Genomic DNA, 245,847 nt, shown 5'->3' on the forward strand with positions numbered 1-245,847 from the left:
TTTTACATGTCTCATCTTTATAAGTTTACATTGTTTTAAAATGCCTTCTGAAATCAAGTGTAGGCCTTAATTTTCACAATACTGGGATTTTCTGAACCTTATTCTCTGCAGTAAATTGCATTAAATTACCTTTGCAAAGCAAAACTGATAGACATTGTAGCATCGGCTATAATAACTGGTTGAGCATGTTGGCCAAAAGCAGAATTTGACTGTTCAGTCTTCCAGCTACCCTACCCTTTATAGAATTTGCTTACAAGCAGTAATGAAGTAAAATATTGAGATGGTTCATTTAGGCCTTACAGCGCAACCAATTTTACAAACGTGTGTACTCGGATTTTATGAAGAAAGTTGGAAACCATGCTTCTTTTTAAAGTCTCAATCTTGAATATATGCAAGTTTTCTGCAAGGAATGAAAATCATATCTCCCTGCTTTCTGCAAATGTAAATAATCAGAAAGAATAGTAGAATTTGGCTGGTCAAAACTGACAATGGCACTCTTTACATGAATAAAGAAAACATTATTTGCTGATTACATGAACATTCACATAACTAAAAACAAAATTAAAGATTTGCACAAAGCATGATTAATACTAGATGTAATCGTATTGCAATATTTCTTTAGCATGGCATAAGCAACAGAAATACCGGTACGGGAAACAGCACCTAAAATCTTACATCATCACTGACATTTCTCTTGATATTTACTGAATGCTGAAAAATTGTGGTACATACAATGTTGGCAAATTATTAAAATTCAAGAGCTATTTCCTGAATAAGTTTCCATATTTTATTCTATTCAGCAATTACACACTCACACACACATTCATTAAAAGTAATGTACAAGGTGATTATACATTAAATGAGATGGATAGGATTCAACTTCCATTCAGCTGAATCATAAAAATATCTTGCTCAATGCATATTTCCATTTCTCTTTCACTGACGGGAACATTCCATCATGAGTCCATCTGCACAGTATTTTGTAAAGTAACTTTTAGTAAGAATATCTTAATCACGCAGCATACGAATGACAATGCTAAACTTGGAAGATGAAAACATGTTAAAGTTAACAAAACCTTACATATACATGAACATCAATCTCATTTCAGCCAACTTTATCCTACATACCGTCGCTGTTTTCACGAAGTGACGGTAGTGAAAAAAAATTGCATTCACTTTGCGTTACGATTTTCCTCACTACCGTCACTTCGTAAAAACAAGGACGATACTTCTTAATTTTCATCTTATTTCTCAATTCATTTTTTTCACTGCAACCATTATTATCCATTTGGTCTCATTTCAAACAAACTATGCAACTCTATGTATATATCCTTTCTGCAAACAGTCATTAAAGTTCTAAAGTCTTGCCTCATAAAAACTGTCAGGGAAAATGACATTTTTCAGGCAACCTGTCTCATGGTAGATATAATTCATGTTTGATGGCTTCTGTGCGATCAGGCCATTACAATATTTCAGGATGCTTACTTTGTTCTACTGGGATTCCTGTTTGACACAATGACAGGAAACATATAGTTCTGGCAAGAAAAGCACATGATATATTCATGTTATTGTGCTTTTATCTCCCCTTCCATTTTGAAGTCTCCTGCATAGAATTTGCACAAAAAGGAATCACTAAAAAATGGGATAAGTATGACCTGACTCAAAACATTAAAAAAAAATCAGCATGTTGCCCTAAACATGAGCCTTAAAGAATGCTCACTTTATTCAAATAAATAATTATAACATTTTTTAATTAGCTGTTAAATGCCAATCTAGCCATTTTAAGAAGAAAACAAATCTTCACCAAAAGATCTGCTCTTACACATTTTATGTCAGAGCAGTTTCTTACAGGTTGTACATTAATGTAGACTAACACGTCTTTTACTTTTGAGCTGTTTCTCTTTATTGGTTTGTAAATCATAAATAGCATTTACCTTTTTCTGAATGTTCATCACCATAAAGATATTAAAAGAGTTTTATTGCTGTCAAAGCAAGGAAATAAATATGCATGAAGCAGACTTTAAATTATATAAATTTTGTGACTTTGATCTCTCTGTGGCATTAAAAATAAAAATCATGTTTTTTTTATCACTCTACTAATTTAATATGCCATAAATGTGCACATGCAAGCTATGATTTCTTCACATACTACAGAAAGAAAAGTTATGAATAAAACTGAAATCCAATTATCTCTGGTGTTACAAATCTACATCAAAACTTGGCAGAAAAATGTTAGGTCTTTTACATTTAAGAAAACACACAGAGACTGGCACTTCATTTTAGCAACAGGTGACACAAATGAAGTTTGTAACTTCGTTTTTCCTATCCCTCAATTTGGCAATCCTAGCATATCTTTCACATACATGTACATGTATGTGATCTCTAGAATTATGTCTCCTTATCTGGAGAACTTCTCTTCCACATCGTCACTCCTGCCCCAACGGCCATGGCTCCCACCACACAAGTCTGGGCCACAACTCGAAGCCTCATCAGGAAGATGGATGTGGATGTGTTCCCACGGCTCTTGTACGAGTAGGCACCCCATGCTAAGGCACCAACGAATCCCAAGATACCTGTGGAAGTGGAAACAAATACAAAAGATACATCGATAAAGATCTGCACTGAAATATGACGTTTAAGTTGAAATTGATAATGTATAAATGATGGTACATAATAAAGGTAAAAATCAAAAGTACCCCTGGAAGCATTTTATTTTTTTTTTAAATTCTGTTTTTTCTTCCTATATATATATATCTCAATGTGATTTTATGTGAAATTTGTTAAAATAACTAAATTAGTTTTCAATCTTTATCAAGAACCACTTTATTCAAGGCATATGATATACATGTATGTATATACACTATGATTTATAAATTGTCCTTATTATGCTAAAAGTGCAACATGCATCGAGGCAACGTGGTATGCTAATAACGTTAACGATTGAGTGTGTTTTTTAAGAATTATAATTCATAGTTATTCTACTGGCACTTACACATTTATTTCCCGCCATCTATCTACCAAATCATATTGAAGCTGTCTCAGCCAAGAGACAAACCCTTGTAGGGTTTTTTAACAGGTACATACCACATTTTTGTTATATATCATCATTCATAATCATGTAAAATTTATGTTTATGCTGTTTCATATGTATTTATTTGTAATATAATACAGAATTTGAATGTTTTATATTGTACACCTTTTTTTCTTAAGAAGGAATTAAATTGAAGAAAAATATTGAACTGAACTAAGACCAAGCAGGTTGTGAGCTCTGTGTCAAAGTTAACATCTGTCTCTCAACAAAATTAAGATATAAGTAATAAGATCAAGTGCATCTCTCCTTTATTTACTGTATACATTTGTTTTTAAAATTATTAAAAAAGATTAACTTGAACCAAAATTTGAACCTCACCAACTGGTACATATGGATCGGCAAGGGCTTTCCTTTTCAGCTTGTCAGTCGCCGACTCGGTATCATATTCTATTACAGGCCTGGACATTTTGAAACGATGATCGATGGAAAGACAAAGTCCTTAAATTGGTTCAATATATTTCCAAACTTGTCGGATTCTTGCAAGATGTTGAGGACAGGATATTCCTGAAAAATTTGGAAAGGAGGAAAAATATATGCATAAAATAAAGTAATAATTTTTTAACATTTTTATAAAAGTTGATGTTGATGTCAGTAATTTCAATACAATTTATAATCAAGGGTCTAGATGAACCAAAATAAAATTTGATTATGAAATTACATTTTACCTAAAAATGAAACTGAAAGTCATAAAGTAAAAAAAAAATTATTCATGAAAAGATATAGATCTAGACCCTAGATTTATATTTATATTTATCACTTTTCATTAGAAACTCATCACTTACATTAGATCAACTTCATGGTGACTGATTAGCATGCCAAATTGTCATCCAGGACTTAAGGGGTTACTGACAGAAAAGCCTTTAAAAGTTATATCTCACAAATTATATTACTTCACTCAAACTTGCATCACCAACTCGACCTTGGTAACACACATTATAGGTACACGAGATTGCACGTACGCACAATGACGCAACAAAAGCCTCATTCATGATCATGCATGACTCTGCACCGGGAGCGAGAGCTACGTCTCGAATGCATTTTTGTGTTCTACAAAGTTAATTTACAACAGGGGTTTATACTTTTAACATTTCGAATCATAATCGAGTAAGACAATGGTGTTTTAAATAAAGGTAATACTCACGAGCAAGACCGGCACGGCTAAAGAAACAAGATAAATTCAGCTTCGGCGAGATTGATGTAGGCTGCTAGCTACTGATACTTGCTGCTGCTGCTGCTGCTGCTTCTGCACTGCTGCTAAATGTTAACTGATTTAAGACGCAGATGGCGCAGTACCTTTTTCTTTTCTGAGTATAAAACAGATATCGACCCCTAAAAACTCAGTCAAAGTTTTGATGACGACTCGTTCCACTTAAAAGCATGCATAACACTTATTAATCAACCCACTCATTATATCGATCATAGGTCCAAAGATATATGGGACCATTGGCGTATCAAGAAGGGGGAGGAGGGGGGGGGGGGGAAGGGTATTTTAGGTGTTTGGTAAACAGGGGGTGTTTTAGGTGTTCTTAGCATTTTAAAGACTCCCTTTATCTGAGTTTAATCTATGCCCCCCCGGCCCCCCGGCCCCCCGGCCCCCCACCCCATTGAGCAAACAAAATTAGTTGTCCCCATGCAGAACCCCCGCTTATTCACCGGCTGGCTAATTCGCCGCTTCATATTTTCGCAGGAATTGGGGAGAGAAAAACAAATCAGTGCTCGTGACCCCTCCCCCCCCCCTCCCATTTTATTTGCTGCTCTAAATGTTTTCTCACAAATTGAGGAAAAAACACCTCGGATACTCCCTTATATGGGACTATGTGGATCATTCACTGCTGCACTAATAAAACATACTTGGTGATTAAATTGAGAAATTACCGGGAGAAATCAATTATGTCACTAATTTATGTTTAACTCAGTAATTCCCTTTTTTATTTTAATGACATAATTTGAATGGGCGGCACCTGATCAAATCCGAAGATCCATTAGGATATAGGCCTTCAAAAATAATCTACCGGTACCTTATAATAAAGTTTGATATAGAAATAAATAGGCAAATAGGTAAATAAGACAAATGATAAGTGGGTAACTTTAGGACATGAATGCGATGATCAGCTTAAAAAATAATTTGGATAAGTTAGGGAGGGGGGTGCAGGACTAAAGAAAAACAGATTTACAAAAGAAATTAAGAAAGAATGAAACATTTGAAAAAATAAAATAAAACACTCTGAAAAAAAAACTTTAAAAAATTGAACTTCACAATGTAGTTTTTATAAGAGCTTCAAGGGCATGGGAGGGCTCCACGGGAATTTGCACTGACCAAAATATGCTTGTTGTTGTGCAACAACATTGATGATAAATCATAAAGAAAGGCCTATAGCCAAAGCCTTGTGATAATCATTAATATAAACGGTCTGCACATTCAAGCAGTATCATCAACTTACACCAACAAAACAAAAGGGGTGGGGGAAACCCACCTAGTCATGTTAAACCAATGCTCTTACTGCTTAATTGCATGGGATATCATAATCTTGACGCCCATTTATGGCTTTGAAACTTCTGATGCACATGTAGATCAGCCTGAGCAGTTGTGACGGCTACATCGACCTGTGGTACATAACAATTATGATAGCATTCAAAGAGAAATTCAGTCTTCGATCAATGTAGCTCATGTCCAATAAACCTATTTTAATGATACATTTTAACATAATTACCATTTATTATATAGGGCTATTTTTTATATGCGAAATGTTATATGTATATAGGGCTAGCTAGGCTATATCATTTCTTTCACGGTTAGTTCTTAAATACTAGTAGTCGTCTCTCACTCCTTTTGAAGTGGTATTTGAGATCGAGAGAGGGAAAAGGAGGAAAGGGAATTTAAAGGAAATTGAGAGTGTGAGGTAGGGATATATAAAAAAAGACTGGAGAGAAATAGAGAGAAAAACAGAGAAAAAGAGAGAAAGAGAGAGAGAGAGAGAGAGACAGAGAGAGAGAGGGAGAGAGAGACAGAGAGACAGAGAGAGAGAGAGAGAGAGAGAGAGAGAGAGAGAGAGACAGAGAGAGAGGGGGGTTGAGGGGGCGGGGCGGGACGAGACGCAGCTACACGACATTTGCTCCTGCGACAATTGCTCCGGGCTTTATTTCGTCTAAGATGTAGGGTTAGGGTTAGGGTTTCAATAGGGTTTTATGTTAGGTTTAGGGTTAGGTTTAGGGTAGGGTATAGTGTTGAATCCAGGGTTGAAGTTAGCCATTCGATTAGTGTATGAAATTTACAGCGGAGCAATTGTCGCCGGAGCAAATGTCATGGAATCAAATAGTCTTCGTGCATGCCGAGTTTATATTGGCCGAGTCAAATATATAGTGAATTTCCTGTGGGCAAAAATTTGTACCGGATCCCGTGATCTATTTTTGCAGAGCCTGAGAATTGAAGTCTGCACATTTAGCTTAAAATGACGGGAGAATCTATATCTGGTTGGGAGTTCGATAAATTTGACGACGGTTCTTTGAGTGAGTATTTCATTCCTTTTATATTTGTGGCATACAGGCAAAAATATCGTCTCTGTGCTCAGTGTGCTATGTTGAAAACGAGCCGATTTCACGGGCCGTAGACGCCCGTGCTGTAAGTGTAAGCATAGCGCATAGGCATAGAGAGATCTAAAATGTTATTGTGTATGGATGCGGAGGCTCGGATGTTGAGGCTGAATTAAAGGGGGTGGTTCCCCGGGGGCCCGTTTCTCGAAACCAGCGACAAGATAGTCAAACCTTATCCGCCAACTACAGTACAGAGATGTCTTACTAGCTAGACATCTTGTGAAATTGATTCCATTGCCTATTGTCGAGTAACTCCCAGCCCCAGGAAGCTCCGGAGCTTTAGATGGTGCATCAGCCCAGGTGCATCAGGTGCATAGGAAAGCAATTTAAACAGCGGATTGGGCGACATTATCTCAAAATATGCAAAGGGAGTTTTCCAATTTTGACTTACTAGGTTGCTCCGACTCCTCTGGGCATCTCGCAGACCACTTGAAATTATAATTTGAAGAAGTCTTTGATGGGAAAAAGGGGGTGATTCTTCGTCCTACCCTGACGATTCATTTATGCATTGTTGATTCATTATGGTGAAGACTTATTCAAATTATAATTTCAAGTGGCCTGCGAGATGCCCAGAGGAGTCAAGCAACCTAGTATTAATAAGTCAAAATTTGAATTACTCCCTTTGCATATTTTGACATAATGTCGCCCAATCCGCTGTTTAAATCGCTTTCCTGTGCACTCACTGAAAGGCGTCGGCGTCGGAGCTTCCTGGAGTTAATTGTCGAGGATGGACTTCCCCCTTAATCCTAATGCTAACCTTAGGCTTGACCCGAAGTCAAGACTAAACTCCATAATGTAATCCAAACCCTAACCCAAATCACGTTTGTATGATGGGGAGCCTAGCTATGCCTGCGCACCTAACATTTCACTTAAAATGGACAAGACACTCTATTGTATTACATTTACGCTTGATCTGATTTAATTCCTTATATTCTATTCTGTTGCTGAATTTAGCAAATTTTCAGGGTACGTCTGATCATACTCAACTAATGATGCTATATTGAAGATAAACTTCAACCATCATTGTTGATGAATCCATTTGATATAGTCCAGTCCAGTCCAGAGTCAGAGACTTGCAATCCTCCCTCCGTTACTATTATTTCCCAAATAATTTGTTAATGTTGAGTCCTCAATGCTTTTCACGCGAGGTTTATCCTTAGTGGGGGGGGGGGGGGGGGGGGGGTTCAGCCACCAATGTGAAATATATGTGTCCATCCTTTGTAATGAGTTCATTTGTTTGACTGCAGAAAAAATAGGAGAAACAGAATGGTGAAAGTTTGAAATAAATAGGACCAGGCAGTAAGACAAAAATTAAGAGTGTTTGAAATGTGAGATAACCAATAATCTATGCAAATCTCAAATTGGTAATTTGGTCAGTGAATGGTGATTCATATGTATGCATGGACAACTCTCTCATTGTTGTGTATAAAAACATCATTTAATACTAGTTTTTCTCCTTCAGGTACGTGTAAGCATTTTCTCCCTTGGGGCACTACTCAAAATATATTATGGACAACATATTATTACAAGTCGACTGAAAAGAATTTTTTTGTGTGTTTGAACAAATGGTAAAGTTGTCCTGCAGTATGTCACAGTGATATTACCAGTTAAAAATTTGAAATTTGAAATTAAAAACAATGTCAACTACATTTGTACATGCACAATGAAAAAATTACTTTAACTAACAGTGTCTTAGATCAACTGTGTATGAGATTATGAGTGAAGAAAAATTTGTACTACATGATGGAATAAAGAAAGATTGAGTAAAAGACTCTTGCATCAGAATGAGACAAATTAAAAAAAGGAATAATTTCATACTACTTTGTCACAAGCAAAATATATCAACATACATGTATATGCATCAGCAGTACTGTAAAATTTACACTGAAATGTTGATTTTTTTTGTTTATAGGAAAGAATATAAAAACCTCCATTATCTTATATTGTGCAATCACTCGCTCATGTGGTTTTTTCTCTGTAGATCTGTAGTAAAAAGAAGAACAATTTCAAAAAAGTTTAAAGTTGAGTTTCTGGATTTACACTGGTCAAACTGGTTTACAGTAAAACTCAAATTAGACAGACTTTTACAAATTTAAGATTGGATGGAATTTGTCTGGTAGAATACAGGCTTATGAGATCAACAAGATGCTGGAAGTATTACTAATCTTTTTGTGTAATGTCAGGGTTTAAAAATTTTGAACATACTTCAAGATCAGTTCTTGTTTAAAGGAAGGAATGTAAATTATATGTATATTTGTGAATGATAGATATATTTTATGTACATGTGTGATCAAGAATTGAATATTTGAAATTATGTTTAAAAAAATAAAGTTTAACAATTCAAATGTCTAAAAAAGGGAATGCTTGCAATTTTTTTCAAATATGGCAGGAGACGGAGTAATTTAGTTAAAAAGTTAGGATAAAAAATGACCTTTAATTTAGGGCAGTATATTTCAATCAAAATCAATTTTTTGAGTGACGCTAATAAAACAATGACAAAAAGGTATTATCAAGGCTGTTTGATTTCAAAGGAGATGACTTACTATATTATACATTAGTTCTTATTCTAATACCATAGCTTCATCAAGAGAAATTGATACCAGCATGCATTGTATTATTGGGTCTGAATAGTGTAGGGCTTCCTGTACATTTTCATCAGTTGTGGATTTTTTTGTTCTGTTTTTTACATTTCTCAATGGAAGTAGTATTGTATGAACATTTGCCATTTCCAAACATGGATGATCTTGGTACATTTACCTAATTATGTAAAATGAATTATCTAGCAAATATTACAAGTTCAATCAAGGATTTTATTTTAGTATAAATGTAGTTTTTGTCATGGATGATTTGTGCTTGTTCTTTTGAAGATTCATTTTGTTAATGCAATATGATGTGGTGGTAATCTGCACCTACTTTTAAAACTGGATGTGGTGATTTGAGTCAAGCCTCATGTAAAAGAAAATGCCGTAAATATGTTTGTTGGTGACTCAGTGCAACTTCACTTTGACCACTAGGCTATACATAGTGATTAGTCTTATTGAGATATTGAGTTCGTCATCCAAGGATGTGAGCACACATGTATCATTCAAACTACGGTACATTGATATTAAACGAAGCAGGGAGCATACATGTACAAGACACCATAAGGTTGTTCCCTGTGCACGTCCCTACGCCCTAATTGTAGCTTCCTGTGACAAAACGCTCTGCTCCGGTTGATGTTAACACAGAAACTATCAGACAAGACAGGTCTGTCAGAGTGCAGAGATATGTGGGACCTTTGTGTTGAACTGCAGTGTACTTGTATTCTAACTAATCCAAGGGTGAAAGAGTTAAAGGGAAAGTCAACCCTGATATTAAGTTAAGTTGGCTGTAATAGGAGCAGAAAAATTAGAGAAATAGATCAGTGAAATTTTGAGCAAAAATAATTGAAATTAAGAAATTTATGAATTTTTAAAAGTGCAATCAATCAATCACGAATTGGCAACTCTTCAACTTATCTTTCTCTGTACTAAAAAGCTTTAATTCTTCTTTTTTTTTTGCTTTTGTCAATTATACATTCACCCTAAATATAATTTGCAAGTTTTTCTACACCACCTGTATGAAACTAATGCCATACAGTGTATATGACTAAGGAAATGTACAGAGCAAATTTGGGGAGGAGCTCGCAAGATACATGTACATGTATGTCACAACTTTAAAAATTCATAACTTTAATTGGATATTACGGTAGTTAAACTTTCTCTTATTTGTTTCTCATATTTTTCTGCTTTTATTAAAACCAACTTGATATTAGGGTGAACTTCCCATATATTGATTGTCTGAATGACAGTAAATATAAAGTAACACAAGTGATCTCTTATTTTCAAGTCTGCGATTACAAAAAATGTACATGTAATTGTTAGATGTTAGGTGTAAGATTTTAAAAAAAGGTATAATAATGATATATCTGTAAAGTGCTTAGAGACATCGGTGATGTATTAAACGCTATGTAAAAGCGGAATATTATTATTTTAAATTAAACAAATTAGAATTGATTCATATTCTGAAATTGAAGTAGTTATGGACCAATCCTGAAGAAACAAACAGAATACTTTTTGTCCATTATATACAAGTACCTACTTGTGTATGTTTTTATGTCTTTCGTATGCATTAGTAGTGTTCTATGCCACTGAATTACCATTGGGTAAAACTCTTTGTACAGACATCATTGTTCACTTTAGCAGTGATATGAATGACGATACTACAAAGAAATCACACCTCTTTGAGGGTGAATGAAGTCAGGATAGAATATATTTTCAAGTTCAATTGAAAATTTGACAGTATTTACCTGTGTAGATATTTCCTTTTGGGCATTGTGGCGTGCACATGTATGTAATCCAGCTAACAATATAAGATACAAAATTGATTCAGCCGAGGACGCAGGTTCGAAACTGACTCACGTCTTTCGGATGGTGACGTTTAAAGGTCAGTCCCCAGACGTAAATAGTCATATCTGATTGATACACATCTGTAAAGACTCAATACACACTTTGAGTGACAACATCATGATAAAGAAATTTTTGAAATTTATATTTTGAACAGAAATTGTTGGTGAGGTGCAGCTCAGGAAGTATGGCAAGTTTCTTGAAGAGTATGCCACCCAGTTGAAAGGAATTGAAGATGCCTTAGACGAATCCGTAGGGGATGTGTGGGACTTTACACTAGATCCTATCTCACTACAAGTAAGTACATGCAATACACTGTATTTCTTGGTAAAACTGCAGTTTGTTTAGTTTCATTATGTTTTAATAAGTTTCAATTACTTTTCAAAGAGCATTGTGACCTTAAACTGGTCTTAAACTGTATCATATTCCCTACTAATATCAGTTAAAATTATATTTGTTGTGTTAAAATGGTCAAGAATTTAACGCTATTGACAATTATTGTGATTCTTTAAATCTTAGAGATATATTGCAGGTGACTCAAGGCATGTTCGCTGATTAACAAACAGTCTTGGCTCAAGACACTTCATTTTTATGGTTTTTAGAAAAATGAATTTAGGTCAGATATTTTGAATAGACTAGAAGGGTTTTAACTGTTTAACTTGATCTAGTGCTGAGCCTTTTAATTGTAAGAGGATATGATCAATGAGAGTGCTGACAAGGACAAAATTCTATCATGCAATATCCAAACAGTCCTATAACTTGTGTGTATATGTTTGATCTTTAATACAGTACTTGCCGTGTGAACAGACTTCATTGCTGGACCTCATCAAGACTGACAACAAGGTATATGTAAGAAACACATTTCCATTCTATTCCTTGCATGTCCAGTAGACGACAAGTGCATGGAATGGAATGGAGGACCGCGCCCTAAGGACTGCGCCCTGGCATTTTTGGGGTAAAAGCATGAACAAATCAACATTTTCCTGGACAATGATTAAAAAATAATAAGAAACACATTCTCTTTCTATTCCTTGCATGTCAAATAGACAAATAATGCATGGAATGGAATGGAGGACTGCCCCTCGACTGCGCCTTAATGCCAAGCAATCAAACAAGTTGCGTTAGCACTGTTTAGGTATTGAAATAGCATGAACAAACCAACACTTCCTGGACAATGATTATAAAAACGATGATCATGAGATAGTTTATGTGGAGCTGATAAATGTTGCGTTGGCGCCGTTTGGTTAACAGTGCATGAATGAACCAACAATTTCATGGATAATGATTAAAAAAACGATAACAAAAACGATGAGATAGTTTATGTAAGAAACACATTTCCATTCTATTCCTTGCATGTCCAGTAGACAACAAGTGCAAGGAATGGATTGGAGGACTGTGCCTCAATGCCGACTAATTGACACGTTACGTTGGCACTGTTTGGGTATTAAAAGAGCATGAATGAAGCAACGATTTCCTGGACATTCATTAAAAAAACGATAAGATAGTTTATGCAAGAAACACAAGTTCTTTCTATTCCTTGCATGTCAAGTATACAACAAGTGCATGGAATGGAATGGAGGACTGTGCCTCGATGCGGACTAAACGATACGTTGCGTTATTAAAAGAGCATGAATGAAGCAACGATTTCCTGGACAATGATGAAAAAAGATTAGATAGTTGATGAAGGAGTACTATACTTAAGTTGCTCATTATTGAACAGCGTGTATCTGGTATGGCAACCAGGTTGATGGTTTGATACAATAGTCAATGGAAAATACATATACCAACTTTCACCAAATATAAATTGAGTCAACACACATGTCTATGTTAAAGAAAAAGAATGTATGACCATTTGAATAAATGGCCAGTATTGTTTCACCAAAAAAAAAAAAAAAAAAAAGTGGAAGATGAGATTGGACATTTGATGCTGCAATCATTTTGTTTTTTATTGTTTGAACTGCTAGATTTATGTGCTTCTTGAAAATAAGTGAACTTGATATTTAACTGCTTGACTCAACCCATGAATCATGAATCCCCTAGTTCCATTGCCCTCCAAAATCAGACAATATTTGAAGCATGCATCTAATCTATGGAGATTGGACGTTTGATCCTGCAATCTTTTTTGTTGTTATTTTTTGAATTTCTAAAATGTTATCAGATTTGCTGCTTGAAAATAAGTGAACTTGTTATTCAACTGTTTGACTCAACCCATTGCCATCCAGAATCAGACAATATTTGAAGCATACATCCAATCTATTGACCCTCCAGTGGCATGCATACACGTAGATAAAAATGAAGTACACATCGCTGGTCATATAAAAGAGGGTTTCATGCTTCTTTTTGTAATGATGTAGAATATTTACATGCATCTATTTTTCCATGTGATTTTTTTTGTTAAGTTTGCTATATTCTTGGTGAACTTTGTTTCTTGAATCCTTGTGTCTATGTACAGATCTTCAACAAAGTCATCACTGTATTTGCATCTCTTTGTTGTGAGGTTGAGCAGCTGAAATATGAGGTAGGTTTACAGGAGAGATGTCTGTCTCATCATGCAAATAGACTTCTGTTCATTTTGATAGGGGTTATCAAGGTTCAGGGGCCCTCAACAACTTCAGTTGGTTTCAGGACCCTGTTTCATAAAACTTGTTATCAATAACCAATTTTAAATTTCTATGACAAATTTGCTCTCAGCCGGCAATCAAATGCCACGCTTTCAGTAGATTACAGCAGTTATTGTTACTGTTATTGATAACAAGTTTTTGTGAATTATAGTGAAATGCGATGAAGTTGAACCTAAATAATCCCCATACAGTGCAACACTTTGTTTCGTTGGTTAGAATGAAAGATTTTCTCTAAATCATTGACAAATTTTATAAGCAAAATCTACTTTTGGTAAGCCTTTTAGTATTGTGTTCATAATGATTATTAGATATTTTGTTATTAGTATATAAAATGACAAAAAAAAAAAAAAAAACATTTTGACAATATTTGTTTAAATTTAAATTTTTGTTTGTATTATCAGTATTTTTTTCATTAGCATACACTAAAAAAATAGAAAGAGCTAGTTATCTTAAAGTCCTTAAATATCATGTCTAAGTTCAATTCCATATATGTAAGGATGGTTTGCATTACCAATGGAACAAAGCAACTTCATTGAAGGAGAATAATACATGTATTCTGTAGTACCTAGCTCGATCATCTTGTCTTTATTGTAAGGGCATTTTAAGCATAATTTACAAATACTTTTTTACCCATTTTTTCAAGGCTCAACATAAATTCTACCCTGCACTTATCTTCTATGGAGAAGGAGGTGAGTGTCAATCAATTTGTTTTAGTTTGTTCAAAAATAATAGTTTATGACTGATGATCTTTGTACAGTATGAGATATATATGTGAATCTTTACCCAAATCATTTACAGTGCACCTGTTAACTTTTTTCAAATAAATGTTATGGTAGTGTAAAACCATCAATAAAAATATTTTAGTACATAAAAACAGAAAAGATTGATTTATGAATCAGTGTCCTTGAACACTTGCATTTATATTCTGCATATTCAGACACATTGGAGTGTCATAGTTACAGCCCTTTGCATGGAAATTGTCTGTATTATTATTATTAAAAAACACCAGAGATACTTCATAATGTGTGTTTTTAAATACCTTTAACTCAACATTTTCATTAAAAAAAAAAAAAAAAGAAGAATTTTCTGTCACAGAAGTGAAGTTACAAATGTATGTAAGAAAAGGGAATCTTTGAAAACTGTTCATGCTACTTTTCATTGGTGGAGTGTTTAAGGTTGTTTCATGGAAATAGCTGGAAATGTCGCTGAATTAAGTAACTGGTCAATTGAACATGTCCTAAAACTTTATGTCAGTGAGGTGCTAATTAGCAAGGAGATGAAAGACAATTGCCAATCATGAGAGGGCTTGGAAAAGGTACTGAAATCTCGAGATAACCCCAGTTGATATATGACACATGTTAGTCGTGGTCATAGGGGATTGCAAATCTTGACTCATGTATGTACCCCGTTTGGCACCATGTCAGGTGTGGGGAAGGGGGGGGGGGTCATGAGGTCATACTGAGATATATACATGTATAAGGGGTCAATTTGTGTAGATTTTAGAATGTTGATTGAGACACTATGAGATTTAATCCCTAATGGCTCTATATTTTTACCATATATGTTTGGAATGGATTGTAAAATGAATAGTGTGTCATCTGCCCTGCAAATTTACCCACTGTAAAATCAACCTGCCTTGTTGTATACCGATTTCAAACTGCTAAACTACCGGAGTACCGGTAAACTTTGCTACATGAGTGAAAATAATTGTCCTCATTTATATTCAAATGAGAAACATGTGTAAGTATTAAAACAATGTCGCAGAAAAAGGCTGTTATCAAATTCAGGTGATCAAATTAAACTTGTCTCACTCTCATACTCATTCGAACTATTTCAAAATATCAATGCATCTTTTATATATATTGCTAGTAAGTTCCTACATTTTCAAGTATTATTCAGATGGTATGAATGTTGTAGGTCCAGATGAGTCTATACATTTTTTTTTAAAATTGCTGAGCTGTTTTTTAATTTGTAAATGCAATCCTACATTACCTGTGAAAAAATGGAATAAGATATATATAAGAGAGATTTCCTTATATGCACACTCTATTCATTTGGATTGTTTATGAACAGAACCCGAGACAGGTTTGGAAGAAGGAGAGGCACAGGTTCAGATGGGACGTCTCATGCCCTTCTTGCAGGTGAGATTACTGCTACTTCCACCCTCGCTCCTAATTACCCTTTCCTTATGGCAGGGAGGGGGAGGGAGGGGGAGGGAGGGGTGGGGGGGGGGGGGCTAGTCACATTAATGATGTTACCTCTGACATGGTCATTATGAAAGGATGTGTAAGGATTAAGATTGCTCATGTTTACCAATTGTTATGTAAATAAAAAGGTGTACCCTTGTAGATAACTTTTATGGACGTTTTTCTAAGTGCACATGTATGTAATATGTATACATTGTAGATAATGGTGGTAGAATTATCTTTCCCTATATGTTCTTTGATGGATTACTTAGAAGAAAAAAAATGAAAAAAAATCCATGATTTGCAGGCAATGCATAAGAGTTATCTAGTTATCAAATCATTCATTGCAACTGTGGTTTGGCATTTCATACAAATGAAAAATAAAATCACTATTCTAAACTTACATGTCAGAAGAGTGAAATGTACATTTTAGACAGATGGTCATGATTTCATGCATGTGAAACTCATGTGCCGTCATACATTCATGTGTATAGATATGTTTACTGTCGACCTTCATCGTTAGGCTTATCCAGGCCCAGAATACCAGTAATACATGCCTTGTACATTGAAGTTCATGTATACAGATAAACAATCAGGGTTACATACGTGTCGGCGTTGAGTGACAGCATGTATATCATAAAGGAAGCTGTGTGTCACTGCGTTGACATTTGAAAACGTGGCCTCATGGCTGCAAGACAAAATTAAGTCTACTCCCAAGGACATGGAGGTGTATGGAGTAAGCGATATAACCCACCCACGCATATAACATATAACGAAGAGCTCATGTGTTTATAACCATGTAGGTCATGTCTTCATGTGGAAATGCTTTAATCCCAGTGTGCCACTAAGTTTTTTTAGCAGCTGTCATAAAATGAACTTTAAAATGTTAAATTTTGATTTATAGTGCTTCTTGCATTGTTAAAGTGGTCATGGAATATGTTCCATGGGAACGATTTCACAGTGTGGGTATTGCTTTTGCTTCATGAAGTAAGACCTGGCTGTGCTTAGTCCAAACAAATTATTGAACACTCAAAATTCTCAGTCAGGATTTCCTATGGCATGGAAGTGATTTTCAAAGGTTATTAAACATCATGCTTTCCAGATGCTGCAGATCTTAAAGTAGTCATAAAGGGGCATAATTCATCCTTCCCCCTTGACGTGCTCAGCAGTATGATATAAGCTAATCTTTTTCGTTTTAATATTTTGCTACTTGTATTAATTTTTAGTAAGTTAATTAGTTTTCATTTGAAACTACTTATAAAAAAGCTTATAAGGGAAATAGCTTAGGAAAATGTTGAATGAGAGTTACCAAAAAAAAAAATCATTTTGTTTAAAATATCAAGCTGGTGTTGTTATCATTGCTGCTAGCATTAGTAAATTGCAAAACGATTTCTTAATTTGCATAATGAAGTTTACTTATGTATACGTTGATGTCCAATATTAGATGGCTTCCTCAAGAGAAATGACTGCAGGTGTTGCCCCTATCACTCATGAAAGTTCTTTCTTTTATCATTTAATAATGTAGGAGTTGTCATGCTATGTGAACCGTTGCTATGAAGTTGTCAAGAACATGGTGGACCAACTTGCTGCCTTGTACAATAATGCAAAGTAAGTTAATAAATGAGATGTCATCGTATGAACTATACTCTGCTATTTTGTGATAAGGGTGGCAGGAAATGTCCATGTAAATTTATGTTATATATTTTTAATTAAAAAAAATAAAATTGCTGACTGAAATCATGATATACAACCAAAAAAAGAATCAATAATCAAAATCAGTTTTGACAATTTCTTAGCTAAAAGCTTCTTTGTTCAGCATTGTCATATGCATGCCATGAATAATTCATTGTTCTATGATCCCTTTGTCATGCATGAAACACTGTCTGTGTAATGAATAATTTACACTTTGTATGATCAGTAGTATAAATTTGTCATTAAAAGACAAGTGAGACGAATATATAATATTGTAACTGAATGTAGTATCATTTGATTTCTCTTTTATTGAATTTTTATTATTAATTTGCAGGACTGCACCAAAGATCATTGATGTTACTCATGTTCATTTTCTTGTGAGTATAAGACCATTGATTTTAATAAACTTCTTTAAATGTAATATGTTGTTTCTTGAAAATTTTGTGAGTTAAAAACATCTGAATTTGCTCAACTTCTCGAGAAGCTAGAAAAGTAATTTTACAGCTTCCACAAAGGTGCCATATCATTACAACTTAAGTCTCTCTTAAATCCCTGTAAAGACTGGACCCAAGATTATTATGGGTTTAACTTGTGTAAAATTGTGAATAAAATGATATTAAGTTGATAGCTTTCAATTACTTGTAATGAATGAGTTTGAAAGAAAGAATGACAGAAAATAGGTCGCAAATATGTAGAACAAAAAATCGTTCAATGAACTGTCGCACTCAACGTTTTCTAAATTCCTTTGTTTCTTTCTCGATCCGCAAATACAATAAAAATGCTACCTGAATTTTACGTTCTTCTTTATTTCTGTAATGTTATTTCTGTAACTTCCAGCCCATCCCGCTCACTCGAACCTTTAAAATAATTCACTTATTTTGTTTTATAATAACATTAGAAAACTTTCTGTAAAGCAATATTCTGAAAAATTTCTATGTCAAAGTATATGATGTATTATGTATGTAGACTTATTTTGATTATTTGTATGTTTGTAAAATGTGAGCAATTTTTTTTCTCCAATATTGGACAAATGAATTGAAATTGAAATTGAATTGAATTATCTCACTGGTTGTGCCATGCTCTTACTTGATCTTTCTTCTAGACAACCTATGAGTACCTGGGTGAGCTCCTGCGTATCTTGATCACACTCGATGAGATCGTTGCCAATCAAGCAACACTCAGGGATCACTGGACACTCTACAAGAGGTGAGATAGAAATGAATTATGTTTTCATATAGTGTTTCATTTGATCAAGGTAATGTTGAGTAAAATATTAAAAGAAATGTGAGGAGAGAGAGACAGACAGACAGAGAGAGAAGAGAAGGAGAGAGAGAGAGAGGGAGAGAGAGAGGGAGAGAGAGAGATAGACAGAGAGATAGAGAGAGAGAGAGAAACGAAGGAAGAAGAAAAGAAACTGGAATATAATACAGGTACACATTCATAAAACTAATCAAATACTTTTTGAATACAATTTGATTCACATATATTTTTCCTTTTTTTTTTTACCGGTACAGATTTTTGTTTCTCTTTATTTACAAAGTTGTATTGAAACAAAAAGTTACATTCACAAAGTTAAAATGATGTTTAGATGAATCAATAACAAATGTTATTGCAAGACTAAGTCATCATTCATAGATCTCACTTGTGCGTTTTAATACTATGTGTTATGCGCTATACAAGAACGGTTAATTATTATTATTATTATTATTATTCTAATTTATACTATCCTCCGAATCGCATAACAGGATGTTGAAGTCAGTGCATCACAACCCTCAGAGGTTTGGGATGGAGGAATCCAAGCTGAGACCGTTTGAGAAGCTTCTCATGGGACTCCAGGGTCAACTCTTAGATGGCATGATCTTCCAGGTCAGTATCGTAGCGGCAAACCTCTTAGCCCCATCACAGCCCTGTTACATCCATTCCTATTACTTCATATCAAATTTAACCTGTTCACTACTGAATTATCACTTTCCAATATGTTTAGTACAGGAAATCTACCCAGCTTAGCCAGTGGGTTAAGAAAGTGAATCAAAATATGAGATGAGACAGCTCAGTAGTAGAGACAAAGCCAGTGGTAGAGCAGTGGTCTTGCACTGATGCTTGTTGGTCAGGCATTGACCCTCAATTTCCAAGTCCTGATAGGAATCTAAGCCTAAAGTCACCTCAGAGCCAAGTTCTAAAACATGCTATTTTGACAAAGCCTTTCCATCTGTAAAATGTGTCACAGATGGGAAAGCATGCAAATTTATATTTTACTTAGAGATATGAGTTAGTATTGATCTATAAAATATCAAATATGTATTGTGCTATACAGAAACATTTTATTTTGCTCAATGTAGATACAATTAAGGCTAAAGAGGAGATAAATTGATTTCATACAGTGGGGCAGCTTTTAAGTGAATCATGAAAATATGTCTTTAGATAGAAACACGCTGCAAATGCATTCAGGAGTGGAATGGGGAATAAAGGTTAATTTTTTATTTATTTTGTATTACATGAACAGAACTGTGTTGAGCAGAACTTTGATGACTGTGGAGTGACCGTGTCAAAAAATACCTACTTTGCTGAGGAGTTTGCTTACAATATCAGAACCATGTTTGCCAACACTGATCCAAGGATTGGTAAGTCTCAACTATTTAACTCATTTATGATGCTACTTAAAAACAAGCTAGGCAATTACCTGGATTGAATCCCAAAAGGTTTTTATAGAACAATGTTTTATTGGGGTTACTGAAGGTTTTGTGTATTCTGTCATAAACAAATGCTAATATTGAGGATGTGTTCTTTTAAAGTTATGAAATTAAAAAAAATTGATATATAGATAAAGATGTCAAAAATAGTTTCCGCTACATCATGTAAAATATTTATTTATTCATTTGGCCTTGGGAAAAGGTCTAGAAAGCTAATATAAAACATCTACTGGTGTTTGCAATGTCATTACTGACGTAATATATTTAAAATTACTATATGATCTTTTGAAAAAATAGAATCAACAAAAATGTAATAAATAAATAAAAATAAATTTTTTTATCACTATGTTATTTGAATTATTCAATGATGCGGCTATAGAAAGACAATCACTTGCTCCATCAAATTCATCTTTTACATGTACATAAACTGAATTAGATTAAAAAAACATTACAGCGACTAAGATCAAACATTTGCCAATATTTTATGTACATGTTCATATATTGAGCTAATATAAAATTTCATGTTCTCCGTCATAACTGAAGCAAACATTAGTATCGAATCTAGGGCATCTGCCAAAGTACAGGACAAAGGTCATGAACGACATTTTTGTCAGTGAAGAAATGAATCAATTCTAGCTAGTGGATACCTTTTCATAATTCCTGCAGTAGCCTGATAAAAGTGACTCCCTAAACTTCTAAATGATCCCCAAACTGTCCCAATGTTTAATTATTCCAGGAGATGACAATGTGTTTGAAATTACATTACCCTTACAAGAAGTTGGTATTCTTACATTTGTACTCTTCCCTGTATAAATCTTGTTCCCAACGTGGTGCATGCAAGCTGATGTGAAAATTTGGAAACCGTAGACAATGTTGAAAGAGGAAGAGTATTATTGTCCTCTTATAAATAACCCATGTTAAAAATATGTCATGCATGATTAAGGTATGACAAATTTGAGCACAAGGTAAATTGCTTTTATCCACTTTCATTGAACAGGTGAGGTGAATGAGACAGACCAAAGACTGAAGTATGTTGGTATATGTGGTCTCTATGTACTCCACTATCAGATCTTCAGAGTCATCGACAAAAAGGTCTTCAAATCTCTCTGGGATGTCTACAAAAAGGTTAGCTTTCATACTGCAGAGTATTCAATTTATGTATAACTGAGAGATGTGGATATTTGTTGTTGCTTCAGATGGTGTTCAAGCATTTATAATAATGTCTCTTGAGAGCTAAAAGGACAGTAACATATATACTTCACATCCTTCTGGCTATCAACATACAGAAGGTTCATTTGAATAAATGGGTTCCACTTTATCTTTTCCCTCTATCTCATGCATTCTGTATGCTAGCTTTGAGTTCATTCTGCAATGGAGCAGTGCTAATATCTATATTACCCTCCTGATAGGGCTTTATGATTTGTTGATTTTAGTCTGGTAATGTTACTTTCATGATGTGGACTTGTTTTGTACAGGATGGTTACTGCATTTACCCTACAAATGTCCTTTATATGTGGGTTTGACGATAATGTAACCATGTGATGATTCTCTTTCAGATTCCAGCCATCACATTGACAGCCAACATTGTGTGGTCAGCCAACCAGTTCTTACTCAAGAGTCTCTCACCTCACGTAGCTAGACTGATTGATAGGAAGGCACAGCATCATGTCCTACAGCAGACCAGTCTGTTCTTACAACAGAAGAGCCAGAACCTTCTCAAGTAAGTTCCAAAATCCTGAATGTTCCTATTTTGTGGAAGCATTGTTAATAATCCAGTGCAGATAAAACTCGCAATTATGGATGAGTCCATCCATATAACACTAATAAGATTGAAATATAATATATTTTGACAGATGAGCGTGGTCAAATTCCAATTAGAACCTGATCACCCTGCTCAATCAATGGTTTCATCAATTCCTTTCTGCAACACTAAATTATTGATGATGATTTAGAAAAAAAATAGTAAAAAATCATGAAGACTTACTCTTTGAAATATCAATTGTTACATTACATTTCCAAATATGTTTTCATGTAGAAAGAGGCATGAAGTAAACTGATTCCTGTCTTATCAGGGCAGCAGGGCTGTAGCTGGTTAATAATTCCTGAAGTTTTTAGAGGCACATAGAGACGAAGAGATATGAGATACAGTCAAACCTGCTTAAGTGACCACCTGTCTACAAAGACCACTTTTTGTGTTTCCCTCGGGCAGTCGCTATAGACAGGTTTGACTGTATAACAACTGATAAAACACAGGAGGACTCCCATGAAGTGAAGGATCCACCATTCAAAATCCACATCCATGAACTGTCTCTAAAATAATTATAATAATTAGCTTTAAAACTGATATCCTCTCTGTCAATACATGACATATATATTAAACCTTCCAAACATTCCCCCAAATACTTGTCCACCAGGGAGGTACAGGTATACTACATGCAGGTGTGTTCCTGGATGGTTCGTATGGAATCGAGTCTGACTCAGGCCAACACTGTCATAGAGGACCTCACGCACAAGTGCACTCTCTTCATACATGTGAGTTAGTTATCTATTATAGATATGTTACTTTCTTTGTGTGTAGTGGCTTTTACATCTTAAGAAAAAATTGTTATTATGTTACCCATTTTATAGCAAGAAGGGCTTCAACTCCCATTGTTTTTACCCAGGATAACACCCTTCTGACTCCAAAAATGCGTTTTTTATATGTGACTGATATATAGATTTTAGCAAATTGTTATAGGAGCGTAGTATGGTATTTAAAGTCATGTTTAATTTGTCAACTCTTTTGGATGATAGTTCATATTGCTATATGCAACCTCTCTCTAAAAAAAATGTTGTGGATATATTGACAATTACAAAGCAAGCAACAGTTGGCAACTAATGTCTTAGAAGAGTGATAACACCATACTGTTGTGAAAGTATAAATCCATGAACTTTTATGTAGTGTAGACACAACCTTTATCATGACATTGTATGTTTCTGTCTTGCAGGGGTTGCTGTTTGCCTACAACATCAGTAACCTTGTTCACACTGTGATGAACCTTCATGCTCACATGAACAAACCCATGACCAAAACAGCCGTCCTTGCTCTGTGCAGACTCATCGAGATGCTCAAGGTGTGTAGAGTAAATTGAAATAGAACATACCGTTAACAACTAAGTTATTCATACCCTCACCAAGTTTTGTAATTTTGTAAGTATGTGATATATTAACCCGTTCCTTCCGAAATTATTTAGCCTGATAGCCACCCCACAAACGAGATTAAAAATCGAAAACTCGACTCCTTCGCTGCCGTACAATACCGTGCGACTGTTCAGCGCGCGGAACAATGCGTGTGCGTTGAAGCGACCTAAAGCCTGGCCAGTCGCTTCGACGAGCAGGAACTTAGCGCATGCGCAGATCATTTGGCAATCTGCCGTGCTCTAAGTTCTTTCAGCTCTTCCGTACTGTAGGTTTTTTTTCTTCGTTATCTTTTTTTCCTCTTCTACCTACTTATTTTGTTCTTCTTTTTTCTCCTCCGTATCTATTTTTTTCCTTGTCACTCTTATCCCTCCTCCTTCTTCTTCTTCTTTTCCTTCTTCCTATACTCTTTTTTTATTTTGATACTCGATTTTATGAGAAAATACACAGTATATAAAAAGTAAACTATTTCAATGTAAGTTTCTGTTGCATCAAATTTAATTGAAATAGTTTATCAGCCAAAATTGACTGTTATAATTTACGTCTGACAATATAATGTAGCGAAAATATGTAAACATGATCAAATGAAACTCAAGAAGAATCCAGAACGGGGGGGGGGGGGGGGGGGGGGGGGGGGGAGAGGGGAGGTGAAAGGAGAGCCAAAATAGCATACTAATAAATACAGTACAGACTATATAACGATGCGCCCAACTTTCTCTCTCTCTCTCTCTCTCTCTCTCACTCTATAAAAACCGTTCATTATACTTTATCTCTCTCATACTGTTTTCTGTTCCACGATTTCCGAAAGCACGTTTCGACATAATAAATAAGAATTGTTAAAAGTAAGAGTTTGGATATAAAAACATCTCTTATGCAAAAAATAATATGACACAATCTTTTTTGACAGAACTAATATACGTCGGACGAAGGAAATAACTCCTTGGTCGGACATTATACTTTAGCGAATTTTGTTTAATTTTTTTAATTTGTTTTAAAGAACTAAAGAAACATTCTGAATGGGGGGGGGGGGGGGTTGATCAGATAGACAACTAGTATAATAATAAATACAGTACAGACTACGTCCAACGTTCTATCTCTCTCTCTCTCTATCTGTCAATGTTGTTCCGCCATTTGCTTGTATGCCGGCATCATTCCTTCTTTGAGATAAATTATGATAACATATCCATGATGATGAAAACATACATCTTAAATACTAGGGAAAAAAAATAGAGAACGAGCGGCTGATAATGTCAAAATGAATATCACTGTACACAAATTATAGAAAGTAAAAGTTTTGATTTTGAATGTAAGTCTCTGTTGCATCAAAATAAAATGAAACGTTCATTATATCGACGGAAATAATATACATCAGACATTATACTTTACCACAAAAGGGTCATCTAGAAGTAGGTGGATAACATTATAAGAGAAAGAAGAGAAAGAATGAAACTTTTTCTTTCAAAAACAGAAGAATAATGGAGAGGGAGACAAGGACACATACACAATAAATAAATATAAACAACATAGGATTCTAGAGCGGAAGATGATATAGGGGAAACGAAATAGTTCGGAAGTATTGCCTAGAGAGCAAAATAATTATTCTGTTTTATTTACTAATGTAAAGCGCTTTGATCATGTTTTATGTAAAGGCGCTATATAATATCAATATGTATGATTATATTGGCAAATTTTGACAATTATAGTTTGTAAGTATGAATTGACAAAGTACGTACAAATACAAATGACACAGAAATGTCTGCAAGTATTTGGGACCTATATAGAATATGTGAAAAGAGCTTTATCTTTGTCTTTGGCCCATGATCCCACAACTTAGTTACGTAAGAGGAACAAAGAACGTTGACGGATGTAAAGGTTGTTGTCATGGTTATAAACCCCAACAATAGAAGAGCGGAAGTAAGGTAAGGGTATAATTGAATGACAATGACCTGGCTTACAGCATTGATGATCCTACATGTATAACCCTGGTTTTTTTGTGTGTGTTTTGGGGGGAGTGGGGTCTTGTTGTTTTTGCAATCATTCAAAGATAATATCAATCATACAAGATAAAGGAATGAACAAGAATATATGATATGCTAAAATGTAAGAGACAAAAAGATGATGATGAGAAATGATTGTTTCTATCTCTTTTTTTCTCTCTTTTTCACACTCTTTATGTGTGTGTCTCTCTCTCTCTCTCTTTCCTCTCTCTATCTCTCTCTCTCTCTCTCAAACTCTCCACTTTCTCCCTCTCTCTCCGTCTGTCTCTCTGTCTATCTGCCAATGTTGTTCCGCCATTTGCTTGTATGCCGGCACCATTCCTTCTTTGAGATTAATTATTATAACATAAAATTATCCCTGATGATGTACATTATTATACCTTATATTTATTATAGGGAGCGAAAAAGAAAACGAGCGGCTGATAATGTCAAAATGAGAAGAATATTACTGTACAATATTTATACAAAATAAAAACTTTGAATGTAAATCTCTGTTGCATCAAACTGATATAAACAAATTGTTATTATGCTATATTGACGGTACTATTATCCGTCGGACATTGTGCTCTAGCCAAAAGATATAAACAAACAAAAAAAGAGAAAAACTAAAGAAAACATCTGAGGTTTGTGGGGGGGGGGGGGGTAGTCGGTGAGAAAAATATCATAATAATAAATACAGAACAGACTACGTCAAACTTTCTATCTATTCTGCCCCCGCCCACCCTCCTCTCTCTCTCTCTCTCTCTCCCTCTCGCTGTCTCTCTCTCTCTCTCTATCTCTCTTTCTACGTTGTTTTCCATCTTCATCTTTCATGATGTTGTCTACTATTCCGCCATTTACTTGCATGCCGGCATCATCCTTTCCTTGAGATTAATTATTATAACATATCCCTGATGTTATACGTCAGACATTATACTTTAGCGAAAAGAAATAATCAAACAAACAAAAAAGCGTACACAAAAGAAAAACAATCAGAGCTGGGGGGGGGGGGGGGGGGATCGGAGATAACTTTCTATCTCCCCCTCTTTCTCAAATAATTTATATCTCCTCTCACATATACCTTAGTATAGGGAACGCTATAGAGAGTGAGCGGCTGATAAAGTCGAAATGAGAAGAATATTACTGTCCAATACTTATAAAAGTAAAACTTTTGAATGTAAATCTATGTTACATCAAACTGCTATACAAAAATGTTTATTATGCTATATTGACGTTACTATACGTCAGACATCATACTTTAGCCAGGAAATATAAACAAACAAAAAGAGAGACAAACTAAATAATAAATCTGAGCTTTGAGGGGGGGGGGGGGGGTCGGTGATACAAAATGTCATAATGATAAATCCAGCATACACCTGATCAAAACTCGTTTTCGGAGACTAAATCGAGTACAACCTCGCGATCTTGCTTTAGACTTATAATACTGCTTGTTAAGCTGACCTTGTTGAGCTGACCTTTGGATTTTCCTTTCATGTGCAGTGAAGTGCATTGTTCCGCGCGTGCCGCGTGCCGTTATAGGCTTTGGCTTTGCGCTGCTCCCAATTGAAATACCAGCAGTATTGGTATTCTGTGCATGGAAGGTCTCAGCGAAAGTCAATATCTGTGGGACAGACATCGCGGAGCTCCAATACGCTGCTGTACGAATTTCATGTGAGAGAAAACTTGACATGCTTATGAAAAAGTACAAATATAATGAGTAATATTAAAGTAAACAAAACAGGAGTAATGGATAATGATAGCATATACTTTGGATAAACCCTCACATCCACTAGTTTAGTGAATTAATGGCAGGGAAAGGCAATTTTAGGCTTGTAAAGACGTCGTCTACCTGCCTATTATGGGAACCTGGTATACCAGGTTCCCGTCTGTGAGTAGGCTCCACGGGAGCCTGGTATACCAGGTTCCCGGAAGGAACGGGTTAAAAATTACATCTTAAAGTATTCAGCAAAGGCCCTAATTCGCCAGTCCACCTTTCATTCTTCTATTACGAAAAACACAGAAAACATCAAATTTACGAGGGGTATAAATAATTAAGTTGCGTTAACTGTACATCAGAGTGTGTTTACATAAAACTTTGTTAAAGATGCTGTGGTGAGAAAATTTGTTACAAATAAATGTCCCTTGTGTTGAATAAGTTTGATGATGTATCAAACTCTCAGAGGCATTGTGATATTAATATGAACAGGCAGAAGGAATAATATTTCAAGGAAACTAACTGATTAAATTTGTATGTGGGATTGTACACACCAGTATTTACATCTGTGTTTAGTGATTTCTTCACCTCTATTCAGCTTAAAAACGTAATGAAGGTACAACTTTAATAAAGTGGTACCATGAGTAAGAAGGAAAATGTTTAAAAGGCCAGCTGTCCAAACATTGAAGCTACAAAATCTCTCTCATTGTACAGTTTTAAATTGATGTAGCTAAATAATGTTATTGTTTCTTATTTGCTAGTGTTTTGTCCACACTATGATATATATGTTTTCTTTGGCAGAGCATTGAGCACACCTTCCATCGTCGTACCATGCTTGTAGCTGAGTCTGTCACACACATCATACAGCATCTTCAGTTCATGGCCTTGGCCTCGGTCAACACAGCAAAGGTATTTATCATTTTAAACAGATCTCAGTATTTAATTTTTCACACCAGATTGCCGTAAAAATATATTTTCAGAATTAATTGCTGTTTTTTAACTACATTGCTTTCCTCAAAACACCTGTTTTGATACTGGTTACTGGATATACGTTAAATAGCCTATAAATAGAAAAGGTATTGGTTATGTTTCGTCATCTCAATCATCTCAAAACTGTCTTGTAGTTTTGTTACTATCTGGATATTAGTATGGTCTCTATATCTATTGGATTTCTTTATTGTATCAATTATAGTTTGAGTGAGTGACTTCTAACTTTAGAAACATCCTGTACAAATTTATATTTTCTTTTTAATGATCAAGAACTGAGCTTACTGAAGGACTGTGTATAAATTAGAGGTGATAAGGAAGCAATATGAATATTTTTGTAAGTGCATACAAGTGCATATTTAATGGCTATAATACATTCTTATGTTCCCAGAAACGTATCATCTCAGACAAGAAGTACAGTGAGAAGAGGTTGGATGCTCTCTCTGCCTTGGTGCTGGTGGAGAACGCCCTCAACGGACCATGTATGTAAAAAAAAAAAACTGGGGAGTGTTTCACAAAGCTTTTTCCAATGACAAATGACAAAAAGCAAGGATTTCAGTAGGTTATGACAAAAACTGTCATTTGTGACTGATGACAAGTTTTGTGAAACGGGGCCCTGCTTTGTCAATAAAGGGGGAGGGGGGGGGGGGGGGCGTTGGGTTGGGTTTGACTTCTACCAATTTGTTTTCATGCTGCAGAATGAATCATAACACCGATTTTGTGCACTTTCAAAAAAATGCTTGCCCAGAAAACTGCCATATTATACAATTTTTGAAAGTTTCTGGTTTTGCTGTTTGTGTAGCAAAGTGCGTATTGTTACCTACATAACTAAACCAGTGTAACTTATTTGCACTGCAGATTGAGAAACTTCATTAATCAGGAAATATCTTCAATGAAAATTATGATTTCTTCCAAAGATGCTTTATTACTGTTTAAACCTAATGAGCGTTTACTTGTAAGAACTTGATACTGATGTTTGTCATTTTGATACTGTCTGCATTATGCATAAGCTGTGTTTATTTCACATCAAAGCAACTTCATTGATCAGGAAACATCTTCAATGAAAATTATGATTTCTTCCAAAGATGCTTTATTACTGTTTAAATCCAGTAAGTGTTTAATTGTAAGAACTAAACACTTATGTTTGTCATATTGATACTGTCTGCATTGTGCATATAAAAGATGTGTTTATTTCACATTGATTGTTCTTGTTTTGTTTTCTACAGCCACCAAAGAAAGGAGGTTGATTGCCAATCTTTCCTTGCTGTAGGAACTCAAATGGTGAGTCTATAACAATACTGCAGAGACACTTCACACGTTTTATGCAATTATAAGACTTTTAATGGGATTAACCTAACATGATGCCAACTTTATTAAAAACATGCTATTCATATCACTATGTTCAATTTGGCTGTATAGTAATGTACAACATTGATTCAAAACCAAGACATTGATCTACATTTGCCACACTCAACCCAGGTGATGTAAATGGGTACCTGGCAGGAATTAATTCCTTGAAATGCTAGAGCGCAGTAATGGCAGACATGCCAACCATTCCGATTTTAACGGAACTGTTCCGTTTTTGGGGAATTTGGCTTTCCATACATAGTATTGATCCGATCGAGTGCTGAACGGATTGCATTGCGCAAGGTGCGTGCAGCGTGCACTGATATGTACGTACAGTGGCAGCGTGTTGCTGCGCGCCACGTGCACTCTGATATGTGTTTCCGTACGTAACATTTCCTTACGTAAATACTTGCGCTGGCAAATCTCGTAAGTATAATTTCTATACGTTTGCACGCATATCAGCGCAGCAGCATGCATTGGCTATCGCGGCTAGCGCACCGTATATGCATAGGGTCCCCATGCAAAGTACGTGTTTCGAGGTACCGTATACTTTGTGATTTGAGATTTGTCTCGGAAGAAAATCTGTCAAAATGAGCGGAACAGCAGCAAGACGAATTCAGAAGTACAAACAGGAATACAAGGAACGATGGCAAAAAGCTAGCCCGCCACCTTCCCACCTCGAACCTTTCGAGTTCCGCTAAAATTGTGCGCTGCGGAGCTCCGAGGGTGCGTTGGTATCGCTGGCAAACTCTCGGGCGGCTAGCTCCCCACGACGGACCATTCGCGGTATGGCGAGAGTGTGTGTGTGAGATACGATTTTGGATTCGAGAACGCACGTACCACAACCGTGCGCGTCATTTTCAGCTGTCGAATGTACGATTTTAGTACAGATACTTGGTCAGTTTTCTTCTTATATCTTTGGTTTTACAACATTTAAAAATATAATTTCTTCAAATTTGCTCCTGACTCGGTTCAGACTAATTGTCTGATGTGTTTTCAAGTCAATTTCTTGAATATATTTTTTTGCATGAATTTGCCTAGATCTAGACCTAGTATGACACAAAAATTACCCATAAACTTGGGTTGAATTTTAGGGGAAATGGTCCCTAAAATAGGCTCAGATTGCACCAGAGAGCATCTGGAAACCCAGAGCTTCCAGGGCCCTAAAGCGGGCCCTGGACCCCGGCTAAAAAGACTTCGCGCTTCGCGCTCGTGATGTGCGCTTCGCGTACATAGTGTACTGATTTCTGATTTTCAAATGTTGGCATGTATGTAATGGCAACACAGCTAAAGCCGGGGTAATATTTTCCAAATTGTTAAGACACCTTGAGCATCCCTTGGGGTGGATATGTGCGAATTATAAATGTTGTTATTATTTATTATGATTTATTGCTTTGATTTGTTGATTTTCAGAAATGTTTCAAGGATGATGAGCTGGTGTCCTTCAAGAGTTTGATGAACAAGCTTGCTGCCATCAGTGACCTCAGAACAAGGTAGGGCCTCAAGCAGAGCTGCCATTTCATACGATTTTTAGAAGTAAATATGACAGATCGATTTTCCTCAATAAAATACGATATGTATTTTGTGTGTGGCATTTTCAATGGCAAAATGCCCATTCTGTCCTGTAAGTATCCTACAAGCATCTCACATCTGCAATTTGGGGATGTTCATTGGTTCATCAAACACACCAGTCATGATGAAATCATGCATATTTAACCAATGATCCATAGCAAGGTTTCTTCCCGTATGTAGGAACTGTAAGAGGCATCGATCCGCGTAACAGTTCGTTTTTTTCTAAAATACAACTTTTGCAAGTAAATTACAACTTTGGGGATTAAAGAATACAGGTTTTGAACTCCAGAGGTTGGCAGGTCTGCCCAAGGCACTTGTATCTTTGTTACTTGTCAAAAGGGAGAAATACAGTGTAGAGATACCCGTGAAGGGATCTTCATCATGAGCAGTTCTTCGCAGAGCATTTGACTGTGAATGGCAGATGTCTTAAATCATGAAAGTTTTAAAAAACACTCATCTCTCGGACCATCAGAAATGTTGCTTTCAATATTTGGCAACGTCACTGTTCCTTACCTTTGACTAGTTATTGGGCGATGGACCAATGCTCTTCACATTCATGGTTGGTTAAACCTTTTCAGGATTATTTTTTACTGCCTTTTCACCTCTAATTACTATGAAGCAATATTTGTATAATTTGTTATGTATATGTCTTTGTAAATGACAGATTGCGGGAAGCATGTAACTGCAGTTTCCTGTACTGGCATCGTGTAGTCTTCCCTCTCTACCTGGCAGATAGGTTTGAGAATGCAGTGGATGCTCATAGGTTACATGTAAGTATTATTATGAAACAACCACCCCCCCCCCCCTCCCTATCTTTGCCTCTCTCTCTCCCTGTCCATCCCTCTCTGCCGTACAACACTATTCGACCTCTGCACTGTTTCTGTCTCTTTCGCAAGAGAAGTAGATGATACAAGTCTTTCATGTGCATTTTGTGGAAGTGGCTTCTACATTATGGAATATATCAGTGACTTAGGTTGGACCCAATAATAATTATCTGGATTTATATAACGCTTAATACGGAAAACCGTCTCTAAGCGCTTTACAGATATTATTACCCCGGTCATCGGATTCATTCACGTACAATGTGCACCATCTCTACTCACGAGGAAAGTATTGGTCACCATGAGAACATAGGCAATCACTAACACAAATGCTTTCATCATCCTACCGGATCCCCATTTCTCTCTCGGGTGTTGAGTGGCAAATGTGGAGTAATGCCTAGTCTGGAATCAAACCCCGACCTTTGACATTCACCCCAAGCACAAAATATTTGCACATATTACATAATTCTTTTAATTTTCTTTGTTAAAAAATATATTTAAAAAAAAACATTCATCATGACAAGTACACAAATTATATTTCCCCATGATGGTGTTCATCTGGAGGTGTTTTTTCTTGCCAACACTGTCACACTTTGAGCCTGACATGAATGTATTCCAACCCTTTTATCCCTAGTACATGATGGGTGCCTTAGCAGACTGTGTAGCACCTATGAAGCAGACAAGGCATCTAGACTCTAATGGAGTGCTATTGAACTGCTTTGATAGGGAAATCAATGGACAACTCAAAGAGGTAAGTGTGCTTATCTGATAAAAATTGAATTTTCATCATGTAGCTGTTATAAAACAATCCTACAGTGTAGCTTCAGATAGATTCTGTTTGTCAGTTCTTCAGCTATTTCAGATGTTAATCAAACTGTTCCATACTGCACAGAAAGTATTTTGTAGTAGTCAAATTTGGGGATTTCATTAGGGAATTTGAGCACTTTACATCATCCTATTTGTCTAGCATAGTCATCCTTTTAATATAAAGAGCACTTAAATTTATATAGGCAGATGATCATTCCATGGTTCCCTTTGATACCGGGCATGGTGGCTCAGTGGTTAGAGCGCCCGCCTCATGAACGGGAGGTCGTGGGTTCGAACCCCAGCCGAGTCATACCAAAGACTTATAACAATGGGACCTTCTGCCTTCTAGCTAGGCGCTCAGCATATTAGATTGGAGAAGGGTAGTAATAACATTATGTTATGCAGGGCCCGCTGGAAGAACAGTTTCATAACTGAAGTGGCTACCCTGGGTAAATAAACGTTATTATTATTATTATACATTCTTAGTGGGAAATTCCTTTTGAGGGAAACAGAAAAAGGCTAGTGAAAGTGGTTTTTATGCCCAGGTGGCTGCTAAAGCAGGTTCAATTGTGTTTCCTTCAGATCAATTATTAGCACAATAAATGTGTTCATATGACTTGATAGGAAGATCTCGCTGGAGGTCATGAAGCAGAAGCCATCACACATCTCCCAGATGGTGCGGAAGGTTTAGGTCAAGGAAGGTCAAATGTTTTCATATTATTTGCTTTTATTCCTGAATCCAGCATCTACTGGAGCCACTGTGTCGTGCCGTTGAGACTGATCTGCGTCTCTCAATACACAACCACCTCCAGCTTGACGATAGGAACCCGTTCAAGGTCACCCTGAAGGACATCTCACACTTCCTCAAGATGAAACCTATCAGGTTCTTCAGCTACTTCATCGACATCAAAGGTAAGGTGTCCAAGGAGTCAGTAAAACAGTCAGAAAAGTGGGAAGGTAACCACAGTTAAAGCTGATTTAGTGACCACCTGTCTACATAGACCGCATTTTTTGTTTCCCTTGCAAATGGTTTCTCATTGAAACATGTACCGTAAATCTCTGTGTATAAGAGGTATTTTGAAGGCAAAAAAAAAAAAAAAAAAATTCTGGAAAAATAAAATTCTGTCATCTTTAGTTTTAAAAACAATATCATTACTAGGTCTAACTTAGTTCACAAGCTAGGGCTTTGGAGATGGAACAGACACAGAATGGGAAAAAAAGTACAATCCAAGCCATGTGTATACAAATATACCTTCTCTCTTCGTGAATAATCTTATGTGGCAAGTTCTTTTGATGGCCAATGTAAAGGCTGTTCACTGTGGATGAGACTGTCTAAATACTTGTAAATAATATCTAAGTACTTGGATGATGGAAGCAAAGGAGAAGACCTTGTCCTACAATCTGAGACTGGATGGATAAGTGAATAAACAACAATCAGATAGTCAAAGAATGTAAAGAAATAGATACAAGGATGCAATGGGCGAATACTATGTGTGTATTCTGGAGCATGGAAATAGAGTTATGATGAATGATCTGGGCCCCGTCTTATAAAGAGTTACGATTGATCCAAATTAATCTCAAGTCCTCCAATCAATCACAAGTCTGCTGTCTCCTATCTCTTATGTACATAGTTAAGATTGATATCATCGCACAAAACTTGCGATTGATATCAACTCTTTATGAGACGGGGCCCCGTTTTGTATGTTTTCTCAAGGTTTTCAACTTTTTTCTTTGTTGACAACCATTTTTGTCATGAATAATTTTCTCTTTCTGTTCTCTCTGTAGCCCATGTAACGCACTACCTGGACAAGACCTTCTACAACCTGACCACGGTGGCATTGCATGACTGGAAGACGTATGCCGAGATGCGTAACCTGGCAGCACAGAAGTACGGTCTGGCGATGACAGAGGCTCATCTACCTACACAGACTCTGGAACAAGTAAGTATAGATGTTTGTTATTACATTAAGTATTAAAGTTGCATAATCAACAAAAATACTTGAGTGTAGAGAGACATATATGGAAGGAGATGATTAGAGATGAAAGTGAATTGAGATGAGTGTTAAAAGAGGGAAAAGGAAATGGGGAAAATAATGATACTGCGATACAACGGAAGTTGTATTTGATTGTAAAGGAAAGTAATGTTGTGGAATGAAAAGGTAAATACCACAGATTATTGCTAGGAAGAGAGATTGTATTTCACTGTGACAGTGATGTTTGACAATGTGTGGTACCTTGGTTAGTGATGTATTTCAAACGCTTTTTCATTTGTAGGGTTTGGATGTGTTGGAGATCATGAGGAACATTCACATCTTTGTGTCCAAGTATCTCTACAATGTCAACAATCAGGTAAACTATTTTCTATGCATATTCTCTACTCATTTATGAGAAGCAAAGTAGGGAGAGTGACTAATGACACCACATAGCAAATAGTCAGAACTGTTCAGATTTTCTTTGTACTGTAGAGGTATATACATTGTAGTTGGTGGCAATTATGGAATCCATAATTTCCTTGTCTTCTTGTTTGGCTGTATGCACTGATAATTAATACAATTTTGTGGTATAAGGAAATAATGTGAGAAAGTAAAAAAGTAAGACAACCCCCCCCCCCCCCTCTCAAATGACAGTTTAATAAGAGTGACAGTATTTTTGCCAAAATTGGATCATTGTATCTGCAAATGCTATTCTAGTAAAGCCAAGTACAAGTCTGCCTAGTACCATAATAACCCAGTTTTGCTTTCATCCCTTTCTCAATAAGCCAGAGAGAAGATGTGACCCATTATTTAGAAAGTGCTTATAATTGTCTGTATTTCATCCTCTTCTCTCATACAATTAGATCTTTGTGGAACGTTCCAGCAACAACAAGCATCTTAACACCATCAACATCCGCCACATTGCCAACTCCATCCGTACCCACGGTACAGGGATCATGAACACCACCGTCAACTTCACCTATCAGTTCCTTCGGAAGAAGTTCTTCATCTTCTCTCAGTTCATGTACGATGAACACATCAAGTCTAAACTCATCAAGGTTGGTATATAGTCATGGACAATATCTAACATTCTTTAATACTTAAATGTAGGTGTGTGGTGAAGTGAATGGGAAAACCTTTTTTCTTCTTCACATCTATTAAACTCTTATGAAGTGAATCAACACTGTTGAAAGAAGAATTATCTTAACAGTTTGAAGTTCAGTTGAAAGACATAAAGGCATTTGAAGGAAGTATTGTTAGACATTTTTCATTTTCCATATTGCCACTTTATAAAAAAAAACTCAAAGTGATATTGACCTTGTTGTAATAAAAATAAATAGCTGACATGATGGTCCAAGAATTTCCTTTGCGGATATGTCCAAGAACCTATATTCAAGCTTTTTTTTTTTTTTATTGCTAATGCAGTTTGTTATTGTTCATGTTTATACAATTATGTATTTAATATTACTGCCTTTGTTATTAGCATATAAACATCTATGCAAAATGACCATATGTGGCATTTTAAAGTACTAAAATTCCCTCTTAAACTCACACTGGAGGCAGATGAGGTATATTGGAATGGTATGATCCAAACATTGTTCAGCTCACACAATTGTAATGACAATGATTTTATTGATAGGACTTAAGGTACTTCAGAGAGAACAAACAGGAGATGAACCAGATGTACCCCTTTGACCGAGCAGACAAGTTCAACAAGGGCATCAGGAAGCTAGGTCTGACACCAGAGGGCGACAGTTATCTTGATCAGTTCAGGAACCTACTCAGTCAGATTGGTAAGTCTCTTCTCTGATATTACCTTGAGGTCATGGGGTGGGGGAGGGGTGGGGGTATCTGGTCCCTGCCTCCCCTACCCCCCCCCCCCCCCCCTCAACCACAAACAAATATTGCTTTATACAATAAATCCATGCTGGTATACATACTGATGGTTTGCAGTTACAGTAATGATGTAGTGAGGTATGAAAGGCCAATAGGTAAAATCATTGAAGGTGGCATGCTAATGTTATGAATGGGTAGTTTAACATGTTCTAAGATTTCTTCCTTAAATCATTTTCTTTCTCTGCATAGGTACATGAATGGGTAGTTTGATATGTTTTATATCAGGTCTTCTAAGATTTCTTCCTTTAATCACCTTCTTTCTCTGCATAGGTAATGCGATGGGGTACATCAGGATGATCCGATCAGGTGGTCTAAGATGCTGCAGTAATGCCATCAGGTATGTACTAGAGCCTTGTTTCTGTCTATAGGACTTATATCATGTAGAATGCAAGAACTAGACTTGGAATAATTATCAGGGATTGGTTATCGCCCAGATAGATGAGTCTATTGTGTTTGTACCTAATAGGGAAAGTGTATCTTTGTGGTTAAGGCTCATTGACTGTTATGTCTAATAGATTTATACCTTAAATAGAATGATATACTATTTGTAAATGTTCACTTGTATTGCCAAATGTATTTCATTTGATTAATTTTTCATTAGGGTTACCATTATAAAGAAACTGTACTTGTAAAGGATATATTTCAACGAACAAAGAGAAATTATTCATATTTTTTGTCAGTGAGTCTTGACGCATTAATGTCATACCAATAAACTCATTTGATTAATGTCGTAGGTTTGTACCAGACCTGGAGGACATTGTAAGCTTTGAAGAACTGGTTGGAGAAGAGAAGCTATCACCTGAAGTCACACAAGCTGCAAGGTAACGCTATCCATGCTGATGTCTGCATTACTGTTGTCCTAATTATAAGTTTTTATTTCACTTCAGAAAAGGGCTTTGATGTAGATTCATGAAAGTAAACACTGATTTATATCAAGTTTTGGTTCTAGGCTTTCATATCAAAAGTCCAGGTTCTACCTTAAAATGTGTTATGCCAGTCTGTTATGGAAGTTAGTGAGATGGTCATATTTATCTCTATGCTTTCTGTTTTTAAGATATTATGTGATATACTATTCAAATTTTTTACTGTTTAATGAAATATTAAAATATGTTACTACTTCAGACACATCATTACCATGAAACAGTAAAATAATAATTTTTCTTTTCTTGTTTGAGAAAGAAGATACAAGAAATGAACACCTGTTTTTTCAGAGGCAGTAGTTAACATCGCTTTTTTCATTTGTCTGTCTTTCTTTCTTGCTCAGGAATCTTGACAATGTAATCGGAAACCTGACAAAGAACTTTGCAGAAGGAACTGAGTACTTCAAGGTGAGATTTTTATCGAACTTATATTCCAGTGAATATATCAACCTGTTCAATATTTGTTCCATTAGTTGACCAAAGAAGGTAAATATTTAACGTTCATGTATTTCATAGAAATAGAGAAGTAATTTTGAATATGTAGTTTCATATGCAGTACATGATAATGAAAGTGTTGGAGCAAGATGAAACAGTTATCATCAGTTAGTTAAAGATAAAGACCAGTTATGGTCATGCGATTGCATTGTGAAAGAAACGTTGTGAAATCGATCAGAAAAGGTTGATCATCTAGCATAGATGTACTGCAAGGTTCTGGAATCGTCAAAATGATAAGAAATTTGGCCCAGTCTTCACAAAGTTAAAAGCACTGTACACAGAAAGATGTATATGGGACTAGGCACACATGCGCGACACATGCGTTTTTATCTCTCACATACCAATAGATGAACTAATATACCAAATATATCAATTAGTAGGCGGTTTCCCGGCAAAATTTTTACCTTTGTGTGTTATTCAAAACATATTCTTTCACATGATTGGTAATAAGAGCTTCCATTTCATTCTTTGAAATTGGGGCGTTTCCAATACTGGTCTTTACCTTTAATGAAATAAAAAGTGTAGCTTGGCTAGTAAAGTTCATATGAAAGAACCATAAAGGTCAGTTTCAAGCAAGATTGTGACCATGTTGTCTATATCCAATTGATTTAGATACTACTGTTTTCATATATTTTTTCTTAATTGATTTCAGATGTTGGTGGATGTGTTCTCACCAGAGTTCAGGAATCCTAAGAACATGCATCTCAGGAACTTCTACACCATCCTTCCTGCCTTGGTAAGTATTCGGATAATCATAGATTCCTCCAAAACGATTGTAACATTTAGGGGTAAAACTCTGGTTAAAGTTTCCTGTACTCCAGAACCCTGTTTCACCAAATTTGTTAAATAACTTGTCAATAACAAATGCTAAGATACTGTGACAAGTTTGCTCGCAGCCAATCAAACGCAAGGATTGCAGTAGCTTATAACAGTTATTGTAACTTGTTATTGATCAAAAGTTTTATGAAACAGGGCCCAGACCCTCTGTCATATTACAGACTTTCATGAATCAAAACATAATGAAGGGAAGCTTTTTATGTAAAAACAGAGGTTCAGTGAAGAAAATTCGAAGTACAGGATGTACATTCACGATGCCTTATAATATCAGAATGATCTCCTGCAATAACAAATCTGAATTCAGAATTTAAAAGTCTTTGAATAGTAAAACACACTTTTTCACCTGAAATTGTGTAGGTGATAAAGTAGCACATATTTTCCAAGAAGTACATATTAAAGGGAATGTAGCATGACGAGACTACGTGTTTTACTGCAGACACTCAACTTTGTGGAGTACTCTGTGAGCTCCAAGGAAAAGTTGAACAAGAAGAACAAGATGGGAGCAGCTTTCACGGATGATGGATTTGCCATGGGTAAGCAAAGCATGAAATAAGGAGCGATGATGAATTGGGGGTAACAGTGATCAACTTCTATATTACAATTCAACCAGTCAAATAAAGGACTTGGTGATATTCTTGTGGCATGACTGATTACAGAGTTTGTGCCAAGCAATGATCAAGAAAATAATCATTTATCGTGGTATTCTATCTTACACGGTAACAAGAAGCAAGCAAGAGCATAATCTCACCAAATGCATGCACATCCAGTCTGTTTATGATTATGAATAGTTTGTTTGATAATGAATATTGTTTGTGTTTTAAAGCTTCCATATTGACATGGTTTAGGGACTATCTTTTAAGCAGAGTTCAACATACTCTTGGCCACAGTGTTTTATCTTCTTTGTGTAAACATCTCTATTGGGGTACCTCAAGAATCAATATTGGGACCCTTGCTATTTCTTTTACACATAACTGTTTTATTTGTAGGCGTGGCATACATCCTGAAGCTGTTAGACCAGTACCAAGAGTTTGACTCCCTTCACTGGTTCCACTCGGTCAAGTTCAAGTACAACAAGGACAAGGTAAGAGGTCACAGAACACAACCTCACTTGATCGAACAAAGTCCTAGATTTATAGACATTGAAAATATGATGATGTTTTAAAGTGTAGAGTGCTGTATTGCCTCTTTTCTTTTAAACTCACATTGCCTCAGATGAAAGAAGAGGGAGAGAGAGTTCGGAAACAGAGTGATTTATGATTTGGATTGAATCATAGAGGTGTGATCAGGTACAGCATGGTGGAGGAGGAGATAAGTCTTCAAGATTTATGCAAATGGTACGAGAGTGTTAAATAGAATTTTGATCAAAGCATGGTATCCATTTTCGATTTTCTTTGAACAGGAGACAGTTAGGAAGCAGATGGGAGGAGATGAGAAGCTACATAACACAGCACAACTCACAATCAAGAGACTGGACACGTACCAAAGGGTAAGAATGATATTAAAGCCTATCTGCACTAGTTTGGCCAGGAGAGATTAGACCTCCCTGCATGGTCACTGACAGGTGGTTATCTTATCAAATCAGCTCTCAATTAACATAAGAAAAAAGAGACTTGCTTTGAGCTAAACTGCCTGGCCATGGTAGCATTGAAAAAATCATTTCCTGCAAGATATTCATTGGATTCATTCTGAAATGTCTTTTATTGTTCTGTATTATGATAAATTTTTGTAGATTGCAATCAAACCTATTCTCTGCAATTAGAGTTTTTAGCAGTACTATGTATCCAAAGGAGTTATTACTCATTGTCTTCTGATATTCTTTATTCCCTCCGTTTTGAAGATTGGGAATAGGATATTGCAGACTGTTACAACATGTTTTACATTACAGAATGCATCAATATTGATTAAGTAGAAGCATTTGTTAGCTCAATATCCAAAGCTTCTGATTGCAACATTTAGTATGATCATTTCACACCCTTTCTTTATGATTTTCGCTTACATGAGTTGATTTGATTTTGTTTGTTTGTGGTCTAGGAGTTTGATCTGCTGTACTACAGCTGGAGCAGTGCTAGGATCTTCTTCAGAGCTGACAAGACAGCCGCTGAAGAGCAGGAGGAAAAGATTGAGAAGGAAGAGAGAGAAAACAGTGAGTCAAATCTCCTCAGATCTGTTATATTATCGTTTTAAAATAAACATTGTCCTTCATTAAAAGATCACAATTTAGTTGAAACTAGAGAACTCAGTTAAACAAGTTTACAATCATGTAAGTCTTACCAAACACTCATTGAAAGTCAAGATCACCAATTAAAGCGGGACTGCACTACTTGTAGCTTCTTGCACCCTCTATATAACAAACAATGCCTAAGTGGTACCATTTGGTCCCCCTTTTCTTATGTTAATTGAGAGCTGATTTGCTGAGATAACCACCTGTCAGTGACCACGCAGGGAGGTCTAATCTCTCCTGGCCATACTAGTGCACATAGACTTTAAAAAAAGATGTCATCTAAAGAATACTCTCGTAGTGAATAGTTAAGTGTCTTGAATAGTTGAATAAAAACATCTAGAATCTATCAGTGCTATCACTTTGCATCATTGTTCCATCATCATTCATGTTTGTTTGTCTCTTATTCATCAGAAGCCATAGAGGGCGCACCACAAGAGAGACTAGCCCTGACTGCACCAGCAACCAACAATACGCCAGGTAAGGATGCATCACTTGCTATCCCTTGTGTAATGTAGAAGAGAATACTATGAAGAGACATGTTCTTGATGTATCCAATGTCGTGCCTGCTTCCTGGCATTCATGTAACTGCTATAGAGTACCAAAGCTGTGACGTCATCAGAAATCTATTTTTAGAATTTCTCCATTTTTTTCCCTCAATTTTCCGAAAGAGCATCAGATGGTCATATCTCAGCCATATTCAATTGGTTTCAAAATGTTGACATTATTTTTGATGCTCTTTCCGAAAATTGAGAAATTCTAAAAATAGATTTTTGATGACGTCACACTTCACCACTCTATTAGCCATGTTGGATTAGACCATATTAAATTTGTCTATGCTTGATTTATTTTTCATACTCCATATTCACGATGACAAATACTCTTTTGTGGTTTTCTGTGTTGTGTTCTCTCCTTTTGTGAGCCATGCTGGTAGATGAGGAAAGAATAGATATGACCTACAGGCTAATTGCTATTACATAATATGCTTTGTTATCAGAAAGAGAAATACAAATACTAATTCTCACCAGAAGTACATTTGTAATGGATATTTGAATGAATAGTTCAACCTCCAAAATCACAATATTTTTACCATCCAATGCATACCCTCTTCCCAGCAATGCTGCAAACTGAATTCACTCGCTCAGTATTCAACAGGCACAATAAAGGTTGTTGGACAGAGGAGAGATTGCATATTATGATAAATGCTGGACATAACCATATTTTACACCATCTCTGTTCTTTTTTTCCTTAGCTATCGCAGCACCGCCAACTTCCAACTTACCTGCCATTATGGCCAGCTAGGTTCGTCATACTAACAGGAGAAATGGCACACAACCTGCTTAGATCTGGTACATGCACCAAATCTACCTACTCAAGGATGATACAATATACATCGCCCGTCGTGATATATAGCCTTCACAGGGCATGACTACCCTCTAAAATAATAATGAGTTTTACAAATTAGAGTTCATCACGTTAGAAACTGCACATGTAGAATAGGGTGAGGGTAAGGCAACCTCCTTCTATACAGTAAAATTCAGTGGAAGGGGTCAATTGATTTATTTTAAGTTGTGCCATTATCTATCTTGTATTGCACAATGCACATGGTCCATTACCAAAACTGTATTACTTTGTGGTGGATAAGACTGCTGCATTTATATCAATTACAGATTATAGCAGTGCTTTAACCAACAAATTTTATTCTGGCAGTTATTATTTTACCTTTTGAATTTAAAATTTTGAAAATTTGCTGTATTGAAAGTGCTTTACTTCACCTTGCTTTAAGGATGTTTATGATTCATACTGACAAAATATGTTATATGCTTTTACAATTGATGAGAGGAAATAAATTATTCAATCATATATGCCTGTAGAAAATAAGTGCAACTAAACTGTACCTCAGATGATCTTAGTGACGATCAACAGGGTTGAATTTAGATCGAGTACATGGTAGTTTTATGATCAAGAAGTCTGGCATGTGAACTGTTCTTCTTTACATTTTTTTTACATGAATAGTTTTTGAAAGGTCATATGGTCACAAATATAGCATTCCTTTCTTACTGTTTGATATAATTTGTCTGTCATTGTGGAATAAGTATCACAACGAATATTTGTCGATTTGAAAACTGAAGAGAAGTTTTTTTAGTATGAATGATATCATGTATTTAAATTGTGTTGTACAATGTTGTAAATATCAAATTTCAAATGTAACAGAGATATATAAACATTGTTTTATACCATAGACTAAATTGCATGAAATATAATCTAAAGAATGCATGAAGAAAGAAGCATTATTTAATTCTAAACTGAAGCCTGAAGCCAAATATATACTTATTGCAAGAAACCATTTATTCTTAAATATAACACTGTATTACTACATGTACTTGTGTGAAGCCCAGAAAGATTTTTTAAATCACTGGTATGCGAAATAAGAGAAAGCTCAGTATCATCCCAACATTGTTTTATCTGGTCATCTGAATTTGTAGTCAAATCAAACAATCGATTAAGTTCTGAAATATTAGACAAACTCTTTAACTTCCAAAACTTGAAGAAGAAAAAAAAATTGCCCTAAAATATAAAAATATAGTAGATGCAGAAGATTTTATCAATTTTGAGTAAGCTTTACAAGAGTACATTGTGCAATCCACTGTTTTAATGGGGAAAATTGGTGAAAGAAAAGAAAAAACAGTGCTTTTGTAATAGAAAGTGTGACCAAAATGAAGACATTATTTGTTGGCCATTGTATTGTTTATCACAGTAAGTTTGTTTAAGTCCATTGAAAAGGAGAGACTTTATTTGAGAAGTTTTATCGCTTTCACCCTAATGAATTTTCTTCAGAAATATGTGTGATAATTGAGTATTTCATTGTACTCAACCACTACCACCATCCCTCCCCCCTCTACGAAAAATTCTTAATATACACAATGTATAACATGCTTACCATGTGCAACATACAGTGTATATTGTAAAGAACCACTTTGCCAATTTCTGTACAATATTTTTGTACTGGTTTCTACTCCCATTGTATTAGGTCAAGATTATGGACACTTTGATGGAAAATATGTTACTTTAGAAAGATATAGAATCTGTATTTTCAAGGAAGATGCAGTCTTTATTAAATGCTTGAAATAAAGAGACAAATGAATGCAATCGGATATGTTTTTGTTAGCATTTCTTTTATTACATATACTGTACAAGGTGTGCTGGAAATGTATGAAGCTCTAAAAATGGTGGGTCAAAGTTAGCACTGTGTGTAGCATCATCAAGGTGACATGCAATCATACAACAACAAAAAAGATTTATCTAAACGATGGAAGAATATACTGATAGGCGATTCAGTGCATCTATTAAATGACGGGCTATGATGCTGAACATCCTCATTTTAAATAGATTCGTTCAGGACATAACACATGTCAAAGTTGAAGAGGATGCTCTATGTTCACAAAAGGTTTCACTTTCCGGAATAGACTTACTTCGACAAAAAGTATTGCACCAACATTTTAAAGTTATATAAGGAAGAATCCAAGTGCATATGAAATATATTAAGTAAATAGTTATCTTTTAATTTCAAGCTAATATATGACATTTTTAAACGAGATATGAATGGAAGCAATACATTCTATGTGTGTTCAGGCAATTAAACAATTTCAACAGCTGTGCATAAATAAACAATGGACGGAAATTGAAAAATACATATGTTGCAGGATCAAAAGGTTTCATGGAAGTGAAAAGTTCAAGAAAATATTCCACTCTTATAGAGTATCTCATTCATTATATAATATGTACATTATACAGAAATATATATTCAAATCTACATATTTAATATAACAATATACATAATTTTTACAAATATATACAAATCTACATTTCTCATGATATCAATACTTCAGTTACTTCAGAGTAACTTCAGTTATTTCCCCCAAAAGTATTCAAGATTTTTTATGCCATTTTTATGTAATGTGCAAAGCTACAAGACGCAATTCAGAACGTTTTTACGTTGAATTTGATGATGATATATTAAGCTGCGTTTCTAAAAGGATAGTATGAAGACTGTAATGGAAGAAACATGATGATGGCATAAACCAATCAAAAGATGGAAAGGCAAAATTTCAAAGTGATTGCTGCATTAAACTTTACACTGCTTATCATCTTTTTAATCCACTGCTTGAGACTCTTCAAGCTGATATTGAAGAGATGATGAAACATCAATATCTTTCTTTCCAACCTTCTTAATCAAATTGAGTATGTGTGAAGGCACAAAGCTTGAAGTAGAACAACTTTTATCAAATATTAGAGTTCACTTGAAGCAATAGCATACAGTGGAATACAAATAATTGTCAGAAAAAAAGATCTTCTTGAAGATCCATTGAATATTGTACTTGTATGGCTGCTACCATGATATATAAACAATACAGTAGAGCTCTTTGAAATAATTTATTATTCCTGACAATTCTTTCCACAATACTATCACTTGCACCTTAGTAATCTGAAACATTTGAACTAAGTTTGGTACGACTGAAAATCAGGCACATTGAAAATATAAACAGTGAGTTCAAGTTCTCTACATCTCAAGACTATTCTAATTGTATTCTTTGGAAACTCTTCTCCTTCAAATTGAATTCCATGACCTCCATGATCTATAACTTGCACCATAAAAACTTGAAGCATTCATGTCACTTTAATAGTAAAGGCACATTTATATCTAACATTAGTTGCTGGCATGATATGACTGTTGCAATAGCATTTTTTAAACGATATCTTCCTAAAATTCCTTCCCCTTGCACCTTCAATGGATGAAGTATTCTTTTAAAAGGCCAAGAAAACAGACAAATTGATATTATCAACTTTTAAGATAACAGTCTACATGGCCGACTCAAGTACTTTCTTCTTCTGCGTCACATTCTTCTGTGTTTCGCCCATGGCTAGGAACTTCTCCCTGTCGGGGTAGTAGAACTCGGTATGAACGTGGGCAGGGTAGATGCCTGGTGGGGGGTTCCGGAAGCATTCGTTGCCCGGTCTTGGCTTGCTGGTCTCGGCTTTGTAAGGCTTAGAAGGCAGGTTCCTGAACAGGTGATTGTCCCTCTCTGAATTGATGAGTGGTCGGATGAGACGCTTGTGAACAGGTCCTCGATCCTTGTGGTAAAGTCTGTCCAGTGAGTGAGACGAAAACAAGGGCAAAGATGCAATCAACATTTCAAGTGGAAGAACCGAGGAGGATGGGGTGGTGTGAATATCTACAGGTTGACTTTGGGTGACTCTTTAATTATTTAACATAAAAACAGTACAGATGTATTTTTATTTTTATCTTTGCATTCATTCATTGTTCATTTAGCAATTCACATCGCCGTAGAGGCTTGAACAATACTGTATTCAACTTTAAAAGATAAACAGCATGTTTACATCTTGTTGTAATTTCAAACAAAATACTACGATCCTTAATATTTTGATACACTGTTTTGATACATTTCCTGGGAAATTTCTCTTGGTACTCTAAACTAGTTTAAAAATTCTCAATGGATATACTTTTGTACATTTTCTAAATTTGTAAGCCCAATATTTACCTGAAATCATATCCTTTGAGTTCTTCAAACTTGGCATGCTCCATATCTTTGATTGGTATCCTATTACTGGACAAGGCTAGGCTGGCATGAGGGAAGGCACCAGGCATGAAGATAGGTCTCTGTCCAAGCATAGATGCTCTATCATCATTCATCTCAGGGATGGGTAGTCCCGCCTCCCTGGCTGCCGTATCAACCGATGGGTTCATGACCACCGACAGAGCCGGCATGTCCTGGAAGTTCGCCTGCCGCAGGGCCAGCTTCTCAGCCTCGTCCTTGAGCAGGCCACGAAGACGATCGATCTGGTTGCTGGACTTGAATCCTTCGGCCATCAGCTCCGTCTCGGTGGCCACCCTGTGGAAGTGCATCTGGGTATCGTAGACCTTGACCTTTGACCTCCAGACGTCTTGCTCGGTGTCCTTGACAGCCTGTTTCTCGGCTTTGAGGGTGTCACCGGCAAGATGGATGGTGATGGGCGGGACAGGTTGGAAGCCGCTCGGGAGAGGTTTCCGCCAAAGGTTCATATCCTGTTCCCGCTGCTCCCATTCATATCGGCTGCGATACTCTAGGGTTGGCTTCAGGACATTGTCGTGCAGGATGTTCTCAATCCAGGACTGTCAATAGAAAATGGGTTTCACATTATTTAGATAAGACAAAAAGCAAAACACACTACAAGTCCTGTTCTAAAATCTCTATTAATAGCTCTTTGATATTTCACATATATAGGTATGAATGACCATATAATTTTTTTTTTTTTTTTAATTTTTTTGTACAGAGAATTGAGATTTTGAGCCAAATACAGGGTTGTCGATATTATCATTCTGTTAAGATCTACCATCCATCAATGGAATACAGAGGATTTCATTTCTGTGCCAAATGCAATCTGACTGGGTTTATATGGAACCTAATATCCCAGAGTTATATTTTACAAGTTAACATTAGAAAAAGCTACAAGAATTAACCTGCAACAAGTATCGATCTTCTCTAAAAGCATATCAAAATCGTATCGATTCCAAAAGCTGCATTCAAATATTCAGACAACACGTAACTACAGTCAAATCTGTCTATAGTGACCGCCAAAGGGAAACAAAAAATGTGGTCTTTGTAGACAGGTTCCTTCAGTGTAAGTTTCAATGAGAAACCATTTTCAAGGGAAACAAAAAAATGTGGTCTTTGTAGACAGGTGGTCACTAAAGCAGGTTTGACTGTATCAAGTAGGATCAAGCTGACCAATCCCATCTTAGTTGTATTCCACTCACCTCCTTCAGTTCATCCCTCCTTGCAGGGTCAGGTTTCTTGGGATGCACGTTGCTCTCCATCGATGCTGGTATCCCTGGATAGACGAAACCATCGTCAGTCTGATACGCGCCCTTTGACCTCTGCTCCTCTGCCTTCTTGACGGCTTCCACGTTGACGGGGACGACGGAGGCGGAGTTGAAATCCTTGCAGTAGGTGAACCGTCTGTCTGGTTCCTGCAGAATCAAAATTTGAAACATAATAATAACAATACTCTGCTTTTATATAGCGCTTTATACATCTATGATGTTTCTAAGCATTTTACAGATATACTATTACCCTCACTATGAACATGACAGACAAAAAAAGCGGACAAAATATACAGTTCAGAATTTCAGAATTTTTATCTTGAACAATAACTATCCTAGATGCGACCCCTAAGGAGATCACTTGGACTTTGGTTTGGGTATCGATTCAGTTTTGGGGCTGGTTTAGTTATTCTAAGGGGAGGGGGTGAAATAAAACAAATGGGTCAAATACATAGAATACATATAAAACAAATCCAACTGAATCTTAAAAAAAAAAAATTGCATTTCAGGGGGAACTGACCAATAATATCATTTCAATTATGGCAATGACAAAGACTTCCAGATGAATTCACAGGGCTAAAATAAGAAGAGCCACTGACCAATCCAAACTTGTTGACATTATTTATCTACGAAAAACATATACATGAAAAAAATATCAATACTTACTTGTGCAAGCTCTTGTCTTAGTAGCTCCTTGGCTTGTTCTGTAGCATTGAGTGTCTGTGAGCTGTAATTATGAGCCACACCATTGACAGGTTCGATGCGAATGGTACGTGGTTTCACCTTCTTAGCTGTGTTCTCTTCGCTTATTTGGTTCACATGGTTCTGATTTTTTTTAAAAGAAATATAAAAAAAAATTAAATTACATTTTCATATCAGCTAATACAATTTAACTCAAACCTTGGGAGGAAAAGTTAAGATTTATTATGCTTAAAAAAGAGTAAAACATCTTTAATGTTCTCTTAAAGTCTAGAAGTTCTCAAAACCGTAAACATTTCCTCACATCCCTGAAAAAGGAGCAATTTTCAAAGATAAAAGAAAGATGGCATCATTTGATTTAACTGATTGAAAAAAATATTTTTCTTGATATATAAGAACAGTAGGTGTTAATTAGTCTTTAATGGTACAGAGCTAAAATAATATTCAATTTGAAGAAGAAAAACCAAGTGATTCAATGGTGAAATTCTTATCAAAACTATTTGCCATAAGCCTTTTATATGATCCATGCAATGCACTTGCAAGAAAAGAGGACAACAAAAAGTTTGTTTGTTTTAATTAAAAAAGAAGGAGGAGGTATGTTGACTTACAATGTTCTCTTTGATGAAGTCATGCATTGGACCCATGAGATCCATCTGCTCCTTGTACATGATGTAGTCTGGATTGTAGATCTCTAGCGGGGTCCAGATCCTACGATGTCTAAGACTGGGCAGGACCTGGGAGGCAGAGTGGGATCGGATGGCATCCTCACTCAGGTATACCGGCTCATCACGCTCCTTCAAATCTGAATACAAGAAATATGTGTGATTAAAGGCATCGTTTAACAATGTTTAATCTGAGATGCATGGCCCTACATGTTATGTCTGTGATATGGTGTAATATTCAAGCCCTAACAAAATTGCACTTCAAAATGATCATAAAGTGCCTCAAGAAAGTAAAAATATTTTAGTGACCGTTTTTACCATAATCATTTTTCCCAATAGACTGTAGCTATGTTATCAAAACCGTTTGACGAAAATCCTTTGTGTTAGTAATTGCCATATACCCTCACGGTGACTATATGGTAGGAATACTCCCCAGGGGGTGGAGATGGTGCACATTGGGCGTTATAATGAATCCGATAACCGGGGAAGTAATATCTGTAAAGTGCTTAGAGACGGTATTTTGTATTCAGCACTATGATAAATCCAGATTATTATTGTTATTAGTAGAATTGTGAAGTAACTCACCTTCAAAGTCAGCTGTAGTTAGAGGAACACCAAACTCTCTACTCAATGAGATAATAGAATCGGCCGAGGGGTACAGGTCATTCTTATTCACATTCCTCAGTTTATCTTGACCTACCAACTGTTAAATGAAAAGAAATGGAATAATTAGCTATCCTCGGTTTTATTCTTACTGTATGAAGAACTGAGCAGTAAGAGTTTTGGAATTATGCATGAGTGCTTCTGTTGAAAAAAAAATATATATCTCTCACTGTTTAATAAATCTTAAAAACATTGGAAATTAATTAAAATTCCTAGTAGACACTGTTCACTAGTCTATTCTGCACAATTAAAGAGGCACAAAACTGCCCCAAAATATGCAAGATAATGAAGGACCAGAACATGCATGTTTCCCTGTATCAGTATGTTTAATCATTACAGGATTTGTGATGCAGTGGCAATCAAAATGGAAATCAAAGAATTCCCACTTTATGCCACTCAGAAATCAAATATGCATGCTCATTAAAATTTAACACTTCCTTTTCAGGCACTGTTTTCAATCATTTCTAGTGTTCAGATATTTCAGAGACAATTTTGTTCAGTCTTGAACCATACCTTAGATTTGTTAATAATAATGGGCATCTCTCTTTTGATCACTACTTAAAGATTGAAAATCTTTGACATCCTTACCTGATCAAGTTTGATGAGTGCCTCAAAGCAAGGCCTTGGCACCATGTCTCTGACGTACAGCAACGGCTGCTTGACGATTACAGACATAGGCTCATGCAGCTTGATGCGACACAGGTCAACATCGAGGGCAGCATACTTCCTCTCACTGAACATCATATCGGAATTGTACAGGGCCTCAAAGATTACTCCATCTGTGAAAAGAAAGAAATATGAGGAGTAGGGCAAGGACATGGATTCATGATAACATTCATTGCTCGATCTGTACATTTAAGCAAAGCTAGGGTGAAGCCGCACAACATCTGTCAATATTGAAATATGAATTGTTATTTAGAAGTTTTCAATGGCTAAAACTATTACAGGAAATGAAAATATATCTTAAATCAGTCATAGCTATATTCTAAGTTTTTTTCTTTCTTTAAAAAAAATATCATCAAAATATAGTACTGTACTACCAAAATATTCTCTAATCTGTCTTTTCAACTATGTTTGCTCAATGCACTATAAAATACTTCATTCAATATTTCAAAATCATATATAAGTGGAATCACTTACATATATACTATGTAAAATGGATAAAAAAAATTGGCAAAATATATACTACAGCAAAAAGATAATTACCTTGTTTTTGTGGTCTTGGTAGACTGGACCACAGCTTGTTGATAGAATAGTCTCTTAGTCCCTCTAAAACAAATATATGTTTCTCTCCATCCAGAATCTGGAAACCAGTCACGATGTCCAGGTCTGAACTCTTCTGCTGAGCCCTGAAAATGAAGAATGGATTACAAAACATTGACGATGAAAATTGTTTGTCAACGTGTCTCTATAGACACATGCTAACTTTTGCAAATCTTTACCTTTGGCAAATACAAAGACTACTATACTATTCTGATTAAATTGAATAGATATACCTTAGGCCTCTGCAAATACTAACGAACCTGTACAAAAGTGTACAACCTCCTACAATGCCATGGTACGCAATATTCAGGTGATATTCAAAAGTATACATTTTGATTAAAAGTTTACTTCAAATTCATATTCTATCACAAATGACAGATGAAATCAATATATTTCAAGACAAATTCAAAATTATTCTTTATGGTACTAGGCTTTCTAATCAGTATGACTTGGAGTCTTGTTCAGGCCCCATCAGAGTGTCACGTGAAAGGATGCTTAATGGAAAGAGCTTCTTCTTCAAAGCAGTATAGGGTAATTTGTTCACAACATTTTCCCCTTCCCTGTAATACCAGGTACGGTTTGAAAAAGCCCCCACATATTAAAGGGTTATTTATAATTACAGTCAAACCTGTCTATCATAAAGCCACCCAAGGGAAACACAAAAAGTGGCTACTGTAGACAGGTTCGTCAACACACGTTTCTTCCAAGAGGGAGGCAATACAACTGACTACTATAGAGAGGTGGTCTTCATATAGAGGTGGCCGCTATAAGACGGGTTCGACTGTATGCCACATATGCATATTCAGTATTGACTCTGATTAGATAGCCCTTAAAGTGAATTGGTACATTGCCTCAGGTTCTGAAACAATATCCTAGATTTAGCTTATGTTGCAATCATAATTATAAACCTGTAGGTCAGTCCGGAATCCTATGAATTATACAAGCCGATCGATCGCCTGTCTGATTATCAAGATATTTATGATTGAAAATCGAAATTTTTCATTTACTTAATTGTTTTTATAACACTACAGTCTATTCGGGAAAATGAGTATGGTAAAACCGCAGTCACTCAAAGATTTTCACTTTGAAGCACAATTTTTTTTAGGGCTTCAATGTTACACCATATCACAGACACTGATAACACGTTGGGCCGCGTTCATCTCAGATTTAACATTGTTAAACGATGCCTTTAAAGAAAGCCTCATGAAGCACAATTAAGAAATGGGTTTCAGAATGGGAGAACTTACGTGGAGAGTTTGTAGGTTGATAAAGCTGCTTCTACGATATGATCTGGTAGATGTCCCAGGTCCAAGGCCTCGGCATTGATTGATATTACTAGTCTGAGAAGCTGGTGAAGGAACTTGGTGTTCTTGTAGCCAAAGACATAGACGAGACAAGAGAATGGGCACTGCATGGGAAGGCAATTAAGGAATAACAATGCAATTAAGTTATAACCAGAGACATTTGGATACGGTACATCAGACCATTACATGATTTCATGATTTGACTTGCATCACAACAGCAATCTTTTCCAATTTTCTTTAAAAGTACAGTCCTCAACATACATGACCAGGGTAATAGTATATATGTAAAGTGCTTAGAGACATTTGTATGAAGCGCTATATAAAAGCAGAATATTTTATTATTATTATTGATTTTAGATTTGAATGAATCACATTGGCTGTCATGGATAAGAATGGCCATGGAGATTCAATATTTCCCTTTCCCCCAACTCCTGGCAGGTTAATCTAGAACAACTAGGCTTGCCATTAAATAGTTGCCATGTCTTAAGCCAACATGTACATCACATCATCTATAAAATACCAAATAAAGCAATAATAACAATAACAAAGAAAATGAAAAATGTATGACATCTGCATTTTTTGCAGAGATCTAACAGCATACACTAAGGTCTTTCATAAAGAACTGGAACAATTTCTTACCTCTGAGTGAGTTTCCACCTCTGGTTTGGATTGCACTTCCTGTGGGGTCGTGATGGCATGTGCGACCTCCAGCCTGACCTTTAACCTCGCCCCTGAATCGATATAGTGACCAACAGGCAATGGCTCATCCTCTGTTGAAGCATAATGGATGGTGAGATGATTACAATGTGAATGCGCTGACCATTTGTATAACAGCAAAGCTAGTTTTTGATCTGTAATAATCTGAACTTATCTTAAAGGTAAAGACCAGTTTTGGAAACGCCCCCCTCTCAAAAAATGAAATGGAAGCTCTTATTACCAATCATGTGAAAGAATATGTTTTGACTAATACGTGATCATACAAATTTTGCAGAGAAACCACCTACTAATTGATATATTTGGTACATTATTATATCTATTTGTACCTGATAGATATAACGCACATGTCGCGTAGTCCCATATACATCTTTCTGTGTACAGTGCTTGTAACTTTACCAAGACTGAGCCAAATTTCTTATCATTTTGAAGATTCCAGAACCTTGCAGTACACACCAATATTTACATGCTAGATGATCAACCTTTTCTGATTGATTCCACAACGTTTCTTTCACAATGCAATCGCATGACCATAACTGGTCTTTATCTTTAAGTTTAAATTAAGTGCCTCAAATTTCTTAATTTTAAAATCCTTAGAAGGTACAATTACTCAATATAAATATGAAAAGTCATTGAGTACTCACTTGGCCCATCAGCTGCGTTGGACACACCCATCAGCCTATTGTTCTTCACACCCCTCCCTAATAGATCAGGGAGGGGGCAGTTATGGATGGGTGATGTCTGGTAGATGATCTTTTCACCAAGGAGCAAGCCAGACAGGTCGATCTTAGCGATGCCGTAAGGATCCCATGGTTTGATTCTTCCCTTGAAAGGATTGTGTGTTGTTCTCTTACCTGAGAGCAAGTATAAAAGACAAGAGTGATTTAGATTTCTTGGGCGTGAACTCAGAGACACAAAAAGACATGCCTTTTAAAAAACTATACAAGGATTTTGAAGCATCTTGTGAAAGGCATTATATGCTATTGATAAGATTTTTTAAAGACAGGGAATGTGTGTAGTTTTTAAACTTTAAAGCAAGAAAATAAAAGACAAGTGTTTTTAATATTTTTAGTACTGACCAAAAGAGTAGCAACACACACACAATTCTTGGGCATAAACTCACAGACTCATACAGACATGCCTTTTACAACTATACGTGTATTTTAAAGCATCTTGTGAAAAGCATTATGCCATTTATAAGATGTCCATCAAGACATGTCTTTTACTTTTTATAACAATACTCTCAAATGTCAGTCAACAAGGAATCGCTAAAAACTATATGAAATGCAAGCACAGCTTTCAATACAAATCCTTTCTGTTAAACATTATTCAACAAAACATCATTAGCACTTAAGCTATAGTCAGGGCCCCATTTTACAAAACTTGTCATCAGTGACAAATGACAGTTTTTGTTATAAGATAGTGAAATCCTTGCTTCTGATTGGTTATCAGTAAATTTGTCACTGATTTTTGTCATTTGTCATTGAAAAAAGGCTTTGTGAAACGGATCCTAGGTCTCACTACACCACCCTTGACAATGTACATCGATCTTAGACATACTTCTTGTAACCACGTACTACTTTGTTGTTGGTGAATTTTGATTCAAATTCAGTTCATACTGGAATCAAAACTCAAAACACTAGGACAAAAAAACATGGATTAAAGCCCCACTGCTACTTGCGCCCTCTATATAGCAAACAATGCCTAATCGATGCCTGCTGGTCCCCCATGATCCTCTTTTTCTTATGTTAAAGATAAACTTTAGTACTGGTAATGCGATTGCATTGTGAAAGAAAAGGTGTGAAAGGATCAGAAACAGTTGATCATGGAGCATGTAAGTATTGGTGTGCACTGCAAGGTTCTGGAATCATCAAAATCATAATAAATTTGACCGAGTCTTGGTAAAGTAACAAACACTCACATAGAAAGCTACATATGGGACAACACACATGCTGTCGGGGATGGTACTACCTTGGTTTCCTTGTCTTTCTATGCTCATTACTCAGCCAGTATACATTTTCTTCCAAAATTGTTTGGCACATGTCATTTATTTGTAATCTTGAACATTCAGTGTAAGTTTCGTTTGATTCTGTGAGAATTATTATTATTTTTTTTTACCAGTACTGGAGTTTATCTTTAATTGAGAGCTGATTTGATGAGATAACCACCTGTCAGTGACCTTACAGGGAGGTCTAATCCCCCCTGGCCAAACTAGTGCAGACAGGCTTTAAAATGTTTTAAAAGCTGTACTTACTTGCTACCATGCCTACATTGCTGATTTTGTCATCCTCTGTATCTTCACCAAACAGAGTTGGTTTCTGTTTGATGTCTTCGGGCCTCCTGTCTCGGTCATGAACCTGGATCTCAAGAGGAGCTCCACGTAGGTACTCCAGCAGCTCGCCCTTAGGAATGATACCTGAAGAGAACACAAAGATGCAGAACACTGAGTTTATTTGGCATATTCAAAGCAAGCATTAAATGGAGAAAGTATGGTTCTTATGCTGTCAAATTTATATTGAATGGCCTTGAGTGGGGTACAAGTGTTTGTAGCATGAGCTGATTTCACAAGTCGGAATGATGAACAAAATGTTTTCAAAGTGACTGCGATATACAGTGTCCTACAAAAGGAATCCATTTCATATCAATCCACATACATTTCATTTAAAGACAACATTCTCTGTTGCATGCGCGTTCCTAAATATAAAACCAAGTCAAAGAGCTTGGATGCCATTGGGTATTAGAGGCATTCAATAACCTATTTCTTTAAACAATATGATCCTATCAATGAGTACCCTCAAACTATTCATGTTTGTTTAGCAACCTTATAACAGACATCACTAAAGCAAGTGATCAATGGAGCATTCTACAGCTGCCTTCATTCAACTCACCCAGTAATTCTACATTGATGTCATCCCAGTAGATGTTCTTACTGTGCTCCCTCCTCCTGCTCTTGTACTCGGATTGCTTGCAGAACTTGTACGACGTATGTACAGGCATACATCTCCTCCCCAGCTCGGCATGGCTCAGCGGCGTTTCAGGCATACCTAAGGCAGAGACTACCTTGAGGACCAAGGGGTTAAGTTCTAATCGTTGGTCTGGGGACATGAGAGGGCCGTCCAGAGATACAGTGATGAAGACGTCCTTGATTCCTACCACAGGTGACTCGAGGCGATTGGTGACGGTCTTCAAATCTACAAAATATTCAAAATTATTATAGCTGACGTATGTAATGAATAACAAAATTAGAATTAAAAATAACAAGAATATATATCTAAATCCAATTAAAGAACAAAATCTTTTGCTGGTAGCCTCTAAAATCAATTACATTAGTAATCAGAAAGATAACACAAATTCTGAACTAAGGAATACATATTTCAAATTTGATTTAATAGATGTATCTGCACACAACAGATTGTTTAAAGCAACAATATTTACCAGAATCTATTATTTCTTTTATCCCATTTATTGTTTTTTTGTTTTTTTAATATCTTCTTTCAATGCCAAGCTAAACAATAGAACCACACTTTTAGCAACTTGTCATGAGATAATAATTCAGGTGCCCCTGTTATTGATACTAGGAAGGTACATGGGGTATTGGGGTTTCACCAGAGGTCAAAGATTTCTTTTCAAAAGTGCATTGAGAATTAATGTACAATGGCAGATCTACAGAGGAATTTTGATCAATATCATTTTGTATTTCTACGTGTTTTCTTTGGATGGTCATATATCTGAAAGTTTCTGCGAACTAGGACATCATCTTTCAACCATTTACAAATTTTGCAAAATTAAAGTTCTCTGCCCTTCAAAAGTGGAAGGTGAGATCATTTGTACAATCAAATTTAAAAACAATTTGGGGCTTTTCAATGCTGCATGTTTAATATAGCATCTATTGTTGCGATAGACATTTCTAAGTGTCTTTGAAATATTGCCAGGAGACTACTTCCTGATCAAACTTCCCATGAGCTATAAACCAATATCCTCTTTCGGGCTTGAAATAAAATGATGGTATTTCCCCGGGATATGGCTCCCATTGTGCCAAATATCACTTACAGTTGCTGTCATAAATGTGACATTTGGGACAAAAAAAGCTAACTTGTCCATTTCTATTACATATGGAAAAGCTAAGACAGATGTTTAGCAGCACCACCGGTGAGCTGAAGCTAAATAAGGGTAAGAGGTTTTTTTTTTCTTTATTTCTATTTTTTTCTTTCCTGTTCCTGATTTTTGCAGAACCAATGACAATTCTTTTAGATTTAAACCGACAATTATGGCTTGGATGATGATCTTTAATCAATGGTGCATGTGTACATTATGTATATTTCAAGATTTCAAGATTTTTTAAGATTTCAAGATAATTTATTGTCATGTAAAAAATATGTAAAATTTGTTTTTAGACATTTGAAGGTGCATACATGTAAATAAATATATAAATACATACAGAATATTTACGTTTTAACATAACATTTAACAATCATCTCAATTTTAAGTATTTTGCATTAAAAGAACAAGATAATACTGAGGGAGGCAGTGCAATTAAAAAGCTTGTTTTGAGCTTGTCCATCCAGACACTTCAACGCCAGAACACCTCTCCAGCTAAGACTCTCCAGCTAAGACATATTATGCATCACTAACAAAAAGTGTGATGATATACACAAATTATTGCCCTGTGGGTAACATGAGGATGCCTCCATGAATTCAAAATGCAACTTCTTGTGCTACTAAACAAGGAACCTTTTCTTTTTAAAGCTGAGAATGAATATAGACGTGGAATGAAGATGAACTACAAATTTGTTTTACCTGCAAAGAGTAGCTTCATTCTGATAGGGATGCAGGCATTGCCATACTTCTTGATGTGTGCAGCATTAGCTGCTGCTGCTTGCTCGGCTTTATAGGATTTCCTCTTGGCTTCTCTCTGCATAGGAGAGTCCTTGAACACCCTCCGCGTACCTGGCAGATTAAAAGTATTAAAATAAGGATAAATATGTAAATAAATAAATCAAAGCCCCGCTGTACTACTTGTAGCTACTTGCTCCATCTATATAGAAAACTTCCCCAATCGGTGCCTGTTGGTCCCCTACGATCCTCTTTTTCTTATGTTAATTGAGAGCTGAGTTAATGAGATAGCCACCTGTCAGTGACCTCACTGGGTGGTCTAATCCCTTTTGGCTGAACTAGTACAGCCGGCCTTTAAGATATCTTCTCTCTTGTATGTATTTGTAATGAGATTAGTCACTATGTCCCAAAATTAATAGTGAAATGGCGCCACCTTGTGACAGACTTGTAACAGTAAAATACATGCAGTAAATGAAGAACCGTGATAACGCTCTCGTGAAGCACATAACCTTGGTGTAACATGTTGTTATTTTATAAGCCTCCTATAAAGTATAATAATATTGTACCTCCTGTATTAAGGATAGGATACTAATAGTATTCATCTTACAATGTTTTTGAAAGGCTACTGACAAATTTTTTTAACGGTTATTCCTCGTCTCTCTCTACTTGACTCTGCAAGTTTCCTGTCTTAGTCTTTGGCTATCTGGATGTTCATTGACCATGCTCCTTGTTTATCCATTCTTATGGCTTAGTTCTCTTTGCATTGTCCTACTTGTAAAAGCTCTGAGTATAATACATGTATATGTTTCATTCTCCCTTAATCTACTGGGAAACTCTCATCATAATGACTGGTCTAATAATGCCTTCAGAATACTCAAGCAGAAGATGTTTTCAATAGACGTGCAGGATGCAAAAAAAGATGCACAATTGAAAACTTGTTACTTGAAAATGTTATCTATACACTTCTAAAATCAGCCAATCATATAAAGCCTTTAATTTATCTAGCCTGCTGGATATAGAACATAATTTTTTTGTTTTTAATTATTATTATTTATTCAGTAAAAACAAAGAAAATCATTGAATACAAAACAAGAGTACATTTGGAAAAGAGTCACATGTTTGTTCATGTTGGCATCGAAAAAGGCAAAAGACAAGACATGAAATGTGGAAATTCATAGTCTATGTAACATGAACATAATCAGACTAAACTTATCAATCATTTGTTTCTACGGGGATTATCAAAATAATAATAATATTTTTGCTTATATATAGTGCTTAATACATCAGGAATGTCCCGAGTTTCTAAGCGCTTTACATTATTACCCCAGTCATCGGATTCTGGCTTGCCCGCACACAATGTATGCACTTTCTCCACTCCCTGGGGAGCATTACAATTCAAGCTACTCGGCTCAAAAGTGTCAGTGATCACATACCTGACCGAGGAGTTCCTCCATCGACTCCATTGACTCCATCTTTTCCCTGCATGGCTGACAAGCTCTCTTTCTTAGCCTGCGTGCTATCCTTGCTGTGTGGAGGTGAGCTGGCTGCTCTCTGGGTGAGTTTGGATGTAGCGGTGCTATCTGCTTTGCTCGTTTTCCTTGCAGATTGGGATTCGTGGTGTGAAGCATGGAGCTTGACTGTGTGTTCAGAAGCAAAAGGGGGCTTTGGCAGCAGTGCCTTGGAACCTTCGTTTGAGTGTGAACGACTGGGCTTTGCATCAGGAAGTAACCTCCCCTTTTCATCTGCAAAACGTGAACGATTTAAGATTAAGATATTAAACATGAACTGATTGGTTATATGGTTCGTAATACATTGAAAAAGGCTGATGAAACAAAATTACATTATTTATTGGATCTATTCTATTCATCATCATCACCACCACCACCACCACCACCACCACCACCACCACCACCACCATCTTCTTCATCATCATCATCATCATCATCATCATCATCATCATCATCATCATCATCATCATCATCATCATCATCACCACCACCACCACCACCACCACCACCACCACCACCACCACCACCACCATCATCATCATCATCATCATCATCATCATCATCATCATCATCATCATCATCATCATCATCACCACCACCACCACCACCACCACCACCACCACCACCACCACCACCACCACCACCACCACCACCACCACCACCACCACCACCACCACCACCACCACCACCACCACCACCACCATCATCATCATCACCACCACCACCACCACCACCACCACCACCACCACCACCACCACCACCACCATCATCATCATCATCACCACCACCACCACCATCATCATACACCACATCATACCTCTTTTCTGGTACTGCTTCATATCTCCCATTTCAGGTGGTCCCTTTGTTGGTACAGGTCTGTCAAGGCACGATTTCCTAGGTTGCAAGGCCTCATAACTCATGGACTGCTTGAGGACCAGAGACCTCACTCCACCTATGTCTTGTGCATCCTCTCCTGGCTTACCGTGGGGCAAGCGGAATGCCTTGGGGCGGTCGAACCGGGCTTTCGGAGCGACCTTCTCTCTAGATTCCCACACCCGTAGCTCTAGGTTATGGTTGAAGAGCTTCAGGAGCACATCCTTGGTGACATGAAGTTTGTGGCTGGGTATGAGAGAGGAAAAATGATACTAGCATCAGTACAGTGATCAAATGTGTTTTTATACTCTAATAAGACCCCCAGAAATGTTGTGATGCATGGACAATGTGACACAGGTCATGGTAACTTTTTTAATTCAAATCTTGTGCATCTTTTGACACCAAGTTTTATGAAAATGGGGCAAAAAAAAATACCCTTACAAAGTCATGTGACATATTATTTATCAACCCAGGAATGGAACATGGATGGGTTCTGTGATTTTTTTTGTCTGTGTAAATTACTTCTGATTTCAATCTGTTTCATCTAAAACATACACCTGGGCCCTATTGCACACAACTTACCATTGATGGTAACTTTGCCATCAATGGCAACTACAATGGAAACCTTGATTTTGATTGGCTCTTGAGCCCTGTTACCATGGTAGTTGCCACTGATGGCAAAGTTACAATCGATGGTAATTTTTATGCAACAGGGCCCTGATGAAGCCTCAAATTAAAAAACTCAACAACACAACGAATCCAACATCTTACCTATGTGACCAAGCAACCCATGTCAGATCTCCCTCCTGCCACGTCTTTAGCACCTTCGAATCATGCTCTGTGTAGATCTTAGCTGCCATACCAAACGTCACCACATCCGTTCTGATGGGCTCGGCATCATCGGGAAGCAGGTAATACTGGCAGTGGTAGTAGCCCTGTGCCTTGGGCGCCTCCACTATCCTCTGCTTCTTCTTCTTCATCACATCCTCCAACTTTGGCATGTCTGGGTCATCCACTGTTGAGGTAGATGAAAATGACATGATATTGAAATGATTACTTTTTCTTACTTACAATGAACAAAATCCAATAAAAGTTGAAAAAGTATTTGGGAAAAAAATTATATAAAAATTAATGCAGCAAATCAGGACGATGAAAAGTTGAACATGGTCAAAATGTAAATATTTGATTTGACAGTACTGGTATATGTATTAGAAAAATGCAATAGGCTAAAATCAACATTGACCTTGGTCTGTTCCAATAACAGATCACTTAATACAAAAATAAAAATAAACATATAAAAAATGGAATTTTAATAGCTTTCAGGCTCATTGACCCTTATCTCAACCTTCTGTAGATGTATAATAAAGGTCACCTCTTCGGCTGAAAGGAAACTTATGGTTCAAACCCCTCTACTAACATGTATTATGAGGGGGTTGAAGATAATTCTGCATTAAATGACAGTCTTGATTGAGTCCTAAATTTGTACTGATCGATATACCTGTTGGTATGGCCTTAGCAATCACAACCGAGAGTGTAACGGTATGTTCTCCTTCCGGTATAACAGGTTCATCTTTCTTCTTCCTGGACCGTCCTCTTCTTGAAGTATGAATGTCAGCCGAACTGAAAGAGTCGGCTGTTTCTGTTTCTTCTGATGTTTCTGTACTTATCTGAAGGAGGGGAGGAGATATGCAAATAATTGAACTGTAACACTTCATGTAAATTTGTACATATAGCTACACATCTGGAGATCTGATAAAGTCAAACTAATATGGAGCATTTCACTAGCCTTGATTTCAATCAACATACTTTGATTGCTATATAAATTTCGTTTGATTTGTGACAACTTGCAAATGGTGGACACATCTACTTCATGTGAAATAAACAAACTTATAAATGGCAATTTTATACAATTATCTTTTACATTTCAAACAGTAATTCACATTTTGCATGCTATATAACAGCTCTCATTAGTAGAAAACAACAAGACGGTTTCAAACCTGAGATCCAGCCTGCTCATCTGATCCTTCCTTCCCTCCATCAGCACCATCTTCCTTTACGCTCTCCACTTCTTGACGGTCTTGGCCACTAGTTTCTGACTTTCCAGCGGTGGAACCACTCCTTTCTTGAGAGTCTGACTTCAAACTTTCTTCCTCTGCTTGAAGGCTTTCTCTCTCTCCTTCTAGGGATGGAATCGAGCCATCTGGTTGTTTCTCACTCTCCCCTTCTGTTGTTTCACTGCCGTTGGACGATTTCCCTTCTTGCTCTGTGGCTGACATCTTGATGTGTTTTTTCTTTTTTCATTGAAGTTTCATGCTTTTATTCCTGATGAGCAGAAAAATGATTTGTTATGGTTCTAATCTTATATACAAAAGGCAAATCTGTTTGCATGTTTTCTCAATTACATATACATTGTTTATTTATCTGATTTACCTGGACGGTTGATTTCAAACAGTACACCTCTAGATCTTGATCAAAATTAAAAGTTAGTCTAGATCTACTCTAGACTGTAATTCCTTTTGCCAGGAAGTCGCAACCAACAACTTTGCCCCCCACTGTTGAACCTATAGTATCAAAACCTTCCTGGAATGAACTCCCCCAGGACATCATCAAGGCCAATACTATTGGCAACTTTGTGTCAAGGGCCTCAAGACAGGATTAATAGCTCAACCAGCAACATCTTTGACTTTATTTAATTAATTTATTAACTTTTTTCAATATCACATCATTTGTTTTATTTAATCACCCTCCACACAAGATAAGTCACATAATTCAAAAAGAAAATAAATTACTGCAATGTGACAGACCTTCTTTAAAAGCGACATAATAATCAGTTGTTTGCAGTCGCTCATCACTCAGGAAGAAGATAAAGTTAAGACTACATTTAAATGCATCCTGCATTGCATGATCATCATGCATGATCAGGATGATGCAATTTGAATTTGATTATCTTCCTGTAGTCTACACTTCAAATCTATAATTTTCCTCATATTTGGTATATAAATTACAAATATTCATGTTGTTTAGTGCTACTTGATGCATGTTTTCTTTAAATCCACAGGGGAAATGGACAGCTTTATTTTGGATCGTCGCCCGGGCCCGCGCCAGACACCCCTACCCCCCTTCATCATTACCAGTCATACATCCCAGTCACTGCCCGAAGTTCGTCGGTCGCATGTCTCACATGTGGTGGTGACAGCGGTCTTTTCGTTGTTCAGCGACATCAAATAACATTAACGGACACAACGATAGACTTAGTACAATATCTAACTTTTTAACATTCCATATCACATGCAATGCATATTAGTAGAAACGGTACAATATTTATAATTCTATCAGAATTGACATAGATTTCTTTATTCTTCAACAATCAATTAGTTTACTTACAGATTTATTGATCAAAATCGTGTCTGCTCAGGCACAAGTTGATATGACAACGCACAAGCTTCTCTAATATTGAACACGAGATGGCGCTATAAAAGTAAACAAGTTGTCACATGCATGAAAGAAGTAATCTTTTGCTCTGAGCTGTTTTGGGGCAGTGTGTTTTAATTTACTCGCGACTACCCTAGTTCTACCGTCAACTTCTACATGTGAAGGACGTACGAAGGAAATGGGAAACAGGTAAATAAGAACAATATCTGGTAACTTCATTTTTCTTTTGTTGACCTTTTCCCCTAATTCAGTGGCAGGTTTTCTCTCTTTAGTTTTGGAGCTGGAGTTGGAGTCGTCTGCTTCCGAGTTCCGACCACTGCAATGGCAATAGGCCTCTAACAGTTAGATGTCAGACTAGGCCAAGGTGGAATCAATACGCATTTAAAATAGCATTGACTCTCTATGCTTTGCTGGAGTGGGTGGAATTGGTGGGAATTGGTGATAACATATTGTAGGGATTTATTTTGAACTTCTGAAACTCCCCCTCATATCCATGATTCATCCCTTTCATATTAATAGGTCATCCCTCATTCACATTCACCCTTTTCATCCACCATCCTTTCATCTGTCTATCTCTCTCTCTCTCATTGGTTTCAATGTTCACCTGATGCAGTCAAGCTTATAGTATAATTTACATATACTATGAATATTCAATATATACCCTTTGTTTATGTTTGAATATTCAAGAATACTTTGTGATGCTGATTTATACTTGTATGGGACTATATGAATATTTATTGGTTTCTTCTACTTTGCATGGAATGTATGTGGATAGACCGAAAGCTTCAGTCTCTATAATCGTCGGTTGTTCCACTGAGTCTACGTCTGGCTCCACTAGACCTCCGGTTATAGAGACTGAACGACTGCCTATGCCAGCCTGTGTTGAACTTATTCCGCTAGATTTTAGCCGCTAGGCCCCTCCCACAAACTTGCCACGGCCGTATTGTTATGCCCCCAAAATCCCCCAAAATGTCATTTTACCTCGTTCATTTCCAATTTTAAATTAGGCCTAGGCTATAATACATCGGTTCCACTTACTAACTTTATTGATATAATCCGTTTAATGGTCCCTTTTAAGGAAATTATGGGTCAAAATCGACATCCATGTTGAAAATCTTGCAAGCCGTGTTAAACTCTCGCTGCCGTCAATCTCATCCCTTCTAGTCTACGCCGAAGGCAAAATGATTATGAAGGAAAAACTGCGCCATCTACACGTTCGTAATGGCGTTATCACAGTTTTTCCTTCATAATCATTTTGCCTTCGGCGTAGACTAGAAGGGATGAGATTGACGGCAGCGAGAGTTTAACACGGCTTGCAAGATTTTCAACATGGTTGTCGATTTTGACCCATAATTTCCTTAAAAGGGACCATTAAACGGATTATATCAATAAAGTTAGTAAGTGGAACCGATGCATTATAGCCTAGGCCTAATTTAAAATTGGAAATGAACGAGGTAAAATGACATTTTGGGGGATTTTGGGGGCATAACAATACGGCCGTGGCAAGTTTGTGGGAGGGGCCTAGCGGCTAAAATCTAGCGGAATAAGTTCAACACAGGCTGGCATAGGCGATCGTTCTGTCTCTATAACCGGAGGTCTAGTGGAGCCAGACGTAGTCTCAGTGGAACAACCGACGATTATAGAGACTGAAGCTTTCGGTCTAGTATGTGGAATGCTACATAGAATGCTGTAATGCTTTTATACATTAAAACCTGGTCAGTTAGCCAGTAGTTATCAATCCTACAACATGTCTGCTGGGCTGCCTCTGTGTTAAGAGTGCTAGGAATTAGTGTTAGAACCGCAACCCTACATTGGTGGCAACCCTACAATATGAACAAATTTGACCCACATTCGGCCAAAAGATCAATGAGGCATTTTGTGTACCTCCCACACAGACAGAAAATAAGGTTATTTAATAAAAGCACCATGTGACAAATAATCATTGTGATTCAAATTGATGCAAGGATTTTTTTGAATTGCAATGCTTTTCACCAGAATCTTCTTGGTAAAAACGACTTTTACAAATCTCAGCCATGCAATTCTGCCACTGTAAATTGAATGGAATGTCTCAACTCAGTAAGCATGGCTGAGATTTGTAAAAGTTGTTTTTACAAAGAAGATTCGGGTGAATAGCAGTGCTTATTCAAACAAATATTCGCATCAATTTGAATCACAATCATTATTTGTCGCTTAATCCCTGTTAATGACCATGTTTTCTTTTTCGTTTGCAAGGGGAGAAGAAGATATGTCACGTTAAAGACATCATAAAGATCAGTGTTGTATGCGTATATATTATATACACAGGCCAGTAACAGCTATGTTGCTTGTAAATTTGTAAGAGGGAAAATGCTGATTGAAATGATAATGATGAAATAGCAAATAATTGAGGAGTATCATAGGTACCAATTAAATGGATATTTGTATAAAAAAGAGCCCCCGTCAGTAATAAAAGAGCCCCCGTGAGAAGGCTCACGGGGGCTCTTTTTTCGGGGGAAGAGCCCCCGTGGACAAAAAATTAATTTGAGCCCTGCTAGTAATACTACATTGTATACAGGAGTTTGAAAGTCTGTTTACCGTAGTTTACCATAATACTGGAGGAAGTGTTCATTTTTTTATGTCTATAGATTAGGGTTGACAGTCTGACACATATTGAGTAGCTAGACGCTTGTCGTCTGGATCGAGGCTTTATGACATGACATTGTTGTACTGTTGCATAAAGGAGCGGTTCTCTAAGTCCAACTTGTCTAAGAATAATTTTTGGTGGGGGATTTTTCATGGATTCATATACTTCAATACTTGTTCACCTTGCAAAAATATTTGTTGGCTTGTGCATGGTTTTGGTTTTGCGTAAAAAATGTAAGAAAGGAATAGTTCAAAGAATAATGAAATTGTGAAATACCTGTACATGTAGCCATTGTGATCCAGGGAAAAAAAATGAAATTTTTGCTGCAGCCTGAAAAGAATTTTGAAAGAAATTGTATATAATAATATGGTTCATTAAACACTGTAAATTATAAAATTTGGTTCTTGATTTATCCTATAACATTTATCATGTATCTACTCTTCTAGACTCTAGATGGTTCTTGACTTCATGTATAAATGTAATATATGAAGCAGTGTCAAATTTGTACCCTGTTCAAAAGTTATGAGAGTAAGTTGAGTTCAACTTGATTGTCATGATGAGGCCCTCTTTTGGCGGGCTTGCCATCAGAGCTCATGGAAATGCTCTATGCAAAGAACTTGACGGGAAACAGGTTTTGAGCCAGCAGAAGCGCGTAGCAGGCTAAGCAGGGGTGAATCGTATGACTCATTCAGGTGTACAGGTGGTGGGGGAATATTCAGCCAAGGCTCGATCAAACTTAGCAGCAGTATCAGCACACTTTCTGCACCATCAGTGCTTACGCAGTGTCTGGCTGTGTAGCGGTGCATTCACGTTTGCCCCTATGCATGCTGAGTTAGACTACAGAGCTGGAGCAAGGCAAGGAGAGTGGTGGGCGAGACGAAGTAAGAGGGCCCCCCTTGACGTCGGTAGCGCTGACTTTTACAACCCGTTTCTTGAGCCATCTGGTTCTGTGGATTCTTAATGTGGAGTTCCTCCCTGCTCTTTACAAGGTGGTGATAAACTCATTTCAGTCTTCGTAATTCATTTGTGCCTTATCTTGTCTCTTGGTCTCCTGAGGATATATCTGTCAACATTTTTTTTTCTTTTCTGCCCTGTCTTCTGGTTTGAAAGTGGAATACATCCTTGGCTTAATGACATGATCCAGGGTGAACATTCATTTGGCAATTTGTGAAATGAAGTAATATCTGATTTCATTTGGACACCTTAAAATCGTTTGTGATTGATTTTATTTTTACTCTTCAGCTGACCATCTTTTGATCTGTAGCAGGATTATATTGCTTTTCCTAAGCTGGCTTTTAATGTTGTCTCTTGAATAAATGAAAGACATTGTTTTCCACTTTGTGATATCTACTTGTTCAAAAGAAATTGTTAGACTTGCAACCAAGACGACTTTACTTCGCTTTTATCTTTAATCTGTCTCTTGAATAAATGAAAGACATGTCCACTTTGTTGATATCTACTTGTTCAAAAGAAATTGTTAGACTTGCAACGAAGGTGACTTTACTTCGCTTTTATCTTTGATAGTTTGATCTGTTTTTTTTCTCATTGGGGTTGCAGATTATTTTTCTATTAGGAATGTACAAATGTTAATGGTTACTTTAATATGTAGAGGGTTTCAATTAGTCTCTTTCATAATGGTCATAGTGACCAAAGTAGTCATAAGTCTATTGAATAATTGTTCTCTCTCTCTCTTCCTGTAGACGTCATCGCCCTGTCTAAATGTTAGGAACTATACCAGCCATGGACGAGGAGCTAGCTGGTGCAGTAGTGCGGTGTGATGCGGGATCAGAGGGGTGCACCATAGAGGATGCTGCCCCAGAGAGAGATAAGATACCATCCCTGGAGGAACATTCTAAGGAGGAAGGGGATGAGAGACAGAAGGAAGGGGACAATGTGATGAACGATGATGATGATGATGATGAGGATGATGCTTCCTCTGGCCCAAGTAGGGGTAGGATTGATACAGCAACAAGCGGTGGATCGCTGGATGAGTGGTGTGTTATGTCAGAGGCATCGGTGAATCGAGAGATTTTTCAGGATCTTCAGTCTCATGATGAGGTGAGAAAGCTTGTTTTTTAATCATTTATGAGTCATTTGCATTAGTGGAGTAAGAACCAACCTAAGACATAGCCTTGGATTTGGGTAGAACGGATATATCCCTTAAAACATTCTTCATTTTTACACTAAATATATGTCTTGAGCTAGTATTTTATGTGTAGCTTGATAAAAGTAGATATCTTTGAAATGTGTTTTACCTATTTAAAGAGAAGGTTGAGTTCTGGGAAGAGTTGAAAAATAATTTGTGAGCATCATCATTCTTATTATGCAAGTGTGGAAGAACATCAGATAAGACATGTTCCCTGAAAAGCATGGCTCTTCAAATGCCTTTATATTCTAAATATGTCATGTAACATTGTAAAACTCGGGGGGGGGGGGGGGTAGGATTTTTATGCCACGTGTTCGTGTAGTCCCATATACATCTTTCTGTGTACAGTGTTTGTAACTTTACCAAGACTTGGCCAAATTTCTTATCATTTTGATGATTCCAGAACCTTGCAATACACACTAAGTCTTATATGCTAGATGATCAACCTTTTCTGGTCGATTCCACACCGTTTCTTTCACAATGCAATCGCAGGACCATAACTCAACTTCATCTTTAAGATCTAGGGTAAATTATAGAATTCAAAATTTTGTAACGGGTATATCGGATGTATACCTTGCTTCATTTTTAATTGTGAGTGTAGTCAACGTCAAGAAGGATTTTCTTTCATTAGGAGGTATCTCCATCATCATATGGAATACAAAGCTGGAGGATGCTATTCATATTTGCAAAGACAATACAAAACAAAACAAAACAAAACACAGAGAAACAGAAACAAAATCAGATTTATACTCAACTTGATGATGTGGATCAAGCTTTTTGAATTTAGAAATCAAATTATGAATAAGAAATTTAAATATATCCTGCAGTATTTTAGAAAATCCTAAATGTGTGTACGTTACCTGCTCTATTTCATTGTTTTTCTTCAAGATCAAATTTCATTCAATGGGATTTTTTTTCAGAAGATGTTATTATACTATCTAAAGCATGTTCAAGAGTTACAAGCTTAGTTTTTGTTGAAAAGTTGGATCAAATTATCTGACGCTGCTGGGTCCCATTATGATCGAGACAGGTGCTTGATCTTCACACATCGGACAGCAGGTCTAATTAGCGTACAACGTTTGAACAGGAGATGCTCTGTAGAAAGCTCCCAGGAGGGGTGTGATCATCAACATGAGGCTTGAAGGGGGGCTAACAAGAACAGGGTGGGAGATAAAATATGATTAATCAGACATTATTAACATCATGGGTGTTGGCAATGTGAGTCATTGAATTTGACACTGGTTCATGTTGTAATGAGAGCTTCAGAAGGTCTTAGGAATGTTCCTCCTTATCGCGTGTCTAGATTGACTTCGTATGGAGGATCGATTTCATTTAATTGTACAGACACCATAGAGATGAAACCCAAATAAAATTAATTTTAGGAGATTGTTGCTAGTTTGGTTATGTACATTGTTTAGTATATTTTGGGAGATGGACACTTATCAAAGAAGCAACATATTTTTTCTTTTCTAGACTTTCATGTAATATATTTTATAATGTTTTTTTCCCCCTCAGGTGTAGCATTCTAGTATACGTTAGGATATGATTGATAAGGAGATCAAAAGAGAATTCAAATCAATTGATTATAACTAATTTAATTTTTAGCATCCATTCACTGTAAAAATTTTGATGACAAAAATGTAGGAAGTTTATATAGTGACACAAAAATGATGCCCTGTCGCTCACCTATTTTGCAGTAGCGGTGATTAACTCACCTTCATTTAATGTGAAATCCTGTTCTGTAAATAATCCCATTTGGGCATTATTCTACCCTGTTGCTGCTACTGCAACAGCAGCAACAGCAGCAGGATAGCATGGGCAGGGTTAGCACAGCTAGGGCAGCATTGCCGAAGTGAACGGCGGGGGATTAAAAGCTGTAATGGGATATTTCCTTTTGGTGTGATTACAGGGACTTACGCTGCAAAAATAGCCGCTGTCAAGGCGCATCTGACTAAAACAGAGCCACATGAGCAAAACATGGCTTCTTGTGTTCCAATCTGTTGCTCAGAGATTGTCAGAATATATCAGTAAAACATTTTATATAGCGTGTTGCATTATAAATGCTCGGATACTTTCATTGCAATTTCAGGAGAATCGCTTTGGAAAGTCTTAATTTCCTTAATTCTAGGGTATTTGTACTCATCCCACTTTTAATCATGGCAAGGTTTGAATAGTGAATGCGTAGGCACTAAATACCTCTCATGACCCAGCCTTGAATGCACAGTTTATGAATTTATAAATGATATTACTGGTTATTTTATTGACAGGTTTGACAGGTTTTGTGTAGGGCACACATAAGGAACAACTTTTTGTGTAGATTCTTGTTATTTTTGTCATTTAGATTAAAGTGAAATATTAATTTGTACTGTCATCTCATGTACAGGTAGCTCAGCAAAACAATTTCACAAATTAATAACATTTTGTAATTTTGTCTACATCTGTCAAACAAATAATAAAGAAAAAACAAAACTTAATGCTGAAGTAACTTATTCTGTTTAATACTTGACAGTAATGCTTTATAACCGGAAATGAGTATATCATTTACACTCATTTTGGTGGCTTCCTGACTAGTTATAACAATGCCCAGATATTCCTTGATTTATAGCTGGGTTTCACTTTTTGTTTTGACATTATTCTGTTGTCATTCAAACTGTCAATACTTGAAGTCATAATGCTTAAACTACATACCTATTTGAAAGATGGAAGGGGGGGGCGTATTTTTGTCTGTTTGTAATGTTTTCAATGCCACATTCTTGTACAACTGTTGATATGTTTGCTGCAAATCATTTTCATTGAGGGCATTATTTTACATATTGTAATGGGAGAAAAATAAACTATCCTGATATGCAGTAGTTATGTATAGTTAAGTAAATTGTTGATGCCTCCTTTTGACACAGAAAATGAAGTATTGTTGTGTTAAACAATATAAAAAAAAGGGGTCAAGGCATTAATATTGATCTCAATTTGATGTCATTGTGTCATATATGAAGGTTGGCCAATTAAGAATGGGGAATTCTTTATCATTTGAGCTGATATTATGATTTATGAATTCAAGGAAATGATAAACTGTGAAACAGGAAGTCCATCCTGATATTAAATTGGTGTTAAAACAGGTCGAAGCAGAAAAATGAGAAAAACAGATCCATGCGAGTTTGAGCAAAATGCTATGAAAAAAAGAAAATTATGAATTTTTAAAGTTGCTTTGCTTGCTATGTACAGAATACTTCATAAACTTTTATTTCCTTAGTTCATTATTGATGACGGAATATACCTGTTTCATACAGGGGTTGTATAAAGACATATTGGCAATAATTATATCTAGGTTGAATGTACATGTATGATTAAAAGGGAAAATATAAAGTTTTGAAGTCTTTTAGTACAGGGCAAATTGGAAGCGAGCTCTCAAGATATGTCACAGAGTTGCCAATTTGTGTTTGATTGATCACACCTTCAAATATTCATAATTTTCTTATTTCTCATTGTTTTTTGTTTAAAATTTCACTGACCCATTTCTCTCATTGTTGTGCTTCTATTAAATCCAACTTAATACCAGGGTGGACTACCCCTTTAAGAGTACTAAAGCTGAAAATCACTGTGTATTGTGATGGTTTTATAGGAATGAAAACTGTTTATGAATAAAAGCTGTGAATATCTTCAAAGAACTTCTGTATAGATCTTCAAAGAACTTCTGTATAAAGTGGGTGGGGCAAGATTTAGCGATGTTTATGGGGAGGGGTAAACTGAAAGGATAGAGGGCAGGATGTCAAAGAAAGTAGGGTAACAGGGATCAGGTGTTCCTTTCAAGGTTTCCATAGGGTGTAGGTCGGTCAAGTACACATCTGGTGAATGCATACAAGAGAAGTGGTAAGGTATCCACTTCCAAGGGGAAAAAATATTGAATTTTTACTTGGTAACTCCTGTACAGGTGGGTAGAACCAGGGATCAAAACTAACAGGCACCCAGGACACACTGGTGCTCAAAATATAGGCCCGGACCGCCAAATTTCATTTTTTAATTAAAAAAAGCAAAAACAACATATCACTCGATGCATACAGATTCTAAAAATTTAAATCCAGATCCCCTTCCCCCCAAATAGTGTAAAGCTCTGGTAAAAGGGAAAGGGCTACACCATTTTTTCTTTCATTTGGGGGTGTGACTGTATGGAGAAAAAAATTTGGTCTGTATGCATGATCGAGCCCAATATTAAAATTTTGAAATTATGTGATCCAGAGTTAGAATTGGGGGCCATACATCCTTGGCACATGTCAGTATCAAGCCTTGCATATTATAGTCATATACATAAACATGTAGTAGAGTGATGGTTAATTCACATAATATGCAATTAGATAAACAAAGTCAACTATGTATATATTCATTCAGTGTACAGTTTGATTGCAACTCCAGTCTGTAAAGCAAGGTGGTAACACTTTGAAGAATTGATAGCAGATAATAAATAATAATAATAATAATAATAGCCTAATAGTCCACTCCAAATTTTATTAAACCGAAACGGAAATTCTTTTTGCCCAATTGATCAAGAAGGGTACATGACCTGGCTCTCAGGGGGTAATAGGATGGGATGAGAGGAGTGGTGAAAAACAGTGCTCCAGCAGGGAGATGAGGAAACAGGATGTTTAGTAAGGGAGGTTAGAGGATCATCAAACGGCCTTGGGAGAGGACCCAGCACAGGTGTTTTGATTTCAAGAGATAAATATATAATATCTCCCCTTAAATATGAAATATCCAATATGTGTCATTTTGAATTGGGTACAAAGTTTAAGTTACTGGTAATATGTATATTAATTGTCACTAGTGGATTTTCACATTCTCAAAATATTGAATTAAGGAAATGGTGAACAGAAATTAGTTGAAAATAATTGCAGATTTAGTCTTCATAAATTACCGTAAGACGTCTTATTCAATTATTATTAATTAATATGACAGATGATTAAAAACATGCCTTCTTGGGAGTTGCACATAAGTTTAAACGTGTATACATGTACATGTACATGTTATATGATAGCCTTGAGATGGTACATTTACATATATATATATATATATATACAACTTTTACTGTGCCATTTCAAAAAGCAAACATATTGCATGGATACAAGGTCCAAAAAATTGTATTTGTATATCATAAAGGATTGTTTGGTCCTTTAAATATTGTCTCAGGTATTTTCCATAGCCACATCCTCTTTGTGTATTTAATCATGTGCTTCATGACGCAAATGCCATGATCACGATGATTACGATGAAAACAGGGGGGATTTACCATATTGTTTTGATGGCAAGACAAAAGACATCCTTTGGCTTATTATTTTAAATTGTGAAATTTTGTACAGTAGAATGTTTCCTATTTAACCTCAGAGAGTTGCTTCATGACGCAAATGCCATGATTACTATGATTACAATGAAAACAAGGGGATTTACCAAATTGTTTTGAAAACAAGACAATAGACATCCTAAATGGTTTATTATTTTAAATTGTGGAATTTTGTACAGTAGAATGTTTCCTATTTAACCTCAGAGAGTTTCCTTATTGCTTTGTATGATTTCCTGCTTTGAGAAAGAGAAAGTAAAAAGCTGAAGAACAGATGCGGTTGTTTTGGTCAAATACAGCTCCAAAGTGGCTCCACACACAATATACATTTTCAAAGGTATTTTACCAGTAAACTGGGGACATCTTTTGAAATACTGTCACGCTCAGTTTGAAATTCTTGGAATTATGAGTACATAATAGTTCTTGCTGGAAAGAGATTTTACCCGTCATTTTATTTATTGTCTGCTTGTATGGCCATGCAAGGGTGCATTTGATGAGTCGTTCACACATCTGTTTTACCTCTACTTAGCAGTTATTAAACATGCAGAAGTAGTATTGGAAGCCAATATTTTGAATATTGTATAATTATAGTAATGATCGAACCCCAAACATATAGAGCAAAAAAGCTTTGGATGATCAATCCTTTTTTAAAACAGACTTGTAAGAAATTGAACTAAAAAATGGAATACCCCATTGCCTCCTAGAACCAGAAGATTTATAAATGTTTTAAGCCTGTGTCAATCAGCAAAATTCAATAGTGAATGGGTTAAAATTACTGAAAAAGAATCTGGACTCAAGTAGTTGTTTAGGTGTAACATCTGAGAAATCATGAGGAATCAACTGAATTAATTCACAATAAAAATAATTAAGTGACACGTTAGTTTTGATTAGTACTTCTTTTTATTATAGAAACTGAAAGGTTGGGAAGACACAGTCTTTAATTTAAGTGCTGTAAAACTAGTGAAAAACAACCTCTTGGGTATAATAGAAATAGCAAGCCAGGTTTTGACTCAAACAATAGCCACTTGTAATCATGAGAAAGGGAGGGAAACTGTCACACTTTCTAATATCAGCTTGAAGTATGCAGTCGTAGCATTAGATTCTCAGGATAGATCAATGTTTCTGTACAGACTGTACAGTTGTTCATCAGTCTTACTGTTTAACTAGTGAAAAATGAGCACTGTTAGGAATTGAAATTATTGAAGTCAAGATAAGCAGGATGTTGAGGTAAGCTTTCCAATGTTTACATTGTTTTTAAGTGGCTTTTAGATTCTCTGTTTAAAATGTGAAGATGAGTTCTTTAGGGAATGTTGCATACAAACTTGTAGGTAATAGAGTTCTGCTTGGCATATAAAACCTACTTGTACAATGGTTCAATGGGAATAGTTTTTTTTTAAATCCATTTTCAAATGATTATTCATCATGGTAATTTCAAAATACATAATGGTCCGATTTGACATGTACAAGTATTAGTGGAAGAATAAAATTGTCTTTCATTTTTCATAGAAATCCTGTCAAGCTTTTGTATGGGAAACAAATCCCAGACATTATACAAATAATACATTTTTACGAGTGCATTGGTTAAGTCACAGTAGGATAATGAACAAGACCTGTCAAGTTTATAGTCTGTCTCTTTGTGACTCAACCAAATGCAGTGCATATCACTAATGGAGGTGCTAAAAACATGTATTATTTGTTTTATAAGATGGGTCTACAATATGAGTATAAAGTTGAGAAATAAACGGTTGTTATCACCAAAATGCACTCCCCATGCATTAAAAACTAATGCACGGACACGCAATCAATTTCGACGCTTCTCATTGGCTACATTCTGCAACCCATTTTATAAGAGCTTTAAGAAATTATATTGGCAATAAGTAGACTCTAGTCAGTTATGAGAGAATTTATATTATAAACCTGCTTTACTCGTACATTACGTGTAGTTTATGAGTGCAAGGGTCATGTTGCATGTAAGCACAATAAATATTTGCATTTACATGACAAAGTGTGACATATGGTGCCCAAGTCCAAACCAATCCCAATATTAGTACAGAGAAGGAAATATGTTTTTTTTTAAACAAAAGCACATCTTCACTGCTATAATACCTACATGTCCATGTAGTTTAAAGAAATTGTTCATGGTTAAAGTTGAACTTCTTTGCGGTTTTCTTGCATTTGTATGATTCAAATTCCACCTAAGCAATTAGATTTAAAGGTAAAGACCAGTTATGGTCATGTGATTGCATTGTAAAAGAAACGTTGTGAAATCGATCAGAAAAGGTTGATCATCTAGCATCTAGCATCTGCAAGGTTCTGGAATCATCTAAATGATAAAAAAATTGGCCCATTCTTTGTAAAGTTACAAGCACTATACACAGAAAGATGTATATGGGACTACCCTATATCTCTCACAGACCATGAGAGAAACAAATTTACCAAATATATGAATTAGTAGGCGGTTTCCTGGCAAATTAATTTTTTTTAAGTGCTTATAATACATCCATAGGGGCATCCAAATATATCAAATTTGTAAAGATTCACTATCTACCCAATTTTCAAAATTTACCAAAACTTTGTATTACCTTTAAGCTTCTAACAACCACGCCTGTGGACCTTTTATTATTTACACAAAGGTAAAAGTGTATAGCAAGAATCCCTATTCAGTGAAGGATTCATCCTTTTTATGCAGATGCTTCTTCTACCATTCTTGACCAGAAGTGCGTTTCAAACTCAATGATATGGGCATCATCCCATTGAATGTTGTGTCCAGTGTTACAGGTTTGTTTTGCTACTTGCTGCCTAATCTGAGGGCTCTGTTGTGCTCTTTAAAAAGAGGACACAATAGGGGCAGCGCAATTTAAATATCAAGGAATGTATTACAGTTTATTTCTAAAATGAAATGAAAGGGATATTTGACTTTCAGTACAATAAAAACTCTAATCCATCCCTTGAAATTTAAATTGCACTGCCCCCATTCAGTGTGCTATTTTCAAAGAGCACAAAAAGGCTTCAGATTGAAGAATCCATCTCATAAAATTGTCTATAAGAGAGAAATAGAGCCTTATTTCTGAAATGAAAGGGCTATTTGACTTTCAAGAGCGATAAAAACTCTAATCCATCCCTTGGAATTTAAATTGCACTGCCCCCATTCAGTGTGCCATTTTCAAAGAGCACAAAAAGGCTTCAGATTGAAGATTTTTTCTCCTAAAGACAATTTCTCTCTTGAAAAGGCTCTGCCAGGCCCCTCAAGCTCTGCCATGTTGTATGGATCCATTAGAAAGCAAAATAAGCCCACTCAATAATTAATATATATTAAAACGTCATAGCGATTCATCCAAATAAGAAATCCACGTAAGAGGCATTTTGAAAGTTTTAAGAAAATTCCTTCAAATTCCAGGATATTGGATGTTATTTTTCAGGAAACTCTATTTAAACGAGTGGAAGCACTGGCGGTTCTGTTTTTTTAAAACTGTAACAATTCTCCTTGGATCAGATATAGACCAAAAACAAGCCTCATTATCTTCAGTATACAAGTGTCATTTCGGACCTTACAGCTTTCATAGAAATCGCTTCTGGACCGTCAAAGAAAAAGTTTGAGAACCCCTGGTCTACGCATTATACACATCAGGACCAACTTGACAACTTGACAAAAATTTGAGGGGGGTTCGACCCCCCCCCCCCCCCCCCCCCCTGCGTACGCGCCTGCATGTGCATCCCTTCCTCCTTATTCCCTTATCCATTGTTACCGTCACTACCATTTGAGTAGGGCCGGCCCCCTCCTTTTAACGACTCCCAAGCCATCAAGAATGACCAAATAATTTATAGATTACCATTCTGCAGTTCTTTGGAGGGGCCGGGTGCGGCCTTTTCAGAAGTGTTTCTACACTAACCTTTTCATGCACTCCGGCTTAACATAAACAAGCATGCTAAGATTTTTTTGAAAAGAAGCATAATTTCGACTCAGTTTCGCGTAACCTAAAAATAAGAATACGGCCAGTCACCCCTCCCCCCCTCCCCCCCTCCCCTCAATGCATCCGCCTTTACGCACCCCCCCCCTTCCCCTTGTCTTTCCCTTATTCGTCGTTACTGTCACTAATTTTTAGTGCCATTTCGTTGTCTTTCTTTCCCCCCGGCTCCTCTCTTCTTTTTCTTTCCTCTTTTTTGAACTCTCTCTCTCTCTTTTCTTTACTTTTTTGTTCTCTTTTTCTTTTATCTTCTCCTTTTTCCCCCCTTTTTTTTCTTCCTCTTTTTTTCCTTCTCAATTTTTTTGCGCCGCCAATAGTGGGGGCCGCGGCCGTTTCGGCCCACCCCTGGATCCGCCACTGTCATTAAGATTGTTTCCTGGTCAGGAAGAACAGGGATTTCACACCCGTCAATCACTCACATCTACTGACCAGAGTACAAACCTTTAACTGCTAGATCGAACCAATGGACAACAAAAAAATGAGTGGTGAGCAACTTAGCTCATGCAGGATCGGAAAGCCCCCAAATGATAGTCCCATATTTGGGGGCAAACATACCCTACTTACATCATGCTGTAAACTTGAAAGTCATTGTTTTGTACAAATTACTCATTCTCATCCTTCAGATTTATCTTACCCTCTACAGTTGCTTAGAAACTCTGTTTGGTGTGTCATCTAACTGTTCATATTTTTCTCACATTAAATGTCTTGCCCTTTTTCCTAAGTCCCAAAAGACTCCTGTTTTATAATTCAACGATGAGTACCTATTTCTTTCTCCCTGCTACCAAACATTAAACGATAATCACAAGCTTGAATTTGTGTTGACAAGAACTATCAGTTCCCCCTCTCTTTGCCTAATTGGCCAGCCATTGTATTGAGCTTATTACTTTGATTCTGGAGCCATTCCCAGCAGTGAGTAAGTCTTGACAACAGAGGCATATGGCCTTCGGGGAACCACAAATTTGCTCAGTCATTACAGAAAATGTTGGAAATGATGGTTCATATCCCACGTTGAAATGTCAGAGATCAAACTTGGGATTTTGTGATTACGAATATTTGCTGAATGAAATTGTGATTTTGTTAACAAATGCTTTCAAATAAAAAATGGAGATGTCAATGTTGGCCTTTTACATTTTAGTGTAAAATAATCTGTTTGAAGCTAGAAGACTCATATAAACTTTAACACAGAGATAACATCCTTCTGAATACAGAAGAAGAAGAAGAAGAAGAAGAAGAAGAAGAAGAAGAAGAAGAAGAAGAAGAAGAAGAAGAAGAAGAAGAAGAAGAAGAAGAAGAAGAAGAAGAAGAAGAAGAAGAAGAAGAAGAAGAAGAAGAAGAAGAAGAAGAAGAAGAAGAAGAAGAAGAAGAAGAAGAAGAAGAAGAAGAAGAAGAAGAAGAAGAAGAAGAAGAAGAAGAAGAAGAAGAAGAAGAAGAAGAAGAAGAAGAAGAAGAAGAAGAAGAAGAAGAAGAAGAAGAAGAAGAAGAAGAAGAAGAAGAAGGAGGAGGAGGAGGAGGAGGAGGAGGAGGAGGAGGAGGAGGAGGAGGAGAAGGAATAGGAGAAGAAGAAGGAGAAGGAGAAGGAATAGGAGAAGAAGAGGAAGATTTTGTATTGATATAGCACCTTTTTCAGAGGATATAAGGTGTTGATGATATGATAAAAACTTATCCTATAGCTATAAGCACAGCATGAAACTGGCAAGAAAACATCTGTTTATAATACACACATGGGGTCATTATTGAGCGGATATGTTTGATAATAGACATGCAATGAAGCTTAAAAGAAACCTCACTCCACATAATAAGTGGAAGTATGCTGAAAAATGAGATGTATTTTTTGGTGAGGAATCTTGTAGATTAATGGGCAAGAATACTATATACTGTACATGTATCTCTTAAAATAACTAAAGCTATTTCTTGGGGCGAGGTCTCCTTTTATACTCTCCCATATTCCATTAATCTATTCAAATAGACTAAAATTAGGTGTGTAGGTGTGCATAATCCTTTTAAAAACATTAATGTTGTTATTTTCTCTTTTTGGATGGGATAATCCGAATTAATAATTGCGGTTTTGCAGTTCAAATAACATGGAATTAATTATGAAAAGATTTGCAGCTACGGAATTACGAAATGGCTATATTCCTATTTCCTGTGATCTTTGATCAAGTGATTTGCATTAAGGGATCAACATGAATAGCATAAAAACAACTCACGTACAAATAACATCTGTTACTTATGAATGTAGAGGTTTCACTTTCTGATAAAATGTTGGGCACAGTGAAGTAGTACAAGTTTCTTGTGGAGATGATAGCATCTTTATGTAGAGTGCTCTTCTGTTTCGCCACTGGAAACTTACAATATGGAACGGCTACATTGTAATTGTATTTGTAATTGTACGGTAAGATATCCTGCAAAATCTTTGTGGTGAGATCCAAAATAGTATTGATGATATGGAGCAAATACATGAGTTTTCTAGTGTCAAGGAATTACTGTATGTATGTCCACGCTCATATTGATAGGACTTCAATCTAATTTGAAATACCAAGATATACTGCATTCATTCATTTTATGTTTCTTCATGGCTTTATATTTTCTGCTGAAAGCCAGAAAGGTGACTTTTTTTTTTCTTCTCCATATATATGTATTGTTCTTAGCTTCAAGATCTGTACAAAAAAGTTTAGTAACTGGGTTTTCTGAGTGTATTTTCTAAAAAGCTTGATATATTCCATATATTATTTGTTTTTGTATTCATGAATCTGTTATCTTTGTCATATCATCTGAGGGGACCTTAACTTAACAAGCTGTGCTTCTACCAAGATCTCTTCGTCTTTCTTTATTCTACATTGTACTGTTACATGCATGATTATACTCTATTATATTTTGTTACATGTGATTTCTGGAAGACAAATAAACTTGATACTTGATGTATGTATACATTGTAATATTTGATGTGCACAACATACGCTGGCAGCTTTTAGTTGTCAAGGATGTTAGTCAAAGGATTTCTCTTTCCTGGAGGTGTCTTTGTCATGATTCTTTATTTATTTTCCTTCCCCTTGGCTTTCTATTTTCAGATATCCCAGCTTGCCTCATCCCTTGTCACGAGAGATTTACTGAAGCAAGCAGAGGATCAGGTCTCCACCAAACTAGTCGATCAAATCTTCAGAAGTATACAGGTAAGGACGATTAACACAAGATTATCTCTTTGAGTTTGTCATGTTAAAAGAAGAGAGAACTTAGAGAAAAGATTCAAGTCTTTTCAAGAACAGAACAGACTAACAGAGGTACATTTATGTGAAGAGTGGAATTAATTATCTATTAACTTAAGAAGGTGGGCCATGAGAAGTGGACTTAGCAAAGGATTGCATATTTTTGGAAGAGATGGGGGGGGGGGGGGCAGGGAAAACTCTTTTTATTTATCTATACTGGCCTCAAGTTAAGATCAAGGGAATCAATCAAAAGTAATGGAGGGAATAAGGTAACCATGTAGTATAGTATATTCCATTTTAGTTTCAATCTCTTTTCCATAAAATATGAATTAGCCCTCCCCCTTTCAATTAGTGTCGGGATTTGTTACAATAGCAAAAAGAGTGACAGTAGCATGTTTGTACATGTAAACATATTAAAGGCAATTTCACTCTCGAATTATACAATCTTCTTTGAAATATATTAGTAGCAAAATATGATCAATAACTTATAGACAATAGATTCTTGATCTTTGTCCACTGTTTAGGTTAAAGCATATGACCCAGATGTGATGGCTCTGAATTAATTAACTTTGTGATGCGGAAGTTAGATTATAATTTAATCCCAATCGGTCATGTCATAGAAGCTTGACAGATGGTCATTAGCAAGTCACTGAAGGAAGAAATCCACCACTGAAAACTCACTAAAGACGTAAACAGTTTCCTGTCCCCCATCATTTACTGACAAAAAAAAATGGGAAGGGGGGGGGGGTCAATAAATCAAAGAGATTCTTTTCAGCAGCAATGATGAGCTTAATTACTTCCCAAGGTGGCCTTTGTCTTTGTCCAGAATATGAAACAGACAAAGAAGAAGCAAAATTCAAAGAAAAGAAAACTCACTAAAGACGTACCGTAAACAATTTCCTGTCCCCCATCATTTACTGACAAAAGATAATGGGGGGGGGGGGGGGGTCAATAAATCAAAGAGATTATTTTCAGCAGCAATGATGAGCTTAATTACTTCCCAAGGTGGCCTTTGTCTTTGTCCAGAATATGAAACGGACAAAGAAGTAGCAAAATCAAAGAAATGAAAAATAGCAGAATTTAAGTAGAAGTGCCCTGTGACCCATGATAGCCCATGATAGTTTCTTCTGAGAACATGAACTAGATCTACAGTATTCATGTACTTTTTTTTTTTTTTTTTCTCTGGAGTTGGATGTCATAAGTTTAACTATATACTGTAATCCAACAATGTAGTCATTAAATGGTAGATTCAGCAATGTATACAAATTCTGTTTGATTGTGTTTTTGTCATATCTTTTGGTTTGTGAAACTCAGTAGTGTACATGTACTTTGATCTTCAGCTGACCTCTTCGATTGAGAAACATAATAGATTTATGTTTACTTACTACTATTTACGACTTTGCAGGTACATGTAATATATCAAAATATGCGGCCATTGAAATATTACTTGCTTCCAAAGATAGACTTTTTTAATACTGGAAGAAGCAGTGTGCAACCAGGCATTCAGGTGCACTTCATCAGGGTTTACTGATGCTTGACGTCACTGCCTTGCTAGGCTAGATGCTATTCAAGACCTTATTAGTTTGTCCTCGAGCTTGCTGTAAATTGTTCCTATTGTGCTCAGTGTATCCATTCCAACCATTCATTGTTTAGGTTAGCAATACATCAGATTGTGTTATCACAGCAACTTTGTTTTTTACATTAATGTTTTATCAGAAGTAGATATTAAAACATTGATTTGGGATGATATAAGGGACTAATAAATGCTTGAACAAAAAAGGGATGTCAGGCCTCCTTTAAACAAAAATAGTATTCTGGTACATGAATGAAAGTGTAATCACTTCATGTAACAATAATAATAACTCCCCTTTTATATAGCGCTTAATACATCTATGATGTCTCTAAGCGCTTTACAGATATACGGTCAGTCTCCTTAAAAAGTATCATAAGGTGTGAAGATCTAAATCAGCATGGCTAAACTCCGGTTGCTACGATAAGATGACCGTGATTGAATATCAGCGGGAGATCGTTTCAGAGACTATTCACGCTAAGCCCCCAAACGCTCACACGCGTAATAAATCACGTGCGTGACGTCAGGACTCTTGGTCCACGACAATCTGTCTCGCTTTAAAAGCCTTGAACGAGATTTTCAAGAATATTGGTAGCAACAACAGTGGTTTCCGGAGATTGTATGCTAAGTTGTTTGACAGCCAATCAACTTAGGACACCTTCAGTAGTCACAATTTAGACCGGAAGTGTAATCACATCACGTTGTCTATTTTTGTATCTTTTGCTCAAAAAGGAACCTCTGTAAAACTCTATTTCATTTGTCCTTCTTTAAGGAATTTAGGCAAGCTAATATTTTAACCCATTTATGACAATGATTGATGTATCTCTGGCTTTGGCCTATTGAAAATGAGTGTATACTCAAATGGAAACATATGAATTATGAAACCGGTTGAAACGCTTGTATTTAGTTGTAAAAGATCATAGATAAAGAGAAATCTGATTCATGCTGGCAATTGCTGTGATGAAAAGCATCCATCAGAATTAAAGGCATCGTTTAACAATGACCAGACAGGCGATCGGCTTGTAGAAGTCATGGGATTCCTGACTTACCTAAAGGTTTATAATTATGATCGCAGCATGAGCTAAACCGAGGATTTTGTTTCTGAGGCAATGTTTCCAAGTCACTATAAAGAGCATCCACTGCTATCGTTCATATGAAAAAAAAGGTAGGTTTATGAAAGACATGCCATAGTTTGACAGGAGGAAAAGGAAATTGAATTAGGTAGAACAACAAAGATCTGGTAATAGAGTAGCCCACTTCGTAGGGTATCTATTAGAAGAAAGATAATGATGGGTGCTCCAATGTGTCATTTTCCTGTAACAGATCAGATTTGGTTTGTGACTTTCTGAAGCCTTTCCAGAAGTGAAGGTACTCGGAGGGAGAGCAAGAGAGAGGGAGGGAGAGCGAGAGAGAGAGAGAGAGAGAGGGAGAGAGAAAGTGATTGAGAGAGAGAGAGAGAGAGAGAGAAAGAAAGAGCAAGAGCGTGTCATCAGCGAACATACTGAGTATGTTCCCTGACTTCTTAGTAGGTCTATGCTTTAAGCATGTGTCATCTTTGATTTCCGATTGTTCTATATGCCCCAATACCTTCACTTACATTATCTGCTGGTGGCATGTTTAAATCTGATTACTTGAATAATAGGACTTTCAAAGGTAATGTTGCTTAATCTGAACAACTGTATGTCTGTATGGCTACAAGCCAAGCAAGGTTCTGTGGGATACCTGTACTGATAAGTCCTTACCTTGTCTTTCATAAGCAGATTAGGACGGATTCAATCATCCTAAATGACACATACTCAAAAGTTAGATGTATACAGATGTTTAAAGGGAAGTAGGAATACTACAAAGTGCAATGTAATTATTCTTTAGGAATTACAGTAAGTCTATCCGATTGCAATTCGAGTAATGATCTCTTTCAAGCAATGAATTCTGCATTTATAGATCAAATACATATAGTGAGCCATCGGGTAGTTTAAAACTTCTAGTGATACTGGGATGATTTATTATTTGATGATGATAACTTTTTAGTAGCTGAGTTCCATCGACTACAGTTTGTTATCAATGTTAGATGTGGAAACAGTACCACTCCAAAAAAAGATTAATTATGTTTCATGTACTTGGTCACTGTAAATATTATATTAATTCTGTGACCTAGTATCTAACCATGAACGGCAGCAGTATTTTGAAACATTCGACCTTAGTCTGGAAGTCAATCATAGTGCTTCACACAACCTATGGTCTTCACATGCAATCCCATGTATGCCTATCCACGTTTCCCTTCTTCCCGACATCCACCATCCCTACATCCACCTTCCATCCCCTTCCACCCAATCCAAAACTTCCTCAGTGGGTGCCACCAAGTCTAGCCCTGCACCCCTCTCCACCCTATTCTACCCCTCTCAGTGATGTCAGGGTATTCTCCCACTTCCTATTCTAATTAACACACCACCCGGGGCAACAAACTCTCTTTTCGTCGCATCGCAGGTGATAATTCGTAAGATATCGGCTTGCTTGGTTACTGAACATCGCAAGCTATTTTTGACAGTTGCTCACATAATGCTGCACTTGAAATTCCTTGGCAATGTGAGCCCTTTTAATGATTGAATGTGCTCATGATCAGATACCATTTTTACGATACTTCCTGTAATTAGAGTTGACGCCTCATTACGAGAACGTCTGCAGGCTCAGCTGTTGCTGTTGAAAAGATATCTATTCTTTTGATAATTTGTGCTTAATTAGTAATAAGCTTGGTAGTGAAAGAGTGTGATATTCAGGCTGCAATCAATTTAGTTTGCTACAAAAAAAAGTAGTATTAACCAGCTTTTAAAGGGATAGGTCTAATTTGAACTTGATAATCATGCTTTTTTTAATATCTATCAGTGTTCATAATTAATGCCCCTTCAAATGAAAATTGAAGATATTCTGTCTTGGACAATTAGTCCTAATACAATATGATTTGATGATTGGATCTATATTCAAACTTATCAAAATACTCATTTGTTCCTTTTCAAGTACTTTTAAATCAGCTTACTCTTCTGTTTCATCACTTTGATTAATTTGATCTTAAGGGTCTTGCTTTTCCCCAACTCTAACTAATATCAACTGTTGATATCTGTTTGATGCTAACCAAATTAATTCAATCTTAAATCATACATTGTTCACAAACAAGAACGTGCTCCTTGCTAATTAATGACTCAGGGAAGCCACTGCACACCAGTGACGCTTCACTTTGAGTCCTCAAGGGTAAATTGATGTAATTTGGTGCAATTAATTGCCAGACAGTTAGAATGGGGCTCCCTGATCTTACATTTCCTCCCCCTCTTCCTTCCAAACAGTCAGTAATTTCAAACCGAGAGGCTTTCATCGGCTTGAATAACGATAGGGGGAGAAGAAGTATGTCAAGTTAGAGTAGAGGCTAGGTGTCATTACTCAATCAAATTATTAATTTTCTGTTGGCACCAGCACTTCGCACTCTGGATGAGTAAGGAAGATTTGATTACTGTTAGTGTTAGGAGCAACCTCTTAATCCTACCCTTACTGACAAATCAATGCTTTCAAGACTCAGCTATCACCTATAGCAACATATTTGAGTAGTCAGTGATTCATTTATATCAATAATTAATCTGTTATTGAGAGGATAGTTAAGGAAGATGACTTGGGAAATGATTCTATGATTTAAGGACGATTTGATTACTGTTAGTGTTAGGAGTAACCTCTTAATCTTGCCCTTACTGAGAAATCAATGCTTTCAAGGCTCAGCTATCACCTATAGAAACACGTTTGAGTAGTTTGTGATTCATTTATATCAATCATTAATCTGTTATTGAGAGGATAGTTCAGGAAGATGACTTGGGAAATGATTCTATGATTTAAGGACGATTTTATTACCGTTAGTGTTAGGAGCAACCTCTTAATCTTACCCTTACTGAGAAATCAATGGTTTCAAGGCTCAGCTATCACCTATAGAAACATTATTTTAATAGTTTGTGATTCATTTATATCAATCATTAATCTCTTATTCAGAGGATAGTTCAGGAAGATGACTTGGGAAATAATTGTATGATTTATTGAGACTTCTGTTCTTGGTCCATGATGTTGTTTCCTGCAAATTAACTTTTCAGGAAATACACTAAAACTGACATGTATTGATCTGCCTGTTTGATTGAGTGAGATGAATCCTATTTCCTGCGATACCAAAAAGATCTTAGAATATAGTCATTTAGATTGATATGAATGACAAATTAGTTATCCATATTTCAAAGATTATAAGCTTCATTGATCTAAAAGAAAAACAACAAAAGAAATTGAGAAAATAGCATCATTATTATTTACTGAAGATTTTAGCATATGATTTGGAGACGGATTCTTTTTGATAACCTGAGCTTGTAACAAAACAAAAACTTAGGTGTTTTTGATAAACTAACTTTGATGTTATCAAATCCTAATTTCACAAAATCAACATAATTTGCTAAAAACATGGTGATTTTTGTGTATATTTGCAAAGATTGCTGAAATGTGATCATCATGTTTTTGTGTACAAGAACAGGGTATTCATCCATATTCTGGGCTCATTTATATTGTTATCTATATTTTTTTTTCTAACAGATTATCCTAATGGTTAATTTATACAGCAATTCATGTTGTATTTAGCTCATTAATATGATAAGAATAAGAGGGGACAAAAATAGTGGATGAGAGCATCAGCACGACTTTCCATAGACCTTGAATGCATTAATACAAGCCAAAATAATTCATCAGATATGACAAGCCCTGTGCCAACATCACATGGGTGTTTTGGAAACATTCAACCACATTGCTCAGCAGGTTTTATTGGAACACTCTCCAAAACATTATCACCATCTAATGAACATTGCCAGTGACATTTCTGAGCCAAAAATATGGGATTCAGGAAACTCATGGTGTAAGAAATGTCCAACTATCTGTAGGAAGAGTTAATAAGTAATTTAGGGAGAACAAATTGTGTGATGGAGCTTAACAGCCGTTGGTGATGTATGGCATTTGTATTGACATCCTAGGTGGAAAGATTCGTTAAAGAATCAGAAACATTAGTTTCTTTTACTTGTACATTACTTTCGTGTTTGATGTGTCAAGAATGGAAATAGTCAGTCAGTCTGTATATGTGTATGGTGGAAAGACGATTACTCCCCTGTTTGTTTGAGTTAATGTTTAAGCAGCACTTTAGAGTTAAGGAACACAATTTGTATTGTCACATGCATGTTTATTTCATGCACATAATAAAAGCATAAGTTTGCAAAGGGATAATATCAGAGTATTCCCTGCAAGCTTAGCAAGGATACTAGGGTATTTCTTGCATTCAGCCAAGGAATTAGCAGCCACTTATCACATGTCATAAAGAAACATCTGCATTGTTAAGATTTGTCATCATGTGTCGCATAGTCCCATATACATCTTTCTGTGTACAGTGCTTGTAACTTTACCAAGACTGGGCCAGATTTCTTATCATTTGGATGATTCCAGAACCTTACAGTACACACCAATACTTATATGCTAGATGATCAACCTTTTCTGATCAGTTCCACAACGTTTCTTTCACAATGCATTCGCATGACCATAACTGGTCTTTATCTTTAAGATTTGTCAACACATACTAAAGAAGCCATGATATGTTTGTGGGCTTGTAATGCACACGGAACATCATGTTTTACCTTCATCTTCTATCTATTTAGTTATTTCATCATGATATCATGTCACACGGAGAGAGGGATCCCTTAGGTCTATGACTGACGATTACGAGGCATCAGTTTTGAAGAGTGAAATTGAGCAAGGTCGATGGTTGGAAATTAATGGTAATGGGCCATAAATGAGGCGACTTGGCACAGGGGGAAAGATCACTAAAGAGACTGAGAGAAATGAACCTCAGTATGTCATTACTTGATCAAGAATATTTTGACTGATGGATCATTGACCATGGATGAACTTAGCAGGCTTGATATAGATCGTGTTCATATATATTTAGGCACCCATAGAAATGTGTGTTTTGGCTGAGGGGGGGGGGGGTTCATCTGGACACTTCTAGCATCCTGTCTTTGTTTTAGACTTTCTGCTGAATCACCTTAGATTAAGAATTGATCAATCATACCTCCTGATCCCATTTTGATTTTAGCAAGACTTGACTATGTATGGACCCCAATTTTTTGTTTATTAACACAGACCCCAAACATTTGAAGTTAAAATAGGGGCCATGCATACCAACCCTAAAAGGGTTTTTAAAAAATCAAGACCCCCTGTGAGCAAAAGCTAGTTTGAAGCCCAGTTGGAAAGATTATATGTAATGACACATTAAGGTAGGGATAAATTCAATTAATGGCAATGGGATACCCAAACAATGTTCATTTTTAATCAAGTTACATGTATTGCCCGTAATATCCCACAGATTTGGCATCGATTGCATTATGTTGATGCTGCATAAATGACATATTTTGTACTTACCGCTGATGGTGTTTGCCATTAAACTAAAATGGATAGCCCAAATTTATGTTATAATATTAAATAAACCAAATATTTAGGCTATGTAGATAACTAATACACTGGTACAGATTTGGGAATGTTTTCAAAATCATCTCTCAAGGGTCTTATTGTTTTTTTGTTTTTTTTTGTCAATTCATTTCAAAGCACACTTAGCTGAAAATGAAATCAGCCAGTAAAATATTTACACAATCCTTGAGTGATTTATGGCTGGTCATCACTTTATGAACATGCATAGTTTTTACTTCTGAGAGCAATCAACGTCAGCAGGTATTACCACATCTCTGGTTTCGATGAATCGTTCAGACTTTTTAATGGGGCTTGCACCTTTTGTGGTTTTTCCTGCCATGTTAGTTTGCGTTTCTCTTGGTTGGGATTCCCACCTCCCCGGGTAAAGGGAAAGTTGGAGAGCATCCAGACAAACATGTACACAGGAGCTCCTTCCTTTGGAGTCACCACAGATGCTGAATCACTGACCATAGACGGCCATTTTTAGATGTCCACTGAGGAATATAACTGTTCTCTTCTGAGGATTCAATTACATATGTGATTAGTGAATAACTTTTGTTCACATGATCGTATTCGTCGACACCTTTAATCACCTCCGACAGTTATCATTGAATTTCCATGAGTGTGAAGCTATATTTTGATATGAGCCTCAAGGGATTTGGCCATTGGCTCTTATACATATTGTATATCATGGCCTGTAAAGGTCGGTTTATTGGTTTCTCAATCTTATGGAGATTTGTGCAAATCATCTAATCAATCTATTTGCTTGTTGAATAAAATAGGCAGTAACCAGCATAATACATTGCTACCCATGTGAATGTTGAATAGCTGGTGATTCTGATAAGATTTCAGGCAGCCCTATCACTTTTATTAAAATCATAAATTGGAAGGGATTACACTGATATCTTACATACTATGTCCTTCGTTACTAGGTTCCCCCCTAATCTTTTCCATTGAAATGCTAAAAACAAGAAATGTTGTGAAAATGTAACATCATCCTGCCCCATCTACAAGTTTAAGGGTGCATCTTCAGGACAAGATGCAAAAACATTAATTCTGTGTGGTTCATCTCCATATCTACCTGGATGCTTTTAGCATTCTTTGTCTTTGAAAACAAATACTCTTCAAAGAGAGCTGAATACTTCTTTCAACTTTGCCCCCTTTTCTTGTAATGATTCTTGTCAGCAGAAAGTGACAGGGCCTGTGTATTGACTTCACAGGACCACTCTGTACTTCTGCTTGCGGTACACATCAAGAGGGGTTAAACACACGTGAAAGAGAATCAGGAAACAGCTACCCTTGCAATGTGACAAGGGAGCTGTTCCTTCTGATTCATGCATAGCGAAGAGATTCTGATCAACTGTAAGATATAGAGTGAGTGGGTGGGTTCGTGACATTGAAATGCTTAATATGTGTACATACTTTGAAGATTGCTGGCACATACATGTACAAATTGTGCTGTCAAGTTTGTTTCATTAAGGGCAACTTATGCAGCAAAGGTGTTTGTCTTTAAGTCATGTCAAGAAATGATAGTACTATTCGCCTAAGATTGCCATTTTCTTTCACAGTTTCAAGACAAAAATCACAAGGCAAAGTCATTTTTAGAAGAAAGTGATGAAGAAGGAGGGATTAGTTTAGCCTCCAAAGGCTCGAAAGTGACTTAATACTCTAAAAAGAGAGATGAGTTAAACCTTTAAAGCAACTTAATACTGATGTGGTTTCACAGGTAGCAATGACTCACCTCCTGGTCACCTTCTCACCTTAGACTATCAGCCATCATTGGACCCTCCCAACCAGGGACCAAGATGGCAGACGACAATTGCTCACGTCAGGTCGTAAAACAAAGGGAAATACAGAACAGCCTTCAAACGAGGTTGAAAAAATCACCTATTCTTAACTGTAAGCAAGATAATTGATTATGAGGGCTTTTCCTTTGTTGTGCCTGCTAGAGTAAACTGTTTTTGCTAGGTGCATCCCGTGAGTGTTCCTGTACGTGGTGTGTTCTGGAGGTTCCTAGAGGCGTGTCCTCATCAGCTCGAGATTGCCAAATAGCCCGCTATTTCTGATTTGGGAAATAATCCTGAAGTTACAAATCGCATATTCATCAGCTTCAGATTCGACCTCGAAACTTGAAACTCAACCTTGAGAAATTAGCTCGAGATATTTTGCCCAGCGTTCGCGCATAGTGCGAGTCTTCAGGCTGGTGAGGACGCACCAGACAAATAGCAGGATATTTTGCAAACTATCCCAAGATATCTTGGGATGATTATCCTGACCAAATATCCCGCTAATTGCAACTTTGGGCTGATGAAGACGCAAACTAGCTGGATAATTTCTGATCGGTATAGTTGAAATAGCGGGATATTTGGCATTCTCGAGCTGATGAGGACAGGCCTCTAATAGGAGAGTCAGGGGGATGTGATGTTGACTCTTACCAAATGTTTGATAGGCATGCCACCGGAGAGAAAGAGAATCTTGATACTTCTTTTCATTTTGTTTATATGACATTTGCTCAAAGGAAACTTAGTCAATAATACAAGCTTTATACAAATCAAAACACTAACAAGCATGTCCTGAGCGTCACAGAGTGATTCACAGCTATCAAGCACATGCAGCATAAAGAAGAACAAAAGAAGCTTAAAAGAAATAAAAGGAGACAACTTTAAAGTAACTTGGGAGAGACATTGATTCAACAGCGGTTATTAAAGACACAAAGGGAAATTAAACTTAAAATACTTTTACATCTTGATTCTTTGACAACCAGAATTAATCAGACAGTGTTATCAAAGTTGGTATACTGGTTATGAGAATGATTCGTTACTTGATTTAAATTTATGGGAATGAGAGAATTTGTTAATCAACAAGTTGATGCAGACATTTTCAGAATTTGTCAGAGATGTAGTGAGGAGATAGTCGGACAACGTGCAAATAGTGAATTGCCCAAAGTCAGTGCAAACCACAAATTTTATTGCTGTTGATAAAATCAAGCTATAATCATTACCAATTAGCCCAGGATTGCTGAACTGACAGCAATAACCGTCATGGCTTTAATTAGAAGTTAATGTCTTCAAAGCATTTCATCTGGTTCTATTACAATTGCATCTATTTTTAACCCAATTTGTTGCCCTGGTAACCACACCTGCACCGTAGGTTAGATATACTTCCCTTTGGATTATATCTCCATTTAGCCCTAGAATGTGATAGTTTCTATAATTGAAGGAAAGAAGCAATTTTCCAGTTATGTTTGTGATGATGAGTAAGCACAATTTTAAGATGTGCTCCCTCCTTCCATTTAAAACATTGCTCTTTTAGTTATCACCGTACTGGTCTTTGGGCAATTTTACATCAAATTTAAGAGTTTGGAGGTTATATTGTTCGTAACAGAATGAGTAGGAGGAGGGCCAAGTTTTATGTGCCGTTTAAAAGCTTTCTGAACATGAATGGGATGCTGTGCTCAGCTTGAGATTCCTGGAGAACGATGTGATGAACTACAAGGTCAAAGATGAACTTTAAATTCAATAGGCCTGTCGTCATCAGCTTGAGTTTGCCAAATAAACCGCTATTTTCAGACTCAGGATATTATCCCAAAGCTCGAAATTGTGTCTTCACCAGATTGATACCCTCATCCGCTAGCCCGCTATTTCCCAAATAGCGGGATATTTTGAAAACAAGACCAAGATATCTTGAGATATTTCCTTGACCAAATATCACGCTAATTGCAACTGCAGGTTGATGCAGATGCAAATTAGCTGGATAATTTGTGATCAAGATAGTTAACATAGCGGGTTATTTGGCAAACTCGAGCTGATGGAGATAGACCTCCTTTGTATTCTGAGAATACTGATCTGGGCCCCAGTCAATGAACTTGTTATCGATAGAAACTTATACTAATTGTCATAAGCAACTATAATTGTTGCAATTAAGTGGATGCATGTGAGCAAATTAGTCAAAGAAATGTGACACTGGTTTTTTATTAAAGACTTTAATGAAACAGGACCCTGGTGTAATACATACATGAACAGGATTAGAAACAAAGATGAATCAATCTTATCTTACACTGTTTTAGAGTTTGAACAGAAACGGAATCGTTTTTCTATGGTTTTTCTATCAGGGTTGATTGTAGATAGAAATAGGCATTTACATGCAGCTTGAGATTTCAAAGTAGCACACAACACTTTGATGAGTAGATCTCCAGCTTGAAATTTCAAGTCGATCTGTAGATTTCCTTTCTACTAGTTTACCCTCTCACTGACTCCTCTATGATCAAGACAAGGTCAGACAACATTTGCTCCTCAGGTTTCATGAAGAAGTATTCATGATATTGTAAATTTTCTACTTTGCCAAGGTAAAATAAGAATTTAAGGAACATAGGAGAGGGGTAAAGGGTTCATTTTGATCAGCTGACTTATGAATCATCAGCAGTGACCACTTTGATTTACGAAGTAATTGAAGACTCCTAAAATATAATTGCAGTAACTTAAATTGAACGGGAGGGGCAGCTCAATTACTTTGTACACTCAATCTAGATGTATGCACTCCTTGAAATTGTTCTGCAATACAGAAAAATAGATTGACTCACATATTTTGAGCATGAATTAAAAATGTTTAATTAGTTTAACATTATTGGATAATGAAAACAAGCATACATAAAAGCTCAATATAAAAGAAATGGAGACTGAAAATGAGGGGAGAGTCGTATGTAAGAATGAAGGATTGAGAGGGAAACGAGTAACAGTGAACAGAAAAGCGTGGTAGCTTAATCAGAGATGAAGAAACAGGCTGATCATGAAGAAAATAGACACTTCTCTTAATTCTATCTAATCGGCACTCCTGATTTGGCCCTGCCCTCTCTTGAGAATAATTCCTTGTGTTTCCTGAGAGAAAGACAGTAATCAAAATGTCTGAGTCCGAATTAACTTATCAAAACTCTCCACTGAACTGATTTCACTTAGATTAACTTAATGAGATTACGAAGGCTTTGATGTAAGATATCTTCATACTGTACAGGATTCCCCCCAGACGGGTAGCTGGGATTCAGAAATGCCTGACAAGGTCTCTGGAAATCACTCAAAGGTCCAGCTTTTTTAAGGGTTCATGAATGGAACAGTGAGCCCTAAATCTCTATGAAGCCTTCTGTGCTTGGCTTGGTTTTTGTAGATTTGATATGTTTAATCTTCAGTTAAGGACTAGGACAAGTGGATGAGCAAGATTATTTATTGCATATTTTGATCAGTTTTGTTCTTTAGAGCTAGCTGTAGAGCACCCCCCCCCCTCTTTCTGTCTCCATCTCTCTTTCTCTTTTGCTCTCCTCTCCTCCTCTCTCTCATTCTCTCTCTCTCTCTCTCTGGTTTATTCTTTTGTGTTGAGATATACAGTAGTTTAATTTCAGTATTTGGCGATTTGCATGGAAACTTCATTGCAGGAGTGACATTTTAAACATGGATCATGAATCTGAAAATGAATATCTGGAGCTGTTTGGGCCAGTTTAATTAACATAAACATTTTATTTCAGTCGCTGAAGGTCATTCATTGTTCATAATTGTTTTAAATCTTATTTTATGCGACAACATGGAATGTGTTTATTGTTCCTCATTGTGAGAACTTTCAACTGACGTCAAGATCAATTTTGCTAAGAACTAATTTGAAGACCCTGCAGAATTATGGTATTGAAAATATGTATCAATACATGGAGAGAGAGAATTGGAGTGAGATCATGAGATAAGATGGATCTGTCACGGATAGTATGGTTCAGTGAAGGAGATTAGTAACTGTTTTTTCACAAATCAAATCCGATTACAGCAGATGACAAAGATTGTAAAAAGAGGAGTTATGGATTGCACCAGGGTGGGTTAATTGGGAGCGTGATGAAAGCCTGGTAAAGGAAGGAGTGCTTTGACTTGTAACTCACCCTGCAAGTCATAACACCCGACCCTAGATGTGCTTTAACCTCTGCTTACTCACAAGGACATGAGGTCATACTTACTTGAAGCTAGCTATGTGAAGTGGGTAATATAAGAAGAAAAAGGAATATTCATAAGTTTCAGAAGCACTTTCATGATGCGATGAGCTTAGAATGATGAAACAGCCATTTCTACACCTGTTAGTCGAGCGTTGACGAACAGGATACTTTAAGAGGCAATTTTATTGCTGGAGTACTCCTAACATAGGGTAGAAAGCAAGCTGTATTTATTTTAAATTCATCATTGAAAGATTTATCTTTTAAAGATATGCATGTTCAAGGACATACAACTTAAAGGAGCAAATTTTCATTCAATTCAAGAGACATGCCAGTATTCCTGATCTTACATAATCCTTGATCATTACAAATGAAATAATTTGGATGAATGGCAGTCTTTTGGAAAGATTAGAAGTAATCCTGAACCAGAAAATTCATGAGTTTCATCCCAATATCGTAGGGGTAAGAGAGACAGACCCTCAAAGTAAACAAAAAATGTGACCTCTTGGTCATTTTCAAAATTGAGTGTCCCAATTAGCAAATTATGATGACCGGGTTCTCATTTAAGAGACTTCCAGAAGATTAAAGTTTTTATTGGTGAGATTAACCATCCATCTTGGCTTATTTCCACCCCCTGGTTTCATGCTTGTTTCTAAATGCTACTAAACTATCAAGTTGGAATAGTATTTGTTTTTCAGCTAAAGATTATATGTGTATCCTGACGGGGGCCAACATGAAATTATCCGTAGAAGATGTAGAACAATTATTTCACTCACATGACCCGTTACGTATGTTACTTCTGTGAATTACCCTTAAGTGATCGTTTATAGCTCCTGAATAAATTTACTGTTCAGTGGAGCCAGTGAAACCATGCACAAAAAGATAACACATTTTACAAGAACATGTCAAGACATGCGTACCCTGTAAAGTAAACATTTCATGACAGTCACTGAATGAATTATATATTGTAGTGCAGGAAATGAGAGCTATGGTGAAATTCAATTAGCAAATTCAAAATGATAATCTTTAATTTTGCAGTAATGCATTGGGTAAGAAGCATATGTACATCCACGTCCATAAAGCTTGGAGAGTTTTCCTCTTTCTTAGCACTGAGTTCCCTCCCTCATTCATTTCACCTCAAGGTCCAAGTCTGTATGAGGAAGGCATGAGAATTTGAGATAGTGGACAGTTTCCTGACCCAAAGGGGATGTCCAGCAAGGCACTCCTGACCATTTAAAGATTCTCTTGGGGCAGTGGCCATGTGATTGAAGAGAAATTGGATACCTTTCATGAAAATAAGGTTTTTTGTAAAAAGAGAATTACGAGAAAAAAAATGTAGCCCCTCCCAGTTCCAATTAAACAATTAGTAGATCAAAAGATAAACCACTTTTCATTATTGCGTTAATATTTCACAAAACGACTGTCACCTTGTGCACAATATAATCATGCTTCCTTCAAATGTTTATAATGAGAGAAGCTGCATGGCCAGCAATGCAGATTAATTAATATTTATGTTTCAATTTATTAATACAATGTCTACATTGTCATGAATATCTTGATTAATGAAAACTTAATAAAAGAAGAGTACAAAGACATGTAGGTTAGAATTAAGAACTTGATATGGCTCAGTAGAAGTTCAATGTAGACTGTTGATTAATCAACACATTGAGCCACCTTTGGTCAGTTGTTATCATGCGGCAAGTTATGTCTAATTAATGAGCTGGCAGTACTCTCTTAGGAGGAAATTCATGATAATTAAATCAATCAAACTAAGACAACAGTTCATGTACATGTATGTCCCTTTGGGGGGTATTTCTTATCAGAGTAATGACCTAACATCTGAACGATGTTGACATGTCTATGCCTTCTGTTCTGTTATTCGAGAATTTAAGTAGAATCTATATTTTTAATTATAATATATTATTTTTATGATATGTTTTAAAGATATTTGACACAATTCCCAAAAGTGTGAGCTACTTTTTCTTCTTCTATGGGCAAGAAGTGGAATGTGTAGTTTCATTTTACTTTTAAGATCAAGTATTTGCATAAAAGCTAATTTCGGGCTCTGTAGAAAGTTACCCTGACAGCTGCCCTTAATGTAGAGGTTCATGTTTAATAGTTATGTGACCCTATTTTATAAGGGGACAACTTTATTGACCTGTCTAGTGCCTAGGCAGGGGAATGTTTTGTAATGTCAGCCTCCATAAGAATAGATTTCATTTTACAGTACTACTCTTTAGAAACAGTGTTGTTGCCACGTTATGTGCTTGGCAGACCTACTTATCTCAATCTCTCTCATTGTTTTTATCTTCTGTACTAACAGGAGGTCACAGAGCTGGATCCACAGATTGTGAAGAGCTTTCTGTTGTCACACAGCCATCCACAGGGTGGGGGAGAGAAACCCGATGACATCACTTTATTGGTCGATCTGTTTATGGAACTTCTTCAGTGTTCTCCTGTAAGTATACCCTTCCAGATTTATTGAAGTGTACCAGTATGCACCATTTCCAAAACAGCCAAAGTGATGTAGTGGCCACCTGCCCACAGAGTCCACCTTCATTATTTGATTGTTACTCTTTAGTCTTCATGTCCATGTTTCTTTGTACTCTTACTTCATGAGGTATAATTTGTCTCTAAAAGGAAATCATATTAATTAGTAATTGTCTGAAATCTCAGACTATTTTTATCAAAGGTGTAGTTTTATCTTAACCTTTGATATTCCACTATTAGACAAAATGCCTAATGACAAATTTGTTGGTAACACTGTTGTCCTTTTATTCCCTAAAATTTCTTTCATAACATACCTCTTATGATAATAAAAACAATTATAGGTACAGTTTCCTTGAAGCCTTTGCTGCGCTATTCCATGGATTTTCTTAAATTCAGGTACCATATACTCCAAAGCTGTCTTGTTTTCATGGTTAGTGCTCCTATTTGTTATTGATTGTTACTGATACATTCAATGTTATAGGGTAATGCAGTAAATTTTCTTCAGGTTTCTTTGTTGCCAAACCGAATACCATGCGTAGGAAAGAGATACCCCTTCTTTCATTCAGATCATGCCAAAACCAAAGAAAAATCTCTGCTGCTTAAAATAACTCCCATTCCCTGAACTCTTGCCAAAACATCACTAAATTTATTCCATCAACATATAACCTGGCTAAAGAGCAGCAAGCAGGACCAAATTACTGTGATTTAAAACATTTATGATAAGCTAAATCATGAATTTTGCTGTGACCCAAATCTTTTGTTTGTGTTTAACTTGCCTTGAAAAGAAATATTGAACTTCAAGATTTGTGTCATGTAATCCAAGCTTATTATCAAATTCTTCTCTCATATAAAGAAGCTATTGAATTTTGACTAAAAATTAAAGTGTCCCGCACTGTACTTTTTTGCTTGGGAACAGGAGGAAAACATTTCCACATTTCCAAAACTCATAAACACATGATTTTCTGCTTCTGATGAAAACCAGATGAAAGTCACATGTTTTTCATTCATTTTCTGTGAACGCAAAGTTGTGTGTTTAATTTTGTCCATTTTTATTTCTTAGATCAAAACAGAAATACATTTTTACTTCCATATATCCTTCAAATGTTGCTTTGCTCAAACGAGCTTAAGTCTGTAAGCACAGGAAATGAGCTGTTATAGTATGTGATGGTTTAGGAGAGATTTCATGTGAATTCTATTGCTGCTGGCAAGAATATGTATTGTAAGAATAGGGGATGAAATTACTGCAGCTCGCTGACAACTCGGCTTTGTCAGATCAAGTTCTATAATACAAAGAAGTTTAATCAACATGAATTTCCCTGTTTTTCATTGAATCTGTGAATCTGCAGATCCTGGTTTAGTGTATCAATGTGCTACTATGTGTATTATTATGTTCAACATGGAACGCAGTGCTGATTAAATTGAAGTGTATTGCATTTATATCTTTCTGAGTCTCTGATGGTATTGTATGGTGATGATTATAACAAATTTATCATCTTGACATGCTCAGTGTTTGCTCTTGTTATTCATTCTAAATAATACCAATGTTGTGTGTATCTCCAGTTGCCGGTAGAACACAACCACCTGTGGCTGCAACTCCTATATGTCCTCATCCTCGATGGTAGCAACCTGTTGCTCTTCATCAAGAAGAAGGTGGCAGCCACCGTCTTAGGCACCATGGCAGTTCACAGACCACAGGCTTCGATACAAGAGATTGGCTGCACTGTACTTTATCCACTGGCAAAGTTTAATCAGATTCCAGACTTGAAGGTATGTTTGTTTTTTCCACCGCATACATATTTTAGAATATTTGAAGAAAGTTGAATGCATTTTCAATTAATCAGTACTAGCAACAACAAAAAACTCCAAAAAAGAATTCATAAGTTACAGTACAAGTGATTAAAGATTAAGTGGCAGCAGTAACAGTAGGAGCAGTGGCTACAGCAGCCACTGAAAGAGTTGTAGTCGTTGTAAAAGTTGTCATTATAATTGTACTAGGCAGCAGTGCAATTTGATCAACACTTATAGGTTTGACCTAAAAACAATTTAAAAACTACCCTGTTTGAATTGAGTTTGGCTCCATTACAAATCAATTTCCGGAGGTATGCTAAATTTAGATTTCATGTTTATTGAATAATTTGAATGATATGGTTGTGACCATACATGCAGAAAAACAGGAAATATTAGATAATTTTGAACTCAATGAATCAATTAAGAATAATTTGAATTTAAATTAGGTCAATAACATGTCCATGTAAAAGTATGTAATTTATCTTTATTATAACTGATTCATCTATAGAATAATATTTGCAATTTTATGTGTTTGATAATGTTTCCTTCCTTTCCCTCTTTTGGCAGGCGCCAATCCGCGAGAGTGGAATACAGGTCATTCTTCAGTCCATGGAGAAACATAGAAAGAGTGAAAAGCTGATGATCAAATCCCTGCAGGTCCTTGCCAATGTGGCATGCACAATGTCAAGTTATAGCAGTTGGGCTATACAGCAAGGTAGGTTTCAATATCCTTTCATCTCGTGAGTGTATCAACTCCCTATCCACCCCCTTCCCCCGTTTACGCCAAGACTCTGATATGGCCATCTTTAGACAGTTTGAACAGTTTTTCTTTGAACACACATGTTATATTTGGATATATACGTTTTTGCATGACTGAAGTAGAGTCCCCATATATTCAACTATGATACTAACCTGTGTTCTAGCCTTGTATTCTCGTAAGGAAGTAGGAACCCCTGAGTCAATGGAGTAACTTTCACAGTCATATTTATCGATATATGTACTACTTGCAGAGAAGAACGATGAAAGTGAAATAGTGCTTCTCATTTTTGTTTGAATCAAAGTTATTTTACTTTTTTTTTTAAGGAGGGGGAGGGGGGCAATTTTCCTGAGGTGCCAGATACATTTGCTTTGGATATATTTACTGTAAATGTTAGTCCTAACATCTTGAACAGAGCAGTAGTTTCAAGCATTCCAGATTTGAATGAAAATAGGAATCCCTGTGCGAATGGAGTGACTTTCACAGAGATCATGATGTGACTTTACCTTTTGTTTAGGGAGGGGGAGGGGACGCATTTTCCTGAGGTGTCAAATACATTTGCTTTGGATGTATATTTACTGCAAATTTTAGTTCTAACATCTTGAACAGTGCAGTAGTTTCAAGCATTCCAGATTTGAATGAAAGTAGGAATCCCTGTGTGAATGGAGTGACTTTCACAGGGATCATGATGTGATATATACGTGCACTGTTGGTACTGTCTGTTGGATATAAAATAGGATCAAAAGCAGTATTCATCATTTGTGTGAATGCTTAATTAAATCATATTCAAGTTCTGATTTTCTTTATTGTTCTGATGCTTTTTCTACCCTTACATGTAGATCCAAAATAGGTTTAAGTTCATGTACTTGCTTGTATTTGAGGTTTCTTTTGTCATGAAAGAAGGTTCCCTTGGCCAAGTTTCAACTTTGTTTAATAGAGAAACAAGGACTCTGGGTGTAGTAGAGTGACCTTCACCTAGCTATGCAATTTTTTCATTGAACTTTAATATGAGTGTAGTTCAGTTTCTTACTTCCAGGTGACCAATTATATATTGTTTTTTATTGACGAATTCTTCCCAATATACCTAGATCATTCTCTGCCCTTCTGTCTTAGAAGGCTGAATGCCTTGAACTGTATTTGACTTGCTGGTTTTCCAGCATCCTTTTGTTGAAAGAAAGTAGGGATCCTTGGGGCAATGGAGTGACTTTAACAGAGATCCTTGAATGATTCACATGTCCTCGTAAGCCTTGTACAAAAGGAAATAAAACCCAGACATCAGGATAGATATCAATTTCTTGGGATCCCTCATTTTCTTCATTTTTCATCTACTTCACATAGTAATGGAATTATACATGCCTTAGGCCAAGTTCCAGTTTACCAAATGTGCTTACAGTAGGACAAAAAGTTTTTTTACTTGCTTATTGGAAACAAGCTGATCATCGTTTCAGATACCTGCATTTCTGAGCGATGATTATCTCCGTTGAACTCGTCTGCTTACAAGCAGACGGACACAAGTAACTCTGCGTCAATCGTCATTCCAGTCAAGTGCGATAAGAGACGCCACCAGCCAGCAAAAATCAAAACAAATGTGCGCTCTGATGCGGATTCATCGTCACACTGGATAGCAATCGATGGAGGGTGCCCCCAAGCTATACCACACTTCCGCCAAAGGTCATCGTGTGAACGTCTGGCATGGCATTGACATTTGACTGTGAGACAAGTTTTCTGTTTCGTCTTTGTTGTAATCACGTTACCTTGTCACATGATCATGCTCTGATGAAATTATAACCACCGTAAAATTTCCACTTGGTTGCAAAAGATGAGAGGTGATTGAGTTGATGACAGACACGTCTCTAACATAATAATATTGTTTAGCAGAAGTGTTGAAGCCTTTTACTACGCTCGACCAATCAGAAATGGGTATTGCCTTCTATCAAAACTACAGCTAAACATTGTCTTCCTCAACCTTAATGAAACACAGTGATCTCAAAAGTGAGATATAATGGGAGGCCAAGAATAGAAGACATTTAGTTAATTTAGCCATGTGTAATCTTACATTTCTTAGTGCCCTCTGTCCAGTGGTTCATCCATGCATTGCTGAGATAAGCCTGAAAGTTTCTTGAACTTTTGTAAGAAGGTTGACAATCCAAGTTGCCAGTTGTTTTTGCCTCCATTGCTAAGTACTCTAATTTACTATATTATGCAGACTATTTGCTGTATTCACTCTAGAAGTATTAACTGCCTTTATGCTTAGTTTGACTTCTGTTATTGAGCCAGTTAGTTGACTATACTGTCCAATATTTTAATTTTGGAATTCCATGGCTTTTTTATATCCTCATCTTTACATGGGAGCAGCTGCCCATCTTTGTCAATATCAGCATTATTTGGCGCCTTTTGCATTGATTTTTCTTCTTAATAGTGCAACAAAAATCTTCTTATTCAGATAAAATAATTGATGTAACTCCATTTATTGAATCTTATTAATCTAATGTTATCCTTACTTTGTTTTAGTTTTTTATGCTTCATTATGACGAATGACGGAACCTGTAAGCACCTGTGTACTAGACTTTGTCAGGTTATTTTATAGAACCATGCTAAATCTTATTAATAACAAAATAAGGACAGAATAAGGAGAGAAATCATATGAATAAACGGGAGCCTGAACAGAAATTAGGTTTCGACTGATAGATAGTGACAAGTTGAGCGTCATAACTCTGTCTGGGGACAAAGTCTGCTGTATGTCAGCTTGAGTTGGCATGTAAATCATCTTTCCAAGGAAACCCTCAGGAAACCTCCTCAAAATTGCCTAATTGTATCCTGATTTTCTTCTCCCATTTTTACCAGGTCTATATTTGAAGTCCTTTATGCTGTTTTCAGCATCTATGACATCCAACCATATGCTAGTTTTCTCCAGGCTGGTTAAAATAAAATTGTTTTGGTGAGCAGTTGACGTTCTTGTCTAAATGTTTGAAATTGATCAGCTTCTAATGAGTAGCGTCTTCTTATAAATGAGGTTGGACATGTGACAAACATTCATGGAACTAAATACTGCAGAGGGTAGTTTCAAAGTTTTGTTTTTTAAGATAAGTGAACAATTTTGTTTTTTTAATGTGAAAAATGAATTGCGACAGAATATTACCTATGAAAGGAAAAGCAAATATTTTATGGAGAAAAATCAAAGAAAAAACAACTTCTTGAGGTTAAAACAAATTCAGATTGTGCTTTCATCATAGTATGCCGATGGTCCAGATGAAAATGTAGTATTGGTGCAAGATAGGGATGTTGGCTTCTTAGATGTTTGTAACCCCTGGTTACCATATTCTGTCAATACATTGACCAAATCAATACTGAAAGGGCGTTAGAGGGAAACACCACTTTGCCACAAGCATTCACTGATGATAATCTCTACCCCTCCTTTCAAAAATAGGAGTTGGCTATTGATGAAAATTTGATAAGTTAGTCTGAACATGCAGACATTTTCTGCTTTCAACATCACTGTATATTTGTTTCTCGCTGAATGAAATGCTTTTGAAACAGTCGAAGGAGGATTCAAGTAGCATGAATATTAACAGGCTCAACAATACATCTCTTCTGGGGTGAATGTTCAAGCATAACATGCCCCTTCATGGGGAATGATCTCACGTAGGCAGGAAAGCGCTTGTACACGAAAACTAGATTCAGCAAGTTTGACGCATGTTTACATTTGCCGCTCCAGTTAACGTGGGAGGACCTGAGATTTAAGTGAGCATGATGCGACCGCTGCCATTTGATGAGGGCAGAACATGGTTCTCAGCTGACATACATGATGAGAGGGGGAAGTCCTCAGACAGGTCTAAGGATCCCCCTCCCAGTTCAGATGGACACCAACCCGTAGTGCATCTTGTTGCACCATATGAGTGATAGGCAGTTCCTTTTTATATAAAATTCCAGATGTATAGCTTCATGACGTCTGTTTTGTTTATTTTTATATTTGTTTATTGCTGATGGTAGTAACAAGAATGTGAAGTAAGAAAGTTGCCAACTACTTCAGTCACTTTTAGATATGTTTTAATCATCAAAGCATGCCATCCTTTTGTATTGTGCTATGGGTGAAAATTAGGCCTAGTAAGGAATTCAAATTCAAGCTTTTTCTAGAAAAAGTGTAATAGAAATGTTCAAGACCCTAAATTTGTATTTATTATTATTATATCTGGAGAGTTAACTTCATATTTGAGGATAAGTACGTTTCGCATAATGATTTTAAGACCTTTTCCTTATAATGATATGATTTGAGTTGTACAAAATAATGATCATATCCTTTTGACATGATCTGACAGGATATAAATAATCATAGAGTAAGATAAATCCCTTAAAATAGGTTTGAATAGTGTAGGCAATTATGATATTGGGTAGGTTATACTTTGCATCTATTGGGTATAATTTTATGTATTGTAATGTGAAGAGGTAGAGCCTGTGGGGTTTAGGTAACTGCTATGTTACATCTATCTGCAGCTGCTATTAGTCAAAGATCTCTTGCAATGCTCCTTTAGTCACTTACGGTAGTCCCTTATATTGTGTCTCCTATATTGTGTCCAAAAGCATATCCACTGGATTCTTGGCTATTGGGGGCTTATAGTGTGTGAAATACCCCCTTTTCTCACTTCAAGGCATGCTTATGCCTTTATAGTGCCAGCAACTACTACTGTTCATTGAAGAAGTTTCAATGTGGAATAGATTGAAATAATGATCCTAGAATTCGTAAACATCATCAGGAAAATCAAGAATAAATCAGAGATTAATTATTTTCGACATGAAATGTACGGAAGCCTGTGCTAATCCATCCCACCATGTGCAGGGTCATTTTTGGACGCATGCCATAACTGACGATGTTCAAATTGTATCATGTCGGTCAACCAATCACAAGTTTGCAGAATGGTTGCATCCCTTTCTCTCGTCCATGAGTCATGAGCCGGCTAATTATAGCAGTCCGAGGAGTAATTCGATTTATGGGACCTAATCTTCTTCGGATTTTGTTGTCCTACATTTGTTGATTTTTCCCTTTCACTAGCCCTCTCTCAGCTGGTTAGATGCATACGGAAAGCAGCTTTGCAATTGATTTTCAATTGCAGCTTTTTGCTGAATTATTAGGTCAATTTGTTTGTGGTAAATAGGGATGTTTATTGATCTGGAATTTTATCAAAATAACTTTATAATTGTGTACTTCTGACATGTTGTTTATCCTATTTGACCTATATAATCACAACTAAGTTACAAGCTTTCATTGGTTTTCATCCGGTTTAATAGGCCACTCTTGACTAATAGTGTGAGCAGGTCAATTGTTTTTACTTTAAAAATCTTTTTCCAACATAATTAGCAAACCTAGGTGAAGTTCTTTGGTGATTTGTTGGTATGGCTTTTGTTTTTAATTGTTTTTATTTTTTAATTTATTTGAAACTTCCAATGCTTATTGGATAAGAGGTTAAATGATGCTTTTAAAGTGGTGAATAAAAAGTTAGTGCTATGCTTGGCTTGGACCGCAAGTAATCTTATATTTGGGTAGACTTGTTGAAATTTGTATGAAGGGATTAGATTTACACCGGATTTCAATTAGTGTTGTGAACATTCTTTTCTTCTCCTTCTCATTATTTTAGAAAAACTAGTCGTTGAAAGGAAAATAATGAATTTTCATATTTCGGTGACAAAAGAAACCTGTGCATGTATGACATGACATTTTCAAGACAATAACAAGTGAAAAAGAAGTGGTGAAAGAATGGGACATCGTGTGAAGAACATAGAAATAGAACACCTAGAAGAAACATGATGATGAACTTGATTTGATTTTCTACATCTGTCTTGCGTCCTAGATCATGTAAACGAGAAATAGAGAGAAAAAAGAGTGAGTGAACTTGATATGTGAAACAGCTGAAACTTAAACTGTGTTAGGTGTGGTAGCAGAATCCTTAGGTGTAAAGTTCAGAGTCAACCGCAGTGTCAAATTAGGTTTCACTTAGAGAAAGTAACACAAAAAAGTGGCTGATATGTTGGAATGGGAAGAAGTGTGATTACTTCAAGAGATAGGTCTCCAAGTTATATTTATAAATATTGCTAGAAAAGGGACAGGGGAAAAAGTTGTATACTGTTTCTTTATCATTTTATAGTTTTGTCTCCTCCTTCATAGCTTCATCAATTGAATCATAACGTCATTTTGTATCCCTTATGTTTAGTCTTTTGCTTCTTTATCATTTCTAAATATCAAGAACATGTTTTTAATGCATTTTAGAATCTTTTGTCTTGACAGTTTTCACCCAACATATAAATTAACTCAGAAAATGGAAAGCATTTTTAACATCAATAACCATGTCATATACCTATATATCCCATAACCTGGAGGCCATTAAAGGTACTATGTCCCTTTTGCAGCCAACCTCAAATGCTGTAGAACTATGCAGGAATTATGAATGTGTCATGTATGTCCTATCTGTGAAATTTAAACTTTAGCAGTGTCCTCATATTCAAATTATGCAAGGAAACCTGTTTACTTGCTAGACTTCACTGTCAGACACTATTGAGTGACTGACTGGCTTTTTTTCTTCTTTGGTAATAACATACATGAAAAGAGTTGTAAAGGGTACATGAGCATTTGTCTACATCAATAACCCACTTCTTGTGATGGCCAAGATTAAACTGATTGAATCTTTGCGCAGCATAAAACGTATGACCATTCGGTACAATTGTCTGAAAATCAAGACTTTTACTTTTAGGCTCTATAGCCCTAAAGTCGATTTGACAACTAATAGTCGTTATTTTCCCACTTGAAGACATTTTCAAGCCCCACCTTTTTCAGGGAAGTTCTAAATTAGTATTATCTTTCAAATGCAGTTGGAATTTAACTTTTTCATTTTGTTGGCCTGCAAATGGGACATAGTACCTTTAAGGCAACAATGAAATGGACCATATACACATCTTCTCTTATTTCTCTGTATCTTTTTGTCAATATATATAGGTAAAAATATCCTATAGAATATTTTATTCATAGAATAAGAAATACTTGCCTGAGTTATTGTTCCTGATAGCTTGTTATAGAATGCTTGGGTTTGTAAAAGACCTTTTCCCTTTAAACATGCTTATTTTACTTGCTATGTAATATTTGATTTTTAATTTCTTGCATACATATCAAAATAGTTCTCAATTTTGAAGTCCATAAACTGATTTTAGAATAATAGCCTTCATATTGTTAAGTTTTTTTTACAAGAAAAATGATTTTGCATAGAATTATTCTAAGGTGTTGCAGGTGGATGTAAAGTGCTCATTCATGTTTAAGGCAGGGGCTATTTAGGGACCTTGAAGTCGGGATGGAGAGGAAGAGGAAGGGGTAGAGGAAAGAGAATTATGTTAAGGAGGGAAGGAAACATGGAAGATTAGACCCGGACGGTGACTCGGCAACGTCGGACGTCTACCTCAGGTTTAAGGGTCCATCATTTGAGTGATCCCCCACTGTGATCCCTTGTCACCCTTCAAGCATTGAAGACCACCATTTTTTGTCAGTACCTGGGTTGCAGTGTCTTGAAGTATGCAAGTAGCTTTTCGTATTTTTCCAATCGTCCAATTATATGCCATAGGTGAAGAGAAGCTTATTTACCCTTGATATTGTATGGGTGACCTATTTTCTGGTATATGTCTTTTAAAGATAATCGGCAAATTGTATTGACGAACTGAATGTGCAAGAGTCTCTCTCTCTCTCTCTCCGTATCCTCTTAAAGACATAACTGTTCCTAACACTAACAGTGTAAAGGAAATTGCCTCTTGAGGATCCAAGAGGCAATGGATAGGGTAATGTGGGGGGAGGGGGAAGGGGGGCAATGGTGGGGGGGGGAGGATCGAGGGGTGAGGGAGATTGTCCTTAGACCCTCAGAGGAGCTACATGTAGAACCATCTTTAAGCAGTACGTAGCAGACCATTACATATGACAAATAGACCTGGGGGTGTTTCACAAAGATTATAAGTCGAACTTAACTCTAAGTTGGACTTAAATATTATGGAGAGCCATTTGAAGTCTTATAACGAAATACATTCAAAAGCAAAATTCAAGTAGTTTAGACTTTTCATAAATTCCACATCAAGAACATGAAATCTCCCATGATAATACAAAAATATGAATGATTTGAAACAACATTTTATGTCTTTTGAAATAACTTTTACGAAATATTTTCAAGGATGCTAACAGCTTTCCATAGTTGTTATAGTCCAACTTAGAGATAAGTTCAACTTAGGATCTTTGTGAAACACCCCCTGTTTGGTTCTCTCCTGTGGATCTTACCAATGACTTGACTCAAGTGCCTCCAGAGGATGCTAGGGCCAGGATGAGGGATTTGGGGGCATGGTTAAAGGGGATTGCCTTTAGACCCTCAGATGTGATGCTACATGTCGAACCATCCTCAAGCAGCAGGGGCAGACCATTAAATGTGACAGCTAGACCTGTTTGGCTCTCTCCCGTGGAACACACGACTGACTTGACTCAAGCGCTCAGGAGTCGAGCAAGGAAATGAAAGGAAATGGCCCAGGAAATTGGCACAGGCTAGAAGTCCTGAAGTCAATCAAGAAATGCTCCCAGAGTTATTTTTGCACCATCCGATGAGCAGAAAGCTATATTTTGCCTCACCAAGAGAATTTCTTGTTGTTTTTGTAGTATTTGGGCATCTATAGTGTCCAATTGTCTGATATATATTAGTACAGGCTTCAGATGTAAATATGGGTAGAGAATTTTGATTGCAGGTGATGAAACAGGGAAGCCTCTCTTACATACCATCTACTGAGGGCAACACGCTTTAATTCTGTGTCATTGGATGAACTTGTGCCCTTCTTGTTCTCAATATATGACATACAGAAGTGATTCATTTACAGCAGAGTTGTAGTTGATACATGCAAATGAAGATGAGGAGTCAAGTGACCAACTGAAGTATCTATACAATGAAATTGAAGAAAATGTCATCATATCCCATTCCAATAAAAAAATTAAAAAAATTGATATTTCTTACTTTGGAATTGACATTTACACATTGATCTTAGGATGGGAAAACTGTTAGAAAGAGCAGGGATATTTTGCAAAGGGCACAGAAAATGTGTTGGCTGGACACCAATACTCAAACAAGAACAAACATGTACAGGAATTACTCATCCTTCCCCCCTGCCTTACCTCCTTTTGTGATGGAACATAGGAGCGGAAACCATTTCTCTCGTGGGAGGATGGTTTTAGCATCTCCTGCCCACACAGAAACATTGTCACTCTTCGCTTCACTGCGAAAGATCATGACTGGGGAGAATCGGCAGAAAAACATCGAGATGAGCTGTTGACATTTTCAAATGTTAACCACATGAATGTGTTAGTGTGGGGATAAGGGGTTTATAGGAACCCCCCATCAACATGTATTCACATTCTCATGAAAGGTGTATACATGTATTGATGTTTTAAAGCCATTCGTTAAGATTCAGTGTGGTGCATATTACTTTTTAAATGCACTAATCAACATAATGATTTATGTTGATTAGTGCATGTATTACTATACCTTCTTTTCATCAAATGGGTCAATTCTTTTACCAGATTCTATGTTTATAATTTAAATAAACAGAATTTAAACTTGTTTCCATATGCACTGAATTCAGACCTTTAGAGAAATTTGATTATTTATTGCATTGCTTGTACCAGCGGATATTGCATTTCTTGAATATCACTTTCCATTAATTGAGCTCATTAGTTTAAAAAAAAACAAGACCAAAGATACTTTTTCATCATTGTTCATAATGTCTTTACAACATTTTTGTATTGTGTATTAATTAATCTATTAATAAATGCAATTTTCTTTTGATAAAAGTATATATATGTAATCAATTTCAAATCCAAGACGAAAGAATTGCTTTGCAAAAACAGGAGTATTAAGACATATAAAGTTAAAATCCCCACTCCAGATCAGTATGCTTCCTTTTGCAAAGTGCAGTCTACTTCTTGCGAAGTTTGGAGCATATTTTAGTGCTACCTAATTGTCTTCCGCTGTAAATGAATCCAATCATGCTATTTCTCTTTACTTTTTAGATATATTTTGCTTACTGTTGGGGATTGACTGATCCTTTCTGTCTAATCCCGGCTCCCCTTTCTCAAGGTTGTCTTCCAACTGTCTCCTCCTAAAGCAACCCATTTCTTCCCGAAAGATAGAAAACCTCTAAATAGAGATACAGACAGGGCTTCCGTAGCCTAAAGCTAGGTACCCCCTCTTCTCTCTCTCTCTCTCTCTCTCTCTCTCTCTCTCTCTATTTCTATTTCTCTTTCTATTTCTCTCTCTCTCTCTCTTGATTTCAGGTTTTCTCTCTTAATTTCTCTTTTTCTCTTTCTCTCTCTTTCTCTCTTTTTCTCTCTATTTCTCTCCTCCCCTTTCTGTCCCTATGTTATTCTCTTTTTATATCTCTCTGGTTTTCTCTTTTCATATCTCTCTGTCTATATTGTTCTGCCTTTTTGATTGTGTATCTTTCACCCCCCCCCCCTTATCCCCTCTCTCTCTCTCTCTCTGTCTTGCTTGATGATCCTCTTGTCTTGTTCGAGCATAGCTCTAATGAATTCATCTTCCTCTCCTGATCCTGTTCCAAATTAATATCTTGAACATCTCTTTCATTGATCTTGGAGATGCAGGTTGTAAATTAACAGGTTCCTTGAAGCATTGAAATCCACCTTTTCAACACTTTATGGAATTATGAGCTTCCTTTTGTTCTATTCAGCTCCTCTTTTGAGAAAAAAAGCATTTTCAAGTGCTAAGGTATAGAAGGCAATATAATCATCTTAAGTACTTCTACCCTCTCTTAGCAAGTTAGATGCATTTTCTACTACTACCTGTGTTATAATTCTCATCAATCACTTATATCCATATTTCTGATTAGGGTTATCATATATGTTATGAACAAAATTGTAGGTCAATAAAAAAAAAGTTTATAAGAAGCATGATTTCATGGATAGTGACATTAATTCTTGCTTTTGTCTGAAAAGTGGTAAATTTTTGTAATACTGTAATTTTTCGTAAAACTTTTCTAGATGTTTTAACTCTTCAAAAAAATGTTAAAATGTTGAATAACACATTTAAGGTATTTTGAAAAGAAGTATTTAGGTTATCTCCATATCCATGTATCAAACTATACCAGGAATAGTTGAAAATCTGATGGATTGGATTTTAGGATTGTGTACAATGTACTTCCTGGTGTTCCACCTTCTCTATCCCCACCTGTGCTGTAATAACTGTGTGATGATGGTGCAAATTTGTGCACAATGTTTCTTTTGAAATGGCTACTTCCTGGATAGGTTATGATCCCTACTAAAGTCACAGCTATCAACAACTCACAATGCAGAACACGTACATATCAAACCTGCTGGATTAGAGCAAAGACATTATGTTGGAGGAAAAAAATTAGGCCAGAAATATTACCAGAGTATCTGGCTTGATTGAAGAGCCTAGTGAAAGTAGGCTGTACTCAGAAAGCATTGACAGCTAGCACAGATTCCAGCATCCGTTTCCAGGGGAAAAAGTCCCCAAAATCTCATGGGGTTTGAAATCATGTGGGACACCTGAGAAATTATGTTGCTGTGACTATGCAATATAATCACTTTAATGAGTAGATATAATTGTTTTGTCTTTATTGAAGAAAAGTACATGAAACCTTGATATTCGGGGGATGACTAGCTCATCATTGTCATTCTTTTGCCAAATGTCAGCTTGTCTATTTTCTGAAAATGCGAACAATCAACGTATGAACAATGAAAGACAAGGTCAGCACTCGATCATTCAATGGCATGATTCTTTCCAGGGTCGCTTAGGGAATTTCTCTGTGAATTTCAAAACTTGATTTGGAAGAGGAAAAGACTCTGAACCTTAATGTACGTGACATTCTAACGCAAGGAAGAAGCGCTTGACATTTAGGATCTAGCTGTGCACACTTACTTTCCAATTTGATGTATTTGAGGTATTCCTTTATGTGTAGAAACAATGCTCCGACTAAACTCACTGTCTCTGTAAAATGACTTTCTAGGTACAATCTGTAAGATGTATATTGTTGTGATGGGATCTCTGTTGGCAAGTTAAGATGCTGAAAACTTCTGTCCTTTAAGATTGGATGCTGCATCGCTTCTTGGAAATTTGCGGTCAAGTGGTTGCTACTGTGTCATGGTTTTCTTTTACAGAAGACACTTGAAAAGTTCATCTGGGGAATAAAGTTTTATCAAGAATGCTTCCTTGCCCATTTTCTGTGATTCAACCATAAATTTTTCAACAGTATTCCACATGGAGTATTCTTCTGAGACTTTGTCTCCACTTTTCTGTTCCAGGACATGTTCTTCAAGCTACTATTCCTATGAATGTCGCTGAAGGGATTGTGCAAGATTTCACTGTTTCTTCGTACCTTTTACGGATCAGAGAATAATATATGTCAAACTATTGATATAATACAAGCTCAATCTGTTACTGAAAATTAAGAAGACATTGATGTATGTCAGTCTCTCTCTCAATCTTGTACCATCCATATTGACTTTGCTGCTTTCTTGTCAGTGCTCTGATTTGAGATATTCCTGACATACCTTAATGAGGTAAGATCCTTGGTTTAGACCCATCACTAAGAGGAATTGGTCTTGACACGTTTCGTCAACTAGACATTTCCCTCTGAAATTGTGTTCCCTGGTTTTCTTCCTTCCAGGTTTTGGTGGTGTGTGGAGTGAGACTGTGATGTGCTTCTGATATCAAGATTAGTGCAATTTTCATCTGTTAACACATGAATTTCATGCAAGTCTTCATTTCATAGGAAATTCGCTAAGCAGAAATCTGAGGAATATAAAATATATTAGGGACTTATTTAAATTGTTCAATCAAACCACTTCCTTTTGTTATTGGGCAAAAGCAAAAACAGCAGGTCAAATGATGGAGAGCACAGTTTATGTCATTCTGGTCTTGTATCTGTTTGGTACTGTTGACTTATCAAGCCAGTCCAAGGTAATGGAGATCCATCACATTTTCTATGTATCATTATAATTGTAAGTCCTGCCTCTCCTTTGCGTGAAATTGTGAATTGTGTCCAGATGCTCCATGCTTTTGTAATTCGAAACAGAGGAGCAATACTGTATGCCTGAGTGTTACAATTAAACTCCATATGACTTTTTTTTAAACTTATAGCTGTGCGACTGCGGAGTAAAAAATCTTTTCCAGACGAAAGCGGCTGCTGGGGTTTTCTGTTCTTTGCTTCTTCACTCATGTTGAGATTGATGCTACCCCGTATTTGAATGGAGACATGCTTGAATGTTTAGGAATACATGCTCCGAATGATGCCATTCTGGATTTCAACCACAGTTTTCCTCTCACCAGATGCAGAGCTTCTTGAGGACGAGCTAGAAGGGACTTGTGTCGTCTGTCGGCTTTATGCCCCACTGAGCCAGACATGAAAATAACAATGTTGTACACATGGAGAACTTTATTTAACATTTGGTTTTCCTGATGTAAGGCATCTGTTTTGTTTTTCTTGTTTGCAGACGAACGGAAGAACGATCATGTGTCCTCCTATAGCATGTTGAGAAAAACTGAGAGGATTTGATATCTACCACTTATTGACAGATATGCTGTATTATACATAGTATGAAAAGTGCTGACATTTCATAAAACCACTTGATCTTAAAATTGAGTTTTAGCTTATAAACACATAAATGACCTGATGATATCTTCACTGCATGCTTTGCAAAATTATCTGCTTATATTGCACCAGAAGAAGGATGTTTTTCTTTTTGAAAAGAATATGAGCTAACACCCTTCTGGCTCTCAGTATATGATATGATGATTTCACAAAAAGTTCAAAAAGTTACATGGATTCTGCTTTCTTACCTCTCAGCATGTATATCAATTTTCTTTTAAAAAAAAATTTCTTATCATCCTTGTTTTCCCTGTAGAGTTTACTGAGGAACAGTTGGACCGACTTATGTCTTCCGCCAGTGACACCCTAGACTACATCAAGACGGAGGCTGTTCCTTTCATCCAGATGGTCATGGAAGACTTCATCAAGAATGATGAGATTCAGATGGAAGGGAGGAGGATCGTGGCCTGCTTCGGGTATCACTCTCCGAGAAGGTAGGTCATCCCGCACACAAACATTAACCCTTTCGATAATGAATTCTCTCATTCTCGCAAGTTTTAATACAGGGACCACACGGTTACTAGAGGCAAAGGGTTAATACCTCAGTCACACCGACAAGACCAAGATCACCTAACAACAGACCGAACAAACAATTATGTTACCCTTTATGGCCGAAGTTAAGTTGGTTTGGAGTTGGTTTGGAGTCGGTGTGGCAGCAAGTGTGACTGAGGTATAAGACCTGTGTTCATAATGGCAGACTAACTTTAGTTCAGGTTTAAAACCTCGGCAGTATTTTAAGATAGTCCACCGATTTATAAAGAGCCGAGTGTGGATCCACCCCTCTATCGCATAAACATTGCAATTCTGTCACTAACTGAACAAACAGAACTCATGTCAGTATGAAAACTTACTTCTTGTCATTTTCGTGACTTTATTTATTTTGTTTATTAATTTTTTTAAAGGTTTTCACTAATTTACACAAAAGAAAGATTGACATTTTGACTTGTTTAAACCGAGTTCCACTTACTAGGTTTAATGGGCAGAATAGCCGTGAAAAATGTAACCGGCATTCCATAAGATTAACCATTGATAGCAAAAGGACATTTAAAAAACGGATCTTAAAACCAGGATAAGAAAAAATCCTGCTTAGAGTTATAGAGACTGGAAAAACACAAAAGTAGGCAGAAAGAAGAAAAAATTAAGAAGGAAGAAAAGGCTTGTGTTGGGATTTTTTCCCAGGGTTAGGATATTAATTGGGGTGAGCCAGCTAAGAGCAGGAAGGCTTACTCTTGAAACAAAGAGTAGCAACAGGCTGCTAGGGGGGATCATCCTCTCAAAGACACCCCTGACGATAGCGGCGCTGCCTGCCCTGGAAGAAAGGCCGATGGAAACTCCCTAATCCCAAGCAGACAGTGAATCATAGTTCCTCCACTAAAATTTCTTGTATTAACCCTCACCATCCCTCCTTCCTCCAACCTAGCTTGCAGGCTCGGTCCTAAATACTAAAAGTTCTTCAGTTGAGAACGTGATGTGCCTCCTTGCAGTAGACCTGTTTATAGTTACCTCATCCCAAAAGGATCGATGTCTAAATAACAAAAGACTTTACAAATATGAAAAGCTCCCTCTCTTTGTATTTTGAAGTGACTTCCTTCAACCTTGCAACGTCCTAGATACTACAAGTTATTTAGTTGAGAAAATGATGTGCCTCCTTGCTATAGACCTGGTTGCATTTACCTCATCCCCAAAGGATGTCTAAATAACCGGAGACTTTACAAACATGAAAAGCTCCCTCTCTGTGTATTGTGAAGTGACTTCTGATGTAGATCCCCTGCACATGCCTTTTCTTTTGCATCTGGTAAACATTATAGTTTGATCATGGAGACAATGTGAACTTTCAGGGTGCAGTATAAGTGGAAATCGTATTTAGATCAACCCTTTCTCCTCAAGGCAGTATCAGTAGGGAAACTAGAATGCTTTATAACAGTTGAACATTATATAAGCTATCAGTTCAAGAAACTTTAAAATTGCATTTGGGGGTCAAAATGAAAGAAAAAACTGATTTTTTTTTTCTCCTCGAGTCTTAAAACAAAAAATAACTTGAAAGGGCTTGTGACATTTCTTATTTGTTTACCTGTTGGGGCAAAATCCTTTAAAGGTGAACAAATTACTGTGTGCCTCAGAAGATAATTCTTCGGAGCCCTCACCTTTTTGGGGCCATTGATGTAAATGATAAAAAAACAAATCATTGTACCAGGAGACCTGACATTAAGATGATCAAAGAGAGAGATTGGCATTCACAAGACTTGCCTTGAATGTTTTTCACATTTCGATGAATGGTGACGAAAGAAGAGCATCGAAACTGCTCGGTCTAGTAATTGTTCGCGTAATGGGATTGTGTCCCTGTTGAAGCGTTCTTCCTCTTTCTATGCGCCTCTCTTGTTGCTTATTTGTGCGATATGTTTATCGTATCTTATCACGAGTGTCTTTAGGCCTCATTGTCTGTTCTGTCAAATAGTTCATTCAATGTGACCTTTCAGTTGATGATATGTACATCCTGACACTATAAGTAGCGCATAGAAATATATGCATGAAAAAAAATCATAAGTGAGATAAGCGATCAAAGTGTGACAAATAATGGTGATAAACTGTAGTTCAACATCTCACGTCAAAATATACTGTAGGGCTAGTCTATCTATGATGAACAGAAAGTTTCATCTTTACATCAATGTTAATTCTTTGCCAATTTATCCCCCACCAAAGCTTAAAATGGTATAATTATCGACTATCGGCAGACAGACATAGCACCCTAAACATATAAACAATGAGGTTTTGTGCAAGTATGATTCAGTCAAGTTACAAAGAAAGAGAAATATCAGTAGCCATCATCACTCTCAAATTTGGACGATAGAATGAGACAGGGTCTACTTGATGAAAGATTGGCACTTTTAAGTCGAGTACAAGGAGTGACAACACGCCTTGTCAACATGTGTAACAAGCTCCAGCGTGTGATGGTATAAGAAGCTGAGAGGGATTATCTCAAACTGACCCTTCCCGTGAATCACTTCGGGTTTCCATGACGACTCGTGAATCAGCAGCCCCAAACCATATTTCGCTGAACAAAAATTTATAAAAAAATAGAAAGTCTTTAAGATAAGATCCAAAGGAGCAGAAAAGATGAAAAGTGTGGAGTTCTCGAGGAAAAAAAGTTCCAATTATCTAGAGACTGGCCGGTCAGAAACAATCAGGGTCACCCGGTCAGAGATGCAATCCTTGTGGGTACAGAACATTAGGAGCTTGTGGATAGAAACCAGTCCCAAGAAGAGAACCACTGTCACTAGAAATTACATGGAGATTACCATTGGAACTCTTTTGTGGACTTTAGTGTCTCCATGAATCAACATCAGAAGTCTAGATAATAATCAAATTGCCTTTCTTGTTTGCTTTTTGTCCTTCTCTTTGTAAGGTCTGATATTTTGCACCCCCCGAAATTGATAAATCATGATACTATTATGTGGGATAAAAATTCTGCTAAAATTGCCTGAATACTCACTGACAGATGCAAATTGAATTATGACCAACAATAGCATCATCTTTGTTGTAAGTTGTCTTCTCTAATGCAAAGTGTCATATAAACACCGTTCAATTGAATTAGGGGATAAAAGTCTGTTGTTGGAAATAAATTTACCCTTTGTATTCCGATAGTCTGGTTATTAGAATTTGTCTTTCCAGGAAGGAATTCAACATCATTGATGTGATTAGATTAATCCTCTATTGTGAATATTGGAAATTATGTTTCCTAGTTTAGAAGATTCTAAATTAAAATTAAAATTAATTGGAACTGTACATTTCCTTACCAAGGAGATGTATTTTTGTTGGCTTGCAATCACAACACCAAATTATTAAAAAAAATATTGGAAGCAACAAAACAATCTAGCTTTGTTTTGCCAACAACTTATGTTTTTATAGTGGAGGGTATTTATAATGGGGTGGTAAAGATATTCTAGTTACCAATATTTTGTATGCAGCTGTTACGCAGACATATAACCTAATTGTTTAGATAAAATCACAAGTAACTCTTCCCCTTTTTGGGGCTTTTGTTATTGAAATACTATTAATGTAGAGGAAGATACATTTTATGCAGTGCATTGGCAAAAGTGGCAAAATGTCAGGAAAAAAAAAATGAGAACAGAAAAGGGGGGTATTTTAAACAAGGGAGATTAATTGAGTTGATTGGTGATTGGTACATGCAGAAGCAAGCTCCCATAACTTGATTTCAACAAAACTTTATGAAAAAATGAGAGGATTAAGTAATGAAAAAATATCAGTGAGATGACTTAAGGATTAGGAAAGTTTCCTTCACATAATGATTTTTGTTAAAGATTCAATATGTTCGGAGGATTGAGAATATCATGTAGATGATTAAAGGAGGTAGAGGGGAAAGAGTTACGTTACATGCAGTGTGAGCCAGCACGATCCCGAGAATTTAGCCTAATCTTGTGGGGATTAAGATGAGGATATCTTAATCTTCACCTGGTTGAAATCATCTTTCATCTTCCTTGCTTCTTTCCTATTCCACTGTCTGTGATGAATTACTCATTCTTTTATATATGATGCCTTCAAGATCATGTCGGGAGGGAAGGAAACTCGTAGCGGTGGGAGAAGGGGAAAAAAAGTACAAAGAAATAGGAAAAGCAAACAATTCTGAAGATAATTTTTGTCCGGGAAGTTCCACATCAAGTCAAGTTTCAACAAGCTGATTAAGACATCAGGAAATGAGCAGACAGAATAAGGACAAAAATAGGAGTAAAATCTAACCAATAGTCATCAGGTTTAAACAGGCAGTCATATAGGATGGACATGCTGTAGCATTTCAGCCAAGGATGGTTGTAGTAAACGCTTAAACATATTGCAGTAATGTGTATATTTTTCATGGATTCTTATGAATCCTTATCCATTAAAAAAAAAACTGTCATTAGTTTAATAAAATGAATTTGTAATGAACCTGTAATTAATCTTCTTCAGTCTCTCTTAACACTTTTAAAGGTAGTGCAAAGTTTTGGGAATTGGATGCCCCTGTGGATGTATTATAAGCACTAGAAAATTAAGCCCCTAAAACACTTCTGCTTTCGAGAAATTGAATTAATCAAAATTTAGTCAATATGAGTTTATCTGTATTCTTGCTCCTATTCATAAATGTAACATGATCATTTCATTAGACCATTCATTTGTATTATTGTTCAAAATGTAGTATCCAATGAAAATAAATACATTAATTTTAGTGAGCATATCCCTCTCTACAGGCTTTAACAAAATATGTTCTTCTGTTCTGACTTCTCTTTTGCTCAGAACTTCTTCCTCTTCTTCATTCATTAATTCTTCTGTATTCTCTATTTTTTAGTTTCATTTTACGTCTTCTTTCGATTTGGCTCCTAGTTCTTGTGCATGGGCTAGGATACGAATGGATTAGCATTACAACATTTTGATCTGTTTAGTCTGCCCCACCCATTTAATAGATACAGTTCTATCAAATCCTCTAGACGAATGCCGAGGATGTTGACAACATCAGAAAAAGGATGCAGGGTGGAATTAAAGATTTTTCTCCCTGTCAATGTTGGTGGCACCATGCATGCTTGTATAGTTGGGAGAAATATTGAGACTGCATGGTTTGCCAAAACCAAATGATAGCTAGGATTAATCCCAAGATTTAGTGATCACAGACACGACATTCCAATGACATTCAGCGAGTTAATGATACGATGGTCAGGCCTCTCTGTCTATTTATCTGTCCTACAAAATGGAATAATAAAATCTCTTCATATATTCTAGTAAATGGAATGGCATTTTGATATAAACAGGTTAAAAATAATGATTGTAAAAGGTAGTTAGTTTTTTTAAATTTCAAAATATAAACCATTTGACAAAATCTTGCTGGAAGTCATATTTATGTTCAAATAACTTTTGCACAGTGAAGTTTATGTATTGTGCATATGAGTCAGCTAGGACTATTACCATATGCCCATATTTCTCTGCTCCTTATACCCAACTATCTCTTTAAAATCTTGTGCCAAATATTTAACAGAATTAATTTCATTTTCTGATGAAATGTTATTCATAAGTACCAAAAAAACTCAAGATTAACTGTAATCTGTAGGAGTAAAGAATAATGCATTTTTATTCCTCTCATCAACCAAAGTCAATTTCGTACGTCTTAAATTCAGTGGATGTTTTTTCTTAGTTTTGAGTCATCATTATCGTTATTCAGACAATGCTGTGGTTTAGAGGTCAAGGTAGATCAAGGCTAATTTGACAATAATCTTCCTTGTCAGGTTGATTCTTAAAACAAACTCTAATGGAGTAAAAGTACATAGATGGGTTAATGGGTTCTTACCACAAACATTGACTTTTGATGACTTTTGATGAAAATGGCCAAGGAAGGGGATTAAGAGGGATTAAATTTACATCTTAGAGTTCGATGACGTGATACTGCTTCATAAATGAGAAATTATCACCTGTTGCATTCTGGGATTGTTGAATTCCATCATGCGAAACCTGTGGTTGCATAAAGTTTGCTCGAAAGTAGCAAGGTGACCATGATTCTGATCATTGGATGGTTAGGTTCATTTATTCTTTAGCAAATTACACCTGCTTAATGGTCATGGTTATGGGACAGACTCTTTCTTAAATTGTGTGGGATTAACTTTTGATATGTGAGGTCAGCTTTATTTCCGAATCCATAAGTCTTCCTGTGGACGGTGTATAATAAGTTTTCAACCTAGATTGTAAATGTTAGGTTAGATTTGTAGGTGATCTTGTTATTTGCCATCATCCAAAAGTATCAAAAGTATCAATTTAGGATGATGAGAATGCTGGTTATTAAATGAGATGTGATGGCGTATCATTGGCTTCCCTAGATTAATTCTAATTACCTCTTGTTATATTGAAGTAAACAATAGATTTGCCTGAAAATTACCCAAGTTTACCCAAGTTTATACCCCATGCTATCTGTGTCCATTCCATCAAATCCTTTTCAGTAAAGCCCATATGGGTCTCTGATAACTATATTATATCACTGTATTCTTTCTGTTTGTCTGTCTGTAAGTCTGTTGCCCTCTCTTTCTATCTCCCTCTTGATCTCATTTTACTCTCATTACTCATTATTTTGCCTGTGTCTTTAATCTTTTTTTCTCTTTCTCTCTTTCTGACTCTCACTGATTTACTCTCTCTCCCTCCCTTTTTCTCTTAGCATTCTGACATCATGATATAAATAGAGTTAGTCGATGCCTGCAATGTATCACAGAATCGTGATAACATGCAACATCAATATATTCAAGATACAGCAGACAATTAATAACAGCCCCTCTTTTCCAGTCCACCCGTTTCACACACTCCTAACCCTTCCCTGCCCAATTATATCATTGCCCCCTCCCGATACAGGGAGAGACACTTTCCTCTCCTGAGCACAGGATATGAATCAGGCCCACTCACATAACCCTCTTACGTTTGTCCCAAATTATGACAGCCTAACTGGCAGGTGATGACCCTGTCCTGCGTGCTTCCCCCCTTGTTCCTCATTTTTGTTTTTCACTTTCAGCGGGCGGCCTAAAAATAGACTTTGTTTGCGTACGCTGAGCTACCGATTCACGCATTCAGAACTTCCAACAAAAGATTTTAATCCCACTTACTAAAAGAAAAATCCATGCAATTTTCATGAATCATATTTATATCAGCCAATTCAATAGGATATCATTACTGGATATTAATTGTCATTTTTTGGGTATGGTGTTAGATTTATATATGAGTCCTCTTTCAGTAATAGTTTGTTGTAATATTTGGCATTTCGATTCATTTCCTGTTTTGCACATACAGCAAACTGATCAATAGATAATAAATTAAAGGTACTTTTGAAATGTTTTCATCAAGTAAAATGCATCCATAGTATTATGGCAACAGTGTATTTTATTATGTGTGCAATGAAATCTTCAGAACTACAGCAAGCCTCATTTTATATATGTTACTCTTTAACATCTCATACATGTACAAGCCCAAAGTTACATCAGTTTGACTTTTCTTGCAAGTGTCCCTAACTTGTTTTGATCAGGATTTGTATCTTGTTCGGCCTGATAATGATTTTTCACTTTGAAACCTGAAATTTTCTTGACTGAGACAAGCTCTGATGTACATGTAGAAATCAATGATTCATTGCAATGATGTATCATTTTTATTTTGAATGTCAATTATTGAAATTTTGGATTTTAAAGATTTGATTCTTCATCTTTGTAGTAGCTTAATTTGCACATTTTTCTATAAAAAAAAGAGAGAGAAAACAAATAACAAAATATCAGCAAAATTAACCCCTAAAATACACAAGCCAGTATGCAGTTCTGATGACCTATCAAAGTTAAAGGATATGTTTGCATTATGATGGATGAGGCCTTTGCTATTGTGAATGACAGCAGCACCTTCACACTTTGTAGAATATATACTTTACTATTTCACTGCTAACTATATATAGGTAAAGAATGACCTTGACTTATTTAACGAGTGATGCTTACTGGTGCATTGCTTTCTCTCAGCATGTTACAATCACAATAGTTATTGACACCCCCTCCCCCCCAAATCAGGAACCTATACAACAGTAAACTTTTGTACATGATATTGCACCCATGGTAATAAAGTGATGGTGATGGTTTCTCCTATCGATAGGGTGTTCATTTCGTTATTGTATTATATAACAGATTTCTTTTTCTTTTATTTATCCTTTCTCTAATTATGACTACCCATTTGACTTTTATGAAAAATTATCTCTATTTGTTATTATTCTGTCTTTTACTGGGATTTTTATACAGAGACCTTTAAGTTCTTGCTTCTGTTACTTGCTGTGAGCTGTCTAATACAATCTTTCACTCATACTATGTTGCTATCTTTCCATCTTATTTTGAGTTTTGAACACGCCCTCTGAGAGTCTGTCCCTCACCCCACGCTCTTGTTGTGTTTTTGTTGGCGCGTCTCTCCCCTCGTGTCCAGTGTCTGACAACTGCAGGGCAGCGAGGGCTTGACAAGTTAAAATCCAATCAAAAATAAAATTCAAGTACAGAAGGCTTAGTGATTAGGGGGGCAGGATGCAAATTATAGGTCTTCAAAGTGAAAAACTAAGTGAGTCGTTAAGAGCAGTGCAGCCTGTTTTCACTCATGATTCTGCAATAGGTGTGGTGCGCTGATAAAATGAGAATGCCTTAGGGTACGGGCTGAATATGCACACATAGGAATACTGCAAGAGTGTACATGCCTAGACTGCGATAGTGTAAGGCTTATAGTTGCCATTTTAACTGCTGTGTCATTAATAAAAAATCTTGTATATGTGACTATGCAGTGTTATTAATTGCCTTTTTGCTTCATGTTATTTACTAAACTACACAAGTCTCAGCAAAAGCTTGTAGTAATTCAGTGGCAAGGTAATGTATTACGGCAGCATGCAATCTAATTTATGCCATTCTGACTTACAATAGACGTTAATTGTCAGGTCACTATTTTGAAAGGTATATTAACATTTATTTTCTATTCTATTCCTGTCTTCTCTGCAGTATTTTGGGGACTCCAAAGAAGTCCCATTCCATGCCAAGGACCAAGAAGGCTAAAGTAGATCTGGGCCCTTCCAAGGAATACCTGCAGACACGGAGAGTCACCTTTTCCAACGTGTTGGATGTGAACGCCATTGAGACCGTAGAGCTCGAGGACGACGGGAGCCCGAATTATCGCAGGAGACACTCTTTCTGCGTAGGAGACATCAAGATCGCCCAACAACGACTTCAGGAGAAGGACAGCGAGATGGGTAAGACTGTCTCAAGAGCTGTGGATGACTCCAACATCAAGTACCAGTGCCCAACACCGTCTGCACCGTATGAAGACAGCGATATGGAATCGAGTCAATGGAAAGTGCCACTGATTCAGATAAAGGAGTGGAGAACTGTCGAAGGAGAGGACGATGATCATGGTTACGAACGAGTTATCAACATTGATCATGATACCGGTGGAGATGAGGCGGGTAGTCCTCTGAAACCTGAGAGAGGAAATTTAGAGGAAGAGGATGATGAGGATATAAATGCTTATGAAAAGGTGGAGGTAGATGAAGGGAAGCAGACTGATGCCAATGAGAATGACTATACAGAGCTTGAAGCTCTAATGGCTCAGCTTGAAGAGATTGCTGGACATGAAAATGCAGCCGATAGAAAGGCATCGGGAGAGGATTATGATCAAGTTTTTGATGAGGCTGAAAGTTCTGATGTAGATGGATACGAAGTGCCTATGACCGAGGAAGAAGTTTTAAAAAGCCGAAGTGCAAGCATGGAGAACCTTGTGGACTCCATGGAAGAGGACGATTTTGGGGTTTCCCTCGCGATTCTGTTTGATGATTTAGGGGAGGATGATGATGGATATGAAAAAATTGAAATTGGAGCTCAGGAAGCATGTCCGGTAACGGCTGAGGCAGGAATTGAAGACGAGTGTGTGAAAAGTGAAGTGGAAGCAACAGAACAATGTATTCCCAAACAGGAAGAAGAGGAAACCATGGAGGATGAAAGGAGCCGTTTCTCTGAGTATTCAGAGATAGACATTGTAGAAGCACTGGTAAAGTCTGGGCTTATGAATGCTCACACGGACAAAAACAATTCAGGTCAAACGTCTTCCAGTGTAGATGCAAATGAAAGTGAAATGTCGCAAACTGTAAAATGTGAAGTTGAGACGCCTCGTCCAGACTCAGGGGAAACCAGACTCAAGGAGCAGGCTTCCACAGAGAGTTGTGAGGAGTCCGTCTTCAGCGATGAATCAACATGTATGCTTCTTAGGACAGAAGAAGATATCAAAGTAGACATGGAACATGATGGAAATATGAAAGAAAGTTGTGAGATGGAGACCAGTGAATCAGACATTAGCAATGCTGATGACAACATCAATAATGTCAATGAGAATGAAGAGGTTCAACCAGAGGAGAAGAAGGACAATGGCGAAGAAAAGGGGAAAGTCACCACCCGGTCTTTCAAAAAGTCTTTGAACAGCTCCTATAATTCTATCACAGCAAACCTTTTGCGCAAGAAAAGAACTGCTGAGAAACGTCAAGGTAGTGTCTTTGGTGAGGATATCAGAATAGAGAACGTGAACTTCCGTGGTGACTCATTGGACTCGGATGATGGTTACCAGGATAGTGGTGACTATAAGGAAACAACTTGCAGCGATGTCAACAACTCCTTTGGGTTTCCAGCTCCTGCAGCTGAAGATGGACAGTCTGTGGATTTGGAGTATGCCAGTGACTCTAGTGCAGGTCAGAATGGTCTCTGTGATGATCCAGTGTACGACAACGTGTGCATGGACGATGACGACAATCTGGATAGGAATGTATTCAATAGCAGTCCGGTCAGTTCGGTCAGTGCCACGTTCACAGAGGGTAGCGAGGATGCTGTCCAAGAAGAGAAGCAGGAGACACAGTCCATGGGTTCCCTTGAGAACATCTGTAACCTTGGTGAACTCCGAATGCGTAATGTCATCTCTAAAAGCATCCACTGCCTCCCGAGTGGGGACAGACAGCTGATGAAAGAAGCAGAGGAAGGTACACCACCTAAGCCACGCAGGACATGGTACTATCGCTCCAGCGCTGACGTCCGCAAGAGCCTCATCCGTAGCTTCGGCTTGGACACGGATGGAATCATGCGCAACCCGACCTACGCACAGGTTTCCAAACCCAACTCCCGTGTCATCCATGGAAGCCTCCCAGGGCGTTCCAATCATGGAGCAGGTCACAGGACGATGAAGCGTATCCCTCTGACTCTGAGCCGACACAGCAAGATGATCTACAAGGAGAGGTTCTCGTCAAATTCCTCTAAGCTTGGTAGGAACACCTCCCATGATTCAGGGGTCCTGACTGGAGATGAAGATTCCAGATCAACCATCAGAGACAATGAGATTAATCAAACACATCTCTACGAGGAGGTTGCTACAATAACCAGCAGAGGTGGGGATCGCTCCGGAGCTAAATCAGAAGTCAGGAAGACCCTCACTATGGATGAGGATACTACTGAGGTGAGAAATCAACAAGTTTGACTATTGTTACATTTCTTGCTCTCACTAACACTTTTACCCTACATTTATTGTCTTCTCTTAAGAGGATAACCCCATCAGTAATCAGGCACTTTTTCACCAAGCCATGTATATAAACATAGCATGATTTCATATAACGTATAAAAATGTAGACGCATAGAAAATGGGAAGTAAGATTACTAGAACACTATGGAAGCATTCTTATCTCCCAGTTGTAAATCATTTAAATGCAGAAACAGAATTTTCTGTCCCATAGGGATTAACAATTAACCAAACGTTTTCTTTATTGGGGTGTAAAGTTGACATTCCTACTTCTTTTTACTTGAACCACCATTGTTTGTAACTACAGACACTGAAATGTATGTTGGAATATTGAACACAAAGAGATACCGTTATAAACAAATTACTATGTTAACTGAATTTTATTCTATGATCATGTACGTCATTTGAAAGAACTTATTGGCAGTGGAAGAATACAAATTAAATTACTTCCTGTGCAAAACCCCTTGGTAGACAGCACCTGGCTTTCATCTTAATTCATAATTAACAGATAGCATGCAGTTGTAGTTATGACTTTTATTTTTTACACTGTAAGTTCCTTAGCCGCGACTCTTCACTACCAGGAAATACTTCTAGTACACATTCTTATATTTCACAATTCCACTTCTAGTAAGGCATGGTACAAGGTTATGTTTTGGGGTTATTTACTATAACACCCATGTTCAAGTGTTGATTGTATGACCAAAATTCCCATTCTTTGAGGGTAGACAAAATGTTTTTTGGCCTCAGACAAGTCCAAATTGGCGACACCCCAAGGGACGTCACAATAAGACGCTTCCTCAATGACCTTTACGGTCTTCCTCTAAACTTCCCATGGCCGTAGGTTACATCCTACTGGTCAGCCCACGTCCAGCCACTGTGTGTTTTTCTCTTTAGGCCTGTTTTCATCAGCTCAAGATTGCCAAATAACCTGCTATTTTAACTATCCTGATCGCAAATTATCCAGCAAATTTGCGTCTTCATCAGTCCGATGTTGCAATTTGCAGGATATTTGGTCGAGATAATCATCCCAAGATATCTTGGTCTAGTTTGCAACATATCCCCCTATTTTGCAAAATATCCCGCCATTTGTCCGGTGCGTCTTAATAATATCTTGAGCTCGAGTTTTGAGGTCAGGTCTCGAGCTGATGAAGACTCGATTTGTAACTTCTGGCTTATTTCCCAAATCAGAAATAGCGGGCGATTTGGCAATCTCGAGCTGATGAAGACATTCCTTTTGAGAGACACAGTTTTCCCTGCAGGGTCCTATAGACTGCCATAGAATGAAGGAAGATGCCTCCAGTGTACCCCCGTCCTCGTGGGCACCTTCTCATAATCCAATTTTATGGACGTGTATTGTGATTGTGGTTGGGATAGATCCATGTATAGCATCCAAGGTGTACAAGTGTTATGTAAGCCTTACCATGTGAGGGTTGTAGACTTGGGCGAAGTGCCATTACATAATTAGAACCACTTCCCATTGTCCATCAAATCTTGTGATTTCTTGTGACCTGATTAGAAAGTGTCACTTTCCTTTTTTCCCCTTTAACAATTAATCTGCCAGTTCAATTTCAAGAAGTGATATGTCTTTCTGCCAGGACTGTCCATACAATCTACAAGTCTGACAGGAAGTTTTCCCATTAATGGGGATGTTGTTGTTGTTGGTAATAGTTTAATGACGTTCATTCAGTATTGAATATATGTTTTTTTTAACATGTGACAATGAAAAGAGAATGGTCTTTCTTGTTTGTTTCATATTTTATGTATTTAGTGTGTAGAATGTAGATATGGAAACTAACATGCTCTATTAGACTTATGATTTAACTCATTTCGTCCACATATGATTTGTTTTACTGCCGTTATAATGCACCACATACCAGTACTTTGTTGTGCACTATTAAATTGGTTTTATTATGATTTCTTTCCTGCTTTAACACATCATTTTATGGTTTATACAGAAGGTTCAAAAGCCCAGTATTGAGACTGAACGTTTCTCTGAGGTGAGACGATGAAATAGATATTTTTTCTGATATCAAAACTTTGCTTGTTAATTCTTCGCCTTACAGTTTCTACTCATTGAAATCACTTATCTTCTGCATTTTCACTTGCTTGCAGTGTACACGATAACAAACTTGTATTCATACTTTCAAAAGAAAATCAGTGTGTATTGCAATGCTGGCACTATTGTATGATGTCTTTTTTTGCGCTTCTTTTCCCTCTACAAATATTAGTTCCCTTCGTGTCATTTCCTTGTCTTTATATTTCTGAAACAATATCTGTATGCTTGAACTTGGCACTTTATCTGGTTTTTTGTTACTAATATTCCAAATTTGCGTGTAACCTTTTAAAAGTTGGTCCATGCTTAACCATGTAATTTATTTTCCATCAGCAAAAGAATGTCCTAGCTGTTTACTTCCCTTTTTGCCTTTGAATCCTACTCCTCTTTTCTTAAATTGTACTGCTTCTCTTTGAAATGAAAATATAATTGTTTAGAATAGTAAATTGTTAGCATTATTCCTTTCTAAGAAGTGACATATGATAATAATCAAAATAGGGATGGGTTTAAAAATTAAAATCCTTACTCTTGCGATAGTCTGTGAAATTAAGTGTCATATTCAATGCATTATTATATATTTTAAGTTATCTGCACAGGTTCACCCATTATCACCATTTACTTAAATTGTTCTTTCTGATTTCACTCTATAATTAACAGACAACAATTGTCATCAGTTATGTGTACTGTCAGTAAGGTGGAAATGTTGTCTTTATCTCTCATACAACACATATGGAATCACTCTAATGAGTATATTCCTTGCCTGTGGTAGCTTTTTCAGCAAGATATTGAATGGTTTGACCTGTCTAGCCTTCCACTCATCTTATCTTTGATCCGAAAGAGAATTAAACCAGACTATAATCAATCCTCGACAGGGCAATGATTGTATCCAAACCCGATCCGAGTTCATTCGTCCTCGATTGGTCTGGTGATTCTGATGTCACGCTGACCTGCTCACCTCCTCGGTGCAGATCCTGTTTACGTCAAGATGAATTTAGATTCTCCACCTCTCCTCCTTCTCCGTCTTGGCCCGGCCAAAGACGGTCCCCCCTCATGCTTAAAATAGGCGCAAACTGTCTGTATGTTGAGGTGGTCGATGTAAACCACGCTCGGACGCTGCTATGATTCAAGATAGGGATCATTTGAAAGGATATGAATGTGTCAACATCACTCGCCAGCATCACAGACCTGTAGATTGTTAACTCCAAGAATTATTAGCCTGGCTCTCCCACAGTAAAGTATTCTTTATTGCTTGTTGCTAGGGTTACCCGGGGAAGCAAGAAACAAGAAGTGGAGATAGGAAAAAGCATATAAGAGAAGCAGTCATCACTTTCGGCACTTGCGCATCATGACCAATTAACTTGCTGACAAGCGCCTTTAACTTTAATTCGCTTTTTGATCAGTTAGGGTTCTTCTGTTATGTCTGTAATAAGGATGATGAACTTGCATTTTGAACAAGTTGAGATACACATGCCTGTCATCCTGTGCCTTTTTGGTAGAAAGATTATAAGAATGACTTTGAATGTACTTGTCTCTCAAATTATCATTATCATTCCTCTCACAATCCTAACATTCCTACATAGTGTAAAGCTCATTTTCTCAATAACACAAGTTTCTTATATTTCCATTGTCACTTTGAAACATTTTTGGAGTGGTCAACATGTAAAATTTCCTTGGTTATTTTTTTAAAACCATTTGTATAAATATAAATTAGTAGCCATAAATTGAGAAGTATTTTTAGTATAAATTATGATATCCTTTTATGAATTCAGACGTCATTGTAATAGTGATTGACAAGAGAGTAGTGGAAAGTTGGCAAGGAACAACATTGTTGTGATATTGGCAGATTTTATGTTCCTGTGACCTATTTTTTAATTATAGGTTATTTATTTTAGAAAAATTTGATCCATTTCCTCTCTAGTCAAGGGAACAAAGCTCAGTCTGTAACCTTGTCTATGAAGGCTGCATTCATTGTTCTATTTCTTTTCTTCTGTATTATCATTCTTAGTGAGGGAGGGAGCAGTTAACAGGAAAGGAAAAAAAGTGAATTAAGTTCTTGAAGGATTTGTGTTGGCATATGGTTTGTGTAGAAATAAAGTGAGTTTTCACTTCTTGAAGATTCCTAGCAATGATATTATGTTGATATTTTGAGCCCTGATAGTTTCACGTTGTGTTTCTGCATGAGTGCAATATGAATGTTTCTCATCCTGTCATGCCATGATATACCTCATTGTAATCTCCGATCAGAATTCAATTAAGGCTCCATGGTAATTCATAGCAGTTGAGTACTAGCCTGATGTGTTCTTTGCTGTGTCGATCTCATGTCTACTTTTTCAATTTTAACCTAAATGTCTTTAAAATACTTGTGTTTTTTGCTCATTTCCCATTCTCTCTTGTGCTATGTGTGCAAAAAATGAGTGTGTATGTTGTGTGGTTACTACTACCGGTATTTGTTAATGATATCACTGTATATGCCCATTTACTCATCCCCAAACTTGAATCATTGATTTTTTTTGGTCTACCATTTACATTACTGGAAATACCCATTAAAAAATGTTGAAGTTTGCTCATACTGATTTTATTTTGGTGAGCAGAGAGCATGTGTGACTTGCCAGTGCCCTGCATGCATAAGCCTGGAAGCAAGGAGAGTCACACTTACCAAAGTTTGCTTTTACACTCCCCCAAAAAATCAGTGAAAATTTGGCAGGCATTTAAAAAAAACACACTCCAGAGGTAGATTTTTTGTCGTGTTTGCAGGTATATAGTTGCTATGTTATGCAATTATCGGCAAATCGAAGGAATGTGAGAAAAATAAAAAATCTATGGTTGCCGTCTCAATGCAGCTCATGTTAACAGATTCTGTGTCTCCTGTTCAGTCTAATTCTATATGGCCTTCATATAGCACAGAATCATGTACTTTATCTAGATGCATTCGTGTTGTACTTAGAATTTTGCATTAGATTTGTAATTGTGGTTTTTGGTCTGTATTTTCATAACAATAACATTCTTTTGAAATAGATGAACAAATTGATGTACAAGCAGTCATCAGATTGAATATTAATTGTAAACACAAGTAACCCTATAATAGTCGGTTCCAAATGATGCGCTTTTATATTGAGAAATTTATATTCCCATCTCACACGATGATTGGGAGATGATGAGTGAATCGTACATGTTGCTGAGTATATTAAAGTGATAGTCTTTCAATATTTTTGTTGCTCTGTTTTTAGTGATGATAGTTTGTCTCACGAATGAAAAAAGATATTACATGAAGCAAGGCAATCAAAATAGTCAAGTGTATATTAAGAATCGGCCTCCTCATAAATGCCCTTTTGCAGATACGAAATGACTTTTATATATTTATCATATTTCGTGTTGATGTAATAGATGAACAGTGGACACAGCATGATAATATCTCACTCTCTCTCTCTCCCTCTCCCCCTATTTCACAGACTACCTATGAGGTTTGCACCCATTGGGTCAATGACCAGACATCAGAGGCCATCAGCATCTTTGACCGACTGACCAAGAAGCTTATGTCCCCATACTCCATCATTCCCATGGTGCGAGAGGTGGAAGGCATCCGGCGGAAGAGCCTCGGTAATGCCATAGAGCAGGAGGAAGATGGCATCGACTTTCCAGCCTGGACCAGTATCCTCAATGTCTTAGCCGCAGATGAGTAAGTACACCTTTGTTATCATTTCTTTTTCTTTTTCAAATAGTCCGGTGGAGGATATTCTAATGCTTTTGTGTATTTCTACCGAAATCACTTTCCAGTGATTAGGAATGTCTTTTGAGCATCTGTGATAGAGAGTTCGGGAGAAACGATGTCTCAGGGTTTATCACTTTGTTGATCCAAAAGCAGCCAAGATACGAGATAACAATAATTAAATTATACATACATAGACACATGTAGATAGATAGATAGATAGATAGATTGATAGATAACTGGCTAGATAGACAGAGATATGAATAATACTGGACCCCTAAAGAGCTGGAGGGATACGCTTGGGTGTAAGGGTTAATTTATTAGTTCTTCAATTTTCATACCCATTTTTCATAATTTCTGTTAAAATGTAGCTTGCATCTACCTTACCATGGAAATAATATGAAGTAAAAGAAGGAAGAAGAAACAAATGGTAAGGGGATATACTCAATTAGTGTATGCTGTTTTGTATGCCTTTCATCAGTGGCGAACAATAAAAAGACTTTTAACTTGATATCTGTCTGGTTTATAAGCACTTCAGTATTCATGACTTAGAACATCCTAAGTGGATTCAAGCATGGTTCTTGCTAGGGCCAAGTGAGTGATAGTGACAAGAAGGGAAGTTACTGCTTTCTGACTTCTGTTCATGATGATCCAACAAAGCAATCATGTTTTAAAATCAATAGTGCATTACATGTCGCCAAAAGACATGTAGTCTTCCTTGAAAGTTAACATGAAATCTAAGTGATTGAAAGATCTCCTGTAAAATTAGAAGTGAGTGAGTGTATGGGAGAGAGAGAGAGAGATAGAGAGGAGAGAGAGAGAGAGAGAGAGGGAGCGAGAGAGTGAGAGAGAACCAGAGAGAGAGAGGAAGAGTGTGTGAGAGAGGGGGAGAGAGAGAGAGGAGAGGGGTGTCCACCCCCCCCCCCCCCTTAGCCCCTGTATATTTAGATGCATAGAATCAACAGCCGTAGACGTATCAGAACATTGTGAGAGATTCATTGTGGTTATTCAGAGATACGTTGTAATTGCACTTCCTTTTAAGATTTCTGCAGCTGATCTGCCTGGGTGGTTGAGTACATTCACCCCCTTCACATGAAAAAATGAAGAAAGGTTACATGATACCATGTACTAGCTTCAACACTTAAGCAACCCGTACATGTAGTTTCAATACAGGGGCTGCAGACAGTTTTAATTGTTTGATTTTAATCATTATTTCTATATTCCTATCATATTTCATATACTCCTACTATTAAAGTATGCATATAATGTTACAAACAGTTGATAAAAGTGGCCTCTTTGTATGAGACTAGTGATCAAATATTTGTACAAACTTGTAATGTTGTTGCACCCTATATAGCATGCATGTTATCAGTAAGAAAACCATCAGACCCTTGTAATGCTAGACAACATCTGTCCTTGTTTTTTTATCATTTCATTTTTTGTGTAGGTCATTAAAGAATATCAATCTGCTGTTGATTATTCTCACCCCCGCCCCCAGGAAATTTACTGCTATAACTTTTAACTAAATAAATATAACTTTGGATCTGTATTTGGTTTCCATTGTGTTATAGGTTTCGGAAGTTTGATATTTTGTTTATTCAAGTCTTGTGATTTAAGATAAAAAAAAGTGAATAAAGCTGCTTGCCAGATATAATTAAAATATTTATGATCTAAATTCATTGTAAACAAACTTTAGACATGATGGAACATATGGATTTATTCTTCATCGTATTAGGATTTTTAATAGAGTGTGAAAGAATTTTAACTCGGGGTATTTACGTCAAGGTTGCGACAAACACCAGGTCGGTCCCACCCTAGCTGCTCCACGTCACCACGAACGGCAGTCTATTTTCACAACCCAGAGGACCAAGATTCAATTTCCCTTTGGGTGATGAAGCCTAGTGTCCTAATTTAAGCATAGACCAGCTCTGATCATCCATTGCTCTTAAAGGTCACGCATGTGATCTTGACATTACCAGTGTAATTATCCTGCCCCTTGAATATTTTTTGGCTTTTGTGGCTTAGCGTATATCAAGAATGTCAGATTCACGCTCAGGAATTTTTGATACCACAACTTCCACTCTTAATAATCCATATTTGGATCATTAATGATATAGCTGTAATTTTATTTAGATTGTCTAAAAATAGACATGTATAACATGAGTTTGTTTGTACATGTATGTTATAGAAATATATACCATATTTTGATAAGGGGATGCATGTTTGTAAGTAAATTCATTTTAAAAGAAAATGCATGGTTTAACTTTGAGGGCACAGACATATGCACTCCAAATTATAAGATTTGTTGCATAATTTTGTAATTAAAGTGGCAAGTAATGTGATAATGTGAATGTAGTTTGTATCTAGTACATATATCCCTTGGCCTTTAAGTCTGTATACTGAATTCATGTGCGGTGTCTTTGGGTCCCTGTGCAGGAAACTTAACACTGTTCACATTCTCATTACATTGGTTGACATCCTTCTGTTTCAAATTAACTCCCTATCATGTTCCGATCGCCTCTCTTCCTGCGTTCCTGTGTGCCCTCATTTTTTGAAGTCATTTTCCTCCATCATGTGGGTGGTATAGATGAAGATAGAACACCTTTCAGCCATAGCTCCCATGGATGTGGTTTTGTAAGGATTCTTCACCTAATGGAGGTACCTGTGTGGATCTTCTTTCCCTTGGAATGTGATTAATTCTGACTTTCAGTGTTTAAATCTCAGTTTTTGACTCATTTTGAATCTCATGATAAAGTTCAGTACCTGCACCGTATAGGTGAAGATGAAACACTTTTCAATCTTCTGTGGATTTAATGATCTTCTAAGGATCCCTCACCTAATGGGGAAACCCATGTGGATCTTCTACACATCTCGATTCAAATGATCCCAACATGAAATGCATATGTCCCCATCTGCCTTCCTTCTTTAAGTCCTGTTCCTTCATCCTTTGTGTGATATAACTGAAGATGGAACACTTTTCACCCCCTACTTGTGTAGATATGGTCTTGTAATGATCCCTCCCCGAATGGAGGTACCTACATGGACCCTCTACCCCTTGGGATGTAACTAATCCCAAACTGTCTGTGCCTAAATTCGTTTGAACCCCACCCTCTGATCCTTAGCACCCTCCAACCCCTCCCTTGCTTGTTCATTATCCTTGTTTCCTAGAATTTCTGACGCAGAGAACTTGGATAAGACTCAAGCAAATCCTTAGTGTCAATACTATTCTTAGGAGTATAAACCATTAATAATATACAAATACAAATAAATACAAATAAAACTGTCTGTATGCCTTTATTAGACAAGTGTAACGATACAATATATATAATAAAGGACATTCATTAATGAATCGCTAAAGTTCAACTGTTCAAGATTTGACCCTGCATACTGACCTTTCTATCCTAAAATTTCACAGACATTTCCAGGGATCCATTAAGGACCTCCCAAGAGTTTTACTCACAATACAATACAAAGCAGTCCATCCCTTCATGGCTTTCTTGTCATCTGCGTTGCCCCTGGCCTTATTCCACCTGGAACATTGTAGACCAGTACCTCCTTTCATTCATTAACTGTTCCTTCCTGGACAGTGGAAAGTTTGCTGAGATATAAAAGATTCAGCCTCAGTCCCACCTACAGCAAACTGTGTGAGTAATCAAGGAGTGCCAGGCAGACAGACAGTTGGGACCCTACCGGTCACCGTCACAAAACAATTCCATCCATGCGCATGTCATTTCAATTCTCAGGAGGACTAAAACTTGACAGATTAAAAGCCCATGAAGTTGTGTATTTTTTTCTATTCTGTCTGGAAGAAGTACTTACTTTGCTTTTGATATTGGATGTTTTTAGACTAGTTGCATCTCCCCATATAATTTTAGATAATCACTTGTTTGTTTGTTACCCTTTATAGACATGAATATTTCACTGAAACATAACATTAAAATTGTGCATTTCTAGAATATTGTGTCCATTCCAAAGTCTTTTTTGGTATTGTCACACATGAGAATTGAAAATACAGGATTTTTTTACAACTTAGAGCTTGCATTTATATAACTTCTTTAATTTGTTTAAAGAATCTATATTACCTCAGAATAATTATATTGATCCATCAATCAAAGGTAGATGTGAAGTTAGTAATCATAAGATAATAATTTATCAAACAATAATTCAGTCACTTTTAGTACTGTTTACAAACTGCCCACTTCTGTTTGATAATCATAGCAGTGTATCATCTTTATCATTTCCACATGTGAAGTGAAGAGAAAGGTGAAATCAAAACTAAATTTATTTGTATTTCATAACAAGACATCCGATGCGAATCCTAAAATAGCAAGCATTCTTTCAGCTTCCTGAAATCTTCAAATTGGTAGCATGTGCTTGATGGGCTTTGTTGTATAAGGTGATAATCCTTGTCTAATCTATCAGCAAGGGTGTGTCTGTGCTTTAAAACTGCCTTGTAATCTTCTCATCATAACCCATCCCCACCCCTTGTGATCTGTGTGTGTAACTTGATTAAAGCAAGCTGTGGAGGTGTGTAGGATGCTAATTAGGCAACCTCCTGGGTCTTCTAATGTGTTTATCATTTTACTCTTGAAGTGTGAGTTTATGGCCGTAAATGTACCATAAACAGATAATTTATTCAGGGGATGGTCATTTTACACAAAATTTATATGATTTACTTGTGATTTACATTCTCTGTCTTTGTTACATACTTGCAATTAAAATGCAGTTCAAAAGTCATCACCTTTCTCGAAATTTTGTCAGTAAAGTAAATTTCATATTCATACATTATTTTAGTGCTCTTTTAGGTTTTTCAGAAATGAATGGCTCTTAATTATCCTGTATTTAGTTATTTGCTTATGAAACAAATAGAGTGTAAGTTAGATCCCCCTAAGACAATGGATCATATTTTCGTTCGAAACTCTCCCATGTTTCAAACCTAAATACGGTATGATAAATTTATCCACCACTCAACAAAGATAAGGTCAGGAAAATTAAAACACCTACATAAAATAACATATTAAATAGTTCAATAGACGCCAGAGCTTTTCTGTGGTTGATGAACTTCCTGCGTGTGCATAAATTTCACTGGTTTGTCTATTTTAAAGCTGTGACAGAGTGGTTCTACCTAAGACATCTTGTGCAGCCTCATGTTATAGTGGGGACAAATACTTTTACAGAGATGTCGCGTGTTGTGGTTTGTTATTATTGCATCCTTGATTGAGTTAGGAGCATACACTAAGGAATATGGTCATTCTGGTCACTGCATCTTTATACCAGGAATTGTGGAAAACCTAGAAATGAGATTTGGTTTCTTATTTCCCGATATTGTTAACAACTTACAGACTGGTTATAAAAGTTTATGCTAATTGAGTCCTTCCTCTGCCATGCAGTCTGTTAAATGATTATGTATAAAGTATAGAGGCCAATTATCTTATGTTTTAGCACCGTACGTTATTTATTTCTTGACAAAGAGGGCAGCAATTCATCTCAGGCCATTGGGAATGCATGCTGCTTCTGTGTTTGAATACTGAGAGAAAGGCCAAGTTATTTTAGTATCATAATATGTTCTTTTCAAAAGTAAAGTATGAAAATTGCTTTTACTTAGAGCAAGTTGATAAAGTTACAAATCCATTCCCAATTCCTTTCCCCCCTGCAGCAATAACTGAATTTACTGTAATAACAATTACCCTTATTTCCTTCTGAGTCACATAACCTGAAAATCCTGTGGTTTGTAGGGCTCGGATAATAGTATCTAGTAAAGGAGGAATATTTATGAAAAACTTTAGATGTTATCAATAATAGTTTCAGAGCCATTTCCCATCAAGACACTTCCCATCAATCCTTAAAATCACGTCCTTTGCACTGCCGATTGTGTAGAGAGAGGAGGTAGATTGTTGAGTCGTAATTAAAAAGGTCATTTTCCTGCTGGAGGGTAAGACGTGTACGTACTTGAGACTCAGCATGCCAAGGACAAGAGGGAATGCCTCATCACTCGTGACTCACCTGTCAACATTGATTGTTACGACTAGTGTCTGAAGAGGGGTATAAGTGGAAGAAAAAAACCCTCATAAGAGTTTATAAGGACGTTGTGACATGGAGAGACAGATTGACAGACAGGGGAGCAGTAGGCAGCATGAGACAGTGAGTGTGATCAGTGGGTGAGAGAGAAGAGAGAGGAGGGAGGGAGGGAGGGAGGGAGGGAGGGAGGGAGGGAGGGAGGGAGGGAGGGAGGGAGGGAGGGAGAGAGAGAGAGAGAGGGAGAGAGGGAGAGAGAGGGGGAGAGGGAGAGAGAGACAGACAGACATAGAGGCAGAGACAGAGAGGCAGGCAGATGAGAGTATCCTATTAAAGTGAAATACCCTTTACAACAATGTTGATATTCCAATTCAGATGGTATACATAGTTTTATCCCTTATGGAAAACTGTTTTTAGCTTTCGTGTTTTTGATAATAATGATCATGATAATAATTTGATTTGTACAGTGCCTTTTCCAGAGGATAAAAAGTGCTGTCCATCAATCTAGTAACAAATTAAGAATTTGTCACAGTAAATCTCCTTTAATATGATAGTGATGACTGTGTACATAATGTACACATGTACATGATAGAGTTTTTATGAACATGCTTGCATATACAATAAGGAGCTGTGACAATACACTGACATATAAAGGTACAATAAGTTTAGGCCTATAGAGAGGTAACTTGAAAGAAAAGATCAGTCAGTATAAAGACTCTACTGGGGTGATGAGTTAACGCAAATCTTTAAACTCGTCGTACGATCCTTCACCCCCTTGAGGTATCTGTGTCATAGTTTTCACTTTATGTTCTTTGCTCAAGGTGAATAGTAATTGTACCTCACATATCGAGGGGTCGGTGACACAAAAACGTAACTCCATTTTGGCCATTTTGAGAAAAAGTGGTTTATGTATCACTGAGCACTTGGACCTTAAGGAGTTAAGTCTATGTTTCACCAGCCATTTAATTCAATGGGGTGTTGGGTGGAGTTAAAACTTTGTGTTTCCTGGAAAGCCCACATTTGTCTGAAAATTTTGACTCACTTTGGAAAAAATATGGAGTTACGTCTTTGTGTCACTGAACCCTCGATATGTTCTTTGCTCGAGGTGAATAGTAATTGTACCTGACATATATCACTATTGTCCCTTGTCTAGGAGATGGATGATGATTAGTGACAATGGCCCAGGTAGTTTGATATCTTACCTTGCTTACTCAATCATTAAGAGGTCTTTTCCCATGACAACATTTACCAAGATATTTGCATTCTTTAAGTTGTTTTTACAGATATCTTAAAGATGTGATATGAGAACGGTTAATGCATACTGATAACTTTTAGTAAGTAATGGTACTGTTGATGAAGAAATTACAAGGTTGTGATAATGAATATTGATATTAACATCCATACTGCCGCCGTACATGCATATAGGATGTCAAGATCAATTTTGCCAAATGTCGAACTTAAGATTTTTTCTGGGCATAGGTATGGGCATGAAGTTTCTTCGATGGGTCCAAATCTTAAGGTGTATGCAAGTTTTTTGGGTGTTTGAGGTAAAAAGTTTACTCGTTTAAAAATGTAATTTTACCAGCTCATATTCTCAGGTAGGGACAGGTAAGGTTATCATTAAGTACCGGTAATACCATTCTTTCTCATTTGCACCAAAAGAGCACCTAGAAGAATAACCCTTCTGTATTGATGAATCATACCCTGTGTTAAGATCATTTGACAGTGGTATGATCTGATGAGAATTGTTATAAAGATTAGAAATACCATATTTTTCATTGTCCACCTTTCTTTCTTCTTCTCTTAATCCATCTTCTTTAGGGAGAAGTGGAGCCTGATATTAGCAACTCAAGTCTTACCCGTGATTGACAGACTCTTCTACACCAAAGACGAAGCCATCATGGATGCTGCCATTGAGCTTGTCCATGTCCTGCTCAAGAAGTTTGCCAAAGAAATTCAGAAGAATCACCATGGAGGTCAGTATAAAGGATTAAAAACTTTGACAATTATTTGGAGGCTGAATAAAGTCTTCCTTTTGGTGGATTTTTATCCCTGTGATTAGATATACTTGTAATTGTATTTGACATCTAGACTTCAATAAGTTCTTTTAAATGCTCTGTGAATTCATATTGTAATGGAATGTGAATCGTCTTTCCATTTTGTATTTGTTTAATGGAAATCAAGTACCATTTTTATGGTGTCCCAGTGAATGTCATATACCGGTACTCAAAAAAATTGGTACACATATCTTGAAGTGTGTCACCTACACCTTATGAAGCTTGTAAAGGCTATTCACATGTCATCTTTTGGTGATTTAATATTTGATCTGCAACCACAAGCCTACTGTATATCTACATCACCATGCAAGCCGATACTTATAAGCAGCATCTAATAATTGATCTGTTCTTTATTTGGTTGAAAATATAAGGCGTCGATTTTTGATTAGGTTTTAGGTTACCTCGAGGGTTAGGTGTAGTGCTTATTACGACGACAAAACTTTGTTTGCATACCTATTCCACCCTCTTCCTTTTCCTAACTAATCCCTTTCACATAATTACTCTCCTCCCTGCCTTTAGGTCTGTTCCGCACCAAGTTCCGGGATGACTGCCGAACGTGCTACCACTGGTTGGGCAAGCTGCACACCAGGGTCAAGGACCTAGTGCGTAAGGAGACGGAAGCAGGGGAGATTGACCTGGATGATATGCTGCATGCCTCTCTGCTCTGCTCCTTGAGTGATGCCCTTAAGCCCTTCACCAGCAAGACCTACTCTGTCAAGGAGTCCAGCAAGTGAACGGGCAGGGAGCGAGGATGGGTCAAATCCCATAAGGAACATTTGTCATGGTCAGAGAGTCCAAGACAGAGGGTGGTTGGGTGGATGTAGACAGGCTCAGAGAACATCCAAGAGTGCCTACCTGGAGCAACTATGTGCCAACGTGCAGTGAATCTGAATCTGCAAGAATGGACGCACACCAAAGCAGCTCAAGAACTATGTATATGTAGCCAGGGATGGGATAGCTGCTTGATGGGCACCACGTAGGCTTCTGGATATCCTAAGAATCAATTGCAGATCCAAAGAGTATTCAGTAGGCAAGGATAGAGATTGAGAGAACAATGTTGTGCAATGTACTGCCATTGAGGCTGGGTAGTGGAATGGACATTCATTTGCCATTCATTACCCAACATTCTGAAATTGAGGGGGATCACTTAGATAGGTGGGGCCATCGCTTAGCTAGCTGAACTGATCTCATGATATACCACATAAAAATAAGAGAGTTCAGTTTCAGAAGCAATGGACATAAGTCAAGTATAGATAAAGCTTCAAAACTGTGACAGTTATACAAAGTTAAAATGGCCAAAGTATGTGGACAAATAACTCTATCAGCAGCTCTGACAAGAGGATTTCATCTCAAGTACCTAGTAGATTGATTTACTTTACATCATATGATATTTCATTTCATTATATGATATAGTTTAATCATTCTTTCACAAACATATACTCTCTTGCGCTTGATATATAAAGAATACTTCTGTTTCTATTTGGTGCATTTTCCCCACCAAAATGACTCCATTTTTTTTTTAGCATTGTCCATTCCATATTATTTCATCTCATCATATATCCCACATAGTGTACACATCTCATTAGAGTTCTGTTGTACTGTAGTCGTTCCTAGGTTACATATAGAAGACATGTACAAAGCTGTCCAACCTGTTAACCCATTAAATACTAAATTCTCTCATTTCACTAGGCTTATCACAAGAACCAGCCAATTCTGTAGGTAATGGATTAATCCTATAAACATAAAGGGTTGAATTCACTCTAGAAGATTTAATCCACAGTCTAAACCATGGTTTTAAACCTCCCCCTGAACTAAAAGAAGTAACAACAAAAAATTATTTCAATATCACTTTATTTACAATCACGATTATTATCCAAGGAAGTTTTGGTAAAAACAATTGTATAGATACTTCCAAAAATAGTATAGAAAAGTAGGAAAGATAAAAAAGCCCAGGTACGTCTCACTATTTATGATGAAATGCGCTATATTCAACTTAACTTAAAACACACAAAAAATCCAGTTCTGTAGGTAATGGCTTAATCCTACAGACATAAATGGTCGAATTCACTCACACGATACAAAAGCGTATATTATTGCCCAATCGTTGGACAGGAGGACACACATTTACTACGCTTACAAAGGTTTAAACCATAAGTTAAGATAAACCACGATCTTGAATTTGGACCAATCTTTGTGATCCATTCTGGTTTTTGTGAAAGTGGGATATTTTGGAGTTTTGTGACATTTCTCTGCAATGTGGGTTAAGGTTGGACAGTTTAGCTAGAAGTAGATTGTATATTGTGGATGTGATAGTAGGATGTACCTAGGAGACACACTATCGGTTTATTCATTACGCTGAGTTTTTTCTACCATTTTTGTGTGCAATATCTGTTACAATAATGACTAACAACTCTTCTAGATTTGTAAAACTTGTGAGGTAGATTTTGTGTTTGAAAGTGTACAATGGGAATTATCCTTTAAGATTTAATAGGATATTCTAGACTTGTATGATGGTTTAGGCTGCTGAAGATTTGTCGCCATCATCAGTGTCATAATCCTTATCATAACCATCATCATCATCATCAACATCATCACCATCATCTTAGCTTGCATCATCATCATCATCATCATCTTTTCTCCCATAATTTCATAAATACCACCCAATAAAGATCCTTGTTCCTTGTAATTGTAATCTTTGTCCTCATTTCATTTACTTTTGATAAACAACCATTACCTATGTTCTGCATAAAAGCTGCAGGTGAGTTACAGAATGGACTCTTTGTATAGCTCTGTAAATTTGTTTATATCGTCAAGATGGTGTATATTTTGAATGTTTTGTTGTAAATTTTGTTTACATGTCAATTATGGACCAAAAGGACTTTGGTATATTAATCTGCTCAGGATTTGTGAGGAATGTGCAAAGCAGTGAAATAGATTCAATAATCAAATTTTCAGATAATTGATCTTCCATTTTATCTACATTTTCTTTCAAAGGATTTCTGTAAATTACGTTGAATCCGTGCAATATTTATATAAATGTGGACATATTTTAAGGCTTTTGAAAACATAAATGACTAACTAGAGAATTTGTTTTGCATTTTCACATTGTGAAATACAGAATACAAATATGTATGAAACTTAATTAATTCGAACTTATTCAGTTCAATATTATTATTATATATTCTAAGTATTTTTAAGTCTGTGTATTTTTTGAGATGGTGTAAATGGTCCAGGTTTTTTTGAAAGAAGGAAACAAAGAGATATAGACATATTTTTCAGAAGGATGCACTTATCATTCAATTTGATTTGGGAATATTTCTCCCAATTAGGAGCTTGAAAGTGGCACCTTTGTATCAAAATGGGGAGTACATCACCCCTCTTCACACCACAATGGAATCCACTTCCAAATGATTTAATATTTGTTTTCAATCAAAACTTTCATGTGAGATATGTCAACACCAAACAGGTGACCAATTTTAGACGCTCGATGATTCATATTTCGAAGGGGTTTACAGAGGGCTGCTTAAAGTGAGAAAAACATGAATTTCATTGTGGCATGACACTGCGACCGATTGTTGTCTCATGTTTTATCAAGGGTATGAGGAGCTGTTAATAAAATTGGGGAATTTAAATCAATTTTTTCCTGCCAAGTTATGGCATCAGCCACTTACATAGTGGTAGATGGATCACTTTAAAAAAAATTGTTCACCTACAGAAAATTTGATTTTGAAGGGGAACAGCTGTGAGCGCAACAACTGTATAGGGTAGATTTCTCATTGTCCACAGGATGAATAATCTTGTGATAGACTGATGATAATGCTCAGTGTTTTGATAAAGACTCCAAAGAATGATTGAAGAATTACAGAGTTCAAAACATTGGAGTAAGGTTAGGGCTTAACATTTATATTGGTATATTATTGGCAAAGTTACCCATGATACCCGACTTGCTGTGTAAAATCCTGTACTTACTAATAATGTGTACCTAACAAAGCGACAAATTATGATAGAGTTGGGTTGTGTCTATATTTTGATAGACAAAATTGCTGCTCATGTTACTCTTATACCATCCGTTTGGGGCCAGTAGGGCCTTCACTCTTATAATTTTACACATAGGTAATGCCCTTCTGGCTCCAAACAGACAAAAATGTCATTCAATATTTGATCTAGGAAGCTCTTCCAAAGGGTTCCTAGTAGTTTCTCATCAAGTAGAGTCATGCATGGGTTTCTTAGTAGGTCCATGGTTTGATCAAGCCTTTATGATAGATTCCTAGTTATGTCTGGCGAGTGAACTGCTTGACCACTGGACCTTCCTGGTCACTCATTGAGGTCAGGTTACTGTCCTGTAATAGTAGCCAGGGAGGTGAGATGACCAAGGGAAAATACACCAAGGTGATGGTGACAGATAGGTGAGGTGTTGTTGTTGTAAAGAATCTTCTAGTGTCTTATGGAACAGCCAAAAAAAATATCCAATAAATATAGTAGTCTTTTCTCAGAGAACAGATCCTTGGATTACACATAGCACAACCTTTTCTAAAAGAGCATAAGAAGAAAAAATAATATATCTTGAAGTGTGTATCATTGTCATACACTTTCCAATGATTCGATGAACAATTGCATCAACAATCTGGCTTAATTGTGTGTGGTCACTTCATTATCTTTCATTTCATCGATTCAAAAAGTCTAAGCCTGCAGACTAGACATATGTTTGTGTTTTGGAATATAATATCTGAGATAAAGGATGTACAATTGGTGAGTTAGATAGGTGATCCCAAACCTCCACTCCTTACCTCTTATCACCTTCACCGATCATCATCGTTGGTCACTATCTTGGGAAACAACTTGACCTGGTTTAGGAAATATCATGATTTAGCAGAAATATTAAAAGCATTTGGCTCTAGAAGAAACTCCTTGAGTATATAAACATTTGTGTTTGTAACATGGACACTTATGAATATATTTGTATTTAAACCTTAGTCATGTTCATTTTTTCCTCACTATTTAAGCTTTGAAGAAATGTTTCTCTGAAATTAATATCCCTGTAGTCCCACATCCTTCTCTCTGCGTTAGTCATACGGTAAAAGCACCCACACACATGTTCGGTGTGCAGCAGATGATATTATGCATGTGCCCATGGGATTCTTTGTGTTGTACGCTTGACTGATTGAGTGACGTTGACGGATCCCGTAAATTCAAACCCGACACCATATGGTAGGCGAATATTTAGGGCAGATAATTGATAGAAATTGGAAACAAAATGCGAAACAAGATGAGTATGCTAGTTTTGAAAGTGTTCGCAATATTTCTACAGATGTGTAATATAGTAACATGTGTGTGAAAATGTATTCATAACATGACAGCTTAATTAAATTGACCGCAGTTTACTTGGGGGATTAGGAATGACGTCAATTACATCATAGGATTTCAAGGCAGTCACGTGATTGGATGTTTTATTTATCCCTTTATGCCTGTATCATTGTGCAAGAACATGTTTCATTGTATGAATTATTTATGTGGGTTATAACTAACACTAAGATCAAGTAGTCATATAATCAATGAGCACCTCAGTTTTGTCCTTCGAGAATAAATCTTGTCATAACTCAGGAGACAGATTATCTAAGATCTTTTACCTTTTCACACTTAAATGCCCATTTAATAAGTTGACGTAGGATAAAAGAAAGGAAGTTGAGGAGAAAAGAGGCCAGATGTTGGACGTGACCCAGAGACGTAATCCCAAGGGAACCCAGCTCCAGGCAGATTAGATTTCATGAAAGAAGAAAGATAAAAAATGTCCGGGTTTCCCTCTCATTTCTTGACAGGTGCGTTTCAGTGCCTCAGAGGAAATCTTATTGTCTGGCTTTTATTCAATTCAACCTGTAAAACACAAACTGACATCATGAGACACTTCTGCAAGTACCTACGTGTAAATGCACCTCAACACAAATTCACATCGTGAGAAACTTCTGGAAGTGAATGCACCTCAAGACACCTTGTACTGTGTATGATGTTTTGAGGGTTTGTTTCAAAATAAAAAAGATTCTAAGTTTTTTTTACATGTCGTTTAAACAATAACAATTCTCTGAATATGCATAGTGGAATCAATCTGTTTATGTGTATAAATGCATTTTCAGATTATAGACTTCCACAGTGCACCTATTTTCCTGTTGGATGTATATGTATATGAGTGGGGTATTAAGTATTGGTTGACTTGGCATATACATGTATATTTTACATCTGGTTTAGATAAGCATGAGTTGTAATTAGTACTTTAGTTTCTACTAAAATACATAATTAGAATAGAAACTAAACTGTCATAAAGATATAACTCTGTTTTAGATCATAATTAGTGCCCTATTGGTTCTGAGCAGAGGATATTTCCTGTTCTTCAATAGTGTTCTCAGTATTCATTATTTCAATCTTTCAATTCAGATCATCTTTTTGTATTCCTACCTTGTAAATATATACATGTATATATGACATATTTTCCATGTATATTGTTGGTCATGTATAAACTGTGAATATATATTTGGCAGATTCATCTTTTTGTTGAATACTCTAATTGCCAGTGTTAATAGATTATATTTTAAAAATTGATGTAAAGAGTATCCCTATAGGATACATTTAATTCATACAATGTGAATAATTTTATGTATGATAACAGATGTAGATATATTTTTGTATTATATCAGCTGTATTGACTGTTGTGTATATGGGTTTCGCAGTTCTGAACATTGCTTCCAGAAAAAATATATATAAATTGTAAAAATTGCAACTTGTAGAGAAAGGAGACATTTATTATCATGGATTATATTTCAGTCAAGATAGATTACATGTAATAAAGGCATATTGTTACTTCATCTATTTTTAATGCATGCCATTTTTTATATATCATCTTCATGAAAAGAGTAGTTTAGTAACAAAGATAAATCTAATGCAATGTGTCAGATGTTTTCAGAACAGATTTTGTTTCTATTTTCTGTGCATATACTCCAGTACATGGGCCTTTTTCTGCAATATATATTTTGTATGATCGGAGAGATCTAAGTGATTTTAATAATAAAAATGAATCATGCAATTGACTTGGAAAGTGCCAAGACATGTTTATTGTTGTCGGTTGATATAAGAGTGGGTGTGATTGTGCTAAGAATGGGATGGAATAGTGAACTTAGACTTTTTATATTACCTGGGGGGTGTTTCATAAAGCTGTTCGTAAAGTAACACATGACTTTATGAACGACTTGTATATGAAAAGCCAAATGGGGTGCTCAGTCGTTATTAACTGCATCAACTAAAGTTGAACTGTGCAGATGTAGATTAACATTCTTATTATATCAAACATTTTTAATGCAAAGTATATTTTTTGCCATAATTTAATTGAGGTTATTGGAAATATCAGAAAAAAACTTTGGGCATCCTATCTAGGCACTAGTCGTTTGTAAAGTCATGCATAACTTTACGAACAGCTTTATGAAACACCCCCCCCCCCCAGATGAGAGCCAGAAGGGCATTAATACTGTATTAATTTATATGAAGTAATGTCCTTCTCGCTCTCATGAGATGATAAGAGAAGCTTTACATGACTTTGAAAAATACATGTAAATGCTGTAATGCTTTGTTTGTTTTGGGTGGGTTTTTTTCTTTTTGCAGAGTGCTAAAATATATCACTTCCAGCTTTTACAAATAATATCTGCTTGGAGCCAGTAGGGCATCTACTCTGTGTTAAAGCATATGAGTTAATGCCCTTCTGTCTCCAAACAGATAATATATTCTATAATCTTGTCTATATAATGTGAGTAACGTGTGAAATGTGAAGTAGCTTCATTTTGACTGAAAGTCCTTTGTGCAATCAAAAGAGTACATATCAAATACAGTGAGAAAACTAATGTTCTAATGGCCTGAATAAGATAATAGCGAAAATTAATTTGTCCGTTACAATTGATTGTTCTCCCTAATATTAATTCTATATCTTTCAAGCAATTATATCACACTGCCAGAGTGCCAGTAACTTACAATCACATTTGTTACAGATCAATCAAGAGTTGAAGTGTTGAGAGCCAGAGCCCCAACATTTTGATGGCAAAATTTCACCTAAATCTCGTGAAATGTGAAAGAGGATGTCATTTGAGACAGATTTCGGCAAGGATTTTCAAAACAAATGTGTTTGAAGTGGAATATTGATGAAAATACAACATTTAGGTATTCCCAAATTATGTATTCTTTTATAACTTTGTCTCCAAACGCATTTTTGGGGCAGAACTGTGTCTTAAATGTCATCCTCTTTCACATTATGATACAGTTTAAGTAAAATTTTGCCATCAAATTGGTTGGCGAATATGGGGCTCCAAACACTTTAGAGGGGCTTTAAGAATATAGTTTCGCAATTAATTGTGAGTCAATAATGTTATCGGACCCTGGATCCCTGCCATTGCTTTTTAGTATGTGTGAGAGTGAAACTGAATGTGTGAAGTAGGCACTTAATATCGGTAAAGTGTTCTTAACTAAAAAAAAAAAGGAATTAATCAGAAAATAATAGCATGTCACATTCAAGAAAACTTTCAATCAATGAATCATAACTGATACAAAAGAGTAACTCTAATCGTGAGGTAAAAGGGAAAGTGGTTCCTGCGTCTTTCTTCTTTTTGAGCATTTCTTGTAGAACAAAAATAACAGTGAACAATGCAGGTCTAAAGAGCCGTGTGCTGCCTGGCAGGTTTCTATACGAGACATCCATTTTGAAGTGATTCACTCCCCGTCTCATAATGAGTGTATTTCCTCTGTGGCTTTTCCCCAGATAAATCCCCTCGCTAATCCCAATATATAATCCAGTGCTATGTTCATGCCAAATGCGTATAACTAGCCCCCCTGTACTGCCTGTTTCTGATCCCTTTCTATAAATGGATATGATTTGTTATTCCGTATGTTGTTTAAAAGTTTTTTTTTTTTTTTTTATAGATGCTACACAAAGCATAGAATTAATCCATTTTCCCTGCCTACAAATCGACTTATTTTATCTCTTCATCAGAGATATTCAAAGGGCCTCAAACATGTCTGGATATTTTTCGTAATATGTCTGCTTCTCTTTCTTTCTCATTCTATCTAAATCTACCTCATTTCCGATGTCTTCCTTTTTGTACCCCCCCCCCCCTCTCTCTCTCTCTCTCTCTCTCTCTCTCTCTCTCTCTCTCTCTTTCGCTCTCTCTTTCTCTTTCTCTCTCTGACTCTCTATTTCTCTCTCTTTTTTCCTCTCTCTTTCTCTCTCTCCCTCCTCCATTTTTTCTACCTTTAAACAAAAATTCTCTCTTTTATCCCCTTTTCCCTTTCTCTCTCTTTCTTTCTCTCTCTCTCTCTCTCTCTCTTCCCCTCTCATTCTCATTTTATCTCTCTCTCTCTCTCTCTCTCTCTCCTTCTCTTTCTCATTTTTCTTTCTCTCTCTCTCTCTCTCTCTCTCTCTCTCTCTCTCTCTCTCTCTCTCTCTCTACTTTCCTCTCTCTCCCCCACTCTCTTCCTCAGGCCTGTATCCCTTTCTGTCAGACGACGACACGACGTCATCATTAATGATATCAAATATTATACCTACATATCTTATTTACTGTACTTCCCTTACACCTGTTGTTTCTTTCTATATTACCCACAGTAAGAAACTTAATTAATAAGGATTTACGTCATCAGAATAACATTTTAAGTGAGAAGATGAATTCAATGAAGAAGGCAACTTATCAGAGATGAATCTGACTATTTGCCAAAATCGTGCACGTTGTGAACTGTTTTTCTTCTTCTAAAGTTAATGTTGTTGTTTGTGTGTTTACTTAATTGTTTTTTGGTTGGTTGGTTGGGTGGTTCGGTTCCTTTTTCTTTTTCCTTTTTTGTTTGTTTGTTGTTGTTGCCTGTTTGTGGTGAGAAACAGTCGCAAGCTTTGTCTAATTCTATTCATGCTTTACTCATATCGAAAAGAGAGCCTCATCATTTTATGCCTTGATACGTAAGTTTGTTGAAGACGCAATTGTTTTCAGAATCTTTTGAATAGTTTTTTTTCTTTTAACTGTGTGTCTGTAAAGTTGCACTGTTAGGAGTTTTGTTTTTATCACAGCGAAGTAGAGAACTTAGCATAGTAGCTGCGCTATAGAAATTGATCTAATGATGATTAATGATATATTTTTGTGCTTCTAATTGATTATTTGTTAGTTATAAAAAAAAAGGACAAAAGGGTTCCATTAACCATTCCGTCCCCGCCAAGTAAATAACCAAACAAAGTTTGATTTAAAAAAGGGCCACATAAAGCGATTAATTTTTTTTACAGTATTTACAGATTACAGATATTTAAGGCTGGGAAATAGGAAAATGTTGAATCAAGATATCAACAAGATAATAATAGTAGGTTGGAAAATATAAGACTTCTTTTTTTATATAAATACAGAGGTGATTATGTTATTATTAGAACAACAAACAAAAATACTAAAAAATAAAGAAACTATGAGGAAGATCGTTGCATCTTTCGACGCAGCAGTAATAAGAGACCGTGATGAGACTCTATAGAATGACATATAGCCCTGGATTTTAGGATGACAAATCAGTTAATTTAGAACATCCTATGATGTATGGCTGGAACAGGTCTGTCTTAGATCTGACCCCTACCCTATTTTTATTTTGTTTCACTCTCTAAAAAAGACCCTGTCCACCATATCACAACCTACTTGGGGAGGGGGAGGGTGGGGTTGGGTAGGGGTATGGTTATTTTAGCTGCGTGCATAGTTACAGGCCTATCACTTTTATCATTTTGTAATTAGCCAGCGGTAATCATGATGCGGCTAGTCGTCTAGAATCTAGATAATTTGATTTTGATTTTATTTGATTTGATTATCTTCTGCATTCATGTAAGCATACAGTTTTTCGATAACAAAAACAATAACAAAGGTTTTTTGTTAAATGTATCATGCATGATTTCGATCTGTGGGGAGCAGAGCCAAATAGCCCTTAGCGCCAATTTTACTCGACGATGAAAGTGCACTAAAATTCAAACTTTAATTTAAGCTCAGCTAGATCATTGGTAGGACATTTTCCTTGCATGCTTCAAGTTAACGGTTCCGATATCAATAGCCGGGCCATTAAAGTTATTAAAGTAAGAGAAAGTTATTAACTTGGTGCTCAGAAGCTCAGATTTACTTGGGCCCCGTCTAATAAACACTTGGATCAATTGGAAGACTTTAAATGGATTCGGATCGATCGCAACTCTTTATAAGACGAGGCCCAAACTGTACTTGTATTGGTATTTATTCCCTTGTTCATTACCAAAAAAAAACAAATACAATTATACAGAGTATATACTTAACTGCGATTTCGCTCTTTCTAATGAAAAGAGCGCCAAAATTAAGATGCGAAGCTCGGTTTTCGCATTGGTTGAGCATTGGCTTTATATACTTTAAGTCCACTGTTTGCAAATCAACCTGATTTTCTTTTCCAGGATTTATTAATTTGAAAATCGCTTAGAGTAGAAATTGCAGTTTTGCAGAATAGCAGTCAAGGTACCATCGAAGGCAGGAGTCCGAGATCCATGGTAGACCTTTACCCCACTCTGATCGTCGATATTCAGTTTCAGTTTCAGTTTCAGTTTTATTTTTCATTTCCAACAGAACAGTGCTTTTGACAAGAAATCAGATATACAATTCAATATTCAATAATATAAAACATTTTACATGGTTTAAAGTTATCAAAAATAAAGTATACATAAATATCCAGTATAATAGTTCTTTTGTTATTAGTTTTTAAGTTAAACCTGTGGAATGGAAGGATCCACTGAAAAGAAGAGCTTGTAAAATGTGGATCCCTCAAAATAATGACAAAATCTTACATTATTACATTGCTCCGGTCATTATTTCGTCAACGATAATGTTGGAGTTTCGATTGACTTTTAGGATATGTTTAGGATTAGGTATTATGTTTATTTAAGAGTTGAAAGTACGAATTTAGTTAATGTAGGAAACGGACCGCGAAGTAATTGTCGCCTGACATCGTTTTGTAGAACCTCTTCCTTTTAACATCAGAAAACTGTTTATACTAAACAGTATCAAGGTCAAGTTCAGGTTCAATTCTATTTAATTCCAATTAAAGCATATACACATACATTATCAGCAATATTGAGCAGATGCAAATAATTATACATGGAATCTAGGGTACCATGAACAAAAACATATGAAAAATATATGGTTACGATGACAATGGTTTTATTTTGTTTTGTTTTTTGTTCAAGCTAGTACGTCATACCAAAATTTCGAGTTTAATTCAGAATTTATTTTCGTAATTATTTTGGGGGTAATCTCGAAAGGAGGTCAAAGGGTCAGTTAATTCAGCTCGATCTGGATCAATTCTGTACATATTGCAAACAACACATTTACCAGTATAACGTTTAAAAACTTGAATTTATATACCATTTAAAAAATATTGTTTGTGTATATGAGAAAAGCATGTGGTTTATATATCAAGTAAACTAAATATATGGACTTTAAATAGCGTCGCGAATTACAATTGATCTCACATTACAAACACAAACTAATCCATACTTCCGAATTCCAACATCGAGATTATTGGTAGCTACGTGTACCAATTATAGGGATATCATGAATAATTATGGATTGTTTACAGAGATATTGGAATTAAGTGATTGATGAAATCCGGTTGTCAGTGATCGTATTAAGTCATCGTTTTTGTTGACGAAGGGCCTTGAGGTGTAATGTATCATCGTGACTGAACCGTTTCTTTACAAAGGCTTAGACTCAATTTTCTTCTACATATTTCATACTTTTTTTTGTATCTTTCTCTCACAAGATGATAATCTCCCAGGAAACATCATGATGATCGCAGATTGTACCAAGGTACTCACTTAATTCTTATCCTAAAAAGTATGTTTTAAAATGGTGGAGATGTCGTTAGCGGAAGGGACAAAAAGAACATGCCTGATAAGTAATGTTTTGTAGCGTATATTTTTATTTAAACGATAAATTTTCCTCCTTATATGTACTCCTCTTGATCTGTCTTTGAAAAAAATGTCCTTCACATTCCCCATTCCAACGCTCTTCCTCCATCCGTCTCTCTCTCTCTCTCTCTCTCTCTTCCTCTCTCTTTCTCTCTCTCTCTCTCACTCTTTCTCTCTCTCTCACTCTCTCTCTCTCTCTCTCTCTCTCTCTCTCTTGGTGTGAAGAAAATTTCTTGGTACTAAACATAGCTAAAACGAAAGAGATGACTTTCGATTTTCGTACAAACAAAGGTCAAGCAAATCCAATCATGCTTAAAGGAGAGGATATACAGAGTGTCAAGAGTTTTAAGTACCTTGGTACAATAATTGATAACGAACTCTCATGGAAAGACCAATGCCAATCTCTGTATGCAAAGGCTCAACAACGAATGTACTTCCTACGAAAACTGAATTCGTTCCATGTAGACAGAACCATTCTGATGTTATTCTACAAGTCAGTAATAGAAAGTGTAATGCTTTTTAGTTGTGCGGTTTGGTACGGTGGGTGCAGAAAGGATAACCTTAAGAAACTGCAGAGAATATCCAATCATGCTAGCAAGATGACTGGCGAAGTAACAGATCTGAAACAGGAATGCGTGTGTACAATACTGAAACAGGTATCCCAGATTTTGGAAAATGCTAACCACCCCCTTCATCACTGCTATACCCTAATGCGATCGGGGAAGCGGTACAGATCAATGAAGGCTCGAACCTCACGATTCCTTAATTCCTTTGTCCCGCTTTCCATTCGTAAATACAATGAACAACTCCAGTCAATTTGAATAAGCCTGTATCTTGCCACTTCGCTAGTCATCAATTTGCATTGTACCCTTTCCTTTCCTTTCCTTTCCTTTCCTTCCCTTCCTTTCCTTTCCTTTTCAACCGAATGTACCAGTATCACGAGCAAATAAATAATTAATACCCTATGATGCCATATGTTATTCCAAGTTGTAGTTATATACCGTTTAATCTATGAAGGAAAGAAAGAAGAAAGGATTCAGCTATAAAACCGTGACAAAGAATGATACATGCAATAAATACTGTTGATGATGATGATAATAATAATAATAATAATAATAATAGTAACAATAATAATTATGATAACGATAATAATGATGATGATAATAATGATAACAATAATAATAATAAAATATAACAACAATGCTACTTCCAAATTCTACGCAATCGTACATTTTCAATAGTGTTGGAAGTCCTTTTATTTATCTATTTTACTTTTCTTATTTAATTCCACTTTGTAAAAACGACTTAATGTTTTCATATGAATTTGTCATTGTACATGTTTCCATATGAATTTGTCATTGTACATGTTTCCATATGAATTTGTCATTGTACATGTTTCCATATGAATTTGTAATTTGTCATTGTACATTTGCTACTGTATATTATCTATTCGCGTATATTATTTTCTATTGTATATTGTTCATGTGCCTATGTAACGCCAACAAATGAATTTCCAAATGGACCAATAAAATTAATCTGAATCTGAATCTGAATCCTCCCTCTCTCCCCCTCTCTGAACGCATCTTTGATTCGTTTATAACCTTCTTTTCACTCTCTCTCTCTCTCTCTCTCTCTCTCTCTCTCTCTCTCTCTCTCTCTCTCTCTCTCCATTCCTCCCCCTCTCCTCCTCCTTTTTCTCCATTCCTCTCTCTCTCCCCCTCTCTGAACGCATCTTTGATTCGTTTATAACCTTCTTTTCACTCTCTCCATTCCTCCCCCTCTCCTCCTCCTCCTTTCTCTCCATTCCTCCCTCTCTCCCCCTCTCTGAACGCATCTTTGATTCGTTTATAACCTTCTTTTCACTCTCTCCATTCCTCCCCCTCTCCACCTCCTCCTTTCTCTCCATTCCTCTCTCTCTCTCCCCCTCTCTGAACGCATCTTTGATTCGTTTATAACCTTCTTTTCACTCTCTCTCTCTCTCTCTCTCTCTCTCTCTCTCTCTCTCTCCATTCCTCCCCCTCTCCTCCTCCTTTTTCTCCATTCCTCTCTCTCTCCCCCTCTCTGAACGCATCTTTGATTCGTTTATAACCTTCTTTTCACTCTCTCCATTCCTCCCCCTCTCCACCTCCTCCTTTCTCTCCATTCCTCTCTCTCTCTCCCCCTCTCTGAACGCATCTTTGATTCGTTTATAACCTTCTTTTCACTCTCTCCATTCCTCTCTCTCTCTCCCCCTCTCTGAACGCATCTTTGATTCGTTTATAACCTTCTTTTCACTCTCTCCATTCCTCCCCCTCTCCTCCTCCTCCTTTCTCTCCATTCCTCCCTCTCTCCCCTCTCCGAACGCATCTTTATTTCGTTTATCTCCTTCTTTTCATACTCTGTTGTTTTGCAAATCCTTCGTCTATTCAACCCCAAGTTTCATCATATCTGACTATTTTTGGTAGTCATCTTCTAAATGGGAGGTTTAGCCGTGACAGTAAAGAAAATGATCATCTTGAACCAAGTGCTTTGCACAAGGTATAACTTATTCTTCAACCGATTCTCCCTATATGCTTTCCACACTTAAAATAGATAAGAATAGTCCTATATATAATAGGACCAGTAAGTTAATTCTTATGGGGCAAATTGTGCACAAAAATGATCCAGAGATATTTTCACCTCATATCTAATAGATATGAGGTGATTATGCAAAACCATACGCACATTACCTTCATCTGAGATCAATTACATGAGTAATATACCTGTCAAAATAAATTATAAGTATTGACAAACAAAACACAATCATCATCTTCATTCATCACTCAACACCCCACTTAGCATCATCCATGCAACGAGATAAACCAAATGACGCAACTCCAGAAGTTCTTCATCCCGGCATCTAATCTCATCTATCCATCAAAGAGGGGGCCCTCTTCGCCGGGTATCCCAAAGTGGGACAGATTCGCCGTCACTCAAAAACAATAGCATAAGACAGGTGTGGCGAGGGGTTAATTGTGCATTTCCTATGTCCACACAACATACCACCTATTTGTTTTGAATGCTGTCCCTTAGTCATGGTCCAAACCAGGTCAAAACTGATCACTTTTCTTGTTTTTTATGTGCTTTTTTACATTTTTTATTAAAATTCACAGGATATGAAGAACAGAATTTTGTAGGTCATGGTCTCTTTTGATTGATCAATGGAACTTTAAATGTTGTTTACCTTAACCCTGTCCACACACACACACACACATACAAACACACACATGGTGCAAAGTGTAACCATGAGATATGCCATATCACCTTCCTATGCTGGAATGAATACTGGCACAATATGAAATATTTCCTTTGTGATTTGACCCATTTTGATAGAATACAACAAAAACAAGATGAAAACCTTCTCATAACATTACATTCAGATTTATTTTCTTACAGTAGACATACATGAACATAGAACATTATTAACAAGCACAAGTATCAAAGGCACATATTTTCTCAAAACTTTCAACATATAAGTGATGAGGTACAGCTTAACTGTTTAAGTCACACTATGAACATGACGGACAAAATATACAGTTTCTCAGGTAGACAAAGGAACATCCCTTCATTGCTATTATGTAAACATGTGTAGAACAGGTGTCACATGCATATTCACCTGTTCTACACATTTTTACATAATAGCAGTGAAGGGATGTTCCTTTGTCTACCTGAGGAACTGTATATTTTGTCCGCTTTCTTTGTCCGTCATATTCATAGTGTCATGTAATGCCTGCATTTCACATCCATTAACTTCATTATCTTGATGTCAGCAAATCGTAAAAGAGGGGTAAAATATTTGAAATTTGGTAGAAATTGTGGCACCATTCAGTGCGTTGATGAATTTCATCTGACACTGAAGCAAATTTTCAAATCAAATACATGTATCTTACTCCCACCTTTCAACATTTTCAAAGAAATATATTCGTCCCCTTCTTATATAGAACTCATGTTAAAAAGGGGGAAAACAGAAGAATAAATTTAATCACAATACCGGTAATTCATTTGGGAAATTGGTAGTCATAACCTAAATATAAATAAAATGAATTCTAATCAAAATTTCATTTTCTAAACTATTATATATGAATATTATGAATGACTCAAGAGATTCAAACATTTCAATTAGATTTTAAATTGTACTAAGTAAATGTTATACAGATATAAATTGTATACCGTTAGATTTACTATCTAGTCATGAAATATTCACTGATGTCTCATCAAATGAAGAATGAATATCTACACCTTGGGTCATGTCTTAACTTTCAGGATTCATAGGTTATTGCAGTTATGAGTTTTTCAACAAGATTCTTCTGTTCATTCATACTTTTATACACTTATATCATCTAAAAATTGGAATCTGTTTATATGACCACAGGCTAGTGATTCTCCTGGTAACACGACCATCAATCAGTGGTCATAAGGGATGCATTGCACAGAATCGCCTTTATGTGTTATGTTATATTTTAAGGACGGTCCACAGTAATTTTTGTGCATTGTACTGTTTGTACATATGAAATATACAACCAAGCTGGCCCTGCGCAGCGAAATTGCGTACTAACAATGCTGCAGAACGTCCTTAAAGGGCCATCAAAGTCAACAACTCGTTAACATTCTGTAACAGTACCATGAGTCCATAACCATAACAAAAAGATTACCGGTATTTAAACCGAACAATTATTCCCCCCCCCTCCGATTTACGATAATCACATTTAACAATTAAAAAAAGATGTGATTACAAACACTTCCATAAAGTAAATTTGTACAGAAGATTTGGGGGGGGGGGGGGGAAATATAACCCAATAATCTGCAATTGATGCTGACCACATGTCAACTCACATCCTGCAATTAATAAATGCACTTTACTGTAAAACTGCACAAAATAATAATGGGACCGACTCTGTCGGTTTTTGAAAATAAATCTTTCGTCAACAAATCTAAGCAATAAACTTGAAGAGCTACATCTGAATTTTTGAGATCTCGAAGTGGTTAACTAGAATGATATATTACTCATAGGTCATGTTCTACTGAAATTTAACCCTATGACAGATTAAATTCAAAAGAAGTTAAAGACTAAGGTCCCATCTAGTTTTCTTTTGTTGAACTTGACTTAGATCCTCACGTCAGGTTCGACTGAATAAGCAAGTATAGACTGGGCACTCTGATGTGTCACACGCACCATAGAATGTAAACAATCTCATTTCAGTCATGTTGTTATGCCGAAAGACATATATTTTTTAAAGCTATGATTGGGTTTGAAAGATGCTCTTTTAGTATGTTTTCGTTATTTCATAAGTCATATCTGTGCTGACAGCTTTAATTTGGGGAATAACAATTCAAGTATTAGGAAAACTTATCTTAAATTAAAAGGAAAGAGCAGGGGTCACAACAAGACAAGAAATATCTCAGGTACCTTAAATTTGTAGGGTGTTTTACTCTCTGCAAATATTGTATATATTGTCTGTTTGGAGCAAGAAGGGGCATTATTTTGTGTACAATGAAACAAGTGTAATGCCCTACTGGATCCAAACAGACGATATCATACTATTGTGGTCAATCTACTTGATTCCAGCACACATTATTTGAATACATATTTTTGGCAAGGGCAACCCTTCCCTCTTGATGTCACCAAGATTCTCTTGTCACCAAAATTTTCACCTCCAAACCAGGGTCTCTTTCCTTCTATTAATTCATTGTTTTTCTCTCCTTACTTTGTCTTTTATTCCAACATCAGGCTCGGTTGACTCCTTCTTCATCCTTCTCTCATCCACATCTCAATCTAAAAAAAATAGCCCCATCAGCACTTCTGAAACTTGCTCGTTTTGTGAAGTATATCTTCAAAAACGAATGCAGCCAATGTTTTTTTCAGTCTCATACTCTTTTAAGTTTGGTATTGGTTGCTTGTTGTTCAGAAGCTCCACCTACTTTCTGTCCTTCACAAGCTGTGATTGGTCCATCTCAGCTGTCAATCACCCAGAGTATGTTGACCCCTGATAGTCCAAGGTTCACCCTCCTAAAAATGCAGAAAACAAAAACAAAAATGTTTCCTGTTCAATAGTTATAATGTAGTTAGTGTTGTAAATACTTAGCAGTGAGGTTAAAAGGGACAATTGGGCACTTTTCTTAAATGTACACTTGTTCAGGTCACTACGTAGCTAAGAAATACTTTACACTTTTAAACTAGGATGCCGCCTTTTCAACTATTGTAAAATGCATATATTAAGCATCATCTGGCATTTGCACATCATCACAAAAAGTATACTAAAATTTAATTTAAAAGTGACTTTGGTAACATTCACAACACTTGAAATATCATTAACAGACTCAGTTCCTTCTCTACTTGAACACCATCAGTATTACTTATTGAGACCTGTCTATGTCACAGCATTACAATTGGTCAGTCTTGGTCTTGACCACGAAATGTAATGCTGAATAAACACAATCAAACATTTTCTTCCTGATGTTTTTTTTTTTTTTTTTTTTGGGGGGGGGGGGGGGGGGACTGATGTATCAACTACAATGATATTCACTACTCTCCTTGCTATAGTATTTCTAAATAGACAAGAGGGCTTTTTAAATGACAAAAAGATATCTGTACTAACCCCAGCATTCCATTCTCCTTGGTTTTAATGTGACGCAGAAACAGCAGGATGGCTTGGAACATGTTGTTTCTTCCCTGTATGTTTGGGAAATAAAAATATGTAAGACAACTTTAAATCATATCAAAGGACATTAAAGGTACAAATTTATTAACAAACATATTAACATACATATATATATATATATATATATATATATATATATATGAATTAGTGTGCTACGGTTTGCTTCACATCAAATATACCTATCTCATTGTTTATTAAAATATTCAAACCTTTATCTCTCCCAAAATATATAACAGAAGATACATACATGCAAGCATTTAAGGTTTTATATACAAAATACTGGCAGCATTTCACAATATGCTTCAAATATTGTGACTGACAAAGATAAAAGAGAACTCAAAGTAACTTTCAGTATATTTTTTTTTTGGCAGCAAGACTTTTCCCCCTTCAAATTAAAAAAATATTGAAGAAGCACTCCATAATTTAAAGTGAAAGGATTCTAATGAACTAACCTTTGGAAGATCCCATGTATCATCACCAAGTATAACCTTGTAGTGAGGAGGGTTGATCTTGGAATGGAAGAGAAGCAAATTCTCCCTCTTCAAATCTAAAAACAAAAAATTGTAAGATAAATAAAAACTGATCAGCTAAAACAAGACAATATACAAGAAGTCATGATGTAAGTCAGGCCTCAAAACTCATCTTTTCAAGCAAATGTGTAGTACATAACTATCGAAGGAGCAGGCGCCATTGAATGTTTGAAACAGATAAATGGCGCCATACAAGTGCTGTGGATCATCATCATCATCATCATGTAACCTTTGAAATAGATGCTGGTTGTTGGTGATGTTCATCTTATTAGAGCAAATATTGTTCCCAGTATTCATGATATGTACTGTAAAAATGCCTTTTTGCTTGAATTCTAATACCGGTAGTCATTTCTAGTATCCAAAATATAATACAATATCTGATTAACAAACCACCTTTCAGCCAACAAACGGAATACAAATCTAGACTCGCATACCTTTATATGCTTCAAAATATTAATAGCTAGTTGGGTGGAACATTGTCATTCTATAAAATAGATTTACTAATCTCTTCATCACACAGCTACATTTCAAAAATAAATGTAACATCTCAACTTTATTTTCTCTTTACAGATTAAAGAGATTGAGACAGAGAAATTCCCTGAAAGAAAGAATATTCAATGGGGGTCCGGGGGCAAGGCCCCTAGCAGGATAAAAGGGGGTCATGCCCCCTTTCTGCAGAAAAATTTAGAATATATTAACGTAAAAGGACACAATTTCCTTGCATTTAAATTCTAAATTTGAGAAATATTTGTTACCCTATCTTGTTAAAGGGACTCTATAACATTCTCTATTTTATTTTGTTTAATTTAATTTTCTGTTTTTGTTTCCGTCTTGAAATCTCGAAATTGGCGGAGGAATCTCATCTTGTAAGCCCGACAGTTTCTGCAGCAATAGACCTTCTTCATGCTACCAGACGGTGGACCCAAGAGTTTCCACTGATCTCCCTTTTTCACTTGGATACCTTAAAAAGATGATAAAATCATCTGTTATCATACCTGGTTTGTCGGGCGTCTTCATGAAGTACTGATCGGTGAAGATCTTTCCATCAGGATGCTTAGGGTGGGGTGGAAGGCAAGAGTCCAAGTAGGTACACAAGGCATGCAGTACAAGCTGTAAAGAGGAAGGATAACAGGTCAAAATTCTTTAAAGTAGCTGTGCAAAGATTTAAAAAAAAAACTAACTTTATTTTCATTATTGCAAAGGTGCAACTTTGATTGGACAATTTCATCAAAATTCAATGCACCTGAAGAGCTCTCCGAACACTGCTAGATATGTGTGACATCACAGGTTGGGCATGATTTGCACAATCAATCGCACAGCTACTTTAAACAGTAAGTTAATTTTGTCCTAGTACAAAGGTGTGAGCGTATTCAGATGTTCTAATGCATGGAATCAATTAACTTGGAAAATGAAAAAGTTGCTATATATTCGGATTCGCAAGAATTCCATCTGACAATGAAACTTGTAAACTTAAAAACATTAAAGCATCATAATCATATATTAAGTGAGTGATAGGATACTATGGGAGAATATGTATTTCTCGATACTCCCCAAGAGACAGATAAATGTAAAATAGTGCTCTTGAACTCAGCTTTACATACATTTATTTTTCTAGTGTCACTCTCTCCAACCACATTCTAGAAAAAATTATTTTTCAGCTAGTAATGCTTCTTATTTTTTTATTTTTCTGCTGGTACTGCTTCTTATTTTTTTTAATCTTTCACCCAAATTTAGGGTGAATATCTCTTGATACTAACCACACAGTCTGTAGGCAAGTCCTTCTGCCATTTACGGCCCTTATACTCTCCACCCTGGTCCCATCGAAACTCACAGATGTATCCTCCTCGAGCAAGGTCTAAAGAAAAGACAATGACAAATTATAAAATGAAAATTATTGACTACAATAGAAATAGTTTTTACAACAAGAAAAGCATTTATCTACAAATCATTTCAACTGTGGGGGGATCGTTGATAGTAAATTGTAGTTCATCATAGGTCTGATGGAATGATACTAAAGTACAGGTTTGGTATGGTCCCTGAAACTTTGCGACTGATTCGTTTGATAAGAGTTGAGAAACAGCAAGATACCATCGAACATCAGCTGCTGTAAATTTCTGTCTTCTTCATGTAGACAAATGAGACTAATGAAAATATTAAATATGTCTGAAAAAGCAAACACATGTAAAACAGTTAAAGATAATGCAAAGTTTTGGGGAATTTGAAAATTGGATTGATAGTAATTCTTTAAAATTTTGATGTATTTGGGTGACCCTGTGGATGAACTATAAGCACTTAACAATTTAGCCCCTTTAACACTTCAGCTTTCGATAAATTGAATAATCAAAAATTTACCGGTACTTCCGGTAAATATCGAATACTTCAAATAGCGCCTAAGGCCATTCCATGGTAGCTGCGACCATGACAATTTCAGAATATGCAGCTCTGATATATAATTTCAAAACGGGAATAGCAAATCGGTCGATTGCAGTCCAGAAACAAAGTAAAATCAGTCTTGAGAGGGAGCTATACAACATAAAGAGTTTACTATTTACAATGTCATCACTTTAGACTCAATTTCAACTGCGACAACGATCATTGAATATTGTAAAATCGCATATGCTTCCAATATGTTCATTTGATCTGACTCATGACCCCATAACAAAACTTTGAATTACCTTTATAGCTATGTGCAGAGATTCTAATAAAGCCCTTCTGGTTGATTTTAGGATTAAGTACCTTCCAAAGCCCAATAAATTTGAAATATTTTGAAAGAAAAACTGTAGATATAAAATGTTAGTTTCCTATACTGCAGTGATTCTACAACAACATCAACCATTAAAAAAAAATCTATCACAACAGTTTTCATTTATGTAGACTGAAACTTAAGAGCTCACCTCTGTATCTCTGTATAATGTATTCTTGATTAGATGATATATCTAGGTAGGAGAGTAGTACGTTGAGGGAAGGTACATGCTGGCTCTTGAGAATGGCTACCTGACGAAGAGCTGATATACTTGTATCTGTAACAAAAATAGGGAAGGCAAAAAATAATGAGATTTGAACAAGGGACAATAAAAATGAATCTAGGACTAATGAAATCACACAATCATGCGACTGATTTGTATCGATATCCCCAACCTTAACTTATACTTGGCAAGTTCAAGGCGTTTGGTCTTTTGGTGCCCAATATGTGACTTAGTATTATGGTATTATCAACAGTATTTTTTCAGTTGATATTGGTCTGGTCTACTCCAAAGCTCTAGTACAGGTTGCAAAATAAATACTTAGATGTGATCTGTTGACATACATGTATGGGGCAACAGAGCTTTCACTTGCCCACCAACAGGCTTACCTAGCGAAAAGTCTAGCTAACAAACTTGGCTAAATACTAATATGTATTTTATAATCAATTTTCTTATAGTCTTTCAAGGATTGTGTGTTTGTACATTCTTACACAAATACTAAGAAAGCTCAAAAAGTCTTAAGTCAAATTATAGCCAAGGCGACAAGGTAATGTATGATAGATGCCTTTATAACCAATGACAATGGCACACCTAGTTGATCTCAGCTACATGTTATCTCTTTGAAAGATCCTCAAAGTCCTACACAACCTTTTAAAAATCTCTATTTTTAATCTGTATGTGTACATACCTCCTATTTGAAGGTCCCCATGGCCAAGCCTCTGCAGTTTTTTGTTGACGTTGTCTATCTCTTTGATGATAGGAACCAATACTGTCTGGCTCAACCACTGCAGACGATTTCATAGAAGGTAAACAAACACAAATCAAATGGTTTTATTCAATGTTATTCTGTATAATTGTGCACTAGAATTAGATGTCTTCAAGTATGCTTTTACATGGTCAAACAAACAATCACTGGTATTAAAAAGGATAGACTCTTTGCAAATGATTTTGTCCAATAGTTGCTCATTATTAAACTTGGATTGCACTTCTCTTGAATATCGAATGAGGATTAATACAAACAAAGTAAATGACTGAAAGTTAATCCATCAAGAAATAATGTTACTAGCACAGTTACTTGAAAAACCCTAGGAAGAAGTATTATGTCAGACGCAATCACAGAAACAAAATAACGTAGAGATTATCAAGATAATTTAAAGAAGAACAAACCTGTCTTAGATTGGCAATCCAGCGGTCAAGCGTCTCTCTGTCCACCTCCAGCTTGTCCCAGGCCTCCTCTGCTCCATACGTGGCCGGATAGTCCTGGTCATCCTTGCCCCGTCCAGTGGCTGGTGACTGGGGTGACCTACTGGCTAGCTGGTACTGGTACTTGCCCAAGAGATAGTTGAAGTCTGCAGCAGAACGGTTGTAAGCCCAGAAGGACGGGCTACTGTTCGGTGATTGGTCCGGCATTCCTGTGGTCAGACGGTCAATAACACATGTTACATCACATCATCAACCGATATATATTTTCTCAACTGTATGCTTCTAGACTGGTGCAATGTTTGCATGAAATTGCAATACTCTTATAGTTGGTGAAAGTGTGATAAAAAAGGGTAAATTTTCACGTTTTAGACATTATGCCCTAGATTTATAAAAAAAAAAAAATCACCAGTAGAAAACAAAATTGTATCATTACATACACAAATACTGAGTATATAAAGTGATAGGTTTTTAAAGTGTAAGGTTACCAGGGAAAATAAATTACAAATTTCATCTGAATAAAACACAATGTTGAATTTTCTTACCCAGCATATTTCTCTTTTCCTTCTCATCGTATGAAGTCAAGTAGCTCCTTAGAGAAGCTTCATCAGAAATAACTGTTTCTGGTGTCACCACTAGAAGAACATAAGGCAGAGATCAGAAATGTATCAGATATCAAGCACGTTATACATTACTTTATAATTTCTCCCTCAAACAAAGGATAATCTATAGTTGATTATACACGATTGTCCTTGACTTCTTGTATTTCTACTTTACATCAACCAACTATTATTTTGAAATACATTCCCTTCTTTCACAGATTTTCACCCCTCATTAATGCACATGGTATATAGTAATCTAAGATCCTAAATCACTTCATACCGGTAATCACAATTGGCCCCCTCCCTCTACCTCCCTACTCAATTTGATACGTGGCTAAAAGTTCAAACTACAATCATCAGAGCTGCCAACCTCCAGAACAGAAAATCAGTAATCACAAGGCTCAAAATCAGTAATTTGGGGTATAAATCAGTAATTTCTTATGCGGCGCTATGAATCTAAAAAAACGACACGCCAACACTGCGCGGACGCATGATTATCTGAAATTTTTGGTGATTTTACTCACACAAAGATGTTAAGTATTGAATTTCAGGTCATCACAACACAGTTTATCATGAAAAATGGCTCCTATTCACAGCACTCGCTACGATAAATCATATTTAATTCATTAAAAAAAAAAAAAAAAAAAAACTTTTTTTTTTTTTTTTTTTAAATCCGTAATTTGAGACAACATTCCGTAATGGTCGTTAATTTCCGTACCAATTACGGAAAATCCGTACTAGTTGGCAGCTCTGAATCATTGTCTCTAAGACATACATTCATATATCAGATCTTATCTCAAAATTTCTCAAAATACTGCATATGCTCATTGATTTTTAAAAAACTACTCTGTCAAACATTGAAATAATTAATGACTTTGATTCTCCTTTGGATTTGCATCACTTTTTTGTGCATATTAATAAGACTGTATTACATGGAGAATGTCTTGCAACAGGAGAAGATTTGTGTCTCGGCCTAAGAAGGCTTCCTCCGCTTCCACTTGTATCTCTGAACAGAACTGAAGATGAAACAGCTGGAGTGTGAGGGGTGCTCCCTGGTGTCTGTTAAAGGAAAAAAGCAAACAAAATGTGACTGGTTATTGGTGCTAGTGGTTTGTGTGCATACTATGTGGCCATTCTCATAAACAATTGCTAGTTTCTTTCAAGCTGTTGGATCTCATACACTGGTGTCTTGAGACAGCACTTTATAAATTAGTATTTTTGGTTGTCAAAACTGTAATCTCAATATCAAAATCAAATGGATTCCAAGCATGCCATAACTGCATATGGCAATACCAGGGTGGTTCTACAACATATACTCCAGCAGTCAATATCCTACACTAATAAAAATATTTCTGCTTATATAGCGCTCAATACATCGGCAATGTCCGACTTTATAAGCGCTTTACAGTTATTACCATTGTCATCGGATTCTGGCTTGCCTGCACACAAATGTATGCACTTTCTCCACTCCCTGGGGAGCATTCCAGCAAGAGCTACTAGGCTCAAATTGCTAAGGATACTACATTGGCTTTCGCATCCTACCAGGTACCTATTTAACACCTGGGTGGAGAGTGGCAAATGCAGATCAATGTCTTGCCAAAGGACATTAGAGCCTAACCTGAACCCTAGACCAAACACTAGGCCTAACCCTAACCCTATATCTTTTTAAAATTGTGGTTCGTAGCACATCTCTGGTAACCACAAGGGTAGCCTTTCTGAACATTCATTCCATACATTGCCTCATCAAAAAGCTGCCTTACCTGATTGAAGGAATGTCCATTGATTGAGAGGAAGCTCCCCTGGGAGGAAGGGGATGCCCCTGGAGAGTACTGGCCCTTGTAAGCACTGGTCGGAGTCAGCTTGGGGGACCCGTACGCACCCATCAAGGACGGGCTACCCCCAGGACTGGCTGCAGAGGTCGGGGTGGCAGGGTAGAGGTAATGGCTGGGAGGCTTCACAGAGCAGGGAGATGAGGATAAGGGTGGTGTGTGGTGGTGTGAGCCGTAGAGGTTGGCTGGAGCAGACGCTATCCTGTGACGGGACATCTTAAAGCCAATCGCTGCAGAGATAGAAAAGAGATACCATCCTAATATCATAGATAATATGACGAATTGACGATCATTTACATTTACAAATATTCAAATAGGCATGCAGTTAAACAAAATATTCACATAACACTTCATTTGTGCATGAATCTTACAGTAGTTTGAAAACAATTAAATTAAGTCTTCTCAACATATGTTCAAGATAAATTGCTCCAATTGGTAAAATGTTTGTGCATGCATTTCTCTGGAAAATATTTTGTTCATTCATTTGACCACAGGGATGTCATTTAACAATGCAAGGTGAGAAATATTCAAATGTAAATAACAATTAATCTGTACATCAGTACATGTATCTTATAGTAATTTGAAAACTATTTCAATTGAATCTTCTCAACATATGGTCAAGATAGATTGCTCCAATTGGTAAAATGTTTGTGCATGCACTTCCCGGGGTAAAAATAGTTTGTCCAGTCACTTGATGAAAGAGATGTTTTTCAACAATTCAAGATGAGAATATTTTGTTGAAAATATGTGATCACAGCCATGTGACAAATTGGTCTAGTTACTATTTCTAATATGCAATATGCATAAACATCTTTTTAACATTGGTTTCATTTCAAAAATAAAATTGTTCTCAGATTTTTTTTCCCCTTCTAAATGCGTGCATAAATTTTACAGAAAAGAGAAGTGCAAAGAGACAGCATGCTAAGTAGCATCAACTAAAAATAAGCAACAAAAAAAAAAGAAAAAAAAGAAGAAAAATGCATAGAGTTCCTACCATTGTCTCCGACTCCGAGCATATCCTTCTCCACCGGTGACAGGGCAATGGGATGCCGCATACCCTGCAGGGTGGGGATGACATAGCGCCACAGATCCACCAAGGAATTGAACGTGAAGAGCACGGTGAAGGCACATTTCACATACCACACGGACGGATGGCTCAGATCAAAGTAATCCGATGTAGAGCTGAATGTCCTGCGGATGTCAGAAATTTCAATGTCATTACTACATTTGTTAATGTCGACATGTTACACATTTCCAGCACAGAAACATAAGCAAAATATCAGGACAGGTTACTTTGTCATAATTTGTAAGGACTTCTGAATGCAGCAGATAAATCTCATTTCATTGTGCATTCCTCTAGAAATGGAAGAATGAAAGTAAAATCTCCAAAATTTCAAAACTGAAAATAAAAATACTGTTCCTGCACAATTTTTAGTAATCATACAGTGTAGACAATCTTTAACTGAAAACTTCTTGCAAAAGTCAAAGATTTTACTAGACTACTTGATCGAGATTTTTAATTATTACCTACAAAAACAGTGTTTTAGGTGCAAATGAGATAAATGGTTTACTCTATCCTTCATACCCTATGAATGTGAATTTCAAAATAGATTTTTTTTCTTCTTCAGAGCACATAATGCTAGCTCTCGAAAAGTAACATCTGATTAGTCTGCATCATTATCTAAAACTCATCTAACCAGATAGTGAATCACCCGCACTAATCCAATCTATCCCCCAATCGTTCCTTTTTCACAAACTGTGTACATGTCACATGACTGTTGAGTTTAACTCTAATCTATCAAACCATAATCACATCCACATTTGTGGTCTTCAGAGTACAATTTTTTATACAGAAAACTGAAATAACATGTTATTAGCTCACATTTCCAGGAAAAAGAAAACGGCCAAACAGAGGTTGACGACAAACCACAGCAGAGCTCTGTTAGCCGACTGATTCTCAACCTTGCGTTTCAAAGTCTTCTCTGTTACAGGGGTGGCAGCACTCCCAAGTCCTGCTCGCAACATGATGTGCTTTCTATAATTATTTTAAAAAAAATAAAGAGCAAAGGAGATAGAAACAATCAATGCAATCTGTCATTAAAGATGATTAAATAATTTGTCTTCAAACCTAGTATTATACAATAGTAATACATCAAGGTCAAATCATTGTCACATTACAACTTACACTAGACTTTTTTTCTATCACAAATTGTTCTCCATTGTTTCTTAATAAAGCCTAACTTAATACACAAGATTTCCTTCTCATTTCACCAACATACATTATTGTTTTCCTCTGAACTGACATTGAAGTTTGAACTTCGAAGTGAAGTGAAACTAATTTAATTAATCATGTATTGTTTAGATCTATGACTAGACTCTAGATCTATGCTCTTTTCTATCAATATCATGATTCTATGTAATTTATCAATCATTAGCATTTCACTAATACAATATTAATAATAGACCGCGTTCAAGGGCCCATTCGAGCCATGGGTTATGTTAAAAGATAAAGACGAGTTTTAATGTTGCTTCTCAATTGCAATCTCAATCAACTCTCAAGCCATGTCAAATCTCATTTCACACACAACAAAATATATATTTGGGACCGAAGACGAATAGATCAGCACATTAAAGCACGACACAGAAGACATTCATAGAACTTACTTTACTGGTTAAAAGTGTTTCAGTACAGCTCAAAGAAATAAAGAACCGCTACAATGTCCAAAATGATCAGGAACATAAGAAATTCACAGGCAAAAGTGATATAACGGAACACTAGCCACATTCCGCGGTCAGGCGTTTTGAATTTTTGCTATGCATATATGGCGTAAAAGTGCGTACGGTATCTTCGAAAAAACGCGCGGGGAATTGGGAACTTTTTTTTTTGGGGGGGGGGGGGGGGTTACTTTCCTCCCGGCAATGATATAAAACAAGAAAGAAAGAAAGTAATAGGACCAGGGTTGAAGTGAATTGTATAAATACTTTACTACCGTTATTGTTTTGAATTTAGAAAAAAGAAATTCTTAAGCATAATATCTCGTATTTTACGACGCCCTAGTTAGTAAGTTTTATTTTGCGAAGTGGCGTAGCGATTGAGCGAATTTTTGCTTTTTATTGTGATTTAGAGCACTCTTGTTCACACAGTAGGCATATTTGTTAAAACTTAAATGTATGGCTTTTTCCAGTTGTCACTGACCACCTGCTATGATCGTCTCTAGTGGCGATTTTTTTTTTTCTTTCTATTTTGATGGAACCCCCATAAGTGATGTTTACATGGCATCTACTAACATCTACTTATACTGTGTGGGGCTGGACACATGATGGCATTTTCTATGCACATCACATTGCACTTGGCAGCCCAAGGGGGGGGGGGGTTAAATCTCCTAACCCCCCCCCCCCCCCGCCCCGTAGATTCGCCCCTGGTTATTAGAAAAGTAAACTTTTAAGGTGCTCGTGTCAAAGTAATAAGGGCAGTTATCAGATAACGAAGGAAAAAGTACACTTATTGAAAAAGGAAAAGGGACACGAGTCAAAAATAAAAAGAGGGCAGAAATATCAGAGGTGAAAGGGGAATTTCTCCCAACTGGAAAGAGGTACTCGTCAGAGATGAAAAGGGAGGAAAAGGACACTAATTAGACAAGAAAAGGGGCACTTGTCCTATGTACAAAGGGGGCACTTTGGGGAAAACTGAAAAAGTGGCGGCACAGTGCCATCCCCCCCCCCCCCCAAATCCGGGAGTGCCGCCTCTGGCATAATGGGCAAAAATGAGGGGGGGGGAGAGAAATCATGTCATTTTAGCAACATTTTGTAAATCACCAGTGATTGTCTCATTGCCAATCTGAAATATTTCTTCCAAATGGCAAAAATTAAGATTCTTCGCCATATCAAGCTTTACATCGGCCTATTGCATTTCCACTTGGATGGAATTTTTTTTTCTCGTTTCGATTCATTAAAAAGAAAATCTTCCTTAATGTCTATATCTCAAGAAGAATGAAACTAAAGTTTTGAAACAGTTTAAAACTGAGCTAGTGGAAAAAAATACTTCCAAGGCTACTCAGGTTTTATATTCATTTACTTATTTCTTGGGTTTTCTTGAATTACATAAATGAAGTTTAGCACGATAAGCATTTTGCTTTTGAGTTTTTAAAGAAATAGATAAAAAGAGATAACAAACTGATTGTGTGCGCTTCACAAAATTTGACTATGAAGATCAATGTAAATTTGTTGACAATAATTATGCTGCCACCTATCGATATACTTAAGCGCATCGGTGTGACAACGTATTTAAACATTCATCTATGCATACCTTCAAGAGGGCAGAGATCTAAACATAATCGATTTTTTGTTTTAAACTTCGAATTCTTCCATATAGACAGTTTATTGACCTTAATAATTAATTTAAAAAGAAACTGCAGCAATATAGTATACCTGGGACAACATTAGGCTTGGAACTAATAATTCACGAACAACAAATTTGATTACAATCTTGGACTACTACGAGGACATCTCTAGGGAAATGACGATATACATTCCGTTACAAAAATAAAATAAAAACAAATTGTAGGTAAATGCCATAGGGTGTACAACCCACGAGCCTCCTCTGGTGACTTATAGGTCTAATATTGTCGTAGCCAGGAAATATCAAGGATTTGGATGAAATGCTCGGCTGTGTTCAAACACACGTATGGATATCACATTGAAAAGCGTTGACTTTTGAGATAAAAGATGGTTAAATGAGAGATAGAGAGAGAGAGAGAGAAAAAAGAGGAAACAAGAGAGGACGAAAAAGAGATAATGAAAGAGATGGGAGAGAAATGGGAGAGAAATGAGAGAGCGCCTGAGAGAGAGAGAGAGAGAGAGAGAGAGAGAGAAGAAAGAGAGAGAGAGAGAGAGAGAGAGAGGAGGGGGGGGGGTGTTGGGGTCGGGGGCATCACTGGAAAAAAACACAACACACTAGACAATAGCGTATTCGTTATTACGATTACAGATTAAAAGATAGAACATAAATATCATGGCTTTCAGCAATATAGCTTCTTGTTTCGGGCGGGGGGGGGGGGGGGGGGGGAGTGACCCCCAATCTGATGGTCCGCCAATTTATGTTTCATGACTTTGTTTTGTTTGAGGATTTTCTTCCTATACATTTTGTTTTACTTTGTTGTCTTGTCTTATCTTGTTTGCCTAGACGATAATCCTTCCATGTCACAAATTTTATTGCAATAATTATGTTGATTTGTTTCATGTCTATTTGTTAAATCAATAAGAGTCTACAATTATGATAACAGTTTCTGTTTTCTTCTTCTTTTTTAAAACATTTTATAGTTGAGTAAACCCCCTCTAGTTTACATTATAATGATATATATATTCAAATTAAATTAAATTTAGTTTTGTAGGTGATTATTGGTTTCAAGCACAGGATAATTAGTTCTGCTTTCAGCTGGTACCATGGTCGGACACCTTCTTCTGGATCCAACGAGCCGTACACAAAACCAGGCTTCTTTGTTCGCGGCAACTGTAAAAACATATGTGTCCCGTGGTCGAGGTTCTAACAAAGAACAGGGTCGTGTCGTCTGCTACGGTTTCTGGAGTCGGGTTGAACGCCAATCGTTGTCGTTTAATTCAGTCATAATTTTTGTTAAAGGTGACTACTAAAAGAGCTTTAAATGTGAGAATTTATTACTGTGCTGTTAGTCGACAAGGATACACATAATTTTGATTTTTGGATCGGAATAAGGTTGTCTGATTTTAATCATTTGTGAGTAATTAACGTTATTGCTCTTTGCTAGATCAGGTGCTACAAAAGAGTATGCATCAAGAGACTACCGGTAAATGAGCAAGTTTTTCTTCCAGTCGCAGTCCCATCAAACGTGCTCTCTGGCTCCAGTGGCAGTTTATCAACATACTGAGAGAAGTTTGGATGTAAAACATCACTGGAACACAATTTAGAATGCCGTTTATCTGATTTGGGTTTTCATTCTTCCAAGATACTGTGGTAAGTATCCAGAAATGTTTGTGATTTAAGTTTCGGCGTTGCAATTGTGAGCTTTCTTTAATCCTATAGTATTGAACTTGAAGTTCAAGTCATGCATAAGCATAATTATGCTGAAGCATCGCGATACACGAGGCATGATGATGGCGAGGGAAAGTTAGGAGCAGTATAGGGTAGTATAGACCAACACCAATTTGCAACACAAGTATAGAAGATCGTGACCTATGGCTATACAAAACCTATACATATAGAATCAAGGTCAGTTCCACTTTTATGTCATTTTGCATTCATAGGTCAGAATACTTGAAACAATTAATAAACCTTGATTACAATCATGACGTATGGTTCATCAGCTAGGTTGGATGACCGATGAAATTTAATGGGGAAACAAACTGCAGATGACAGGGTCCTTTGTGATAGAGTACAAAGCAATGAAACACGAAAGGGGTTCATTAACCAATAATTCATTGTTTATCACCATGATCAAGCAGAAATATAGATTATTATGGCAATTGTTAACAAACAAAATAATGTAAACAGGATGTCATTGTTTCTAAAAAATAAACAGGATGTCATTGTTTCTAAAAATGTATAGACTATATTATTGTGGCTGTGACGATGTTACCGCTAGAGTGATGAAGGTGAAGGGTATAGGATAGGTCAAGAAACTCCATGCTGTATATCATGGGGTGATACATGCATATCAAATTGTTCATAATCATGGTAATCAATTTTGTTTATGAACTGCACTATTTATAGTATTTGATTATGCACCATGCATCAAGAGGTTACATGCGGATTGACGTTGTTTCTATACTCATTTATCGTAGTTTTTATTTCTAATATGTTTCTATCTCTATTTCTGTCGTAGCTTGTCCCCAAGTATTTGTGTGATTTGCATGAATGCCGTAGGAATGCATGCGTAAAGACAAAAATAAAACACTGTTTCCTGTTACAGAGCTAATTGAAAGATCAGATATAAAGGGTACGTTGATTACCGAATCTATTTGAATCTCTCGTCATGCATACCGTGTATAGAACAATATATAGGCCCACGTTTAATATTATATAGTTTCCGTCGATATGACCAATTGTTATATTTAGAAACCGTGAAGATTCATGCTGAAGGAATGTTTTGAAAAAGAAATAGAATTTTCTATACATAATTTTCTGCCACGGAACGTTTATTTTTTTGGAACAAAACAAACAAAAACATGTACCGAAATTACACAAACCCTCTTCATTCAACCAATTATTGAACACTATATATTATAGTTTCCATAATTAGGATTTTCTCGGTAAATGTCCATGTATTAGTATTATTTTTTGTTATGTTTGTTAAATAGAAACCAAAACAAATTTATCTACCAAATGACGTTTTTCAAGGTTCATGCTTGCCAATTGAACCTACGCATATTTAATTATAAATGTTACTAGCAGGACCCGCGGAAATCCGCGGGATTCTAGAGGGGGGCGGGGGGTGTAAATAGATATATAGAGAGTGTCTAAATTAAAACCACCAAGAACTTTATTTGCCATTCAGGCCATTAAAAAAATATACATGTTTAGCGTCCCCGCCCGCTTCCTTTTTGGGGGCCGCCTCCTATTTATTTATTTTTTGAATTTTTTTTTTTTTTTTTTTTGAATTTTTTTGATTTGGTTAGGAATGAATGTTGTTGTTTGCATTTTTCCCGCAGAAGGATATCATGGAGCAAACGCTTCTTCGCATAATGCATCAAAACAAGACAAAAGGCGAGCAATGAATGAAAACAGCAATGCAATGTTAGCGAATATACTTAGGGAAATGGTTCTACAGCTCCGAAACTATATAAATTAAACAAAGCAACATCGCGATAAAGGAAAAGGGTTTGACTTGGGATTGTTACGCCGAGAGTGAAACATAATCGTTAATAATCAAACCGAGACCGTACTACTCATTAGACCTATTGGAAGAATTGAAAACCTTTTTGATTCAATTTAGAGAGGTCATAATCATGATGTCAACGTTAATAATGAGGCAGGCGTGTTCATAATTATTCTTAATGTGTATGCGTACGTGAAGAAATGTATTTATAAAGATTTAAAATCGGTCAAAGAAACCAGTTTTCGACGACTTATGTGGAACATATTTTGATTTTAATTTTAGGATCACGTATTATGCTAACTCACATAATCAGTAGCTCTGAAACTCGTTTGATACTTGATAGTTATGACTTTTTATCATAACTGTTCGTCAAGTGATCTATGTGATGCAGGTATTTATATATAGCAGTTGGAAAATGTGATTTGTAATAGGTGACTTTCGGTGGATTTGGAGTAAACTAAATATGGTTAATTAGACAAATTGCGTCATTTAGTTCTGTTCCCGAATTTCTTTGCTCTGACCCATAAATGTCTGTTGGTGCCCACATTAAATCAGCTAGGAGGAGATGGAATATCCCTCATAAAATAGACAAAAGAAAATGTTCCGATGTAAGAACGGCCTTGAGGCTTGACAGGGGCAGTGTAAACATCACTAGGCCATAAATTATACCAAAACAAAAAACAAAAACAAAAAACTTATTAACGAGTACCACATGTACTTTCTATATTCAGCATCATCTTAAAGTTTAACAATAGAATACCAGAAACCAGTTGGTTCGGTATTTTGGGGTCATTGGTGTTTGAATTAAGCCATCTTTTCCCCCTCCAACTTTAACAAACCGAACTAGCACGGCAGCAATCGAAAATCGGTAGGTTTTTCTTTATTTTATCTGTTTCATGATGAAATGCAATAAAACTCAGTATATACAATCTATATAACGAAAGTGTATCATGTGAATATGCATCGTGATTGGGCAGCGTAGATGTGACGTCATAATTATATGAGAGCGGTGAATCAAAACAGGGATGTCTCACCTCTCTGATCAAAGCGAGCTATCGAATGATAATTATGATCGTACCAGCAAACCCGGACTGTCTGCACAAGACTCGCCGCCAGCAGGAGAGCAACACCGTTTCGTCACATCGTTGTACATAGGTCTGTACATGTTCTACTCAATGTTCTCATTATTCCTTCTACAGAATTTCTTTTTGAAGTTGTGAAAGTCATCATCCCTGAGAAGGTCAAACTAAGTTGATAATCACGGTGTTGTCACGGTCTAGTGTTTCGTCTGAATAGTGTGAACACTGAACACAACGGAATCGCGAGCATTGCATGAACGCTGCTCGTGGAGAATAAAGAGAAATAAAGCTACCGGCTAATATCTGTCTGGTACTTGGTGATACGGGAAAACTTCTCTTCTGCGCAGTATTTCACAGGCTTCAGTAAAAAAAAAATGCTGACGATACATGAGTGGATGAAAAGTGACTAAGTAATTATATAATAATAAATATTTTGGAAAATCGTATTAGTTTTGCCGTCAGTTCATGCATCGTAGCTCGTTCAAGAGAGACAAACACTTCGCTTTTAATCCACACTTTTCTGCTAAGATGCATCTACGTAACCAATAATCTACATTAAATTGTGATATTTCATAACTGTGCTCAGTGACCGAATTTTATCGACGAAAATCCCTCAAGCTGTCAACATGGCTCAAACGCAATTCGAGAAATCAAACTCTAGAAAATGGAGAGAGTCCGTCAGCAGTTTCATATCACCGCACCTACCTTCTTTTGTAAGTATACTTATATTAGACTATTGGAAGGATAGCATCATCATTAAGCCGTCGTGAGACCTTAATCTATTTTGTTCATTATGCTTAATATAATTATGAGCAAAGAAAAGTAAAATGATTATCATGTAATGCAACAAGAAGGAATGCTGAGATGACTGACTCTTTAATTTGCCTTGGTGTACGTTTTTATGAACAAAACATTAGCAAAATGTGAGGGGGGGGGGCTAAGCAAATTTTCTAACATTAAACATGAGTAATAGCTTCTCTTGGACAGGAATAACAGGCTCTTATTTTCTGAAAATAGTCTTTAAGTACTGACAGAATGTAGGAGTGCCAGTAATATCATCGAAATATCCGTCACGGGATCTAAGGACGGCTGTTGCTCCTGCCCCATACCCTTTGGCATATATGCTAAGGATTGCTACTCATATTTAAAATGAGTAACAGCTTGTCTTGGACAGGACTAAAAGGCTCGTATTTTCTGGAAAATAGTCTACTGACATAATGTTTAAAGTGTCAGAAATAACATCGAAAATGCGTCATAGGATCTAGGGATGGCTGTTGCTCCTGCCCCATACCCTTTGGCATATGCTGAGGATTGTTACTAATATTGAACATTATGAGTAACAGCTTGTCTTGGACAGGACTAAAAGGCTCGTATTTTCTGAATATAGTCTACTGACATAATGTTTAAAGTGTCAGAAATAACATCGAAAATGATCTAGGGATGGCTGTTGCTCCTGCCCCATACCCTTTGGCATATGCTGAGGATTGTTACTAATATTGAACATTATGAGTAACAGCTTCTCTCGGACAGGACTAAAAGGCTCTTATTTTCTTTATATAGTCTTTAAAATACTGTCAGAACGTTTAAAATGTCAGCAAAATCATTGCAAATCCGTCATAAGATCTAGGGACGGCTGTTGCTTCTGCCCCATCTATATTATACCCATTGGCATAGCATATGCTAAGGATTGTTTTTGTGGTGGGGTTTGATAAACCACACGAATAATAATTATGTTTTGTTCACGGGATTGTACAAAACATGTAACAAACAATGCTTGGCTGCCAATCCAATTTCCTCGGTAACATACACCTGGTAGAAGGAGGAAGTTTGTCGTGTAATCATGTAAGGATCGGTGTGACGTCCTCGATAACAGACGATAAGTGTGGCTTCTCAGGAATTGGACATAGGACACCTTTAAGTGCCATCTTCCTTCCGCTTTCAACGTCATGTCATGGGAAAAGAGACAAACACCAAATAGTCGGGTCGTTTTTCCACTGATACCACTGACACTGATTATGCTAATATAATATGAAATATAAATCAAAAGCTCTGGTATGGGAATCGTATGTCGAGAGAACATGGCTCTAATTCATTCTGGATTGTTTATTTAAAACAAATGCAAAGTAGCTGGTATGTAGTCAATTTCAGAGAAATATTATTCGGTGTGCTTTTTAAATAGTGTCTTGTATGTTACCACCCGTTCACAATGCTTAAGTCATATTATAATGTCTTTGCATCATTATAAAAGGCTTTTGTTTAAATGTTTGAAAAGTAGAAATCATGCTGTTGTTTATATACCTTTAACCATCGGTTGTTATGCATCTCTAATATATTTAAAGGTCACATGCGAACTTGGCTGAAGTTTAGTGAAAAGGGAGAATATTAGGCTCATTGTTGCACAAGATTGCATGGTTTCCCGTCGAGCTTCGTTCTTGTAAAACAGAAAATCGCGGAGATTTAAAAATTATGAGCGGTTTATTAGTATCATAATAATGGATATGACGTTGATAATGATGATAATAATGATACTACTACGACTACTACTATACTACTTATGATAATAATGATAATGATGATAATAATAATGATAATCATAATGATGATAATAGCAACGATAATAATAATAGGCCTAGTGTTAATAATAATAATAAAAAATAATAATGATAATAATAACAGTAATAACAACAACAATATTTATAGTTAGGCCTGACGTGGCACGTCTAATTTCTTTAGATTAAGACCTGCGAGACAGACCTGCTGAGATTTATTTTTAGTCATCTGAACACGTGCAGGCGAGTAGCACGACTCAAAAATAGCCCCCAGACTTAATTTCCAACTACTGCATGCACGTTGGATAGTGTGAAAGAGAACATATATTTATGACATGGTGTTTGAAACGTCGCCGTTTAAACGATAGTAATTCAATTATCTCGAGTCTAGACTTGTTATTTTGCAGTCACGTTGTATATCATTTGCATTTCACTGAGAATCTGCATGACACAAGCTCTTCTTTATAATTTCATTGAATACAAGTAACATTCAAAATTTGTCTCGAATGAAATCACCGTCCCGTATATTAAATGTTAGTATAATTACAGGTTTATTCATTGCTATGCGTTTATCCTGCTTTTCATTGCCATTAATTTAGAGAATGATATTATAGTAAGTTGAACACAATGCAAATTATTATTTCGGTGGAATTTTTAAATATACTATTTGGATGCCGGGGTTATAGGATGGAGGGGGGGGGGGGTACTCATTTTGGTTTCAACGGGGATGTGCCGCTCAAACCTCGAAACCTCTACCCACTTTTCGGTATTGATGTCGACAAATTGTATTTGTATAATGCATTCAGACATAACCATGTAGAATTGTGGTTTTGTGAAAACATTATACTCGCAAGGTATACCCTTTTGTTTAATAGACCTTCCCTTGGACCTGGACCGATATAACTTTCATAACAAGGGAGTTTGGTTCGCTTTTGTTCTCCCATCAGCTGGGGGTTGGTGATTCAAATCAAAGAACTTTGGACAACCACTCCCTACATGGACCTACCATAGAATGGGACAACCATAGAAAGTACAGTTGGAGACATGCCAAGCACGTGCAGTGTCCTTTATACCAAAAAAGTATAGCAGATCTTTCCAAAAATATATGTATTGTTTAGAATAATAAACTCTTGTTCCTTTTGGCGTCCTCTGGAGTTGTTCTAAAAATGGTACGTACTTAAGATTTATGAAATCCTATACAGCTTTCTTGCTACTATTGATGGGACTCGATATGGTTTACATATGCAATTTAGTCTTTCACACACATTGGCAAAAATATCATTTAATAAGGTAAAATAATCTCTATGCTCTTCCTTCTCCTCCTCCTCCCCCTCCTCCTCCTCCTCCTCCCCATCCTCCTCCTCCTATACTACTACTACTACTACTGCTACTACTGCTGCTGCTGATGATGACGATGCTACTTTTATTACCATTATTGATGTTGATGAAAATTAATATTTTATGCATTGTATTTTGTTTACCAAAAAGAAAGCCAATCTTGATACCAGCATGACCAGGATGACATCGTTTGCCCTACTCTAGCAATAAGACCTTGGTAGTGTCCGGGTCATGGCGTTATTTTCGAAGTTCATTACACTCATAAACCATGAATGTATATATATATATTTATCATACCATTGTTCTTTGGCTTAATTGTTTGATTCAACCAAGGATTTATTAAGTCACCTCCCTGATTATACAAACTACTATGTAGATAATAAGGCCCAAAATGATAACAAACATTGGGCCTATACTCTCGATTATTGTGTTCTTCTGTTCTTGATGAAATAAACCTTACATGAATCGCTATAGCATGCAGCAAAGCAATGCGGGTTAGTTAAAAGTATTTCAATCCTGATGTAGCAAATTGCACATTTTGTTTCTGCAGTTTTCTGCCTCTAGACAAAATGAAATAAAAGTTAGAATAAGAGAGAAAATAGAGAATCAAAACCACAAACTATAGGACCTACCGATATCGTGGTCAGTCAGGATGCGTGTCACAATCATAACCGATATCCTTTGTTGAACGATTGTTGTATAACTGAAAGAATGTTTGACCAAAATATTAATATTTGTTAACATGTCGTATTATACTTTATGCGAAGTCGTCCAAGCAAATTAGAAGAATAGATGTAGAAGAAAATATCAAAAGATCTTAGGGCAAGTTGTGAAAGGATACGTCTTTGAAGCAGGTCAGAACGTCCATGGGTCAGGGTAAACTTGTCATAATTCATATCACGCTGTTTATTGAACACTGAAAATGAATACTCTTAAGAATAAATTGGCTCTGTCATCTAGCTTAAAGGCCCCGGACTTCCTCCTTTTGACAAGTGAGGACGCGTGGTAAGTGGCATAATCAGACCACCATTGGCCCGGAGAAGGGGGACTATTAGGAGGTTGGCTTGCTCTTGCAAATTGAGAAGAGAGGCCAACATTATCCACTTCCCTGGATAGTTGAGGTTCGGTTTAGGGTCTAGGGCGTTTTTTTTATTTTGCAAAAACAAAGAACCAAATTTAGGAATGTTAGATAAACATTTAGTCGAAATATTGAAAGCGTTTGAATTATGCGCAAATAATTATGTAGGTCTTTATGTTGGGAGTAAACGGATTACAATCTTTCCAATGAATTTATTTTCGGTTAATCGATATAGTGGTTTTACTGCTGTTTTCTAAATAACGTTAATGAAACGCACGAAGCCGAAACATATAATTGTATACACTGTTTTCATACAAGGGAGAAACATCAAAGGTGATTGTTTCTTTGTCTACCTTACAATGAATTTGCCTCATAAAGAATAAACAAATTAATTTCTCACGATCGAAACTTATCTCAAATTAATTTATCAAGATTTGCAGAGACGACACGACGTCCTTCATATTCAGTAGGCATAGATTAGTTTTGTAGATCGCTTTCCACAACAGTACAATATACCTTGACAAGGTTACAGGGGCCTGGGATGACTTACGTAATAGTCGATATTCTTGGTCCAATGTGACAATAAGTAAGTATACACGGACGAGTAAACAAAAATAGAGAGTAAAGGACCATAAAACGGAGGCCACTGCGATTAAATCATGTTTTAATAAAGACTGATCTCCTTTCAATAAGTTTGCTAAAATCTAATGGTTGGCTAGCAGCCAGACTAGCAGCCAGACAAGAAATTCTCCGAGGAAATGAAATGAAAATGATTTTAAAACAAGCTTTTTCTGAATCCTGAAACTGTGACCACATTTCGTTGCCCTCATGAAGTTTGAAATTTCATCTTATTTACTGGGTGATCTATATACTAAGAATTACATACATTCTAAACAGCAATTTTGCATTTTTTTAACGATGATACGGCCCCACGTGACAAGGGGTGGAATCCCCTCCGGAGGGGGGGGGGGGGGGGAGATCTGTTATCCCCATATACTGCAAGCAGTATTGCATTTCCTAAGGCTCTATATAACAATAGGGGGCATACGCCAGCTTCATAGTGGATACGCCACTGACCCCCCCCCCCCCAGCCCCCGCATCTGCTTTGCACCAAGAGCATTAGCTGGAATGTCATGCAAGTTTTTTTCTCTCGTTTTCTTACGCTGCCCCACATCATCTATGCAAGGCATGAATGGAATGCTCTCGAGAAATGAAAAAAAAAATGTCGAAGCACCCGGTGACAATCTTGAGAGAATACACCACAGAGCTGGATGTTGCACGCAATGTTTGGCACACAATATTAAAGACCTCAAACGAGAGTCACAAGGGGGAAAAAGAAACTGTGAGATTTGTTAATCCTCTGGATAGAAATTACGTTTATAAAAATTCAAAAATTGTTGAGGATATTAATTGAAATCTTATGCGTACAATAAATATGGACAGGCAAGTTCAAGGTCGTTTTGTGTATCATAAGATGTAATGAAGACTGAAGCGTTGTCGATAACGTGGCGCAAAATAGCTTGGAATTGTACGCCCCAAAATAGGGAATGACTCAATCATGGTAATATATAGATCATGTTCATGTTTATACCTCCGTTGCTCAATCGTTACCGTAGGCGTGCGAAAACACTTTATTGCATCTTAGAATTCATGTACATGTATTTATTGACAAGTGTTTTGGAAACATGGTCTTATTTCTTATGTTTTCAGTGGAATGGGGCTTCACGAAAGTATACATGAGCTTTAACCCCGCTTTATTATCAATGACATCATCGTGTACAGTCTGGGCTCTTTACTTTGATTGCTAATGCGAGTGTTGTTTATATATTTCCTGTAGTTCCTGTCATGGAAGCGACCGCTTGATGACTAACTGTTTGAGAGCCTTTGTTGGACCGTGGATCCTTGTGGTATAGGGTCCATGGTTGGATTGACTTTGGTTCTAGGCCAATACAGATTAAGATGATGATTCATAAGATGACAGGTCAACTTCATGGTTGAGGTCCACTGAGGACAATGGGGTGGAAGAAACCTTGGAAGACATGACAAAATCTCAGGAACTGGGAACCATGAGATACTAACACCCGATAAGTGCGCGTGAAACACGTGAAAGGAGGCATCTGTGATAGTGCATACACGATCACTGACTGGTACGAGGGTCCAGTATTAAAGAAATAAGATTTTATGAATCAAGAAAATATATCGACTCATTAACGTTTCAGCTTATGTTATGTGACATGGTACGTTAACTGATTATAAAGGCCATTTTGAAAGGTGAAAAAAAAATGTTCTTCCATAATAAAAAGTTTCGAGGTAAATAAAGATAATCATGGTCACCGTATTATGGCAGAGTACAATCACCTTATTTGGAGTCCGGGGGGGGGGGGGGGGCAGAACGAAATGTTTATTAACTTCCTTGTCCATAAATTATATTTATTGCCTCGTTATCTCGTTGAAGCATTTTGTTTGTATATGCTTTTGACATACTGCAAATGAAGGTAGGAAAGATTAATTGTGTTTATCTTTTGTGCCTGATTTCTAGATTTCACTTCCCCCTGGTTGCTTCAAAAGGTCTTTTTATGTAGCTGCTTGTTTTGGAGAAAGCATACCCTACCCGTATTATGAATTGTAACAAAACAAATAAATACTAAGTGCCTGGTATGGTACAGTAATTAACTGCGATTATTAAGTGACTGGAACGGTCTAAATTATTCACTGCGATGATAATAATCTAAACTGCATGAGTCCATTTTGAAGTAACGTACTTTGTTATTTCTTTCTTTATGTTGGCCTCAGTCTCGACTTATACGATTGCTATTAATCCACTCCTTCCTATTTTCACTAGTATTGTTGCTCTACTGTCCTTATTAATCCGATTTAATTGGACGTTGTATCATCATGATGTCTATTGACATACATTTCGGTTACATATAATTTTTTGAGCTATTTTTATCTTGTGAACGTTTCGTGATTGGGCTCTTGGCCTCCTTTATTGACCGCAAAACTCCCATTTTTGGTTTCAACTCAATTAATCATCGAACTTCAGTTCATCAAAAACATCATTCTTTCATTAGTTTACAATCCGGTTTATAGTGCTGTAGACAGAAAATCCGTCTGCTTGGAGAAGGTTTTAAAAAACGTTAGTTCTCCGAGAATTTTGTGAGCCCAGACATACGGAACAAACGAAATAGATTGATTTTTCGGTCTAATAGTTTAGTAAACACGCTGTTTACTTTGAATTTCACAGGAAAATAGATATCATGTTTACAAAACCACTGTACAAAATGGAAGAGAAAGAAAGAAAACGAAAACTAAACGAAAGTACAGAATACACATGCACGGGCTCCAGAGTCTTCCGGCAGGATTTCCTCTGCAGAGTAAATCTCACACGCACAACCCGTGAAAAGTCTTAGCCTAATTACTAATTGGTCATGATAAGCATGTAGCCGTTAAAGCTGTATAAATTATATTGACATCGAGAATGATTGCTTACAAAATGTGATCATTGATAGCGCTATATTACTAACCGCGGATTGGCATTTAATACTCGAATTGGTGAGTGATTGGACAGAGACTCGCATTCCTGGAGCATATAGCAGCAGTGATAGGTCTCGTAAGTTACTATCTCACTTCTTTTGCTTATTTCTTGCAATGGGAAGGGGGAGGGTCACAATATACCACTTAATATATCTGTATGTTGTGAGTGGATTTGTCAATTTCCACAAAACCTTGCAGTAAAAACAACAGGTTGAATTTGAACAAAATTATCAGTGGTTAGACTTAATTCACCAAGCGACCTTAATCCTTAATATTGGTCCGAATCTGAAAAAAAATATTCCTAACAGTCAAACTGATTTTCATGATTACTTAGTAGAACCTAACATGCAAAGTTTATTTTTGGTGCCCACAAATGAAGAAGAATTGCTTGGTATTGTTAGAGCCCTCAAGAACAAGAAAAGTCCTGGGTATGATCATATTGGGAACGAACTTATTAAGCAAGTTATTGTCGGTATCCTTCAACCACTAGTTCATATTTTTAATTTGTCTATGTCAAGCGGAGTTGTACCGATAAACATGAAGATCGCAAAAGTTGTACCAATTTTTAAAAAAGGTGACTCTCAATTACTGACAAATTATCGTCCGATTTCTTTGTTAACCTGTTTTTCAAAAATTCTGGAAAAAATTATTTATGTAAGAACTATAACATTTTTAAACAAAACATGTGTCTTCAGTAATTATCAGTTTGGTTTTCGGGAGAAGCATACAACAACTCATGCAATCTTACACCTTATAGATAAACTTGCTTCTGCCTTAGATAGTCGCTTACACACCATTGGTACATTTTTAGACTTTTCCAAGGCCTTTGATACTGTAGACCATGAAATTCTCTTAAGTAAATTATGTCATTATGGTGTCAGGGGAGTCGCCTTGGATTGGTTTAGAAGTTATCTAACTGATAGAAAGCAATATGTGTCCTTAAATGGAATTGACTCTAGTCCCCAAAAAGTAACATGTGGTGTTCCCCAGGGATCCATTTTGGGACCACTTTTATTCATTTTGTATATTAATGATTTTCAACGCTCATCAAGTGTATTATCATTCATATTTTTTGCTGATGACTCAAGTGTATTTTTTTCTCATAGATGTCCACAAACATTGTTGAAAACTGTTAATGAAGAGTTTCGAAAAGTAATGAAGTGGATTAATGCTAATAAGTTATCCTTGAATCTTCAGAAAACTAATTATATACTGTTCAGTAATTCAGTTAATATTTTGCCAGGCGAAGTGGCATTCAATAATAACCCAATTGAGAGAGTAACTTCAACGAAATTTCTTGGAATATACATAGACGAGAAACTGAATTGGAAAACTCATGTGGACAAATTAAGTAAAGTGGTGTCAAAAAATACTGGTGTTATTTATAAGTTGAGATCATGTATACCTCAAGAGGTATTGTTCATTTTGTACTCTACTCTTATTTTATCATATATCAATTATGGTATGTTGGCATGGGGCAAATCATCCAAAACTCAAATCCACAGGCTTTTTGTTGTGCAGAAGCGGGTTATTAGAATAATTTGTAAAGCAAATTATCGTGCACATACAAATCTACTTTATTATGAAAACAGTATTCTAAAACTAGAAGATCTCTATTCAATGCAACTTGGAATGCTCATGTTTAGCATTCACTCTGGAGACCTCCCTCCTGCCCTTGCTCAAATCTTTAGAAGAAATAACCAAATTCACAGCTATAATACTAGACAGGCTTCTGCTCTCCATTTACCATATGCAAGGACAACCTTCACTTTGAATACACTAATGTCCACTGGCCCCAGGTTCTGGAATTCACTTGATACTACCATAACAAATGCTTCAAGTATCTCAGTTTTTAAACGTAGACTTAAGTCATATTTTCTTGACAAGTATGTCGATGACACATGAATGTGTTATCAAGCTTTATTGTTAGTGTACTGTAGCATATTTAACTCTACTCTTGATCTTTTTTTCGTTAATTCTTGACTTTGACATATAACCCCCTTTATCCCTTTTCTTTTTTCTTCTTCTTTCTCATCTATACATACTACATATACCATATATTCCTACTTGACCTCTGCACTCAGAGAGCAATAACTCATTGATGTCTCGACTTGGTGTCGGCTTGGGTTTGTCCATATTAGATCATATTAGATGCAACGTTGGGTAGTTGTTCTCTGAGAGTATTTTGTAAATAGTTTTATATATTCCATATTTGTTGTTGTATTCATAAATAAGTTATCTTTGTCACATCATATGAGGGGGCCTTAACTTAACAAGCTGTGCTTCAACCAAGGTCTCCTCGTCTTCCTTTGTTCTACATTGTACTGTTATGATTATACTCTATTATATTTTGTCACATGTGTTTTCTGGAAGACAAATAAACTTGATACTTGAAACTTGATACTTGATCCTTTGCCCGATACTGATTACCAGTTCTTTTATTATATCGTGACTGCATATTTGATATTCTTCACACGATTGGTATAAATAATCATAGTTTACTTACTTAAGTGTGCTGCTAATATTATGTTATAATATATTGTTGGTATAATGTTTTGTTTCATCATGTTGTTGTCTTGTTGATATCAAATCGTATTATAAGTTCATTGTTGCTTAAATTGAGTTTAATTATAAAAAATGTCAACTTCAGATTCATTGCTCTCTCAGACACGCACATACACATTCCATAATAATTCCATAATAATATTATGCCTTGAATTGAAATGCCAATTTTGTTTTCTCTTCCAATTCGCGTATATCAACAAGCGAGGGGGAAATGTCCTTCAGTCAATATTGATACTTTTCATTCGATATGTGTTTTCAACCTCATATGTTTAGTGTGGGGTATCGGTTTGCCACCATTAACGAAACAGATACCAGTATAATAATGAGCTAGAAAATCTACTTTTGTGCCAGTGTATCGAGTTGCCTATGATGCATGATGTCGGTCTGAATATGATTTGATACACGATTATTCCTGGTTTAATCGAAACCAATTAATGCAGAGTCACACAGGAGGATATTAAACAAAAAGAAATCATACATAAATAGTATAGACTGGACGCCCCTGACATCGAATAGGGCCTCTGGACTAACGAAGATGTTGATTATTTGAAATCTACATTATTATTAATGTAATATTTCATCATAGTTTCCTTCTTTAACCGAACCAAACTAAACGTTGCCACGCGCGCATTGGTTGTGATGATTGTGAATATTACAGATGTCAGCTGGTTAATCAGCTGTTCAATCCGCGCAGGAATCGATACCATGCTATGTGCTTAAATTCTGGTTGACGACAATGAATTGTTTGATTATTAAAATAAAATTGATTGGACAATATACGTTTTGTTTGTTTGTGAACACTCCTTGTGAATGGGACATTGTTTGAAGCCCTACTTTCGAGTTCAGTCCACATTCGTATTTGGACTAGGGAGCTGAATTTCCCCTCTTCTTGCTTAAGCATATACCATTATAAATTTTGTATTTATTTGTCACAGCATAATCAACCATTTTTTTTCTGAACGAAAACAGCTTTTATAGAGTATTTTTCATGTTCTCTTTTTGATTGCCGTTCATTACAACCCATATCGTATTCGATTGTGTCCCCCTCCCCCCCCTTTTTTTTGGGGGGGGGGGGGGTGGGGAGGGCAGGGCGATGGAGGATTCTCCTTCATTTGCGTTGTCAGCCCCTGCCCCCCCCCCCTGGAAAGCATGTATTCCCTACTCTACCATACACAGCTGCATGGTGATGGTAACAGACTTGTGTTTTCTCAAGGTTTTGCGAAAAATGCAATAATGCAGCTATAAAATTGCCCTAATATCTGACAAAAACCAAATGCATGTACGTATATTGTACCGGTAGGGTTTGTTTCACACAACGGCGGAAATTAAATTTTTAATTAACACTCTCGTCTCTCCCTTTGTCTCTCTCTCTCTTTCTCTCTCTCTCTCTCCCTCTCTCTCTTTCCTCTTTCTCTCTTTCCTCTCTCTCTCACTCCCTCAACTCTGTGTCCTTTGTTCGACCTCTACCAATGATTAACATGCAATGTATATTAAATGATGTCCATGCACGATTAATGATGATGCAAAATTGATGTCAAAGTAATGACGTATTACATCCCCATCTCATTTCGACTAGCTGGTAGGGGTGTTGAACTTAAAAGAGGCAAGATGGTAGTTAAACTAAATTTGAAGTTCACTATGATGTATGCATGTATGTGGTGCATGTGGCGTTGAACGGGTCAGCGCCCTTTTATAGCGAAGGCCACTATTTAACCTTATCGGTTATGCTACATCGGTAAATTATATTTTCCCTATATAGTCATAAATAATTAAGAAGAAGGCTTAAGATAGAGAGGGACGGAGAAGGAACTAAAGAGGGCTCTGCATGGCGTGTGGACCTGCCAGTGGCAATACACCTGAGAGAGATATTACGACGCGTTGCGCAGGTCCCTTTAAAGTTCGATTTTTGGTTATTTTTCCCCATTCGTTTATTTTAACAGTAAGATGACGTATTCTTTGGCAGACATCACCTGTTGTATTTGGATCGGAAGTGAGTCTGTTTCCGGACTGATGACTGATGTCGAAAAAAAAATCGATAACATGAATCCTGCATGAATGTGAATATTGGTACTGAAACTATTCACACTTATCGCTGACCAATAAAACTCGTATTGATTAGTAGTAATCAAAGCCGACGTGTTTTTTTTTTGTCACAGATAAAATTGGTTGTGATTAAGCACAAAATTGAGTTGGCTCTGTATACTTATATGCAGACCACCGGAACATCAACGTCAGACAAAGATAACCATCCGGGAAGGGGGCTGGGGTCATCTTTTTTCCGGAAAACGTGTATTCTGTCAAGAAAGTGCATCGGCGGGTGAAAACGTATATATCTTAGCTGTTTTCTTCAACGTACTTATCCAGTTTTTAACGCTCTTGTCCTTAAATCAGTTACACGGATCCACTTTGTTGTTGTTCTAAGAAATCTATTTTACACTCAGTGGTAAATGCAAGAGTTTTCAAAATATCAAGGAAGAAACTCCGTTCCCCCACCACTTTAAACAAAAAGTCATGAAAATTATACATTCTAAGGGACAAAATATGTTGGCAGCCTTAGAATAGTTGGTTAGGGAATATTGTTTCCGAAAAGAAATGTGAAAACCGGGGTCATAATTATTGTTTGGTGACCAGGGACCCGCTTCACAAAGCCCTTTTTAATAACAAATGACAACAATCAGTGACGAGTCTGCTGATAACCAATCAGGAGCAAGGATTTCACTAGCTTATAACAAAAACTGTCATTTGTCACTGATGACAAGTTTTGTGAAATGGGGCCCTGGGGAATGAAACCTCACTGAATCATAGGATCTGATATTTTCTTCTTGATCATTGCTTTTAATTGGCTGTAGTGCAAACCGCTTTGGTCATGTTGCCGCCGCATTTTCTCCAACAATATGATATGTATGAGACAGTATTGTAAGTACCTGCAGAAATGTGGAAAGGCAGTGTCGCAATATTGAGTCACGTAATAATGCCTTTATCAATTTCTATGCAGGCAGTGCACATATACTCGAGACCCAATAACACCCTATCTGAGTAGGCTACACAAGGTTTTAACAAATTATGAAATACATGTCGGCTACTTGTCATAATTATTGTTTATCGTTTATCATGCATGTCCCAAATCAAAAATAAGAAAGAAATTTAAAAAAAGTGTTCTCCTAAAATATGTTTCCTTGAGAAAGTACTTGAGCCTAAATAGTGCCTATCTGTAGAAATGTTATATAGGAGTCTATATCACAAGATAGTGTAATCATCGACAGTATCGTGGTAAACTATCATAGTAGATTAATTCAATACACATACGAATTCGGGATTGTCTGAAAGGGGCTGGAGCGAAATGTTATATTAGAGCGCAAATTTTTTTCGCGACGTTATTCCTGTCCCCAACTTTTCAAAAGTCCCAGCTAGTCCCAACTCTACCAGCTATTGGGAGGCAGTAGTGATGCGGAAAGGGGGAGGGGGGGGGGTAGATCCCCGACATGAGTTTTTAGAAGAGGGATCTGCCCCTTGTAAACCCATGCGTACGAGGGGGAACCAACCGATATTAAACGACCCCGGTCATTAGCTCAATTATAAAGCTAAGCTTATATCTTGTCTACTCTACATCATGGCTCAATTAATGGTGGCCTTCGTCTCAAAAAGCAAGAAGGTTATAACTCACAAATCAACTCATTTCGGTATTTCATAAAATAAACGGAGCAGACTTGAAAGGGCGTGGAGTAATACTACTAATAATATGTTACGATTTTAACGTAGGAAAATCGTATATTTATGACGTCATATCATTTGGACGTAATTATGTGGTTGATTGGTTGGTTAAGTTTTTGAATAAAAAAAGTGAATACCTGTATTCGCATGATAGAATATACACAATGGTAGAATTAGTTTGCAACTTTTCAGAATATTATATAGAGAGTCTGAAAGGGCGTGGAGTAATGCTAATAATATGTTATGATTTTAACGTATACGGAAATCGTATATTTATGACGTCATTAGTTGCGCGTAATACTATGTGGTTGGTAGGCTGGTTGGTTGGTTGAATGGAAACAGCAAATACCTGTATTCGCATGATGACTAAAATACACACACTGGTAAAAGTGGTCGGTTAACTTTTGAGGATATTAAATAGCAGCGCTGAAAATACACGGGGGCGGTGGGCGATTCGCCCCCGTGAGCTACATAATCGCCCCCGTCAGGTTGCTCACGGGGGCGATTGCAAAATTAAAAATCGCCCCGGTGGAATTATAAAATAAAGATTATCTTTTCTCTTATAACTTTAACACAATATTGAGTTTCAATTTTCAAACCTTAAACCAATGAAATGGAACTAAGATTAGCGTGCAAGATTTCTCGTTTCATGAGTAGGCCTATTATTACTGATTCAGCTCGCAGTGAGGTGCCGCCGTCAGCAGTGGTTATAGGCCTACTGCGCCGTTAGTAGCGGTATGTGTGCCCGCTGCCGCGCCATGGCTGCTGGAGCTGGAGGCGATCGGGCAAGGGCAGAAACATGGTCATGGCCTGGAGAAGTTTTTCGTTCAGCAAATAATGAACCTCGACCAGTAAATCAATATTAGGGACTTTTAGATTTGCACGATGAGAACGTGGACTGCAACGTGTGACCTCCTTTTAAGGCACTGCCAGTGCTTAAAAGGACGTCACATGATTGTGACTGCCAGTGCCTTAAAAGAACGTAACACGTCCACGTCCACGTCCACGTCCACGCAAATCTAAAAGTCCCTTTTGAGGAGAAGAGAAAGACCAAAATGTCGTGGAATGATATGCTAACATGGGCAGATCTACGGGGGGGGGGGGTTAGGGGGTTTAACCCCCTCCTCCCACCCCCGGCCCTCTTGGGCTGCCAAGTGAAAATGTGATATTAAAGCGGGGGGGGGGGGGGGGGGATGCTGGAGAGGAGGACTACTAATCTATTTTATTTTTTTCAGGGGGCGGGGGGAAGTGAAGCGCCGTTTTAGCATGACTTTCTTTTTAACTCTTACTTTCACCTATCTCAGATAACCCTAAGTTTTTGGTTGCTGCTTTATATGTAGTTGATAATGCATGATTAAAATAAAGAGAGATGGAGAGAGAGAACCACCATCATTTTGCAATGGTTCAGGATTCGTGTAATGTACATTTGAAACCATTTCTTAGCGTCTCAACCATAAAAAAATAGCAAAACTATTTTTGAGGAAAAGCATTATACTGAATTAAATAAAGAATAATAGCTTTTTATTGGATCATACTACTACTGATACGGGCTAAAGACAATGTAGTATTTGTATAGAGGTATTCCAAAATGACATTCTGATAATCAACATTTGTTCTGTTATCATATGTATATACAAATAATACAACTGATCTTTATGATTTCTTAACGTGACATAGCTTCTTCTCCCTCTGCAAACAAAACAGAAAACAAGGTTATATGCGACAAATAATCATTGTGATTCAAATTGATGCAAGGATTTTTTTTGAATAAGCAATGCTTTTCACCAGAATCTTCTTTGTAAAAACGACTTTTATAAATCTCAGCCATGCAATTCTGCCACTGTGCTGTAAGATCACTTTGAGATTAGGAGAAGTGTATTATGTAATAGGTATTTTAAATTGAATGGAACGTCTCAACTCAGTATATGGCTGAGATTTGTAAAAGTTGTTTTTACAAAGAAGATTGCTTATTCAAACAAATATTCGCATCATTTTGAATCACAATCATTATTTGTCGCTTAATCCCTTTTAATGACCTTGTTTTCTTTTTCGTTTGCAAGGGGAGAAGAAGATATTTCACGTTAAAGACATCATAAAGATCAGTGTTGTATGCGTATATATTATATACACAGGCTAGTAACAGCTATGTAGCTTGTAAATTTTTAAGAGGGAAAATGCTGATTGAAATGATAATGACGAAATAGCAAATAATTGAGGAGTATCATAGGTACCAATTCAATGGATATTTGTATAAAAAAGAGCCCCCGTCAGTAATAAAAGAGCCCCCGTGAGAAGGCTCACGGGGGCTCTTTTTTTGGGGGGGGGGGAAGCCCCCGTGGACAAACAATTAATTTGAGCCCTGTTAAATAGAGAGTCTCTTTGGGCATTTCTCTGGACGCTGAAAGGCCATGTATATATAGGCCTATAAGGAAATAAAAGTCACTATCGTCAGGAAAAGTTACGTAAATATAATCCTGTGAAATCATCCCTGTAAACATAATAACAGAGAAGGAAGACATTAGAATCCGAGACAAGAAGGATACTCTATATTCGCTTTTCATTTCCCTGTATAATGACTCAACATCCATAGAGGGTATATTTTTTTTAAATCCACAAAAGCGTGGAAATTGGATTATTTACCGCCATTAATAAAATTAGCATAGCACCATATCTCAAGCTTTTTGAGAATGTATATAGGCCCTACCACGCATTGTACATTATTATTGTTATAACATACTCCCCCCCCCCCCCCACTTCTATCTATTGTCCCTCCTCTCCCCTCCCTATGTCTGTTTATCCATTTATCTACATGTATCTATCTATTTATCTATCCTGGATCTATCTATCTCTCTCTCTACTTCGTCCTGTCGCTTCTTCATCAATTTCGTCTTCAATCATTAAACACATTTACGGCATGATTAAAGTACGTCCTCATGCGACTGTTATCAATACAGACCTAATTAAGTTTTGATCTTATATTAGTGCCCCTCGAAGCTGTCTATATTTGCCAAAAATAAGTCAACAGACCGATTTATAGACGGTTATTAACTTTAGGGTTTCCAAGAAATGTAAGAAACAGGACTACCCGTCTTTTTCCCGTCGTAAGCATGATGTAGCTTTATTATCTTAATCAGTATAGAAAGTTGACACCATGAATTCGCAAAGACGATATGCATGCCTATTTCCGTGTTCCTCTAAAATTGACCTTTCCCCCGTAAATTCCTGAATAGTGATTATATTTTATTTATAGATTTCTGTGGGATTAATAGGCATTCATTGATTACGAACGCTGTGACATATACATTGAATGCCAAATTACATCTCAAGTCTGCACTTTAGCAGTGACTAAACATAATAACACATAGCCACGATTAGAAAAGATGAAGGCACATTGCATTTTTTCCTCATAACTTATACCTTTCCTCAGAATAACTGATATATTAATAATCTTGTGATATATTAATAATCTTGTGATATATTAATAATCTCGTGATATATTAATAATCTTTTCCGATGTGCGTTAGATTCATGTGAGATATTACTGACACCAAACAAATGATATTAAAATGTTATAAACACTTAATAATTTTGTCTTTATTGACAGAAAGAGATGCATGTGTAAGGTGGATGGCTGGCAGCGACTTTGACGTGCACGCGCCATGCAAATGCAAGTGCAACGACCAACAATGACCCCAAAATACCCAGCAAATATTAGAAGAAATAATGCCAAAGACTCGTTCTCTTAAACCTAAAATGATTGTGTTTATTATTAGATTTTGAGGCAGTGTACTGCCACGATACTACCACGAAGACCGGGAAGGGTGATGAATCAAAGAACGCGTGATCGCCCAAAGACTAACATTCACCCTTTTGTTGAAGACCCATAATAATGTGTGTCAATCCGATTATGTAAAACCGTCACTTCATGTTATGAATGCATTTGTTACCATCATCACGTTTCGGTCAGGTCCCTAATTTGCTCTTGTCACGTGTTCCGATCATGTAATGAACTTTATGGTAGTGAAGACGCCACGCACCGCTGACGATTTATGGAAGAAAAGAAGAAAAAAAAAAAACTCCCCAAAAAAAGTATTCATTACTTGATAAATCTGTCCTTTGATACTTGTCAAATGCAAAAAAGATTTGGAATTTGTCTAACTTTTCTTTTATTGTTTCTATTCTGTTGTTGATTAATAAATATATTTGTAACAAGATGCACATACTGAAAGGGTCGATTCCCCCCCCCCCCCCATTTGGTAAAAGTCATTCACTGGGATCCAAAAGATATTTTACATTTTTCTTTAATAATCGGTGAATTAATTTGTAAAACTGATGGGTCCATTAAACTGCATTGTACTAATTCAAGGATGATCATACGCTTTGAAACCTAATAATAGTAATATCGCTGATAGACCCCCAAAATCAGTCTATCGCGTTCTTTGATAATCTCTCTTTTTTTGTAAACCTCCAAGCAGAGGGATTTTCTGACTGCATGCAAAGATCAATAGCTCCAATCCGAATGATATGGTAGCTGCGTGAACTACTGGGATCAAACTTTACTGGATTACAGCAATTTTAATTAACTGTACATTAACCTTAATCTCATCAAATTCAAAGTATTCGATGAGTCATTGTTGTTCATAATGGAACTGAAATTAATTTTGTTTAAAAAAAAAAAAATCACATTTAATTATTGAGCAACTAGTATTAGTCTAATTAGACCTATGGTTGGAATCTAGGGGTGGTGATGACTCTCCTCAATAATTGGTATTTGGTGATTTTGTGATTAATTTAAACCTTGTCATTGCTTCTGTCGGCAAAATGATATTTTATCGCATTCGCTTCGACTGCGTCCTTATAAAAAGCTAACTATGTAAATGCCAAAAATGGATACGACACAGAGTTGTAAAAGATCAATTTTAGTTTGCAAAGTTATTGATCGTAATTCATTTGTAATCGAGAAAGTAAATTGACTAAGACATCTTCCTAGATTGATGTATGCGAGTCACCTTTTTTCGCAGATCGTATACAGATTCACCCTTGAAAGTGTGGTGTTTGGAATAGGCAGGCAACAAGATAAACAATTATAAATAATTCCAACATTTGTTGTTTTTAGCCCCTGATTGATACCGTGGGAATATACGGAGTTCTGGTGGTTTCTTATACCACGAAGAGCTACCATAACAATGATGTCGGCGGAAAGATAGAATAGTGTGAGCCTTAGAATGTCACATGAGTATGCCCTAATATAGTAAAGGTTGGGGGAAAATCCCGAATTCTAAATTTGGATTTACGTCATATTATACGCGATGCGATGCCGGTTAGTGAGGTTAAAGATCGAACCCAGATAATAATGATCATTTTTGATTGATACAGGTTTCAAACAATCAAGAAAGGAATATATATATATATAATTATATATACAGTCGTGTGGCCACATTAACATTGTACACATTGTTCCTTCATCTATTTAATATCTAATTGAGTGTGTTTTGTATATTATGTGAAGAGGTAAAAAAGGAAAGTTAATTAACGAAAAATGATAGAAAAGGAAAGAAAGAAACAAGCAAAGCAAACGCCAACGATAATAAACCCATGTGTTAACAGCCATTTCAAGTTGTTGGCCCTTTCTTCCATCAAAAAATGAATTCGATCCGATATGTGAAAAAACCCATGTTGACCAAAATGAAAAGATTCTACATTATGTTTGTGTCAACATATAATTAAGACACGCGTGTCACGCCTGGTCATAGTTAAGGTAGGCTATAATGCTGAAGTAATGTCGACGGCTCAATTCTGGAGGATTACACTATATAATACTCTTGATTCATAAATTCACTTACTCAAGGAGCGATATTAGGAATCAATTTTGAATATGAGTGGAATCCACTCCAAACTAGTGGTTGGATCACTCTTTCGAGAGTGGATTTCACTTTCTTTAGCTTGTGTTTCAACTCTAAAACGAAGTGAACCCCAACGATAGGCTTGTGACTTCTTAAAAGTTCATTTCCTCCTTTTGTGCGTTTAAGGAGTACAATCCCGACGTGGTAAACCCTGGGAAAGCTAAATGTAGTCTACTTCAGAAATACCTTCAATAAAGTGTTTATGGAAGTGACAATTATTTACATTCTAAGAATGTGTAGATAAGCATTTGCTTGACTGAAAACACCACCGGGAAGCGGTATTAATGACTACCATTGTTATTTGTTTAAAGTGGTATCCGAAGAGGAAGTTGGCGCCTTCAATTATCCAATGAGTGCTAACATATATAGCCTGGATATTCCGTCTTTATGTTACGCAGTGATCACGTGGTCACAACATTGAAGATAGATGGTACTTTAGTACAAGCTGTACTGGTAGCAGCTCATTCTCCACTGCATATTCACTCTGTAAAGGACGGTGAACACTAATATCTCCAGCTCCGAGCTAATTTTGAGTATCACTAGACATTTTCTATTTTTTATCGCCAGGCAAACCGCATGATGCCGCCAACCAATCTTCACGACAACACGAGTCGCCTACCTGTGTATTCCATCTCAGGGAGTGGAACCACGCCCATTGCTGGCGCCAAGACGCCAGAACCTGAGCCCAAATCGCCCACCGCTTTCTCCGCCTACTCCTACGACGGGCCCGTTTGCAGAATATGCCACGATGTCACTGACGTTTCAGGTATGATTTTGTTAATACGATAGTGTTTTCTTATTCTATACCCATTAACTTTATATATATATTCTAATGAACATGACTGTATTCAAGAAATAAGGCCATTAAAAAATATACATGTTTAGCGTCCTCGCCCGCTTCCATTTTGGGGGCCGTCTCCTTTTTTTTTTTCTTTTCTTTTTTTGTTGGTGAAATTTCTGCTAAAATTGATCTATTTCTGATTTTAACCCAAAAAAAAAAATGTCGGCGGCATCTTGAAAAATAGCCCTGCTGTCAGTGAAAATGTACCGAGCGGCCATTTGGGGGAAGAAAAAAAAGGGCCTCCTCCTTTCTATTTTTTAAAAAGGCAGGACGCTAAACACGTTTTTTTATATTGGGCCTAAATAAATTACAAATGTGTAAACTGTAGTTGCGCCTCATGCACGGGGCCTGATGTATGAACCCTAACCTTGATTGCGCTATTCGACAGGCAGTCTAATTATACAGATTATGATTAACCGAGGAGGAATTTATGAGCGGATGTTCAGTAAATTGATATCGATTAAATTGCTTTGTACTATACGTAAAACAGTTTTTCTGTTGTAAATATGAAAGGTGCAATAGTTCACCTATTGCTGGTGTTTTGTTTCGTCGGTCAACAAGTTGTCAGAGTAGGAAGGCATATAAATTATCATATCAAATTAATGATACTAAAAGTCTATTGATGATTACCTCTTTTAAACTTAGAAAGTGTATCGTAAACAAAGTACCATAAGAGCTAATTACATCTTCTGTTTCTCATGAAAATCACAATCTGTCTATCTCTATTTCTGTCTGCATGTGCCTTGCCCCCCTCCCCCCCCCTCCCTCTCTCTCTCTCTCTGTCTCACTATATCTCTTTGGTTCTTTCTGCATGACTGTTTGCGTCTGTTCGGCTCCCCTTCTCTCTTTCTCTCTCTCTCTTTCTCTCTCTCTTTCTCTCTCTTTCTCTCTCTCTCTCTATCTCTCTCTCGCCCCCTATCACTCTCCCTCTCTCTCGCTCTCTCTCTCATTCTCTCTCTATCTCCCTTCCTGCCTATTCCGCACACCATTATCCATTATCTTTAATAATGATAATAATAATAATATTTATTTTTTTATATAGCGCTTAATACAAATGTCTCTAAGCGCTTTACAAATATACTATTAGCCCGGTCATTGGATTCAGTGCTTGCCCGCACACAATGTGTGCACAATCTCCACTCTCTGGGGAGCATTCCTTCCTTCTTATTGTGCGCTTTTCATGCAGAGATAATTGTGTTTAGGGGAAAATATGCCGATGATCTTATAGGGCGTGTAAATCCCTACACCCTGGTTAATCCTGGATTAATAAAAAATTATGATATCATAAATTATTGTCTTCCGCATGCAGGTAGCAATAAGCTCATCACACCATGTGGCTGCACGGGCTCAGCTCAGCACATCCACAAGCAATGTCTGCAGAAATGGACCAGGTTAAAAGGAGCCTCCACCTGCGAGATCTGCCACAAGTCCTACCAGAAGAGATACGTCAAATTCAAAATGACGGTAAGTAAGCCAATCATTAAAAAACAAAGTACAACTTAATTCATGTCCTTGCTGCAAATTCCAATGAAGGAAATGCGTCATTTCAATCGAGTGTGCTTTTGTTTTCAAGCCTGGATCTTATCAAGAAAGTGATTCAAACTATTACCAAAGTATACTATCGAACGCCATCCAAGGTTTTGATCAGTTTTGATTAAAACAAAAATCGAATCACCCAAACAAGAAAAGAGATCATGCCAGCCAATTTTAACTGCATACATTAGATAAACAATTATGTTTGCTAGTCTATGGAGTATCATAAGAGGTGTATGGGCACTTATGATCAGACAGCTAGACGTCTAAAAAGTGTATATCATTGCCCCATATCCCCAAAAGAGCGATTGAATGTTCACTGTTGTCATAGAAACGAACATTAACCGGTGCCTGAAAGGATATTTGTCTACTCCGGAACACTAACTTGCCAGCAGAAAGTGCGAAAACAATCAAGAAAACAAAGTGTTGGGTTATAAAACAGTGGTCTAACACTATCTTTTTTAAACTTTTGTATAAACGGAGACTTACAAAAGCGAACTGACAGCTTATAGAGTGAAGGACTCACAATCACCTTCACCACCACAACCAAAAAAACCTCGCTATCATTATAAGACTGCATTTTGACAGCCGCAAATAGGGTCACTGTCCGTCGACTCGCGGGATGAATAAAATGTAAAACATTAGGTATCAATCATTTGTATTTCTAACAATGATGCCTTGGTAAAAGAAGTATTCCATAAGCATCTTAACTTTTCTTGAAACCCTCAATTTAATAACCCTTTAATGGTCTGTTGACTTATCCTCGGCAAAGATAGACAGCTTCGAGGGGCACTGACATAAGATTAAAACTTAAATTGACGACCGACATCATCGTATCAAAGAATTGTTGAAAAGAAGCCTTGAATTTATTTATCGAGGTACGCTAGACATTGTGGTATGTGTGCCAACTTAAGTCGTGTCCACAAAAGGGGAGAAATTGAAACAAACAGAAACAGACGAAAGAGACGAAAAATGGGCCTGTTCGTTTGCAATCCTTGACACAACAGCTGTTGATCACACCCTTTTGTTCTTGAGACCTGTGTCATTCCTGCAGTGTCATTTTCCTCTATAAGAAGGCTTGTCTAAAGCCTTTTATCCATTCTATTTGCATCATCGGGAAACGTGGTGTGATAGACGACATGGTCATATTCCATCCGTCGGTCCTCTGGTTGCTTGGTAACAAGCATTTTATTTATGCTTTCTTAGCAGTCAGGTAAAATAACCACCACCACTAAACCCCTAAAGCAGGTAGACATGACCAGGGCCCGTCTTATAAAGAGTTGCGATTGATCTGAATCGACCGTCCTCTAATCAATCGCAAGTTTGTAGTCCCCTCTTAAGTACATAGTTAAGATTGATATCAATCGCAAAAAAAAAAAGATGCGATTAATTGCAACTTTTTATAAGTCGGGGCCCAGGTGTGTGTCTAGTTCATTTTAAGTGAGTGGGATGAGTAGGTGTTTTTATCCAATTCTGCTGAAAAGTTATCTTACATTTTCAACCAGAAGGAAAAGAGGTCATCTACTTTTCCGTAAACCCTATTTCAAAAATTAATTTCACCTGATTGACCTACTCGGCTTGCGAAAAAGTTTGCTAATTTTGTTACATGATAATCGTGACTGTTATATAACTTATTGATTTTGTGAGGTTTCGCGTGCATAAGAAGATCACATGCAGACAGCAAGCATAACCCTACCAAATGATACATACTTTCACCGATCTAAAAGTGTATAAAAAGAACTAGGTCTATTTAGCAAGGATTTGAACACTTTCGCATGGATTTCCCAGTGTGACCGGATGCTGTTCATGTGTCATGTGATGTCTTGTGATAGAGCTCGGTTTCTCGTCTCCATTTCGGCTCGATTTTCAGACCCTTTTCGGTTCATAACGCCTTTGAATTATTATGTAAATCAAAAGACACTAGAAAGACATCAGAATGGTTAATAAGACAGGATAAACACGAAAACGTCTCGTAACATTGACACTACTTATGTCCATTCTTATCCATTTGGCAATATCCGCTTTTGTTTGTTGTCGATTGTTTCATGTTCTGTAATTTTAACTTACCAAATATAATGGAAAAGACAAAATTAATGACTAATAAACAAGATGGATGCATTGTATCATACTAGTATAGTGGTTACTATACATCTTGCCCATCCTCTGAAATGATAAATCTTCTGCATGACTTTTAGAAAAATTGTTGATTGATGATTCAGTTATTTATCCAATGCGGCGATGAGAAAGATGATTTTCTAACAGTGCCCTGGACATACATGTATAATACCAATCGGAAACATCTCGTGACAGGTCCTAGTCATTGTTCCATGACAATCCAAATTAGGGATGATGACAATGTTGCGGTTCGAGCTAAATTTTCCGACTTTTTCTTCTCGTTTTCATCTAAAATCGAAAGTAATCAGTGTTGATGTTGAGTGCTATAAATCCTCATGGGTAGACCTTTTTTGAGTGATGATTAAGGGCTCAGAAATGGCCGCGAACCTCGAGCGAGTACGGACGGAAATAGGGTTAGATCGATAATGGCATCATCTTGGGGAAAGACTTGAAAGTTCCTTGCCTTCTCAGAATAAACAAAAGTACGGAAACTGTGATTCAAAATTGCCTTGGAGATATGTCTAATTTCCTATCCCTTAAGAGAATACAAGATCAAACGCAATCTGAGAGGCATTTGTACTTTTAAAATGGACAGTACCCAATCCAACCCAAAATATATCAAGATTTTATTAATGACCTTCCATGATTTGACAGTTTGGCAAGCTTCGTAGTTGTTATCTTAACTTTGATCACGATCGAATTTGGCAATGTGGGTTTTACGTTTCCGTAATCCAGAAAACAGAATTCAAAGTCATGATTTGATTTTATATACTACCGTCGAATACCTAATCTGATCAATATCGCCATTACGCTCGACCCCCGTGTTTAGAGAGTAGAGAAAGACTGCAATGTTTTACCACATTGCAATTTGTGAACTTGCAAATTCCTACTGGCTTTAGACGGTATTTTGATTCATAATAAAGACATGCATACCAATCTAAGAATGCTTTGTATTAAATTCTGTCAATTCAAAATTACACATTAATCACAGTTAATTTAAGGAACCTGACACTCGTAACTATAAACGATACAAATATTATTAGACTGCATTTATATCATTTTGAATATACCGTGGGGAAGGTTGAGAGGGAGAGGAAAAAGGACACAAGGTCTTTCAAAAGAACGTGGTCATTGTCTTGTAGGCTTGTTAATGTGTTTATAGAGAAAAGATATTTTGTTAGCATTCCAAGAGCTTTCCTCTCATATTAATTTTTTGTTCTATCTCGTTTAATTTACAGTCCTCCGAAGAGAACACGGTAGCGTCTGCAATCACTATCCTGCTCCTACTGATCGGTGTCTTATCTGTCGGTATCTACCTCCTCGCCGAGTACCTGGTCAAAGTTCAAAGTGATCCAACGACGCGTGGTTCCAACGAGCTCTGGGTGTCCATAAGCCTTGTCATCATCGGCTTCCTAGGCATGCTCGTCTTCTTACCGTGGTTCATCTGCTTCTGCGCGAAGACGGGCAAGACACCGAGGTCGACAGCCAACCGCGACGGCGGATCGACAGCGGATACGTCACAGGGCACCTCGGTCGAGTCGTCAGTGGTCAATCTTTCGGAGGTCGAGTCGGGAGTGGACAACGCGCAATTGGCGTACGAGCAGCAGAGCTTTGAAGCAAGCGGCTACGCAGAAGACGCGAGCGACGCGCGGACGTCCAGTGACGAAGTCGGTGGAACGGGCGCGTACGTCAATCAAGTGGTCCAGGTGGATGGATTAGAAGAAGATTATGGCAACTTTGAGAAAGACAATCCAGCGGTCTTATTCGTTTGATGATAGATCATTAAGAACTTGATGAAAAAACTCTTTGTGCATTGAACATTGTTTATTTATTGAGTCAATAAAGACGTTTTTACTTGTATTTTTGCTACTTGAAAAGAACCTTTTGAGGCCTTATTGCAGTGGCCTATGAATCAGAGACGGAAATAAATATGCTGCCCTTGGAGGGCAGGTTTGGTAAGATGAAAAGGAGATATGAACATGTATGAATAATCGCGTGTAATTGAAAACGAGTGATAGTGGCTTGAAAGGAGAGATCAACTAATTGCAACCGCGACACAAAATCTGGAAACTGTATATCAGTCAAACATCAAAAGACAAAATGATTCGGTTGCCAACTCCTGAAGGGAAGTTGCCCTACAAATCTTTACGGTCATCTTGCATTTCGTCCAAGGGTTGTGGACCTTAAAGAGGGCATACAGTTGATGGAGTTCCAACAGGATTTCTCTCGGAGACGATGGTTTCACGGAAAGTGTTTTCGAACTCCTACAGCCTTTTCAGGTTTTTTGCTTCATGAACTTTTGAGGACCTTATCAGTGTCATGTGTTCCAGACACTTTACTTCCTGAAAACTGTATGTTGTTGATAACAAAATGTGCAATACATCTTGTTCTTTTTTTTATTAGTACAATTACTTTTTTTAAATTATTTGTTATGCTTACTTTCTGCATTTTCTTTCACTTTCTCTTACATGTTAGATTCAAATTTCCTGTACTTTATAAACATATATTTAATGTGTAGTCTTCAAATTCATTGATATAATTATAGTTCGTATCTGTTTATCTTTCGTTTCCAAATTGATACTTCAACAGTAGTGTCATCTGATCTCTATCAATTACACAAAATTGAAAATTCATTGCTTGATCATGATGATTGTAGTTTCGCTTTAGGTAAGAGTTAAATGAAGCACTTCGACACACGTTTTTCTTGCAGGAAATGCAATAACGTCGCATGTCTCTAGTGTATTGAGTTTCCAGGCCTAAGTACACAGTATACCTGCTAGATGCTTCTGTGCTAACAAAGGAAAAGGACCGATTGTGGAGTGATGATGGGTCAGGTTGTGTTTGTTGGGGAACATTTCGCTTTTTGAAAAGGGAATCTTAACCAACCTAATCTTCCATTATCAGTCCATTAAAGAGCATGCTATTGTTTTTAACTACCGAATAATTGGAGCAATTAGGTTGAAAACAAGGACCGTAATTCCTGTCGTGAGTAATGTCGTCTTACTTTATTATCCATGTAATGGTTAAATTACTTGCCAGTGATGATTTTTGACTTCTCTGAAATTTCCATACGAAAATTTGCTCTGCTTTGAAATATTACAGCGTGTAATTCCCCTCCCCCCGAACATTTCGATGGAACTATAATATTCTCCTTTTCTATAATAACTTTTTATTGATTTCCCTATGTGTTATCTATTTAACATGTAATATATGTTTATTATTTGCCTATTTCATTATGAGTTAGAAATGTGTTGATTGCCTATTTATTGTTTGTGATCGGGTTATGTGAGATGTAGAAGAAGTATCACCTCCTTCTACCATTTCCATATAACCAGAAAGTAATATGTTTGTGATTGTTTGTATGAAATTGAAGTACAATTTATAATAAAATATCAAAGAAAAATATATTTTGTTTCCACTATCATTCTTTCTGATGTTGTTCTTTCCATCATAACAATTCCTCAAAACTCATTCCGTGGGAGACCGTGTTTAATTGACTGCTTGACCTCCGATGTAGGCCCATTAAGAATTACCGGTTCATGATTTTGTTGCAAGAGAAAGAGTTTAATCAATATCGTTCCCTAGATAACTCAAAATGGATGAGTGAATTCATGATAAGAAAGGGGTACAAAATAAGGGATGTGGATTATTAATGTAAGCACAATGACAACACAGTTTTCTAGCTTGCCATCTGTAAACATGTACAAATATTGTAAATACCAACACAGCGACAACAAAGCACGATTTGGAATAAAATGAAAATTACTTTATTCTGATTGCTTAAAAGGTATATATTATCACCAAAAGAGCTGGGTATGCGATATTAAACTAGACTCCTTTCAACATTTCTGTAGGCAAATAGCCCAAAATCGATGACCCTTTATCCTCGCCTCTTCTTTTTTCGTCTCCTTCTTCTTCTTTTTCTTCTTTTTTCCTTCTTTTTTGTTTTTTGTCTTCTTCTTCTTCTTCTTCTTCTTTGTCTTCTCCTTCTTCCTCTTCTTCTTCTTTGTCTTCTCCTTCTTCTTCCTCTTCTTCTTCTTTGTCTTCCCCTTCTTCTCCCTCTTCTTCTTCTTTGTCTTCCCTTTCTTCTCCCTCTTCTTCTTCTCCTCCATCTTCTTCTTCTATTTCTTCTTCTACCTTTTTGGTTGTTCGAAAAGTTTCGGTTAACTTGTTGGCATAGTCTGTCCAATACCCCCACAGTCATAATGGTATATACGGTAGTGCCGCTCACAGGGAGTTGATGGCTGTCACGTGGTATTCATAAGCATATTGCTTGTCTTACGACGTATACCACGGAGAAAAACAAGGCTTGTAATTTCTTTCCAATCCATGAATTTACTAGTATCACGGAGTTTCCTTCCTTGCATATTAGTCAACAGGTAAACAGTTTCCTGTCGTAAAGTCGTTCACCTCCAGTTTTTCTACCTTCGATTATACGATAATCTCTAAAAGCTTCAGTCCCAGGTTGTGTTTTTAAAATGGCATACAACTTTATATACATAATAGAGGTTTTCAAGAAGAATTTTGTATAATATGGAGGCATGGGTGTGTGAGCATATGTGTGAGGTGTACTTTGGTGCGAGGGGTGCTTTTAGGGATGTTATACGTTTGAATAATCTAGCTCAAGACCGTAGAAGGACTGTTAAGAATTGTGCTTTTTTGAAAATTCAATATTATAAGATCCACATGATTGAAGACAAAAAATAATAAGATAGGAAAAGTGAGTATAGGCCTTAGAATTGAGAGGAGACAAGTTAAAAGTGACAAAGATGAGGCAGAGACTGGTACAAAAAAAGAAAACATATAGAGACAGAGAGGGAAAGAGAGAGAGAGAGAGAGAGAGAGAGAGATTAAATGGACATAGAAGGTGAGAAACTGAGAAGCAGGAAAAGTGACAAAGATGTGGCAGGGACTGGCCAAAAAAATAGAGAGAGATAGAGGGAGAGAGAGAGAGAGAGAGGGGGAGGGAGAGAGAGACAGACAGACAGAGACAGATTAAAAAGACATAAAACGTGAAAAGCTGAGAAGCAGGAAAAGTGACAAAGATGAGGCAGAGACTGGCACACACAAAAAGAATATAGAGAGTGAAAGATATTTACTATTTAGAAAAGCATATACATGTATTTAAATTTCCGATTATATTTTTGACATATACTTTTTATAAATCATGATAATATTGCTGGGAGACATAGTTTTACCAAAAAAAAATCCTCCTTCACTTATTCTGTCATCTCAAACCAAAAGCAGTAGTTCGCCCTTGAGAATATATGCAAAACGCAAAAATTGTATATTTAAAAACTTACTCTATGCTCTCTATAATCTTGTAAGGCATTATTTAAAGGCAGTTTGTCTGTTAGTATGCCGGATAGGTGTGCAGATTGTTGTGTGTTGAAGAAAGGGGAAGGGGGTGCTCCCGTAAAGTGCTTAATCCCCCCTCCACCCTTTAGCCTCCCCTACGGAAATCAATGTTCTTTGCTATGACCGGGTCATAGGAGGAGGGGCATGCTATTTTGGGGGCACGGTGGGAAGGTCGTACGTGACCTGACAGCCGATTCTGCAAAGTTTGGAAGCCCTCTTTGTATACATTGAGTCAGTTCAAGGAGTTACCAGCACTTGGTCAGACGGTGTAACGTTGTCCCTTATTGGATAGTTTGCATTGATCGTGGTCACTTTAATAAAATGGGGAGGGGGTGGAAGAGGGGGGGGGGGGGGAGGATTTTTGCAAAATATCTTGTAAATACAAACATTTTGAAACTGATGAAGACAGAGAGGGGGAAGGGTTGTTGCGAAATATCTTGTAAATGCAAACATTTTGAAATTGATGAAGACAGAGAGGGGGAAGGGTTGTTGCGAAATATCTTGCCAATACAAACATTTTGATTTGAGAGGGGGAGGGTTGTTGCAAAATATCTTGTCAATGCAAACATTTTCATTTTAATGAAGACAGAGAAGGGGGAGGGTTGTTGCAAAATGTCTCGTCAATGCAATATTATTGATTTGAATTTAAATATAAATTTCATAGAGTTCTATGCTCCTTTTTGATGAGGAACAATGAAGTAAGAAATGATCAAGGAATTCAGCTGATTTAATACAATCTGATAAAGCCTAATATGGAGCAATATCACGAGATACAAAATAGTGTGTAAAAACATTGTTCCAATGCGGAAATATTATGATTTCTGATATTGAGGAAATAACATGCGAAAATGAAGTATCAATAGAATTTAAATATTCTTCTGATAAAAGGCCAGCTCTTTACGCAAATTCATCGCCCTTGTGAGAAATGAGTGATTAAATTACAGTTCAACGTACGAAAAAGTATGAGGGAAGAGTCATTTGTGTCCGTATAATGGTGGAAAAACTTGAATGAAGGAAGAGATAGTGAGAAAGGAAGACAGAGAGGGGATTGGGAATGGGGAGAGGGGAGGGAGAAAGAAGGGGAAGAGATGGAGGGAGAGGGAAGAAAGCAGATAGTAGAAGAAAAGAAAAGAGAATTAAAGAGAAGGAGAAGAAGAAGAAGAAGAAAAAAGAAGGAGAAGAAGAGAGAGAGAGAGAGGGGGGTATAATTATGAATCCTATATTCATTTAGAGGTAATATTCTTCATCTACGTCTATATATTTGTGTAAGATATGACGATTTTTTTCCCCCCCTTTCTAAACAATAATCTAGAAGCTATGCCATGGTCTTGTTAGCCTCTTGTCGATGCCCTCGCGTTGTTTGAGTCTCTAAACTCTGGCGCGCTTCGCTCGCCAGAGAAACGAGGCGCTGCCTCTTGTCGATGCCCTCACGATGTTGGAGTCTCTAAATTCTGGCTCGCTTCGCTCGCCAGAGAAACGAGACGATGCCTCTTATCGATGCCCTCGCGCTGTTGGAGTCTCTAAATTCTGGCGAGTGAGCGCGAGGACATCGACAAGAGGCTATGGTCTTGTTGATGATAGAATCACACAAGGCAACAAAATATGTAGACTCAACCGCAGAACAGTAAACAAAAAAAAACGATACAAAAAAACAACAACCGAAAAACACATTGGGACGGAGGTTTGACCATGGGATTGTGTATGTAGCACACGCTTAAGCAACTTATGAAATCATTAATTTTAACCCAAGCTTTCTTAATCTCGATCATTTTATACAAATCAATGAAAAATACATGAGGTAGGCCCGTGGAGAAACTGATATCAAATAATTAACCTCGATTCTTGTCCCCAATCGGGTTTTAATGCAGTTTATCATGATGAATTACATGTATAGCATTAGCAATCCTATATTACCCAACGTTTCTCCGAAAATACACGCCACACCTAAATATGCTCGTAATCTAGAAAGCTGGATGTGGGAAATGATTTTTGAATGCGTCCAAAAGTGAAATATATCTTCTTGGCAAAATGTTCACTTGGCGATATTCCAAATTGCATTATCCATACCATTTCTATTATAAACTAATATGTATAATTGCGTCCAATGCAAGTCATGGGGAATACATTTGTATATCCGACATATACACAAAGATATAATTTCATTTCACTTCCCTATACCATGTCTGCCTGATATAGCGACGTGTGGCACTTGAAATACTGCGAGAGCTATTGACGTGCTAATAATGATAATGCTTTAATACATGTTTACTATATGCATTTTTGGGTTATTTTTATTCTATTTTACATGGAGCCAACTGGTCAAAGTGCTGTTATAAGACGTATATGTGTATCAAGTCTTGTAAAAAGTAAATAAGTCGGCATAGTTCACTACCTTCGTTTAAAAAAAAGATTAATTTATCCACGTGATCTTGTTTAATGCAAGGTATTAACAAATTTACACTGATATCTTTTTAAAAGTCACCATATAGGCCTGATAAATATGTCTTTGGTAATTAAGATTTGAGGTAGGCATACGTTTTAGCAGCATGATTAAACAGGTGATCTAAATTCATGTTTTATTTTCACAGAAAAAAAAAAAAGGAACAACAAGAGCTGGCAATCGCAGTGAATTCTTTCAGCACATGACATTCCGAGAAGAAGAAAAAAAAATAGATTCATATTCCTTCCTTGGCTGGCATGATATTCCGGAATAAATGTCAATAAATACTCGTGAGGAATAGGTAAAGAATTATACATTTCCCCTCTGTCCTTGAAACTTATTTTACAGATCTAACTTCTCTCTTGAAAAATGTGGACATGTCACAGGCTGTTAATTACAGCACTTACACTAACGCGCACGTGAATATAAGTAATATTTGATACATCGCTGAAAATAAAATATGACCCTAAAAGTGTACTTCTTAAATTCCACTTAATCACTATGTTGAATACACCGCGCCCCAAATGCACTTTTAATCCCTTTTAGTGGTTGCTGGCCGAAATAACCGAAAATCAAACCAAGGAGTAGTAGACCTACTTTGCCAGTACATACGTTACAACCACCCGCAAGAGTTGGATTTAAGCGGTTTAAAAGATCTGATTAAAATAGTGTTCGAACACATGTCATACTACCGGATAGGAATACGGTCTTTGAATGGCTGAGCGCCTCATCTTAGAAACTGGGCTAGGAATCGCCTTCAGCGCCTTTTATTCTCACGAGAAAAACAAAACAAAAAACGATTAATGAATTAAATTATGCTCATAATCATCATCATCATCTTACTTCTCCCTTCATCATCATACACGCCATTTTTCTTCTTGTTCTCATCATCATCATCATCAACACATCGCCCTTCTTCTTTCTCGCATTTGCTTCTGAACGCTCCTCGTCTATTTTTATTTCACTTCTGTCCCTTCTCTCAATACGCATAACACTTCACATTTTATGCTGAAAAAAGCAGACATCTGAACAACAATATCTTGCCACCAAACATCGTATGATACCCAATAGTATTTTTATACAACCAACATACTATAATCATTATACAATATAGAAAGCAATTACAAAATTAAGCCCGCACTGCACAGCGTGTCAACAAATTCACGAACTGTATAAATATATATCGACAGTTGACACATATTTTTTTATAAAAAATACAACAAGAACAGTCTTGTCAAAAAATTAACATGTGTCAATAACTTCTTACGATATAGCACACATGTATTATTTGGATGATTTCTATGATTTGTGTGGAGGTGTCGTGGTCCAGTGGATACGTCACCAGACTGTGGATCACAAGGTTTGCGGTTCGCGTAAATAATGTCCTTTGGCGAGACATTAATCTACATTTGCAACACTAGTCGACCCAGGCGAGATAAATGGGTACCTGGAAGGAATGAATGAGCCCTGCTAGAGCCGGGGTAATAATTGTGGAGCACCAGGAATATACAAGAACCCACTATGATCATTATGACTATTATAACGACTAGAAATGAACATAATAATTATATTGAGTGTTTACATTTTGCAATTTTAATTGTGAAATTTCAAGGTATTTTCAAATATCATACTAAATTCACTTTGGTTGACACTTTTAAATGTTTCACATATATCTTTCCTTCTTAAATGATTATATCTCAGAATAAAACAATCTGTCACTAAATTTGAATCCATCACAAATCTCAACCCATACAGGGACGAGTACTCTCATTTTCATGCAGTTTGACTCCATAATTTACTTTCGATTCAGAATCCTTAAAAAAAGTCTGAAGCATGAGCAGAACATTCTGTACACACTGTGTCAATTTGTCTTTACGTAACATATGCCGTTTGAAGCCAACAATTCTAAAAGGACCATAAACAACAACATTATTAATTTGACAACACTAACAATTGGGAAAGCTTAAATGATTTTGCATGCATGTATTTTTATGCAAGCTAGCGTTCATGGGGGGGGGGGGGGGTTGACATATCTTTCGGCCCAAGAAAATTTGTCTTCTTCCCTCTAACTTTTTATTAAACCATTTGCAATAAACCTAAAAGAAAAAAACAGTCAGTGTTGTCAATTTGAAGAAAAATTATAAATTTAGCCTTTGATATACACTGGGAAAAAATAGTACCACATATAGATAATAATTTTCTGCCACAAATAAATATTATTTATTTGCTTTGGTAACTAATCATATACTCGATCACTATGAGAATATAACATATTTCAGTGAACACCAGAATTACACTTTAAAATAAAATCTTCACTGGGAAATATAAATTTCTATCAATTGTTGAAGACACTCAATTATTTAAAACACAAAACTAGACTTGTTAAAATATACGATGGTAGAAGAACATAGACATAGATAGATAGTGTATACATGGTCATAACCCGTTCATACTGACGTACTCATTCAGTAGTCATACCAGATCTATAACGCAAATTTACATTAATATTCATCAATGATTATCGTATCATATGCCTTGCATAGAACATGTGATAGTTATACTATTGTATACACTTTTAATGCGTTTAAAATTCAGCCTCAAAACAGACTAAAATCAGAAGTACATTACAATTTCATTCTCTGGAAAATGAATTTTGCTTGCACTGCTTATCTACTACATCATCACTAATTTTTCACGTTTACATTATTTACAAACATAAACCCCCCCCCCCAAAAAAAAAAAAAAAAATCAACATTAAATTCATACTGAAATAACATGGGGCTTGAAAGATAGGACGATATAATTACATATACAAGATCATGATAAAAAAGTTTAGACATGAAATACATACAAACAAACAAACATATCTTGAATCAACAATAACAAATACTTTTATGTCATGATGAAATGGATGGATAGCAAAAGCAAATCATTTGGAATTTTCTGATGAGGAGTTTCATGATGCAGTTGAAATATTAAAGATGACAAGTTATATTCAGGCAAGTTAATTTTGGCTTCAGTGTATGCAGTCATTTTTCAATTATTTACCTTAATTCAATGAAGTCAAGAAGAATTGTTTAAGCCTTAATATATTAAACATCATGGACTTGAAAATAATGTGCGAGTTGCTCTGATTTGAGTGATTATTAACTTGACTTATTGTCACAACGTTTGATTTGCGTGGAGCAGACATTTACATGTATGTTAAAGTTCAATAAACCAAGTGCACTCAATTTGGAATTGAATCAAAACATCAAGTGTAATTCTTAAAGGTAAAGACCAGTTATGGTCATGCGATTGCACTGTGAAAGAAACGTTGTGGAATCGATCAGAAAAGGTTGATCATCTAGCATATAAGTATTGGTGTGTACTGCAAGGTTCTGGAATCATCAAAAGGATAAGAAATTTGGCCCAGTCTTCGTAAAGTTACAAGCACTGTACACAGAAAGATGTATATGGGACTATACGCACACGTGCGCGACACGTGCGTTTATCTCTCACAGACCATGTAGATAAACTAATTTACCAAATATATCAATTATATTCTTTCACATGATTGGTAATAAGAGCTTCTATTTCATTATTTGAAATTGGGGCGTTTCCAATACTGGTCTTTACCTTTAAATAAATTTGCATTAACGTCAATGACAGTTAAATAAATCAAGCCTTTTCTTGAATGGTGTAAAATGTAATGAATTCATAGTGTATTTTGACTTGAATTCAAAGTTTGAAACTCATTACTAGTATATCATTGCATTCATTGTATTTTTCTTGCCACAAGAGGGCTCATATCACTTTTAATGTTGGATATTGTGTGAATGAAGTAACAAGCAGACAATGTTGGGTTTGTTTGCGTGCTATTCTACTAATTCTAGCATGTTAAATAAAGATCTTGAAATCTCTAATGATGTCACAGCTGATATCAGTAAAACATATCATGTATGTTCGCACTTTGCCTCTTTGATAAAACATATTGCTGACAGGTTAAATTCCATCTCACAATGCTCCAACACTGACATCCATGCTTAATCCAAATTGTGCTTAAAATAAATGTATTAAAGTCAAACAGTACCAAATGTGGTTGAGACTTTACTAATGTGCATGAAAACAAAAGAACCAAAAGTAAGTACATTTTTACCATGCTCTTTAAAATAGCATTTGCATAAGAAGGGATAAAAATTAATTAAAAAACATTCCTTCCTGCAGAACATGAAAAAGGTTGGTTGGAGGGAATAAAATGATAATATCAAAACACTTATATTTTTTATGAAACTGCCTGAAAAATTAACATAAGAGAGAATACAACTTTTATTACAAATTTTGTATTTTTTCTGGAAATATAATACAATTAAAAAACAAAAACTTGGCTCTTACCGGCATATATGCCTTTGTTGCTATAACTTGAAGGCTTGTCTTAATACTGTTTAGCATTTTCATAATTATATAGCGTGCAAACAAAATTGTGTGGTGTGCCTTCATAATTTTCTCAGGATAATAAAGCCAAGGGGATCTCTCTCTCATAGGAATAATTCCCCATAACTACGCTAGGCTTTTTTCCCCTCATCTTTGTTCCCAGATTATACAAAAACTTCGAAAGAGGGTTAATGAGTTCCAATAATATGACATAAACAATTAATGTAGATTGTTAGCATACATGTAGCTAAAATGTAAATGTAACGATGCGGTGCACAAAAAACATGATTGGTATCATTTCAACATAAAACAGATGAAGAAAAAGACCTTGAGCAATGGACCAAGGATACGGTTATCCTATCAAAAAGATCAAACTTGCTTGCCCAACAAGATCTTTAAAAATCTGGAGCAGTGAGTAAGTGCATTGGCTCTGGAAAGATGTGAACGAGCTTTTGGCATGACCAGAACTTATCTTAACACGACACCTTATGAATTGCAGTAGACCGCCCCCCCTCCCTCCCCAGCAAGAATATGTTAAGAGTTAAGATTAGTTCAATTGATAATTTCCATATTTTGCATAATTAAATGTTAACCAACCTTCACCATTTCCAAAATTTCAAGTAAGTTTCTACTAGTTTTACAATAATTGGGTTAAAAATATAAATTGCCTTGAGGGAGTCTTACCTCTTCTACAGTAGATTTCAAATAACCTACATGTATACAGAAAGAAAAAAAATGTTTTCATTTTTTACTGTTAGTCAAGAGGATACCATAAGACAAGCCATGACATTAAACTTACAAGTACATTTTGTAAATATTGCAGAGCTATGCAAAGTGAACTTGTAATCTGTAATACACCCTCACAAACATTTTGCCTAGCTGGCACCTACAGTGTATTTAGATTTAAGCAATTACGCAATTAGAAATATATGGAGGAGGAATAGTTGGAACACAACATCATATTTCAATATCTTGCACTAAATTTCATAACATGAAAAGTAACTTGACAAGAGGTCCACAAGACTGAAAGAAAATGAATAAGAAAACAAAAAGTTCACAAGACAGTAGATTGAAGAAAAAAATGGAAGCAGTTAGGATCATAATTTGTTTTTCTTTCTTCTTTTACTGTTCCATCCAAAAAACTATTGTTTACCTTTTCAAAAAAAAATATGTTCCCTGAATATTCATATCAGTATAGTAAAACTTATGCCTTTGATAAATGCCCGATTGATTTATCCTTTTATTGCACTTTATACAATTGGGGGCACTGTGCATGTGCACTTACACATACATGCAAAATCATGTAAAAATTCCAATCAAATATATGGTTTTCAATGTATTACCTGCAACACATTCTACAAGAAATACATTCTACACATACATCATCATTAACTTGTACAATACATACATGTACGTGTACATGTATACATGTACAAATTTACTTTACTTAGGAAACCATGTATTCCTCCTACATGGATGACATCACAGTCATTCGTCATTTTTCTTCATGTTTAAGAAATGTGACGTTTACCCGTATGGAGTTACTAAATACTACATTCTATATTTCAATGATTCTGTATAGCTCTAGGACCATTCAATGTAAGAAAACAAACAAACAAACATCACAATGGTATCAGTATTTAAGTCATTTGCATTTCGCAATAAAAAGTAACTTTATCTCTGAAAACATAAAACGCAATTTTTATAAATTCAGATTTTAATAACATAGGTTTTTCAGTTATATTTACAATTTGGATTGATTTCAATTAATATCATCAAAACTGAATCTTGTAAGAAATGTTATCATGTTAAGCTATTTTAACAAATGTGAACAATGTCACATCATGCATATACAACTTTTAAAAAAGTACTTTATCTTGCTTCTTTGCATACAGTACCGAATAAAAAATATGATTATGTACACTGTATTATCCCCTTTACAAAATTATATTATGCTTGTTTTTAAGGATAAATCACTTTCATACAAAATGAAAGGTCAAATTTATGATATCAAAATATGCAAAACTAGTAATGATTGGTGAACAAATGATATCATAAAGTCATAAAAGGGATGCCAATTCTTCTTGAAATAATGAGTTTGAAATCATTATAATTGTCTTTTGACTATCCTAATAGTTGTTTGATTTTTTTCTCAAACATTTCTTTATGTTTGTCTGACTTTTTTGTTACTATAAAAAGTAACTTATCCTGTGACTGGATTTGACCTTGAGCTTGTTGTAAAGGGTGTACTGACTGTGAACAGCTTAATGAGTTTTTCATCAAAGAAGAAAATCATATATTCAATCCATATCAACATACATTTTGATTTGCAAGCATAGTAGAGAAAGGATTACTGAATTTATATCAACATAGCTTGTTGGCAGTTTGAAAATATTAATACTTTATGGGTCATTCCATGGCTTTGGGGGAATTTTTGTGACATATTGGAAATGATAAACTATGTAACATATCAACCATAACAATGTTTGCTCAAACTGAGTTAAGCATAAATTGCTAAGTACTGTATGTTCAGAAGTATGCTAGCTTCATCAATATCATAGATCTAAATTTCATGTAATCTTATATAAATGTGATGTCCATGTAATGCTGGTAAAAAAAGAAATGCATATCAAGCAACGATTTTGAAAAACAAAGTAATTGAAAGAGGAATGACTCTGGCAGGGCATTACTATAAATATTTATTGCATACAAATCTTCAACCGATGATTTCATCTTTCATGTTTAGTCAAAGATCTTATTCTACCAATGTTACATGGACATCATCATGTTTTTTGCACCAACCTCATGGAATGACCCTACTATCAACTTCACCACTTTTCTTCCATTATAGGTCTACATGTGCCTGGGAAAAGTTACATTGAAGAAAAAAATAATCTATCAAAATTACCTTTTTTTTTTTGGTATCAAATTCATGCTTACATCACATGCCACACACAAATACACATGCGTTCATTCCTGGAAAGAACACCGGGAACAATTGTCCATTTTGTCCAATTGTCCATTTAAACATTTTATTACATTCCTATCAAAGCCTAGTGATATGAGTTTCACTTGCCTATTGACTCTGTATCGCTGCTGTTGACACCGCGATGATTGTTCGACAATGGAAGAGGGGACTTCGATAAATCCTTGATTTTCGGGGACATCAGAGTGATGGAATCCAGTGAAATGTTTGCATCTTTGAAGGTATGCAGGAGGTAGATGCCCATGATGATGACCCCAAAGCCAGCAACGGTGGACAACGTGTCTCGTAAGTTCATGCTGGCCCACTCCTTGAAGAGGATGCCAGAAGCGGTCACCACACACGTCGTGAAGAACACGTAATAAATGGGAGCGATGACCGCTGCATTGAACGTATCCAGAGCTTTATTCAAATAGTGCATGCTCATTAATATACAGACGACGAGACACGATAGCAGGAACCACGTGATGGGGAGTAGAAAAGTGTTTGTACCTTTTGAGTATTCTTTGACAGCGATGCCAAAGCCTTTACAAGCTAGGACAGAGAGGGAGCCCACCAAAGAGCAAATGGAGATGTAGACCAAGATGTTTTTAGGACCATGCGTGGGTGAGACGACGTAGATGAGAACGACTACTACTATCAACAGCCCTATGATGTACGTCACAAATACTGCAGGGTAAAAACAATAAGCCAGAAACTCATGTAATACTATTGCAAACTTATTCAAAGGAAAAAATAATGAAACTTATAAAAATGTTCCTCCTTAATTATTACTAGGCATTTAATAATGTTACATAAAAAAGAAAGTTACATCAGGAATTGGCTAAATATAAAAAGGAAATAATTTGTCTCTTATGAATCTCTGCTTCAAAAAGCATGTACAATATGGGAGTATAGCCCAGACGCACAAGGACAAATAGGCTATTGAAACAAGTCTTCATTATAATAATGTTTGTTAGGATTGAAAGATGGTTGTTTTACCTTGTGATGTTTTAAACTTTAAACTTATCATTAGTTCAGAGACAATGGGGTGTCAACTCATAACATTTGACATAATCCTTCAGGGTTTCAGAAGACAATACATTAAATGTGAACGAAACAACATGTGAATAGAACTTTAATGCATGACACTAAATGTGCAGCTGTTTTAATAAAAGTAACAATAAGGTGGTAGGTGCTTGAAAAAAATTGGGAAACAAGCTATTTTAAGCAAACATTCATCAGGATTTTCTACCCACCTGAATCTTGTAATCGTATAGATAGTTCAGCCAGGGAGGCTGCTCCTCCTTCCACGGGGGCATGTAAAACCATGATGGTTGAGCCAATGATACACTGCATACAGCCAACTTTACCAAGCAAGTTGAGATTCTCTTTCAGGAAATAATGGGACAGGACAGCACTAGGATTGAAAGATCGGAAATGTGTAATTTAAAACATCATAACTATATCAATAAGATATGTAACAAGGTCATAATTAAAACCTATCTGCACTACTTTGGCCAGGAGGGATTAGATCTCCCTGCATGGTCACTGACAGGTGGTTATCTCATCAAATCAGCTCTCAATTAACATGAGAAAAAGGGGATCATGGGGGAACAATTGGTACCGCTTAGGCATTGTTTGTTATATAGATGGCCCAAGTAGCTACAAGTAGTGCAGTCCCGCTTTAACCCAATCCAATCCCAAAATGCAACACAGCATATTTTTCCCTGCACCTGCAAGGTGCTTAAATATTTGTTCTAATGTGGTTAGGTCACCTGTCAAGGTCCTTTTGCTGATACCTCCAATGCCTATTGTTTGCAGTTGCATAATATAGAAGAATCAACAACAAAAAATAACAAACAATCCAAGGCTACAAGAGAAAAAAAAATTAAAGAAGAAGAACAAGTAGAAGGCATTCTGAGTTTGGCAATCATTCTCAATGCATATTGTTAATACACATATCCATTGTTTGTAATTTCCTCTCTGTATTACTGCACTTTTAATACTCACTGTGCAACACAGCTTGGGACAAAATTATATAGGTGAAAAATTGACCAAATAAGTTTAATTTATTATCCTCTTGTAATTTTTCACTTGACTTGTCACTTGTGTGTAGTTCATATTCACCGACACATTCTTAAACTTAAAGGTATAGACCAATTTTGGAAACGCCCCCTTCTCAAAAAATGAAATGGAAGCTCTTATTACCAATAATGTGAAAGAATAGGTTTTGACTAATACGTGATTAATCAAATTTTGGCAGGAAACTGCCTACTAATTGATATATTTGGTAAATTATCATATCTATCTAAAACCTTGCTGTACACACCAACACTTGCTAAATGATCAACCTTTTCTGATCGATTCCACAACGTTTCTTTCACAATGCAATCGCATGACCTGAACTGGTCGTGCTTTAAACAACATAAACATATAAACATATGCAGATTTAATGTAGATGAATTGAACTTACGTAACTAAGACACTCAGGGCACCAAGTGGGGTCACCAGAAGAGCAGGGGCAAAGGCATATGCAATAAAGTTGAGAAACTCTCCAGCAGCCACTGTAAATACAGATTTATACAGATCTTATTATTTGTTGCCAACATTCAACAAATGAAACTGTAAAATGGATATCCAGGTTTTACAGTTAACTTGGCAAATCATCATACAATGTAATCAGGGCTCAAATTAATTTTTTGTCCACGGGGGCTCTTCCCCCGAAAAAAGAGCCCCCGTGAGCCTTCTCACGGGGGCTCTTTTATTACTGACGGGGGCTCTTTTTTTATACAAATATCCATTGAATTGGTACCTATGATACTCCTCAATTATTTGCTATTTCATCATTATCATTTCAATCAGCATTTTCCCTCTTACAAATTTACAAGCTACATAGCTGTTACTGGCCTGTGTATATAATATATACGCATACAACACTGATCTTTATGATGTCTTTAACGTGACATATCTTCTTCTCCCCTTGCAAACGAAAAAGAGAACATGGTCGTTAAAAGGGATTAAGCGACAAATAATGATTGTGATTCAAATTGATGCGAATATTTGTTTGAATAAGCACTGCTATTCACCCGAATCTTCTTTGTAAAAACAACTTTTACAAATCTCAGTCTTGCTTACTGAGTTGAGACGTTCCATTCAATTTAAAATACCCATTACATAATACACTTCTCCTAATCTCAAAGTGATCTTACAACACAGTGGCAGAATTGCATGGTTGAGATTTGTAAAAGTCGTTTTTACAAAGAAGATTCTGGTGAAAAGCATTGCTTATTCAAAACCCTTATTCAAACCCCCCCCCCCCCCCCCCCCCCCCCCGCCGTAGATCTGCTCATGTTACCATATCATTCCACGACATTTTGGTCTTCCTCTTCTCCTCAAAAGGGACTTTTAGATTTGCGTGGATGGGGACGTGGACGTGTTACGTCCTTTTAAGGCACTGGCAATCACATGTGACGTCCTTTTAAGCACTGGCAGTGCCTTAAAAGGAGGTCACACGTTGCAGTCCACGTTCTCATCGTACAAATCTAAAAGTCCCTAATATTGATTTACTGGTCGAGGTTCATTATTTGCTGACAACGTAAACTACCCCAGGCCATGACCATGTTTCTGCCCTTGCCCGATCGCCTCCAGCTCCAGCAGACATGGCGCGGCAGTGTGCACACGCACCACTACTAACGGCGCAGTAGGCCTATAACCACTGCTGACGGCGGCACTGTACTGCGAGCTGAATCGGTAATAATAGGCCTACTCATAAAACGAGAAATCTTGCACGCTAATCTGAGTTCCATTTCATTGGTTTAAGGTTTGAAAATTGAAACTCAATATTGTGTTAAAGTTATAACAGAAAAGATTATCTTTATTTTATAATTCCACCGGGGTGATTATTAATTTTGCAATCGCCCCCGTGAGCAACCTGACGGGGGCGATTTTGTAGCTCATGGGGGCGAATCGCCCACCGCCCCCGTGTATTTTGAGCGCTGAATGTAATGTAGTCTTCTAAAAACATCTGATTAATCACTCTTTTCATGTTGGCAAATGCATGCAAATGTCCGGTCTAAAACAATATTTGAAGGTAGTATTTGTACTTGGGATGTAATTTGTTCAAATTGTGGCTTACATGAACTTCATACTTTTACAGAGGATTTTCATTGATCTGCCACTGTGAAGAGTATGTTTCCAGCATGAAATTTGTCTTTCCGGCATATTAATAATATTGTGAAATAATGTGAGTCCTTTTTAAACTGATAAGGAGAAAAATTAGAGGCAAAAAAATCAATAAATATAATAATATTGCTGACAATATTCTTGGTCAATGCACAATGTTTTTAGGTGAATGAGGCTTGCAAATTAAATGCAAGTGTTTACCACTGTTGAAAAGCCTGAATTCTTGGTAACTTTCAGAAAAAGTGAATATTCTACTTACAAAGTCCAAAGCCCGCCCACCACAGCCATTCCTTGAGATATGCATGTCCACCATCACCTACAGGATAGGGCAATGGAAAAAACAGTATATAAGTGATTTTAGAAGACAAGAGATTAAAAAAAAAAAAGGTTAGATAGCCTAAGTAAAGAGTCCTATGGCTCAAGTAATGGTTTTCAATGTACCTTAGTAAACTTGATATCTTATAACAAATAATGATGATTGATGGTCCTTAGAGAAACTGTTCTAAAATAATCATGAAACAAAACAAATATTCTCAGCACTGACTTGGAATGGGCCAATCAAAAGAAATAGCAGCAAAAAGAAATAGTCCATATCATATAATCTGTGTCTCGTTCTGTTACCCTTAAAGGGATTGGGTATATTTGTCTCAGATTCTAAACAAAATCCTGGATTTAGCTCATGCTACAATCATAATTATAAACCTTTCGGTCAGTCAGGGATCCCATGACGTTTACAAGCCAATCGCCCATATGATTATCAAGACTTTTATGATTGGAATTCGAAATTTAAAAAAACGTTTTCCAAAAGGATTTTATAACACTACAGTCTATTGGGGAAAATGAGTACCTATGGTAAAACCAGTCACTCAAAGATTTTTACTTTTTTGAGGCACTTCATGATCATTTTGAAGCCCAATTTTTTTAGGGCTTCAATATTACACCATATGACAGACGCTGATAAAACATTTTTTGACCAAAAATAGTTATCTGTCTAATTCCCACTTCTTCCTATTAAACAAATTGATGTATAATAAATATTGTGCACTATTTGTTGTATATTATATTTGCAACAATTACACAATGATCTTTTTTTACCTGCTCTTGTTGCATATGCATGGATCTTAATAAGTGCCTTCTTCTTCACAATACCACTGGATCCAATGAATACAGTTGAACTAACAGCAAGCATCAATCCAATAGTTAGATCACTGGTAGATCTTTCTTCTGCTTCTCCTCCCATCGCACAAGCTTTTTAAGCTTGGTATTTTGGGAATTGCTGACAAAAAAAAAAAAACATTGACAATTTAAAAGAGACAAATTTAAGCTTTAAGTCTAATGTCATAGATACTATCATACAGTATCAATTTTCAATAACAAAGCAAAGATATCTACAATTTGATAAGTTTTTACATTTTCAGGAACCAAAGTTTTGTCTTGCATTTTGCAACCTGGCTGCATATTACAGAAAATTGCAGCCTGACAAAGTCATTTGTATTGTGCAGAGGTTTGCCATGAAACCTGTGAGAAAGTGTGTACTAATGTATTCGTTTATAGAAAGAAAGATAAGAAAACTGACACAAAATACATGTACGGTAGGCAAGAAAGATGATGACTTTTAAATCATGACCATTATTTGAATAATACACCCTTTTACGATTACAAGAGTGCGCATGCGCAGACATGGGTGCCACTTTAATTTACGAGTAAACAAAGTTGTTTACTCGTAATTTAAGATGGTACCCATGTAAATATGATGTCAGCACACAGCACAGGCAGTGACGCAACAATACATGTGCATCTAAAAAGATTGATGACGCAATGTTTACGCACTAATTAAAATGGCCTTAACCATGTGAAAGGGTGTATTGTTGAAGATTAAGTTGATTTTTGGTATGTTATACTTAAAATTCTCCACACCGGAGTGACAGGTCCAAACTGGTCAGTTTCTGAACTAGCGCTAGCACCGACAAATGTATATTTGGCGCTAGTTCAGAATCATATCCAGACTTTGACCCGTAACCAGGCGTGGAGATACCCTACTAAAACATACCAAAAAATCAACTAAACAATTGTTCAATTAATGGTCATGATTTAAAAGTCTTTATCTTTCTTACCCGTTCATGTCAATTGTCTTAAATAATTTGTTTGGAGTGTTTTTCCTAAAAACGAAGACAATATACACTTTTTCACAGGTTTCACAGGTAGATCTAGCGCTGACAAATGTTAGTTTGGCGCTAGTTTAGAATTCATATCCAGACTTTGACCCGTAACTCCAGCGTGGTTATACCCTACTAAACCATACCAAAAATCAGCTAAATCTTCATCAATTGTTCAAATTAATGGTCATGATTTACAACAAGTCAGACATTAAATCATTATTTGACTGTTTCGTGTCAATTTTCTTATCTTTTTGTTTGGAGTAGATCTAGACTAGATCTAGACTCTAGGTCTATTTTACTAAAAACAAAGACATTATGATAATATACACTTTCTCACAGGTTTCACAGCAAACCGCTGCACGAAATTACATAATTCCCCATACCAGCACTCTTTGAATCCCGACTTTCACTTGCACTTCCAACTTAAACCACTTAGATTTACAGACTATGACTTACTTCAAACTCAACGTCTGGGACCAAGGCAAAAAACAATAAATTTTTAGTGCACATTCAATCACACCCTGCTTCATGCGTGATTAAAATATGAGTGTAAATGAAAATATAAAGCAAAAGTCTACTACATTATAATTCAATGTTATCAATATATTCTATAAAGAACAGTAAAGACTTACTTACACGTCGTTGTGCTAAATATTGATTCAGTCTGTCTTCGTCATATATCACAAATAATGACATTCACACCCAAAACCTAGACAACTCTTCCTAGATCTAAATAAAATCGACCAATCAAAAATGTTTTTCGATGATGGGGACGAGTCATGGTATTTTCTTTCTACAGTGCAGCGTTAGTCACGTCTTATAAGGTGATCTTATTTTACTTTTATTAGAGAAAAAAATGAAAATAACGGGGAAAAAAAGAAAAGAAAGTAAAAAAAAAAAAGAAGATAAGAAACATACTGACAATGCAGCTTTTGAGGACGAATTTATGAACGACGTTTCTAAAGGGACGAGCTGTATTCTTCACAGCTTGGAATGGCCGAATTACGTCGCGTCCTTGCTCTGACACTTTTTGACAAATATTATAAAACCACAGAAGTAGTTTGCAACATTTTATATCTTGATACATTTTTAAAATTTATTTCTTAATTAACTTATTTTTTTGGTTAAAAATGATATCATTCTGATTATTTTAAAAGAGCAATGCATATGCACGACCCCGAAAAGTTCGTTGACCTTGCCTTCAGTTTACTTTCCAGCACCGTGTATCCATGTATGTGGCATGCATGGCGCGTATTCCAAAATTTGCTTTTTGAACACTTGTCTTTGGGAGGGTTGGTTAATTGGTTTGGCGTTTGATTTTACTCAAACTCTGCCTCAAAAGTGGCATGTGAAAGATTGGTCATTTGGGTTTTTTCGGGGGAAGGTAACAAATAATTTTAATTTTTTTTTTTTAATGGGTGGGACCATGGGGACTGGTGAAATTGTTTCATGGATTTATAGATGCCGATGCATTTATGAAGATCAACCTAGAAATTATTGACAGATTTCAATCTGAGTGACTACTAAGTTTTCAAACTGAGATGCTCCCTCAACAAGTTCATGAACCAATCATAAGGATTAATTCCTGGTGCCACTGATGATGAAAATAAGGCGAATATTAGTTGCAAACAATGGACTTCTGGTCTTGATGCAAATATGATTATCCCAAATTCTGAGGTGGCTTAACATATATCAATCGTTTTCCAGGCATCTACATGTATATAATATGTGTTAACTGTTTGTGTCTTGCAATTATCTTTAGACCATTAAAAACGGAGAATATACAATTTGTCAAGTTTGTCCATCAGTTATGGAATAATTATAAATTTTCAGTGACGGTCATCTTGCAGTTTGGTATTTGATCAATTTTGTACATGTGTTCACAACATCTTACATGTGCATGTCATCATTCCTGTATCAGCTTCACAATGAATCCTCCTTTCTTTCATCTTTATCATTTACTTGTTTATATTTGCTTTTTACTTCTGATGGATGATGAATGAATTTTGCTCTCTCTATTTCTATCTTCCACACTTCTCTCTCTCTCTCATTTCCTCTATCTTGTTCACTTGCTTGCTCGCTCTTTCTCTCTCTCTCTCTCTCCCCCTCTCTCTCTCCCTCTCTACCCATCGATCTTCACCCCTCCCTCTCTTGATCTATCTCTCTCTTAATCCCAACCCTCTCTCTCTTGCATACTTCTATCTCCATGGTGTGTGTCCGGCCACTAATCTGAAAATGATAACAATTGCCTAAAGATGTGATGATATTCAATAAAATTATGCCCACTATTTAATGGTGAAAGAATATATAATTTGATAATTATCAACTCTCTTAACAGACACAGCATATTACAAAACAAAAGCAGATTGACAAAAGCTAAAAATTATAATTTTATACAAATTTATTCTCTAAAAAGTTTGCAGGGTATCATTAACAAGACAATATATTTTACTTGCCCAAATAGACTTGCTACTAAGATTAAACATGAATCAAATATGTTTTATGTAAAATCAAATAACGTTTTTTGAGACTGTAGCGTCATGAAAGGTTATCTCAATGTCCCGATGTCTTGAAATCCAAAGTTCATAAAAATATACATAGAACACAGTTACAGGCATACTTGTGCATCATATAAATAACAACAGTGATTATAAGCAAGCTTGGCTTATATCAAAACTTGTGTGTGTGTGGGCACTTTTGTGGGGCAGGGGGTAGGTTAATCTTCATATTGTTTGTATTATTAAAAGGTCAACTTGTCAAGTATAGTTTTGGAAAGTGCCCTACAAAAAAATTCTTTTATTTTAGATGATAAATTACAAGATACTAGCAATATTAAGCTACTGTAGAGGTTTTGTTTTCCTCCTTACGTGCAATCTTAAAAGAATAGAAGGTCAAAATAATCCATATACCTCAGGTGGGATGTAGATTCAGACAACACATATAAAACATATGGGACACACCCTATCTAAAGACGAAGCACCAAGATTATTGTGTGCCATGTGTCACTGTGTGGGGAGCCATCAGGCTGGAAGAGTTCAAGCGTAGGGAAGTTTATAGCCGTTATTACCTAGCATTCCTTGCAGATCATATTTACAATAAAATTCACTGGAAAACGTGGATAAAAGACCAAATTATCTTGTACAAGTATCGTTTAAAGCCTATCTGCACTAGTTTGGCCAGGATGGATTAGACCTTTCTGTGTCGTCACTGGCAGGTGAGGTAGTTATCTCATCAAATCAGCTCTCAATTAACATAACAAAAAAGGGGACCATGGGGGACCAACAGGTACCGCTTATGCATTATAGAGGGTAGCGATAGCTTCAAGTAGTGCAGTCCCGCTTTACAACAAGAACAACATGAGACCATGTTCTAAAAGTCTCTTTCCAATATCCTTTTTGATACCAAAACAGTACATGAGCTTTAATGTGATAAACATACGTCTGCATTTCACTGATCATTTCAAATCCGTTATCTGATGAAGACTTAACACTCGGTACAATTATCTTCCATAGGAGAGCAAGAACTCTTTGTAGCAGTCATACATTGACCGTAATACATGTCTGCATTCAAGAAATCCCAAATGCGAATCAATAATTTTGAAGGTATTTCCATTATTTGAGGACAATATTACCTGGTAAATAAATTAATCAAATTAAATTTTGTGATTAGGATGTACCCCCACAAATGCACACATCTCATGTATCATTCAATTGAATTCAGTAATCCTCCTCATCATGTAAATTTCCAGCAAATTCACAGATGATGTCATAATCCATCTTGATGATCTTCTCTCTTTCTCTAAGCAGTTGTACATCAGCCTGGCATTTCGCTTTGTCCTTCTTGAGTACGGTACCGATCTGCATTAACAATTATTAGAAAAGATGTGTTCAACGTTAATTAGATACGAGACAAAAACAGGAATGCGTCATATATAGTACAATCATCTAAATCCTTCTATAGTTTTATCACATTCTGCACGTACAAAATACTGCTTAAATGAATGACATTCTGTGAGAAAAGTAATACATCTATCCCATTTTTGTTCTCCCTTTAGCCAATTACCAATTTATAAAACTCACTCCCAGAACCTAATCAAATGATTGGTCATGCGCAGTCACGTGAGATTCATTTACTAAGACTATTGCACGTTTTTTCATGAAAGCGTGCAATAGTTTCCAGGACTATTGCACGCTTTTTGTGTGTGCATACATGATGCGCAGTAGTGCATGTAGAGGTTAGGGCGCTTATACTGCGTGTGGGCCTATTCTTGTGCAGCACTATGCGTAAACGCGTATAGAGGTAAGTGCGCTTATCTATGTGTGCGCACTAAATTAAGCCTATTAAACTTGAGATTTATTTGTCAGCAATATACTGTCACGAAACAATCTGGAATGAAATATTATTACATCAAATAACAAGGATCTAGGAGTTTCGTTGTATAAAACAAATGATGCATGTTTTCATCCGTTCATTATACTTTCTATCCGCCCTCGTTGATGCTGTGTGTATCTATCGCACTCAGCCGTGATACACAACGGCCTCAACTCGAGTGCGCGTGCGGATAGATAGTATAATGAACTCATGCACATGAATCATTTGTATGTTATTTTACATTGTACAGATGCAAAGGATATACCCTGGAAGAATCTACCTAATCCATTGTAGCATATAATCTTAAAGGTAAAGACCAGAATTGGAAACGCCCCAATTTCAAAAAATGAAATGGAAGCTCTTATTACCAATCATGTGAAAGAATATGTTTTGACTAATACATGATGATAAAAAATTTGCCGGGAAACCGCCTACTTATTGATATATTTGGTAAATTAGTTTATCTATTGGTGTGTGAGCGTAGTCCCATATTCATCTTTCTGTGTATAGTGCTTGTAACTTTACGAAGACTGGGCCAAATTTCTTACCACTTTGATGATTCCAGAACCTTGCAGTACACATCAATACTTATATGCTAGATGATCGACCTTTTCTGATCGATTCCACAACGTTTCTTTCACAATGCAATCGCATGACCATAACTGGTCTTTATCTTTAACATTCTCAATTTAAATGATGAAAATTTTAAACAAGGCACCAATCTTTACAGGTTAATTCCTTCATATGATGATTTATCTTCAGCTGTGCTGTTAAGACAGCAACAAAGCCAATCATGGTCATGTTCAAATTGGACTTCCTTCTTATGGCATAAAATAACGGGTTAGGAACATAGTAAATACCATGAAAATGGAACACATGAAAGAAATGAAACAAAAATTATGATCCACTTTGGAGTAGAAATTTATGGAAAGAAATGATTATGAAAGGAAAATTAAAAAGTACAGACCTGGCCTTTGTATTTCCCATTGACTACCATGATGTATGCAGGATCTGTCTTGGGTATGAGAGTCTCTAGCATAGATTGGTGGACATCTGTGAAGGAAATGGTAGAATGAATGAATTAAAAATGGTAGTGGTACTAACCAGTGGCGGATCCAGGGGGAGGCCCCCCCCCCCCCTGGGGAAAAAATGTGTAAAAAAACATGACTTTAGCTTTTTGGGGGGGATGGGCCCCCCTCCCTGGCGCTCAAGGGGGGGGGGGGTGCAAATTTTCGAGGGCCAAAAAAAAAAAAAAAAAATGTGTTCACTACCCAGTGTTCATTGAAATTCAGACTAAAGTCATTTGATTCAGGATTACATGAGTTTATGAAAAAAATAATACAGAAAAAGTAGACCTGCCCCAAATTTGAATACATATATGTAACTACATACAATGTATATCTTGGGAAACACAGCATCTATCTGTTTACACAGGGCAGCCTCATCAGTTTAATATTGCTCTCTCTGAAAGCTCTGGGATGGTTTCCCCAGCATTGCCAGGTTTCCACTTGTGTCAAGAGGGACAAATATGGGTTAAACATTTGTTCTTGGACGTAAGCATCGAGCAAGCATCAAACCCAGGACCTCTTTAAAGGCATCGTTTAACAATGTTAAATCTGAGATACACGGCCCTATGTGTTACCAGTGTCCATGATATGGTGTAATATTGAAGCCCTTAAAAAAATCGCGCTTCAAAATGATCAAGAAGTGCCTCAAAAAAGTAAAAATCTTTGAGCGACCGGTTTTACCATACTCGTTTTCCCCAATAGACTGTAGTGTTATGAAAACCGTTCAGCGAACGGTTTTCAAAATTTGTAATTCCAATCATTAATATCTTCTTGATAATCAGACAGGCGATCGGCTTGTAAAAGTCATGGAGTTCCTGACTGACCTAAAGGTTTATAATTATCATTGCAGCATGAGCTAAATCAAGGATTATTTTCTAAAGGATCTAAGACAAAGTTACCGGATCCCTTTAAAGTGACTTGGTAACATTGCCTCAGATTTTGAAAAAAAATCCAGGATTTAGCTCATGCTGCAATCATAATTATAAACCTTTAGGTCAGTCAGGAATCGCCATGACTTTTACAAGCAGATCGCCTGTCTGCAGGGTTGGCATATTTCCCGCTTCGGAGGCTTATTTCCCGGACGCCGGGAAATAGGCGGTATTTACCAGTATTTACCACTTTTTACCGGGAAATATATTTTTCAACTCACTTGTTCATAGGGATTGTCCAATTTTGAACATAATAACAATGGTGGTGAGTATGGCTGCTCTTGTGTGTACTATTTCTGTGTGTGTGTGTGTGTGTTTGTTCGTGTGTTTTTCTATGTCTGTACTTATGTAATGCTGGAAAAAAATACAGGAAAAAGATTTTCAATTTGATGACATCATTTGTGGACAACTCTCCATGCCTTTTGTACATCAAATTTCACAAGTCTTTCGTTTTTTTCCTATTTATTTGTGTTCTTGATCGGATTTCATAACATGTGAAGTAGAATATCATTTTGCATTCTATTATCTCAATCACAAGAAAGAAGGAAAACATGAAATTTGATGTACAAAAGGCATGGAGAGTTGTCCACAAATGATGTCATCAAATTGAATATCGCCCTCTAGTGACTAGTCATTTCAAAAAGCTTTAACTTCTTTATTCCTTGCCCGATTTTGTTCAAATTTTCACTGATTTTATTCAAATATCTTAAACTTTACAATAAAAGTAACTTGTATGAAGGTTTTGCCTCCCAGTTGCTAATTACCATATTCATGAATACCTATTAATTAGCATATGAACAAAATGCCATTTGTTTGGGTGTGTACAATTTTGTATGCAGTGAGGATTTTATAAATCTGTTTGTGTGTTCCTACCATAAGTATTGTGCTGCTAATTATTTCAGAACAATATTTTCAGTTATGAAGCTAAAAACAAGTAAAATTATTAATAAACAGAGAATTAAAATCATATTTCCCATTTTTTACATATTTACTGGACGCGCATCTTATTTACCGGACAGTATTTACCGGTATTTACCGCCGGTATTTACCGCCGGTATTTACCGCCACCGGTATTTACCGCCCAACCCTGCCTGTCTGATTATCAAGATATTTATGATTGGAAATCAAAATTTTGGGGATTTTTCGTTTTTCTAATGGTTTTCATAACACTACATTCTATTGGGGAAAATGAGTATGGTAATCACCTAAAGATTTTTTACTTTTTTGAGGCAATTCATGATCATTTTGAAGTGTAATTTTTTAAGGGTTTCAATATTACACCATATCACAGACACTGATAACACGTAGGGCCATGCATCTCAGATTTAACATTGTTAAACGTTGCCTATAATGAGAGCCTCCAACAACATACTGTACATATACAGTAGGCTCGCGGGTACACCATGTGAGAGAGAGGGAGGATTGAGGAGTCCTGAAAAGGACTGTCGGTAATCCTACTTTTCAGGACTCCTCAATCCTCCCTCTCTCTCACATGGTGCATCCGCAAGCCTACTGTATATCTACATCACCATGCAAGCCGATACTTACAAACAGCATCTAACATACTGTACATGTACAACAAGGGTTGCACATTTTCATAAATTACCTTCGATGAGTCCGCCATCATCCGTCTGACATGTGCAGGTATCTCTGGTGATGACATCAATGACCTTGACCTTGACATTGTAATACCTGCCCTTCTTGTAGGTCGCATCAATGAAGCGCACTCGCAAATCAGGACGCAACCAGTACGTGGTCTTCTCAGAACTTGACCTGTGGTTTAGGGAGGAAGTATCATTAGATCATGTGTGGTACCTTCTTGAATGTTTTGTAAATCATCCCAATTACAAATAAAATAATGTTATCTGGGTGTGCAGTGTTTCAAACTACTGATCGATGAATTTTAAAAGAGCTATAATTCCATCCAAGTTTGAATTTGGTTTTCTATTATAAAAGATGAAAATAACAAACTCTATGAACAATTATACCTGCCATGAACGATGTCCCTGTCATGTTTTGTCATGTATGTTTCTTTTTTAGTTTTGTTTGTATATGTAAATCTCTTAACTACTGTTCGGGGAACTATGCCTCCACAAGGCCACTTGGCCTTATTTTTTAGTTCCCTATTTTCATTTTCTTATAAATTGCAAATGCTTATCATTGTATATATCTTTGTATTGTTTTTATTGAAAATGGAAACGAATAAAATGAAATTGAAATTGAAATACAGTTGCAGAAAAAATGAACATTACAATACAGCAGATTCCAAAAACAGATGAAAAGAAAGTGAGGAGGGGAACTGCGTAGGCAGATGCTTTTCAAGGCAGGACACTATCAGATCATAAACCCTTAAATATTATACAATGTACTGAAAAGAACTTAAAAGAGAATAAAACTAGATGGAATTCGACTGCGCGCAGTCGAAAATGATGCCTCCGTCATAGAGCAATTTTACAAACCGAAACGGAAGAAATTTTTCAAATTCAAGTTCAATTGTAATCCATTAACATGTTCTCAGAATATCGTGATTACAAGCAATTTCTCATATACATATATGACCCTTTGATCTTTGACCTCATGACCCTAAAATCTACTCAGTTCATTGGCTCTGCAAGATTTCCTGAGTTAAATAGTAATCCATCTGTCAGTTCTAATGAGAATGCGTCCACAAGCTATTTTTGCATACATAATGAGCCCATGACCTTTGATCTTATGAACCATTCATTGGCTCTGCAAGATACATAAATGATCTAAGTTTGGCAGGAATCCATCAATCTGTTCTAATGATAATACGATCACAAGCTATTTTTGAATACATAATGAGCCGCATGACCTTGACCTTTACCTCATGACCCCAAAATCTAATCAGTTCATCAGCTCTGCAAGTAACATACATGACCTAAGTTTGGCAGGAATCCATCAATCGGTTCTTGAGATAAGGCGATCACGAGCTGTTTTTGCATACACAATGTGCGCTGTGACCTTTGACCTCGTGACCCCAAAATCTAATCAGTTCATTGGCTTTGCAAGATACATACATGACCAAAGTTTGGCAGGAATCCATCAATCGGTTCTTCAGATAACGCGATCACAAGCTGTTTTTGCATACATAATGAGCCCTGTGACCTTTGACCTTTGACCTCGTGACCCCAAAATCTAATCAGTTCATCAGCTCTGCAAGATACTTACATGACCAAAGTTTGGCAGGAATCCATCAATCGGTTGTTCAGATAACGCGATCACAAGCTGTTTTTGCATACATAATGAGCCCTGTGACCTTTGACCTTTGACCTCGTGACCCAAAATGTAATCAGATTGTTTTCCTATAGTGATACACACTATCACTAAGTTTGAAGTTTAAATCTCCAGTGGTTCTTGAGATATCATGATAACAATCTCAATGTATGGAATTTCATAAGTTGACCTCTGTGACCCTTGACCTTTGACATACGTGCTCCAAAATCTAATCAGATCGTCTTCCTATGGTGATACATACTATCCTTAAGTTTGAAGTTTAAATCTCAAATGGTTCTTGAGATATCGCGCTAACAAACTCAATACAAGGAATTTCATAAGTTGACCTCTGTGACCTGTGACCTTTGACCTACGTACTCCAAAATCTAATCAGATCGTCTTCCTATGGTGATAAATACTATTCCCGAGTCTTAAGTTTAAATCTTAAATGGTTCTTGAGATATTGTGATAACGGTCAAACGGGACGTACGGACGGACAACCCGAAAACATGATGCCTCCGGCACCACCTTCGGTGGCGGAGGCATAACAAAATACAGAAGTCAGCATCACACTACACTACATAATTATACAAGTCTTCTGGAACATGCAATACCATATTAATGCTCTTGTGAATATTCCTACTATATGGTCACTATAAGGGCATATGGAGAGCCACAATGACTTTTGATACCATGAACAGGTATCCATTTTTTCTCAGAGGTACAGAAATTGTGGGAAGGAGGAGTATGGGAAGAAGGAGGATACTTTGGATGGACAGTCTGCAGAAATTGTTGGAAGAGAGAAGAGTGAAAAAGCTGGGAGTGGTGCTAATAGATAAGGCTAGTAACTGAGGGTCGTGGAACAGCATGATCGCCAATTACGACGCCAAAGTCAATCGATATGGCACTTAGAGAGAGGGAGACAGACAGAAATTGCAATGTGGATCAATCTCTTGTCAGGGCTGAGGCCCATATCTTTGTAAATTAAAGTGTTGACTGTTCAAATGAAAAGAATAGAAAATTCTAGTAATATGTGAAAGCTAGTAACTTCTATATTTCTGATACAGAAATAACTAATAATATCTTACATCATCATGACTTATTATTTTTTTGTAGCAATGTGTGACAACTAATAAAAAAAAAAATTAAAAAATTAAAAAAAGAAAAAAATGTTCACATTGAACTAATCATAATTTATATAATTTGAATTATGAATTAAAATCATAAAGAAACAAGACAAATGCAGCTGCATCTCAAATGTGCCTCTGGATAAAGTCAGTTAAGATCCTGGCTTGAATAATTCTTCAAATATCACAATGCGTGCAAAAAGTCTATACTTATATGTCAATTGATCTTTATTACCTGTGACCTTTGACCTGACAATCCAACATCTAATCACTTGTCCCCTCACAGTGATGCATACTAGTTAGAGATGTTATGCTCTCTGCTGAAATGGCTAAGAATAGTCATTGATTTGGTAATACTAAGGTTAAAAAAAACTCAAATTTCACGGAAATTGACTTGCTGACCTTTGATATTTGACCTACTTTTCCTGAAATTGTATCACTTTGTCTCACTATGGTGATGTGAGCACCAAGTTTGAAGTTCATGGCTCAAATGGTACTTGAGACATTGTGATAACAAGGCTATAACCCTGAGAATTAATGGAAATTGACCTTTATGACCTTTGACATATTTACCAGGTTTGAAGCTCATACGTACAGTAGTTCTTGAGATATCGCTTATAACGAGGCTAATTTCATATATTGACCTCTATGAACTTTGAACTACTTACTCCAAATCTAATGAGATTGTCTTCATATGGTGATTCACACTATCAACAAGTTAAAAATTCATACCTCAAGTGGTATTTGAGAAATCGGGATAACAAGAAAGAGAGACGAATGTACAGACGGACGAAAAACCAGAAAACACAATTGCCTCCAGCACCACCTTCGATGGATGGAGGCATACAGAGCTTTAATTCAAATAAATCTAAATGAATCATCTTCAAACTTAAATACCTACCTAGAATGCTTATCATTATCTGAATGATGCTTAGTAGATCTATCTTCTCTCTCCTCTTTCCTCCTACTGGAATCTCTCCTATCATCATCTCTATGCCGATGGCGATCATCCTTACTCCTTGATCTCACATTATCCTCATCATCTCTCCCTCTATCGTCTCTTGAACGACCATGTCTGTCTCTTTGTCGCTCACCATTTTGGTCTCTTTCCCTATCATCATATCTGTCCCGTTTAGAATGCTTCTCTGTCCTGTCTTCATCCTCTTTTCTTTTGTCTCTTGAATGTTTGTCATGTCTACTACTATCACCAGTCCTTTCTTTGTCATCTCTGTGTTTGTGTTTCTTCCTATCTGAGTCACTGCCATCCTGTGATTTGTCTTCCTCTCTCTTCTTCAATTCATCATGACCTCGACTAAACTTCCCTATGATTAAAAAAAAAAATCAAAGATGAAATCATTGTGCATAAAGTGAACAAGAGTATGTTCTGCAATCTCACCAAAAACTAAACAAACAATACATTAAAAAATTGCATTACTGTATCAGCAGAGCTTGATATACTTTCAAAGGACAAATCAGCAGTCTAAAAACTCTGAAATTCTTGGTACCAATTATTTCTCTCAATCAGAAACTTCTTATAAACGTTGAGTCCTATAAAGTTAATAATCTATTTTCTTCTTCAAATAGCGTTTAAAAATAAAATTTTCTTTAATATATTATTTGTTTATAAATTACCAATTCTAATTAGAGACTGCACATCACCTCAGACTTAAACTAATGAGAAATAAGGATGTTTTTCAAATCATGGAAAAATCATCTCATCGTTTGTCATCACAGGTGACATGCATGATAGTTCTTTGTTTCAATTTACTCTCTCAAAGGTAAGGCATCACAGTGCTGATAACATTTTGATGTGTCATCTGTCAATTTCTTTTCCTAATTTGATGGATATCCTGATAAGTACCTTGTAATATCTTGTAATATATGGCTGATAAGATTGATAACTAGTTTTTTCATGAAATTTTCTATTCACAGTAAAAAATAAATTTCAAAAGAATACCAGGGAATTATGATAGAAAGACAATGCTTTTAAATGGGAAAAAAGATTTGTCTATTCATACAGATAGTGTGAACTTTTTGAATTCTCATATCTTTCCAGTTTAAAATTGTTCAATAAATTTAGTCGAAACCATCTACTCAATAAATGCCCCCTCTCCAAAATGAATCTGATAATCAGAAACAAATACTTCATTCATATTTCATAATAGGATTAAATTCTATACAAACAGTTTCAGGATTTATAATGTCCCCCATCCTTTTATTCACAATCCTTCCTACTCAACTTACCAAGATCTTTGGAGTATCTTTTGTAATCCTCTTTTGAAACCAGCTGTACTGCAAACTGGCTGAGTGTTGCTGATTGGTTGTTCAAGGCAAACTTGATGACTACCCGTGAATTATCCTCATCCACACCCTCTATCTAGGATTACAAATACAAATAGAGAGTACTGCATTAATGTTGAAAGTAGTGTTAGCCATCTGCAACCCATTAAATGGATGGATCAAAATCAGTCCTGACTGTTCCAAGATGCAAGATTAGCCAGAGTGTAACCTCACAGCAACATATCTTTCATTTGAAGAAATGAACTTGATACAAAACAAGAATCCTAGTGCTGATATTTTCAGTGAATGTAATCTTGAGTTCTGGTAGACACAACATAAGTCATCTCAGAACTAACCAATACTATTATGTAGCCTATGGTACCCAATCAAACACAACAAAAACTACATATAACAAGAATTTATGGTTTTGTGTTTCTTATATCGAAGTTAATGGAAATGCAATATGCAATTAACTACTGGTATGTGAAACCTAATCATAAAATAGTACGAAACTGCAATGGACATATATCTTTAGTTTAAGTGTTGTACAAATGTTTTTATAAAAAGATGGAATTGAATTGAATAAAGTGAATTGATTCTTGAACAAAATTGGTTAAAAAAATTGTTTTGTACCATGCCATAGAGATTCTTGTGTGGCCCACTGCACACCAGCAGATAAGCACCCTTTGCAAATCCTTTCGGTTCCTCTTCCTCTGCCTTCACAGCGGGTTCTCCAGGTTTTCTCCTCCTCTTCCTTTTCGCATCCAATGCATCTCCAGGTCGTCTGTCTGCACCGAGGCCCTGACCTTTAGGTCGCAAGGTCACTTCAATAGGTTCCACAACTCTGAAGAACAAAACAGGTAGAAATTACTCTCTTTGTTGTCTGTATACACTCAGATTGCTAATGGGTAAGTCCAAGGCATTTGGTCATTTGGTGTCCCATACTTTGCAAAGTATTTGATGAGTTTTGAAATAAATCAAGTTACCAGTGTGAGATGTGGTCAGTAACGTATGAGACAAAATATTGTGGACTTGCCATGATGTTTCAAAATCAAAGTGGGGTAATAATCTACAAAGCCCTTCTTGAAGTGCATAGAGATGTTATAATTAAATACTATATCTACAATAAAAGAATGGAGTATGATCATTAGTATAATAATTCATATATTGAGGCTTGGGGAACAAAATGCATGATTAGATTTGACAAACGTATTTTTATAGTTGGTTACTTTTACCTATATTATAAAAAAGAAGAAGAATGGTATCATCATGTTTTCGGCTTTTGTATACTTAGTCATGTAGTTCTTCTTTTTTAGTGGCTAGGTATTGTTTGAATTGATAACACAACTGTTATTTTCAACTTACTTCTTCAGCCCCTTTCCAATCCCTTCACCTTCCTTCCACCCCATTCCACGAAGCATTGCCATGCCAAACTGTTCAATTGGAACTTCTTCATAATTAGCCTCATTAGCCTGAAATATAAGAGAAACAGGGAATGAGTTAGGTAAGTCAAATTTTATTATTATCAACATTAGAACATTTTTTCTTAGATCCTGCCATTTAGAGTGATACAACTAAAACCAATGACAAAAATTGACACGAAAGTTAGAACTTTTTTTCAAATATTAATTTAGAATAACACAATATCAAACTTTAAAGTGAAATGAGATGAATAAGACCTAATCAAGATTATCTGACTTTGCACATCATTATTGCATCTAGCCGCTGAAAGAAATACAACTTGAACAAATTGGTTCCAAATCATAGCATAGCAAGTAAGAATGACACAATATCAGACTTCAGTATCGTCAATGCATATTTTAGTTTCGCCCTCCTTCTGATTTTTGATGAGAAATTGTGAATGGCAACTTACTGTGTCAGGCCTGATGGAAACATCTAACCTATCATCTGTCTCAAAACCATCTGGTACCTTGTTCTGCATGAGTAGTGGAATGGTTAGATTAAGGTCCTCTGTACCTCTATCATCCCATTTCTCACTGTACCTGGATACATCTGGTGAATGAATACAGCAAAGAGACGAGTTATAACATATAAGAAAATTCCATCACAATGCAATAACATGCATCTCCTAGGAGGCAATTTGCTTCATTGTAGGAGTAGAAATAAATGTCCTAATTCAAGAATTTGTTTTGCCATAACCCTAAAGAAGATATAATGCAAACAAAATCAATATGTAATAACAAAGTGCAATGAGGTAAGACTTGTCAATATCAGCATATCATTTGTGCTCTAAAGACACACAAATTGCTTGTAATTGTTGGTGCATCTAAAAGTCTAATACTCATACAAGTAGTGTGAATGTACCATTTGGTACTACTTAGCCTATCTTCTGAAAAATATTCCAGTTCTGCTCACTGAAGAAAATTAAAATAAATGATTTTTTAAGAAGTACATTTCTTGTCAATCTTGGTTGTGTCTCACGAAACCATCATAAGTACAATTTGAGCAACATCCCATTGAAATGCGTGTTAAATTTCTTACACGCATTTCAATGGGATGTCGCTCAACTTGTACTTTTGACGATTTCGTGAGACGCAGCCCTTGTGTCTTGAGTGTGGCTCTACATGTCATTGTATTTCACGACCTGAATTTAAGATACCCACCTTCCATAATTTCTTTCACTGCCTCACTTTCGAGAGAATCGGCAGAAGAACTTGGCTTTCTGTCATCTTTCTTCTTTTTCGATCTCTGCTCAGCATCTTTCTCTGAAGTATCTGCTGGTCGTTTCTTCTTTTCACCGTCATCCTGTTCACTGCCCTTTTTTGTCTGCCATTCATTTCTCTTGATGAGAGGGATCACAAGCGCCTTTGGTTTCTCCTGTGGTATGACACTGCAAAGTAATTCCACGCATACATGTATTAGTGCATCATGTGCATGACATACCTAGGAAATCACAGCATGATTATATTATTTGTCTGCGGTACGATTGTATAGCAGACAAATGTTGTTTGTATCGTTAATGAATGCATACTTATGTTGGGTCCGGGGCTGTGCCCCGATGGAATGTAATTTGCATAGGCAGCTCGTACAGGTGTGCGAGCAAATTCTGCCACGGAGACCAGGGCGTGGCATGAATTAGTATGTAATTGAATCATTCTAGCTTGAGCTTTCAACGAGACAACTACCGTGGAGCCGACCGAGGTTGTCGATCTCGTGAACGCGGACATGCGAGACAACCAAACGGGGCTGCCAGGCCAGCCCGATTCGTTGACTTCTAAGAAGTTTTTTCAGCAGCTATATTAATAGCAATCAGAAAGCCGGGATCGTGGTTTTTTTTGTGTGGAAAAGCAGGGCATTGGAGAGTTGACGACAGAGAGGTCTTCATTTATCTTCTTTACAATACAGAGCTAAGTAAAATTGTCCTTACATTCACCCGTTTATAGGGGTTAATTTACCCAATAATCTTTCTGGAAAGGTTTGTCTCGAGAGAGAGACTGGTAAATTGGTAAAGAAGAAGACTATAGGTAATACGAAAAGGAAAGATTCTCCATGTACTAAAACGGTGTGTTAAATGAGTTTCGTAACTGTCAAAATGGCACCTCCTGTAGGAGACTACGAGAAAATTAAGAAGGAATGTTGGAAAATGTATTGATATATATATACATGCTGATAATTATGTCTGATATAATCGAACAAGGGTACAAATTACTCTTACATTCAACTCCTTTAGGGATTAATTAATAATAATATTAATAATAATCTTTCTGCCAAAGACCATTCGAAATATGTCGAGAGAGAGATGGGTAAATTGGTAGAGAAGGATTGTATAACTGAATAAGAGGAGGAGGTTGAAGGAAAGAAAAGATCACCGTGCATTGGAGTGTGAAACGAGTTTCGTAGCTGGCATATACCATTTCCTGTAGGGAGACTACGAGAGAAGAAGGAAATTGTTTTCGGGGAGAAAAAAGAAAATTGCTGATAGATACGTCTGTGATAGTAGCTCAAGGGTACGAGTTCCCTTTACATCTCATTTGGGTATTAATAGAGTAGAAAATGAATTAACGAAGTTGAAGAGAGACTTCTTGTAATAAATTCTGTGTCCGATTACAAAGGACAGTGCAGATAAGTTCGAGATTGAAGGAGCATCAATCTCAATTAATACAAAGAGAAACATGAAGATGTTTAATTGTGAAAGATAAAAAGGGTGACTATGTGTTCACGTTCGGCCTAAAGTTGGCATTAATACCTTCACATTGGTATGGTCAATGTGGAAAGCCATATGTTAGGCTTTGCCTGGGGTTTCGGTGAAATAAGGTATCACGTTTTCAACGTTTTACTTTTAGGCATTTCTACCTCGGGGTATGTGTTCACCATTAAAAGTGATGAGATTTGTTGTCAAGTTATTGGCGTGGTCATGGTCATAATGCAATCATGTTTCTTGAACACGGAATTGCAGGGCATGACAGCAGGAAAGGGGCTGTTTCTCTACGTGTCTCAGTGCTAAAGGAACCTGAGGTCTAGGTCTTCTTCTTGCTGAAGAAAAATGTCAGTGGGCGATACTTCCTGGCTAGGACTAAATTGGGATTTTCTGAACGAACGAGTGCGAATCGCAAAGAAACGCTTTAACCGATTTTAAGGTTTCTATTTCCACTATAATTTCTAAAGATCGAAGGTCTGGTATTTTTTTTGGCTCGTTAGGTCTCTAGCGAAGGTAGTTGGAAAGATAGTGTCAATGCACATCGTGTTTGGATAATCGGTGTGTCAATTCATAGCTGCAGTCTGAGCATGAGTAGATAAAGGTCATTGCAGACCAAAGTGTGAAATACACGGATACAAAATACTGGATAGTGTTCATGAAAGTGATGTCATCATTATTCATGTTATGCACAAGCAGTGCACTCCACGATACACAGGTGGAAGAATTCTTTGAAAAGGGGACACAAAGGCTATTTATATAGTACCTCCATCGCTATTGGAGTGATTATTTCAAAGTGTACTAAGTGGGAACTCTTCATTTTTTGAGGATCCGTGGATAACCGTGAACTGGTCTATTAAAGACAAGGGAGTTGTTCAAGTGTGTGAACAGAAAGAGTTGGAATGCTCCTATCTCGGTAAACATGAGATATGCTGGCAGGGTTCGGTTTTTTGCAGGGAAAATGTAGACAAGTTAAATAGTAACACAGAACTCATGGGAGTTAGGTCCGAGTCTGAGAAGATTCAAAGCTCCTCGTGGAGAGTGCTCGAAGCCGTCGTGAGAACGGCAAGTATTGTTCGAGCATCGCCTGGAAGGGCGAAGTGTACGCTGGTACACGGACAACAAGAATGTTGTGGATATCGTAATAAAATGGAGTGGTAACTCCGCCTGCCAAGAAAAGGCTTTGGAAATACGAATTGTTTGTGAGGAAAACAATGTAAAAATGTATCCGGCTTGGATATCTAGACGTGAGAACAGACAGGTTGATAGATTGAGTAGGGCGTCAGACAGTGACGACTGGCATATGTAAACTGAGGCTTGTAACATAGGCTTGATCAGAAGTGGGGGACTCATGTGTTTGACAGAATAATTATTGTTTGTCATTATAATACCAAAAGTAGGAAGTTTAATTCCAGATGGTGTAATGGGAAAAGTTGTATTGATGTTTTTTCTTAGAGTTGAGAATGAGATATCGATTGGTGGGTAGGTACCACCACCCCGATTCATTGCCAAAACTGTTGATAAATTGGTGCCGGATATTAAAAGCAAGGGCTCACTGATATAGTCCCATATTTGAAGTCTGCTTCATTTGGGCCCATGATTTGGGATGGTGATGAGTTCTATTCATTTTATTGAAGAATTTGAAATATTGCCCTCTGGTGAGGAGGATGCAGGGCCAAAACTGAAATTTTGGAAGCCCTCGAAGCAGATTTATGCTTGTCGCATTGAAGACTTTTAGTTGTACCATGTTATTTTTATTTACACTCTCCAGGTTTAGGAGTCAAGAAGGCCATACATGGTGCGGTGGACAAAGCGAAGGTTTGATCTGAGAATCTTATCGTCACGGCTTGACAATCTTCGGAGCCGAAGCAAAGGGGAGAAGGGATGTCCAAGACTCGTCGTCAAGAAGGACGCAGTGTTTTTTTCAGTGATTTATGCAATAAGTACGGAGGTTGCGATGATGTTTGAATGTTTAAGAGATCTCGTTTATATTCTCGTTTCTGACATTGTGTTTGAAAGCTCTTTTTTATCCGTAATATGTTGGCGGAGAAGTGAAAGTCAGATCAGTATCGCAGGCGCAATACCATCTTGATGAGTAATAGTTAATGAAGTACTTAATTGTCCAGTAGAAACATATGTGGCAAAGGAAGGTATTTCCAAGGAATCTGACAAATTCAATTCAGACCAGTTTATTGGAACAAAGGTAATAAGAGTTTGTCATAGAAAGCAAACAGTCAAGTTATACCAGTGCATATGAGGCAGTTGTTGCTCGTTTGTGGAAGGTATGCGTGGAAGAGGCTAGTTTAATTTGGGCCTACTCCCTCAGAGCAGGAGGGGGCCGAGGGGCTACCGCCGAGGCCAGAGCTTCCGTGTCAAATAGGCTTTGGAAGAGGCACGGGCGAAGGAGCAGTGAGAAGTCAAAAGATGGCAATGTTGACGATAGTTTGGAGTACAAATTATTGGTCGTTAAGTCTTTGAAATTGTGAAAAGGGCTTTTTCTGTTAGATTTGAGAAATAGCACAGAGTGTCGTGCAGCTAAATAAATATAAGATAAGCATAATTTTTGCTTTGTTCATTCTCAGAACATGTTTGTGCCTTGGGCGAAAATTGGATTGACCTGCAAGTGAACGTAGGTACGCAAAATGAATGATATTCATTTGGATGTAAGTGATAAAATTTATTCCATAAGCTTTGATTGGGAGAAATTACAAAAGATATTTTTCCACAGAGCTGGTTTAAAGAAGACCGCAAATATACGTAGGTAGTGAAATTCGTGTTTTTATTTTACAAGGAATCTTCAATTATTCGTGAGGATTTGTAACAGCAGTAGATTTATACATACATGTATCGTTTCTCTTTGTCTTATAGATGAATATGTTTTGTGCAGATTTAACACTCGTTCTTGTTGTCGCTGTTTTATTTACCACCAACGAAGTGTTGCCGGAACAAAGAGTTGTGTCAATTGAATTTAATGACATGTTATTAGCATGGATGGTGTTTTCACCTTACGGACATGATTTTAAAAATTATCAAAAAAAGGGCAAAAGAAAACGAGTTCTTGTCTCGTACACAGGTTTGCCTGTTCATATTTGAATATAACGAGTTTTTGTTCGAATTTCAACTTTTTCTTGAAAGAGAACGTTTCGGATCTAGAATGTCATGGTTATGAATCAAATTATTCAATGACAGTGTTCTGTACGCATATGTATTAAGTGGGAAAGGCAAGTTCCTGAAACATATGCTAAGACTTTAGAATCGGTTGTATTCAAACAAGGTAACAAGTTTAAACGAGCAAGCTTGTGGTTTTAGTCCAAATTGGACTCGTTTGTCAGTTGGGTACTAACTTTCAGATTTCATTATAGTACACCCAGGTGAAGTAAATGGATACCTTGCATGAATTAGTTCCTGGAGATGCTGGAGGCTCTGTAATATACGGCAGCAAGAGTAAGGCCGGGGTAATAATTAATGCGCCTCAGAATAGGATTTCTCGATAGACGGCGCTATAGAAATGCCATTATTATTCAACAATGTTAAAATATATTTAACTAGGAGTCTATTTGGCATGACTTAAATTTAGATTGCTTATTTCTCTTCTGTTCTCTTTTGCTCCCGTTCTTTGAATTCTAGTCGTTGTCAGGCTATTCCACAATAATTGAAGTGTATTATTGTGTTATTTGTGTGTATTGGAAAGCAAGAGGGATGACAGACGAAATAATATGTGAGATTATAGGACAGACTATTATTTGTCTGCGGTACGATTGTATAGCAGACAAATGTTGTTTGTATCATTAATGAATGCATACTTATGTTGGGTCCGGGGCTGTGCCCCGATGGAATGTAATTTGCATAGGCAGCTCGTACAGGTGTGCGAGCAAATTCTGCCACGGAGACCAGGGCGTGGCATGAATTAGTGTGTAATTGAATCATTCTAGCTTGAGCTTTCAACGAGACAACTTTTATTTACAATAAAAGTGCGTTGTGTCATGTACTGTTCCATGACTGTGTTTGAATAAGGTTTTCCAGAGTTTTTATGCTCGTTGAGTTTTATCTCTGGTTTTTTATCCTGGACCATGATAGGTCCGGTTTCCAGTGAAGGAAACGAGAAGAAATGTTTGTTAAACATTCATACTGAATAAACGGCCGGCTCTCAGTAGTCGTTGTCAGGCTATTCCACAATAATTAAAGTGTATTATTGTGTTATTTGTGTGTATTGGAAAGCAAGAGGGATGACAGACGAAATAATATGTGAGATTATAGGACAGACTAGCAATTTCTTTTGCCTTTCATTGGTCTTTAGGCTTTATCCCAGTAGGCTTAGAGTCTAGACTCTAGCTACTCAAACAAACTATTTGGACATCTTCGGTCAAAATTAGAAATTGACATTCTGAATTCAGAAGTTTTCATACTTCCCAATTTTGGCATACAACACGATTCTTATATCATTATAATTTATATGATTTAAATGTAAAAAGGCATGTGTGCGAGGAGTTTGCTAAATTCAGCAAACTCTGATTGTGTGTCTGTTTAATAGTACACTAAACCAATCACCATGTCTTCTAACCCTAACACTAACCGGTCCCTATTTTTATCATGTTTTATAATATCATGTTATTATTAGATAGAACCTCTACGTCATTCCCACATTTTCTTCAATTTGGGTGGCTGTCGCAAAAGGAAGTCTTCCCCTAATTTCTTGTAGTTGTACAACAGTCAACACACTTGTCTTTGCAATGTTTGGATTTAATTTTATGGCAGAACTATTTTGTTTACATCACTCTTCAAGTAGGGGTATGGATGCCAATTAAGACTAGGTGACATCAATATCATATTTCTTATTATCACATAGCCCTTAAATTAAAGCCTTACAGAATACAGAGGCAGAAATAAACAAAACAGCCGGCAGCCATGCACCAAGGACACAGATCAAAAAGGAGGCTCGAAGGCCAGCGCCAGATCGCGACCCCCGGCTGGCCGGCGGTATGCGTCCATGCGAACCGCTGAATGAACTTCCTACCTTGTTACTTTATTTGAGTCTAGTGACAAAATGTAGTCCGTTTTAGTCTTGCTTTTCGATATCTCAGCATCACCAATATTCTTAACTTCAAGAGTTTTTGTTTCTTGTATCTTCTTGGCAAAGGAAAAAGAAAACCCTCCCCTTTTCTCCCCTTCGTCGTTTTCTTTTCGTTGATCGGAGTCCTCCATTGCGTCTAATATTGAGTATGGTGTATTTGATGAGTAAATTGGAAAAAGAAAATGAGAAGTACCGTACCCGAAAAGGCACGGGGACACAATTAAGTCCCCCCCCCTCTTCTTCTTCATCCTCTTCTTCTTCTTCTTCTTCTTCTTCTTCTTCTTCTTCTTCTTCTTCTTCTTCTTCTTCTTCTTCTTCTTCTTCTTCTTCTTCTTCTTCTTCTTCTTCTTCTTCTTCTTCTTCTTCTTCTTCTTCTTCTTCTTCTTCTTCTTCTTCTTCTTCTTCTTCTTCTTCTTCTTCTTCTTCTTCTTCTTCTTCTTCTTCTTCTTCTTCTTCTTCTTCTTCTTCTTCTTCTTCTTCTTCTTCTTCTTCTTCTTCTTCTTCTTCTTCTTCTTCTTCTTCTTCTTCTTCTTCTTCTTCTTCTTCTTCTTCTTCTTCTTCTTCTTCTTCTTCTTCTTCTTCTTCTTCTTCTTCTTCTTCTTCTTCTTCTTCTTCTTCTTCTTCTTCTTCTTCTTCTTCTTCTTCTTCTTCTTCTTCTTCTTCTTCTTCTTCTTCTTCTTCTTCTTCTTCTTCTTCTTCTTCTTCCTTCTCCTCCTCCTCCTCCTCCTCCTCCTCCTTTCTTCTTCTTCTTCTTCTTCTTCTTCTTCTAGTCTTCTTCTTCTTCTTCTTCTTCTTCTTCTAGTCTTCTTCTTCCAAGTTCTTCTTCTTATTTTTCTTCTTCCTCTTCCACTACCTCTTTCCTGTATGATTTATTCAATGGCTAAGCTACATGTATATTGTGCATGAGGGGTATTTGCGGGCTCTTTCTTGCTCAAACGCGAAGAGAAAAAGAAAGAAAGAGGGATATGGAGGAGCTCGATCTAGGGACAATGCGAAAAGCGGATGATCGCATCTGTCCGACTTTTTGGGCGGAAAAATAGAAAATAGAGGAAGACAAAGAACAAAAGCAAAGGGAGGGAGAAAGATTGAAAAAACGAAGAAGAAAAAGAAATCACATGAAACTTGAATTTATTTACACAAATGGATTGCTAAATTTCGAAAAACAGATATGGTTGATTCAACGAAAACTTTTATGGTACGGTTGTCCACATAATAGCATTTTGATGATAATATATATTATGCAACATTACAGCGTATCGATGAAATTGGAGAAAATGACAGTTCTTGTTTTTATGGCAATACAGATTATTCAAACATTATGCGAGAAAGGAACAATTGCGTTTATTATTCGAAGGGGGATCGAGGTGGATAATGATTATTTGAGTCAAAATATTTGTCGAATATCTTACACACACGAAAGTAATATTGACATTATTCTGTTCGTT

At 36.5% G+C, this 245,847-nt stretch overlaps 7 protein-coding genes and 1 non-coding gene across 14 annotated transcripts; 4 read left to right on the plus strand and 4 right to left on the minus strand.

The window, feature by feature from the left end:
• Positions 1-6,488: 6,488 nt before the first annotated feature.
• LOC587921 (WASH complex subunit 4) lies at positions 6,489-42,890 on the plus strand. The gene is given in 37 exon segments (XM_031000239.1): positions 6,489-6,598; positions 11,264-11,403; positions 11,896-11,949; positions 13,559-13,624; positions 14,371-14,416; positions 15,801-15,868; positions 17,439-17,521; positions 17,940-17,982; positions 18,708-18,811; positions 19,351-19,471; positions 20,109-20,226; positions 21,293-21,420; positions 21,852-22,015; positions 22,710-22,827; positions 23,283-23,408; positions 27,964-28,071; positions 28,541-28,631; positions 29,376-29,405; positions 29,408-29,430; positions 30,910-30,989; positions 31,733-31,838; positions 32,524-32,640; positions 33,440-33,608; positions 34,482-34,636; positions 34,971-35,045; positions 35,533-35,727; positions 36,309-36,462; positions 36,836-36,902; positions 37,300-37,386; positions 37,830-37,893; positions 38,633-38,716; positions 39,254-39,350; positions 39,804-39,898; positions 40,217-40,303; positions 40,849-40,960; positions 41,450-41,515; positions 42,288-42,890. Coding segments are annotated over 37 exon segments (3,549 nt in total). The 5' UTR covers positions 6,489-6,540; the 3' UTR covers positions 42,338-42,890.
• TRNAM-CAU lies at positions 32,934-33,006 on the plus strand. Its single transcript has one exon. It is a non-coding gene; the product is annotated as a tRNA-Met (tRNA).
• Positions 42,891-44,392: 1,502 nt separating the features above from the next.
• Positions 44,393-63,086, minus strand: LOC763141. Its single transcript, XM_031000237.1, has 19 exons — positions 62,435-63,086; positions 61,936-62,104; positions 61,209-61,452; positions 60,382-60,683; positions 59,490-59,798; positions 58,021-58,170; positions 56,112-56,414; positions 55,478-55,639; positions 53,868-54,077; positions 53,149-53,279; positions 52,453-52,613; positions 51,149-51,291; positions 50,531-50,721; positions 49,865-49,982; positions 49,226-49,419; positions 48,585-48,743; positions 47,853-48,065; positions 46,597-47,207; positions 44,393-46,181 (listed from the first exon to the last, which is right to left on the minus strand). The coding sequence occupies exons 1-19, from the start codon at positions 62,711-62,713 to the stop codon at positions 45,896-45,898; spliced, it is 4,335 nt and encodes a 1,444-aa protein (XP_030856097.1). The 5' UTR covers positions 62,714-63,086; the 3' UTR covers positions 44,393-45,895.
• An 829-nt stretch (positions 63,087-63,915) lies between these two features.
• Positions 63,916-146,865, plus strand: LOC100891421. Of its 3 annotated transcripts, none has more exons than XM_011663573.2 (12): positions 63,916-64,058; positions 68,193-68,550; positions 80,995-81,096; positions 97,495-97,629; positions 99,222-99,428; positions 100,017-100,164; positions 114,146-114,323; positions 123,411-125,898; positions 127,914-127,955; positions 131,461-131,687; positions 139,554-139,708; positions 140,309-146,865. In XM_011663573.2, the coding sequence occupies exons 2-12, from the start codon at positions 68,212-68,214 to the stop codon at positions 140,521-140,523; spliced, it is 4,236 nt and encodes a 1,411-aa protein (XP_011661875.2). In that variant the 5' UTR covers positions 63,916-64,058; positions 68,193-68,211; the 3' UTR covers positions 140,524-146,865. The 3 variants fall into 3 exon arrangements, with proteins under 3 accessions (XP_011661875.2, XP_030856344.1, XP_030856343.1); XM_031000483.1 differs by lacking the exon at positions 63,916-64,058 and adding an exon at positions 67,142-67,481; XM_031000484.1 differs by lacking the exon at positions 127,914-127,955 and having other exon boundaries at positions 63,917-64,058.
• Positions 146,866-157,451: 10,586 nt separating this feature from the next.
• Positions 157,452-169,370, minus strand: LOC575195 (transmembrane protein 209). The gene is made up of 14 exons (XM_030972850.1): positions 169,219-169,370; positions 168,437-168,589; positions 167,549-167,745; positions 166,486-166,784; positions 165,658-165,784; positions 164,669-164,758; positions 164,091-164,335; positions 163,612-163,708; positions 162,855-162,980; positions 161,718-161,815; positions 160,956-161,070; positions 159,883-159,977; positions 159,368-159,441; positions 157,452-158,778 (listed from the first exon to the last, which is right to left on the minus strand). The coding sequence occupies exons 2-14, from the start codon at positions 168,577-168,579 to the stop codon at positions 158,724-158,726; spliced, it is 1,761 nt and encodes a 586-aa protein (XP_030828710.1). The 5' UTR covers positions 168,580-168,589; positions 169,219-169,370; the 3' UTR covers positions 157,452-158,723.
• A 3,063-nt stretch (positions 169,371-172,433) lies between these two features.
• On the plus strand, positions 172,434-204,055 carry LOC575267 (E3 ubiquitin-protein ligase MARCH8). Of its 3 annotated transcripts, none has more exons than XM_011663562.2 (4): positions 172,434-172,543; positions 196,729-196,927; positions 198,312-198,466; positions 201,889-204,055. In XM_011663562.2, the coding sequence occupies exons 2-4, from the start codon at positions 196,738-196,740 to the stop codon at positions 202,420-202,422; spliced, it is 879 nt and encodes a 292-aa protein (XP_011661864.2). In that variant the 5' UTR covers positions 172,434-172,543; positions 196,729-196,737; the 3' UTR covers positions 202,423-204,055. The 3 variants fall into 3 exon arrangements, with proteins under 3 accessions (XP_011661864.2, XP_780773.3, XP_030828072.1); XM_775680.5 differs by lacking the exon at positions 172,434-172,543 and adding an exon at positions 175,573-176,196; XM_030972212.1 differs by lacking the exon at positions 172,434-172,543 and adding an exon at positions 183,781-184,058.
• Positions 204,056-212,234: 8,179 nt separating this feature from the next.
• Positions 212,235-222,874, minus strand: LOC115918295 (magnesium transporter NIPA2-like). Of its 3 annotated transcripts, none has more exons than XM_030972639.1 (7): positions 222,804-222,874; positions 221,104-221,284; positions 220,268-220,324; positions 218,300-218,390; positions 217,083-217,243; positions 215,938-216,513; positions 212,235-213,571 (listed from the first exon to the last, which is right to left on the minus strand). In XM_030972639.1, the coding sequence occupies exons 2-7, from the start codon at positions 221,246-221,248 to the stop codon at positions 213,513-213,515; spliced, it is 1,089 nt and encodes a 362-aa protein (XP_030828499.1). In that variant the 5' UTR covers positions 221,249-221,284; positions 222,804-222,874; the 3' UTR covers positions 212,235-213,512. The 3 variants fall into 3 exon arrangements, with proteins under 3 accessions (XP_030828499.1, XP_030828500.1, XP_030828501.1); XM_030972640.1 differs by having other exon boundaries at positions 222,800-222,874; XM_030972641.1 differs by having other exon boundaries at positions 212,235-216,513.
• A 1,675-nt stretch (positions 222,875-224,549) lies between these two features.
• LOC590456 (G-patch domain and KOW motifs-containing protein) lies at positions 224,550-244,541 on the minus strand. Its single transcript, XM_030972307.1, has 10 exons — positions 244,346-244,541; positions 237,800-238,026; positions 237,049-237,188; positions 236,541-236,647; positions 235,809-236,019; positions 235,140-235,272; positions 233,797-234,217; positions 230,141-230,307; positions 227,506-227,591; positions 224,550-226,024 (listed from the first exon to the last, which is right to left on the minus strand). Exons 1-10 carry the CDS (start codon positions 244,531-244,533, stop codon positions 225,884-225,886), a joined length of 1,821 nt encoding a protein of 606 aa, XP_030828167.1. The 5' UTR covers positions 244,534-244,541; the 3' UTR covers positions 224,550-225,883.
• Between the last annotated feature and the right edge of the window lie 1,306 nt (positions 244,542-245,847).

The sequence above is a fragment of the Strongylocentrotus purpuratus genome, unplaced genomic scaffold (assembly GCF_000002235.5).
Source record: "Strongylocentrotus purpuratus isolate Spur 01 unplaced genomic scaffold, Spur_5.0 spur5_scaffold_6, whole genome shotgun sequence".
In the NCBI taxonomy this organism is placed as follows: Eukaryota; Metazoa; Echinodermata; class Echinoidea; order Camarodonta; family Strongylocentrotidae; genus Strongylocentrotus; species Strongylocentrotus purpuratus.

Excerpts from the sequence above, each read along its gene's own strand:
- LOC763141 (XM_031000237.1), bottom strand. The coding sequence starts at position 62,713 with ATGTCAGCCACAGAGCAAGAAGGGAAATCGTCCAACGGCAGTGAAACA. Across the intron at positions 54,078-55,477 it reads CAATGTAGGCATGGTAGCAA|GTAAGAGAACAACACACAAT; the intron begins GTAAGTACAGCT and ends ACTTGCTCTCAG. Across the intron at positions 52,614-53,148 it reads AGGTGGAAACTCACTCAGAG|TGCCCATTCTCTTGTCTCGT; the intron begins GTAAGAAATTGT and ends CTTCCCATGCAG.
- LOC100891421 (XM_011663573.2), top strand. The coding sequence starts at position 68,212 with ATGTTAGGAACTATACCAGCCATGGACGAGGAGCTAGCTGGTGCAGTA. Across the intron at positions 99,429-100,016 it reads ATCAGATTCCAGACTTGAAG|GCGCCAATCCGCGAGAGTGG; the intron begins GTATGTTTGTTT and ends CTCTTTTGGCAG. Across the intron at positions 131,688-139,553 it reads AATGTCTTAGCCGCAGATGA|GGAGAAGTGGAGCCTGATAT; the intron begins GTAAGTACACCT and ends CATCTTCTTTAG.
- LOC575195 (XM_030972850.1), bottom strand. The coding sequence starts at position 168,579 with ATGTTGCGAGCAGGACTTGGGAGTGCTGCCACCCCTGTAACAGAGAAG. Across the intron at positions 164,336-164,668 it reads GGAAAAGAGAAATATGCTGG|GAATGCCGGACCAATCACCG; the intron begins GTAAGAAAATTC and ends GTCTGACCACAG. Across the intron at positions 159,978-160,955 it reads GAAGACGCCCGACAAACCAG|ATTTGAAGAGGGAGAATTTG; the intron begins GTATGATAACAG and ends TTTTGTTTTTAG.
- LOC575267 (XM_775680.5), top strand. The coding sequence starts at position 176,110 with ATGGCTCAAACGCAATTCGAGAAATCAAACTCTAGAAAATGGAGAGAG. Across the intron at positions 176,197-196,728 it reads CACCGCACCTACCTTCTTTT|GCAAACCGCATGATGCCGCC; the intron begins GTAAGTATACTT and ends TTTTATCGCCAG. Across the intron at positions 196,928-198,311 it reads CGATGTCACTGACGTTTCAG|GTAGCAATAAGCTCATCACA; the intron begins GTATGATTTTGT and ends TTCCGCATGCAG.
- LOC115918295 (XM_030972639.1), bottom strand. The coding sequence starts at position 221,248 with ATGGGAGGAGAAGCAGAAGAAAGATCTACCAGTGATCTAACTATTGGA. Across the intron at positions 217,244-218,299 it reads GCCCTGAGTGTCTTAGTTAC|TGCTGTCCTGTCCCATTATT; the intron begins GTAAGTTCAATT and ends TTTCAATCCTAG. Across the intron at positions 216,514-217,082 it reads TATACGATTACAAGATTCAG|TATTTGTGACGTACATCATA; the intron begins GTGGGTAGAAAA and ends TTTACCCTGCAG.
- LOC590456 (XM_030972307.1), bottom strand. The coding sequence starts at position 244,533 with ATGGAGGACTCCGATCAACGAAAAGAAAACGACGAAGGGGAGAAAAGG. Across the intron at positions 236,648-237,048 it reads TTTCCATCAGGCCTGACACA|GCTAATGAGGCTAATTATGA; the intron begins GTAAGTTGCCAT and ends CTTATATTTCAG. Across the intron at positions 226,025-227,505 it reads ATGGGAAATACAAAGGCCAG|ATCGGTACCGTACTCAAGAA; the intron begins GTCTGTACTTTT and ends TTGTTAATGCAG.